At 41.9% G+C, this 288,358-nt stretch overlaps 1 protein-coding gene and 1 non-coding gene across 2 annotated transcripts; both read left to right on the top strand.

The window, feature by feature from the left end:
* The first annotated feature begins 109,975 nt into the window (after positions 1 to 109,975).
* Positions 109,976 to 110,050, top strand: Trnas-cga (transfer RNA serine (anticodon CGA)). Its single transcript has one exon. It is a non-coding gene; the product is annotated as a tRNA-Ser (tRNA).
* Positions 110,051 to 112,064: 2,014 nt separating this feature from the next.
* LOC126457418 (uncharacterized) lies at positions 112,065 to 263,281 on the top strand. The gene is made up of 9 exons (XM_050093687.1): positions 112,065 to 112,151; positions 154,313 to 154,433; positions 158,306 to 158,487; positions 185,892 to 186,185; positions 192,085 to 192,464; positions 196,757 to 197,012; positions 207,211 to 207,468; positions 231,653 to 231,899; positions 262,040 to 263,281. The coding sequence occupies exons 1-9, from the start codon at positions 112,116 to 112,118 to the stop codon at positions 262,477 to 262,479; spliced, it is 2,214 nt and encodes a 737-aa protein (XP_049949644.1). The 5' UTR covers positions 112,065 to 112,115; the 3' UTR covers positions 262,480 to 263,281.
* Positions 263,282 to 288,358: the final 25,077 nt, after the last annotated feature.

Genomic DNA, 288,358 nt, shown 5'->3' with positions numbered 1-288,358 from the left:
TGGAACGGCTTGCCATGCCATTTCCACCTGGCGCCTCAGTTGGACCAGCGTTCGTGCTGGACGTGCAGACCGCGTGAGACGACGCTTCATCCAGTCCCAAACATGCTCAATGGGGGACAGATCTGGAGATCTTGATGGCCAGGGTAGTTGACTTACACCTTCTAGAGCTCGTTGGGTGGCACGGGATACATGCGGACGTGCATTGTCCTGTTGGAACAGCAAGTTCCCTTGCCGGTCTAGGAATGGTAGAACGATGGGTTCGATGACGGTTTGGATTTACCGTGCACTATTCAGTGTCCCCTCGACGATCACCAGTGGTGTACGGCCAGTGTAGGAGATCGCTCCCCACACCATGATGCCGGGTGTGGGCCCTGTGTGCCTCGGTCGTATGCAGTCCTGATTGTGGCGCTCACCTGCACGGCGCCAAACACGCATACGACCATCATTGGCACCAAGGCAGAAGCGACTCTCATCGCTGAAGACGACACGTCTCCATTCGTCCCTCCATTCACGCCTGTCGCGACACCACTGGAGGCGGGCTGCACGATGTTGGGGCGTGAGCGGAAGACGGCCTAACGGTGTGCGGAACTGTAGCCCAGCTTCATGGAGACGGTTGCGAATGGTCCTCGCCGATACCCCAGGAGCAACAGTGTCCCTAATTTGCTGGGAAGTGGCGGTGCGGTCCCCTACGGCACTGCGTAGGATCCTATGGTCTTGGCGTGCATCCGTGCATCGCTGCGGTCCGGTCCCAGGTCGACGGGCACGTGCACCTTCCGCCGACCACTGGCGACAACATCGATGTACTGTGGAGACCTCACGCCCCACGTGTTGAGCAATTCGGCGGTACGTCCACCCGGCCTCCCGCATGCCCACTATACGCCCTCGCTCAAAGTCCGTCAACTGCACATACGGTTCACGTCCACGCTGTCGCAGCATGCTACCAGTGTTAAAGACTGCGATGGAGCTCCGTATGCCACGGCAAACTGGCTGACACTGACGGCGGCGGTGCACAAATGCTGCGCAGCTAGCGCCATTCGACGGCCAACACCGCGGTTCCTGGTGTGTCCGCTGTGCCGTGCGTGTGATCATTGCTTGTACAGCCCTCTCGCAGTGTCCGGAGCAAGTATGGTGGGTCTGACACACTGGTGTCAATGTGTTCTTTTTTCCATTTCCAGGAGTGTAGATAAGGAATAGGAGTGTACCAAAACTGAATCCTTGGGGCCCCTTTTGTGATTTTCCCCACCCCGTCCCTGCTACTAAAATTCTCTACCTTTGTGACGTTATCTGACTCATACAGCACAAATTTTTGCGTTCTGTTTGTAAAGTATGATACAGACTAGCTCTGTGTAAAGCTATCAGTTCCACAAAACTTGAGTTTTTCTTAGAGAGCATCATGATCTAAAGAATCAAACACTTTCGAACGATCACAAAAAATATCAACAGGTGACATACTATAATTTAAGGCTTGAACTGATTGATGAGTAAATGTATAAATAGCATTTTCAGTTGAGCAACCCTCCTAGAATCCGAAATGTGATATGTTGAGTAAACTGATTCCACTTAAGTGTGTGATTACATTACTTTCTCGATTATTTTGGAAAAATAAATCAGTAAGGAAAGTGGATGATAATCTTTTAAGTCTATCTTGTCACCTTTCATATGAAATGGTTTAATAATTGCATATTTTGACCAGTCAGGAAAAAAATCCCTTTGCCAGTGATCAGGTACATATATCACCAAGGACATTACTTATTAAGTTGGGACAGTGTTTCAGAATCCCGTTTTAAGTTCCATTGAATTTGACATTTCCAGCTGGCCGCTGGTGGCCAAGCGGTTCTAGGTGCTTCAGTCTGGAACCACACGACCGCTACGTTCGCAGGTTCGATTCCTGCATCGGGCACGGATGTGTGTAATGTCCTTAGGTTAGTTAGGTTTAAGTAGCTCTGAGTTCTGGGGGACTGATGACCACAGATGTTAAGTCCCATTGTGCTCAGAGCCATTTGAACCATTTGACATTTCCATTGCTTCCTACCCACACCTCATCCCATACCACCCCTTTTATCTTACTCTTAAAACATAGTATCCTGTTCTCATTAACAATCTTTGCATGAACCTGCCTCAGGGTAGGTGCAACCAACTGCTCCACAAGGCAATAGCGCTCATGAGAGAAGGTCCATTCAGAAGTATTTGATGGGAATCAGCTCAGATTTAAGAATCCTACCGAGAACATCAGTGTTCTTGTGTAGACCATTAATGGCATTCCATTTACGCATCTCTAATAACTTATCCACGTAAAGTATGGAACATAGTGGGTCGAGCTGAATTTAGGACTATGTTGCCTATTCACTTGTGACTTCACTGTCAACTATGTTACGGAGTTGGTTACTGGAGCCAACGTTTGACACATTATTGTCTCTTACCAGATGCAACCAACACTTGGGTGGTAGACAATTTATTAGACTGGTGGCAGCAGGCTTTCACTGCAAAACATCGTTGCACAGTGCTAAGCTGATAAAGGCATGTTACAAGGGACATGCCCCTCTGCTAGGACAATTTCCTACTTTGAGCAGACCATCAAGTGCACTTATGCATATGTCACACAATACAGTGCGTTATACTGAAAGTAATGATGGTTCTCCCATAGATTGTTGACCCAGGCGTTTGTCACCTGTTTGTACGGCCAGTTAACAAACTAAAGGAAATGATATTACTACAAGATTCAATAGATGTTGACATTATTACTATATTCTATGTCTGAGTCATTGATAACCTTTGGAACCACCAATCTAGATGTTGAGCTTCAGCTGTATGATCGCGCCAGCCATAGATGCTCATTCTCGTTTCTTGCCATACTACAACATGCCTGCTAGGAAAGTCACTAGAACAAGAAAAGAAAACACTTTTCGATTCTGCTCCCACATCAGTCTATTAAATCACAAGTTTACATAAATATCATAACAAAAAATCAATCTGCAATTCTTTGTCATGTGGAGACGGACAAAGATTTGTTTGCCAAACATCATGGTGGATGATGGTAAGCACATGAATCTGCAGTCGCTTTGAAGTTCTAGACTCAGAGACCGGAGCTATACACCCAGGTTCAATAGGGATCACTGGGAGCCACACGTGGTGCAGCAGTCTCTTTGCTGCATTTGCAGTGACATCAAACACAGTTAGGATTGCAACATCACTCTTAAAAACGTCGATTGTGTGACATTGATAAGGAATGGATGTAAAAAATGAACATCACTCTTAGAAATGATACATCAACGTATTTTCGATTTTTCTATGTATTTTATAAGTATTAGAAAAAGCATGCCAAAATGGTTTTATATTTAAGTAATATAAAAAATGTAAGCTGTGTGGTCAGAGATATTTTCAAACATAATGGAACAGGAAATAGCCACCTATTATCGTTTTGTGTTTGTGTAAATCTTCCAGTGGTAGTGTGGGTACTTTTTTCAATAAGTTAACAGAAGTTCTAGATAAAGTTTCAAGTACAAAGGACAACATAATTCCGTGTGGGTACATTAACATCAACACTAACATCATAAATGAATCCATCAGCATCTTCATAAACGCCCTTCAAAGTTTTGGCATGTCCCTATTGGTCAATAGTGCAACGACTTCATCAGTAATTGACTATGTGGCCACAAATATCGACAGGGAAAAATGTGATGTAGCAGTAAAAGATCTCGGAGTATCAGACACCTCTGTGAAATAACAACAGTAAAGTCTGGCATCGAATCATTCCGAAAACTACTAGCCTACAAACGGCATCTATCAGAAATCAAAATAAAAGATTTTTCAAAAGAACTAGAAAAACAAAGCAGGAATGTTGTGTACAAGGAAAACAACGTGAATGTGAAATTCTCTAAATTCTCCACATTGTTTAAACTGAACTTTGAAAAGGCATTTCCAAAAGTATGCTTGTCTGTATCAACATCTCACAAAAACAGATGGATAACAGCAGGTATTAAGAAGTCCTCCCAAACACATAAACATCTCAGTTCCATGCAAAAGATTCGCAATGATCCAGGATTCTTAAATTTCTATCATGGATACAAAAAGATCTATAGGAAGGTGCTGATTGCTGCAAAAAAAGTCATTTAATGACAAAATAATATATAATGCAGAGAATAAAAGCAAAGCAGTCTGGGATGTTATAAAAAAGGAAATGGGGAGAGGGAAACAAACGCAGAATAACATATTGCTAAGGGAAGGGAATAAAGTAATAAATGATCCACAGCGCTTAGCAAACTATGTAAACGATCATTTTTCAAGTATTGCAGAGAAGTTACAGCGAAAATTCCCCTGAACAAAAAAACACCTGTAAATAATGTTGCACTAAATACAATTATGTTACTTCCAACCACAGAGAACAAAGTCAGTAAATCATTCAAAAACCAAAAAATAAAAAGTCAGTAGGCTTAGATGAAGTACCAATGTGTGTACTGAAACAATGCATAGGGATTATACAAGACCCCTTGACAATATATGAATCCTTCACATCAGGGACATTTCCAGAGCAGCTAAAACAGATAAGAGATGTACCTTTGCTTAAGAAAGGTAATGCAAAAGACAAAGTAAATTACCGGCCCATTTCCCTGCTGTCAGCATTCTCAAAAATAATAGAAGCTATTATGAAAGACAGATTAATGAATTACCTGAATAAATACTGTACAATCTTTTAAGCGAATTACAGTTTGGTTTCTGAAGTGGAAAAAACATTGAGTCAGCCATAGTAGAATTCACAAAAGGTGCACTTGATGCTCTTGATAAAGATGAGTGTGTCACAGGCATATATTTGGATCTTTCTAAGGCGTTTGATACAGTCGACCACAAGATTCTATTAAATAAATTAGAAGCATTAGGAATAAGAGGGGTAGCTAATGACCGGTTTCGATCATACCTAGCAGATAGAGTACATAGAGCAGAGATAACACATACTTCAAATGGATCTAAACATTTAGTAAAACACTTATCAGACCCAAAATACATTAATGTAGGGGTTTCGAAAGATAGCATATTAGGACCAATACTGTTCCTGATATATATCAATGGCTTTCCCAGTAGTGTTACTCATGGTGAAAAAATTCTCTTCGCTGATGACAGCAATATTATAGTCACTTAGAAAACAAGAGAACTCCTTGTCAAGAAAGCAAATGAAACTCTCAAGGAAGTTTATGATTGGTCAATAAGTAATAAAGTGACATTGAACCTAAAGAAAGCTAATGCCATGAATTTCAGTTTGAAGAGGAAAAATGACAATGTTAAATTTAATGTAGATAACACCTCTGTGTAGCAAATGCAAAATTTCTAGGAATGAATATTTATTCCCAGTTGAAGTGGTGTGAACACACAAAGGTACTTGCAGACATAATGTCATCAGCATGTTATGCCCTTAGAATCCTACCATCAGTGTGTAACATGCATTGTATTTTAGTTACATATTATTCATATGTACACTCAATTCTTAGCTATGGCATTCTTTTTTGGGGAACAAATGCACAAAATATTAACATAATTTTCAAACTCCAGAAAAGAGCCATAAGAATAATAACCAAAAATACTAGTCGAGCTCATTGTAAAGATCTGTTGAGAACACTGGGAATTTTAACTGCTCCATGTGAATACATTTACCAGTCAGTTGTTCACACCAAAAATAACATTGGTAATTACTGCACAAACAGCTCTGTCCATGACCATGCAACAAGAGATAGACTCAACTAACATTTACTAAGAAAAAAATAAACATAAAACTCAAAACAGCATTTTCTACCAAGGAATAAAACTGTACAATAAATTACCCAAAGAGATTAAAGAAATTGCAAAAATACACTTATTTAAAAAGGCAGCTAAAAAGTACCTGTTATGCAATACATTTTATACACTGAAGGATTAATTAGCTAAAACAGAGTTGGGGTTTGATAAAAAAAGTTATACAAATAAGTAATAATAATAATAATGTTTATAAAATATCCAACATTCCACATAACACCATCACTTTATGTATTTTTTTCCTTCTTTTTTCCTTTCTAGAAATACTTACCCCCAAGTTATGCATAGCACAATACTAACACCTCTTGCTCTTTCTGAGCTCATCATCTCACTCATTATGGAGGGATACTGACTCAGTGTTTCAGGATAGCAAATGGGAAGTTGTGGTACAAAAAATGGCCCAGAGGTCACCAGTGTGTGTGTGTGTGTGTGTGTGTGTGTGTGTGTGTGTGTGTGTGTGGTTAGTAAAGTGTTATGAAACAATGTGTGTATAGTGTGTGCAGTGACTGATAGTGGGACATGAGTGAACAATGTGGCATTACATTATTGAACAAGTTATTTGTAAAAAAAGTATTGTGTACCAGGAGTAAATCTAATGATTATCTCTAACTAGAAGTCTGTAAATATATGTGTAGACGAATTAGCTTATTTTAAATTGATATAAATTTGTCAGTACTTTGACATGTCCTATATCCTTGTAAAAAGAGATCTATGGATGAATAAAGCTACTACTACTACACTCCTGGAAATGGAAAAAAGAACATATTGACACCGGTGTGTCAGACCCACCATACTCGCTCTGGACACTGCGAGAGGGCTGTACAAGCAATGATCACACGCACGGCACAGCGGACACACCAGGAACCGCGGTGTTGGCCGTAGAATGGCGCTAGCTGCGCAGCATTTGTGCACCACCGCCGTCAGTGTCAGCCAGTTTGCCGTGGCATACGGAGCTCCATCGCAGTCTTTAACACTGGTAGCATGCCGCGACAGCGTGGACGTGAACCGTATGTGCAGTTGACGGACTTTGAGCGAGGGCGTATAGTGGGCATGCGGGAGGCTGGGTGGACGTACCGCCAAATTGCTCAACACGTGGGGCGTGAGGTCTTCACAGTACATCGATGTTGTCGCCAGTGGTCGGCGGAAGGTGCACGTGCCCGTCGACCTGGTACCGGACCGCAGCGATGCACGGATGCACGCCAAGACCGTAGGATCCTACGCAGTGCCGTAGGGGACCGCACCGCCACTTCCCAGCAAATTAGGGACACTGTTGCTCCTGGGGTATCGGCGAGGACCATTCGCAACCGTCTCCATGAAGCTGGGCTACGGTCCCGCACACCGTTAGGCCGTCTTCCGCTCACGCCCCAACATCGTGCAGCCCACCTCCAGTGGTGTCGCGACAGGCATGAATGGAGGGACGAATGGAGACGTGTCGTCTTCAGCGATGAGAGTCGCTTCTGCCTTGGTGCCAATGATGGTCGTATGCGTGTTTGGCTCCGTGCAGGTGAGCGCCACAATCAGGACTGCATACGACCGAGGCACACAGGGCCAACACCCGGCATCATGGTGTGGGGAGCGATCTCCTACACTGGCCGTACACCACTGGTGATCGTCGAGGGGACACTGAATAGTGCACAGTACATCCCAACCGTCATCGAACCCATCGTTCTACCATTCCTAGACCGGCAAGGGAACTTGCTGTTCCAACAGGACAATGCACGTCCGCATGTATCCCGTGCCACCCAACGTGCTCTAGAAGGTGTAAGTCAACTACCCTGGCCAGCAAGATCTCCGGATCTGTCCCCCCATTGAGCATGTTTGGGACTGGATGAAGCGTCGTCTCACGCGGTCTGCACGTCCAGCACGAACGCTGGTCCAACTGAGGCGCCAGGTGGAAATGGCATGGCAAGCCGTTCCACAGGACTACATCCAGCATCTCTACGATCGTCTCCATGGGAGAATAGCAGCCTGCATTGCTGCGAAAGGTGGATATACACTGTACTAGTGCCGACATTGTGCATGCTCTGTTGCCTGTGTCTATGTGCCTGTGGTTCTGTCAGTGTGATCATGTGATGTATCTGACCCCAGGAATGTGTCAATAAAGTTTCCCCTTCCTGGGACAATGAATTCACGGCGTTCTTATTTCAATTTCCAGGAGTGTATTTCTTCACAAACTTACCTTCACTTACCCATCTTTCCTAACGGTAAGTTACATTAGGCACAACGATACTGGCTATGCAATGAATAACTCTCTTCATAGAAGTCAGATTATGAAAAATAAAATTGATCTTGTACAGAAAATCCTTTTTTTCGTTAAAACATTTTATTTCTTAGAATTTAACCATTTTGATACACAATTTAGGAAAAGAAGCTTTGATAATTAAATACCTAGAAGATTGTGTTTTTCCTGGGTGCTGGTTGTCCCAGACTTCAAGAACAAGCGCTCGTTTGACTCAGATGTGGAAACGATGGGAAGATATATCTTTGCAATTTTTGCAAGTTGTGGGAAAAGTAACTTCATGTTCTTCCTCGTTTCGATAAGGACCTTCTATTATTGGTGTAACAGGAGACTGCAGGTACATTTGAACCTCAGTTTCACTAACATTTTCAGCACATGTTGGTGACTTATTTTTCATGTTTTTGTTGTCAGTTCTGTGTGGTATTTACTGAGTCTGAGTATTCTTCATCAGACTCATCGGATGTGTGGTTCTTGATTGTAGGTGTGTTAGCTTCTCATGCATATTTAAATAACTTCGATTTAGTGATGGCACCTTTGATGTGCCTAGACTTCAGTCTTGGGTCATGAGTTGTTTAGATTGCTACAATGGCGGAATGTTCTAAGTTGTCACACCTTCTTGCTAGTTGTTTATTTATTTCTTTTTTAAACCAAACCATCATTTCATTTCTATGTTTCATATTTTTGACTGTGTCGCAAACATGCTAATGGGTACAGTGCAATGATCAACTTCGTTGATAGCTGATCTTTTTAATTTAAATATTCCACTCGCAGAAAATATGTGTCAGTTTCTCTGTAGTGTACAGCAATATGTGGTATTCTGTCAGCTTAAAAGACACGTACAGCTGCGATGAGGAGTTTGGACTTGTCCACAAAGTGAATAGTAATACCCAGGAATAATTTGTTTTGCATTTTTTGTGTCCAGATATCATAGGTAATGCAATTGTTTTCAGTATTCTTTATCTATGTTTTAAAAATATCACTCATTGCCTCCTACTTTACGCCAGTTCTGGTTTTTATTGTTTCTTGACCTGGCAAATTGTACAGTCAACACACCTCTTTCATTAGTTGTAAAGAAAAAACTTTTCCTTCTACAATGGAAAACGGGTTTTTATCCATGATTCTGAAAGTCACAATAGCTTCAGTGATTTTCTTTGATTTTGCTCTATCCTGTGTTGTTACGTTTTTTATGTTGTTTATGAAATCATCAATATTTGGCCACATAGTTTTATAAGAACTGCAAATGACAATGCCTGACGATTTACTGTCTACTGATTTTTCTACTGAAAGCGAAACTGGTATATCATCACCAGTGTTGCACGATTTGGTCAAAGAACTGAGTTTTACATCATTGTTTGATGTTGTTGGAAGATCGACTTTCCTTAAATAATTATTATCAGGCAATGTGGCATCTATTTCTGAAAAAACAGTAATGCCGTTTTCTCTTGCCTTCTTGCTAGGTGGTTCAATATCTTGTCATTGCAGCTGCGAAGGTACATTTACTAAATGATAATGAAGGTTGGTCATATTGCATTAAGTTTTTAGTTCCTTACTTATCCTGCACACAGCTTCTTTATCATCAGTTTTGTTATAACTATTCTGGATTTTACTTTAAATTTATTGGGTGGTAACGTGTAAAGAGACAGTGTAGGATTACTACATGTTAACAACTAATCGTTAATATATCTCCACAAAGCTGGCTACAATGATAAAAAATATCCTAATACATCTTATGTGTAACGGTTAAAACATTGAACTGCACATGATTTTGGAGAAAATTGATAGCATTACTATATTTATGCTTGCAAGACATACATCATAAATCATGGGATGACGTGAACTTACCTGGTGTTCTTCCTTGCAATTGAGAATTTTAGTCATCAAATCTTAGATTATTGATCAAAAGCTCGAATCAGTTTCTTCATCATAACAACTCAGGAACCACAAACAACAAAACATGCATCAGCTCAATTGACATGATCATCTTCAGAGCTCTACTCATACAAAGAACGCGAAATAATACTTTTTACTTTTACTTCTTTTTGGTTGGTATTTCCAGTATATCACTGGGGTGATGTAAGTTTTGCCCTTGTATGCACAGTTTTTTGGTTTGTGTACATAGCTATTAGTGAGAGCATATCATTAGTAAACAGCAGTTCAAATAATTTCAGGGGAGACAGTTCGTTTCTTTCCTTCGCTAGTGCAACACCAAGTTTTCAAAGAAATATATTCTTTGCTAGCACTCTTGTCACTTTTTATGGAAAGAATGTGTGTTTCAAAATATCTGTTTCTTCCATACAACATTTTCTGTACCATCTGATGACTCAAAATCAAAAGGTGTTACATCAGATTCGTCATCCATCTTATCATCTGTGATATGGCCACCTTCACGTTCACTCACATCTTCGTCTGGGTCACTACGATATTTGTTTTTAGCCCGTTGACGCTCAAATTCTCTTATTATTTCCCCCGTAGTTCTTAATCGTTTTCAGAAGACATTTTCCTTGTCTGCAAAGAAGACTGTCACCGATTTCGTAAAAATAATAAGAAAAGTTAAACATAATTAACAAGGTGGTTTTATACCCTGATATAATAAATTTCTTAATTTACCCAGTAAAGAATGACAAAGAATAGAGCCTGAGAGTTTATGACCTCCTCAACAAGAACAACAGAACAACAAGAAAAGAAAAGTGCAACTCCCATCTTAAAAAAGGTACACACAGACCGCTAGCTACACCTCTCGTGGTATGGAGATGAACTGAAAAAGGATAAACCTTGTAGGTTGCATCCCTCCTAACTTATGTTCATAGTAGGGTTTTTTTGCTTTTAATTTTATTATCTTAGTTTCTGGGCATGCTATCTAAATTTTTGGCTGGCATCATAATAAAATAATTTAAACACAGCTATAGCATGTTGTAATACAGTAATGACAAACCTATTATTCTGGAATGTTTGTAGTCCAAGTTGCCTGCTACAATTTTATTTAGTTTCAGTTATTTACACGACAAGTTTGTTTCGACTTACTGTCAGTTTCAAGTGTTGCGTCAAGATCCTATGATGCACAAAACATCCTGGAGCTTTTATATGTTGATAGAAATCAATATAACTGTGTCAGTTTATAAGTATATTTTTGACGTTTGCGCCTGACATTCACTGCTCCTATAAAGTTTTCTTGAGCAACGACTGCCAGACACAAACGTCAAAAATAGGCTTGAAAAAAGACACACTTATATTGATTACTATCAACAAATAAAAGCTCCAGGACGTTTTGTGCATCATAAGAACTAGTAGCAACACTTTAAACTGTCAGTAAGTTGAAACAAGCTCGTAGTTTAAATAACTGTCACAAGCTACATAAGAAATGTAGCAACTAAATTGGACTACAATTATTCCTGTATAATGTCGTACTTTGACATCTTACAAGCTGTGGGGTCAACGGAGAAAAACAAAACCTATTATAAAGAGAATAATCAGCAGTTAAAGATGTTCAATTAAGAAATCTTTATCACAGTGTTAAATAATGAAGAATTCTAAAATTTGTTACAACTATGTTTCAGGGCTGTAATTTCTGAATAACTGCCCAGGAAAAATGCACTGCTGACCATTAATTTGTTAAGAAAATGTTACCACATGATATGAGTGTAAATGCTTCAACACAAAAATGAATAGGAAATGTGGATTAAAAACAATGAAATGAAAACAAAACTTACTTTTTATTTCTCAAGCACACAATAAAAATTTCCTTTTAACTGTCATACAGCTTTTAACCTTTTACTAATTTTGCCCTTAACAACAATAAGTCTTTTATTACTGGTGATGTATTTCTGATCTCACATGTACTTGTAAATCAAAAGAGGTACACACTTTCTTAAAATATACTGTTCTGAAAAATGGATTTTGCAAAATGTTATTTCCTCTGGAAACTTAAACAATGAATAGAATATATTCTACAATTTTTCCTGGCGTTTACATTTATCTAAAAGTGCACACAATTAACTATGAACATCTGCTATAAAGCATACAATAATTGTGAGTTTAAAGCATCATATTCCTTGAAACTTGTAAATAAATGATGCTCTGTGGGTGTTGGTGTGAAGAGAGTTGTTTCACAGTCACTATAGTTGTTTGCAGGTGTTACACACATGTTTCAAAGAATGTAACGAGCTACATATGCTACTGCTTGTCTATCATTTCTTACATCAGCGCCTTCACCACCACCACCTCCACCACCATCACCACCACCAGCAACAACAGCAGCGGCAGCAGGAGCAGCTTCATTATCAGCAAGGTCACCGTATAAAGCACAGTGATCAATAATGGAATGGTCTCTTGTGGAGTCAAGAAAGCTGTCATCACTTGCTACCAAAAATTGCCTTAAATTGTTTAATGGCATCCACATATCATCCTCACAATCACCTAGTGAATAGTTATGGACATGTTATTGACTTCAACTGTTTTCAATGCTGTTTTGAACTGAAAGCAAGTTGTGTTGGTGTTTGCAACACCATGCTGCCTCACACAACAAAATACATTCTCCAGTGGGTCTACATTGAAAGCCCTCATGCTTAACAAATTAAAGCCAACTTTTTTGATTCTATTCCAAAAATAAACATCAGTCATCTTATTATAGTTTGTCACCCACTTATGAAACTGAACATTTTTGTCTTATCTCTCCCTGTGCCTTTCTCCAACACTTTCCAATTTTCCATTTCCCTTAACAGACTGTACCACATTCGATATGTGGGAACTGTGCAGAGAGGGCACAGTTGATTTGCCATCTTGTGGATAATAATGAGAGGTGTTCAGTGAATCAAAGAATCCTTAAATTCAAAATGATTCCTCTGTAATTTTTGCAATGTCTTAAACATCTTCTGCTGATCCAGAAGAAAGGCTCTCTGACTAAATTTAAAACTGACCTCTTTTTTACATCCAAACTGTATTTAATTTCCTGGAAGAGCATTTCTAGTATTCTTTAATAGATGTGGGACATCATATATTACAGTGTTTCATCACTGACTAAAAAATGAAATGGACTTGGTAGATTTCTCACAGCATAGTTCCTTCAGTGTTCTCTAGTTGGTTGCACCCTGGTCACAAACTGTACAAACTACCTTTAGCCCCATTTCTTGCAATTGCCTTATGACATAGATAATAAGACTTTTTGAAGTGATACTTGAAACTGAGTTCTGAGGGAAGTAATAAGCAACAAACTGCTTCCAGACTTTATGTATGCCTCTAACCATGAAAACTGATGAATGGTTTACATGTACATTTGACCTCCCTAAATGCCCCAAATCTTGAAATCCTGGAATTTCTTGTTTCATTGCATAATAATACAAAGATCTCTTCAAAGACATTTCATCAAACAACAGAGGACAATAGTTATCGCTGTTCTCATTGCCTCAAATTGTGCTTTTATTACATTCATCACAGAAATACCTATTCAATCATGGTTCAAAAGGTATAGAAGACATCAGAGATTTCAGATGTTTCACAGAAGGAAGTTAAAACTGAACTAACAAATATTTGTATAGGTGGGAGCTCCATTTGTATAAGGATAAAGCAAATACTTTGTCGATTTTAATTTTAATAATCAACAGCCTCAGTTGCACCGTTTATCTAGAATTTACCTAGGTTTCAGTCAGGATAATCCAACCTTCTTCAGAATAACATTAACTACCGTTTGTCCATTGTGGACATCGTCAAGCTAAAACTACAAATCAATAAATTATCGTGAGACTGTAAAAAGTTATCTGAAACTGCCTCAGCCCCACTTTGTGACCGCAGTTGTTTAAATAAACAAATGGAAACCACACACCTTAATTCATGATAGAAGAGAATACATTTCATTTATAGTCTATGAGATTATTTACTGAAAATTAAATGTCTTACCTTAGGATTCTATAGTGAAATTTATGAAATTTAAAGTAAAAAGTCTGTTTATAATTCTTTATAGCATGTAAATATGAAATAAATACAAAGACAACTGTAACCATAGACTTAAGTACAGAGCAAGACAATACAATATCAACAATCGCCATTGGACAGCTCTCATTGGCCAATTCCATCTTCGTTTGACCCTAGCGCCTCTAGTGGTCTGGAAGAAACTCCCATATAGCTTTGAACCCCATGTATTAACAACAGTACTGAATTGAAAGGAAAACAAAGACTCACACTTGAGAAGCCAGTAGCACCAATATAGGATATAGAATTATATGGATTGGGGTAATTATTTACCTCACCTTGTTATTTTAGTATGAAAATCTTGTGCCATTATGTGATCTACTTGAAGTCCATTTTAAGATGCTCATTTAGTTAGTTAAATCGAACAATGGAAAATCCAGGTTGGAATGTAACAATACGGGAGAAGGAAAGTTGCTGCTCACCATATAGCGGAAATGCTGAGTGAAGATAGGCACAATAAAACGATGGCAGAAAGGTATGATTGTGTGAATCTTTTTATTTTGCCTATCACGACTCAGCATCTTCGCTATATGGTGAGTAGCAACTTTCCTTCTCTCATTTAATTAGTTAGTTACTTTCATATTCCATGGATCATTTTGCATGATAAATCGTCATGATGTGGAATGAGTGTTTTACATTCATATTGCAAATTAATTTGTACATCTATTTGTACTCTAAACATCACCATATAATTGTGTGTATATATATATATATATCCAAAAGAAAATAAAAGAAACTTTTTCAATTTATTTTCAAATTCTGTGCTGAAGACAACCTTAATGTTGAGTAATGAATGTCATTTTTTCTTCTAGTGTTGTGATTATGCATCTCATTGTTCCTTTTGAACAGTAGTGAATTATTTACAACATTGTTCATGTGGGAATAAATATACTGTGAAGCAGTAGTCAGAATGCCCAACTCCTCAAATAGATGTGTAAAAGATGATCAAGGGTGAGCACCACATATAATTTTTACAGCACCTTTTTGGGCAATGAAGGGCTTCATTCTTAAAGGTGAGTTACCTCAGAACATTATTCCGTTTGACATTACTGAATGGAAATAAGCAAAATATGTCAACTTACTGATTTCTCTCTCCCCAAAATTTGCTACGATTCTAAATGCAAATGTGGCTGTACTAAGTTGTTTTAGGAGTTCCAAAATGTGTTTCTTCCAATTTAAAGTCTCATCAATATGGACGCCTAAGAGTTTTGAAGTTTGCACCCTATGTATTATTTCATCGCCATGTGTTACACTTATCATTGGTGCAGTAGCCTTAAAGGTGCAGAACTGAATATGATGTGACAGTGAAATTCAGGGTGAGATCATTCGCAGAAAACCAGTCAATGATAGTTTTTAGAACATTGTTCATCATTTATTCCATTTCTGTATGTATACTGGGAGTGATTACAATACTAGTGTCATCTGCAAAAAGAACTAATTCTGATTGTTGTACATTAAACAGTAGATAATTTACATATACACTCCTGGAAATTGAAATAAGAACACCATGAATTCATTGTCCTAGGAAGGGGAAACTTTATTGACACATTCCTGGGGTCAGATACATCACATGATCACACTGACAGAACCACAGGCACATAGTCACAGGCAACAGAGCATGCACAATGTCGGCACTAGTACAGTGTATATCCACCTTTCGCAGCAATGCAGGCTGCTATTCTCCCATGGAGACGATCGTAGAGATACTGGATGTAGTCCTGTGGAACGGCTTGCTATGCCATTTCCACCTGGCGCCTCAGTTGGACCAACGTTCGTGCTGGACGTGCAGACCGCGTGAGACGACGCTTCATCCAGTCCCAAACATGCTCAATGGGGGACAGATCCGGAGATCTTGCTGGCCAGGGTAGTTGACTTACACCTTCTAGAGCACGTTGGGTGGCACGGGATACATGCGGACGTGCATTGTCCTGTTGGAACAGCAAGTTCCCTTGCCGGTCTAGGAATGGTAGAACGATGGGTTCGATGACAGTTTGGATGTACCGTGCACTATTCAGTGTCCCCTCGACGATCACCAGTGGTGTACGGCCAGTGTAGGAGATCGCTCCCCACACCATGATGCCGGGTGTTGGCCCTGTGTGCCTCGGTCGTATGCAGTCCTGATTGTGGCGCTCACCTGAACGGCGCCAAACACGAGTACGACCATCATTGGCACCAAGGCAGAAGTGACTCTCATCGCTGAAGACGACACGTCTCCATTCGTCCCTCCATTCACGCCTGTCGCGACACCACTGGAGGCGGGCTGCACGATGTTGGGGCGTGAGCGGAAGACGGCCTAACGGTGTGCGGGACCATAGCCCAGCTTCATGGAGACGGTTGCAAATGGTCCTCGCCGATACCCCAGGAGCAACAGTGTCCCTAATTTGCTGGGAAGTGGCAGTGTGGTCCCCTACGGCACTGCGTAGGATCCTACGGTCTTGGCGTGCATCCGTGCGTCGCTGCGGTCCGGTCCCAGGTCGACGGGCACGTGCACCTTCCGCTGACCAGTGGCGACAACATCGATGTACTGTGGAGACCTCACGCCCCACGTGTTGAGCAATTTGGCGGTACGTCCACCCGGCCTCCCGCATGCTCACTATATGCCCTCGCTCAAAGTCCGTCAACTGCACATACGGTTCACGTCCACGCTGTCGCGGCATGCTACCAGTGTTAAAGACTGCGATGGAGCTCCGTATGCCACGGCAAACTGGCTGACACTGACGGCGGCGGTGCACAAATGCTGCGCAGCTAGCGCCATTCGACGGCCAACACCGCGGTTCCTAGTGTGTCCGCTGTGCCGTGCGTGTGATCATTGCTTGTACAGCCCTCTCGCAGTGTCCGGAGCAAGTATGGTGGGTCTGACACACCGGTGTCAATGTGTTCTTTTTTCCATTTCCAGGAGTGTATAAGAAACAGTAGTGGACCTAAGATTGAGCCTTGGGGAACCCCATAAGTGATTTCTCCCCATTCAGGATTATGTCCCTGGATTCTGCTGGTTGATTTACTACTAAGTACAACTTTCTGCATTCTCCTGGTTAGATATGACATGATCCATTGGTTGGCTATAGCATCAATCCCATAAAACTTCAATTTATCTAGGAGTATAATATGATTCACACAATCAAATGCCTTGGATAGGTCACAGAAAAAACCTACCAGTACATTTGTTATTTAATGCTTGTAATATCTGGTGTGTGAACATGTCAATGGCATTCTCTGTAGACCAACCCTTCTGAAACCCAAACTGTGATTTGCTGAGGAAATTATTACTGCCAAAGTGAGATACTATTCTAGAATACATCACCTTCCCCATAATTTTGGAAAATGATGTGAGCAGTGAAAGAGGTCAGTAGTTACTGATATCTCTTTATCACCTTTCTTAAAGAGGGTTTAACAATGACATATTTTAATCTCTCTGGAAAAATGGCTGGAGTTAGTGATGGATTATATATTTCAGACAATACTGGAAGAAATATTGGGACAAATCATTAGTACTCTATTGGTAACACCATCAAAAGCAGAAGAACTTCTTGAGAGAATGTATGACCCTCTTAATTTCAGACTTAGTAGTAAGTGGTATATTCATATGATGAAATTTTATGAGTTATTTCTTTAACATATTACTGTGATCTTTCTCTTGAACTGTTGGTCCCTATGCTTTCTACTATGTTTAAGAAATTATTATTAAATACATTTGCTACCTCTGACTTCTCATTTATAACCCTTACATTCAATTCAGTGGTAATATTTTTAATGAGCTTTCTTAGTAATTTTGAGTAGTTTTGTAGTGCACAACTACTGCAGTGTCTCTGTTTGTTCGTGCCAAAACATACATTTCTGTGTTCCTTTCACAAGATACTTTAATCCCCTTAGTGATCCACAGTTTTTTACATGGCTGTTTAATGTTCCTTCTACAGAACAGAGGCCATTATTAACTATTCATATTTCTCTGACAGCGAAATATGATCAAATATTCGTCAAATTTCTTTGACAAAGATCCTTTATGTGGCTGTCACATTTTTCGTAAGATTTCAATATGGCGGACAACAATTACTTGTTACTATGCACTGCAGTTGCTTGTACCACAATTGCATTATGTGTGGATTTGGAAGAAAAGCGACAGAAAAAATGGAAACATATTTATGTGAAGCCATGGATCTTACATCGAGATATAATAAAAGCATTCAGCAAAGTTTGTTACAAGAGCTGCAAGTGGAGGACATACGAATGGATGAGAGGGTGCACTTCAGTATATGCTCAGTAAAGTGGCCTCTCATATTACAAAACAGAACACTCACTTCAGAAGTGCCGTACATGCAGAGGACAGGATCACCGTGACACTACAATCTCTTGATACAAGAGAGAGCTGCTCTAGTAGCACTCGTATACCACAGTGAACATCAACCAAATTAATTCCAAGGACGAGTGAAAGCATTTACAAAACACCGAAGGGGGAATATTTATAGGTAAATAAATATATGGCCATATATAAATATATGAGCAATAAGAACTACTTTTATTTTTGAATAGTTTAATGAATAGAATAAGTGCTCCAACAACTGGAAAAGTAATAAAAAGTACGAAATAGATGAAGTCCTTTTAACTTGTGGTTCAAAAATAGCTCTGAGCACTATGGGACTTAACATCTGAGGTCATCAGTCCCCTAGAACTTGGAACTACTTAAACCTAACTAACCTAAGGACATCACACACATCCATGCCCGAGGCAGGATTCGAACCTGTGACCATAATGGTCGTGTGGTTCCAGACTGAAGAGCCCAGAACAGCTTGGCCACACCGGCCGGCTTAACTTGTGGCATCCAGAGTTCAAAAGTAGACAAAGTAAAATGGAGAACTAAGAATCTTTTTTTTTTATTTTAGAGTGTGACTACGACCTCCATTGCTACTTTCTGAAAAGCTGCCTGGATGTTTCCAGATGTAGTGGTGGATGACTGTAGTTGAGGTTGTGGATATGTAGTCGCCTGCAGCATATTCCACCTGCCCATCAGCACATGATTAATAGTGTGCATTGTGCCCCTGGCTCACTCCCCATCTGGGTGGAAGCAAGGTTATTAAAAAGAGTCCCAACCATCACTGGTCCCAAATTTGAAGCCACATCGACACACTACAGAGATGTCAAATAGCTGCAGCAATGCCAGGGCTCCAACAGTTACCTTTCAAATTGCAGTGAACAGAAAACAAACAAATTTTATGATCAAATCCATGGCAAGGCCCTAGATTTGGCACATCAGATTTGATACAGAAATGTTGTTGTTGTTGTTGTGGTCTTCAGTCCTGAGACTGGTTTGATGCAGCTCTCCATGCTACTCTATCCTGTGCAAGCTTTTTCATCTCCCAGTACCTACTGCAACCTACATCCTTCTGAATCTGCTAAGTGTATTCATCTCTTGGTCTCCCTCTACGATTTTTACCCTCCACGCTGCCCTCCAATATTAAATTGGTGATCCCTTGATGCCTCAGAACATGTCCCACCAAACGATCCCTTCTTCTGGTCAAGTTGTGCCACAAACTTCTCTTCTCCCCAATCCTATTCAATACTTCCTCATTACTTATGTGATCTACCCATCTAATCTTCAGCATTCTTCTGTAGAACCACATTTCTAAAGCTTCTATTCTCTTCTTGTCCAAACTATTTATCATCCATGTTTCACTTCCATACATGGCTACACTCCATACGAATACTTTCAGAAATGACTTCCTGACACTTAAATCTATACTCGGTGTTAACAAATTTCTCTTCTTCAGAAACGCTTTCCTTGCCATTGCCAGCCTACATTTTATATCCTCTCTACTTCGACCATCATCAGTTATTTTGCTCCCCAAATAGCAAAACTCCTTTACTACTTTAAGTGCCTCATTTCCTAATCTAATTCCCTCAGCATCACCCGACTTAATTAGACTACATTCCATTATCCTTGTTTTGCTTTTGTTGATGTTCATCTTATATCCTCCTTTCAAGACACTGTCCATTCCATTCAACTGCTCTTCCAAGTCCTTTGCTGTCTCTGACAGAATTACAATGTCATCGGCGAACCTCAAAGTTTTTATTTCTTCTCCATGAATTTTAATACCTACTCCGAATTTTTCTTTTGTTTCCTTTACTGCTTGCTCAATATACAGATTGAACAACATCGGGGAAAGGCTACAACCCTGTCTTACTCCCTTCCCAACCACTGCTTCCCTTTCATGTCCCTCGACTCTTATAACTGCCATCTGGTTTCCGTACAAATTGTAAATAGCCTTTCGCTCCCTGTATTTTACCCCTGCCACCTTTAGAATTTGAAAGAGAGTATTCCAGTCAACATTGTCAAAAGCTTTCTCTAAGTCTACAAATGCTATAAACGTAGGTTTGCCTTTCCTTAATCTTTCTTCTAAGATAAGTCGTAAGGTCAGTATTGCCTCACGTGTTCCAGTGTTTTTACGGAATCCAAACTGATCTTCCCCGAGGTTGGCTTCTACTAGTTTTTCCATTCATCTGTAAAGAATTCGTGTTAGTATTTTGCAGCTGTGACTTATTAAGCTGATAGTTCGGTAATTTTCACATCTGTCAACACATGCTTTCTTTGGGATTGGAATTATTATATTCTTCTTGAAGTCTGAGGGTATTTCGCCTGTTTCATACATCTTGCTCACCAGATGGTAGAGTTTTGTCAGGACTGGCTCTCCCACGGCCGTCAGTAGTTCCAATGGAATATTGTCTACTCCGGGGGCCTTGTTTCGACTCAGGTCTTTCAGTGCTCTGTCAAACTCTTCACGCAGTATCATATCTCCCATTTCATCTTCATCTACATCCTGTTCCAGTTCCATAATATTGTCCTCAAGTACATCGCCCTTGTATAGTCCCTCTATATACTCCTTCCACCTTTCTGCTTTCCCTTCTTTGCTTAGAACTGGGTTTCCATCTGAGCTCTTGATATTTATACAAGTCGTTCTCTTATCTCCAAAGGTCTCTTTAATTTTCCTGTAGGCGGTATCTATCTTACCCCTAGTGAGATAGGCCTCTACATCCTTACATTTGTCCTCTAGCCATCCCTGCTTAGCCATTTTGCACTTCCTGTCGATCTCATTTTTGAGACGTTTGTATTCCTTTTTGCCTGTTTCACTTACTGCATTTTTATATTTACTCCTTTCATCAATAAAATTCAATATCTCTTCTGTTACCCAAGGATTTCTATTAGCCCTCGTCTTTTTACCTACTTGATCCTCTGTTATCTTCATTATTTCGTCTCTCAAAGCTACCCACTCTCCTTCTACTGTATTTCTTTCCCCCATTCTTGTCAATTGTTCCCTAATGCTCTCCCTGAAGCTCCTACAACCTCTGGTTTAGTCTGTTTATCCAGTTCCCATCTCCTTAAATTCCCAACTTTTTGCAGTTTCTTCAGTTTTAATCTACAGTTCACAACCAACAGATTGTGGTCAGAGTCCACATCTGCCCCTGGAAATGTCTTACAATTTAAAACCTGGTTCCTAAATCTCTGTCTTACCATTATATAATCTATCTGATACCTTTTAGTATCTCCAGGGTTCTTCCATGTATACAACCTTCTTTCATGATTCTTAAACCAAGTGTTAGTTATGATTATGTTGTGCTCTGTGCAGAATTCGACCAGGCGGCTTCCTCTTTCATTTCTGTCCCCCAATCCATATTCACCTACTATGTTTCCTTCTCTCCCTTTTCCTACACTCGAATTCCAGTCACCCATGACTATTAAATTTTCGTCTCCCTTCACAATCTGAATAATTTCTTTTATTTCATCATACATTTCTTCAATTTCTTCGTCATCTGCAGAGCTAGTTGGCATATAAACTTGTACTACTGTAGTAGGCGTGGGCTTCGTATCTATCTTGGCCACAATAATGCGTTCACTCTGCTGTTTGTAGTAGCTTACCCGCATTCCTATTTTCCTATTCATTATTAAACCTACTCCTGCATTACCCCTATTTGATTTTGTATTTATAACCCTGTAGTCACCTGACCAGAAGTCTTGTTCCTCCTGCCACCGAACTTCACTAATTCCCACTATATCTAACTTCAACCTATCCATTTCCCTTTTTAAATTTTCTAACCTACCTGCCCGATTAAGGGATCTGACATTCTACGCTCCGATACGTAGAACGCCAGTTTTCTTTCTCCTGATAACGACATCCTCTTGAGTAGTCCCCGCCCGGAGATCCGAATGGGGGACTATTTTACCTCCGGAATATTTTACCCAAGAGGACGCCATCATCATTTAATCATACAGTAAAGCTGCATGCCCTCGGGAAAAATTACGGCTGTAGTTTCCCCTTGCTTTCAGCCGTTCGCAGTACCAGCACAGCAAGGCCGTTTTGGTTATTGTTACAAGGCCAGATCAGTCAATCATCCAGACTGTTGCCCTTGCAACTACTGAAAAGGCTGCTGCCCCTCTTCAGGAACCACATGTTTGTCTGGCCTCTCAACAGATACCCCTCCGTTGTGGTTGCACCTACGGTAGGGCTATCTGTATCGCTGAGGCACGCAAGCCTCCCCACCAACGGCAAGGTCCATGGTTCATGGGAGGCAGAAATATGATAGTATAATACCGGCCTAACTCCCTATTAAATCCTGTTACCTGCGTTCTGTGACTTAAAAATTATCATCAATCCAAATAAGATCTACCAAATTTTGGCACAAATCTATAAATTTTTCCATGACTAATCGGTAAAATTTGTTTTATTGGTAACTCTGATCTGACACATACATAATGGAGCCGTAACGAATTTTCGAAGTGTTATCAAATGTTATGGCGCCAAAGCACACATACAGAAATGGCAATCGACAATGAGAACCACTTACATTATACCCAGTGATTGCAGCACATAATTCAAGTGACACTATTTGAAATAAAAAACTAAAATATTCTAAACTTCATGTTGCACCTATCTGCTGCTTCAGAAGTACAAAAATCATGAGGACAGCAAATCATGTAGCACTGCCCGAAACTGGAATTTATTTACAAGGCATGATGTGTCGATGGCTGAGCATCCATAAACGGATTGAACAATCCATTAGTGAACGTTGTCTATGTTTTCGGAGTTAAGTCCATACCTTATGCAAATATATGGACTCACAACTACAGAATGTACTCTATAATAAATCTTCATACCTTCTAATTTTCTAAATGACTTTTCTCCTCAACTTCACCAAAAAGCAAACTATGCATGCTTGGTCGGTTATCTGTCCAGCTGGTACAGGATTTTTCTGTTAATCAAATGGTTTACTTCTGATTTGTTTTGGTTGTATTTGATTTTTTACATATAGTACTACTGTACTAGTAATACAGGACAAGTCAAGTGAAATAGTACAAAATTACGTGAGCATTTTGTATCGTACAAATACTTATATTCTATGAATGATTGGTTGTAGACAATATTACAACCATTTCACTGGTGTAAGACCAAGAGAATGCTTAAAATAGCAGAATGAATAGAAGTACACATTTCTATCCCAGCGCCACAAATAAATAAATAAATTTGCATTTTGTCATTGTGATTTACATTAAAATACAAAATTTTTCTCTTGATAAAATAAGTAAGTTCAAGTGAATACATAATAGTGTAGAATATATATTAGTACACATTTTAACATATGATATAAATAAATTTGCGTTTTATTATTATAATTTATGTTAGCAATATACAATTTCAGCTTCATAACATGATTAAAGAAAAAAATGGTTCAAATGGCTCTGAGCACTATGGGATCTAACATCTCAGGTCATCAGTCCCCTAGAACTTAGAACTACTTAAACCTAACTAACCTAAGGACATCACACACATCCATGCCCGAGGCAGGATTCAAACCTGCGACCACATGATTAAAGATTTTCTTTTAAGAGGTTTTTTGTTATCGAAGTGGTATCCTCTATTTTTAGTCAAAAGGATGCCTTATTACTCCAAGGATTCACTCTCTGAGGAATGTTTTGATTTTCCTTTTGAATACATGTATGTTTCGTTTTTATATTGATGGGAAGCTTGTATACTTTTATTCCTAACTCAGTTACTCCCCTATTGACTTTTGTGAGAGTTGCAGAGTCCAGGTGGAAGTTTTTCCCCTGTCTTGTATTATGCTTGTGAATGTCTCCGTTTTCATCAAATAACTCGTTGTTGCTGGTTACAAACATCATCAGTGAGTGCATATACTGATTTGTAACAGTAAATATCTTGAAAGTCTTAAAGCGACCTCCACAGGATGTTCTGTGAGAGAACCCACATATTAACCTCACTGCTAGTTTTTGTAGTTTGAAGACTTTTTTAACTCCTGTAGCATTTCCCCAGAAGATAATATCTTAGGAGAGTACAGAATGGAAATATGCAAAATATGATAAAAGCAATATTTGTCTCTCAACAAGGTGAGAAATAGCTCTAAGGGCAAAACATGCTGTGCTATGTTTTTTGACCAATTGATCAATTTGCTCTTTCCATCCTAGCTGTCTGTCTGTCTGATTGCCTAGGAATTATGCAAGCGTGGTTTCATAAACTTTTTGGTTGTTCATCTCCATTTCAGAGACTTAGAGTTCTTTATTTATTGTCTGAAACTGTATACCATTAGTTTTTGAAAAATTTAGGGTTAGGCTATTTGCTGTGAACCTTTTGTGTACTTGGTTAGTGAGTGTCAGGACTGTATTCTGCATTGCGGAGTTGGGACACTTGATCAGAATACTCGTGTCATCTGTAAACATGACTATTTTTGCTCTGTCATTATTTGCAACTGATAGGTAATTAATGTAGATCAGGAAAATCAGTGGGCCAAGGATCAAGCCCAGTGTTAGTTTACTGTTACACCTGCTTCCATTAAGGTAACTCTTTGCTTCCTGTTGTGTAGGTAAGATTCTGTCAATGACAAAGGTTTGTCCCTGATGCAATAGTGTGGAATCTTTTTTAGTAATATGTTGTGAACTTGCCCCCCTTCTAACAGCTGTGTACCGCAAGTCTCTTGAGGAACGGAAGGTCCCAAATGATTGGAAAAGAGCACAGGTAGGCCCAGTCTTCAAGAAGGGTCATCGAGCGGATGCACAAAACTATAGACCTATATCTCTGACATCGTTCTGTTGTAGAATTTTAGAACATGTTTTTTTGCTCACGTATCATGTCATTTCTGGAAACCCAGAATCTACTCTGTAGGAATCAACATGGATTCCGGAAACAGCGATCGTGTGAGACCCAACCGTTTTTTTTGTTCATGAGACCCAGAAAATATTAAATACAGGCTCCCAGGTAGATGCCATTTTCCTTGACTTCCGGAAGGCGTTCGATACAGTTCCGCACTGTCGCCTGATAAACAAAGTAAGAGCCTACAGAATATCAGACCAGCTGTGTGGCTAGATTGAAGAGTTTTTAGCAAACAGAACACAGCATATTGTTCTCAATGGAGAGACGTCTACAGACGTTAAAGTAACCTCTGGCGTGCCATAGGGGAGTGTTATGGGACCATTGCTTTTCACAATATATATAAATGACATAGTAGATAGTGTTGGAAATTCCATGCAGCTTTTCGCAGATGATGCTGTAGTATACAGAGAAGTTGCAGCATTAGAAGATTGCAGCGAAATGCAGGAAGATCTGCAGCGGATAGATACTTGGTGCAGGGAGTGGCAATTAACCCTCAACATAGACAAATGTAATGTATTGCGAATACATAGAATGAAGGATCCTTTATTGTATGATTATATGATAGCGGAACAAATACTGATAGCAGTTACTTCTGTAAAATATCTGGGAGTATGCGTGCAGAACGATATGAAGTGGAATGATCATATAAAATTAATTGTTGGTAAGGCAGGTGCCAGGTTGAGATTCATTGGGAGAGTCCTTAGAAAATGTAGTCCCTCAACAAATGAGGTGGCTTAGAAAACACTCATTTGACCTATACTTGAGTATTGCTCATCAGTGTGGGATCCGTATCAGATCGGGTTGACAGAGGAGATAGAGAAGATCCAAAGAAGAGCGGCGCATTTCGTCACAGGGTTATTTGTTAAGCGTGATAACGTTACAGAGATGTTAAGCAAACTCAAGTGGCAGACTCTGCAAGAGAGCCGCTCTGCATCGCGGTGTAGCTTGCTGTCCAGCTTTCTAGAGGGTACATTTCTGGATGAGGTATCGAATATATTGCTTCCCCCTACTTATACCTCCCATGGAGATCACAAATGTAAAATTAGAGAGATTCGAGCGCGCATGGAGGCTTTCTGGCAGTAGTTCTTTCCGCAAACCATACACGACTGGAACAGGAAAGGGAGGTAATGACAGTGGCACGTAAAGTTCCCTCCTCCACACACCATTGGGTGGCTTGCGGAGTATAAATGTAGATGTAGATATAGATCTACACAGTCAAAAGCTTTAGCAACATCACAAAAGATCCACATTGGATATCTGAGATTTGATTCACCTAGATTTTCACATGTTAGGGCTAAATATAGCTCTCTCTGTGACGAATCCCTTACAAAAGCTAAACTATGGAGATCTCAGTAAACTATTTTGTGTAACATGGCAATAAATTCTGTCATAAATTACTCTCTCAATCACCTTTGAGAACACTGGCAGCAAAGAGATGGGCTGATAATTTGACAGCACATTCCTTGCCCCACTTTTGTGGATGGGTATCTCTGTTGCATGTTTCAGACTGTCCAGAATTTGTCCTAGTTTTCATTGACTGGTTACATAAATCGTATAATATATGACTGACTAAGTCTGCACGTTATTTTAAAACCTTGTTTGATATTCCATCATATGCAGAAGATCCAAAGAAATTCTTACCAATAAAACAACGAGAAATTTCATATCCTCTCATCTGTCATCCCATATAAACGAACAACCATCAAACTATTTAACTGCTTTTAATTAACAATGAATTAATGCGAAAACAGCTTCAGTTATTAACAATATAACTATCAGACTCTCATCCATTACATCTTTTCCCTTTGAGTATTCATTACACTGGTTATAGTATTTCCCACCTTCGTTTAACATAAATACGTATGTTTCATTTACAAAAAAAATTATCTCTGTGTAAGTTATTTAACTGTCATAACTTGTTGCCGAATGGACTATATAGATAAATAAGAAAAATATATATGTAACAGAAAGCTCAGTTATCCCATGAAAAATGGCAGTTCCATATAATATTTGATAATATGCTGGTCGAATTTGACTTTCAGAGATTTCTCATGGTTGTTAAAGTGTTTCATGCCAATCTTAAAATGTCTGCATTTAAGATCAGTACAATAAATCAAAATCCATCTTTCCAATTTTGTTACAGTTCTGTCCCATACCAATTGTTGTTACCAATTAAAAGTTACACTATTAAGGTTGGAATCCTTTTAGGGCTGCACTACCTTGTTATAACAACTTATATAGAATGGATATAAGGAAGGATTCATGTGAAGGAACTATGCCATAATCAGGGACAGAGGGAGGATAGAACTACTACACCTGTAGGGGAAAAAAGAAAGGTAAATGAAAAACTAGGTATGTAAGGACCTAACAAATACAGAAGACACACCCCAAAAATTGATACACTTATCACCTACCACCCTGGACTAGTCTCACGACAGAGCTTCTTCAGGGTGTATACGACCCAGGAAAACCGGGAGATCTGGGGAACACCCGGGAATTGTTTCATCCAGGAGAAAACCTGGAAAGACCGAGGATTTTTTTAGAATTCCGGGAATTTTTCATTGCTTTAGTTTTCAGTTAAATTTTTGTAATTTTGAAAGGTAAGAACCTATACTCTATCAAAGGATATTACTGTGTCCTGCTACTGCAGAATAATACTGCAGCAATACAACATGAACGAGAGAAAAAAACGAAAATAAAACTAAAACTGCAAGGAAAGGCGCCATACACAACAACAAACACAGTGCTCATATAAGCAGCTGCAACAGCAAAATGTGTCAAACGCTTTAGGAAGACTATGCAATGCTTCATAACAACAAATTGCCTCCGGTGAGCGTGACGTCACAACTGTTTACATTTCATTCGTTTTAGCAGTTACGAGCGGGCTCATGCGCATGCGCATTTGAGTCGCATAAGAGTAGTACCTTCTCCGCTTCTGGCTACAAATATGTAGCTGTTGGCTGTGTAAGCAGTCGCAGCAAGCAGCTAGATGCTACCGGAAAAATTTTACTAGCGCGCAGAAACAAGTTGCCAGATTCACGCATGTGCAACAGAACCGGATCTTGGAGGGTGGCACTTTCGGTGAGGGTTGAGGGGGGGGGAATTCATATTCTTGAGGAAAAAAGAACTTGTTTCACAAAGAGCCTAATATTCAGCGCACATTGGTCTGTCGATTATTCATATTATTTTGAAACGCATGCCTGTTGGTTTTTGAACATTTCTGAGCACATTCTAAGTTGATTTCTGAATGAGTCATGAGTTGATTTTTGAATGCGTGTATAGTGTACTTGATGTATCGTCGTATTTAGAAATAAACTTTCCTGCAGACGAAAAGGCTGTATGAGCTGAGCGGAGTGAAGCTGAACAGATGAATGCTAATCGCTGTCTGATTATGTAGTTGATTAGGTTTCGAATGATCAGCGTGTTATAATTACAGCAAAATCCGTAGATTTAGACTAGCAGAGTGGAAATAACGACTAACAGGAATAACAGGTAAGAAAGATTTCGTATTATCTTCTCAGTCATCCAAGAAAATGAAATTTTGACAGAAAATTTTTGCCAGATCGCAACACTAATAAGGGCCAGCTGTACAGTCCCTGGCTAGCAGTTGCTAAGTTCTGTTATGGAAGTAGCGTGGGAAACGCTTTGTACGAACATGCACCAAGTCCTAACTGGAGAATAATCGCAGGATAACTAAACCGGTGATTCTGCCAGGGTTAGTGAAGTTAACTGGCTAATAGTTACAGAATCAGTGATGACAACGTTGTTTGTTAGAACGTGGAAGGAAAAGAAACGGGGATATCACACAAATTATCGAGAAATATGACGATTCCAAATTTATGTAAAAATTTCGAACTACTACTTTTCTATCTCATGCTTGAGAAACTGGAGCATATGAATGAAATGCGAAACTATTTCTTAACATAAAGCTTTTTGCTTGTAGTAGGCCTAATAGGCATTTGATATTGATACTTCATGAATTATATTCTGACGAGCTTTAAAAATGACCATATGTGCCAAAACAGTCTCGTTTATTTGGCGTGTGTTACAATTGCTGCAATATTAGAAAGGCCTATTTTGTTTCATCTAGCAGACAGTGACAAAATAGACGTAATCAGATCGAGAAACCACACCAGTCTTGGTTAATATATTTGTATTAACAGCTTTTTCAGTATTAGACAACGGCATTTCAATTTTTCATTTAGCAAAACGTTTGACTAATTTTGATGGGGTAATAGATTCTTTCGCAGAAAGGAAAGCACGCCATGTAAAGCTGTAGATAGATTCGAGAGAAAAAAATGCTAGAAGCTAAGGATTGAAGAAATGTGTACTGTCTTGCTTGTCTCTTGTCTTTACTGGTTTTATGTACCCTATATTTAATTTTACGTCACACAAAACAGCAAGTTATTAGCTAACAGGCAAAAGCCAATGTAGAGTGCAAATTTTTTGAAGAGTTCTTGTTCTCCCGATTACAAATAATCCCATCGAATTGCGAGCTTTTTCAAATAAATGGCATTATCCCTTAATAAAGAACCAAACATGAAATATTACAGTACTGGTATTCCAAGAAAATTTACTTCCCAAAAAACACACTGAAAAGCTTAATATCAGGTCGAGGCCTACTTCGTTTGGAATCTGAACATATGAACGTGCGCTTTAAGTATGCACTTTAACTACGCACATTTTAGTATTGGTCACGAAATTCCGGTGCTCTTGGAGTATGTCTGATGTCTTGTTTCTTTTATGACATTATGTAAGATATTTTAATGTTTTACACGTACGAACATATGGGCTTCCTATGTCATCGTAGCTGCGCGAGCGGGGTGGCGCAAGTCATATGGCGACTGCTCAAACGAACCTATTTGTAAAAGGGGGAAAATATTGCGAATGGTGGTGTGAAAAGCGTTACCTTCAAAGTAAATTTCCCTTTACGCTTGTTGAACTGTGAGCGAGAATGTACGGTGAATTTCTTAACTCACTGATTGTGTGACTCTCATTTAAAAATCACCTCTTTGATGGCGAGCCATTTATATGAATTTTGAGCCCAAAAGATCAGACATTTATATGTCGTTATTAAAAATTTTCCTGGCACATTTGTGTGATGTATCTTAAAGTATGACACGCGCAAAAACGATCAGCATTATATTTGAAAACTTAGTTTCTCTTGCAGCTTATTAACCTGAGAGACCAATATTATATGTGAAAGCCTACTTTTCTTGTAGCAACACTATGTATGCATGTTGCTGTTGGCTGACTACATCACGTTCCTATACTCTGAATATCCGCTGTCATCGGGTAGCGAGATCACATGACATGGGCTATGACTAGTTTACAAAAGCGGATCGCAATCTCCATTTCAATGCTTCGCAAAGTAATGTGTGGAGTTTGATGGAATTTGAATTTATGGTTTTGTAATATGAAAATATGCAGGTGCGGGTTGCTGCGCATCATTTTCGTTTTCTAAAGTGCTGGGGAATTATACACCCGTATATAAAACCATAACCATTCAAAGTACTGATAAGTTATATCTATAAGGGAAACGTTGTTACCTAAAGAAACATTGTTACTCTAACGAATATTCACACGGACATGGGCTACTTATTTTTTAGAATGAGATTTTCACTCTGCAGTGGAGTGTGCGCTGATATGAAACTTCCTGGCAGATTAAAACTGTGTGCCCGACCGAGACTCGAACTCGTTTTTTACTTTTTTCTTTTTGTTACAGAATTTTTTGCTGGGAATTCGCAGCTCGATGAAATAATACACAAAAAAAAGCTCGCACGCGCTGCCCCTACCACGGTTAGAGCTGACGATTCTCTTAACTGTTGGAACACGAGACACGCGCGGTACCACGGGGCTACTTTTTTTTATTTTTACATACATTGCCTTGTTTTTTTTTTTTTTTAATCCAATAGACCACATTTTTTTTCTTTCTTGCGAGCGGGGCAGGCAGGTGGCGGCAAGGAGAGCAGGGGTCAATTAGTCCGAGGCCTGGCCACCTGGCCATGGTGCCGCCCTCATACCGCTCACCACTCACATTGATTGTAAAGGAACATTGATTTTTTTTTTGGGGAGGGGGGGGGGGGGGAAGCGTCAATATGGGATTGGAGCCAGATCATTCGGTTGATACATAAACGGGTGAAGGTTTTAGAGCTCGAACAGTTATCCAATAACTGTTCTATTGAATGCAATATGGAGCATATTACCGTACTTGCGACGGTGATCCGCGTAGAGTCTAATTTTAATATATTCCGTTTCCATGTGTAACAGAAACTCGCCGTAATCGTCGCCCGTCAGCCGATTGAAGACATGACTTGTATATTGGCGCAACAGCCACATGACGGCATTATTTTTAGTTGGCGGAAAATATTTGACGTCCGGTCTGTGCAGTAAGTTCGTGTCTATGTTATTTTCAGAAGTCCTAGTTATAAGGGCGACTTTTTGACGAACCCATTGCCAATTGCGCATGTGGTGACTGCAAGTATATCTGTGGGGAACAGTATCCACTTGGTGACAATGTGGACAATGGGCTGTGTCGCTTAGCCCAATCGCATGCAGGCGCTCATTTGTGCTGATAATGTTGTTGACCGTTTTGAACCATGTCGACCTGACCAAGGACGGAAGTACACTGCTGCTGATGTTCGCCCACAGGACATCCCAATTGACTCCAGTATGCTTTTGTTCGATTTTGTTCTTGCCCTCATATTGTTTCCTGTGCTTCAGAATGTCCTTGGCACTTAAGGGTCGATGTTGGAGAAGGATCTCGCTCAAGCAGTTCTTTTCCAAATAATATGTGCGGATGTGGGAGAGCTGGTAGTCGATTGTCTGCACATTGATCGGCGGTTCTACGCTTTTCGGCGCGACTTTGCCGTAAGGGTGTCAGAGTAGTTTTGGATTAAGGACGTCATCCGTTTAATGTACAAAGCCATTGCTTTGGCGTTCGGATCGGTCAGACCCATACCGCCATGCAGAGGGTCGAGGGTCACAGTCTTCACGTCAGCTCGAAATATTTCCCCCCGCCACAGAAAATTGGTCAACTTGCTCATTATCTGTTTGGTTATGACAGTGGGGATTGGAAAGACCTATACCACATAATATGCTCGCGACAGGATACATGTATTTATAAATTTAACCCTCTGAATTTGGTCCATGCTGCGATAAACGTTATCTATTAAAGCACCTTTGACTTTGAGCGAGACATCCCGCCAATTCGCCGTTATCATCCTTTGTGGGGGGACCGTCAGTATCGTCCCAAGAGATTTGTGTTCCGTAACATGGTTAGCCCATTCTAGGCCAACATCGTCAAGTCCCCTTATACGTAGAAATTTGCTTTTGGTTTCATTCATTTTTGCGCCAGAAGCGGAACAATAGCTTCTGAGGTCTGCCTACAGTTGAATCACATCTTCCCTGTTCCTCACGACGATGCCGACATCATCAGCATATGCCCCAACTGCAGTTTTCTTCCCGGCGATCGTTATGCCCCTCATGTGCTCTTGTACTAGCCGCAGCAATGGTTCTAGCGAGAAGACAAAGAGCAACATCGATGGTAATGGGTCTTGTGAGCTGGCAGTTGACGGAGATCGTGGCGGCCAGACCAGTGATCATACTGCGCACGACAGCGATGGAGTCATGCCGGAAGCCCATCCTCCGCATCGTTTGGAAGAGGTAATTATGGCTGACACGATCAAATGCTTTATAAAAGTCGACAAAAAGGAGGCCGCAATTAATTGTGCTGGCAGACAACAGAGCGACGATATCTCTATATTGTGCTGTAGTCTGAAATATTGATCGCCTATAAGCACAAGTTTGCTGTTGCCCAACTATGTTTGCGGTCAACGGCATCATTCGTTTGTTTAAAGCTTTCGCAAGAATTTTATAATCTGAATTAAGAAGAGAAATCTGCCGGAAGTTGTTAATCTTTTTACATCCTTTATTTTTAGGAATCAACACGATTTTACCTTCCTTAAGTTCTAATGGTACAAACTTTCCCCGCAGGACGTCGTTAACGGCTTGTGTCAACTTATCACCTATGATACTCCAATATCGCTGGTAGAATTCGACCAGAAGGCCATCAGGGCCCGGCGATTTCCTTTTAGGGGAGCCGCGAATTATTTCAAGGACGTCATCTGGACTAAAAGCCGCAAATAAGCTGGCGTTGTCGTCGGCCGTAATTGTGGAGGTTGTAAACGCAAATAGCTCATCCGAATCGTCCTCTGGCGTTGCTTCTGCCTGTAATACCTGTGGATTTCTCTGATTATCTCGTTTTGCACAGTGAGGACAGTACCCTTTTCTAATCTAAGTTCGTCCATGAGTATCCGTCGTCGGTTCTTGCGAAGTTTAATCAGATGATATAACGCAGCCGTTTCGTCCTCGCTGACAGATCTGGCTTTTGACTTAATTTGAAGACCCTCCAGTTGTTTTCTCTTTAAGCTTAATAATGTCGCTTTAATTTTCTTGATGTCGGACAAGCGCCTGTCTGAGCCATCTGCCTGATCATACAAGTCCCTTAAAACCATGTAGTAAAATTCCATTGTACGGTGAACTGCCCGAGATCTCTCTATTCTATAAGATATAATTACTTTCCGTAATTTGGGCTTCGCCTTGCGGGTCCACCACTCCAAAACACTCGGAAAGTTGTGTGCAGAGCGCAAGCAAAATTCCCAAGCTGTCTTTAATTCGGCCTCGTGCTCGTCGTCTGGTAAAAGGCCGACATTCATGCTCCACTCATTCCTAAACCAGTGAGTTGGTTGCCGGTCTAAGTTTATGCAGGCACTCACACTACAGTGATCAGAGAAGCTGACTGGAGTGATTTCCACTTGTAGCAAATTCTTCACTATATGACTTGACATATAGATTCTATCAATCCTGCTACCGGAATTATGTGAAATGTGCGTGTATTTCACAAGCGTGGGATACTTAACTTCCCACGCGTCCCTCAATTTCATTTGGGAGACAAGAAAGTTTGATTCAGGGGAATAATTAAAATTGGGGGATTGATCTTTATGAAAATCGCCTGCAATGATCAAGTTTGGAGAGTCTCTCCGCAATAAGTAAATGATATACTCCTTTAAAAACTTCGATCTGTCAGAGCGCCGTGCACTTCCAGATGGTGCATAGAGATTGATTACACTGACGCCCACGATATTCACGCCTATGCCCCGTCCATAGTCTAACTTTTCGACATCGGTTAGAGGTATTCCTTCCCTGACTAAAATCGCTGTGTCAGCACTCAATTCGGGAGCGAAATTGATTATTGCAACATAGCCGGGAATGTTAATTTGCCATGTTGCGACCTCTTGTAACAGGGCAATATCTGCACCAGAGGCAAACAAAAATTGTTTTAATAAAGCAAGTTTTAACTCTGACGTAATCCTATTGATACGAAGGGAGGTGATAGTATAGGCCTGTAGCATATAGATAATGAGATGTAAAAGTATAACAAAACGATGGCATCGAACTCAAGAGTGCCGGCTGCAGGATTAAAAAAGGTATAATGTGAGCAGCCATGAAAGGATTATTGGATCAAGAAACTAAATAAAAACCATAACAAGTGATACACTACGAATCATAGGCCGGTTGTAGCAAAAACGACACAGTGAATGCTGCGAACCATAACCGGATAAAAGGACGGAAGAAACACGAAGAAGCTTTGTAACCTTAGGCGACAGCATGGAACAAAACTTGTACCAATGGAATTACTACTGTGGAGGATGGGCTTCGCCGAGTTCTTCGCTGTTGTCATCACCGAATCCTTCCCTCACAATTTCACAACTAATATTTCGGGGTACTACATCTGCTTGCGACGAAGTGGAATTGCCCTTGTTGCGAGGAACGGAGAGATTTGGCTGTGGATTGAGCCTTCGTCGTGGGGCGTTCTGAGGTACCGGAGTTTTTGTGGATTCTTTGAGACGCGGTGGTGTCGTTGTCGCAGCACTGCCGCCGGCAGCTGGCAGGTTGGTAAACACTTTCGCTTGTTTACTTCCGCCCGGAACTTGTCGGGCGTCAGCTGTAGCGCGTTGTTGACACAACACTTCCTCACTGTGTGCGCGTTGTAGCGGATGTTGTCCTTCGGGCGCGGCACTCAAAATTGGAGGTTCCTGTTCATGACCCGGCGTCTCAGAATTCGGCATCCCCTCAAGTCCATCCGCACTGGCTTCAAAATCGACCCGCATAACATCATCTAGTACTAAATACTCCGCGATTGATGGTTTTGGTTTCCGGGCTGCAGGAGTCGTGTGAGATACTTCCTCACCTGAATGCTCATCACTATGGTCCAGCGGCCTTTTCTTTTGCTGAGATTCACTTTCAAGACAAACTGGCGCAGCAGTTTGCCGTCCTACGAGTGGTGGAAACGCATCAGCGGTTATGGGCGGGGTCTCGGAGGTAGTTGCCTGGGGAGCATCAACATCAGGGTGTGGAGAAGAACCAGAAGTATCTACTGCCATTACCCCGTTAAGTGTTAATCTACGCCGCGGCTAGAGATTATTTTTTAAGACAAAAACTCGGCGGGAGCAGTCCTGGCGAAGATGGCCTAGTTCATTGCAGATATGGCAGATGGGGGCTTGACCAGAATATATAATGTGAGCCTTATAACCATCGACCGTAATGTGAGAAGGAATGTTCATTTTTACTTCCATGTCCACAGATCTAATCCCATTGAAACATTGTAATTTGTAGCGAGACGACTACTTTTCGTTGACAATTTCTTTAACCTCACCAAACTTAGAAAGTGCATCTTTAATTTTAGCATTGTCAATCTCTATGGGCAAGTTAAGTACTCGAACTGTCTGAATCGTGGTATCGGCACGTGTTACAGTGACCATACTAGTGGTGCCGTCGCGATGAACAAAAGGGACTTGTTTGCCGATTTTCTCTAGAAGTCGATCAACTGCTACTGGACTGAGAAACTTGACAAACACGCAATAACGATCAGAATCTAGCTGGGCGGTGTGCTCAGAATCAGAAGTGATGCCTATTACCTCGGTTAGCCAGTCATGAATCTCGAGGGCGGTCGGTTGAACTCGGCGGGTATCCTTGTCAAAGCCAAAAACCAGGGTGTTTTTCCGGATGGTGGTAGACATGGCGCTGCAGCTGTAGGGAATCCGGTCAAGCCCGAATCCCGTACAAGATCGCCAAGTTGCTGACGAAAAGGACGACCACAAAAGAGAACAATACACGTGCATCACTCAGAACACAGAAACACACAACGGCAAACAGTAAACACTGGCAAGGACACCGGCGACTCGGAGCAACCAGCTAGCACGTCCGACCGCGGCGACAGCGAAAGCCGGAATGCCATCTGAGCTACCGAAGCACGACTCACGCCCGGTCCTCACAGCTTTACTTCTGCCAGTATCTCGTCTCCTACCTTCCAAACTTTACAGAAGCTCTCCTGCGAACCTTGCAGAACTAGCACTCCTGAAAGAAAGGATACTGCGAAGACATGGCTTAGCCACAGCCTGGGGGATGTTTCCAGAATGAGATTTTCACTCTGCAGTGGAGTGTGCGCTGATATGAAACTTCCTGGCAGATTAAAACTGAGTGCCCGACCGACAGAAGTAAATCTGTGAGGACCAGCCGTGAGTCGTGCTTCGGTAGCTCAGATGGTAGAGCACTTGCCCCCGAAAGGCAAAGGTCCCGATTTCGAGTCTCGGTCGGGCACACAGTTTTAATCTGCCAGGAAGTTACTTATTTTTTATTTATACACTGCATAAATATATGATATTTATTAGGGAACGTTTTTACCACAAAGTCTCAAAAAGTTCTTGCCGATTTACTTCAGTTTTTACATGATACTCTTGACCGATTTACTTCAAATTACTACACGATACTCTAATGAACATTTGGACGGACATAGGCAACGTATTTTTTTATACGTACGGTGTATAAATATTGTATTTGAAAGAGAACAGTTTTTATCATAAAATCTCGAAATGTTCTTACTGATGCATTTGAGATTTTTACACGATGCTCTAGTGGACATTCGGATATATATTCGAGAATTTTGGTAAGAACGTTTCCCTTCAAATATAGCATATTTATACATTGTAAATATAAAAAAATAAGTAGCCTATGTCCGTCCAAATGTTCATCTAAAACGTGCACCGCAAATATTGCGGAAATTGGAATTGCTGTTGACGTGCGGTTTTCACAGAATGAAATGGTAGTCAGGGGCTCGTTTTGCTAGCTAATCAACAGACTGTCATAATTATTAGGAAGTGTATTTTTTGTGCAAACATACATTTTTAAAATGGAACAATCCTTGTTGGGGTTAACAAACTAAAAATAGGGTAAATAAGAATGTCAGAATGTCACACTAAAGAACAACACAAGTGCGTACACTAGTTATGTAGATTTGACCAACAACGAGACAACTGACTATCACAGGTAGTGTTCAAAATTATCACCGGCAGCCGCGATAAACGCTTCCAGTCTGGTACCGGACGATGGCTGCACACGTGCTAGCATTTCAGTGAAGATGTCAGAGCAGGCCGCAGTAACACCTCGTTGCATGTAATCAGGTTCAGTTGTTATGCCCTTGTAGACAGCGTCTTCCAGCTTTTTCCCATAGGAAAAAGTCTACAGGAGACAAATCCAGGGAACAGGTCCGCCAAGATAAAGGTCCTCTGCGTCCAATCCAACGATCTGGAAACAATTCGTGAAGACATGTTGTGTAATTCGTGCACTACGGGATGGACAGCCATCACGTCGGTACCACAGGTTCCTCCTAATCCACAAAGAATCGTCTTCTAGCATCGGTGGAAGGCAGTCTGTTAGGGGGCTGTAATATTTATGCGCGTTCAGTGTTCCGTCTATGAAAAGCGAGTGTATGAACTAATGGTTCACTATCCCACACGTTTGCACTCCATGGACGCTGACGAAGCAAATACGATTGCAACAGGCCAATAGTGCATGTTTAGGCCGCGGTATACCTGGCCATGCCTGGTAAATGTGGATTCATCAATAAACAAGATACGTGATACATCTGGAGTATCTTGTCTTAGCGCCCGCGTACAGAGGCTAATACGATTCACATAGTCGTTTCCCTCTTCTAGCGTCACTTGTTTCGTTCTGCTACGTTGTCTAGGTGTTACGCTACCACTTTCACGTAACTAGAGGAAGAGGTTGATAAATAATTCAAAAAAAAAAAAAAAATGGCTCTGAGCACTATGGGACCCAACTGCTGTGGTTCAAATGGCTCGAGCACTATGGGACTCAACTGCTGAGGTCATTAGTCCCCTAGAACTTAGAACTAGTTAAACCTAACTAACCTAAGGACATCACAAACATCCATGCCCGAGGCAGGATTCGAACCTGCGACCGTAGCGGTCTTGCGGTTCCAGACTGCAGCGCCTTTAACCGCACGGCCACTTCGGCCGGCCAACTGCTGTGGTCATAAGTCCCCTAGAACTTAGAACTACTTAAACCTAACTAACCTAAGGACATCACACACATCCATGCCCGAGGCAGGATTCGAACCTGCGACCGTAGCGGTCGGATAAATAATTGCCGAGATAGTTAACATTTATTGGGATATCTTGCCACGTAGACTATATAAAAACGAAGTGCCTTCTTCCTATTCTCCATTCACCATGAGCGTGTCGGCTTTTTCTGCATTGGTAAAACCCATCGTCCACTCACAACCTACTGCTTAGATTGTCACACACTAACTGACAAACAAGCCACAATGCACTCAAGGAACACACTAGCACACAGTAAGCAAACACAACATCGTACCTAACCACTACTCAGACTGAATGGTACAAGCAAGTGTCGGCCTGGAAACTTTTCAAAATGGGATGTCTCGTAAGCGACTCGCACTAGAGTCCTGAAACAAACACGGATGACGCTCTAATGTACCTTACTTTCAGTTTGTTAAAGTCAATAAGCATTATTCCATATAAAAAAGCGTATGTTTGTACAAAAAATACACTTTCTAAGTATTATTGTAATCTATTGATTGGCTAATAACACGAACCCCTGACTACCAATGCATTCCGTGAAAACCGCACATCAATAGCACTTTCCATTCCGGCAATATTTGCGGTGCGAGTTTTAGGTGATTCACCCGGTATATGTAGTATACTAGCTGTATCAGGCACCACAAAAGCCTGCCCAATAAATTTAGCAAGCTAGTCGTCCCATGACTTCAAGGCTACCACACACAACAATCCACAATATTCAGAACCTGCTCTTCCCTGCGAGAATGTTCGAGTCACTAGTTATAAAACTGGACCCGAGTCGTAACCTACGCCTATCTCCAAATGCAGAGCATTCAAACCACAATCAAGCACGCAATATTTTTGATAACACAGCTTCAGTTTCAAAATACCTTTAGGGTTTAAACCAACCCTACAGGGACTTGCATAGCTCCAAACTATTCTTCTGAAAATAACCTACCGGATTACCTACAGTCAGACAGAATCGCTAGTTCCAGTGTTAATTCAATCCTCAACTTGAGATAACCACAGCAGCACCTCTTCAAACCGACTACGTTCAGAGCAACTGCACTTACGTCAAACTATCCGCACTAGACTCTGTCCATACTTTTAACTGCCACTGCACTCATTTAAACCATGCTGGAACTATTAAGCAGAATAAATGTTAACGATAGCTAACTTCTAACAAAAGTTTAATTCTTGATTTCCGATTTCTGCCCTCGCAATGCGGAATAGTGGCCAGATGCCGCCCAGAACCCGGTCATCTTGTCATCTTTTCCGGCCAGAACCCTAATCGTGTGGAATCACTGGCTGCACCAGAAACGGCCGCTTCTCACCTTCCCACGACCTCTCTTTCTCTGCGACAATACACATACAACACAAAAATAACGTTATAATAAACTATTCTATATTACACGCGTTTTAGTCCTCATTTGGCTGTCAACCTGTCCGAAATGAGTTGAAGCGACAAATGGCTGGTAATATACAGGGCAAAATACTTTTTAGTGCAAAGTTGAAAATTTCATTTTTTTTTATTTGTTCGATGACAAGTTTCGAATCGGGAACCATTTTCAAATCATCCTGCAGGACAGAAAAGCAAATTTAATTCATGTACAATACAGATAGGCTATACAAATTTTTAAGCTCATGCAAAAAACACAGGACTTATCGTTTCAAGACTTACGTAACACAGTGAAAAACGGTGTTTCTGAAAATGCAAAAACCATGTCAAAAACGTGCAAACGGACAGTTGCAGCGCATTCAGATAACTGGCAGTCAACTCAGTGGCGGCTCGCGAGTATAAATTCCAAGTGTTCAGAAATTATTAGATTCAGAAAAATTTGAGAGTTTGAAATTAAACGCATCTGCTGTATAACATTTATGCTTATCAATAAGTTTATACAATTACAGTCGCTGCCAATAATAATAACAAAAGTAGAAATAATAATAATAATAATAAGATGCATTTTCATCTGACAAAAGAAAGAACTGTTTTTGTGAAATTTTGTAGTTTTGTACATAATTACGAACAGTTTAGGGCAATAAGTCAGTAATGTGTAAGCTTTAGCAACTCTCCATATCGCATTTTTGTGTAAGTGGGAGTTTTCGTGCTTTTCCATTTTTTTCGGACAGGTGAACAAGATCCCTAGGCTAGGCGCAAATTGAGACGCGTATAGCGCGTGTGGCGCGACGCAGCGCAGCGCAGCGCATGTTTTTGTAACATCACAGGTTCAAATGGGACCGCGCAAATTGCGACGCGACGCGACTGGGACGCGACACGCGCCTGCGGCAGGTCGCGCGGCGTTGTGGTTGAGGCACAGTTTCTCGCGCCGCGCGTCGCGCGTGCCTCGCTACCACCGTGGGAAATTTGAGGCGGGGAGCGGAGAAGTAGCCCGGCCATATGCTCACATCGGAACGGCGCATCTGAGTATTGCCCATACGATAAATTTTACCTTACTGTGTACTAAATTTTATTGCCTTTGGGTAGTGTTTCGTTTTTCGCCATTTAAACGCTCCAGCTTTGTTCGTTAGTATGTTATACTTTTCTGTTATTATATCTGTATAGTTTTGTTTTGTTTTTCTTCTGTCAAGAAAAATGCATACTTCAGTAATTGATGAGCCATTGGCCGCTGGAATTGCATCATACGCCTCCGCAATGTTTTCAGATCGCAAGAAGGGACAGAGGGTAGTGAATAAGGAAGCAAGGAATATTATAAAATCGTGTGATTAAGAATCAAGGCAGGAAAGTAAAACAAGGTTATCTTCTCACTGCCTAGTATGCTGGCGTATTTTTACCATCTGTTACAAAAATTTAGAAAGCGATAATCTCCACAGGTGTGATCCCTTTGTGCTTCTGGTAAAATGCGTCCACGATCTGAAGTATAGAAGTCTCGCTGTGATTACTCTCATATGGACGTAATAATTTAATACGACATGCAGGTGAACATCATATTTCCACTGCAAGCTAGAAACAATCGAAAAGCAGTCACAAATAACAATGTTTTAATTGGTTCACCGTAATGAGAAAAAGCATTTGAATTGTTGCATGGACATTATCAGCACTAATAAACTAATTGTACAACAGGCTACACATAGGAAGAAAATGGTCTGTGTTATTACGAAAGTAGGAATATCCTAAAAGAGTGTTTTGATTATGTATATTTAATTTGTTGAAATGTACTGCTGACAAAGGCAGTTCTACTTTCATGACGTTTTTCGAACTCCTACTCACAAGGTACACATGTCACACATGTCAGTTTGCCAAGCCCTAGGTGAGTAAACAGTATCTAGCATTCCGGCTCAAGGAACGCTCGTCATTATTTTACTGCTCAGATCAAGAGAAGGAATAAAATCCTTTGGTAAGTTTCCATTCCAGTCGCTCAGTGTTAAAAACACGATGGGTTATGGGGATTCCACCAAAATTCCAACAAAATTGCCAATCTGTTTTTGTGTGAGTTGTTAACCTTTTCTCATTCGAAGAAGCATCACCATTTATGAGTAAAGGCCACATTTCTCTTAGTGACAGGTTTAATTGTACTTCCTTTGTCACAATGTAGTTTGCCAAACTCATCTCACAGCAGCTATTGAGAAAGAATTCCGAAACGGAGGGCCTCATTAAACAAGTAATTGGCAACCACAGAGCTCAATAGCTTACGAAAAACCTCGTAGTATCGGTTTGCAGTAACATAAAAGAAGAAATTTCATGTTTATTTTCATACTATGAAGCTCTTGTTTCGCTAGCTGTCGATAACTCTTAAAAAATTACAGTCACTGGAGTGAAATAAATAAAAAAAGAAGTATAAGTAGTGATATATCGCCATAGACAAGAAAGTTCCATGTGTTTAATAATTGGCAAAACACTCTCTTCCTTGTGTGCTATCATTCACCAAACTTTGGTTTCGATGTCTCGAGCGGTTTAGGAGATATGAGAGATGTTGCGAGTATTTCATACTCGCGGGCGTGAGATCAGAAGTGAACGCGCTACATGGGATCAGAGGCAGATAGAGATCTCCTCCCAAGTCTAAACAAAAATTCAGCATGTTAGCTAAATTTCATAAGCAGCAACATATGGTGTAATACGCACCAAACGCAAAATCATAGCGACCCCTAATTTTCGTTGCAAACTTTTTGTTTTGCGTAATGTCTTACTGAAATGTGTACATCACAATAAGAATGGTCATTAGCGAGGTGATGGGCACTTCACCACGAAGCTGACATATAACGCTACAAGTAAGGCAAAAATCATATATTTTCAGAGAATAGTTTCTGTAAAATCGTTTGAGAAAGATAACAGGTTGCGCGCGCTTCGGTTCAGTCAGCGCAGAGCGTCGCCAGTCTGACCGTGCGAAGTATAGTGTACGCGTCACAATATGCGCTGCACCCGCGCGACCCGTGCGGCACGTGGGTGTCGCGCTGTAGTGTGTCACGTCACACGTGCTATACGCGTCTCAATTTGCGCCTAGCCTTTAACACATGCATTATTTCACGAATTTACTTCGAGGTTGAAAATCATATAGTCTTACGCCACATCGACACAACAACTTGTGCTAACTATACACTTTCTTGTTAAATGTTCGCTTGTAGTCACGCTAATTTGATTTCGTCACTGTCTCAATCAAAGGATCTGTTCTCGGAGGCCCTAGTTCTTTTCCGACTACCTCTCCTGATACCGTAATTTACTTTTCTCTTCCCAGAATGAGATTGTCACTCTGTAACGGAGTGCCCGCTGGTATGACACTTACTGCCAAATTAAAGCTGTGTGTCGAACCGCGACTCGAACTCTGGACCTTTACCTTTCGCGGGCAAGTGCTCTACCGACTGAGCTACCCAAGCACGACGCACGATCCGTCCTCACGGCTCTGCTTTTCTCTTAGCATTTAAAACAGATTCAACATAGTTATGTACACACTGTACACGAAAGCCGATTCTCGCACAGTAAACAACGAACTCCAGACACAAAGCATCGTTTGTGGAAATGTTTAAACTCAAATGGTAATGTCTACCAACACGCTCACTTGACTAGAAAACAAATGAGGCGCTGAGATCCATAAGGGACTAAAGCATACCGCCGTCGATCCCACATTTAAGTGAATATCAGAGAAACCAGTGATAAAGCATTTCTGAATTTTCATATATACAGTGTGGGCCTACAGCACAGATTACCCTGACTCACCATAAGGTCAACATATGTCAGAAGCATGAATAAATGCTACAATCTCACAATCGACGGTCTTGTGCTTTAGGTCTTTATGATTTTCACAAGGGAAACTCCACATCGCACCCCCTCTCATTTAGTGGTAAGAGGACCCAATGAACAGCCCGTCAAAAACAGCATGAAAACAGGAAGAGTAAAACAAAACAAAAAAAAACAAAAAAACAAAGAATAGAAATACTGAACGGTCCAAGTTTAACAAGCGCAACATCGAGCTGCGTAAAACAGCAAAGGCACCGTGATTAAGTGGTCACTTTGTTGGAATGCAAAGTGGGCGAGCTATGGTCAAAGTTCTCTCGTGCCAAATGCTTTTTTTTTTTTCTTTGCTGTATTCAAATATGTGTCTGCGTCGTGGTGTGACGTCCGTTTGCAATAGCAAGGTGTAAGGAATGGACCTATAATGAAAGTCAATTCTGCAGAACTGCTGTATTAGCAGCCGAAAGGAAGTGGCTTTCGAGTGGGAACCGCAAACGTTTGATGACAAGGCGGCAAGTCAACTGAATCCTAAACACGTCTAGTGTGTCATACGCGGCGTTGGTGACAGTACGTGTGTCATATCATAGGACTCTCTTATCGACGCACCTAATTTGTACGCCTTGTGAGTGAGTGAGATATGCCTCCTTGCCCATTACATATGCGTATGAATGTGATCGCTCCCAAGGAAATGATGAAAACATAATAGTTTGTCACATTAGCTGCAAAAAATAAACGCAACAGTTTCACAATAACATAGTTTTCCCTGTCTTTATCGAAACATTTTTTCAACATTTTTGAAGTTGCATTCCGTTTTGTAAGTTTTGACTCTTGAAATTTTTTGTTGTAACATAGTTTATATCCTTTTATTTGTTGTTTCCATTTCTGTGAGACTTCTATGTGGTATCTCGCCTGCTCTCACTGTTCATCACATTTACTATTATTAACATATTCTTACTACATGACTCATATTCTTAACCAGTGTACAGTATGTATGACAACTGCCAAGACTACAGGAAGGGAACGAACATACGAACATTACACTGACTGGACGCACAGTTCATCAAGTTGTCGAAAAAAAAAATTAATAAACAGCACGACGGAGCTAGGAACCCGGCTCGTCTGCTTTGCAGTCCAACACTATGACCACTTTAACAACGACGCCAGCACTGTTCCACCTTACTCATTGTTACACTTTTTAAGCTCAGATCGTTCACTGTTCCTTTTTTTCACAGTTTAGTACACCTTCTTTCCTGTTTTTATGCTTGATCTGTGTCCAGTTTTTTACGGGCTATCCAATGGGCCATCTTACCACAAAATCTGAGCCGGCTGCGTTGGGAGGTTTCCTTGTGAGCGCTTCAAATGGATTACTAAATGACAAAATTCATAACTTAATACACTATTCTCATTCAGAAACCTACAAAATTGGTTTATTGTCAGTACAACTTTAACATAAACTGACGTCTTATCTAACTTTAATACAATCTACAGGGAGTATCAAAAAGAATCGTCCGATTTTTAAAAAATCATAACTATTATGTTATATGAGATATGCACGTGAACAATGTGCTGCTGGAAAGAGCAGTCTCTCGAGTTTTATATGGTACAACGAAAAGAATCATCAGATTTTAAAAAAAATCCTAACTGTCATGTTATCTGAGATAAGGTGTACGATCCATTTTTCTTTGCAGAGAATACTGTTACAGGAAGCACATATGTCGATATGCTTGAGTGCTTTCCTTTCCTACCGTTAGAGGCTGACTCGAACTACTTCATTTACCAACAGCATTGGGCACCACCACACTGGCCTCTGGATGTGTGGGAATTTTTTAAATCAGGGGATTACTGTACAATGGATCGGTAGCACTGGACCAAATGATTCAGCCTTACATTACTGGCCTCCAAGGTCACCAGACCTGACTGTATGTGATTATTTCTTGTGGGTTTTATAAAAGACTCTATGAGCCTCCGTTACCAACAACAATGAATGAACTGAGACATCGCACAGCAGCACCTGTGAAAGCTGTAACTCAAGACATGCTCGCTGCAATGTGGGAACAATTTGAATACCACACTGACATATGCTGTCTCAAGGGGGCGTATTGAACTCCTATGAAAAGCTATGAAAAAATCTTGTTCAGTTTTTTGTTCATCAAAAAACAAAATTAATTGTATGTGTTTATTGGTTTCATAAATATAGATGTGCCAAATCAGATGATTCTTTTTGATACACTCTGTATAGTGACTGAATTAGCATATCTGAGGACTGTGCTATTATCTAGCATGATTTATGCTGAGTGAACAGGGATGCCGCAGTGTGCTATCACCTGGTGGCACCTGATGCCCAGTTTCACCGAGTCTAGAGGAGCAGTAGTGTAGTAGATTTAAGTGTCGTATCTTTCAGATTGCAGCCTCTGTGTTACGTTAACAGCATTCGAAGAAAAATAACCAATAAATTCGCATGGTATCAAAAGTTAGAGCATTCACGTGCTCTTGTGGTCTTCCACAGTGTAACATTCTTTAAAAAAAAAATTACTGACATTATCTAAATGACAGTCTGAATTGTGAAATGGGTACTAAACTCGAATTATAGCGTAGCGTGTTGTGTAAATTCAAGTGTTATTATTAGGAAAAATTTATACAAACGGTTTGGGCAAAGCAATTTCCAACGCCAATAAAGAAATACAGTCATTCCAAAATACATTCAGCCCCTTATGCACTGAATCCTCAGGCCCTGTTCAAAAATTGATAACCTTGGTCCCTGTGCACATAATAAATACATTGTCTTACCTCTAAAGCAGCAACTGTGGAACACAATATATTCTGGTCCCTCATCAAATAAATAAATAAATAAAATAAAATAAAATGTGCTAGCTACAGGCTCAGCAGTGTGGAATGCTAGCCATAATACTTTGAAATGTACATGAAATTCTTTTGGCTGATATATGAAAACATTTAAGAAAAATTCAAATTTTTTGAAAAACATATGACCTGGACAGGGAGGCGGTACTGATTGTGAAGAATTACTCACACTGAGTTTTTTAGCAAAATTATATTGAAAGTTAAGTTTCCCTTTCAAAAACATTTAAAACTGAAATTAAATTGGTCAAAAAATATATAATATTTACTAATTGATCCACAAATGATGAGATTTACACAGCAAGATTATCTAACCTCCTTAAATTAGCATAAATGCAGATCATCAAATTACATATAGCTGTATTAACACACCTTAGAAACATTACAAAAGTGAAATGTCTAACTATCCTTTTTATCAATCAGTTTATGTACATTCTTGGGTTACTCAACAATTGACAATTATCAGCCAACTCATCTATACTAAATGTGCTGGCAAAACGAAAAACATAATTATTTAACATCAATACCTTGCTTGCATCAAGACTTCTGCTTCCATGTTCTCATAATTCTTGCATTAATCTATCACTTGGTGGCTTCACAGAGCACACCACAAACCACAAAAATTGCCTACACCATTCCCTTTCGCTCACGGACAGCTACCTACAACTGTGCACCAAGCACTCTCTTACTCCAACGTTACAATCTCAGACCAGAAGCAGTATCTTTGGCTCTGCAGTCATGCATAGTCAGCGATCCACTTTATTAAAACCTATCAGAGACACACATCGTTTATAATATACTAATTTCAGTTTAGTCTACATTAATATTATTATCGTATTCAGGTGCCACATACAAGTGTGGTCCAGTAGACTCCTTTCAACAGCAGCTGCCACTGAGTCTACTCCCTCTGCTGCTGTAATGAAACCACAGGAAGGTGGGGCCCTATCAGAATATAGCGAATCTTTTGAATTTACTAAAATATTCTCCAACAAACAAAAATACAATGATTAATACAATAACAGTACAAGACAATAATAAAATTAATACTTTTACAATCTCTACCAAAAATAGTCAAATGATTAAAATCACTAAACAGTATAAAACACAGCAGCTCCATATGCAATGCGTATTAGTAGGTTGTATGCCATGTTGGAACATAAAAATCATTAAACGTGAGCAAAAACATTAGTATTAAAAGAAACCAAAATAACAGGAGATTAAAAAGTCTTCACCACTTCCAACCCTTTAAAAGCACAAAAACTTTACCATAGCAAACTCTACAAAATATATGAAGATAAAACCGTTTTTTTAACATGTCCCAGGTAAGAACAGACATTAAACCACAAAGTTGTCTTTCACAAAATACCAAAAATGAACTTGCCATCCTTAGGAAAGACATAGCACAAACACTCATTGGCATGTAGGGTGGGATTGTAGTCATAGGGGGAGGGGGGAGAGAAGACAGGGAGAGGAGGATATAGGATTGTGAAATGGGGGGGGGGGGGAAGATCATGATGGGAAGAATGTAAATAATATCAATGGTAATAAAACAAAATTACTGGAATTGGACCAGAAACGACTCTTCACTAATTTTATTATCAAGCAAATAAGAACTACAGCATTCAACAGAGAACCCATACATATACATTACTTCGGAGTAATCACACAGCTATGCTAACGAAAAGGAACCCAAATGATTTTTTAAAATAATTTAGTGGCGAAGACTACATAATCAATTAGTAAACCGAGCTTCAAAATCAGCCATGCACATATACAGCATAAAGGCACAACAAACACAGAAACTTCGTTATCCAACCAGCAACAGCCTATGGACACCACAGACAACAGTGCATACTGAAACCGGAAGCTGTATTCCTCAGCACATCAGCAATACAACATAATAATAACGGGGAGCACCAAAGAAACAAATGGTAATTGCAAGAATCGAACTACAAACTGTAAAATATACAACGTATTTTTACCAAAATGGGGAAGTGAGGTGGAGGGGGCGAAGGGACAGAGGGGAAGTAAATACTAGCTGGAGGCTTCTAATCTCCAGATTATTAATAAAAACGTTAGTCATTTAGCTTAAGAGGCAATTGCCTATCGCAAGGCCATATGGCAGTTGGTAGACCTTATTATCAAAACCAAAGTAATTATATGATAGACTGGACTGGAGGGGATCAAGAAACTCAGTTAGATCCCAGTTAGTCATTGTAATATTGTGCAAAATGTTACTCTTGATAAGGCAACGGTTTCCTCTATTGGGATAGTTTGTGTACCAATTCGCAATACAGAAAGAAGTCATTCCAACTCCATCTGACATTTTAGTTTTCTGTCATTCAGCCGTAGAAACTTCACTGTTTAGTACACTGTAACTACTGGGGAACCTATATACTCCTGTCAGTTTCCGAAAAAAACCGCATCGAGGCCTTCAGCATTGATTTTTGTATCAATGTATATTGATTGATCTAAATATGTCTGTTGAATAACGTTCAATAAACTTGTCAGTGTCCTAGGCTTATTGCAAAAAAGTTACTCAGATACATGTCTGATATGACAAAAATTGAACTTTACGTTCTTCTTAATATACAGTAGATATCTTCTGTCACCGTGTAGTTGGTAGATGATAATGAATTTGACAGGACAATCAGCCAAATTCTGGATTGAACGAAAACGTGTTCAGGATGGGCGTTGGACATGGACGTTATTTTCCCTTGGGTTGGTACAGGAAACAGCTCGATGATGGGACATGCAGCAGTCATTGTAAAAAGGTATTAGAATTTTGACGGCGAATTTCTGTAAACTGTGCCTGTAAGAAAAGGATGTAATCTTATACACAATTCATCCTGGCACGACGAATCCGTTGTCGTTAGAGATTCGGATTCACGTTTGCCCAGGAAAATCTTAGGAACTCTAACACAACTAATCTGTAGCCTCTGGTCTATATAAATTAGCGAAAACTTCAGAGCACAATGTTCTTTCCATTATCATGACAACACAAAATGTTTTTGGTGACCGCTTCATTTAATAATTGTAGCACACCACTCCTGAAAGTGTAACGATCTATTACGACACGACAGCGCTTTGCAAATCGTGCAGATACACCTGATCACAGTCTATGACAGTGATTTAGCGTTCATGACAGATCATATTACATCACATGGTAGCACAGTTTATTGCAAAATTACGGGTTGATGTTTCAGTACAAAGCTCATTTTAATCACTACACAAAGTTTATGCACATCGTTATGTGTCTTTGAAAGTCAGTGCACAGGAGACCACATCAGTAAATTGTTCTGTGAAAACAATGTGTCCGAAAGGCTTTAGAATGTAGATGGTCCCATAGTCATTTCTGAACACAGAAGTCCTTACACTCTTTTTTTACAAGTAAGCTAATGGATGCCAAATTACAATGGGTACTTGCATGGATTGCGGCTATACCTTAGTTCGTACATTTTCATATCCATGTCTACTGACTCACTCATGAAGATAGGCATCCTAACCGCAAAAAAAGACTAAAGGCCACAAAATGCCCAGAGGAGTCGAATAGACATCAGCCGTATATGTGTGTTAGTAATAGATAAGTATAACTGAGATTAGTCAAAACAACCATCGGTGATATTAAAAGAAAGAGTGGTAATATTAAGAGTGCAACGGGAATTCCACTGCTAAATGCAGAGGAGAGAATACATTTGAGGCCTCTGTAAGGGGAAAGATTTGTCTGATATGATAGAAGAAGAAAGACGAGTCGATTTAGAAGAGGCAGGTGTTCCAGTATTAGAATCAGAATTTAAGAGAGCTTTGGAAGACTTAACATCGAATAAGGCAGAAGAGATTGATAACATTCCATCAGAATTTCTAAAATCATTGGGGGAAGTGGCAACAAAATGGCTATTCATGTTGGTGTGTAGAATGTATGAGTCTGGCGACATACACTCTGACTATCAGAAAAATGTCATCCACACAATTCCGAAGACTACAAGAGCTGACAAGTGTGAAAATTATTGCACCATCAGCTTAATAGCTCATGCATCCAAGTTGCTGACAAGAATAACATACTGCAGAATGGAAAAGAAAATTGAGGATGTGTTAGATGAGATCAATTTGGCTTTAGAAAAGGTAAAGGCACCAGAGAGACAATTCTGACACTGCAGTTGATAATGGAAGCAAGTCTAAAGAATAATAAAAACACATTTATAGGATTTTTCGACCTGGAAAAGAGTTCAACAATGCAAAATGGTGGATGATGTTCGAAATTCTGAGAAAAATAGGGGTCAGCTATAGGGAGAGGCGGGTAATATACAATATGTACAAGAGCCAAGAGGGAATAATAAGAATGGATGACCAAGAACGAAGTGCTCGGATTAAAAAGAGTGTAAGACAGGAATGTAGTCTTTCGCCTCTACTGTTCAATCTGCACATCGAAGAAGCAATGATGGAAGTAAAAGAAAGTTTCATGAGTGGAATCAAAATTCAAGGTGAAAGGATATTAATGATATTATACGTTGATGGCATAGCTATTCTGAGTGAAAGTGAACAAGAATAACATGATCTGCTGAAAAGAATGAACAGCATAAGGAGTACAGATTATGAATTGAGAGTAAAGCGAAGAAAGACGAAAGTAATGAGAAGTAGCAGAAATGAGAACAGGGAGAAACTTCACATCAGGATTGATGGTCACGAAGTAGATGAAGTGGAGGAATTCTGCTACCTAGCCAGCAAAACAGCCAATGACAGACAGAGCAAGAAGGACATCAAAAGCAGACTAGCACTGGCGAAAAGTGCATTCCAGGACAAGAGAAGTCTATAGTATCAAACACAGGCCTTAATTTGAGGAAGAAATGTCTGCGAATGCACAAACGGAGTACACCATTGTATGGCAGTGAAATATGGACTGTGGAAAAACCAGAACAGAAATAGAACTGAAGCATTTAAAATGTGCTACAGATGGATGTTGAAAATGAGGTGGACTGATAACGTAAGAAATGAGGAGGATCTGCACAGACTTGAAGAGGAAAGAAATATGTGGAATACAGTGACAAATAGAAGGAGCATGATGATAGGACATCTGTTAAGACATCGGGAAATGACTTCGTGGTACTAGAGGGAGCTGTTGAGAGCAAAAACTGTAGATGAAGACAGACTGGAATACATCCAGCAAATAATTGAGGACATAGGTTGCAAGTGCTACTGTGAGATGAAGAGGCTGGCAGAGGAGAGGAATTCGTGGTGGGCCACATCAAACCAGTCATTTGACGGATAACCCAAGCAAAAAAACTGAGATTGAGGTGTATGGAGTTGTAGTTGGGTGTGTTTTCTTTGTGTGTAATGCAGGAACAGATCACTCGCTTTAAAACCTATCATTACAAACATAATAATGTGAGCAAATAACAAAACAGCATTATAAAACAGTAATGTCACATAAACCTAATATTAACATGAATAGAACACAAACAACATAACATATCTATGGCAAAATTATGTGTCAACTAATGATATATCTGAGTGTTGTTAGTTAAATGATGAGGGTATATCCCTTTCACGTTGTTACTAGTTGCATAACATAAGACAAATGCATCGGGATTCAGTATTGATATAATCCGATTGTCCTGAGTACACAACAGACTATTTTTTGTTTTTCTTCTTAAGTAATGACGCCTTCGGATGAGTTTAGGAACACCTTTGTTACCACTGGCTACAGCTGCATCCTCTTCAACTGTTGCTCACAGTACTGCTTCCTTCCCTGTGGTTTTGCCTTCGTCTAATGGTCGACAGATCTTAGCCTCCCTAGATTCTTCTATAGCTGTCATTTATGGTACACAATTGATCCACTTATTGTTTTCCTTTTTATTCAACAGAAGTTCTGTTGGCGTATTCTCAGTTCATGAGTGAGTCAAATTATTGTATTCTTCTTCAAATGACAGTAAATAGTACACCCACAACATTTATGGCAGCAATATGTGCAGGTAGATCTGTTCAGTTCACGATGGAACTTGAAGATCAAAATTTGCCTATTCCCATTGTTTTGTAAATAACTTCCCCACCTGTATCCCATAAAACTGGCAGCATTGTCTGACAGTAGTATGTGTGGCTTGCCAACATGCAGAATGGAATCATTTGCGAATCTGTTGATGATGGACTGCACAATATACATCTTGATTGGATACAGTTTTACATATTTGGTAAATAGGTCGTAAAATCCTACAATGAATTTAACATTTCCCCTCCCACGAGATAGTGGTCCACTACATCAGCATCCACAACTCACAGTGGTTCTTCTATGACGATTGAATGTTAAATTCCTCGGGCGCTATGGTTTGAAGATTTAACCTTTTTGAGATATTTTTATTATTTGCTGGACATTTCTTCTTAGATCAGAAACATGACAGTGTCTTCCAATCTTTTATGAATATCTGTAGACTCCACAGTGACCCCAGATGCCAGATTAATATCTCTACACAACAATTATTTGACTGAGGATGTCTTCTGCAAAATAAAATATTATCATGTAATTGATAAAGCTCTCTATCCTTGGTGAACTTTCTACTTGAATCTGATGGATGTTTCCAATGAGGATCAGTTCACTGTGGGTATGCCACCTTCTGCACATTCTAAGATAGGCTTGACGATTTTCTACATCATTCATAGACAAAACTTCAATGAAATTTCCTGTACAATGAGCGTCCATTGGGCTAATCATGGATGTAAAAGCTTGCAGTTATTCAAAAAGCTGAGTGCTTCGTGATCGCAATATACATTTGTATCTGCTCCAGCCAGATAATAACGAAATTTGCGGAACGCCCATTACATTGACAATGCTTCCAATTCTGTAGTCATGTATGCTCTTTCATAGTTTGTAAGCATGTGACTTGCAAAAGCTGTGGCTCAAAAAGTAGGTAATCCATCGACTAACTGAATCTGAAATAGGCTGGCTCTTACTCCACAGGATGAGGCATCTATCATTAATCCAAAATCTATTGTCATGTCTCGATGATGTAATAATGATGCATTAACAAGAGTAGGTTTTGTATTGTCAAATACTATCTGGAGCTCATGAGTCCACTGCCATGACAAGTTCTTCTTTAGGCCTCTAAATTTAGGACTTAATTTTCTGTAAAACGGTAGTAAAATGAGGCTAATCCTAGAAATGCATTAAATTGCATTTTATTGCATGGTGATGGTGTGTTCTCTACAGCACAAATCTTTTTTTTTTTTTTTTGTAGGTATAATCCCATATGAAGAAATTAAATGCCCAAGGAAGTTGACATTTTTCAGTGCAACCCTTGACTTCTTGAGGTTGGCAGTTACCCCTGATTGTCGAAAGTTTTCCAGGACATGTCATAGAATCTCATGCTACCAAACTGGTGTTGCAATTAATGTATCATGAACAAACAATGTAACCAAATCATATAACTCATTTCCCAACACAGTGTCTAGTGCTGAAATGAATACAGCTAAGTTGACATTGAGACCAAATGGCAATACTGTACATTGTTAACTACATCCCAAGTAAATGAATGCTCTATACTTCCACGATTCCATGTCTAATGCTACTTGCCAAAACAAAGGTCTGAAATCTATTGTGATGATAATATTGATACCAGGAAGCTTTTGAATTAACTCTTTTGTATTTGGAGGTTGTGTCCTCACTGTAAGAATTATTTTATTTATTTCTCTGGCATCCAGAACTAAATGAACACTCCCAACTCATTTGGGTATCCTGAGTAACGGACTACAATATTCACTGTCGTATGGTTATGTAATGCCCTACCTAGGCATTCACTGTATTTCTCGGTCGGTGGCAGACCTTAGCACCCACGGGATGTATAATAACTGTGACATAACGTTTTATGCGGTTTCACATTTGGACGGCATAGATATCCTTTTTTTCTGTCTGGCTTCTCATCAAATATCATACAGCAGTTGTCTTAATTCTATCTGTTGCTGTAGCATTAGAGCTTCGGTTAATTTCTTCTGATATTCTTAAATTAGAAGAATTGATAAATGGGTTGGTGAACCTCCTGTCAGTATCATGAGTTATTATTTTTGTTGTATTTCCTTGACAACAGAACCCATGTAATTCTCGTTTCTGAACCAGACTGACTGTTAGAGGATCTCTGTCTTTAGTTAGCATGAGTTAACCGAAAACAAATGCTATTATTTCATTTATCTCTCTCAGTAACTCATGCCCTAAAATCAAGTCCACAAAAAGATTATGTTCTACCAGGCATGGGCAATCAATGGCTCCAAACTGAGGGTCATTTAAATTCCTGTTTGTAGTTTAATTGAACGGGAGCATCCTCCTACAGCATCAAGCATCTTTCAGTTCACCATGAGTAAGGTTGGAAAATTAGCTCCTTCCTGTAACTGCTTCATAAGAGTCATGAAGGCAGCATTCATGCATGCACCAGTGTCCAAGATTGTCAAAATGTTGAATCCCATAATATCATAGATAGAAGCTTGTGGCATTTTTTCCGTTTAAAATTACAGGGTTGGTCACCAAGTAATAGTTCATCCGAAATGTAAGCTCCATGTTTACACAATATCATCCTAATATTACTGTCACAGACCCATTCACTTATTCCAACCAGCATTCCGTGGCTAAAGTTGATCACATTTAGTTATCATGGCGCTGATTGTTAGATACAGGTTGTTTATCAATAATGTCAGTAATAATAGGTGAATGATTTCTCCAGTCATTGCTTGCCTGATTAGCATTTGACCGATTGTTAGAAATCGTATTTCAATGTGATGTTAGATTATGTCGATAGACGGGAGTGTAGTGTCTATCTTATCTCTAGTTTCTGTATTTATTGCCATGGCTATTCCTGTTTCCATTCCATAAGCTACTCGCATTATTGTACATACTGTTGTGAGAACCTCCTTGTTGATTCTCATCAGTATTCGATATCTGCTGAAGGTTCTTCTATCCCATTTGACTAATCCTTTATGGCCATTGTCATTGTTACCTCTGGCTTTTACGTGTTCCATCAACATATCTATTGCATCCTGTGCAGACAAAAATTCGTCAGAATTGACATAATAGACATGCAGCAATTTATTCTGAATGTCAAGTGGTAGCTTCGCTTTTAATATTCTGATAATATCTCTGGTAGATACTGGTTCTGATAAATATGTCATCTTATTATGGTACCACTCAAAGTATTTGCATGCAGTACCTAATCATGAATTGTATGGTTCTAGATTGCAAATCTGCTTACAGATTCTCTCTTGTATTACAGCGGAGCAATACTTTACAATAAATGCATTCTCAAATTTGGCATGTGTATTGCAAGTTTCTGCAGCTTCAGCTGTCCAAAGGGCTTCATCATATAAGATGTGTCCATTCACATAACTTACCTTCAGACTTTCAGACTAGATTCTAGGTAAAACACCTTTAAATGCGCTGATGAAAATGATTTGGTGTTCAGCTTTCTTCTGTGGATTAAAAGATGTAAATTGTCTATACTTAAGTAATTTTTCTTCCATATGTAATGCTGCATAATCACTCATATAGTGTGTTATTACATTTGTATATGCTGATGTTGGTGTCTGTACTTGCTCATGTTGTTTAAAAGATTATTGGGCAGGGTCTGGACTAATGCTCTTTGTCATGCATTCACTTATAGCGATGATAGAGTAATTATCCTGACAAGTATGCCATAGATTGTTGATTTGCTGCTTGACATTTGCCATCTATTTGTCTACAGTTACAGGCCATTCAAAAAATTGTTCACTTAATTAAGTTAGAGCTTCTTGCAAACTTCTGAATATTATTGGTCAGCAAAATCTTTATCTGACAGGACTTCATTTACCGCTGACTGAACCTTCTGTTGAACAATAGTTGTCATCAGTTGGCTATCTTTGCCTTCTAACCATTGGTGGAAAACCTTCATAAACTGTTCTGCTTGTTGTGTGAGTTGTGTGTCGATAATATCATGCTGTCCACGAGTAATGTCTCCTACTGCTTGTGACAGCTTGCCAACAGAATTTTTTAACTCACCTTGCCCTATCTTTACATTATTGAATTTTGACTTTAAAGTATCAAATGCATCTGGAAAATGTGTTGATCACGGAATTGTCTGAAATGGTTAGTTTAACTTCTCTGTTCACTTAAATTTGTGGGATGGCATGGTTAAGTACCTTCTATGACTCTATGACCTGATTTTTGTAATAATGTCACATGGGCATGTAATTCTGTCTGCAGTGCCACCTGGCAATTCAGTAATTCGGGTTTCAATGCGGTTGACATCTGTTCAATATGTGCCAACATTAATAAATAGAGCCGCAAGCTCCTATACGTTCACCACCTGCTGGACGTTTTGTTCTGACTGTTGCGCCATTCTAGCCTGCTGTCTTCTTTTAACCAAACAAATTTTAATCTCCTAATCTGATTGTCGTAATCCATCCAAAATGATTAAAACAGTTACTGTTGACTTTGAAACAGCATGCAAAAAACAATCTGATGTGAACTGTGTTCCAACAACGTCACATGTATAGTTGACAGAAACAAATTATTCACACTGACCATGTCTAAGCTACAAAAATGAAAGTGCCTATCTACCACAAATAATTCCATTCTACACTTTTAGAAGTGTCAGTAGAGACAGAACTAAAAATATACACCTAGTTTTCCTAGATGGCCACATAGTCGTCCGATGTTACAGTTATTGTGATCTTAATTTTTGATTGTGCAGGTATATCTTTTCTGCAACACTCCGCAATCACACATGTAAAAGAAATACAATATTACTACCTTATAATGAGACATACAATATCTGTAATAAATAGAATGTGTTATAACTTATAGTATGTACCTTTCAAGGTTCAAGATTAGTCCTGTCAATGGTAGACAAAATATACTGTTATTTTTATTGTGTTTTATGGTTTTATAGACAAGATTAGCTGTATTCTTCGTTTTAAAATGATGTATTGAACTGTCCATTGAAACTAAACTTACATTATATGTGTGTTCTGTTTTGTGATACAGAAGTGTGGCAGATTTCGTGCAGTGTGCACTTAAGTACGTTGAAAGTCGCCATGTTTATTTGCAGGTTCGTTCACCTATCTCAGCAGCGTCTCTCCAACTCCACATCGGCATAGTGTAGCGGAAACTTTCTATAATAATTAGAATATCTAGAAAGTGTGATATTTAGGTTTTTCTCACCTAATAATTTATCAGAGGTGAGCACTCGTTTACTTCTTCCTTGAATAGAACCTTTACTATCGAATTGTAATACATAATATTCACCAACATGAATTATTTTCCTCTTTGTTACAGCAAGAACAAAGTCGGAGTTATTAATACTACATTCAAAAACAGAGATAATAAAAATCAGAGATAAGTGCAATGTAGGAGTCAAGTCTTTGGTTCCTACACATAGCAGAGTATTTGACACATTTATTTCTGTAATAAAATGTGATATTTCTCTATGTCTTCCATCAGGATGGCAAGTACATTTTTGATACTTTATGAAAGACAACTTTGTGGTTTAATGTCTGTTTTTACCTGGAACATATTAGAAAAAACTATTTTATTTTCACATGTTATGGTAAAGCTTTTATGCTTGTAAAGGGTTGGAAGTGATGAAGGCTTTTTGATCTCCCTTAGTTTGGTTTCATTTAATGCTAGTGTTGTTGTTCACATTTAATGATTTTTACATTCTAACGTGGCATACAACTTTCTAATACCTGCTGTATGTTGCGCTGCTGTGTTTACTGTTCAGTGATTTTAAGTATTTGACTATGTTTGGTAAAGATTTTAAAAGTATTAATTTTGTTGTTGACTTGTACTGTTACATTATTAACTGTTGTATTTTTGATGGTTTGAGAATATTTGAACAAATACAGAAGATTTCCTACATCCTAATAGGGCACCTCCTTCCCAAGATTGCCTTACGACAATAGAAGGAATAGGGTGCCAGTTATCTGTATATGCGTAACTGTTCGTTGCATTTTCGGAAACACCAATTTTTTGTCTATGTTACGCAAGTCTTGAAACGATGTGTTCTGTATTTTTGGCATGTGCTGAATAAATTTGGTAATATCTGTTTATCACACGAGTGTAAATTTGATCTTCTGCACTGTAGGATGTTTTAAAATTGGGTCCCGACCCGAAACTAGTCATCGAGCGAATAAAAATGTGGAATTAGCTATTTTTCGTCGTACTGATTAACAGAAGATGCTGATGTACAATTATTTCAGCGTGCTGGAATTTCGAAAAGACTTTTTGGCATATTACAAGTACGAAACAAGGCGAAGTTCTTGAAATGTCAAATGGTGTAAAATTTCCGCCAGATACTGTGACATACTTTACTGGAATTTTTGGCAACAACAACTACTATTGGACTTCGGAAACAAATAATTATCCACTGTCTTGAAACATAAAACAGTGCAGTGCACTAACCTTTCTCTATTTGTAAAATAGTTTGGTTTCGGATGGTGAAGACATTATAAGGCACTGGCCACCAGAATCCTGATAAGATCAGCTACTCTCATTGGTTAATAAAGAATTGTTTCAGATTAGCAAGTAGCACTCAATGTAGTAACTTCAAAATTCATGAGCCATTAGTGATTATTGTACTTTTTTACGTCAAAATGTAATTTTTTACTGTGTGAAGTACCGTTATTATAACATACACCAAATACACCAAACATCATACAATATCCATTTCTATCTTTGCACCTGAGCTTCTCTCCTCATTTCAAAAAAATGATTTTCATTCACTCGAAAAAACAGAATCTCTCGAATAACATCCATACTTCTTCCTAATCTACTCATTCCGCTCTGAAACATATCCTGCCCTCTTCAGAGGTAAGTATCCGTAACCCTGCATGGTTTAATTGGTAGCATGCTCAATATTTCCTGTCGCTTTTCTATCCCTCGATGGGTAGAAGACGAATGACTATCACCAAACGAAGTATATTGATCACCAGTTGTAATGTTTTTATTGTCAAACAACATTTCAGAACTCGATCAGCCACAATGCCAGAGCTCAGTTTTTTTTATTTTTCTTTTATTTTTGCTCCCAGTTCCTGTAGATTTTGATCCATGATGGTTATAATCAAGCGTTGGTTACTTGAGAGGGTCTTCACCAAAAACGAGTGATCATAGGCCAATGAAACTTTGTGGAAACATTTGTAAGGACATGAGGAAGAGTGATAACGAATAACCCTTTGATAGAAACAAATTTCAATTTCCACATGATCTCTGTTTCTCCACAACAATATAACATCATCATGGTTCAAAACTTCAGCCTACTTATTGTTTCATAACAGTCCAATAAAGTATGCAGTAGAGATTCAGCTCAAGAACATAGCGCTTCCTGATGTGTACGTAGCTATATGGTACACAGCAATATCACGAGGAGACGCCACCCAGCAAACACTCCTCACGCCATGGCCAACACTTAGTTCTGACCTGTCCTAACGCAGATGGCGCTCAGGAACTGGAACTTATTGCATACTCCACCGCGAAACTTTTGGGCAGTCAGATCTATCCGCCGCTAGTTGCACCAGCCACCACAAAGGATGCTTATACTTAAACTACTTTTTTGCCTACGCCAACGGGATTGCAGATGAAAGATTATTCCTCCGGTCGCGGATAAATGGAGGCGCGCGACCAGTCAGCCCCAGGGAACCTGCACGATGACGTAAATGACGATAACATGACGGCAGCTGTTGCTGAGCCGGTTCTTACTCTGCTGGCTCGCCCAGGTGCACCTGAACTAATGGACTCCGCAACTGCGAATGCTGACGAGATGTCCTCCGTTCTTACGAACGAAGTGGAACGTAAGAACATCACAACGACAGCGCCTTCAATGGCGTGGAGTGACGACATTGACAAAGGCTCGAACCACACGAAGGGAATGGAGTTATCACCGAAGGAAGCCCAGTTACGCCGCCGATAACGCCGTTAGGTGGCGTACAACATGACTCGCCGTTGCCACGCCCCTCTTCATCCTTTGCTGATCGAGTTCCCCTCCACGGCGGGATACGACTCCAAACCTATCGAGGAGCGACGATCAACAATAACATCATTAGCTCCCACGTGAAAATACAACTGCTGTGAGATGTGATATGGGCATCGGACGTCGACATCGCACTACTACTACAGGCCACTACTTGGCCACACTCCCAGACGTCATGGAATATAACACTTCTTCTTCTCCCGGTGAGCACCTGGGACGTAGTGTAGCCATCTATGCCCGAGAATGCATTCCGGAGGCTGATACCACATGGGGACGCGTATTGTCAACATTTACACTTCGTCCAGCTCCACCTGCAGACGCGATAGGGCACACTTCTATTCAGAAGATATTTCCCCTTTGTTTCTTGGACGCTGTTACCATTACTTGATTGGGGGTGATTTTAATTGTATCCTGCACTACAACACCAGTCAAGAACTGCGCCTCGTCGTCCGTCATCTGCGACACTTGGAAAGTTCGGTACAGCGACACACCTAGACATACTTACCAGACAAGACACTCCGCGAGGCACCTTGATAGGATTTACGTTTCTTGGGATCTCACACCAGCAGTCAAATGTGCAGATCTTCCGCCTTTGACCTTTTCGGACCACTGTGCTTACATCTGCAACATTCTGCTTCAGCAACAAGTGGTCCGGTGCAGTCGTGCATCGTCGAAGCTAAACACTTCCCACGTTCATGATCTGAAATGTCTTCAACGTGTTACCGAGACATGGGCCACATGTGAACGTCACTTACCTAAGTACTGCACAACCTTGACATGGTGGCTGGAATGTGCCAAACCTACCATTCGACGTACCTTGATTCAGTATGATAAGGAAATAGCTGCGTGGCGCCAGCACACTACCGACTGTTTTTACGCCATTGTCCGTTGCGTGAACGGCCAGCCGCTCACCCCTGAAGCCCAGAGGGAACGCAGCAGGATTAAGGCACAAATTGTAACGTTGACACGCCGTAGACTGCAGGGTGAAATGTTGCTGACCCGACGTCAAGATTCGGCGGAACAAGAACATCCCACCTTGCATCGTGTCACACTGACGACAACAGCTCATCATCAAGATCTAAACCTTTCGCGCCCAACAAGTCACTTTTCAGGCCGAAATGGTCAATGCCTTTGTAGATCACTACCGCACAATGTGCCAGTGGGTGACTACCAACAACGGCGCTGATGAGTTTGTCTTACCACACGTAACTCGCACCCTCGCCAGCGATGAAACGGACGAGCTGATGGAGCCAGTTACGCGTGACGAAGTCCAGGATGCAATCAACAAATGTGCTCTGAATAAGTCATTGGTGTCGGTGGATTGGCGATAGAATGTTATCGCACTAACGTCACGGTGGACGACGATGATGCTTCATGAACTGATGACCATGGGGAACGCCGAACCGCCGTCCTTTGTCACAGGAATTATAATACCCATCCACAAACCGACAACGGGAGAGACAACAGCACATCACAGTCCCCTGACTTTGTTAAACGCAGACTATAAAATATTTACGCGATTCCTGACGCACATTTCTGATTTTATCGTCGACTTCAGTTATGCTCACAAACACTTACAGAGCAGGCGTTCTCCTCAGCCTAAAGATCTTTCCACCCCACTGCTTCGTTACATAACCAGCAACAACATCGCACTCAGACATCCATCGACGCGGTGGCGCATGGTTTGGCGCAATATCCACCAGCTTTCCCTTCCCTCCAACGACCGGGCAACATGGAGCCACGTTGCACGTGGAAAATTCGCCACTAATCAACGTCTACACGCCATCGGACTAACGGACTCTCCGCTTTGTTCAATTTGCCACCTCATAGATGAAAATGTCCACCAACTGACTTGTGCTGCCACCAGTGATGTCTGTAAACTTGAACGATAGTTCGTTGCCTGTTACCTACGCGTTCCGCCAGATTCGATTGACCCATGGACTTTTATCCATAGTGAGGATACTTATTTCCCCACCACCAAAAATCAGGCGATTGAATAGGTCAAGGGTGGACGATCACCTACATGTATAATGATGGTGACAAATCACCCCTTGACTTCTGGCAGTACTTACAAATCTCCCACAGTGAAGTCGAGCACCGACTGCGCTACCTCACCTTCTTGCCAATTACCTACACCCACTCAGCTGGATGGTGCCACACGTGGAAGACGCTCCTGGCCCCTTCTCCCCCCCCCCCCCCCCCCCACTCCGCTGACATCTGAGACTCTCAGGGATGCTTTCTATATCCTAACCCACGGTGGAGCATAGATAAGTGCCTCCTTTCTTTTATGCACTGGTCATTCCCCCAACTCTACTGCCCCCTCCTCTTTGGCTTCTACCCGCCTTTCGTGCGCTTCTTTCCAGTAGCGGTGCCAGGGACACGGTGACCTGGTCTCACATGTTGACCCCTGCCCACTCTGCCTCCACGCTCCATCTGCCAGGCAGTTGCTTGCAAGTCTTATCATACCCCTTCTTCCCTTTTTGTCTATTGTCTCATAGCTTACTCAGTATTATTGTTATTATTTTCTTTCCGACACCTTGTTAATGAAGACTTCTGCTCTACTTGTTCGAGTGTAATGTCTTGTGTTGATTCCGCCGGAAGGATGGCATTTCTGTTGTGTTTATAAATGTACAAATAAAGGTTTTTTGTTTACTTACCCCATTCCCGGTTTAAAAGAAAGAAAAAGGAATAAACCAGAGGGGAGTGATTCAGGGATGGGAAGGGGGGAGGCACCGTGGCCAAACCTCCGGTTTCGACCACTGCACGCCCTGTTTCCACCAGCTCAGAACTGATAACTGTACTCTACACCATTTTTCTGTAATTAAAGAAGGATGAAAAAAGCCTTGGCTCAAAAATAATTTAAAAAAAGGCTAGCACACTGGACTCGCATACCGAAGGATGACGGTTCAAATCTGCGCCCGACCATCTCATTTAAGTTTTCTGTGATTTCCATAAATACAGAGCACATCTTTTCAGGACTTCCGTAACATAGTCAAAAAATTGGTGTTTCCGAAAATGCTACAAACAGTTTCGCATATACAGATAACTGGCACCCTATTCTTTCCGTTGCCATAAGGAAACCTTGTGAAGGAGCTGCCCTATCAGCATATAGGAAATCTTCTTTATTTATTAAAATGTTCTCAAACCATCAAAAATACAAAGGGCGTTCAAAAAGTTTTGCACAGTCGTTTCTAATTTTTTTATTTTTTGCCGGAGAATGAAATTTTTTGTGAACATACTTGGAACATTTTCGTCAGCTCATTTAAAGGTGTTTTACCTAGAATCTAGTCCGAAAGTCAGAAGATAAGTTATGTGAATGGACACATATGATGAAGCCCTTTGGGCAGCTGAAGCTGCAGAAACTTGTAATACACATGCCAAATTTGAGAATGCATTTATTGCAAAGTGTTGCTCCGCTGCAATAGAGGAGAGAATCCGTAAGCAGATTTGCAATCCAGAACCAAACAATTCACAGTTAGATACTGTACTCAAATACTTCGAGTGCTACCATAATAAGACAACATACTTATCAGAACCAGTATCTACCAAAGATCTTATCAGAATATTAAAATCGAAGATACCACTTGACATTCAGAATAAATTGCTGCATGTCTATTACATCAATTCTGATGAATTTTTGTCTGCACAGGATGCAATAGACATGTTGATGGAACATATAAAAGCCAGAGTTAAAAATGATAATGGCCAGAAAGAATTATTCTAATGGAGATACAAATAACCTTCAGCAGAAATCAAATACTGATGAGAATCAACAAGGAGGCTCTCACAATACTATGTACAATAATGCGAGTAGCTTATGGAAGGGAAACAGGAATAGCCATGCCAATAAATACAGAAACAAGAGATAAGATAGACGCTACACTCCCGTCTATCGACAAAATCTAGCAACATAACATTGGAATGCGAATTCTAATAATCAGCCAAATCCTAATGAGGCCAGCAATGACTTAAGAAAACATTCACCTATTGTTATTGACGTTATTGATGAACAACCTTACCTACCAATCAGCGCCATGATAACTAAATGTGATCAACTTTAGCCCCAGAAGGCTGGTTGGAATAAGCGAATGGGTCTGTGACAGTGATATTAGGATGATATTGTGTAACCATGGAGCTTACATTTGGGATGAACTATTACGTGGTGACCAACCCTGTAATTTTAAATGGAAAAAATGCCACAAGCTGCTATCTACGATATTATGGGATTCAATATTTTGACAATCTTGGACACTGGTACAAGTATGAATGCTGTCTCCATGACTCTTATGAAGAATTTACAGGAACTAACTAATTTTTCAACCTTACTCATGGTGAACTGCAAGATGCTTGATGCTGTAGGAGGATGCTCCCATTCAATTAAACTACAAACAGGAATAAAAATGGACCTCAGTAATGGAGGCATTGATTACCCATGCCTGGTAATACATAATCTTCTTGTCGACTAAATTCTAAATAGCTTAATGCGTGACATCCTACCTTTAATGGAGTGCAACGGCAACTGCTACTGTGCTCAGTGCACCCCTACTTACATTCCATTCTGCCACTCAGGCAACACCTTTAGTTCAGTAGTGTCAAAGATACAATCTCTTCTACATGCGATAACCAATTTATGCCATTTTGCATGAAACATTTTACAAAATTGGGCTCCATGTACAAGTGTGGTTTGTTAAATTTGTCATACGATTTGGATGTGCAATGGACACCAAATGTAGGGCAAATTTTGTTACATCAGATTTTACAATATGAATAATAGGTATTACATAATTATTACAATATAAACCTAAATACAGTACGAATCGTTGAGCTCTTGAGCAACAGGTGCTCTGAAGCATCAGTAGTAAATGTAAAGTCTGGTCATGTCACATACAAAATGTTCTAGATTCATGTTGCTAGAAGATGCATAACATTAGTGATAGTAAGAGTAGAGCATATCCCTAGTTGTCAAGAAAATAATGGGAAAATTGTTAAGGAAAGGTTGGTGCATGGCTGAAGCTTATAACCATGTAGATGTGGCTGTATTATAAAGTCCAATTACTTGCAGTCTCATATCTGAGCATTAGCTGTAGTCGATTGGTCCAGCTTCCAAAAACATGTGCAATGGACATGAGTTACAGGGTACACTGATTTCCTAAATCTACATAGGTGAAAGCTAGTAAACTAGTGACATCATCAAGTGCAAGAGATATGGCAAATTAGAGCACAAGACTAGTCATAAATAAAACATGGCACCATTATAAACAAAAAATATAATAATAATCCATCAGCATAAATTTCAGTAGTAATACTATCTTGCTTAGGGTGTACAATAACGGCACAGTGGAGTAGCATAGCTGCAAAAAATGTAACGTTCCACGGTATCAGTAAAGACAAAATAGCATCAGAAATAAATGAACATACGATATATAGAGGTTATATACAAGAAGGACACAATTTATTACTATGTAAAAAAATGTTCGAGTTACCATTCGCAGTGGTCAGACCAGCCAAGGGATGTGATCCGCTGGTCATATATCAAAATAAATGGTGTCTCTTTCAGTTGTTTTCATGCACATGCGTATTAAAACAGAAAAATGTGCAAGGCATAAATTTACGGCAAGAGAACCGACCTGCGAGATTCTCCCCACTGGGCATGTCGCCACTTAATAAAACGCTAAATAATCAAGGAAACGTGAAAACAAGGTACCAGTAAAATTTGAATAAGCATGGGAAATGCATCAGGTAAAAAGATCTGTGTTGCATCATAATATTATGTACACTCATATGTAAATCAGAACAGGCATATGTGAAAGCTGGCAATATAAATACGCACATCTGTAAAAAAAATTGGCAGTTAGCAGGGTTCTTGGAAAGTAGGGAAAAAGTTTTATACAAAACTAAAAGGCGAAAATATAAATAATTGTGGTATGCGATCATCAAAACTCTATCTAGCTACGTGAAATAAACCTAAGCAGAAGTTATTTTATAAAGTGCTTGACAGTGCTGATGTGATGATTGCCTCCCAATTTTCTCATTCGTAAAGTTTCAAAGTGAATCTCATTGGGATGGGGAAGATCACTTATCCTAAAAGGTCCAGAATATAAGAGTTTAAATTAACTGCAACGACGACTTCCTCTATTGGACAGGTAGTGAGTGCGTAACAATACTCACCTGTTTTTGTTGACTTTAGTGGCGCTGTGCTGCACGCTTTATATTGTTAAGTGCGATGTCTATAATTTTGTGGTGTCGTAATGTTCTTGTAGAAGGAAAAGAAACAATTTCACGAATTTTATTAGGTGGATCTATATTTTTCAACACGAGATGCTGTGAAAGCATGGAAGAATCGTTTGATGACGTCCTGAAAATCTAAAATGTGTTTGTCCCATTCCATATGTTTTTTGTGACAGTAGATGCGACAAAGTTTCCCAATTTCATGATGTGCTCTGATGGGTTGGAAGAAGCACGGTATCTGGAAATAAAAATGGGTGTAATATTTCTAGCTTGCAATGTGCGCTTCCATATTACCGATCGAAATTGCTGTCCACTGTCGGAGATTACCTTCTGAATATGTCCAACATGAGGCAAAAATGTTTAGTAAAAGCGTTAGAAACAGTTGTAGCAGTGGCTTTTCGTGACGGAGTGAAGATACAAATTTCGAAGTTAGTTCTATAGCAACGAAAATATAATAGAAACCTTTATTAGTTCGTGGAATGGGTCGAAATAGATCAACAGCTGCCATATATCTTAATTTCATGGATAGACTGGGGCACAGAGGGGCAATGTGAGACATTGTAGAGATTTATCTTTCTGACAAATTTTGCAAGTCGCCAGGGCTCGTCGAATACGCTTTTCCATGTTTGTGAAATAACACTTCTGTCGTAGTATCAAAAAGTATTTGCGAGCACCATAATGAACATAATTCAAGTGTGTATACCAGATTAATTTATTTACAAGTTCTTCGGGTATGCAGAGAGCCCAATTATCACTGTCAGGACGATCGCGGCGAAACAGAATATTATTGTGCATGGTGTAGTAATTTCTGATTTTTGTTTGGCTCATGTCACACCAGAGAAGTTTGATCTCTTTCCAGATGTCGTCCTTGCTCTGCTCTCTAGCGATGTCGTTTAACGATGCTGAAATAAAATTTTCAAAAGCTACTTGTTTAATATGGCGAAGGCTGAAATTAGTTTGTTAAAATTTAGCGGCGATTTCTTGCTGATAACTACACAGTGAGTATTCTGGGTTCCTGCGATGTGGACAATCAAATTCCCGAAATAAAGGTTTCAACGACTGAGTCTGTCATGTGTGAATTTAGCTGATAAAACAAATTGAATAGCTCTATGATCTGTGTATAGTGCAGTGTCTGCCATATAGCAAGTGACGAAATTTAATGAAAGCCCAAACAAAACATAATGTTTCAAGTTCGGTGATAGAATAATTTCTTTCATCCAATGTGAGGATGAGACTCGCAAACGCGATGTTCTTTGTAACAGTTGTACCATTTTCCTCTACTTCCTGAAATACAAGGACACCAAGAGCAGTCTTGGAACTGTCTGCAGCAACCGAAAAATTCTTTGTCATGTCAAGATGTGACAGAAGGGGAGCGTTAAGTAAAGCATTTTTTAAACTGAGAAACTCAGACTGTGCTTAGTCGTCCCACAACCACATAGTATTTTTACCGTTAAGATGACACAATCTAAGAATATCTATTGAAGTGCAGAGTGGTGTATGAAACGGCGAAAAAAATTGATCAAACCGAGGAAGCTGCAAAGTTGTTTTTTGATAGACGGAACTGTAATGGATGGCTTGTATTTTTTCGGGGTTGGGCGTAATGCCGTAAGCCGAAATTCCGTGACCTAGAAATTTAATGGAAGTCTTGCGAAAATCATATTTACTGAGGTTCACAGTAATACCTTCTGTAAGAAAAGTTTGCAATAGCATGCGAAGAACAAAATTGTGTTCCAACCAAGAAGGTTGTTAAACCCAAAGGCAATTTAGAAAAACGATATCAGTTACCGAAACAAAGGAAAGCAATTATTTTCTGCAATTAGGACGCAGTTGAATTTGCCAGAATCCAGATATTAGTTCCAGAGTAGAATAGACTGACGTTCTGTGAAATTTTTGTAAGAGCTCTTCCAGCGTTTGCGGACGATCGCTTTCAGTAATGATGATTTCGTTGATCTAACGTGAATCCAACACAAGACGAAGTGAGCCATCTTTCTTGTTAACAACATGAAGGGGGTTAATACATTGACTAACTGCTGGTTCAATGATACCTTGGGCTAACATAGTCTGAAGTTCTTGCTTGACTTGATCTCTGTAGATGAACGAAATGGAATAACTGTTGGCGCCCTTCATTGGCCGAAGCTTTTCATTCATTCACCTTACTAAACAATTCATACTCTACTTCCTCAAGGAATACTACGGAAATACGTGTCTGTAAAGAATGTTGTATGCCAGTTAGTATTATTAAATGTTGAAATGACCTCTACTCTGCTAATGTCTTGCTTCTCAGCTGATATAGTATTCTGAAAAGTGACAGATAGTTGATGCGTATCGGATTTCAGTATAAAGTTTGATACAGAGTCATGTTCGACAAGGAAATCCATACGAAGGATGACGTCCGTTGCTAAGAGAGGAACGATCCAGAAATTTGCATGAAATGTGTGGTCAGCAAGTATAAAAGATAGGTGAGTTTGCAGTTTCACATTTACTGCCTTGTTAGAGATTGCGCCTGGAACTTTCGTCTTACCAAGTGGAAAGGTAGGACAGGTATTGTCAGCGTTACATTTTTGGAACGCTGTTTCATTTATCACTGTTACTGGTGGATCAGAGTCGATGAGTGCAGAAAATAAATACAAACTAACTTTAATTTCAACAACGGGATAAGAAATATTCTTTTGAGTTTGGTGTCTCTCTTGTAATAATGTGTCCCTAATGTCGTCGAAGGTTATGACGTTTTGCTAAACGTATTATGAGTAGAAGAATTGCATTGCACGTTTTTCGATTGAGCAACGTCGGTAGTTTCCTAGTCTTGCATTACCAGTGGGCTGATTGGTGGTAGAAGATTGCTCTGATGGTTCAGTTATATTACTGTACTGTTTTTTTGGCCTGCAGAATGCCGCGGTCGATGGAAACGAGCATTAGGTTCATTAAGAATGAACTGAGACTTCTGGGGCTGACTGTGATGAAAGTTGTCGCCAGAATTACTCTTAAATGGTTCAAATGGCTCTAAGCACTATGGGACTTACCATCTGAGATCATCAGTCCCCTAGACGTAGAACTATTTAAACCTAACTAACCTAAGGAAAACACACACATCCATGCCCGAGGCAGTATTCGAACCTGCGACCATGGTTCCGAACTGAAGTGCCATGACTGCTCTGCCACAACGGCCGGCAAAATTACGCTTTTAGTTGATTATTCCATCCACGCTTGTGGTGAAAATTTCTTTGCTGTTGATCGTTTAGGTGTGACTGTGGTCACTGGTTTTTGTGGGAGAAGTTATTCCCTTGCGGTTGCATAAAATTACTGGCCTGGGCTGTACTGGTAAAGCTGGGCGGTGGCACATTGAACTTCGGTTGGGCTTGTCGACCGTATTGTTGTTGGACATTTCAGAGCTGCTGCGGCTGAGGCAAGAATTGCGGCTGGAAACCGTGTTTGTTGGCATAGAAATTCTGGTATAGTTGCTGCTGCTGAATACACTGGTTATCAAAATGTTGTCTATTGTTAGCATGTCCATGAAAATCGTTATCGGAACCAAATATTTTATTTCTTTTGCTATGGAATGGGCGGGCTTGCTCGTTGTAACCGAATGAGATGTTACCTTGATTGCCGTTATTAAAGACCTTATTGACAAAAGAGTAGTCCGATTGCTTAATTTCTAATAATTGTAATAAGTCGGTGAAGGCTGAAATGCTTGCCTTTTGCTGTCCGGTGAGAAGGGAAACTCGTAATGAGCGCGGAAGTTTTGAGATGCATAAATTGTATGTGCGCAGATTGGCTATACGGTTCGGTCAGGTACTGGTTTTGTTGACCATATTTTCAAAATACTGGTTGATAGTTGGAAAACTGGTATATTCAAAATCGGGTAAACTAATTAGTTGGTCTTTAATGTCTCGCTCAGTCGTTTCCGACCAGTACATAGAAAAACATTTTGAAATTCTTCGACGGAGTGACATTGCCTTCCTTTGGGTCCCCATACGCATCGAAGGTTCTCCCTCTAAAAACAGGAAATGTTTATAGTCGAGTCCTTCGCGTTGTAGATTTTGAAAGGGTTCGGCAGCGTAGAACTGATTGTGAGATGACTGTCTTGTATCGAAGTCACGCACTCTTTGCAGTCTGCTCATATTACAGCGAGGTTGAAAAGTAGGTGACTGTTGCTGGGGCACGTCAGTTTGAAACTGATCACATGGAGAAAATTTTCTGATACTGTCTACTTCCTGATGTAAAGAGTTAACTTTCCTATGTAGTGTGAACTGTTATTTGCACCAAGCTGGTTTAATGTTAGCTGCATGTACCGATATTCTTGAGATTCGGTGAATGGAATGAGAGCTGTGTCATCTGATTTATTTTCGGTTAGAATTTCAAGTGTTTCTAATCTTGCCGATAGCTCATCACGTCTTTCCGTGAGCGTAAGAAATGTGTGTGGAATTGTTTGAACCCAAAGCGTCGACTTGCTTCTGTAGTTTGCGTGTAGTTTTGTTCATCTTTTTTTAAAAATCTGCTTTAATTGTGTCAGCGTCCTGCACCAGCTCTATTTGTTCAAGACGGGAGCTTAACGACATATGTGCCATATGTGCACTTTTCTTCAACTTTTTGGATTCGTGTGTCAGCAGTGGTTTTGAAATCAGTTACATCTGTCTGTATTTGGTTCTGTGATTGCTTTACTCTATTAACCTCGTCTGTAACGGAATTTATACTAGCATCAACATGGGGTGTAAGACTAGTGAGCAACTGCTCTTCTACTTCCTATCTTTGTATTGCTAATGACTCTAACAACTGATTGTTTTCCTCTGTGTGTTTACGGATAGCCTTTGTATTGCTTTTCTGAGATCTCAGTGTGAACTTTGAAACGTGCATGTAATCGAGTGTCTTGCTGACCTATTCTTTCATTAACTGATTGGATTTCATCTGTAAGCTTTTTACAAGTTTCACTACATTCATATCTTAAAGCGTTAATGTCATCACCAAAAGGTTTGGTGCTGTCTGCGCATTGCCTGGCTATCGCTTCAATTTTATCGCAAAGACGATTTTCACTGGACTTAATATCTGTGTCTACCTGTTGGAAACGGTTATCAGTCGTTTCTCTGTACGATTTAAGCACATAAAATGTGGTGGAAAATTGCTCATTGAACTGAGTGGAGGTGTCAACTTGTATTTCTCGTATACTGGAAAACTGTTCATTGAACTGAGTGGGAGTGTCAACCTGTATTTCTTGTCGTAACTGAGTATTCAGGTTAATTATCATTTGCATGAGATTTTGAAGCGTCGCTTCCAAGTGATGCGTCGGATGTTACCTGTGTTGTGTTCTGTGGTGTGGAGACATCATCTACAACCATGGACGTCTCGTTTGTTGCATTATGTGCACAATTACCGCTGATAAAATACGATGCATTTCCAAGAACTATTGTTTCCTCTGACATACTATTGGCAATCTGATTAAAATGTGTGAAAAGTAGGTAAATCACTGACCTTATTCGGTAAACAATCAGTTTTGAATTGTGCACATCAGCCATATATGCAGATCAGCGGCGCCCGCAATACCGGAATCTACCGTCTGATTACTAGCCAAAATAATGGGTGAAGTTATAGTGTCAGGAATTTGTTCATTATTTTTGGAAACGGAACTCACGTTTACTGTGGTGCTTTGCAACTGTTGCACCGCAGAGTGGTCACTATCATTCTCAACAGTGTTGTCAATAATCGGAAAGTCGTCCACTTCGGTATCTTTAATTGTAAGATTATGTGCCAGAAGCTTAACAGTTTTGCGTGGCATCTTAAATCACACGCAGGTTGTAAATCCAGAGACAAAATTTCAACATTCAACTCAATAAGAAAAAAGGTGGAGCATTAGAATGCCGATGAACTGTGGAAAAATTTTATAAAATTTAATAAATTGCATTACGCCAAAAAAATGTAACTATTATTATAGCTACAGACTGGTTGAGAGAACAGAATATATGTATCTGACTACTTTAAATATCAAAGACTTCACAAAGCGAACGACTGGAAGGGCTGTCCTCAAGTGTAACGTTCTTTAAAAATATCTGAGTATAACATGTGTTATCAGAATTTACTGTGTGTTGTGTTGTTGAGCAAATGGTGTGCTTAATCAGTTTTACTGTAATCCAAAAAAAATTAAACAACTTAACTAGAAAACTTAACTAGAAAACCCTATAATGAAATCAAACCCTCTAAAATTTACTATGCTTCGTGAGCAACACGTTCTATAGTTCAGTGCAGTAAACTGATAAAATTCCCTACGCAAATAAACAATGAAACACATTTTCCATAGCTCTTGAGTCGCAACGGATGTAATCTTGGTATTCTATTCTCTCCACAGTAGGCATACAAAGCATTCAATCTTGGCTCAGCAAAGTGCAAGGGCGGCCATAAAATGGCTTCATACAAATAATGTCAGTATATTAGTGGATAAATGAATAACCTTCAGTGATAATTTCGGATATTGGCTCAGCGCTGGACAATGCTGCCTGCATTGAAAGTGTTACAAATATTAATATTTTTCTGATTCTGGCACATTAATATTTTTCTGACTCTGATTGAAAAATAATTTTTTTAAACAACTCAATGGATTTAAGCAAACATGGAAGAGGATGAGGTACTGATAACGGGATATGTTAAGACCGAATGCTTCAGTTCGAAAATTGCAGTCAGAATAAAAGTTTCTTCTTCACAAAATGTAATATTAAACATTTTACATTAACTTCAGGTTCAGTGAACTTCTCAATTGTTCTGCAGTTCTCACTTACTTACGTAATTAAACACACTTGGATTGATACATGACAAAAGTCAAACATCCTATAATAAAATAGATTCCAAAATTTAACTTGTCTATATCAGGATTACAAAACACACAAAATATAACAAATCGAGTATACCTAATCAACCTATACATTAAACCTGGTGGCAAATACTTGGTTCCTACATTCAAAGGTCAATATTGTAAAAATTAGCAAAATGTACATTGCGCTGCTGAATACTTATTACAAAACTGTATTATGCTGTGTCCATAGGCTAGCAGCTAAATTCTCACGGCTAGCCACTAGCTTAAAGTCTTACGTCCCACCTTTAACAGAGTGCAACAGCAACTGCTACTGCGCTCTGCGCGACCCTACTTAAATCAATTCTGCCACTCAGGCAACATCTTTAGTTTAGTGGTGTCAAAGGTACAATCTCTTCTACATGTGACAACCATTTCATTCAATTTTGCATGAAATATTTTACAAAATCGGGCTCCACCTACAAATGGATCCCTCACAGTCATCTTCTCTTCATATTTTCGGTCTATTAGGCTTTGTAGAAACATGTTCCGTTTATTCATTGAAGAATGGTTGTTATAAAAATTGTTGGAGACATCTGGCCGATTATCTGCAGAGATAACGGTATCAAAGCGTTTCTCCTTACACAGAATCATAATTATTATACACACATCAAAAAAAGTTTTGCATCACCTCGGTTCCGACAGGTCCGGAACCTGTACAGAAAATTGGAATAGAGATCAACATAAACATCATTTCCGCAAGTTCATCAAGTCACTGTTGGTCCAGATTGTCTCACTCCTCAACAGCGATTCGGTGTAGATACCTCAGAGTGGTTGGTGAATCACATCGTCTATAAACAGCCCTTTTCAATCTATCCCGGGTACTTTCGATAGGGTTCATGTCTGGAGAACATGCTGGCCACTCTAGTCGAGCTATGTTAGTATCCTGAAGGAAGTCATTCACAAGATGTGCACGATGGGGGCGCGAATTGTCGTCCATGAAGACGAATGCCTCGGCAGTATGCTGCACGAAAAGCTTTTTCAACATGGTGCCGAGCCATAATCCGCAGATAGCGGTCATCCATTGCAGTAGTAGCCCTTGGGCGGCCTGAGCGAGGTATGTCATCGACAGTTCCTGTCTCTCTATATTTTCACCATGTCGTAACAACATCGCTTTGGTTCATTCCGAGACGTCTGGACACTTCCCTTGTTGAGAGACCTTCCAGGCACAAAGTCACAATGCGGACGTGATCGAACCGCGGTGTTGACCGTCTAGACCTGGCTGAACTACAGACAACACGAGCCGTGTACGTGCTTCCTGGTGGAATGACTGGAGCTGATCAGCTGTCGGACCCCCTCCATCTAATAGATGCTGCTCATGCATGGTTGTTTGTATCTTTCGGCAGTCTCTGAACAGTCAAAGGGACTGTGTCTGTGATACAATATCCACAGTCAACGTCTGCCTTCAGGGGTTCTGGGAACTGGGCTGATGCAAAACGTTTTTGACGTGCGTGTTTAGAATTTGGTTATAACTATGAAAACATGTACACGTTTTCCTTTGCAGGAAATTCACAACAGTTATTCATCATAAATGGTGAACTCCGCTACAGTTGTAAGACTTACTTATTCCTAAAGAGGATATGTGTGCCATCTTCAGCTGCATATTAAAATGTGAGTCCACAAAGGATGCATAACTGGGGTTAACATAGGTTAAAGTATGTTAAAACAGTGCCATCCCTTGTACATGGCACGCAACAGGATATTCTTGGCAGACCTAGGATTGAAGAAGGTATCATGTTGCATGCTATGTACCAGGAATGCACTATCTAAACATATTTTAACCTATTTTAACCTCGGTTATGCACCCTTTGTGGACTCACATTGTAATAAGCACCTGGAGATGCAACATATGTACTGAAGCTGGGTTCTGCTTTCCGTTTTGGAAATAAATAATTTCTACAACTGTAGCGGATTTTATCATTGAAGACTAAAATATATACTTGAATACAATAACTGCAGATTTAACATTATTCCACCTTGCACTTGCTAGCATTTAATTCCAATGCTTTTACTTCCAATAACTTTGCAAGTATATTAACAGTATTTTTTACCCATTACTCTAGATTTCTTAATTATGTCTTATTTATATGCACTTTGATTTTCTTTTCGTTTTCCAATTAACGATCATCTTTATCTTTTAAATATCACTCATCTTGAACAAAAGCTCATAACAACTACTACACAGAATGGGAACAAATGAACAGTGAACAGTACTTCATTATACACAATGTATTCACATGTTTTAAATACGATGACGAACAAAGTTTTTCGTTAAAAGGCCATTAACCCAGCACATTCGTCATTTTAATATAAAACTTGAAAGCTGATATAATTTCACCCCATATATTGGGATTCTCAAATCCATTTTAACATAAAACACTGTCTGTGATAGGAGAACACACATCAACAGCAAAACTGAGCTGGAAAAAATTGTCTTCCGCCATTTTAACAAACAGTGATTCATTTACACAAAATATGTCGACAATATATACACTACAGAAAAGCCCTTAAAGAACAATAACTAGAACTATATCTATACCCATAGTCTGCAAACCGCTGTGAAATGCTTGGCAGAGACTAATTCCCATTGCACCGCATATCAGGGTTTTCTTTGTAGGGTTTTCTTTGTTGCTTGTTTATTTACAACATGCTCCATTACACACTATTTGTACACTGAAGCGCCAAAGCAACAGGTACACCTGTCTAATATCGTGTAGGGCCCCCGTGAACACGCAGAAGTGCCGCAACATGATGATACATGGACTCGTCTAACGCCTGAAGAAGTGCTGGAGGGAATTGACACTATGAATCCTGCAGGGCTGTCCATAAATCGCAAGAGTACGTGGGCATAGAGATTTCTTCTAAACAGCACATTGTAAGGCATCCCAGATATGCTCAAGATTGCTCATGGCTGAGGAGTTAGGTGGTCAGCGAAAGTGTTTAAACTCAGAAGAGTGCTTCTAGAGGCACTCTGTAGCAATAATGGATGTGTGAGGTGTCGTATTGTCCTGCTGGAATTGCCTATGTCCGTCGGAATTCACAATGGACAGGAATGGATGCAGATGATCTGCCAGGATTCTTACGTACATATCACCTGTCAGGTTCGTATCTAGACGTATCAGGGCTCCCACATCACTCCAAATGCACATGCCCCCCCCCCCCCCCCCCCACTACAGAGCCTCCCTTGAACAGTCCCCTGCTGATGTGCAGGATCCATGGATTTATGAGGTTGTCTTCATACCCATACACGCCCATCGACTGTTCAGTGTCGATGTTGACGGAACCAGGGGAGGCGTAAAGCTTTGTATTGTGCAGTCATTAAGTGCACAAGAGTGGGCCTTCGGCTCTGAAAGCCCACGTGGATGATTTTTTGCTGAATTGGTCGCATGCTGACACTTGTTCATGGACAGCGTTGAAATCTGCAACATGTTATCATGCATGACTGCTTCTTTTTTCAGTTATTTTACGGGTTCCACTATTATTGCAGTTCATCATCATCCCTGTATTTTTTATCTCTTTATTTACTGTGATGTGTTACATTTATCTAGTCAGTAAGCGATATTGCACTTAGTACTCTTGTCTTTATGCTTGCATATACTATAATCACAATTTTGTTTGCTTTGGCCATAGCAGTTCTTGACTAAAGACGAATGACGATTGACTGTCAGTCATTTTCGTTACATTCCCATGTCCTTCCCTGAAGCCGCCCGGAGTGGCCGTGCGATTCTAGACGCTACACTCTGGAACCGCGTGACCGCTACGGTCGCAGGTTCGAATCCATGGATGTGTGTGATGTCCTTAGGTTAGTTAGGTTTAAGTAGTTCTAAGCTCGTGGGGACTGATGACCACAGCAGTTAAGTCCCATAGTGCTCAGAGCCATTTTGAACCTTCCCTGAAGACATGTGCATTATTAGAGATATAGGACATTTAATAGATAGTTTTATGAAGCCACGAGGGTGCTACACAGCGAATAACTATTGAGTCTTTGCTCTATGATTCTATTTGTCTAATATGTACTCGTACAGGCCATACAGTTTTATATAATACCGCTATTTAGGCACCTCGTTCATGTAAAGCCAATTTGAGATGAGTATTCTCATTATAGCCGGCCGCTGTGGCCGAGCGGTTCTAGGCGCTTCAGTCTGGAACCGCGCTGCTGCTACAATCGCAGGCTCAAATCCGGCCTCGGGCATGGATGTGTGTGATATCCTTAGGTTATTTAGGTTTAATTAGAAGTCTAGGGGACTGATGACCTCTGATGTTAAGTCCCATAGTGCTTAGAGCCATTTATTCTCATTATAAATCATGCATAGGCCTCTGAGTGCCATGTAAAGTTATAGGTAAATGACATTTTTGATACTTTCTTAGCTTTGATGTTTATGGTAGGTAAAACTAAGCCAATTTGAGCCAGAAAGATGTTTACTATCACATTAGCAATTAAGATCAGCATTTATTTCATGTAAGAACAGGGCTACTATGAGCCTCAAAGAACATTTTGTCATCTTTCAGTTATTAAGGTTAGCAATTACTTCCTTGTAAAACTTGGCCATTTTGAGCCACAAACATGATGTCTGTATCATTTTATACCTTTTAAGACCAGCATTTAAATGTGTAGGAAGGTTATTTGGAGCCTCCGATTGTTCTTTTCTCTACTGTTGTTTTAGTTATTAAGATGTGCAAGTATTCCATGTAGAAGGCCACCTGGAGCCATTCTATTCTTGATTTTACTGTTAGGTTTTCGTAAATAATTATGTCACAATATTGCACAACCAGTGTCACTGAGAGCTAGCATTCTAATTTTCGTGATATTTTATGAGGAGTTTGTGTAAGCATTAATGTCAAATGGACATTAAGAGCCTGGAACTTTAAATTTACACAAAAATTTTAGGCAGCTATGTATTCATGCATAATCTATAGTGGCCACTTGTAGCCAACCTATGATCTTCCATTAACATGTATACTTTATATAATAGTCACATGCAGCCATACCATGAGTATTTCTTAGTATATTCTTAAATATTTTGCCAGATTGTTTACCATGTAAAATTAGCTCTTAGCCATCTCGCTATTTTTCTAATATGTCTAACCACTGCTATATGCATTATAATAAGTATAAAGGCCACTGTAGATTATGTAGGATTATCCATTACCAATAATATTATCTTACCTGGATTGTTTAAATCTTTATGTCTTGTTTATTTAGCATGTATGCTAGTGCTGATATACTCACAGACAGACTGGTGTCACATTTCTTATATTTACAGGCGGACTGTTGCCACACTTCTCATTATATTGTATAGAATTGACATGTTATAATGTGCAGCACTATGGCTTAGTCCAGCTTATGGTTTTATTAGGATATTGCATCTGTACTGTTCACTGTTCCCATATTTATTAGAAGTTGTCATGTTGCAACATTCAGTATATGTTGATTTCGAACTTACATAGACATTTTGCTGCATTTATTAGGATATGTTCCACTACCTTACCTATCTTACTGCTTCCCACCTTCCATCATTCAGTTTCCTCCCTTTGCTCATGTCACTGGAGCTATTGGATATCAGCATTAACACTTCAGTGTGGCTATGCATGATATGGAACCATGAAGAATCTTCCATTTCAATTGTAGTGATGATGATCATCGTCAAAATACTGATGTACTGAGAGTGATGAACGTTGGGTGTTTGTAAATATGGTGCCAGGTACCAACTGTACATTTGTAGTGGAATGGGATTACAGGGACCTGTTTAGCTGTTCTTGGACGCTGCACCAACCTACCACAGCTGATGCTGAGATATGAGACTCCAAAGAATTGCACTTTATAATGCAGCCACCTACATGGTTATAAGCTTCAGCCATGGACCAACCTGTCCTTAACCGTGTTCCCACTATTTTCTTGACAACTGGGGATATACTCTACTCTTACTGTCACTAACATTATGCATATTCTAGCAACATGAATCTGGAACAATTTCTATATGACATGACCAGACTTTACATTTAGTACTTGTGCACCAGAGCACCTGCTTGCTCAAGAGCTCAATGATTTGTACTGTATTTAGGATTATATTATAATGATTAGTCTATATAATACCTATCACTCATACTGCAAATTCTGATGTAACAAAATTTTCCCTACATTTGGTGTTTGCCTATATTTGGTGCCATTGCACATCCAAATTGTATGGTAAATTTAACAAACCCCACTGGAGAGTTGTGTGAGGGATCCACTTGTACATTGAGCCGGATTTTGTAAAATATTTCATGAAAAATGACATGAAATGGTTATCACATGTAGAAGAGATTGTATCTTGGACACCACTGAACCAAAGATGTTGCCTGTGTGGCAGAATGGAATGTAATTAGGGGCATGCAGAGTGCAGTAGCAGTTGCAGTGCACTCTGTTGAAGGTAGGATGTGAGACTTTCAGCTAGTGGCTAGCTGTGAGAATTTAGCTGTTGGGCTATGGATGCAGCATAATACAGATATGTAAGGTAATGAAACTTGGTATACTTAGTTTTAAGCATCCAGCAGTGCAATGTGGATTTGGCTAATTTTTACAATACTGACCTTTCAATGCTGAAACCAAGTATCTGCAGGCAGGTTTAATGTGAGGTTGATTAGGTATATCCGATTTGTAATATTTTGTGTGTTTTGTAATGCTGATACAGACAAGTTAAATTTTGGAATCTATTTTGTGAAGCAATGTTAAACTTTTATCATGTAACAATCCAAGTATGTTTAATTACATTAATAAGTGAGATTTGTAGAACAATAGAGAAGTTCACTGATCTTGAAGTTAATGTATAATGTTTCATATTAGATTTTGTGAAGGAGAAACTTTATTTTGAATACGATTTTCGAACTGAAGCATTTGGTGTTAGCATATCCCATTATCAGTACTTCATCCTCTTCCATGTTGTGTTTTTTTAAATCCAATGAGCATATTTAAAAAAATGATTTTTCAATCAGAGTCAGAAAAATATTAATGTTCCAGAGTCAGAAAAGTATTAATGTTTGTAACAGTTTCAATGCAGGCAGCATTGCCCAGTACTGAGCCAATATCCAAAAGTATCACAAAGGTTATTAATTTAACAACTAATCTACTGACATTATTTGTATGAAGCTATTTTACGGCTGGCATTGCACTTCGCTGCACCAAGATTGAATATTTTGTATGCCTACTGTGGAGAGAAAGAATACCAAGATTACATCCATTGCGACTCAAGAGTTAAGGAAATTGTATTTCATTGTTTATTTTTTCAGTTTACTGCACTGGCCTATAGAACTCGGTACTCCCTATACTGATTAAATTGCAGAGGGTTTGATTTCATTGTAGAGATTACAACTGGTTTTCCAGATTAAGTTGTTTATTATTATTTTTTTTATTATTACGGTAAAACTGATTAAGCACACCATTTGCTCAACAACACAACACACAGTAAATTTCGATAACACACGTTACACTTAGATATATTTAAAGAACGTTACAAGACAACAAAATTATCCAGGGAAGCAAAGCAGATAGAATCGCTTCAAGTATTACTTAATGGTCTGCATACATAGAAATGATACATGTTTAACTATTTATCTTTCTATGCTTGCTCTATGTGATAAGTGCATTAGAAGACTGAGATTATTCAGACTTCATGGTAACAATCCTGAGGACAAATGTAGATGACATATCAGTTTCACACTATCCTCTGACATTAAAATAAAGGTCCATGGGCATATAAAATCATTTACAACTCAGAAGGATCATTAGAGTGCCATAATAATTAAATATCTTAATGTTGATTTGAATGTAAAGACAATATATGAGCTCTTGAAAGAGTAGATTCCACATACCAAACTAAGCAATGCTCTCTGTGCAAATTTCCTAAAGAAAACTTCAACCTTTAACTTGTGCAGCCACAAGTAGACTGCTGATGTATCTAGGAAGAGCTAAAGCTAAAATCATCGCACTTAAATGATGCTGCAAGGCCTTTTGCAGCTGCTGAGCTGGCTGTTCATGTGAGAAGAAGTAAGAAGGTTTACAGCACTTTGCAACAAGATGGGCTAGATGAAAAAATATGGAAACGTGTGATTATATGCAATGTATAGCAATCCCTAAAATCCCTGTTTACGAATTGTTTTGTTTGAGTGAACTAACAGTTAACGTTTTCTTGTATACACAATAAAAAAAAATAAAGCAGTCATATATACAGGGTGGGGCAAATAAAACTGACTCGGAGAACAGAGTTCTTGGATACAGAAAACACAGTCAACACAGTATTAACCATTTTTTTTTTAAATTCCGATTTTGGCCGTCTAGGGACCGCGTTAAACAACTATTTTTCAATGTACATTTCTCCTATTGCGCTCCTCCTCTTTTCTCTTCTGCCAATATGTCTTCATCCTCTCTCTGTGCTGCTCCCTTCGGTCTTCTGTCCACACTGTTCCTCCAGTTCTTCTCTTCTTCACTTCAAATCCTTCAAAATGTTGAATTTTGTCTCTCATTAAGTCTCTGTTGGTTATATCATCTTCTCCTATACCCATCTCCTCTAATTCTGCTTTGACTTCTTTGAACCAGGTAATTTGGGTTCTGGGGTTCTTATCAAAAAACATGAATATTTTCTTTGTCAGCCTTTCATCATTCATTCTTTTCAAATGGGCGCAAAAGCTTACTCTTCTCTTCCTCATAGTATCTCCCACTTTCTCAATTTTGTCATACACTTCTCTATTACTTCTAAGCTTCCAAGTCCCATTCTCAAACCTCGGCCCAAGTACTCTTCTAATGATTTTTCGCTCCTTTTTTGCTATAGCTTCCATTTCCTTGTTAGTGTTCATTGCTAAACATTCAGATGCATACAGACACTCTGGCTTAATCACAGTGTTGTAGTGTCTTATTTTTGCGTTAATTGATACTGACTTCTTCTTGTACACATTCTTTGTTAGCTGGAATGCCATTTCCATTTTTCTTGTTCTTGTTTTATTTCCTTCTTTATCTGAAGCATTGGGCTGGATGATTTCCCCTAAATATTTGAAATTAGAAACCTTCTTTATCTGGCCATACTTTGTAATCATATTGTTCGGTACCTCTTTTACATTGGTTAGGTACTCTGTCTTTTCAAAGGAGATTTTCAGTCCTGCTTTTTCTGCTGTTTCATTCAGAATATTGATCTGTTTGACTGCTTCTTCCAAACTTCCTGCCAGAATCGCTAAGTCATCAGCAAAAGCGAGGCAATCTACTTCTAATCCATCCTTTATTCTTCCTAATCTGATTTTTTGTATTTCTTCTTCAGTCGTTTTCTTCCTCCACTCTCTAATAACTTTTTCTAACACACAGTTGAATAGGGTAGGTGACAACCCATCTCCTTGTCTTAATCCTGTTCTGATTTTGAATGGTCTGGATACCTCACCACGGAACTTTACTTTTGCATAGGTATCCGTAAGTGTTACTTTGACGATTGCGACTGTTTTCTTGTCTGCTCCAAACTCACTAAGGATGTAAAGCAAGGTTGTTCTGTCAACGGAGTCATACGCCTTCTTGAAGTCAACAAACGTGATAAAGATGTCTTTCCCTCTTAATCGTCTATATTTAATAATTAATTTCAAGTTTAAAATTTGCTCCACACAAGATCTTCCCTTCCTAAAGCCTGCTTGGTATTCACCAATTTCTTGATCAAGTTGTTTCTCCAATCTGTTTTGTAGGGCCTTAGATAGAATTTTATACGTTACCGGAAGTAAAGATATCCCTCTGTAGTTATTTGCATCAGTTTTATCCCCTTTCTTGAAGATGGGGTGGATTAATGCAGTTTTCCATTCTTCCGGTATACGTTCCGTTCTCCAAATCTCATTGATTATTCCCAGTAGTTTTTCTTGAGTTGTATTATCCACACTTTTCCACATTTCTGCAATTATCATGTCTTCCCCTGGTGCTTTATTGTTCTTAAGGTTTTTAATGATTTCTCTGATTTCTATGAGGCATGGGGGTTCAGAATTATTGTTTACTGTGTTTGGGGTGTTGGCTGGTAATTTTTCAATTGGTTCCTGACAGTTGAGGAGTTGTTCAAAATATTTTGCTAATATTTCACAATTTTCTTCATTATTCATTGCTAGTTTTCCACTGGTATCTTTAAAACACAGATTTGGTGCTACATATTTTTGTAGTTTCTGTCTGAATGTGCTGTAAAAGGATCTGTTATTGTTTCTCTTAAAATCTTTATCCATTTGTGTAAGTTGGTTCTTTTCAAATAGTCTTTTTACTGATCTAATGAGTTTTGCTGTAGAAGATCTTTGCTGTTTGAACTCCAGGTAGTCCTTATCACTTTTGGTTGAGTGCCATTTCTTCCATGCCTTCATCCTTTGTTCTATTGCTTCCTCACATATCTCATCCCACCATTTGTGTTTCTTTCTCTTTTTCATTTTTGCGACTTCTTGAGCAGATCTTATTATTCCTTCTTTTATATCTTCCCATTTATCCGAACATATAACTATGTTTTGACAGAATTCTTCTCTTTTCTCTTTCAAGATGTTTGCATCTATCTTTTGAGTTTTCCTGTTTTGTATTTGTTTCTTTCTTTGTGGTATGAAATTTAATTTGATTGTCGATAAGTAGTGGTCAGTTACAATGTTTGCCCCTTTCCGAACTCTCACATTCATTATTTCTTTTTGATTAGAGTGTGTGATGGCTGTGTGATCTATCTGGAACTCTCCAATACTTGTGTTTGGTGATTTCCATGTTTTCTGTTTCTTAGGAGGTTTTTTGAAATTTGTAGACATTAATTTTAAGTTATGACCCTTGCATAGTTCTATTAATCTTTCTCCATTTCTGTTTGTCCTTTTGTGAGCCGGGTAGTTTCCTACCGTTTTTTTGTATTTTTTTTTTCTTGGCCTATTTGTGCATTGAAGTCCCCAAAAAGTATTTTCACATTTGATGTTGGGATTTTAGAAAGTTCGTGGTCTAGAGATTCCCAATATGTATCTACTTTCTGAGGGTTTTTCTTATTGTCATTGTTGATGGGTGCGTGGCAATTAATAAGTGTATAGGTTTTATTTAGGGCGCGGAATGTGAGAAAAGACAAGCGTTCATTAGGTGACTGGAAGTCGGTTATTGAGTTTACCCAGTTAGATTTCACGATGAAGCCTGTTCCAAGGTGGGGAAGGCCTCTTCCACATGGCTTCCAGCCTTTCTTTCCTTTAAATATCCTGTATCCTTCATAATCCATTAAATCTTCATCTGTAAATCTGGTTTCCTGCAGCGCACATATTTGGATTTTATATACCTTCAAGACTTTGGTGAGCTGCTTCAGTTTTCCCGGCTTCAAGAGCGAGTTAATATTTAGGGTTCCAAAGAAATGTACGTTGTTTTTCTTCAGTTTAGAGGATTTTGAATTTCTTGAACGACATGGTGCTTCAGGCTCTCCAGAATCCTTAGGCCTGATTGCGCTGCTGTTAGCGGCAGAGGATTGGTTACCTCCTGGAGTAGTTCTATCTAGAGAAATTGACATCATGCATAGTTGTTTGAAATTCAGGGGGGAGATGGCTTTTTGGGCCATTCCGAAGTTAAAACTGGGATTGTAAGTTCCAGAGTGTGTATTAACCATACTATAGCAGATGTTGCAGGTAACCACCATTCAACTCTTGGAAGTTTTGGGCGCTGGTCAGCAAGCTGCTGAAGGCAGCTCGAAGCTAGACTGCTGGAGTTGATGAAGTATCATCCGAAATATACTGCTGCAGTTCTTGGAGACTATGGGGGTTGTTGCGATACACATTAGACTTGAGGGCTCCCCAAATAAAGTATTCGCACCTGACTTATAGGTGACCTGAGTGGCCAGCTAGAGCCGCAGCAGACTGCAGATCCAGGTGGATTAATCATCAGCATGGTTGATTTGATATGCTGGTCACTTGCAACAGGTGTCAGGTTCATTTGGTAGGACTGCGAAGCATTTTCTGGTGAACTGCAGCCACATTTTCTGGTGTGCGAGAACTTTTCGGTATATTTTTTTTCATTTGTTCAAAACAGATCTTGTCTTAAAGCATTTTCGAACTAAGCGTTGCGTGGCACTTTCACACCATTAAACTTCTTAGCAAACAGCTGACCACACCGTTTCCGCGACTTCCTTGTCACGTAACTTTTCACGTAACTTTCTACAACGAATACCCACTGCTCCACTGTGAGTACCATCGTTCCCTTTTCATTGATCTACACACACTGACACTGCCCGCCCTACGCTCTGAGCCGGTGTGGATCACGTGGCGCGAGTTCATGTGGTGAGCGCGTCACGGGGTGTGGTTGAATGCATACATTCACGTCCAATCGTATCCATCCGTGTGGGCCAGTTTTATTTGCCCAACTCTCTATCTATTAAGAAGGACATCCAAAATGGGCCCTGATAAGGTATCCTCATTCCTTTTGGACAATTTTAATTCTGTTCCACCTCAGTATGATCACGAAATTTATATGTTCTATGACAACCGCTGTGGCTTGAACAAAAGCCACATTATATCAAAATTTTTGCTAACAGATACAAACAGAGTCAAGAAAACTGAGAATTTCTTTCCACTCAGACGTAACTGTTTCTTGGACTGTGAGATTTTGCTAGTGTCTGAAGGTGCCTCCAAAAACATGACTGAATTCAAGACGGCTCATCAACTCTCTGAACTGTTCAAAAATGGTTCAAATGGCTCTGAGCGCTATGGGACTTAACATCTAAGGTCATCAGTCCCCTAGAACTTAGAAATACTTAAACCTAACTAACCTAAGGACATCACACACATCCATGCTCGAGGCAGGATTCGAACCTGCGACCGTAGCGGTGGCGCGGTTCCAGACTGAAGCGCCTAGAACCGTTCGGCCACACCGGCCGGCTCTGAACTGTTAATAATGTGTCTCCCTTATATTTACAGTAGTCGACATTTGTACAGTCGTGGACAAAACGAGCGAGACCCCTCGCCTTTTCGTTATGCTGATTCGCACAGCTTTAAAGTCTGCTACACAGCATAATAGGCAAGGCGACGAAGTGCTACCAACATACTATGTAAGTTCGCTCAGTTGATGTGCTGAGATAGCTAGCACTGGAGAAACTCGCGCTTCGAAGACGCCACAGCATCGTCTGCCACCACTTCGTGGGAAACGAAATACCTCAAGTATAAGCCAGTGTGTTGTATTCGCATATCTGTGACTATGACGTGGATCTAAAGTGTGGTTATGGATAGTACGTATGCTCAGATTGTGAATCTAACATCATGAATACAGACAAGGGTAAATGAATTAGGCGTCCTTCCTCTTCTGTAACATCAAATATATTTTAGTTATTCTTTCTTAAATGAACCGCGCAGAGAATCATTCACCAGAAATGAGTAACTTTTTAGTAACACCAGATGATATTAACAGCTTGCCGGCGCAGGTCAACCGTGCGTTCAACGGTGTCATATCGCGGACCGCGCGGCTGCTTGCGCCGTCAGTTCGAATCCTTCCCCGGGCATGGATGTGTGTCAGGTTAGGTAGGTTGAAGTAGTTCTAGGTCTAGGGGACTGATGACCTAAGCAGTTTGGTGGTATAGTTCTTAGAGCCATTTTTTGACCTTTCGCGTAAATTTCTTTACATAAACGGCCGTATCTTTAAATTGCGTAGACATATCTCACTTTTTACACCACCAAGGGACCGTATACCGCAGGAAGTGCAATACATTTCCGCTTATTATGACCACCCGTACTCGAGGTAAACGGGTTTTAAGGGTTAGGAAGACAGATAGACGGTCAAGAAAGTGAGACTAGTAGAGTTCCATTTTTACCGATTTACGTGACGAAATCCTAACAACGAAAATAGCTGCCACAGTTACTGAAGATGAAGGCCGCATAGTAATTTTCCCTACTCTCTATTCGAAATGTTCTAGTTGTAGGCGATACATCAGCATATTACTCGTAGCTACGCTTTCGATCCAAATCACGTTTACAGGAATGCAAATAAAATCCATTTGCCTATACACGTGGTAATTCAGATCCCAGTATTAATTCCACCGCGTTTTAGATGTGCAAGCATTCCCATTGCTAGCTACCGAAGGAACACTTCGGCTAATGAACGTTTTCGGGCTGTGGCGAGTCTAATGGAGAATTCGAAACGTTGTAGAATACGTTTGGCAGCTACGTCGCCGTTTATTTCCTGGGGTGGTGCAGAATTATCCTGCTAAATTTACTCGCTAATAACAGTTTTTTGTTATTTCGACAAACATCCCGAATGATTGTCACATAAGCGGTGACATAAAGTTAGACAATTCATGTTTTTGAGTCCAGAAAGCTCTATGCAACAGAAACTTCAGATCATTTTGCCATTTCCATTGCGAAATTGCCGGCTTATTCATGTCTGGGGTAATAATAGAGGGCTATTTGCCTGGGTTGTCTGCTAGCGTAGTGAAAGGTGTCTGCTACTGCAAGCGATGTCTGGTTTGTTTTCGGTTCTAACCTCGATGGAGGCCGATAGACTATCAGTAAAGGAATTTTAAGAAATTATCGCGCCCCCAATACGTTTTATTGCTACCTTTATTCTGTATCGTGGATGTCGATATGAAACTCTTGTAGAATTTCATACTTGTTATTGCCTACTTTTCCCGCTTCTGTCAATAATTGAATTGACTTAAGTGTGACACTGAATGATTTTTAACCGAATTTCGTTATGAATCTTCACGCATTGCTAAATTTTCTCACGCATTGCTAAATTTTCATACTTTCATGGTAGGTCAGCAACGGTAATCCAGCATGACTGGTCAGAACGTTGACACAGACCATTTCGCGGCCGAATGCGCATAACATTTTGCTAATTCGTAACGATCTGGGGTACTTTGTCTTACTTAAAACATTTATGTTATCTCGATAAGCTGAAATTCATTTTTATTAGTACAGTTCATACTAATTAGCGTTTCTTCTTTCATTTATATCTTATATTTAGGTGTTGTGGTTAACACACTAATCAGCATTAATATAGTCTTACACATGATTGAAAACAGTCTGACAATTTCACGCCTGTGCGTAGTATGTTGGTAGCACTTCGTCGCCTTGCCTGTTATGCTGTGTAGCAGACTTTAAAGCTGTGCGGGTCAGCATAATGAAAAGGTGAGGGGTCTCGCTCGTTTTGTCCACGACTGTACAATGAATCCTATAATAAGCAGTTTCAAGTATTGGCGACAGTATTATTATAAGAAAAATCCTGTGTCTCTTGGAAGTTTAAATTACAATGACTGAGCTACGAAAGTACACTTCGGAATTATTAACGTTTACCATTTTCTGTACGATAATCAGCATCCAGGGACAGTTCTTAGAAGACGTTTCATGAATGAGTTAACTGCAAACACATTCATCCCTTTATCACAATTCTCATATCAAGATTCAGCATCTAGATTTAGTTGGTGTGCCCCGAAAAAAAAAAGTCAGTGACATGAAGCTTCCGAACATTGAAGACAGATACAAAAACATTTATGAAAAAATAATTAATTCACATTTTCAGATTAAAAAAGTAAACACTTAATTTTCAGACAAGCCATATTCATGTAGCTTGTACAGTGTGTTCTCTTTTGTGAAAATTAGTTAAAGTCTATGTTTGATTTTTTCTTAAGAAAATAAGATGTTAGTTTACAGAGTACGTCAACAATAATTGCTTGTGTCCTCATTCTGTAATATTTTCTTCATAATTCATTATATTTTTATCAATAAATGTGATATATGCAACTTTCCAAGCAAACATATTTTATGGAACCCCACTATTTGTTAAAAGGAGAGAAGTCCAAGGGTAAAATAAGGTCTATTTCTTACATAAATTAATGTAAATAGTTTAAAAACAGTTTTAATAAAGAATTCAATGCCAATACAAAATTTTAAGATCAGAAAGAAAGTTCCAATTAGAGAAGTATTACTGAAAAACAGTTTTTTTTTTTTTTTTGCTCTCCTCTAAAATTAGAATTTTGGGTTTACGCCCTCCTAACAAACAGCGGTTCAAATTATTTCCCCCTCCTTTCCCCTCCCCCACCCGAAAAGGAAGCACCATGGCTAGCTAATTAGTGTACCCAGGAATTGTTTACAACTGCAAGATATTTGCCACTACACACTTATGACAGGATTTTAGGCGCACGACGTACTAGAGACATTCTGTTTGTTAGTATCTTTGTGTAATTATTCCACATCAACTGGCAGTCAGTATTTATTTCTAAAATTTGTGTGTGTTTTACACAATCCAAGCCATTGGTTCCCAGGCAGGGGTTCGCGTACTATTGGTGGTAGGTAAGGACATTTCAGGTGGTACGAGTGCAAGTAAACAAATCCCTTCCGATATAAGTAAAATTGTTCTCTTAAGTTACTTTATTTTAAAGAAAAATGACAGTGAGAAAATGTATTGATAGAAGTAGCACCAGTATCATGTTAAAGAAAATGGATTTATCCATAATGTTTGTTTTGGACTGTCTCTCCCTTCATTATTCGTCGGTGGTTTGGCCGGGCGTGATTCATCTTGTTTTGACGTAGGAGATATTTTGATTAGGTGTTGTCAGTGGTTAATGGTTATTCGGAATTTTTCGTGGCGCTTTGCGGTTGTTACAAACTTATGCTGTCTCAATGTATGGCGCTGCAGTAGTCATTACACTGTGACTGTTTATTGTTGTTATCGTGATACAAAGAAAGCTTTCGTCTGGAACGAGAGGGCGCGTATTACAACAAGCTGGTTCTTGATTACTATAATTATGGTGTGAAGTTTAGCCAGACTGTGTGATTTACTCCTTTCGGTTTATTTATTTGTGATGTAAAGGTTTAATAAATATTTTAAATGTTTTTCGTCTCATACTATTGGAATATTTGTATCAGAACCGCCACTATTTAACTTCACATTATTTGCTACAAATAAGTACCACATGTGACTATGGAAAAATACTGTTCCGTGGTGGGGGTTGAAGGGACCAGACTAGAAAGGCCATCGGTCACCTGTTCCGTGGAACATTATTAATTGTATGCTTCACATTTCTGCCTTACATAATAGCTGATCAGCGCGACGCAGAAACCGTATGTGTGTCGTCATTACTGAGCAAGATAACGAAAATTATTTCTTCCGCACCGTTCCTCACGTTTGCGCGAGTCGTTGCTCAGCCTTCCGCAGTCCCAGCTCAGGCTGTTCTTATAAAGTGAACAAGCTACTGTTATACGCCCAAATTTCTGAAAATGTCAAGTGGTACGCAGTGACAAAAAACCTGGAAACCTCTGATGTAAGTTATCTACATTCAGTGTGACGGTATTACTTTCCCCATTAATTTTGAAACTCATGCCATTTATTTTCAATGTGTTCGGTGTTCCTTTTTTTCGTATCGATCAATTTTAAGCATACCAGACGGTTTTGCTTTTTACTGAAGCTAAATTTGTATTTTTGGGCTATTATCATTGTTACTTCCCTGCAGTACCAGAATCTTCCGTTTACTTCTAGGTGTTTTCCAGTATAAAGTCACTTCTCGAAATGGTTTATACAAAACGTCTTTCTTTATGTGAAATGATTCCTCGTCTTTACAGCAAGAAGTAGGTGTCCCCAGTGTCTTGTCTAGAAACTGTTTATAACGAAGGGTTTTCTTTAAAAGTATTTTGCCTTTCCTTCATGATGCGACCTAATTTCATAGTTGTTTTTTCGTATAGAACGCAGCTCTTTCACCAGAACTTGTCATATCATACAAGTAAGTTTTGAGCGTTATTTCAACACAAGCACTAATCGTATTCGAAACTGAACGTGCTTTACTGTGAAATTACCGGCCCCTACCATGCAGAAGGCTTATCCATCATCTTGTCTACATAGATAGTTAAAGACTGCGTAACTCATGAAACATATAAATAGAATCAACCTAGACTCAGTAAATGCACTTAACTAACATAATCAACGCACACAAATAAACAGTTTATTGGACTGCTAGAGGAGAAACAACATCTTTAGCGTGTGTGAACTGCAGCAGTAGCGTACTTACAGAAAAAATCTCCGCCCCCACTAAAAGCATATACCGTTCTTCAGATTACAGACAGCCTTAGATCGGAATTGGACGTTGTTCTGAGTGGAGAACCATCAGCATGCATAAAACAAGCTTTGGTGTATCTAGGGGAAATAATACACAGATTTATTATAAATTAGTTACCTAAACGTAACAGTAAATAATTTCGAATCCAATTGACTGATTATTCTCCGGAAGCTCTTCAGAACTCCGGCCGTGTTCTCAAGTTTCAGCCCTACTCCTCCAGTTGGCGTTCCATAGCTCGTTATGCGGAAACATGGCGTGAACGAATAACGGTGAAAACGTATAGCAGTGCGGAACGTGTTGAGTGTTAATTGTGGCACTACGAAACGCAATCACCAGTTGTTGTAAGAAGACGCTTCAAAACGGAGTATGAAAAAGCTCCACCTCAGGCAAAACCTATAAAAGCATGCAATGACTGATTTATGGAAACAGGCTAAGTGGCAGATCGAGACAAATATCAAGATCGCCTGAGGGTAGCAGGCCAGATATCATATATCTGATGGGATATTATATAATGTCACTTTCAGATAACTGATTTTGAATAACTCTGTATTGTAGAACCTCTAATGCCCGCACTATGAAGTGTACAGAGACGACGTGGAGAAACATACAACTTGTAATCTCCGAGTTTTCGCTGGTGGTTCAGTTATCTATGATGTAGGTCTGTCAGACGTAAACAGCCCACGTATCTGAGAAGACCTTGACAAAATTTCGGCCTGGTTCAAGGACAAAACTGTCGGAAGGAGTGAACAAAAATAAAATTAAAGCTCCATAATCTGCTTAACGTGCGAACCTGCTACCCTTTGACCGAAGGCTTCGGTTTTGTGTTACTCTAAGGAGAGTAATAGCGGAAATACCGAATTAGTGAAGAAATGGTAAGAAGAGTAGGGCTTATCGTTCCGTTGAGGATGAAATTGAAGAAATGTATGATGAAATAAAAGAAATTACACTCCTGGAAATTGAAATAAGAACACCGTGAATGCATTGTCCCAGGAAGGGGAAACTTTATTGACACATTCCTGGGGTCAGATACATCACATGATCACACTGACAGAACCACAGGCGCATAGACACAGGCAACAGAGCATGCACAATGTCGGCACTAGTACAGTGTATATCCACCTTTCGCAGCAATGCAGGCTGCTATTCTCCCATGGAGACGATCGTAGAGATGCTGGATGTAGTCCTGTGGAACGGCTTGCCATGCCATTTCCACCTGGCGCCTCAGTTGGACCAGCGTTCGTGCTGGACGTGCAGACCGCGTGAGACGACGCTTCATCCAGTCCCAAACATGCTCAATGGGGGACAGATCCGGAGATCTTGCTGGCCAGGGTAGTTGACGTACACCTTCTAGAGCACGTTGGGTGGCACGGGATACATGCGGACGTGCATTGTCCTGTTGGAACAGCAAGTTCCCTTGCCGGTCTAGGAATGGTAGAACGATGGGTTCGATGACGGTTTGAATGTACCGTGCACTGTTCAGTGTCCCCTCGACGATCACCAGTGGTGTACGGCCAATGTAGGAGATCGCTCCCCACACCATGATGGTGGGTGTTGGCCCTGTGTGCCTCGGTCGTATGCAGTCCTGATTGTGGCGCTCACCTGCACGGCGCCAAACACGCATACGACCATCATTGGCACCAAGGCAGAAGCGACTCTCATCGCTGAAGACGACACGTCTCCATTCGTCCCTCCATTCACGCCTGTCGCGACACCACTGGAGGCGGGCTGCACGATGTTGGGGCGTGAGCGGAAGACGGCCTAACGGTGTGCGGGACCGTAGCCCAGCTTCATGGAGACGGTTGCGAATGGTCCTCGCCGATACCCCAGGAGCAACAGTGTCCCTAATTTGCTGGGAAGTGGCGGTGCGGTCCCCTACGGCACTGCGTAGGATCCTACGGTCTTGGCGTGCATCCGTGCGTCGCTGCAGTCCGGTCCCAGGTCGACGGGCACGTGCACCTTCCGCCGACCACTGGCGACAACATCGATGTACTGTGGAGACCTCACGCCCCACGTGTTGAGCAATTCGGCGGTACATCCACCCGGCCTCCCGCATGCCCACTATACGCCCTCGCTCAAAGTCCGTCAACTGCACATACGGGGTTCACGTCCACGCTGTCGCGGCATGCTACCAGTGTTAAAGACTGCGATGGAGCTCCGTATGCCACGGCAAACTGGCTGAGACTGACGGCGGCGGTGCACAAATGCTACGCAGCTAGCGCCATTCGACGGCCAACACCGCGGTTCCTGGTGTGTCCGCTGTGCCGTGCGTGTGATCATTTCTTGTACAGCCCTCCCGCAGTGTCAGGAGCAAGTATGGTGGGTCTGACACACCGGTGTCAATGTGTTCTTTTATCCATTTCCAGGAGTGTATTCAGATTGTGAAGGGAGACGAAAATTTAATAGTCATGTGTGACTGGAATTCGAGTGTAGGAAAAGGGAGAGAAGGTGAATGTGGATTGGGGGAAAGAAATGAAAGAGGAAGCCGTCTGGTAGAATTTTGCACAGAGCACAACATAATCATAGCTAACACTTGGTTTAAGAATCATGAAAGAAGGTTGTATACATGGAAGAACCCTGGAGATACTAAAAGGTATCAGATAGATTATATAATGGTAAGACAGAGATTTAGGAACCAGGTTTTAAATTGTAAGACATTTCCAGGGGCAGATGTGGACTCTGACCACAATCTATTGGTTATGATCTGTAGATTAAAACTGAAGAAACTGCAAAAAGGTGGGAATTTAAGGAGATGGGACCTGGATAAACTGAAAGAACCAGAGGTTGTGGAGAGTTTCAGGGAGAGCGTAAGGGAACAATTGACAGGAATGGGGGAAAGAAATACAGTAGAAGAAGAATGGGTAGCTTTGAGGGATGAAGTAGCGAAGGCAGCAGAGGATCAAGTAGGTAAAAAGACGAGGGCTAGTAGAAATCCTTGGGTAACAGAAGAAATATTAAATTTAATTGATGAAAGGAGAAAATATAAAAATGCAGTAAATGAAGCAGGCAAAAAGGAACACAAACGTCTCAAAAATTAAATCGACAGGAAGTGCAAAATGGCTAAGCAGGGATGGCTAGAGGACAAATGTAAGGATGTAGAGGCCTATCTCACTAGGGATAAGATAGATACTGCCTACAGGAAAATTAAAGAGACCTTTGGAGATAAGAGAACGACTTGTATGAATATCAAGAGCTCAGATGGAAACCCAGTTCTAAGCAAAGAAGGGAAAGCAGAAAGGTGGAAGGAGTATATAGAGGGTCTATACAAGGGCGATGTACTTGAGGACAATATTATGGAAATGGAAGAGGATGTAGATGAAGACGAAATGGGAGATATGATACTGCGTGAAGAGTTTGACAGAGCACTGAAAGACCTGAGTCGAAACAAGGCCCCCGGAGTAGACAACATTCCATTGGAACCACTGACGGCCTTGGGAGAGCCAGACCTGACAAAACTCTATCATCTGGTGAGCAAGATGTATGAGACAGGCGAAATACCCTCAGACTTCAAGAAGAATATAATATTCCAATCCCAAAGAAAGCAGGTGTTGACAGATGTGAAAATTACCGAACTATCAGTTCAATAAGTCACAGCTGCAAAATACTAACACGAATTCTTTACAGACGAATGGAAAAACTAGTAGAAGCCAACCTCGGGGAAGATCAGTTTGGATTCCGTAGAAACACTGGAACACGTGAGGCAATACTGACCTTACGACTTATCTTTGAAGAAAGATTAAGGAAAGGCAAACCCACGTTTCTAGCATTTGTAGACTTAGAGAAAGCTTTTGACAATGTTGACTGGAATACTCTCTTTCAAATTATAAAGGTGGCAGGGGTAAAATACAGGGAGCGAAAGGCTATTTACAATTTGTACAGAAACCACATGGCAGTTATAAGAGTCGAAGGACATGAAAGGGAAGCAGTGGTTGGGAAGGGAGTAAGACAGGGTTGTAGCCTCTCCCCGATGTTGTTCAATCTGTATATTTAGCAAGCAGTAAAGGAAACAAAAGAAAAATTCGGAGTAGGTATTAAAATTCATGGAGAAGAAATAAAAACTTTGAGGTTCGCCGATGACATTGTAATTCTGTCAGAGACAGCAAAGGACTTGGAAGAGCAGTTGAATGGAATGGACAGTGTCTTGAAAGGAGGATATAAGATGAACATCAACAAAAGCAAAACAAGGATAATGGAATGTAGTCTAATTAAGTCGGGTGATGCTGAGGTAATTAGATTAGGAAATGAGACACTTAAAGTAGTAAAGGAGTTTTTCTATTTAGGGAGCAAAATAACTGATGATGGTCGAAGTAGAAAGGACATTAAATGTAGACTGGCAATGGCAAGGAAAGCGTTTCTGAAGAAGAGAAATTTGTTAACATCGAGTATAGATTTAAGTGTCAGGAAGTCATTTCTGAAAGTATTTGTATGGAGTGTAGCCATGTATGGAAGTGAAACATGGACGATAAATAGTTTGGACAAGAAGAGAATAGAAGCTTTCGAAATGTGGTGCTACAGAAGAATGCTGAAGATTAGATGGGTAGATCACATAACTAATGAGGAAGTATTGAATAGGATTGGGGAGAAGAGAAGTTTGTGGCACAACTTGACCAGAAGAAGGGATCGGTTGGTAGGACATGTTCTGAGGCATCAAGAGATCACCAATTTAGTATTGGAGGGCAGCGTGGAGGGTAAAAATCGTAGAGGGAGACCAAGAGATGAATACACTAAGCAGATTCAGAAGGATGTAGGTTGCAGTAGGTACTGGGAGATGAAAAAGCTTGCACAGGATAGAGTAGCATGGAGAGCTGCATCAAACCAGTCTCAGGACTGAAGACCACAACAACGAGGATGAGGCCACTGTAGACCGGACACAAGCTTGGTCTGCAGACTAGGAGAGATGGAAATCAAACGGTATTTGCCCCAAGCAGTTTAGGAAAACCTTTATCTGGATGGTAGACAGGGAATTTAATGTTGTTTCTGGTCATTGACAGTCCAGTGTTTTAACACTGTGCCATTGCGCTCAGACTGAAAGAGCTGGCGCTCAAAGAGGGACATCAGTTAATTCCCTTTGATCTGAATTGAAAGTATAATAGGATGACTCTTAATAGGAGTCTTGAAATTAACTTCACCCTCCTGCAAACACCTCCGAACGGTCGCACAGATTATGTTAACCACGACTCGTTCAGACGCACAACAAAATATCCAGAGGGCAAAAACGAACCCCTTGCATGCTCTCTTCATAAGCAGAACGAGAAAAAAATAGTATGTTACAACAGAAAGTAACAAATGGTTCAAATGGCTCTGAGCACTATGGGACTCAACTGCTGTGGTCATAAGTCCCCTAGAACTTAGAACTACTTAAACCTAACTAACCTAAGGACAGCACACAACACCCAGCCATCACGAGGCAGAGAAAAATCCCTGACCCCGCCGGGAATCGAACCCGGGAACCCGGGCGTGGGAAGCGAGAACGCTACCGCACGACCACGAGATGCGGGCAGAAAGTAACACATTCCATATGTTACACACAGGGAGTGAAGCGAAGGAGTCCCTGGCTTCAGAATTAAATATCTCGAAAACTAAGATCGATAGACGAATGCAACGTATGGTATGTTTATAGTGAAGGCTATGTTCACCCATTTGGCTGAGTGGTCAGCGGGTCAGAGTGTCATGAAGTGGGCACAGTTTCCATCCCGGCCAGGTCGGAGATTTTCTCCGCTCCAGGACTGGATGTTGTACTGTCCTCATCATCCTTTCATCACCATCGACACGCAAGTCGCCCCATGTGTCGTCAACTGAAAAGACTTGCAACTCGGCGGCCGAACTTCCCCAGGTGGGAACTCACAGCTATCAGTGCCACAAGATCACTTCATTTCGAAATACACTCCTGGAAATGGAAAAAAGAACACATTGACACCGGTGTGTCAGACCCACCATACTTGCTCCGGACACTGCGAGAGGGCTGTACAAGCAATGATCACACGCACGGCACAGCGGACACACCAGGAACCGCGGTGTTGGCCGTCGAATGGCGCTAGCTGCGCAGCATTTGTGCACCGCCGCCGTCAGTGTCAGCCAGTTTGCCGTGGCATACGGAGCTCCATCGCAGTCTTTAACACTGGTAGCATGCCGCGACAGCGTGGACGTGAACCGTATGTGCAGTTGACGGACTTTGAGCGAGGGCGTATAGTGGGCATGCGGGAGGCCGGGTGGACGTACCGCCGAATTGCTCAACACGTGGGGCGTGAGGTCTCCACAGTACATCGATGTTGTCGCCAGTGGTCGGCGGAAGGCGCACGTGCCCGTCGACCTGGCACCGGACTGCAACGACGAACGGATGCACGCCAAGACCGTAGGATCCTACGCAGTGCCGTAGGGGACCGCACCGCCACTTCCCAGCAAATTAGGGACACTGTTGCTCCTGGGGTATCGGCGAGGACCATTCGCAACCGTCTCCATGAAGCTGGGCTACGGTCCCGCACACCGTTAGGCCGTCTTCCTCTCACGCCCCAACATCGTGCAGCCCGCCTCCAGTGGTGTCGCGACAGGCGTGAATGGAGGGACGAATGGAGACGTGTCGTCTTCAGCGATGAGAGTCGCTTCTGCCTTGGTGCCAATGATGGTCGTATGCGTGTTTGGCGCCGTGCAGGTGAGCGCCACAATCAGGACTGCATACGACCGAGGCACACAGGGCCAACACCCGGCATCATGGTGTGGGGAGCGATCTCCTACACTGGCCGTACACCACTGGTGATCGTCGAGGGGACAATGAATAGTGCACGGTACATCCAAACCGTCATCGAACCCATCGTTCTACCATTCCTAGACCGGCAAGGGAACTTGCTGTTCCAACAGGACAATGCACGTCCGCATGTATCCCGTGCCACCCAACGTGCTCTAGAAGGTGTAAGTCAACTACCCTGGCCAGCAAGATCTCCGGATCTGTCCCCCATTGAGCATGTTTGGGACTGGATGAAGCGTCGTCTCACTCGGTCTGCACGTCCAGCACGAACGCTGGTCCAACTGAGGCGCCAGTTGGAAATGGCATGGCAAGCCGTTCCACAGGACTACATCCAGCATCTCTACGATTGTCTCCATGGGAGAATAGCAGCCTGCATTGCTGCGAAAGGTGGATATACACTGTACTAGTGCCGACATTGTGCATGCTCTGTTGCCTGTGTCTATGCGCCTGTGGTTCTGTCAGTGTGATCATGTGATGTATCTGACCCCAGGAATGTGTCAATAAAGTTTCCCCTTCCTGGGACAATGAATTCACGGTGTTCTTATTTCAATTTCCAGGAGTGTAGTTCCAAAAGCTGCTAACAGTTGGCAGTGTACGCTGTGCAGCTTGTACAGTATCAGCGTGCATTATTAAACTCGTCCTCTCCAAGCAGTCTTTGCTTCACATCATAATCTTTTCGAAGTATCCACCGTTCGCAGTACGGAGGTGGCGCAAACGTACAATGAAATTTGCCATCATATTCGGTGGTGCCTCAACAGAAATGGATTTAGAGATCAGACAGATCACCGATTCAACCTCGTACAGCGGTAGACAGTGTCTTTCAATGTGCCCCACCAAACGCAGTCACAAGGCGTCAGATCGGGCGAATATGGAGATCCAATCCACCCTTTCGTCAGGAAATTTGCAGTAATCCAACGCAATGATTCTATTCCCGAAATATTCATCAAGAAAGCGAAACACCTGTTCGGTACGATATGCTCTGGCCCCATCTAGCTAGAACCACTCGGTGCCTGGTCTCGATCATCAAACTGTGGGGACAAACTGTTCCAAAATTGCAACGTAACGTTCGCTAACGATCGGTTCTCGTGCGGAGAAAGGGCCAATAATGCCTCTGCTGCATCCCACGGGCCAAACAGCATCTGGGGAGGACACAGTGGTTTCGTTTCATGCAAATGGCAGTTTCCGGAACCACAGAATCGCTAGTTTTTTTTATTCACGACTTCATTCAGGTAGAAGTGTTTCATCTGTGAACCAGATACAGCCAACATCAAATCCTTCATCATCAACCATTGTGAGAGTCTGGTTCGCAAAGTCAGGCCTCTGTCGCACAGTTCACAATGTGTGACCTGGTGGCTTTGGAGCTGAACGGAAGCATTTTGATGCTAGCCAATGAAAACCTCGTACCTCCATTTTGTTAAATTTTACGGTAGAAGCAGAACAGTTTCTTAACAAATAATACAAAGTTGTATAGATAAAGTTGCTATGTGTGTAGCTATATATTAGACGCCCAGTTATTGACAGATTACAGAGATCCAGGCGCTTTCAAACAATTCTAACTAGTCTCTGCTGCGACTCTTCGGACAGATTTCCTTGGATATTTCTGAACAATTCCAGGAACCGTGGCAGCAATTTTCGGAGTAACTACAGTTTTCTGGGACCAACATTCTCCGCTGGATCGTTAGCCATGTGGCCTGTCCCTTGGAATTTGACGAAGAACTTGCGAACGATTTTTGCATCCGATAGTTTTGGAACATTAAACCGTGTTCGAAAACTGCGCTTTGTTGCCTTAAGTCTGTGTTCTAACATATGGTATTCCAGACTCAGAAAAAAACATGTCGTTCTTTGGAATACACGATTTGAACCTCTTCCTTCGGCACGCTAGCCTTTCAGGTGGCAACAGTGGAACATCGCTCTGAGCTAAGGCGCTCTATTTACAGGCACTACGTACAAGGTACTGCGTTTTCCGAATACAGCGCCATCTGTTAACAGCTTTCGAAATTGCTGTATGAAATTGTTGCAGCTTTCACAGTAAACATACGGTTTGTTGCATTCGTCTATCGACCTTAGTGATAGTTTTCGAGATACTTATTTTGAAATCAGACTCTGCTTCGCCTGTAACGCTGTACTTACTGACAAGAGACGCAGACAAAATCGGAGAAATATGGACATGGATAGGGTCATTATGTTATCGAGAAGAAGGTTTTGGTCGAACATCAGATGTGTTGTGTGTGTGACAGAAGAATACTGGTAAAATCCGGCGACAGGTCTCAGTACTCTCTTTCCAGAGACATCTAAATTTACATATGGGCTCAGCAAGTCACACTTGTTTGACAGAGGGTTCGTACAACACGGAAGGGTATCAACGAAGATTTGCTCTTTGGGGCTAGACAGAGCAGGCTGCAAGCAGACTACACTCTTCGTGCAGCTGTTTTGTCACCCTACGAATAGATACTAGCCGCAAGCAAGTTCATTTTGTTTAGTTACGTATTCCGTAGATCATACTCACAACAAAATTTGGGAATAGTGAAGAATGGGATACAACTCGTTGGCTTTGACCGATGACGTCATTGGTAAGCCACAAATGATAGGTGACAAATATTTGAAAGCATAAACGAATGTTCATAAGCAATGACATTCAGCACAGGGAACAAAGGTCGTAGAAAAAAATGAAGTAAATGATAACTTGTAACCTTATGTTCTTATGCAAGAAAAAAAAGTAGCACAAACACAAAGATCGCACATGAACATCACGTGAATCTATGATTGTAAAAGAATCTTTCGTAAGGACAAAAAATTAGAAAGCGCGATGTATCAAAGACCACAAAATAACGAAATTAACGAACAGACGTGGGAATTAGCGGGTTTAGGGCGGATACGACGTATAAACTGAACTAGAAGCACGACCACAAAAGAAAATAGTAACAAAAATATCACGAAAACGTATTACGCGATACGAAAAATATTTCAAAGTGAACTTTAATATCCTGTTTTTCAACTGAGGCATAGGATAACAACATGACCCATGAAGGAAAAAGCAACCAACCAAACACCGGTTTACCGACGGCGAAAAGAAGAACATAAATAACATCTATATCATGTACTTCAGGTGATCTATATGGGTCAAGTGAAGAACATGATATTAACATTACCAACAGCGAAAGGAACAACATACCTAACCTTTGTATACTTTACTTCAGTTAATCTATGTTGGCGAACTGAAGAACATGATCCTAGTATTACATTCGTCGAAGAAAACAACATACCTAACAGTGGTATCCTGTTCTTCTGTATACCTACGAATTATCATTTGCGAAGAAAACTACAACTATTACATTGGTATACCGCACTTCACTCGACACATATATACCTAACATGCAGAAAACGACACCTCTAACATTGGTATCCTGTACTTCAGGTGACCTACATAGGTCAACTGAAAATGGGATACTAGTATTACCCACAACGACAAGAACGACGAGCCTGATACTGGTGTCCCATTCTTTACCCATGGCGGATGTTGTTTGTTGTAGTGGTCTTCAGTCCTGAGACTGGTTTGATGCAGCTCTCGTTGCTACTCTATCCTGTGTAAGCTTCTTCATCTCCCAATACCTACTGCAACCTACATCCTTCTGAATCTGCTTAGTGTATTCATCTCTTGGTCTCCCTCTACGATTTTTACCCTATACCCTGCCCTCCAATACTAAATTGGTGATCCCATGATGCCTCAGAACATGTCCTACCAACCGATCCCTTCTTCTGGTCAGGTTGGGCCACAAACTTCTCTTCTTCCCAATCCTATTCAATACTTCCTCATTAGTTATGTGATCTACCCATCTAATCTTCAGCATTCTTCTGTAGCACCACATTTCAAAAGCTTCTATTCTCTTCTTGTCCAAACTATTTATTGTCCATGTTTCACTTCCTTACATGGCTACACTCCATACAAATACTTTCAGAAATGACTTCCTGACACTTAAATCTATACTTGATGTAAACAAATTTCTCTTCTTCAGAAACGCTTTCCTTGCCATTGCCAGTCTACATTTTATATCTTCTCTACTTCGACCATCATCAGTTATTTTGCTCCCCAAATAGCAAAACTCCTTTACTACTTTAAGTGTCTCATTTCCTGATCTAATTCCCTCAGCATCACCCGACTTAATTCGACTACATTCCATTATCCTCGTTTTGCTTTTGTTGATGTTCATCTTATATCCTCCTTTCAAGACACTGTCCATTCCATACAACTGCTCTTCCAAATCCTTTGCTGTCTCTGACAGAATTACAATGTCATCGGCGAACCTCAAAGTTTTTATTTCTTCTCCATGGATTTTAATACCTACTCCGAATTTTTCTTTTGTTTCCTTTACTGCTTGCTCAGTACACAGATTGAATAACATCAGGGAGAGGCTACAACCCTGTCTCACTCCCTTCCCAACCACTGCTTCCCTTTCATGTCCCTCGACTCTTATAACTGCCATCTTGTTTCTGTACAAATTGGAAATAGCCTTTCGCTCTCTGTATTTTACCCCTGCCACCTTCAGAATTTGAAAAGATTTCTCTAAATCTACAAATGCTAGAAACGTAGGTTTGCCTTTCCTTAATCTTTCTTCTAAGATAAGTCGTAAGGTCAGTATTGCCTCACGTGTTCCAGTATTTCTACGGAATCCAAACTGATCTTCCCCGAGGTCGGCTTCTACTAGTTTTTCCATTCGTCTGTAAAGAATTCGTGTTAGTATTTTGCAGCTGTGGCTTATTAAACTGATTGTTCGGTAATTTCACATCTGTCAACACCTGCTTTCTTTGGGATTTGAATTATTATATTTTTCTTGAAGTCTGAGGGTATTTCGCCTGTTTCATACATCTTGCTCACCAGATGGTAGAGTTTTGTCAGGACTGGCTCTCCCAAGACCGTCAGTAGTTCCAATGGAATGTTGTCTACTCCGGGGGCCTTGTTTCGACTCAGATCTTTCAGTGCTCTGTCAAACTCTTCACGCAGTATCGTATCTCCCATTTCATCTTCATCTACATCCTCTTCCATTTCCATAATATTGTCCTCAAGTACATCGCCCTTGTATAGACCCTCTATATACTCCTTCCACCTTTCTGCTTTCCCTTCTTTGCTTAGAACTGGGTTTCCATCTGAGCTCTTGATGTTCATGCAAGTGGTTCTCTTATCTCCAAAGGTCTCTTTAATTTTCCTGTAGGCAGTATCTATCTTACCCCTAGTGAGATAAGCCTCTACATCCTTACATTTGTCCGCTAGCCATCCCTGCTTAGCCATTTTGCACTTTCTGTCGATCTCATTTTTGAGACGTTTGTATTCCTTTTTGCCTGCTTCATTTACTGCATTTTTATATTTTCTCCTTTCATCAATTAAATTCAATATTTCTTCTGTTACCTAAGGATTTGGCGGATACGTTGTTAAATTCTTTCATACGACGGCCAACAACAAAACGTGTACACAATTTCTTTCTTTTAATGACACTTCCATTTATTTAACTTTATGAGCCTTTTATTTTCAAAGCATCTTTAGTGGAGTGTAACACATGTTTGCTGTATGCAAATAATAGATGTCTTTCGTAATTTTTACAGACATATTATTGTGTTTGCAGTTTTCTTCGCTATTTTCTTATGTTAGGTACATCATAACTTCTTGCATCGTAAGTATCTTTAAGGTTAAATTACTATTTGGTTATACTTACGATTTCTTTGGATGTTGTCATTTATATGACGTCCTGGAATTGTGCCTCATTGTCCTGCGTACATCAGGTCCAGGACGCCAGATTTTCGATGTTTTGGAGTACTTTGTACCTAAACACTTCCCTTTGGGCGTGTGATTGTTTAAATATAAGGTGTGTGTTTATTGTTTATATCGTTGTCAAAAGTCGGTTTTTGTTTTTCAGCCGTGTATTATTTGCTATGTCGTTTCCAAGTTATTGTTTGTGGTGGGGGATACTCAGGGAAAAGGTGACTTTATTTTGCAAATTCGATTAAATTTGACGTGTTGGATGGTTTCGTAGACTCTGAGATGTATCTTATTGAAATAGTTGCATAACTTGACAGTAAATTCCCGATATGGCTGTAATATTATCATTTTTATGTTTTCTTTCTTTCCTTAGCTACTTCTATATCGTTGTTACTGTTATCTTCTTCGAGATTTGATCCGTCTATGCAACTGAATAAAAGTTTGATTTTTAGGCACTTTACAGGCCCCATATGATCCTTCGTAAATGAAATGGAGTGAAACGCGTATGGCATAAAAACAAAACAGCGCTTTATATAGTTTCATAGACGGACATTAATATAATATACAAGGAACTAAGGAACGACAGAAAACATAAAGATGATGACTCACAACAAAGTTTACCCGATTCACACACATATGGCGCGCACGACTCTCCTCTTTTACTTTATTTGTGGCGACATCCGGACACAAAGCTAAAACGAATATAAAGTTGCCAAATCATGAAAACAAAGGACCAAGTACGACGAATGAAAGCTAAGAAAGAAAAAAAAAACAAGTCTAAAATGTATCCGCCGACATTATTTCCGAATTTAAAGGTGCCATATTTTCATAGGTAGACGGTCAAACAGTTTTAGATTCACCAGAAGGCTCTGAAGATCTATGTGCTTCTAGTTCTGCATTTCTCAATATCTCTATTATTATTACTATCAAGGGAGTTATTGAAAACAAATAATATCAAGTGACATCTGTGATGTGAGCTGTTACAGAGAATTGTATTCCACTCACAATTCTTCGAATCTTTTTTGAGAACCCTACTGTTGTACTATTCATAGCCATTTTTGGCAGTAAACCTTTCGTACGAAAGGTTTGGGTATTTACAAATGTGCAATCATTTTATGAGTCGATTATTTTACATAAATATACTTTCATTTAATCACGTAAGATTTCAAAACTATATTAAAGAAAAAAGGTTTTCTCTCTTCCGTACAGTTGTTATCCTCTACAGCTCCCTCCTGTGCAATAGAAGGTATTTCGTGGTGTCTTAACAGAAGTCCTATTACAAGCGATCATGGTGAAAGAATATTTGTGCGATGTTTGACCTGTGCTGAAAATTGTTTTTCGTGTTACAGGCAGAACGACAGCTTCACTAGCAGCGCAGTAAGGACGCGTGCAGAGCATTAACACACACAAAAAGGAAGCAAACATGTACTGAGTAAAAGGCGCCTATGTTAGAACTGTAACTTTCATACACAGTAGCAGAATATTAAAGTACTGAACACAAATAACAGAGAGTATTTCAGGCCACGGATTACGCCTTAATAAATTGAGCCGAGACGCGTCTGACAAGATAAATATTGAAACTTCCTGGCAGATTAAAGTTGTGTGCCGAACCGAGACTCGAACTCGGGACCTTTGCCTGTTCGAGTCTCGGTTCGGCACACAATTTTAATCTGCCAGGAAGTTTCATATCAGCGCACATTCCGCTGCAGAGTGAAAATCTCATTCTGAAGATAAATATTGTCTTTATTCAGTCGCATACAGACGGTCCTAACGCTCTTTGAAAAAAGTGTTCCGAGACTGTTACCTGAAATGCTCCTCCATGATACTGACAAGAGGGAGATTGAGTTAATAATTAAATCACTAAAGACCAAGAACTCTTATGGATATGACGGGGTATCTAGCAGAATACTGAAGTATTGTTCTATGTATGATAGCCCAGTACTTAGTCATATCTGTAACTTTTCCTTTAGGAGTGGTCAGTTTCCTGACCGATTAAAGTACTCGGTAGTGAAGCCACTTTATAAAAATGGAGACATTGATAATGTTGACAATTTTAGACCTATTTCTATGCCATCGGTGTTTGCTAAAGTTATCGAGTAGGTTGTATATACAAGGTTACTGGAGCATTTAAATTCACATAATTTGCAGTCAAATGTACAGTTTGGTTTTAGAAATGGTTTAACAACTGAAAATGCTATATACTCTTTTCTCTGTGAGGTTTTGGACGGATTAAATAAAAGGTTGCGAACGCTAGGTGTTTTCTTTGATTTAACGAAGTCTTTTGACTGTGTTGACCACAAAATATTACTGCAGAAGTTGGACCATTATGGAGTAACGGGAGTAGCTTACAATTGGTTCGCCTCTTACTTTAAGAACAGAAAGCAGAAGGTAATTCTCCGCAATATTGAGAGTGGTAGTGATGTTCGGTCCCAATGGGGCACTGTTAAGTGGGGCATTCCCCAAGGGTCGGTGCTGGGGCCACTGCTGTTTCTTATTTATATAAATGACATGTCTCCTAGTATTACAGGTGATTCAAAAATATTTCTGTTTCCTGATGACACCAGCTTGATAGTGAAAGATCTTGTGTGTAATATTGAAACAGTATCAAATAATGTAGTTCATGAAATACATTCGTGGCTTGTGGAAAATAATTTGATGCTAAATCACAGTAAGACTCAGTTTTTACAGTTTCTAACTCACAATTCAACAAGAACCGATAGACAGAATGGGCATATTATAAGCAAGACGGAACAGTTCAAGTTCCTAGGTGTTTGGATAGATAGCAAGCTGTTGTGGAAAGCCCATGTCCAAGATCTTGTTCAGAAACTAAATGCTGCTTTATTTACCATTAGAACAGCATCTGAAATAAGTGACACTTCAGCACGAAAAGTAGTCTACTTCGCATATTTTCATACGCTTATGTCGTATGGTATTATTTTTTGGGGTAATTCTTCTAATTCAAAAGGGGTATTTTGGGCTCAAAAACGGGCTGTTCGAACTATATGTGGCGTAAGTTCGAGAACCTCTTGTCGACCCCTATTCAATAGTCTGGGAATTCTGACATTGCCCTCACAGTATATATTTTCTTTAATGTCGTTTGTTGTTAGCAATATTAGCCTATTCCCAAGAGTTAGCACCTTTCACTCAGTTAATACTAGGCAGAAATCCAATCTGTATGTGGAATGCACTTCCTTGACTCTTGTGCAGAAAGGAGTGCAGTATTCTACTGCATCCATCTTCAATAAGCTACCACAAGAACTCAAAAATCTTAGCAGTAGCCCAAACTCTTTTAAGTCTAAACTGAAGAGTTTCCTCATGGCTCACTTCTTCTATTCTGTCGAGGAGCTCCTGGGAGAGCTAAAAAATTAAGCAAATTCCAGCGTTACATTGTTGATTTTCTTTACTTAAACTTACGACTTGTCACCTGAATATGTTTTTTTTATATTTCATTTTATCTGTTTTTAATATTGTGTTATAATTTCATGTATTGACTCGTTCCTTGACCATGGAGACTTCTCCTTAATTTGGTCCCACGGAACAATAAATAAATAAATAAATAAATAAAAATCAGCAGTATAACGTGACTGGTAGTTTGTTGGACAAATGTTTGAGCAGAGGCATTAGACGACGCACTTTTGTCTGAATTTTAGCAGCCAGTGGAAGAGCGGAAAATGGATAAATGAGGTACCAAATTAACAAGTGTAACGTACATTTTTGCAAAACCAGATGTAATTGATTTAAAGAAATCACGGTAATTAAGAAAAACTTAATTAGTGATCTGAGGGAAAAGTGATATATTTCATGCTGTGTAAATGAAGTGTCGAATGTTTTGTGAAATGATCTGTTGACAAGCAACAAATAAAATGATTATATTCTTATATCGTCCTTGTTGATCTTTTGTAAAGAACTGCGACTGTTTATGACAGTAAAACTTCAAATAAAACAATTATCTGCGTCAGTCACTCTTTTTATTTCATCCCACGACGCATTTCGCGAGTTTACGTTCTCGTATTCAGGTGGAACGATGATATTGTGTTGCATATTGGTTAGTTTATGTTACTGGTTCGTGTTCTGTGAGAAAAACTGAGTTAAAATGTATATTTATGACGAGCCACAGCGTATTGTGCACGGGAAAAGATTCAGAATGAAACAACAACAAACTGGCTGCATCCAGACAGCAAATATGTAAAACAATATCATTGTCCCACCTGAAGATGAGAGTATCAACTTTCGAAACGCGTCGTGGGATGAAATAAAAAGGGTGACTGACGCAGATAATTGTTTTATTTGAACTTTTATTGAAATAGATTAGGAAAACATTTGACGCGGGGATGGTTCCATTGAAAGGGCACGGCCGTCTTCCTTCCCCATCCTTCCCTATCCAATGAGACTGATGACCTCGCTGTTTCGTCCCTCCCCCGAATCAACCAACCACCCATTTGACGCGTCTTTGAATGATGCTCGAAATTATGTACAGGAGATGATGTGCCGACTGAGAATTTAAAGTTCACTGTTTAGGTAATAATCACAGAATTTTAGAGAACACCAGAGGATATTTGTCTGGTAGATTATGAAGACCTTGCAGTCTCATTTGCTGTACCTGATTTCGAGCATCAATAAAAGACGCGTCAGATGTTTCTCATACCTATCTCATTTCTAACTTTTAGACAAAGCATTCACTAAACATTTGACTGATTTTCCAAGTTTTTTATTAGGTAATTGTTTTGTAGAACATGATGTCCAATTACTGTCCAATGACCTACGAAACGGCTGACAGAACGTATGATATAAACTACGGTCCTTGTAAATCCAGACGTAAAAAACATCATAAGCTGTTGTTCAAATCAAATGGCTCTGAGCACTATGGGACTTAACATCTGAGGTCATCAGTCCGCTAGAATTTAGAACTACTTAAACCAAGCTAACCTAAGGACATCACATACATCCATGCCCGAGGCAGGATTCGAACCTGCGACCGTAGCAGTCGCGCGGTTTCGGACTGATGCGCCTAGAACCGCTCGGCCACCGCGGCCGGTTAAGCTGTTGTAAAGCAGAGCATCAGTTAGGGACCTAAACAATAATTTTAGGATTTTCTGCCTGCCACTTAGCCGACCAGGGTGGCCAAGTGGTTTTAGGCGCTACAGTCTGATACTGAGAGACCGCTACAGTCGCAGGTTCGAATCCTGCATCGGGCATGGATGTGTGTGATGTCCTTATGTTAGTTAGGTTTAAGGGGGGGTAGGACGTCAAATGGGACGACTTGGAGCAGGAGAGACACCACAGGAATTTTTAATTTCCACTGTCTTTTTTTTTTAAATGAATTCATAAAACTTTGTCAGAATGACCAGAAAGGATTCAGGATTTACACTTATAGTGGTGGACGTTCAAAAATATAAGAACATAATTTATTCTTTTACATTTGTATTTCACCTTTTGTTCACTTACCATTGCCTGCATTTGTTGCTGTAGCTACACTTTTCTTTATACGTAAGGGAGATTCTTAGATGAATTTTGCACAGCATACAAACCATACTTACAGGTTCCCAGAATGAGCACTTGCCCGCGAAAGGCAAAGGTCCCGAGTTCGAGTCTCGGTCGGGCACATGGCTTTAATCTGCCAGGAAGTTTCATATCAGCGCACACTCCGCTGCAGAGTGAAAATCTCATTCTGGAAACATCCCCCAGGCTGTGGCTAAGCCATGTCTCCGCAATATCCTTTCTTTCAGGAGTGCTAGTTCTGCAAGGTTCGCAGGAGAGCTTCTGTAAAGTTTGGGAGGTAGGAGACGAGGTACTGGCAGAAGTAAAGCTGTGAGTATCGGGTGTGAGTCGTGCTTCGGTAGCTCAGTTGGTAGAGCAGTTGCCCGCGAAAGGCAAAGGTCCCGAGTTCGAGTCTCGGTCGGGCACATGGTTTTAATCTGCCAGGAAGTTTCATACTTACAGGTGTATGAAACTCTAGAATTTTCCAAATCTATTAAAAACTGTGGTAAAAATTGAGATAATTAACTATAAAATTTGAGTTTTTTCTTAACATGAAGTTTAAAATGTAACAGCACATTTATTTTTTTCATAAACTAAGTAATTTCTAGAGTTTCATACTCCAGTAAGTACGGTTTGTATGCTGTGCAAAATTCGTCGAAGAATCTCCCTTACTTATGAAGAAACGTGTACCTACGGCAACAAACGCAGCCAATAGTAAGTGAAAAAATGACGAACTTTCAGATGTAAAACAAAATTAATCTTGTTATGTTTTTGAACTTCCACTGCTACGAGTGTGAATCCTGAACCCTCCCAGACCATGCTGACAAAGTTTTATGAATTTATTCGTAAAAGTATAGAGAGTGAAGATTAAAATGTCCTGTGGTGTCTCTCCTGCTCCAAGACGGCTCGTTTGACGTCCTACCCCCCTTAAGTAGTTCTAAGTTCTAGGGGACTGATGACCTCGAAAAGTTAAGTCCCATAGTGTTCAGAGCCATTTGAACCATTTTTGTCTGCCACTTACTCATAAGACAATATGCCCCTATACAAGAACACGTGAGGCAATACCGACCCTACGACTTATCTTAGAAGCTAGATTGAGGAAAGGCAAACCTACGTTTCTAGCATTTGTAGACTTAGAGAAAGCTTTTGACAATGTTGACTGGAATACTCTCTTTCAAATTCTGAAGGTGGCAGGGGTAAAATACAGGGAGCGAAAGGCTATTTCCAATTTGTACAGAAAGCAGATGACAGTTATAAGAGTCGAGGGACATGAAAGGGAAGCAGTGGTTGGGAAGGGAGTGAGACAGGGTTGTAGCCTCTCCCCGATGCTATTCAATCTGTATATTGAGCAAGCAATAAAGGAAACGAAAGAAAAGTTCGGAGTAGGTATTAAAATCCATGGAGAAGAAATAAAAACTTTGAGATTCGCCGATGACATTGTAATTCTGTCAGAGACAGCAAAGGACTTGGAAGAGCAGTTGAACGGAATGGACAGTGTCTTGAAAGGAGGATATAAGATGAACATCAACAAAAGCAAAACGAGGATAATGGAATGTAGTCGAATTAAGTCGGGTGATGCTGCGGGAATTAGATTGGGAAATGAGACACTTAAAGTAGTAAAGGAGTTTTGCTATTTGGGGAGCAAAATAACTGATGATGGTCGAAGTAGAGAGGATATAAAATGTAGACTGGCAATGGCAAGGAAAGCGTTTCTGAAGAAGAGAAATTTGTTAACACCGAGTATAGATTTAAGTGTCAGGAAGTCGTTTCTGAAAGTATTTGTATGGAGTGCAGCCATGTATGGAAGTGAAACATGGACGATAAATAGTTTAGACAAGAAGAGAATAGAAGCTTTCGAAATGTGGTGCTACAGAAGAATGCTGAATATTAGGTGGGTAGATCACATAACTAATGAGGAAGTATTGAATAGAATTGGGGAGAAGAGGAGTTTGTGGCACAACTTGACTAGAAGAAGGGATCGGTTGGTAGGACATGTTCTGAGGCATGAAGGGATCACCAATTTAGCACTGGAGGGCAGCATGGAGGGTAAAAATCGTAGAGGGAGACCAAGAGATGAATACACTAAGCAGATTCAGAAGGATGAAGGTTGCAGTAGGTACTAGGAGATGAAGAAGCTTGCACAGGATAGAGTAGCATGGAGAGCTGCATCAAACCAGTCTCAGGACTGAAGACCACAACAACAACAAGAATATACACCATTTTTAATCTCAACGCTATTTTTGTTAGCATTATTCAGTATGACATCACCGGCCGCGCGGCTAACCGTAACTAAGCTACAGTTTAGCCACCAGTGGTGGTCATCATCCCTGTGGGCTGTCGCCAGCTGCAGCTGAGCCACTGTGGTGCTTGGCAAGTGTTGCATTGACGGAGCGTTGTGAGGTGTCAGCTGGGAGGGGCTGGGGGCAGGGTCCAGAGGTCGCGCCGCCCAGATAAGTGCGGCCAGTGAGTCGCCTTCAGTGTAGACTGCGCCATGGCGACCGCCGTCGCAGAAGAACTCCAGTTGCAGGTGCGTGTCTACTACCGCCCCAGGGCACCGTTCTGGGACCTACGCTAAGGCGGCAGCAGATTGTACTGCGGGCTGGACAAAAGGAACCTGGTGATAAGGCTAGAGCAGGGAGTGGGGCGCCCAATCGGGCAAATATTCCCAGATAAGCACAAGTATGAAATAAACCAGTGTGGGGCCTCGGTCATGAAACGACAGCCAATCAGTGACGAGCGCGTGGGAGTCTGTCCGGTAAGCGAACTGTTGGGTGTGCACAGCGTTACAGCTTATTATCTTAAAACGTTAGTAACATTACGGTACTCCGTTAGCGCAGCTGACTGAACATAATGGAAAATTCGTGTTGAACCTAACCAGTGAATGACAGGGGCTTGACTAGCTTTGCCTTTTCAGATGAAACCATTATATTCAGCTAATTTAATTAGCAAATGCGCTCTTTAGCATAACTGGTATTAGCTGGGGCAAGTTAGTTTAATGAACATTCTTCCGCACCGTAGCTCCACAACGACACATTTATGAAAAATTTTGCTCTATTCGACGCCCCCTACCGTGCTCTAAACTTATCATCAGTTTTTTTTGTTCACCCTGTGTAGTAAGGATCTTTTGTAATATCGTTCAGTCAGCGTACATGGTCCACTATATTGGCAACATATACCTGTAAACCAATCGACTGTATTTCCTGAGGAAGATAAAGATAGTTAATTACTACTAAAAGGACGTGCCAGTTAAATAAGCATCAAGTTTTGTAGGAAACTAGAACGGCTTTCCGCCTAAGCCCTGGATTACTAAACCGTTGTAAAATTTACGACTGCAGTTGGTGTCAACTGTCGGTTCACCGCGATCTGGTGTTTTCAGTATAGAGTGTAAAACAGGGCATTTTGTACATATTCTGTATGTGACGAACCACTGGAGAATTTATAACTGTAATTAATTCAATATATAAACTGTAAATCATGATTTCATTTGAATAAAGTATTGAGTCGTAAAATTTACGATTGTTTAGTAAGAGTGGAACATTTTCTCCCCTTCGGTTTTCTAGGGTTAAAGATTATTATTGAAGTATGAATCGATTCAATTTGTGTCACGACATATTCCAGAAATATACTTAGTTAAAATGTACCAAAAATACGGGCTTTTGAGAGCCCTGACGTACATATTTACATATACGTCAGTTTTATAGTAATATTACTCATTGTAAATAACCCACTCGAGTCAAACGCTAAATGGCAATCCGAGATTTATTTACAGAATATTTATTTATTTATACCCAGAGGACAGGAGAGGTGGCGATAGTGTTGCTTTTAGCATCTATTTTGAGTTACTGTTTGTCTGTTTACAAAACGAGCTGAAACTGCGAAAGCTTAAGCGATCGCACACTACCATAAACCCAACTTCTCTCAGATTGAAAAAGTGCCTATCAACATTACTCCTAATGTCAACTATAGCGATATCTTCGTCATTCGCGCCCAACAGACTCACTAGAACTGTCGCTGACCGTCTACCGTTTATCACTCCAGTTCGTCCATTTCTTATGGGACAATGTGATCATGAGTAAAGCAACTGCGAAAACCGACTTTCAGCAGTTTCTACAATCTATAACGCCGAGATTGGTTAAAAGTGGTGTTAAAGCACCTTGTCGCATTGGCTAATACGCACATCACCGAAAGGTGCGTACTTTGAGTAAAACGTACCACTGAGTTACTTTTGTCTACATCTATAGTCTGCAAACCACCGTGAGGTGCATATCAGAGGGTACGGCCCGTTGTACCAGTTATTAGGGTTTCTTCCAATTCCATTCACGTATGGAGCGCGGGAAGAATGATTGTTTGAAGGCCTCTGTGCGTGCAGTAATTATTCTGATGTTATCGTCACGATCCCTATGTGAGCGATACGTGAGGGGTTCTAGTATATTCCTAGAGTTATCATTTAAAGCCGATTCTTGAAACTTTGTTGATAGACTTTCTCGGAATAGTTTACGTCTGTCTTCAAGAGTCTTCCTGTTAACAAACCTGTGACCATTCGTGCTGCCCTTCTCCTTCTATGTTCAAGCAACTTCCAAATAACGCTGATTCGGCGACGGTCGACAATCAGCTTAGCCCCCCCCCCCCTCCTCTGGCCTTCTCCTCTGCCAGTAATCGTCACGCCTTGCCGTGACCCACTGTAGTGCGTAATCACAACTGACGATGACTTAATCTCTGAGGAGCGGATTTAGCACGCTTTCCTTGTCGAATGTGTAAGTGGTATTCTACCAGTAACGTTTTACGTTCAAACAGACTGCCGCAAACTAGGCTTACTAAAATGTGAACATCGTTACACATTTTTAGCTGATGTAGGGGTTCGGCCGCATACCGGAAACGCTTCTTTTATTCACATCGGTTGGGCAACTTTCGTTTCCGAAGAATGAATTTTGTGTATTAAGTATGACTGTTTTGTGCAGATGATTATGATGAACGCGTATGAAGGGGTGTTGGAGGGAGTGTCGTAATGGATGTTGTAGTTGGTCATGATGATGGTGATGATGATGATGATAGAAGAGGTGATAGAAGGTGATACTCCATGACGAAACACAGCCTACTTCTCTCGAGTAATATGAAGAGAGCTGCCGAGGCTATAATTCCCATCCGACGGGCTGATTCTTTCAACAGTTCCGTAGGCCCCCATTCAATGACACACTGCCGATAGGTTTCGATTTTAATCCCGTTGCTAGCCTTTTTCCTTTGTACTTTATCGGTCAGGAGTCAGTCTTCTTGCTGATTTGATGAGGCCCGACACAATTTCCTCACGTTCAATTCTGCATATCACAGTACACACCCACTTCCGCACAATACTGTGCACTCCGAGAAATTTATTTCTCAAATATTTTTGTTACTAGTAGACTTCATTTCTCTTCGTCTACTACATGACCCTTAATTTTGCTGCTAAGTTTATAGCTAATCTCATTTCTACTGCCCCTTCATTAGTTTACTCATAACTTTCAGATGAACATATCACTGACTTTATGAATCTAATCACAGTCGTAGTCAAAAGCAACTACTTTGAATTTAATGAACAACTGTATCAGCAATCCGACGGTCTCGCTATGGGAAATCCGTTAGCTGGTAAACGTGTTGACATTTTCATTAACTTTCAAGAAGAAAAGTTCAACTGTTTCTCAGCTACAGCGCTAGGCATTCTCTCCTATTTCAGATGTGTCGATGATATTTTAGTCACCTACAAAGGACCTTTTGATGGAATTCTCTTTAATGAAGTTCACGAGAAAATATCCTTCACCAGTGAACTCGAAAACGTGGCCCGTCAATTGAACTTTCTTCACTTAACGCTAACAGTAGAAGAAAATAAAATCTTATTTAATGTTTTTCGTAAAGAAACATATACCGATCAGATCGTACCTGCGTCTTCCATGCACCCACAATCTCATAAAAACGCATTCTTCCACTCTGCTATTCGCAGCTTCTATTCCACCCTCGAAAGAAAAATTCGAGGAAGAAATTAATTTGATAAAAACGATAGCAGTTAATAACGAATACGAACCTACCATAGTGGACGACATCCTTAAAAAGAAAACCGTTGAAAGAGTTATTACACTCGGCACCTCTATCATTGAGCCCAACCTAAAGAAGCAGTATTTTTCTGTTCCTTTTTCGGGGCCCATCTCCTATCAGATTCAACGCTTTCTTCTTATTAAATACAACTTTAATGTCGCTTTTTTAGCCAATAACAGTTCGAAAAAAATTTTATTCATAATTTAAAATCGACCAGTTCCCCTTTGAAAAACTCTGGTGTCTATAAGATTTTTTGCGACACTTGTTCTTCTTACTACATAGGACAAACAGGACGTGCCTTTACAGTTAGATACAAAGAACATATTTTAAGAAAATATGGCACTAGCATCCAAAATTCGTCTCTTGCTAACCACCTACTGATAGCAGGTCATGCGCCTAAAGCTGTTCACAATATCAGCATTTTGCACACTGAGAATAGAGGCCTTAGGTCAGATGTTCTCAATGAATTAGAAATTTTTAAACATCTTTCTTGAAATGATGGCTGCATTCCTTATGAGCAGCTACAATTACGTAATAAAAGCTTCTTCAATGGAATAAAGCCGTTATTTGATGTTTGATTTCGTGTTCCCTCGTGCAGTTACCGAAATATATTTTTGTATCTAAGTCGACTAATAATTTTTTTGTTTATTAAATGGTTTATATTAACTACGTTACATATTACACCAATTTTCTGCTCGCTGAGCTATTCAGCTCCCTTTATATTTTTATAATGGCGTTTTCAACCTTTAAACTGTACTTCTAAGCTCTTACGTAGACATGTTGCTACCATGTCTCCTGCTGTCAGAAAAAAAAGAATATTGCCTTATACTTCATGTGCTAAATAATGTTCCTCATAACATTCGTCTGTCCATATTTTGAATGTTAGGTAGCCTGTTTGTATTTGCGGCTACTAGATGGCATTCTTGGTGTAATGTTCACCTGTCCGCAATTGCTAACACTGGCGCCTCAGTCTGATGTTATCGCAGCTCGACAAGTGTGAGCAGCCCATAGGTTTTCTATTTCAAAAATTTTGTGACTAAAGCTTTATCGCTTGATACTTAGTTTCATACGTGACATGTAAGGACTGTTTCTTTTTTGTAATCCTAGTCAGTACTTAAAATAACTTTTTCCTATAATTTTGTAATTGCGTTATAGAGCAGTTTTAGTGTTTTACTTCTGATGAAGGCACTCATACTAGTGCGGAAACCTAGGTCAAAAGATTTATTTTATGCGACCGAGAGATGTTATTGCTTTAGTTTTGCTTTGTAAACGGTCGCTGACCACGCAGTCATGTTCAAAACTTTACTCGATATTCTGTGCTCAGCAGATCGTTCATCCCTTCGAACAGATCCTGAAAATCCTGCTTTCACAGATGACAGCTACGTCACAAGCTAAAATTGTCACTGATATTCTTTAATCCTGAATTTTAATCCCATTTCTGGAGCTTTCTGTTTTCTCTTCGTTACTTCTTGAATAAAAGAGTTAAATACTTCTCTCTTCGTGTTCCATTCTTATTGTTCACTCTTGGTTCTAGTACATACTGAATATCACCCATGCTTTCCTATATTTCGATTTTATGAGGTCATAAAAATCATCGCTTCCGTAGTAGCGTAAACACTGCGACGAATGCCTCTGCTTGTCCACTGCGTCGAGAGGTCGCTTCCATGTAGCGCTTCCATGACGATGGAGGCAACCGTCGAAAGCTCGAGATTTTTATACCCTGAACTGACTCTGCATACATGTAAACAAGAAATTGACAAGTTTCAGAAAGTTCACATTTTCATCAAAGACGGGAATCGTCATGGTAGCGTAGAAGAAGCTGGCTGTTTGGAGGTGGCATTAAATGATGATACATAAGTAATCGAATGACTAGATTGACCATAATCAGTAGGCAGCTTGTTATTCCCTTGCCTGAGGACGACGACAGTCTGGTGCCTCGGTACACTCTATATCGCTTAGGACAGTCTGGTGTTCCGTCAACATGGGCTCAGATAGCGTGGAGGATAAAGTTCAAACGAGTCAGCGCACTGCCGCTTTCCGACAACGCCTCCACCGTTGCCCTTTCAACAAATGTAGTGTTCTATCTGTCTTGTCTCGACGGTGCCTTTTTTTCTTTTTTTTTGTCATCAGTCTTCTGGCTGGTTTAATGAGGCCCGCCACGAATTCCTCTCCTGTGCCAACATCTTCATCTCAGAGTAGCACCTGCTGGATGTATTCCAATCTCTGTCTCCCTCCACAGTTTTTGCTCTCTACAGCTCCCTCTAGTACCATGCCAGTCATTCCCTGATGCCGTAACAGATGTCCTATGATCCTGTCCCTTCTCCCTGCGCAGAACCTCCTCATTCCTTATCAGTCCACCTAATTTCCGACATTCGTCTGTAGCACTGCTTCGATTCTCTTCTGTTCTGGTTTTCCCACAGTCCAAGTTTCACATCTACATCTACATGGATACTCTGCAAATCACATTTAAGTGCCTTGCAGAGGATTCATCGAACCACCTTCACAATAATTCTCTATTATTCCAATCTCGTACAGCGCGCGGAAAGAAACGAACACCTATATCTTTCGGTGCGATTTTCCATTATTTTATTATGGTGATCGTTTCTCCCTATATAGGTCGGCGTGAACAAAATATTTTCGCATTCGAAGGAGAAAGTTGGTGATTGAAATTTCATGAGAATATTCCGCCGCAACGAAAAACGCCTTAGTTTTAAAGATGCCCATGATGTCATTTCAGTGACTCTCCCCTATTTCGCGATAATAGAAAACGTGCTGCTCATCTTTAAACTTTCTCGATGTGCTCCGTCAATCGTATCTGGTAAGGATCCCACACCACGCAGCAATATTCTAAAAGAGGATGGACAAACGTAGTGTAGGCAGTCTCTTTAGTAGATATGTTACATTTTATGTATGTCCTGCCCATAAAACGCAGTCTGGTTAGCCTCCTCCATAACATTCATACCATCCAGTGCTCCAAACGTACATTCTTAGAAATTACTTCTGCAAAACCAGGTCTGTGTTTGATATTAGTGGACTTCTCTTGGTCAGGTATGCCCTTTCTGCCAGTGCTAGTCTGCTTTTGACGTCCTCCTTGCTCCGTCCGTCATTGGTTATTTTTCTTCCTAGGTAGCAGAATTCCTGAACTTCATCTACTTCGTGACCATCAATACTGACGTAAAGCTTCCCGCTGCTCTCATTTCTGCTACTTCTCATTACTTTCATCTTTCTTCGATTTACTCTCAATCCACATTCTGTACGCATTAGATTGTTCATTCCATTCAATAGATTCTGTAATTCTTCTTCACTTTCACCCAGGATAGCAATGTCATCACCTTGAATTTTAATTCTACTCCTGAATCTTTCTTTTATTTGAAAAGTAGGGGCGAAGGACTATATCTCTGTCTCATACCCTTTCTAATCCGAGAACTTCGTTCTTGGTCGTCCACTCTTATTATTCCCTATTGGCTCTTGTACATATTGTATATTACCCGTCTTGTCCTATAGCTTATTTCTCTTTTTCTCAGAATTTCGAACATCTTGCACCATTTTACACCGTCGAAAGCTTTTCCAGGTCGACAAATCCTATGAACGTGTCTTTATTTTTCTTTAGTCTTGCTTCCATTATCAACCGCAGCGTCAGAACTGCTTCTCTAGCGCCTTTGCCTCTTCTAAATCCAAACTGATCGTCATCTAACACATCCTCAATTTTCTTTTCCATTCTTCTGTATATTATTCTTGTAAGCAACTTGGATGCATGAGCTGTTAGGCTGATTATGCAATAATTCTCGCACTTTTCAGCACTTGCAGTCTTCGGAACTATGTGGATGATATTTTTCTGAAAGTCAGATGGTATGTCGCCGGACTCTACACACCAACGTTTTGCTGCCAGTGCCAACAACGATTTTTAGAATTCTGATGGAATGTTATCTATCCCTTCTGCCTTATTTGATCTTAAGTCCTCCAAAGCTCTTTTAAATTCTGATTCTAATACTGGATCCCCTATCTCCTCTAAATCGACTGCTCTTTCTTCTTATATCACATTAGACATATCTTCCCTCTCATACAGGCCTCCCCCCTCTGCATTTAACAGTGGAATTCCCGTTGCACTCTTGATGTTACCACGCCTGCTTTTAATTTCACCGAAGGCTGTTTTGTTTTCCTATATGCTGATTCAGTCCTTCCGGCAATCATTTCTTTTTAGATTTCATGACATTTTTCATGCAGCCACTTCGTGTTAGCTTCCCTGCACTTCCTATTTACTTCATTCCTCAGGACTTGTACTTCTGCATTCCTGAATGTCCCTATACATTTGTGTACGTCCTTCTTCCATCGTTCAACTGAAGTATTTCTTCAGTTACCCACGGTTCCTTCGCAGTTACCGTCTTTATACATTTGTTTTCCTTCCCAACTTCTGTAATTGTTCTTTTTAGAGATGGCGATTCCTCTTCAACTGCCTACTGAGCTGTTATTCATGGTGTCCGGACATTTGTCACGCCGGACATTTGCCACGGTTTTACCTGCTCCGAAGGGTTCGGTCCCTTGTCTCCCCTCCCCCTCCTCCTCATGCTGCTCACCCGCCGCCCGCCCAGTTTGCTTTCGAAGTTCCTAACGTGACCAGTGGAATGGAAGTTATTACAACGAACAAGCGTAGGCCTCCTGCTCATTAGAAAAGTGACGCGTATCTTAAACAGAGGGAATCTAAAGAAGGCGTTGTTACACGGATGTGCTTACCCCGAAAAGCGGATCATTGCAAGGGAACGCTGCTTTCGAGGAACGGAGAAGTGTTGAGCGTATTAGAACATCTCTGTGGACCACCTGACAATGCAACTCTGAAAGTGAGAAAGCAAGTGGAAAGAGCGAAGAGAAGGTCTCGAGAAGAAACTACACAGTTATCAGAGATATACGCGGATGAAATGGAAATCTACATAATAAAGTTTATGACTTTGTTACAGTGATGCCTAATTCAGAATTTATGAAGAGAACCATGCGTCGTCGATGGAGTCAAGAGTGGGGAAACCAACAAGAGCCTAAGAACTCTTATGAAATTGATCTTCATGAAGATCTATTAAAAATGGGAGTTGGCAGTAGTTTTCTTCTGGAAGACAATAGATTAGAGGTGAGAATAATGATTTTTAGTGGAAGCAAAGGAAAAGAAAGTTTAAAAACATGTTCCCATTTTTTTATGGATGGAACATTTAAGAGATGCAGCAAGCAGTTTGCACGGATCTACACCATATACGTAGACTTAGGAGGCCCGATTAAAGAAACAAACATTCTTCCTACTGTATTTGCACAGCTCCCTAATAAGAAGAAAGACACATATGTTCGTCTGATAAAACATGTAGTCTCTGAGTAGTGTCCTAAACAAGTAAAGATGGACTTTGAGGCAGCTGCGATATCGGCCATTCGTCAAGTTTTTCCCACAACTGAAATAAATGGATTCTATTTCCATACGAAGAAGAGTTTATGGAGAAGAACTCGAGTTCTCGGTCTAACTGAGGAGTACCGCTAGAACGAGGATTTAAGACTTCACGTCAGCGTGTGTGCAGCGCTGGCAGTTGTAAAACCGGAGGACGTAAGCAATGGATGGATTGAGATTCATGCAGAAGCTCCTGATCACGGAAGGTTCTCTCAATTTTTTGACTACTTTGTGGATAACTGGCTAGAGAATGAGGATATCGCAATAGAAATGTGGGACTGTTACGGAAAAAGGCACCGAACGACGAATGCTGTTGAAGGGTGGCACAACAAAATAAATAGTATTATTGGAAACCCTCGCCCTAAAATCAACTATTTGGTGGAGTGCTTGAAAAAGGAAGCAGAGCTCACAAACTGCATGTACATGAAATTGGAAATGAATCTTGAAGGTAAGAAGAGGAAGAAGAAGTACTTGAAGCTGGACGACAGGATAGAGAGAATCGTAAAGAATTATGAAGAGACTGACAACATTAGGCCTTGCTTGAAAGCCATTGCCCATATTCAGAGACTGGACTAAAATACGTTAAAAATAATGTATTAAAAACTATGAAGACCACCGAGTCCTCGCAGGTTACTGACATAAAATTATTAAATCATTGAAGCAGCATTATCGGAGCTAATATGAAGTTGTAATTGTAAATAGACTGTACATTAGTTCAGCGTGTTTAGGCTGATTTTACACACGCCAGAATGGTAGATGGTCATTTATCATTTTCACGGTCCTAAGCCTGTGCAAAGTGTGATCAGCCTTTAATGTAAAAATTAAAAAGTGTTTCAAGACTCACAAAAGTATCCCTATTGTTGTCACGTTAAGATAACTTTTTTCTGCCTTCCAATATTATGGCCATACTATTAAATAATTGTGAGTTCTAAAATAATTTTCTGAAACTTCAGAATCGCAACTATCACCCAAAATATCATTATTTGTTAAACTGAAAGTATACGCTTTCGCAAAAGAAAATGGGAACTGAACCTTTGAATTGCACCTAAAATTGACATCCCAAAACTGATCTGATGCTAAGGTAGACAATTTTGGCACCTCAAATATTTTTTATTTAAGTTTAGCTGCAAACATTTATAGTAGATGTAAATCTACTTAAGTACACTTAGATATAGTCCTTTAAAAATTAAAATTTCTTACTAAATTGTTGATTATCTTTAAACAGGTCAGTAAAAGCAAGGAGCTTACTACTGAAAATTAATTGTTACTAAAGAACATCAGAAACAAATGTATTAGACCTACTTTTCTTATACATTAGAGCCTTTCTGGAAAGATATTTGATCATTTCCTCTGTCACTGACAGTGTAATTTCAGTTGCTTTGCAACACCAGGGATATCTACTTCTAAATTATGTTTGCAGCTGTTCTCATTTCGAATTCTGCAATATTTACTTCGTCTTCTTTGGTGGAGGAATTTCGGAAAATGCATTTACTAACTCCACTTTAGTGGCACTGTCATCAGTAACATAACCGTCGCTGTCGCGCAGTAAAGGTACTTACTGAGCCTTTCCGCTGGTTTACTTAACATGGGACCAGTATCTCTTTGGATTTTCCGCCACATTTGTAGTGCGAGTTTCGTTGTGGGAACTATTAAATGCATCTCGCATTGAAATCCGCACCAAACTTCGAGCCTCAGTAAAACTTCACCAATCTTGGAGATTTTGCGTTAGTCTAAATTAAACGTGCCTTTTGCGGTGCTCCTGCAACACCTTTCTGTCGTGTTTTGTGTACTATGGGGGATCAATTCCGTCTCTTATTAATTTATTTGGTATGAATATCTCGAGTGCTGTTGATACTATTTCTTTGAACTTACGCCACATATGGTCTCCATTTACATAGTTTGGAAGGATTGGAGACTATCTCGTAGAAAGACGTCACCTGAATTTTTAGCTGCTTTTATAAATAGATATATTTCGCGTTTAGTTTTGGTGAATTTCTTTGTTACGGAAGTGAGCCTCTCTACGACTGCGTGTTCACTAATCCCTGTATCCGTCGTGATGCTCAGGATTATTTCTGGCTAAGAGGTCAAGTGTGTTTTCGTAACCATTTACAATTTGAATGGCCTCGTCAACTAATTGTTAAAAATCATTTTTAAAAAAGCATTTAGACCAATTACGAAAGTTGTTTTATATTTACAATAGGGTATGAAAATGTATTTTTGTCAACATGCGGAAGGTAGATTGGAGTAACTGCCAACTATAATTGTATGAGTAGGGTACCTATTTGTGATGAGACTCAAGTTTTCTTTTCTTTGAACTGTTCAGCAACTGTTTCATCTGAGACAGAGGGTTGGTAAAAGGAGCCAGTTATTAATTTATTCCGGTTGTCGAGTATAACCTCTGCCCATACTAAGTCACAGGAATTATCTGCTTCAAAGTCGATTGTGAGCTTACATTATTTTTCCTTAAGTTGTCCTTCCTGTTTCTGTTGTAGCGCAGATAATTACAATTACGGCTTTTCCCTCCAGAACCTAAGATGCTTTCTCTGTGACCCTGTAATTACCAGAGCTAAACAATGTAGAACAACAACGTACGTTACAAGCGTAGCATTCTGTATTACTTCATTTTCTTATTTCTAATATTTTAAAATTGTAAGTCTACTTTAGATGACATGTCAATCATAGATGTTCTTATCTCTATTTAGTGAACGTGTTTTCAGTTGTTTTGAACATTGTCCCGCTACACTTTATTAACTAATGTTTTTAGAGAGTAAATTAATATGGAGTATGTCGTTCTTCTTTTCAAACATTCATAAACCCATTTATTCTTTCCCTATTGTCTTTTGGGTATGTAGTTGTAGTAATTAAAGTAGGCACAAATGCAGTGATAAAAAAGAAATGATTAGCGTACATTTGCATTCTCGTTTCATCGTTCCTTTCTTGTTGCTCCCCTGCCGGTGGACTGTTTCTATCGCAATCAGTAAGCGTGAAAGGAAGCTAACGTACAGACAGAGGAATCTATATTTGTACTTGACAGAACTAATTACATACTGACGTAATCGTCGGTATGGCTTTCGTTTCCCAAAAGTTATAAATATTTCGATTTCGGAAAAGAAGCTCTGTATTTCGCCAAGATGTCGAAGAAGAAGGTCCCTTACGTACTGGTTGTGTCGAGTAAGATGTGGAGACGGCGGTTTGAAAGCCGACAGAGGTAGTGCGGGGAAGGGCGTCCCTTACCTGAGGGATCGCTACTCAAGCTACCTGGCGAAGGGGCAAGTGTGGCAAATGTCCGGCGTGGCAAATGTCCGGTGTGGCAAATGTCCGGCGTTCGTTACTCATTGTCGTGTCTGTTGCCTTAGAGAACTTCAAGCGTATCTCGTCCTTCCTTAGTACTTCCATAACCCACTTCTTTGCGTATTGATCTTTCCTGAGTAATCTCTTCAGCCTGCTCTTCATCACTACTACATTGTAATCTGAGTCTATATCTGCTCCTGAGTACGCCTTACAATCCAGTATTTCATTTTGGAATCTCTGCCTGACTATGACGTAATCTATCAGCCGTCCTTTTCCAAGTATACCTCCTCCTCTTGTGATTCTCAAACGGAGTATTAGCTATTACTTGCTGAAATTTATTACAGAACTCAATTAGGCTTTCTCCTATCTCATTCCTTGCCCAAGCCCACATTTCCCTGTAACCTTTTTTTTCTTTTTGCTTCTTCCCCTGCAACTGTATTGCAGTCCCCCAAGACTACTAGATTTTGATCTGCATACTGTATTATCCTTTCAATATCCTTATACACTTTCTCTGCCTCTTCAACTTCAGCTTGCGACGTCGGCGTGTGTACCTCAATTATTGTTGTCGGTGCCAGTTTGCTGTCGAATCTGATAAGAACAACCCTATCACTGAACTGTTCACGCAACATATTCTCTGCCCCACCTTCCTGTTCCTAACGAATCCCACTCCCATTATACCATTTTCTGCTGCTGTTGATATTACCCTATACTCATCTGACCAGAAAACCTTCTTTTCGTTTCACTTCACTGACCCCTACCGTATCTAGATTGCGCCTTTGCATTTCTCTTCCCTACCACGGTCAATCTTCTGACATTCCACGCCCCGACTTTTAGAACGTTATCCCTTCGTTGGTTATTCAGTCTTTTTCTCTGGGTCATCTCCCTCTTGGCAGTCCCCTTCCGGAGATTCAAATGGGGGAATATTCTTTTGCAAATGAAGAGATCATCATGACACTTTTTCAATCACAGGCCACATGTCCTGTGGATACGCGTTATGTGTCTTTAATACAGTGATTTCCATTGCCTTCTGCATCCTCATGCCGTTGGTCAGTACAGATACTTAAGCCTTTAGTGGCAGTTTCCCAGCTCAAGGACAAGAGTTCGCTCCTCCGCCCTCTTTGACAAGGCCGTTGGCAAAATGAGGGTGACTTCTTATGCCGGAAGTCTTCGGCCGTCAATGTTGATTATTAATCAAAATTTAAGGGGTGGCGGGTTTCGAACCCGGTACTAATGTGGTTTTCAATACTGATCAAAGACTCTACCCTTTTTTATCTCATTTTGGCCTATATTGTTCGTTAAATTTGTTCAGGGCGGACGTCCGATGGTACCCGTTTAGGTTCTTCGTTGATCCGTTCACTCAGTTTTTTATTACAGAGGGTAGATAACCCTCTGACCGAACACGCTGAGCTAGCGTGCCGGCTGTCCCTAGACCATGGTTTCGTGTGTGTGTGTGTAATAACCGCATTTACAAACGGTCCCCTACTGAAAGCCGAGGGGCCCTAGATTTTGACACTGAAGAGGTGTCTCAACATCAAGCTGGGGAAACTGATTGACGCCTCACATATGTGTGATCGAATCCTGGGAAAAATCTTCATTTTTGTCTCAATCGCACGACCCTTGAACACATGTAAAATTGATGTCTCACAAAAACAGCTATGTCTGTATATTGCGATGGCATAAGTTCTGATAATGTTCGTAGGAGATGCGTTGTGGGAACCAGTGTGACACAGCATCAAATAAGATGCGAGAGTAACAGTTTATCAGTTTCAACAGTTGTTTCTGCTTTGAGTATGTGTTTAAACACACAGGCAGAAAACAGAATAAAAATAAATTTTATCCCAGAGACCTGGTAAAGAAAGCAATTTTTTGAAATATGTGTTTACTGGTACAAAAACAAAATATTTAACATAAAAAACCTGCTTCAGTTGACATCGACCGCCTTCGCGTAATATTGAGAAGCACCAGTATGCTTCAGTTATTACCGGTTATTACGTGTGGAATAATTTATAACTGACCCATTAATAACTGCTTTAAAAATACTATGTCAATCACGCTTTTTAATTCCACTGAGACAAATATGTTATTTTTCCATAAAGATGATGGAGCTTGATAGTGCCAGAGTACTACACTCCCAAAGGTAAAGGATACTGTACTGAGATGAGAATCAAATTACGGGAAACCGAAGCTTCAGGCAGTATCAGATCTTTAATGGACAGCGAGTGCGAGGCATTTTTTGTGAAACACAAACGTTATAGGAACTTGCAGACATGTATTTGCACATGGCGAGCTATAGTCGTGTCCAGAAAGCCGAACGAATGTGCAGAGAAAACTGTTGAGGTTTTCGTGTCCACTTGGGGCATACCCTGTTGGCTTTCGTCTCAGGTTCTTCGGACGACGTTTGTTTAACGATTTCTCTGACGTTTCGCCCACGAGTGGCTGGCATTGTCAAAGCTTCACCCTCCATTGCTAGTGGCGAACTGGAGTCGAGCTTGCTGCCGTAGACATGTGTAAGTACCTGCAGCGTCAACGTCAGAGAGCTTTTCCCTGGTTATTACCGCTGTGGTTCTCCCCTTGCTATACCTGCAACGGCCGTTGGCGACGCGGGGTTCCTGGGTCCGTTTACCCAGACATTTTCTTGCTTGTTGTTAAAACTATTGTCATCTTCGTGAATGTCTGTGGCTTCGCTGACAAACGGGGGTGGTAACAGGGAGAGCCTGCGTGTCGGAGAATTTTAATATGTGGTCGGTATCACAGAGGGCATGCTCCGCCACGCTCGACTTCTCCACCTGTCTCAACCTGCAACACTGTTTACTTTCAATGAGCTGGGGGTTAATGGACCGTCCAGTCACTCCGATATAGGACTTTCTCACACATAAACAGTACGCTTTATTCTCAACATTATGAGTGTATCCCAGCTGTCCTCAGCCGATCTTAGACATTCTTTGATTTTCTTGGTCAGTTTCTAAAAACGCCGCGTTTGCACAACATGCGTCAACCTAATTGCGAGAAATTTATCGCTTTGAATATAAACTTATGACAAACCGAACACAAGAGAATTACCACAGTCCACAACTCAGATCTACATTAACGAACTTCTGTCATACTATTTTGTCTAAAACTGAGATTTTGAGACCGTCGCTGTGTACAAAACACAAGTTGATTCTTGTAAAAAAACTTTCAAGAATGCTATTTACACTCCTGGAAATGGAAAAAAGAACACATTGACACCGGTGTGTCAGACCCACCATACTTGCTCCGGACACTGCGAGAGGGCTGTACAAGCAATGATCACACGCACGGCACAGCGGACACACCAGGAACCGCGGTGTTGGCCGTCGAATGGCGCTAGCTGCGCAGCATTTGTGCACCGCCGCCGTCAGTGTCAGCCAGTTTGCCGTGGCATACGGAGCTCCATCGCAGTCTTTAGCACTGGTAGCATGCCGCGACAGCGTGGACGTGAACCGTATGTGCAGTTGACGGACTTTGAGCGAGGGCGTATAGTGGGCATGCGGGAGGCCGGGTGGACGTACCGCCGAATTGCTCAACACGTGGGGCGTGAGGTCTCCACAGTACATCGATGTTGTCGCCAGTGGTCGGCGGAAGGTGCACGTGCCCATCGACCTGGGACCGGACCGCAGCGACGCACGGATGCACGCCAAGACCGTAGGATCCTACGCAGTGCCGTAGGGGACCGCACCGCCACATCCCAGCAAATTAGGGACACTGTTGCTCCTGGGGTATCGGCGAGGACCATTCGCAACCGTCTCCATGAAGCTGGGCTACGGTCCCGCACACCGTTAGGCCGTCTTCCGCTCACGCCCCAACATCGTGCAGCCCGCCTCCAGTGGTGTCGCGACAGGCGTGAATGGAGGGACGAATGGAGACGTGTCGTCTTCAGCGATGAGAGTCGCTTCTGCCTTGGTGCCAATGATGGTCGTATGCGTGTTTGGCGCCGTGCAGGTGAGCGCCACAAACAGGACTGCATACGAGCGAGGCACACAGGGCCAACACCCGGCATCATGGTGTGGGGAGCGATCTCCTACACTGGCCGTACACCACTGGTGATCGTCGAGGGGACACTGAATAGTGCACGGTACATCCAAACCGTCATCGAACCCATCGTTCTACCATTCCTAGACCGGCAAGGGAACTTGCTGTTCCAACAGGACAATGCACGTCCGCATGTATCCCGTGCCACCCAACGTGCTCTAGAAGGTGTAAGTCAACTACCCTGGCCAGCAAGATCTCCGGATCTGTCCCCCATTGAGCATGTTTGGGACTGGATGAAGCGTCGTCTCACGCGGTCTGCACGTCCAGCACGAACGCTGGTCCAACTGAGACGCCAGGTGGAAATGGCATGGCAAGCCGTTCCACAGGACTACATCCAGCATCTCTACGATCGTCTCCATGGGAGAATAGCAGCCTGCATTGCTGCGAAAGGTGGATATACACTGTACTAGTGCCGACATTGTGCATGCTCTGTTGCCTGTGTCTATGTGCCTGTGGTTCTGTCAGTGTGATTATGTGATGTATCTGACCCCAGGAATGTGTCAATAAAGTTTCCCCTTCCTGGGACAATGAATTCACGGTGTTCTTATTTCAATTTCCAGGAGTGTATTTACAAAACTAGCGCCTTTACCCGTTTGGAACCGACGGATTCATCTTCATTTGTTGTTGTTTACGTCAGTTGTTGGCTGCTTTTTCTCCCTTGCAAAAGTTCCTTGGTATGGTGGTGTCCTATAGGGAAAAAAAGCGAGAAAAGGGTGTTTGTACCTAATAACGAATGACAACAATGCAAACAAATCTCCAAGGTAGAATTATTTTTGATTTAGGTTACTTAAGTCAGAATTCAGTGTTGCACTTATGACTACTTGTATTCGCGACATAAATTGTTTGGCACTGCATTATCTACGATATCGCCATCTTTGTATACAGTCTTCTACGTGGCAAAAACTATTCAGCGTGTGTACCCTACACTGTCTGCATATTTATATGTCAAAAAAGTGCTTTATATGTTTTTTACTATTTCGTGAACATAATGACACGTGAATTTCGCCGTAAGCAACCTAAACCAAGAGCAGTTCTACGCCGGATATATATTTACATTGTTTTCATTCGTTATTTGGTACAATGACAATTAAATAGGCCATTTCCCATACCGTGTCACAACAAACTTCCAGGGGCTGTAGAGGGAATCTTGAGGGACAACCTGAGGGCAGGAACCCATGCTCGGAAACGTCATCCAACGGATCTACAGAGCATCGAAATTATTGGAGCTAACAGCTTCAACTAGGCCACCACTTCAGCAAGAAACATGAGCCTTTACGCTGACGAGTCACAAACGACGAACGGAACTTGTCGCAGCTGAAAGGTGGCGTCGACCTCGCCCACACCTGTCACAGCAACACTGCCTGCAGTCCGTCATCGTGCTAACTCAAGATTGCTGCCGAAGTGGTTGCCTATTGGCAGGTGCTGACTACTGTAACTCGCTCTTTAGCGCCGTTTGTGGACTTGGGTTTGTATCCTTAATTTGTTCTTTAGGACAGTATATACAACCACTTGAAGTTTGTAGGTATCCTTTTGTTACATCCTGCGATGCATCAACTAACAGCACGCCATTTGCTGCCGCCCCTTGTGAATGGAGCACATAGCCTCGTGTCTGTTTGAGAAATTCTGTGACAACTGTCAGAGACTGCACTACTTTTCGTCTGCCACAGGATGTGTTTCCAAGACAACGGTGCACCATCCCTCCTTGATATCGGTTAAGGCCAAGAATGATCCACAAGCCAATATACTTAGTCCAGCGTTGGCTAAACGTTGAAGCATTGCAACAGTTGAGGACATGACTACCTTCAGGTAGTGTGGTGGTGAGGATGTGCCTTGATTAACAGGTAATTGTGTCTGCTACTCGCTGGAGTTGTGGCATTCATGGCATTGCGTCACCTTTCATTGAGCAAAAACCATCCATGCCCCAGACTGCGATGGGCACGTGACCTGCATCGCTGCTGTGCTGGGTTGTAAAATATAGTGCTTTCTGGCCATTCATACTTGAATCTGTCCTACAGGGATGGTTGTTTACGTTTTAAGGGTCCAACAAAGTAGTTTCGGAATGTAGAAAGCAGCAGTCAGGTCGTGCAACACGACAAAAGATACCACGTGTTTGCGTGAATCACACCGATCGACCACAGGTCCCTCGTAATTTGAGACAGAACGTCTGGTGGCTAGCTGCTATTTGTATAGCTGTTAGATGTTCCAGTATAGATTTCTTCCGTTTTGCTATGACAACAAGCAATAAGGACTTCATATTTTAATTGGTGGAACTATTCAAAAGACAAGAACAACATTGAAAAGTGAAGTCAAAACCGGAGTTGCCACTTTCTTAAGAAGGTATACAAATAAACTGCCTGACAAAAAAGTTATGCACCCAGATGGACAGATGTCAGTGTATCTTCTTACACTGTCACATATCGCTGTGTGCTATCCATTTATTTTCTGCGGCTGTTCTCAGTTATCTAGTGAACTGGAGCAGAATGTCTGAGAAATCAGCCCTGGGCCCACCACGGTGGGTAGTTTGCCCCCATAAGCCTCATTTGTCGACAGATAGACTCTCGCTGAATCTCATTAGCTCAAGCGGGGCCGACTTTGCAAATAGCAGGTAGTTTGTGGAAACCGGGCAACGACCCAGACTGTGTCTGCTGAAAGCTGGGCTGGAGCCGGCACTTCATGGGAGCAGTGTATACCATGGTGGCCCTAAGCCCCCCGGAGATTAACTCAGAGCGTCATATCTTCTTTTCTGCACGGCTTCAAAGAACGGACGCCTTGTCACCATTTCGACAACAGGGAAGAATCAGTTGCGTATGTTCTTAAGATTTGGTTCAGGCGTCGCTCTGGATAGAATTCTTGGCGCATAAGGCTGACCAATCATGAAGACACTGTCATGATCGAGTTCCAACTTTCTGTGAGAAATGTGCGTCTTGTTCGCAAAAGGAGTGAGGCGACAATTCTCGCCCATAACATTGGCAACAGCATTTCCTCCATATAGGTTTTGAGAGCAGAGAGTTAAAGACCGATCACTCTGCTCCGGGCCGCCGAGGGGACGTTGTTTGGTGTTCGTTGGTACAAAAAATTGTAAATTTGTGGTAAGATCTTATGGAACCAAACTGCTTAGGTCATCGGTCCCGAAGCTTGCACACTCCTGAATCTAACTTAAGTGAACTTACGCTATGGACAGCACACATACCCAAGCCCGAGGGAGGACTCGAACCCCCGACGGCGGGGGGAACCGCGCGGACCGCGCGACTCCTTGTAGCGAGCAATTGAGGTCGCGACCCATATTCTGCGAAGCTCATTACTTGCTTATTTTGCCACGCAACTTGCCTCCCTTATTTTGATTATATTTTTGGCTTCTTGTTGTAACATTTTCCTCAGTTACACGGGCTGCACAGATAAGCTGATGTTTTACACTAACTCCATACAGTCTTCCACAGTTTTTCTTTTTTCTTCCTTTCTTTTTTAGCTCTCAATTCGTTAACATGGTTTTATAGTCTAACTTTAACTATACAGAAGTTTGCTCTCTGTTAATCTCATTGAGATTCATGCCATTCATTAAAGAGCACAAATAACTGTAAATCCCAGTCTAGGGTGAGATTTCAAGATTCTTCAGCTTGCCCTCGTTTGACGCCCCTTTAAATATAAATATAATCACTTGTATTCCCAATTGATTCATTTCACTGTGTCGGCATTGTCCTCATGCACAGTGTCCCACTTATTATTCTGTCAGTGCATCAAGTACTGCATTCGCTAGTCTTTTATCAGTATGATTTTCGACGGTGTGCTGGCAAGTAATACTCCTGAATTTTTTATGTGAATGGTCCTAAAGTTTTTTAAATAACACAAACTTTATTAACATTCTAAACCTTTATACTTAATATCTCCATATTTATTTCCCAATATAGTCAACCTGACCACCATCACATTTCTCCCAGCGAGAGACCCGTTCGTTGATACCGTCATTGTTGAATGTTCCAATTTGTTGGCGAAGCCACAATCTCGTCTCTACTTACGCCCTTGGACGTGTTCTTTGAGTTTTGGAAATAGATGAAAATCAGATGAAGCCACGTCAGGACTGTTGGAGGATGATCGACGATAGTGATTGTTGTAGATGTCGGATTGTTGGGATTGTTGTCGCAGCACTCGTGTGCGGTCTGGCATTGTCTTGCTGATGGAGAGGGTGCTCCATGTGTGAACGAAGACTTCGAATTTGTGCTTTGGTTTTCTGAGGGTCTCTTAAGCAGCGACAAACGTACGATACACACCACCACGTCGGAGTCCTCTAGCGGCCGAGGGTTGCAAATTGCTTCAGCGAAGCGGGAAAATCTACCGAGCGGTATGCTTCCTTGACTATGGGGAAGCCTATGACTGTGTTGTCTGGGAAAAGTTGTGGCAGGTGCTTGCAGAGTTCGGTGACCCACCCCACTTGATAGCACTGATCAAAAGTCTATACAATAAACACTTCGCAGTTGTAAAGACAAGTGCTGTCACGTCTGATTCCTTCAGAGTATCAAAAGGTGAGACAGGGTCATGTCCTATCCCCACAACTGTACATCTATGCAGAACATGTCATTAGGAAAGCTCTTGATGGCTGGACCAACGGCATCTCAATTGGTGGGAGAATTATCAACAATCTTCGTTATGCTGATGACACTGTGCTTTTAGCCAACAGCGAATATGAAATCGCTGAGCTACTAACAAGAATAAAGGACATTAGTCTAGCATATGGATTAGACATCAACCTCAGCAAGTGCGAACTCATGATAATTGATCGAAAAGAACAGATCCAGCTCACAGGTCGATTAAAGGAACTGGAAGCCGTGAATTCCTTCATCTATCTTGGGTCAACCAGCTGCAGCACGGGAAGTTGAGATATGAAGACGGATCACGCTAGGGTGATTTGTTATGAAGATCTGGCAGAGCAGAACAATAACAAATAGCACGAAGATCCGGGTAGTGTTTTCTGCCTTCTTTTATGATTGCAAAACGTGGACACTCAAGTCCAGAGACAAACAGCGCATTGACGCGTTTGAGCTTTGGTGCTGGTGTAGGACGCTACGCATAAAATGGACCGCAAGAAGAGCAAATGTGTCCATTATTGAAAAACTCCATATCTCCAAACGCCTTTCTTTTCGAGTCACCGAAAAAATTCTCCAATTCTTTGGCCATATTGTGACAAGAGATGGAGAAAATCTAGAGAAAATAATCTTTCAAGGAAAGATCGAGGGCACGAGACCAAGAGGAAGAGCAGCGAGCAGATGGATGGATCAAATCCTGAAGATCTTCGGTCTACCTCTCCGGCAGGCACTAAGCTGGCAACCATCCAGGATGGAGACGCTCGGTTCATGGGGTCACGACACTCAGCAATGTGCACAACGACTTATGATGATGAATATGCATGACATGTAATATACCTCATCTGATACTGAGAAAAGCTACGAGCTTTGCGGACGGCTCTACTTACGCCACTGCAAACACACAAGAGGCCTCCAACAGTTCAATGGACACACCAGCGGCGGGTACGTAAATCATTGGAGTTTCAATTCTTTGCGACAGGTAGAACAGCCATCTGCTACTGTGCATGTTTAGTACAGTATATAGGGATTCTAATAGAGTCAGATGTTACATCACGAGTGCAAAGGATACAGAGATGCCGTGTACTCGTGCGAGACGGCGTCATCAGAACCTGGGTGTTTTAAAACAGGCCTCATTTAGGGATCTCTATTGGTCGCTTGGTCGAATCGTGCAGTATCCGGCTTTTTGGGGTACTGGGATGTGACAGTGGTCCAATGTTGGACTGCATGGGATGTGACAGCAGGCATACTCGTCGTCAAGATTCTAGTCGGCCATGTGTGACCACCACAAGGGAGTATCATCCTCGTAACTACTTCACACCTGCGCCTGCCACCCTAGAACAAGAAATGGAGTCTCTGCAGTATTCTGGGTCATCCCGCACCATTTATCGGAGACTTGCAGTAGCAGCACTACGGAATTACCGTCCCATATGGAGGTTGCCATTACCACCACAACACAAACGGCTGCGTTTGGAACTGTGGCCTGTGGCAAGCACGGACTGCTGATAAATGGTGTCGAATTTTCCTCAGTGTTGAAGCGCGGTTCTGCACAGCCATAGATGACCATCGTCAGCGAGCATGGCGGCGACCTGGGTAGAGGTCTCATTCTTCCATTATTTTGGAGAGGGATAGCGGTGTTACTAGTGGTGTCACTGTTAAAGAGCCATTGGACGTAAATTCAGGTCAAGATGGTGGTAACTGAGGGAATTCCAACGGCGCAACGGTATGCCACGTACATCCAGTGTCATCATGTGTACCTCTCACACGACAGTAACGCGGTGCCATTTTTAAAATAGGACAATACTCGTCCACACACGGCACGTGGATCTGTGGTCTGAGTGATGCTGAGGCACTCCCTTGGCCAGCAAGATCACGAGATGTCTTTGATAGAACAACTGTGGGAACAGTAGGCCTATACAGGACATCAAGGAGCAGTTACACCAGTTGTGGCCTAGCTCGCCACAGGAGAGGATAGAACGGCTTTGTGACATCCTTCCAAACCGGATAAGTGCCTGCATCCATCCCTGAGGGGGTGGAATGTCATACTGAGAAGTGGGCCCATACTGCCAAGTTCTCTCTAAATTTCAACCGATTTTGTAATCACTGAAAAACTCTTCACATACCGTCTCAACCCTTGAAGTAAATTTCATTTCCTCCTCCCCATGTGGGAGTTTTATTTTTTTGTCGGGCAGTGTGTAAAAACATTGATGCTCTCAGAATTTTCGAGCTTGTGCAGTAGAAGTAGAAATTTACGGTAAGCTAATAGTAACAGTGGTTATATACGGGCTCAATCTGGTGATTTTTATGCATTCATGAAATAATTTGACAGCTCCCTAAAGTTTCTGTCATGTGATCGGAGTGATGTAATATTCAGTAGAAACTTTAACTTACGTTTTTATGGCGTAGCTATTGTAGATCTATACATAAGTCTCTTCCCATTTCCTATAATTTATTTCTCCATTATACAGTTTTGACTAGAATTGCGGGATTCAACTACCCTGTTTTTGGTATGTGACAGGCTGGAAAAATGACCGCAATGCGTTGGTCAGTTACGAAAAATGTAATATAATCTGCATCAGCCTATACTTCCCAAGAATAGCGTCCGCTAAAACGTTTAGTAAATTTCAACTCGGGGTTGGTAGAGAGTGGCCGATTGCAGGGGGTATTGCTGCTGAAACTGCTACGATATAGCTCTAGGGCGCTGGGTCCATTAAACGGTATCATGGTGACACTAAACTGCCAGCCAGCGTATTTTACTAGCTATATAACGGGAATGCGTGAATTGTGATGGTTTGGGGTCCGACTGTCTACAACAGTGGTTCTCAACATCTTTGAGACCATTTTCCTGCCGGCCGAAGTGGCCGTGCGGTTAAAGGCGCTGCCGTCTGGAACCGCAAGACCACTACGGTCGCAGGTTCGAATCCTGCCTCGGGCATGGATGTTTGTGATGTCTTTAGGTTAGTTAGGTTTAACTAGTTCTAAGTTCTAGGGGACTAATGACCTCAGAAGTTGAGTCCCATAGTGCTCAGAGCCATTAGACCATTTTCCCTGAGTGTAATCAGATATTTGCCACAAGCCTCCTTCTCCTCCCCCCACCCCCCTCTCCCCCGCCCATCAGTGGCGGCCGGCAGGTGGTATTCAATAGAACTGAAATGCGTTTTTACTTGTTTTGGATGCTTCTTTAAAAACAGTTGCCTTGTCCAAATGAACATTTTGTGCTACATCCAATTAATCGCTAAAAGTAATCAGTTCTCCGAAAACACAGGGGTTCGATAACGATTAAGTTACACCTACTAACCTAACTTCTTTATTGTACTCCGCAATTTTCCTTCTACAAGCACCAACCACTCGTTGAGCTACGCTGACTGTCCAAAAAGTACCAGTCTTGAACAATCTTGTAGGCGAACAGCTGACGATTCGTGCTTCTTCACTTTGCCACCCAAATGATTAATGTCCATGAGAGCTACCCATCAAAGAACAGACACGAAAAGAAAAATAATGAGTTTTAACGTCATAGCCATATAACAAATCACTGTTTTGATAAATATCAATTTTAATACTCTCTTAAATTGTCGGCTCCCAGTATTAATATTTTGCACAGTATTTAAAAATGATAACGATCGTCCTAATCTCTTTACAGCAAGCTCCTCCTCATCAGAAAGGTGAGAAAATTCAGTACTTTGTAAATTATTCACATTATTCATCCTAACTCGCACTCCACAACTTGGTAACCATTCATCTGGCGAGCTAGTTCTCACTGTCCAGAACGTATCAGATACAGCCAAGCGTATTAAACCATAACATTCAATTACGTTGAAACATCACAACATCTATACACAAGGTTCTTAGAAATAATATTCGTACACGTGATAAACATAATCATTACGACACCAACAGTCGCAATATTCTACCCACTTACTCCAATTGTCACAGTGCTACCGTTAAGTCTAATCTCTATTTACTATTGATAATAGTATAAAATATAGTTATTCCGATAAGAAAAACATTTGCTCCAAAATTGTACCCTCAAACCAAGTTTTTGAGTGAAACAAAATTATTATGACTTGTTGAACTACCAATACTGTTAGTATTGTGGGTGGCGGAATGGTGTTCGCTAGCGGCCTGGATGACAAAAGTTGCGGGAGGAGAGAAACATGAGAGAAGTCTCCGTAGAGTGCTGCTACCTAACGGGGCATCTGGTGCTGTTCCTAGCGACGGAGTTTGCACGCAGACTGCGACACCCTGTGACGTCACTGACTAGCATGCTAACTGCTGCGTTTCTTGTTGCCGTGACCTGCTGCTATAAACAGGGCTCGTAGTACAGTGGGCCGCCAGGGAGTTGGCATAGGAATTTCCTTCGAGACCTGCAGCGATTCTGGGTCCGTTACGAGGCAATATGACGTTGGACAAGTAACATATTTTATGGTATATATTAAGGTCCATAACAAAAAAAAAAAAAAAATACAAGATGAGGGGACACGCATAAAATTATTGGGATTTGTGCAAAACTGCAACAATACTACGCGCCATCACTGTTCTCCCGCTCCTCCCACCAACAGTGACATTAGCACCTGATTAAACTTCAGCATGACAAATTTTCTTTGAACACTTTTATTTTTAAAATGATGAAAGATAGGTGATATTTATTTTATGTAAGCGTTTTATTAAACCACCCTAGCGATACTTGCTGCACCCCACATCCTTCATCCTTACTTCAGACTAACCAAGTTAAAATGTGTGCACTATATTTACTATTTGCAAATCACTTGATTCCTGAACTTCTTTCTTGTTAAATGGTACAAATCGAAATACTTCAGGTTGCCAATGCTTTGTGTCTGACCACTACCTTTAATAATAATAATAATAATAATAATAATAATAATAATAATAACAATACTGAGTAACTCCTGCAGCAGTGTAGTAGCCACTACATAATCACTGTTGTGTTGTGCTGTCACTTAGTTCTTTCATTGTTGTGAAGTGAATAATGAAGCAATTTCTGATGTATTGCGGGAATTACCTGCAGCTCGAACAGTGTATTTTCTTGAGGTATTTAAGCATAAGTGACATATATATCTCAATTTTACTGTCGTAGATCCGTGTAACAAAATACAAAGTAAGTGTATAGTGGGTGTGTGGCAAAGCAGGATTGGCCCACAGTATCCTACTTTGTGTACACTCTTAAATCGTAAGTTAAAGCATACATAAATTTTTCGCTAATATTCTTATTCGAGTATTAGTGGCAATATTACAACAATGTGCACATTTACACAAAATGTCAGTTTTGCAATAACGGAAATCTCCTTCATAACCTTATTATCCAGATCGTGCTATTTACTGTTCTGACTCTACAGTAATAATTAGTTTCGTTAGTAATGAAAAAGTTCAGAAGTTATTGTAATTATAAGCTTTCGTGCAACTATCCATAAAAACGTTGTTAGCTAATACGTTAAATCCAAGTGGAAGAACCGACTCACTACCAAGACAAATTTCCCCTGATTTCATTCACGTAATGATATTTTCTGTCACATAATTAATTTATCAGATATTGTTAAGTAGAGATTTCAACTAGTCCAAACTTTCAGAACAGATTATGACCGAAGTGCTGTAACATCCCAGGATTTAATCACATTCACGTGAAGTTCCTACACCCAATGACACCCATATTATGTGATAGCTTTCACTAATTAAGAATTATGTAATTTCCAATAACTAAATTAGATCATTCGGTATGGATGCAGTACTTGTAATACATTGAATCCTAGTGCGTATACATAATTTAGTTCTGTAAATTTTAATAGCTGCTGCTCATAACCAATATTCGTTAAACCAAACTTGACCATAGTTTGAACTGCCAGTTAGGAATGAACATTTTGACCTACAAGATTTTCAAATTATAACGTAATAACCAAAATTGCTTAATATTCTTGCGCAAGACCTTACAGGGCCGACGCTCGCGCCATTTGTAAGTCTACGTTCAGTCTTAGCTTTGAGTTCCTTTCGATCAGTAAGTGTTCCCTCTCAGCTTTGCTTTCACAAGCCTTAGCATTGCATCGATCACGTCACTGGGATACGTATGTTATTCCTTCGACTCGCGTTTCGATTACAGAAAAGTACCTTATGCAATGCTTCTCGTACTTATGTTTATTTACAACAGTCTCAGGAACCGTTATATTGCAACATGGTGTTGCTGTCTGAACTCGTCTCAGGTTGTGAGCATAATGTTGAAATGCGAGTAAAACTTTTTGAATATATATACAATTATTGTCACTGTATGTTGTGGGAAGATTATTAATATTTCCTGTGCTTGTAATACACTTCTGGACAGCTTAGATGGTTGTTAATGAACTGCTATTGCCGTTATTACTTAGGATTTGTAATAGTCACTTGCGTAAAGAGTAGCAGAAATCGTGACATTTAATGTTTTTTTGCGCGATTCACAATTTTCCGTTTCCCTTACCTGCTAAAAACATGTAAACTGTGTGGCAAGTGGTAATCACTTTAGGAAATCAGCGACATAAAAAAAACTAGGGATTTTTTCCGTGTGCGAGTATAAAGCAACTGTTTGACTTTTCGTTTACTTGTACATAGACTTCTGTATCAGAGGGTGAACCAGCGTGCATGCGCAGCTACGGAGTGCAAATACTTCTCCAGGTAGGTGCCGAAACGTGGCAGGTCATCTAAATATACATGTGCATACATTCGTGTCACACGCTATTACCTCCACCACATTATTTCACGCGTTCACTCTAATATTTGAAAAATGATTTATTGGTAAATTATGTAATCAGTATTACAGTCTTATAAAAGGTGATAATACTAATGCATTTTTAAAAGTAATTTAATGAGCAAATATATACTAAGATGGTATCTGTTCTTTCGGGCATGTGCGAAAGAGCAGATAACATCTTAGTATATATATATAGTTAAGGCTCACCGGCCACATGACCATCTTCTTCTTCTGTGCGAATGCACAAACAGTGCCCGAACTCTTACGGGAATCGGCAACGCGCCGCAAGTAATGAGTATAATGGGTGGGGGCACTACGAATGTAGTGCGGGACAATACGTTGAGAATGTGGGTTTCGCGGGAGGCGTTCATGAGACAAATCCCTGCAGTCGCGCTATCCTTTGTGTACTCGAGTGGCTCAGATGGATAGAGCGTCTGCCATGTAAGCAGGAGATCCGGGGTTCGAGTCGCGGTCGGGGCACACATTTTCATCTGTCCCCGTTGACGTATGTCAACGCCTGTAAGCATCTAAGGGTGTTCATTTCATTGTAATTTAATGAGCAAAATTGTACCCTTTCGTTTTGCTCCTCAGAAAGTTTCGTTTTATCCCTCAGGATATAATTCCCAGGTTGGGAACCACTTGTCTACAATATGCAATCACGTCTCTCCGTATGAATTGCAGCCGCTACTCCATAGCGGTTCCAGAGCCCGAAGAGCTTTCTTTCAGATAACACCTCATACCATAAAGCGCGTTCGGAAATTGCCGTTAAAAACCGCAAGGCCTTGCAGAGGGGAGTGAGTACATAATATTTTGAATAGGAATCCATGTTCGTTCTAAGGCGGTTTGAATTCAGAGGTGTAACTGTCCACGTCTGCTGAGGAAAGAGAAAATCTCAAAAGTTGCTTGCCCTGATATGCAGTACGGTAGACGGGATATGTGTACTACGTCAGACGTCTGTAACTTAAAGTCTGGCTTGCTGCGAGACAGGTAGATTTACTGGCACGAGTCCTGGCCGCTGCACTACAAACTGAAGAGACAAGTGGGATGGAGAGTGTGTTTGTAGGTACAATGTCTGTAACAACATCGGCGGTCGCCACACCGGGCCGCTGCTGTAATACATCAGTACTGTTCTATACGTACAGTATGCTGGGTTCTTTTCTGTTTTGGTATAACGTTAACACACAGTGTTTAAGTGTTAATACACATAAATGTGCGTAAGTAATAAATGGATGTTTTGTTATGGTTCCTTTCGAATTGTTACCTAATAATTGTACTACGTCACTTCTAATTCAATTCCTCAAGCAGACGTTGATGAGTTAAACATCTGAATTAAAACCGTCGTAGACCGGAAATGGTACGTTCCCGGACATGGGTTCCTATCAAAATATTGTGTACTTACTCCCCTCTACAAGTCCTAGAAGTTTGTAACGGAAATTTCCGAACACCCTGAATTTTAGTGCGACTATTTCCTACCGCTCGTGATGTTATGTGGCAAACCTTGAATTTCTTTGTGGTGGAGGGGTGTATGTTGAATTGCTATAATAATAATAATTATAAAAGGTGGCAATTTTATTTATGCACTGTCTGTTAAATAGATACGAGGGTATCTGATACTCAGGTACTGATGCAAAGAAACGTAATGATGCTAAAATGCTTTAAATTATTGCTATGATTTAATCTTTAAAATTTAATAATTCTCTTCCTGTTAATATTTAATTAACTTACGTCGTTCAGATTTTGTAACGCTGACGGTGTTAAAATTTAAAGTTGTTCAGTCCCTGTTTTGTTTTCTTTCAATTGTTGCGAGCCAGCGATGGTGCAATTCTGTTCGCTTTCAAGTCTACACATTTATAAAAACCAGGTCCAGGAAACACTTTTGTGATCACGGTTGCGATTTAGACGGTATTTGCGTAATTCTACTGATTAAGAATTATCGTTTCCGAAAGATGCAGGTTCGATTAAAGCTGTGTGCTCTTTTGCGCGTATAATGAAAATATTCCTAACACGTCGCGTAACAAAAAGTAACATGCGAATCACCATCGTAGTCAAACGAAGAAAATATATAATGACATAAATGTTCTTCGCTGTTATGCAGGGCAGGTTTAGATTAAACACCGCAATTTTCAGTTTTAGAAATGACAAGACGATACACTTTGGAGATATTGGTTTTGAATAACTTGTATTTACCCTTTCTCATACCATATGGTGATTGTCCGCAAGGATTATCTCTCTCTCTCTCTCCTTTTTATAGCCTTTATACATTCACATTACATACATCGATTAAGAAACTTTTCTTTCTCTACCGACCAGTACGAGAACAAAATCCGCCCAGGCAAAATGTCTTACATAGAATCAGTTCTCACTTAACAATCATATATAGTTTCGTAGTACAAACAGTGCTAATTTATTCCGTGCAGTAGAAAGTCTTTGATTCACTGAGCACAAAAATTAAAATAATAAAATTATAATTACATTTTTAATGTCGTCAATTCTTCTTTATATAAATAAGGTCTGACGTCGTCGTAATATTATTTTTCATCGTTGTAGCACTATAATGTGCTCTAGGCCACCGACAAAGGAGATTTGGCGTGCTATAAATATAGTACTTACAATATGCAAATTCAGACCATTTGTTGTAATAATGTGTTCGTAAATTAGTATATTAATTCTGTGTCTTGTTCGTAAATGTTATCTATGACTGACATAATTGTGTTGATTCTGTATTTGGACCTGAAAAAGTCCCACGTTGTTCATTCATCGTTCTCCGTTTTCGAACATTAACAATGGGATCGAAGAGTTCATCTCGTGAAATTGTGTGCCCAGCATCCGTCACCAATCTCAACTCTGGATTTCTAGATATGCCATCATCATACTTAGAAGGGAATAGATGCACTGTCAAACCAACAAGTAGCTGAGCACAAAATTTAGGCTTTGGGTATGCCGTAAGCCGGATAAACTCCCCCTGTCGATGTCGTTGCAACGGAAAGAAACAGCGTATATTAAAAACAGTCAGCTATTTGAGTGTACTGTTATCTTGTGGGCTCATCAAGGACCCAAGACAAATACTCTTGTGTAATCCTGGGCACAACGCAGTAGGAGGAAGAAATAATCAGTACTGTATCTGGAACTGATAAACTAAATACACGTGGTCTTCAGACACGGCGGAAATATTTCCACTCCGGCAGCGTGACCCTTAAAAAGCTGTTAAAGATTTCTGGGCGACTTTTAGGGTCCTATTGATAGACTGCTATTTGTGTACAATTTTATTATTTTCTGTTGCTTTTCAGATTCTGTAAGCAAGCTTCCTCAATTGTAAATGACTTGGCTTGTGACACCTATTTTAGATTGAGATTCCCTTATTAAAAGAGAATGTTTGTTAACTTTAACTATTCTTGACATATTTTCAAGCTGTCTTTAGGCTGATTTTTCCAGGCCTTCGACTGCATGTTTACGTTGACATGTCTCCTGTACAATTCGAGCAGACGGTCTGTAAAATGCATGTTATCAGATGAATAAAATACAAATTACAAATATCGTTTATCACACCCAGATGATTTGATATTCAAATCACCATGCACTGACCATGGTAAGGCACATGTTCAGTCCACTTCAATAACGCTACTGTGTAGCGTCGGTTGTCAGTCTAGCAGAATGCGTGCGGGCTTTGCGGAATATCATCAGTTCACACAGCCTTCTGGTCGTTGTTCTTGGGTTGCACTTGCAAGAGGTCTCAGTTGCTGTCAGTAAATGTCAGCAGTGATGGTTTCACCTCGGGGGAGCAATTCGTAGTTCACAACACCGCCGCTGTTCCACCAGATGCATAACATTGAAACTACTGGGTCTTTACCAGGTGAAACAACTGAGCAGGTGAAACTACAGTCTCTTTACTTATTTTTATGGTTTAAAACACTGACCAGAACTTTCCCTGACAAAGACAACTCAAACTTAACCTATTCATTTATTACGCAGTCTGACTGCTATATAGTGACAACATGGCTTCAAATAATTAACGCAAAAGAATGACCCTGAATTGCAAGAAATCCTAACAATAATCCATACTTTTTCATAAGTCACTTACCTCACAGAAAATCTTCATAACACAAAATGCAGCAATTACACCAAGCAGCAACTACAGCCAGCTAAATAAAAAGATTCTAACTACTATAGATTCTAACTACTAGGGCCCATATGGTTACCAAAAAAAAAAAAAGATTTTGTTGAAGAGCAAACAATGTATTTAAAAGATTTTACCTTATTCATGTGACACCCAGTTCCAAAAATTGTGTAGCTGTCAATAATCCCACTACCCAAACATTACCAACTACATCCATCCTCTTTTTACAATGCATGTCCTACCAACACTGAGTCTCCACTAAGAAAATCATGTCCGAACCCTTCTCTGTCCGCTCGCTAACCGCTAGTCCGTCCAACCACAGAATCTCTTGCCGAGGGCGCAGGGTGCCGTCTGCGATATTAATACAGTCTATAGCGCTGCCAACATACAAACAGGCTACTTACAGCATTATCTTCTATGGATCCGCACAGGTCTTTTTACAGGGAGTTGCTGCTTTGATTGGGCTCAGTCATTCTTTTCCTTATACGAGCATAAAGACACCATTTCTCGTCAGCAGTAACGACAGGAAAGGAACGGTCGGTGTTATTTACGAGTCAATTGACGACGAGCAAGCAGAGACGCACATGTAACCACCCACTGATTTTTGTGAGTTTGGCTTAGAGCATGCTTTACCCATACAACCCACTTTTTAACCTTCTGCACTACAAGCAAATGTCGCACAATGATGGAATGATCACAGTTTATCACATTTGTCAGTTCTCCAGTACACTGACATGGATCATAGTGGATTAATGCTTTTAAACGATCTTTATCGAACCCAGAAGGTCTTTCTGAACGTGGAGAGTCACTAATGTTAAAACGAACGTACTGAAAACGAGAAGATCGTTTTCTTGCCGTGCCCTGTCCACTGGCATTATCCCCAAACACGGCGCAGATGTCTCTGGCTGCCTCAGCTACTGTCACCCACTGAACTCAAACAGAAGAATATGTCGGAAATGTTCCTGTTTCGCCGGCTGAAGTGGCAGTGCGGTTCTAGGCGCTGCAGTTTGGAACCTCGAGACCGCTACGGTCGCAGGTTCGAATCCTGCCTCGGGCATGTATGTGTGTGATGTCCTTAGGTTAGCTAGGTTTAACTAGTTCTAAGTTCCAGGGGACTAATGACCTCAGAAGTTGAGTCCCATAGTGCTCAGAGCCATTTTTTGTTCCTGTTTCTCCACTTGGCACTCCGTTTTCTCGTGTCCACAGTTCCATTCACTATCTCTAAATGACAAAATGACAATGTGTTAACACAAATACCAACAGTGAACTGCAAATAAAAAATTATAATCGATAAATAAATCCATAGCAACCGGAATTCCAACATGCAAAATAAAAACGCTGCGAACTTACTCACTAACCTATTATTTCCGAACTCATGTGATAGAGGCTTTTCTTCTTCCTTCTACGTAAGGAATCTAATACCTAAATAATGTTAACTGTTTTGTGGTACACTCTGTATGCTTGTTCCACACTCAGCGCCGTTCACTACAGTTACTTTACAATCTCAGCGAATGAATTTTCAAAACTCGAACTCTAGCAACAACGCCTTTTACGATGTGCTACGGTTTTTTCGTGGGGCGATAGTCTCTCTCAGCCCTGTTTACTAAGGATGCCTCGACGTGTTTTAGATAAATAATTATTAATTGCGCAGCGGTTACTGCTCCTGTTACCGGGTGCCTCACTTTCAGACGGAGTGTGGGCAAGAAAAAAATATCTTTGATTTCGGTAATTACCCCTGAACGACAACGACCTTACCCTATTGTTACTTAAACATTGGTAGGTTATATATCCGATAGTATCGATCGTATTTCTTAAAACTCTCACCGTATCTATAAAATACAGTTTTGCGTAGGTATTTCAAATGAAAAATAATTTTATAGTAACTATTTATTGTTTAAGATAGTAAGTTCCATTGCAAAATACGGAAATATTTTATAAAGAGTAAGGTATTTAAATTCTTATCCTTTAGTGTGTTGCGTTTTTCATTTATTATCTCTCCTTCCCTGTCTCTCTGCTGGAAGTGAAATCGCTGGACAGCACAAATATTTATTGGCAATTACACACAACATACTATTAGATTTTTCCCAATATTCTAGTACTCAAGCACGCTTGTCTATGACAGGCTTCTCAAAATTTGACTTGGGTCATTTATAGAATCACTGACTCGTGTAACGACGTTGGTGTTAAGCTGTCGCCGACAGGGCGAAAATGTAGATCATCAGATTGCTGGCTCGTAGGCGTCACAACAGATGTATTAGCACGACTTGTTAACATCATTCATGGATGCTTCTACAAAAGCAGAAGTGACTTAGGAGGATTAGAATCGCCTCTATGTTTTGTGTTTTCTAATAATATTACACATTAACATGTACGATTGAAAACGCTTGTAACTGCAATGAGGTTTCAGGAACAGAAGGGGACAATAGTGAGTGTGCGTAATTAACAACGATAATAATCGTATTGCTTTTAAAATTCTTTACGCGGCACAATCAAAAATACTTAACAAATCGTTAAAATGTCATTTTTTCCTTTACTTACTATGTTGTCTTACAAAGCCGTGCTTACATTTGTATTCGTTGCTGAAAATAAGTAGGCTTACACATGCGAAGATCACCATCTGTATAATGCGCATTCATGAAGCCATGTAATTTACGTTTGTAATTTTTACCATAGTTGCTAATCGGTACGAGACGCGCACGCCCATGAGTTGTCAGCACTGGCTGACAAACGATAAAATTGTCTCTCTCACGTCCCCTCCTCCGCAGTGACCAATACACTAACAAATATATGAACAGCATGGACTGAATAAAGCGCTACCATATTTGATGTTGATTAAACACCTCATTGCTCTTACTTTCCCTCTGCACCCCGCACTCCTTGAAGGTAATCAGATCGGACAAATTTTCGCACGCCAAAAACTTATGACTGTCGATGGTAGAAGCAGACATACGATAGTGCAGATAGCGCGGACACTATCGTTTAATCGATAATTTCTCGATGTCTAAGGAACACTACATATTCAAAATGTTTTGAATACGTTTCATGTTTGAAATTAGGGGAACAGCTGTGCAATTACCTTCGGAGTATTTCTATTCAATTCGTTGACTCACCCCTGAAAAACTAGCTTCTTTTCTAATATCAGTTCGCTATGACACAAAATCTGATAAATAATGACACACTTGGTAGAATTTACTTGCACCAAAAAGAATGCTACCACAGAACAGAAAGCATTCCTCCTGGAATCGGAATACGTGTGCAGTGTGCCATGAAATGTCGTGTGACGAGGGCCTCCCGTCGGGTATACCGCTCGTCTGGTGCAAGTCTTTCGATTTGACGCCACTTTGGCGACTTGCGCGTCGATGAGGATGAAATGATGATGAACAGGACAACACAACACCCAGCCCCTGAGTGGAGAAAATCTCCGACCCAGCCGGGAATCGAACCCGAGCCCTTAGGATTGACAGTCTGTCGCGCTGACCACTCAGCTACCGGGGGTGGACATGTAACAGTAGCGTTTGGAGGAGCTCGACGGCCTTCCTGCTCTTTCAATTTCAGCACTAAGTAGCTGTTCATCAAGCTGTTACTTTCCAACATTCACGCCTGACAAAAAAATTAGAGCACCCTGACGACATGGTCGGATATCAGTGTAAGTTTGTTCATGTACACACTATTGGCAGCTATGTAAGTAACTATGGAGTTACAATTTACTGACAGGTAGAACAGCCATCAGAGTGCATTGTTGCTGTTCATGGTTAGTGTTGTTACCAGGCCTGGTAGACATGAGGAGCGTGAATAGCGACAGATGTAGAGTGATCACTGAAGGACACGGAGATGCAACGTACTCGTTTGAGACAGCGTTGTTAGCACCTGACAGGGTCAAAGCGACCTCTTTGTGGGTCCTCATTTGTCCGGCCGGTCGAATCGTGCAATAAATTCTAAATGTGACAGTAGCCCGATGCTGGACTGTATTAGATCGTGAGGGCATGCACCACATCTGACCTCCACAAAGGACCACCAAGCGCATCGCAACCCCTTCTGCGATCGGAAAGCAACTAATTGTCTCCAACAAACAGAATCCGGACTAGAACACTACCGTGCCATGTGTAGGCTGCTGTTAACACAGCACAAAGGACTCGATTTGGAATGTGCCGTGACTGGGAAGCACCGACTGCTGATGAAATGCGTCGCATTGTGTTCGGCGATGAACCGCGGCTCTACACTACCCAGCATGAAGATCGTCAGCGAGTATGGCGGCGGTCTGAGAAGAGGTTCAGTTCTTCCAGTTACGGGCCAGACTGCCTCAAGAGAGGACACAACGCCTTTGTGACACCCTACCCAACCGAATACGTACGTGCATTCGGGCCAGAGGTTGTGCAACGTCTTGATGATAAGTGGGACCCTACCGCCAAGATCTTCGTAAATTTGACGCGATTTCGTAATCACTGAAATGACATCATACACTCTCTCAACCGGTCCTCCACCCTTTCTGGGTTTTTCACATTATTTTTGTTAAGTGGTGTAAATCTAGATAACTTGACTGATTTCCTAATTATTTTGAAGACCATAGAAATATTGTGACGTTCTCTTAAACGAAGGAAAATATTATCTATTTTTGCTTGTACGTTACTAAATAGGTGTAAGAACAGGCTAGGTGGTATCACAGTTTACAGTTTATCACTGAGTACGATTTTAGTGTTTCATTCAATACATACAGCTATACGACACTGAAGTTTTTCAGTAACTTCCTGCCAAATTAAACGTGTATCTCGGATCGGGACGAGAACCCAGAGCCTTGCCTTTCACGTGCAGCGCTCTGACTGAACTGCCCCAGGCACGACTAACGACTCTGGCATCCCTTTACAACTTCATTTCGCCAGTATTTTTTCCTGCTTTTAAAACTTCACAGAAGCTCTGCAGTAAACATTGCTGCGCTGACAAGTCTAAGAAAGAATATCGCTAAAAATGGTGTAGACACGGCTAAGGCGCTGTTTCAAGCACTTTGGACAGGGTTCCGGGTTAGAGCACCCGTCCGGCAATCAATTTTAACGCGCTAGGAAGTCTGAAAACGGCATGCTCTCAGCTGCAGAGTTAAAGATTCATTCGGTAATTCCTAATTTCATACTAAGCCTGGTAATACCGTTAGTAGTATTGACTTCTGCAGACTGTTTTTCTTTACTTTCACCTTTAGTCTATATTTGAGATGTATCAACAACAAATGTAATTTGGAAAAAGAAACACGAAGTTTTCTGAGGAGCGCTCAAATGGTGAATTGCGTAAAGCGATGGACACTATACTACAATCTATCCACAATTTGGCCCACAGAAACATACTGCAAAAAAAAAAAAAGTTAAGCTTATCCATTATAGATGTTTAAGAACCCCTGACTATTCAATTTAAATATATAAAAGTGTCAGAAGTCCCTTTTGAAATAGTTATTTATTCCATGGATCGGGTTGCAGGCCTTTTCAGGCTCATCTTCAGATGGTGTATAGTAGGTTACCAGGGGCAATTCTACGTCGGTCAAGGGGTGGGCTAATGGTGGGGGGGGGGAGAGGATTTTGGGAAATGGAATATCGCTTAACAAAAGGAGAGCTGGGGGTCCTCCACCGACAAACTGGTAAAATTTGGTGTTACTTAAAGTAGTTTTTGGTAACTGTTTTGGAGTTCAGAGTAAAAACTTGTCTACAGAATGTGTGCCCAGGAAAATACACGATTTGACCCAAATGTCCGGCGATTTCAAAGTTTTTGTCTGGGGTCAGCAATTTAAGTGTTGGTAGGCATATCAGGCATCTTTAACTTTCTTGATTATTGTAAGTGGTACTCGTATATTAATATACATCCAATGTATATTAATAAATAATAAGACGCCCATTTTAAGTTAAATGATATATATTGGTTTAGACAGTAAGCTATTTGCCGCTATTATTCTTTTGTTAAAATGTGTTTGAAATACATTGCAACCTATACTGCTACATAATTATAAAAAAAATGATTGAATTTGTTGAAGTAATATATTCACTGATTTCTGAAGTCATTATATCCATTGTAAATGATACTCCTTTGGGGGGGGGGGGGGGGGCGGATTCTGTGACAAGAAGATGGAATATTCTTAAACGGATCGCCATGAGTATTGTTTAAATGGCAATTTCCATCCAAAATTTAGTTTTGTACTCACTGCACAGTGTGGGAGACTTTTGTTGTTAATATCCATCTATCATCTTCCTTTGTGATGGACGGCTGGTACCACATCACTCACTTTTGCAGAACATGTACGCATAAACACTGTAATAGCAAAACTTTGCCAGCATTCGGCATGTGCTAAACGACTGTTTCTTGTTACAAAGAGCTTCACAAAAAGATAGAACATAAGCTTACCTTGCTCAGAGATTATCAATAATATGCATTACAGCATATTCTATCTTCATCTGACAGAGCCAACACCCAGCATTACGCTTTGAATAGTTTTGAAACCTCCTGTACACCATCTGAAGATGAGTGTGAAAAAATTCAGAAACCGGTTTGTGCAATAAATAAGTATTTCAAAAAAGTTACTAGTTGCAGTTTCGTCACGTATAAATTCAGTAACACGAAGGTTTTCCACAAAAACAATAACATGCAGTGTAGAGACTTTCAACGTACAGTAGGTATATACCAGATTAGTGTGAAATCGAATTACTACACCATAACGAAATTTTAAGTGATCGAAAGTATCTTTTATTTTAATTTCGCCTGCATCACCACCTTACTTTCATGTTAAACATTTTTCACTGTATTTATTTCGAAATAGAGAAAAAAATGAACTCACGTACTTCATTGCATGCCTATAGTTTTTTTCCGCAGTGTGACGCCTTAACTGCGTAACAAACTGCTACTACACTCCGTTCATCGTCAGAATAAACTTGATGTAAACAAACAAACGCGATGATTGGTCAGAAGCCGCAGCACACGTACACTCTCTTGGATGTAGGGCATACTTATGTACTAGATATATCATTACTAAGTTACGTTAAATGAAACTTTAAGATATTCAAATGTATTGACAGCCATTAATGTTTTTTTCTTAATAACGCTTAAGCTATGTAGTTTTTATTTCAAAAATCGTGTAGCCACAGCCTCTGCACTGTTGTGCTGCGATTGTCGCTTTGTTAATATGCAGTATGAAAATGGCTGGGCAACTGCTTCCCGTTCTGTAGTGAAACACGCGTGTGGAACACGGTTAAAAAGTGCCTTTAAATACGTTGCCCTTCACGTTTTTCATAAATTTACAGAGATAATCGGTTTTGAAGTTTCCCAAGGGACTTTACAAGATACAGTTGAGACATACAAGTACGCTGGATACATAGCGGAGTTGGCACGGTGGGTTCAAGTCTCTCATCAGTCAAATGTTTTTCTCGTTCAATTTAAAATACCTACATCTCGTAATTGCATTTTTATGATTAATGCACGTCTTCTTGTTTCTAATTACGTACTGCACGCGAAATACCTGTTTTAGTTTCAAATATAGATTCTTAATTATCGGTATTTTATGGAAGACTGTTAATAAAGGTTGCTTAAATTAAGAAAACATTACAATTTAATGTTTTAAACTAAAATCAAAAACCCAGATACTCTTTATTTGGGCTATGTCGATTGTTTTACACCACAGATGCAGAGAAGTGTCGTAGAAACGTGAAAAACAATCATTTTCACAGCATCGAGCACACCATACAAATGCTGTACTTCAACATTTGCTGGTGTACGATTACAATATGAAGCCAACAGAAGTGATCTGGAGCAAAGTTAAGCGATTTGGTCCGAGATATAACAAGACTCTTTAAGTTTCCAGACGTACTGGAACTAACTCACGCAGCTTTTTCCCATGTCACTACCGTACCTGGCGGGATATACGAGGATGGTTTGAAAAGTTCTCAGAATCACCACAAGAGGTCAGCGCTAGCGCAACGAGTTGCTCACATGATATTCATTGGGCTGTTGCCTGTAGAGATGTACCACGTCAGTGTTCTTGGAAGCGAGCGGTAGCGGTGACGTGGCTCTGTTGTTCCTACGTAGTGATTTGTGAGATGGAAAAAATCGAGATTCGAGCAGTGATTAAGTACTTCGTAAAGAAAGGTATGAAAACGAAGGACATTCATGCCAATTTCCAGAATACACTGGGGGACTCTGCTCCTTCATATTCAACTGTTTCCAAGTGGGCAAATGAATTTAAATTTGGTCTGGAGAGCTTAGATGATGATCCGCGCAGTGGTCGGCCAAGATGTGTCACTACTCAAGAAATCATTGCAAAAGTGCACAAAATGGTTGTGGAGGATCGCCGATTGAAAGTGCATGAAACTGCTCAAGCTTGCCAGGTGTCATCTGAAAGGGTATATCACATTTCAACTGAAGAATTAGAAATGAAAAAAATTGTCTGTAAGATGGGTGCCGCGACCCTTGACGCTGGATCAAAAACGCCTGAGAATGGACATCGGAACAATGTTTGGCCCTTTTTAGGAGAAACGAACGAGATTTTTTGCGCCGGTTTGTGACCACAGATGAAACTTGGGTGCACTACTATACCCCAGAGACAAACAAACAGTCAAAGCAGTGGAAACATGCTGATTCTCCGCCACCAAAGAAAGCAAAGATAATTCCTTGGGCGGGAAAGATCATGGCATCAGTGTTCTGTGATGCGAAGGGGATTCTGTTTGTAGTTTATCTCCACACTGGGCTAACAATTACTGGAGAATACTACGCTAACTTCCTGGACAAACTACAACAAAAGATACGCTAAAAAAGGCCAAGTTTAGCAAGGAAGGAAGTCATCTTCTGTGAGGACAATGTGCGCCCGCACACAAGTGCCACCGCAATGGCAGAATTACACGAACTAAGGTATGAATTGTTGCCACACCCGCCTTATTCACCTGATATGGTTCCGTCAGACTTCCATCTCTTCACAAAACTGAAAATTTTTCTTGGTGGACGAAGATTCACTTCAAGCAAAGAACTGATAGCCGGAGATGACAACTATTTTGCAGGCCTGGAGAAAATTCATTTTCAAGATGGGATCAAGTCACTGCAACATCGCTGTACCAAGTGCATTAATCTACAAGGAGACTACACTGAAAGGTGAAAATAGTTCCAGTGATGTAAGTACTTTTTTTCTATTCCGTTCCGAGGACTTTTCAAACCACCCTCGTAGAACGGCACGTCACAAAACAAGAGGAGAAAATGCAGCGCCTAGTTGGCTTCGTGGATTCGGTTGTTGATCGACTCGTTATCAACGTTGCAGATGACAGTCCGAGAGTCGAAATGTATTTCTCGGATTCGGATAAGGAAGGAGCTACGAGATTACCAGACGACTGACTATAATTAGTACCTTCAGTGGCTTCAGCATTCAACAATACGATGAAATCCCTGCAGTATGCTTTTGCATCACACATTGCTCGCTCTGAAAAATTACCCTGTTTTTTAAGTGAAGAATTTTCATCGCTCTTGTTTGTAATTAGAAACTATGTCAGGTGAGAACGAGAGCATTTTATGCTTTCCGTCTGGTCATCTAAAAAGCGCGCGGTAGTGCTGGAGTTTTGCTGAATGTTATTTCATTCTCTTTCAAAATTAAATGACAGTCGAAGCTATGTTGTTTCTTTGCTCGTCTCTTTTTACGTCTAACTGCAACTGTTCACATCATTGCAGGTTATTTGGGCCACTGGCTGGCCAGTGCTTTCCAAGTTTAAAGCTGTTGTCTCGCATTATCGCCCAGTCTATGAGCGTGTAACACAGCATAAAACGTATCCTTATGATCGTACTTGACTGTACTGATCACAGCTTGGCTTCCGCTCCACGTGAAGCAAAATCCATTGAGATTCGAGAAAATGTGGAAGAATATATGGCGTAATGTTTACATCAGGTATATTCTTATGATGAACAGAGTATAGCAGCATCGCTCTGCGTGATAAATGCGAAGGCTGTATCGTGCAACAGTACTGCGTAATTCGCCCCACCGATGAAACACGACGTTGGGATGACGAGAACGTCTGTTCTCACGGACTATCCGTGGAGAATGGAGAAGCTAGTGGAGCAGGTCTCGCATGTGAGATTCTCCATCCGTTTTTAACGTTTCATTAAGTAAACCAGACTCGCTCCGACTGAGGAAGAATCGATGGTTAACGACAGTACTGATTAACAAATGTTTGCCGGCCGTGGTGGCCGTGCGGTTCTAGGCGCTCCAGTCCGGAGCCTCGCTGTTGCTACGGTCGCAGGTTCGAATCCTGCCTCGGGCATGGGTGTATGTGATGTCCTTAGGTTAGTTAGGTTTAAGTAGTTCTAAGTTCTAGGGGACTGATGACCACAGCACCCATAGTGCTCAGAGCCATCTGAACCATTTGATTAACAAATGTTTGATATTTGTGTGACACATGTAGTAGCCTGTTTCTCCTGAAGAAGTTGATAACATTGGACTTGTCTGCAGGAAGATGAAATATTATGGGCAGCCCATAGACAGCTAGAGAAGATGAGGGTCTTCATTTACCGCGTCTTTGCAGTCATCTCACTCTTCGTCTTGGCGCCTTACCTGCTCGCCGCCTATGTCGGTAAGCACCGTAATTATTTTATGTACTACTACTGCTACTACTACTACTACTTGTCAAGCTCTGGTAAGGTATATCATGTGATGGCCTTGCATGTGTGACGAAAATGATAGAAGCGTAAAGAGAGTTATGAAAGATGGCTGCACAGGTACTCACAATCTAGGGAAGTGCTGGCATGATACACTGAGGGGACAAAAGTCATTGGATAGCAGTACACACACTTACAGATGGCCGTAGTATAAAAGGGCAGTGCGTTGGTGGAGCTGTCATTTGGACTCAGGTGATTCATGTGAAACTGTATCCGACGTGATTATGGCCGCACGTTGGGAATTAGCAGACTTTGAATGCGGAATCGTAGGTGGAGCTAGATACATGGGGCACTCCTTTTCGGAAATATTTAGGAAATTCAGTATTCAGACATACGCTGTGTCAAGAGTGTGCCGAGAATACCAAATTTCAGGCGTTACCTCTCACATCGTGGAATGCAGTGGCCGATGGCCTTTACTTAACGACCGAGAACAGCGGCGTTTCCGTGGGGGCTGACAGTGCCAACAGACAGGCAACAGTGCGTGAAATAACCGTACAAATGATTGTGGGACGTACGACGAACATGTTCATCTGGACAGTGCGGTGAAATGTTGGTTAGTGGGCTATGGCAGCAGACGACCGTCGCGAGGGCCTTTGCTAACGGCATGGACTCGTGACTATACCGGTTGAACCCATGACGACTGGAAAATAGTGGCCTCGTCAAATGAGCGCCGGTTTCAGCTGGTAAGACGTGATGGTAGGGTTCGAGTGTGGCACAGGCTCCAATGAGCTTAGACACCAAAAAGGCACTGCGCAAGCTAATGGTGGCTCCATAATGGTGTGGAATGTGTTTAAGTGGAATGGACAGGCTCCTATGGTCCAACTGGACCGATCATTGACTAGAAATGGTTGTACAATGTTGCAGTGCCTGTGTCATTCCGAATACGGTGCAAAGTTCTTGAAATACATTAAATGTATTGGCAATTGCGAATGTGGACAACCATCAGCTGTAAAATGGAATGATCATAGTCAAAATTTATTCTGGACCGGAACACGAAGCCGGATTTATCGCGACCGGTCGTCGTACAATTTGGCTGTCCGTGCACAACTCACGGCCAGACCGGTCCAGCACAAAGCTTTCCTGCCGTCATTCCATTCTACAGGCGATGGTTGTTCATATTCGCAATTACGAATTTATTTAATTTACTTCATAAGGGGTGTAGTCGCCGCAATGCCCGTTCCTTTGAACGTACATGGATGTCTAAAGGAACTTCGCATTGTACTCGGAATAAGGCACTCCAATATCGTGTTTATCCGTCGACACCAGGCAAGCGATCATTCCAAAGTAGTTAAGTCCTTTCTGACTCACCCTGTACATTTAGACATAGTTCCACATTATATTACTAGATACTACCTGGCACCCTGGTGCAAACTGAGCATTACAACACCGCACTGTTAATTGACACATTCCGTTACTCCGTATTATATGCTCGTCTGAAGCTTATGGCCGAAAACCACGCACACGGCCTGTGAGCAACAGAGATGCGCGCAGATCTCTCGCTGCCCGAAGCTAGAGCTTCAGTTGTGACAGAAAAACGGACATACTGCAAATGACAAACACAGCTGCGTGCGCAACTCCCCCACATCCCAGCTGAGCTATGCGGACATTGCTACGGCTCGCTCCTAGTGCTCTGCCAGTATTGGTCGTATCAGTTCTATGTGTCCCGAAAAAATGTAAAGGTTTTATCTAGATATTGTTGAATAAATATGTGGTTATACACTGAAGAGCCAAAGAAACTCCTGCTTAATATCGTGTAGGGCCGCCGCGAGCACGTAGAATTGCCGCAACACGGCGTGGCATGGACTCGACGTCTGAAGCAGTGCTGGAAGGAAATGACGCCATGAATCCTGCTGGACTGTCTGTAAAGCCGTAAGAGTACGAGGGGGTGGAGACCTCTCCTGAACAGCATTTTGCGAGGCATCCCAGGTATGCTCAATGTCTGGGGAGTTTGGTGGCCAGCGGAAGTGTTTAAGCTCAGAACAGTGTACCTGGAGCCACTCTCTAGAAATTCTGGACATGTGGAGTGTCGCATTGCCCTGTTGCAATTGCCCAAGTCCGTCGGAATGCACAATGGACTTGAATGGATGCAGGTGATCAGACAGGATGCTTACGTATGTGTCACCTGTCAGAGTGGTATCTAGACGCATCAGGGATCCCATATCAGTCCAATTGCACACGCCCCACACCATTGCAGAGCTTCCACCAGCTTGAACAGTCCCCTGCTGACATGCAGGGTCCATGGATTCATGAAGTTGTATCCATACTCGTACACGTCCGATCCGCTCGATACAATTTGAAACGAGAGTCATACGACCAGGCAATATGTTTCCAGCCATCAGCAGTCCAATGTCGGTGTTGATGGGCCCAGGCGAGGCGTAAAGTTTTGTGTCAAGCAGTCATCAAGGGTACACGAGTGGGCCTTGGGCTCCGAAAGCCCAGACCGACGATGTTTCGTTGAATGGTTCGCACCCTGACACAGCATTGAAATCTGCAGCAATTTACAGAAGGGTTGCACTTCTGTCAGTCGTCGTTGGCCCTGTTGTTGCAGGACCTTTTTCCGGCCACAACGATGTCGGAGATTTGATATTTTACCGGATTCCTGATATTCACGGTACGCTCGTGAAATGGTCGTACCGAAAAATTCCCACTTCATCGCTACCTCGGAGGTGCCGTGTTCCATTGCTTGTGCGCTGACTATAACACCACCTTCAAACTCACTTAAATCTTAATAACCTGCTATTGTATCAGCACTAACCCATCAACAACAGGGCCAGACACTTGTTGTCTTATACCGGGTGATCAAAACGTCAGTATAAATTTGAAAACTGAATAAATCACGGAATAATGTAGATAGAGAGGTACAAATTGACACACACGCTTGGAATGACATGGGGTTTTATTAGAACCAAAAAAATACAAAAGTTAAGAAAATGTCCGACAGATGGCGCTTCGTCTGATCAGAATAACAATAATTAGCTTAACAAAGTAAGACAAAGCAAAGATGATGTTCTTTACAGGAAATGCTCAATATGTCCACCGTCATTCCTCAACAATAGCTGTAGTCGAGGAATAATGTTGTGAACAGCACTGTAAAGCATGTCCGGAGTTATGGTGGGGCATTGGCGTCGGACGTTGTCTTTCAGCATCCCTAGGGATGTCGGTCGATCACGATACACTTGCGACTTCAGGTAACCCCAAAGCCAATAATCGCACAGACTGAGGTCTGGGGACCTGGGAGGCCAAGCATGACGAAAGTGGCGTCTGAGCACACGATCATCACCAAACGATGCGCGCAAGTGATCTTTCACGCATAAACATCGTACGTTCCAGCAGGTGTTTATCAGCCAGGCTGGGGATGATGCTATTCTGTAACATATCGGCGTACCTCTCACCCGTCACGGTAGCAGTCATTGACGTTTTGCTGTCCATCGCCATCTGTCGGACATTTTGCGAACTTTTTTTTGTTCTAATAAAACCTCATGTCATTCCAAGCATGTGTGTCAATTTTTACCTCTCTATCTACATTATTCCGTGTTTTATTAAGTTTTCAAATTTATACTGACTTTTTGATCACCCGGTATAAGCGTTGCCGAACGGAGCACCGTATTCTGCGTGTTTACATATCTCTGTATGCGAATACCAGTTTCTTTGGCGCTTGAGTGTAATTACGTAAATGTTATTATACGAGTAGTTATTGTTACCGAAGCAGTGCTTCAGCTGCTTCCCCCGACTGCTCGCCACTGATTTGTTGAACACCCTGTACGACTCGTCACTGCGGTGCCGGCAGCGACGGTGGCGTGGCGGCACGTGTACCTGCGCGTGGCGCGCTGGCGCTGGCCGGACCTGGAGGTGGTGTCGCCGGTGACGGTGCGCGCGCTCATGGACACGCGCCGCAACCAGGCGCTGCTCACCGCCGTCGTCGGGCTGCGCACCGCCGTCGACCTGGCCGCCCTGCAGGCGCGCGTCAGCGTGAGTACCGCGCCAGCGCCAGCATCACTACAGCCAGCTTTGTTGATTATCGCCGGCCGGAGTGGCCGAGCGGTTCTAGGCGCTTCAGTCCGGAACCTCGCGACCGCTACGGTCGCAGGTTCGAATCCTGCTTCGGACATTGGTGTGCGATCTCCTTAGGTTAGTTAGGGGACTGATGGCCTCAGAAGTTAACTCCCATAGTGCTCAGAGCCATTTGAACCATTTTTTTTGTTGACTATCAGGGTGTGGATTATCCAGTTTTCGGGTTAACTTTGCACAAATCAGGTTTCTTTTCCTTTTTTTAAAAAAAAAGATAAAGGAAGAAAGCAAGCCTGAAGTTACAAAATGCCAGTCGATTTGGCATTGACAAATGGGAGGCCACTACATTCCGATCACGAACTTACTTCATACGTTTTAGTAACCCATTGTCCGCAGCTCGTGGTCTTGCGGTAGCGTTCTCGCTTCCCGCGCACGGGGTCACGGGTTCGATTCCCGGCGGGGTCAGGGATTTTCTCTACCTCGTGATGACTGGGTGTTGTGTGACTTCATTATCATTTCATCATCATTGACTCGCAAGTCGCCGAAGTGGCGTCAACTAAAAAGGACTTGCAATACGGCGGCTGAACTTCCCCGCATGTTGGCCTCCCGGCCAACAATGCCATACGATCATTTCAGTAGCCCATTAGAACAACATGCCAACGGCCTTGCTGTAGTGGTAACAGCAGTTCCCATAAGATCACTGAAGTTTGGCGCTCTTCGGCTTGGCTAGCACTTCGATGGGTGACCGTCCGGGTTCGCCGAGCGCTGTTGGCGATCGGGATGCAATCAGCCCTTCTGGGGCCAATTGAGGAGCTCATGTCCATTATAATTATCCGGGCTGTTATGCCGTGGTCGGTTGATGAATTCTGAGGTGATTCCCAACGTTTCGTCTCCGACTGCGGGAGACATCTTCAAGGGGGTCCGTAGCTTGATGGAAGGTCCAACACACACACTGGCTCGCTACTGGTCCTTCCATCAAGCTACGGACCCCCTTGAAGATGTCTCCCGCAGTCGGAGACGAAACGTTGGGAATCACCTCAGAATTCATCAACCGACCACGGCATAACAGCCCGGATAATTATAATGGACATGATATTTCCGGCCGTGAAAGTTTACATTTTAGTACAATTGAGGAGCTACTTGACTGAGAAGTAACAACTCTGGTCACGGAAACTGCTGACGGTCGGGAGAGCAGCTTGCTGACGACATGCCCCTCCCGTTGCAAATTCCCAGGCCTGTTCGGACGGAATCTCTGGGACAATATAATGTACAAGTGGTAAGGTGTACCAGGGGGTGTCCGGGAAGCAGGGACGAATATAGAAGTGCAATAGTACATACAAAATTTATTGAAAATTAATACTTTTTTGTTTTTTACAAACACATTTAGCAATTTCTCCCATTTATTTATGAAAAACTGTATCCATCAACAAATGCCGCATGGCATACAAGCAAAGCGTTCATTGAAGTTATCGATGACGCGTTCACAAATATCTAGTGGGATGTCGTTAATATTCCTTTTAATTTCATCCTTCAGCTGGTGCCAGCCGCTGTGGCCGAGGGGTTCTAGGCGCTTCAGGCTGGAACCGCGCGACCGCTACTGTCGCAGGTTCGAATCCTGTCTCGAGCATGGATGTGTGTGATGTCCTTAGGTTAGTTAGGTTATTAGTTCTAGGTTTTAGGGGACTGATGACCTCAGATGTTAAGTCTCATAGTGCTCAGAGCCATTTGAATCTTCAGTTGGTGTACTGTTTGTGGTTTGTTCACGTACACTTTTGATTTCACAAATCTCCACAAAAAAAAAGTCACAAGGCGTAAGGTCGCGCGATCTGGCAAGGACATTCCTGGTTGCCACGCAAAGGGATAATTTTTTGAGGTAACTTTTCATGCGGAAGTGCAATCGTTTCACGGGATGTGTGACATGTCGAACCGTCTTGTTGAAACCAAAAATCTTCAGTTTCATTAATAAGAGGGAAAAATCAATCAGAAATCATATTTCGGTAACGGTCGCCGTTCACTGTGACGGTACCCCCCCCCCCCCCTCATCATTTTCAAAGATCAGTCTTCCTGCCCAGAACCCACACCATACAGTCGTGCGTTGTGGATCCGTCTCATCTTCCACAGTCACTCGCGGATTTTCGTTACCTCACATTCTGCAGTTCTGCTTACTGGGGTATCCAGAGGTGGTGGCCGAGCGGTTCTAGGCGCTTCAGTCAGGAACCGCGCGACTGCTACGGTCGCAGGTTCGAATCCTGCCTCGTGCATGGATGTGTGTGATGTCCTTAGGTTAGTTAGGTTATTAGTTCTAAGTTCTAGGGGACTGATGACCTAAGATGTTAAGTCCCATAGTGCTCAGAGCCATTTGAACCATCCAGAGGTGGACGTGCGTCGCATCTGGGAAAATTATTCTTTTGTGAAGTTCTCGTTCTCCGCTTGTCGAGCCAAGATCCTTTGAGCAAATCGGTGTCTCTTTTCATGATCTGCAGCCTTCAACTCTTGTGTAAGCTCATTCTTCTACGCGTGCATTTTCAGATCGTCTAAAAGCATTTCATGCAGTGAACTTGGTGATAAATTCAATTGTTGAGCTCGTCGGCGAACCGATTTTCTGGGCCTTATGGCTACGTTGTCACGCACGACAGCAATGTTTTCTTGTGTTCGAACAGAACGCGGTCGTCCTGTTTACTTAACGCTTGAACCAGAATCTGTTTTCTAAACCTTCCGGATCAACTTCCGAACTGATTATTCGGTTGAAGCAGCATTACGCCCGAGTGTCACAAGCAATTCACGAACGGTTGTGGTGGGACTTTCACTGTTTTTATAATAACTTTGCGTTGCCCAGTTGTTACCTGCTCCACGACGAAAATAAAGATCAAACAACAATGCTGACCACACAAAAGCTATCAGGCTACTGATAGGAAGTATTGCAGATAACAAACATGGAAAACCACGGCTACCATCGTCATATGACAAAATGGTGCAAAATTCAAACTCGTTCTTACTTCCCCCATGTACCAGTTACTTAGGCAATTTGGAGAAAATCGCAAGAGAAGTTTTACGTGTCGAATATGTACTGACAAGTTGCGACTCAGCTCGAGGTGGAGGCGGCCAAGCAGTTAGCGTTCAACCGCCATAATCGGTGCCTCTCTGGATCGATTGCCCCTCATTCTACTATATGTTTTTCAACACTGGTCATGTTATTTCATATATGTGACATTTGAAAGATAATATCAGGAAAAACACGTGTGTTTACGTGATCTTTTATTGGACTTCTAATGTTATGTGCTTTCTTGCTAATTTTAATTTTTGCAACAAATAGTATATTTTTAACAATCGACAGTTAAACGGCCAAACGCATGAAGTTTTCTGATATATGCCATTCGTGATTTACGAAATACTTCATGCCTGCAATCGGTTAAGGTATGCAGAACTGCTTTGCATCTGAACGTTTCGACCTGCAGACGCAGAGGCAGGCTTCGTTTGGCAGCTAACTTGAGTAGCAGTGAGACCTTACTAATATAGAAAGAAAGAATTGTGTACGTGCCAGGATTTTTTTGAAAATCACAATCACGCAGTATAGTTTAAAAATACATGCATACAAACAGCTTCTTTCATCATATTGCCTTTGGAATATCATATATATGAAATAGTATGACAGTGTTGAAAAATATACACAGGGTGATTCAAAAAGAATACCACAACTTTAGGAATTTAAAACTCGGCAACGACAAAAGGCAGAGCTAAGCACTATCTGTCGGCGAATTAAGGGAGCTATAAAGTTTCGTTTAGTTGTACATTTGTTCGCTTGAGGCGCTGTTGACTAGGCGTCAGCGTCAGTTGATGCTAAGATGGCGACCGCTCAACAGAAAGCTTTTTGTGTTATTGAGTACGGCAGATGTGAATCGACGACGGTTGTTCAGCTTGCATTTCGAACGAAGTATGGTGTTAAACCTCCTGATAGGTGGTGTATTAAACGTTGGTATAAACAGTTTACAGAGAATGGGTGTTTGTGCAAAGGGAAAAGTTCTGGACGGCCGAGAACGAGTGATGAAAATGTAGCACGCATCCAGCAAGCATTTGTTCGCAGCCCAGGAAAATCGACTCGCAGAGCTAGCAGAGAGCTGCAAATTCCACAATCAACCACATTGGCACTTATCTGTCCGTAACTACCTGAACGTCAACTATCCGAGGCGATGGATCGGCCGCCAGGCAGCCCGTGACAGAGCACTTCATCACTGGCCTCCAAGAAGCCCTGATCTTACCCCCTGCGATTTTTTCTTATGGGGGTATGTTAAGGATATGGTGTTTCGGCCACCTCTCCCAGCCACCATTGATGATTTGAGACGAGAAATAACAGCAGCTATCCAAACTGTTACGCCTGATATGCTACAGAGAGTGTGGAACGAGTTGGAGTATCGGGTTGATATTGCTCGAGTGTCTGGAGGGGGCCATATTGAACATCTCTGAACTTGTTTTTGAGTGAAAAAAACCTTTTTAAATACTCTTTGTAATGATGTATAACAGAAGGTTATATTACGTTTCTTTCATTAAATACACATTTTTAAAGTTGTGGTATTCTTTTTGAATCACCCTGTAGTTTAAAAAAGAAGCAAAAAGTGGGTGGGACTCGATCTAGCAATTCGCCTATTACAGACCTTGAACGCTAATCACTTGACTGCTGCCATCATGTATTTGGAATCGCAGCTCACCGGTATATATTGGACGCGTAAAACTTTTCTTGTAATTTTTTCCGAAATTGCCCAAGTAGTACGCCTTACTACTTGCGTATTATGTTGTCCTTACGGACTACTAAAAACGCATGAACATCGTCGACTCCCCTCGTGAGAATCATTTCGGCCCCGTAGTGACTGTGTCGACACAGAACCACCTTTGGCAGCCTGTGATAGAACGACAACCAACATCTAATGTCCCACAAAAAGAAATCAAAACTAGTAAATGAACAGCGCATATTCGCTATTGAAATAAGAAAAGCTTTTCATTGAAGTCTCTAATTTATTAAAACAGAATTGTTTATGACACACGATGTTCAAAGTAAACAATAAAGAACACATGTAGATCACAGTTATCTCACTAGTAATGCTCGGTGACAAAAGTTACATGAAAGCGTGGTATTCTCAATGCAATGCCTCCTTCCTTGTATAACAATGGTAACGCTACGTCATTGACTCAATCTGACATGAGAGTGATTATTAACCTTGAAACTGAAAAGCTATACCGCATGCATTAACTTATTAACTGCTGCCAGAAACTGAAAGAACACGCCACTGAGGATATAATGCAACACAAAAAGTTACGTAAGTCCCGCAGCTGTAAAGATGCCGACGGTAGACAACTGCCCGTCGTAGGCGAATTCCGTGCTCAGCGCTGCGAAAGATCTGCAAATCTGCATCCAGGACACTCCTACACAGGATCGAACGTCGTGTTTTCACCCGCAGACCCAACTCTGTGATGCATACACGACGCCATCTCCGAATACACTCTTCTCCTCGGTGTTCCGGAACAATCATCGATGCTCTGAAACTCATCCTACCACTTTGACGTGGCAAGATTCCTCCACACCGACTGTATAATCAAAAATAGGCTCACGGTTTCCCTCCAGGAGACAGGCAAAAACCGAGCGAGGTGGCGCAGTGGTTAGCACACTGGACTCGTATTCGGAAGGACGACGGTTCAATCCCGCGTCCGGCCATCCTGATTTAGGTTTTCCGTGATTTCCCTAAATCGCTCCAGGCAAATTCCGGGATGGTTCCTTTGAAAGGGCATGGCCGACTTCCTTCCCTAATCCTATGAGACCGATAACCTCGCTGTTTGGTCTCTTCCCCCAACCAACCAACCAACCAACCTCCTCCCTCCCTGTATTATCTCATTGCCATTGCCAGACAGGCAAAAGACACTCCCCTAATGCAAAGACTTGCCGTCAGAGTGCACTGACACCACTGGTGCAACCTCTGACATCATTGTCTGATTTCCAATCACGGCGGTTATTTTTTAACAGGCACGGGAAATCTCTTGGCCTGATAACAGCTTTCCAAAAATACATCGACTGCACTGACGCCGGTCTGTCGGACGTCAAAGAATGTGGGGCTATTTCAGATTCAGAGAAGAACGTTTTACTACGTTAGCGGATATGCTTCTCTTAAAAGAAAGTTCCTCGGCGATCAGGACCGGAGCTACCTCCAGATTATGAAAAAAGGCGCCGTTAACGCGTGCCATAAGGACGGTTTATAACCTAGCCTATGTTGTAAACATGAGCGAGTACGCGCGAACACAGGTGGATGTGTCCTGTGTATTTTATTGGACGACGTGCCATTTTTGGTGACTGCGGGATGTTCTATGCTGTTGCCAGTGGTCCTCGAGTGTTTTTACCCGATGTCTGATCATGCTCCTGTGAAAGTGAAACGCGTCACAAATTAAATAAATAAAAAAGTATTTTTCAACCCAGACTGCCTATTCTTTCTTGAAAAAAGTACTGTTAGCAGCAGGTCACTGCTGGGCGTTTGGTGACTTCCTGTGGCATCTCCCACAGCCCTTGCAGAAACTCCCGTAACGTGAGAGCAGCCATGAGGCCCTACATACTCTACGCTATTGTACCTGCATCTATCCGCTTCCTCGTTCCCCGAATTCGGCTCATTAAGGCAGCCCTGCGAGGAGTCTGCAATTCTTTTCACGTAATTGCGGCACAGACAGAACACAAACTCTTAGTCAGCAGAAAGCACTATCCGTCACCTCTAATTACTCAGTGGAACTACACTACTGACCATTAAAATTGCTACACCAACAAGAAATGCATACGATAAACGGGTATTCATTGGACAAATATATTATACTAGAACTGACATGTGATTACATTTTCACGCAATTTGGGTGCATAGATTCTGAGAAATCAGTACCCAGAACAACCACCTCTGGCCGTAATAACGTCCTTGATACGCCTGGGCATTGAGTCAAACAGAGCTTGGATGGCGTGTACATGTACAGATATCCATGCAGCTTCAACACGATACCACAGTTCATCAAGAGTAGTGACTGGCGTATTGTGACGAGCCAGTTGCTCGGCCACCATTGACCAGACGTTTTCAATTGGTGAGAGATCTCAAGCATGTGCTGGCCAGGGCAGCAGTCGAACATTTTATGTATCCAGAAAGGCCCGTACAGGACCTGCAACATGCCGTCGTGCATTATCCTGCTGAAATGTAGGATTTCGCAGGGGTCAAATGAAGGGTAGAGCCACGGGTCGTAACACATCTGAAATGTAACGTCCACTGTTCAAAGTGCCGTCAGTGCGAACAAGAGGTGACCGAGACGTGTAACCAATGGCACCCCATACCATCACGCCGAGTGATAAGCCAGTATGGCGATGACAAATACACGCTTCCAATGTGCGTTCACCGCAATGTCGCCAAACACGGATGCGACCATCATGATGCTGTAAACAGAACCTGGATTCACCCGAAAAAATGACGTTTTGCCATTCGTGCACCCAGATTCGTCGTTGAGTACACCATCGCAGGCGCTCCTGTCAGTGATGCAGCGTCAGGTGTAACCGCAGCCGTGGTCTCAGAGCTGATAGTCGATGCTGCTGCAAACGTCGTCGAACTGTTCATGTAGATGGTAGTCTTGCATACGTCCCCATCTGTTGACTCAGGGATCGAGACGTGGCTGCACGATCCGTTACAGCCATGCGGATAAGATGTCTGTCATCTCGACTGATAGTGATACGAGGCCGTTGGGATCCAGCACGGCGTTCCGTATTACCCTCCTGAACCCACCGATTCCATATTCTGCTAACAGTCATTGAATCTCGACCAACGCGGGCAGCAATGTCGCGATACGATAAACCGAAATCGCGATAGGCTAAAACCCGACCTTTATTAAAGTCGTAAACGTGATGGTACGCATTTCTCCTCCTTACACGAGGCATCATAACAACGTTTCACCAGGCAACGCCGGTCAAGTGCTGTTTGTGTATGAGATATCGGTTGGAAACTTTCCTCATGTCAGCACGTTGTAGGTGTCGCCACCGGCGCCACCCTTGTGTGAATGCTCTGAAAAGCTAAATATTTGCATACTCCTACGTGGCGCGTCCCAGGTGGCGGATATGGAAGTCCTCACCGGTTTACTGGCGGACTTGAGTGAAATAAAATAGCTCTCGCGGACCAAACACACCCTTGCTCCAACTAAGGTTGACAACCTTCGACAGTCAAAAATGGAAAGGTCTTTTAGGAAAAAAATTCCACCGTCCTGCTCAAAAAGGCAGGAAAAGGCTACATCGGATTCGGTGGGTAGTCAACTAGAAGACAGCAACGAATCTGAGCGTTTGCAACCATCCAAATGCACACTAAAACACAAAAGAAGGTTAAACATGAGCAAATAAATTATATAGCAACACACAGCATAAACTCACTACTTGAGACCGGAAAACTCAAGGAGCTCACAGATGAACTAAATAAACAAAAAATTTTAATAACAGGGATCCAAGAAATGAGAAACACCACAGAGGACCCATTCGAATCACAAGGATACAGAATTTATAATGGGAAACCAGGACCGAGGGCAATGAAACAATGTCCGCAGTTTGGAACAGGGTTTTTAGTAAACATAAAAATAATAGATTCAGTAATGGATTTCCAAGCAGTATCACCCAGAACTGCGACTCTAAGCTTTAAAACAATGAATAAAACCTATACAATAATAAATGCTCATGCCCTAACAAATGAAAAAAATTGTCTAACAAAAACAAAGGAAGAGGTAGATAAATTTTGGGACCTTCTAGAACAAACTGTGAACAGAGTAAATAAAAAGAATGTAAAAATCTTATTGGGAGATTTCAATGCTCAGTTGGGAAAAGAAAGGAAATATAAAGATATAATTGGAAAATTGAGTCCACATACACTTACAAACAAAAACGGTCAAAGACTTGTAGAACTCTGCAGAGAACACAACCTTATATCTAAATCAACATACTTTAAGAGGAAGCCAAGTAAACTTAAAACATGGAAACATCCAGACTAGAGGAAGGGCGAGTGGCAGCTAGACCATGTCTGTATGGACAAAAATTTTCATAAGGAGATCCACAATGTTAAAGTACTGAGAGGAGTAGACACAGGCTCAGACCATTATATGGTTAAAATTAAAATCAAATTCACACCCTTAAAGAAGAGGACCGGAAAAACTAATAAAATAAAAAGGAGGTTTGACCCACATCAGCTAAATAAAAATAATAAGTACCAACAAATAACACAAACCATCAAATTAACAGATGATCTAGAACAACTAGTGCCTAATCTTAAAAAAGAAGCAGAGAATCTAGCTCCCTTGAATCCACGAAGGAAACATGCATGGTGGACATCAGAATGTGACAAATTCCATGAAGATAGACACCAAGCATGGTTAAAGTTTCAAACACATAAAACTGAAGAAAATGACATCAACCTAAAAAATGAAAGAAAAAAATTCACTCAAAATATTAGAAGAATCAAGAGAGGATTTCATAAAGATATTATAAAGCCTATAGAAGGTAATTATCATAAACCAACTCCAGGAACTACTACAAAATCTTTGGGAAACAACTACAACAATATGAGGCCCCTACACTAATACTGAAAGATGAAGATGGAAGAATGACACACAGTAACAAGGAAAATGCAGAAATCATGGCAAAAGCATTTTACAAACTTCTGAATTGCGAGGAACCCAAAGAACCCTTACAAATCAACATAAATACCCCAATAAAAACCAAACCTAACAAACTAGACCCTCCAACTTTCCAAGAAGTAGAAGAAATTCTTAAAGAACAAAAAAATTATAAGGCATGTGGAGAAGATCAGGTTTTTGTTGAAATGTGGAAATATGCAAGTGACACAGTCAAGACCTCCTTACACATGGCTCTAACAAAAATTTGGGTAACAGAACAATTTCCCGAACATTGGACCACAGCTATCATCCACCCACTACACAAAAAGGGAGATAAGGGCAACCCAGACAACTACAGAGGCATCTCTCTCCTAGATTGCACATATAAAATTCTATCCAAGATCCTATATGAAAGAATCAAGGAGCAATTAGAACAGGAGTTAGGGGAATATCAGGGAGGTTTCAGACCATGGAGAAGCTGTGCAGAGCAGATAATTAGTTTAAAATTGATTATGGCATACTACAAGAAACGGAACAAACCTCTGGCAATAACATTTGTAGATTCTAAGAAGGCATATGACTGTCTCCACAGACCTTCAGTATTAAAAATTTTAAGAAATCTAGGACTCCATCCAAAACTAATTAAAATAATACAACTCACTCTAACCAACACCAAATCAAAAGTGAAGTTTAAAGGAGAAATTTCGGAACCATCCCTCATAAAAACAGGCTTAAGACAAGGTGACTGCCTATCACCATTACTTTTCAACTGTGCACTGGAATACATAATGAGAGAATGGTACAAGGACAATCCAAAGAGGATAAGAATTGGAAGTGCAAAAGATGATATTAGCTTAAACTGCTTGGGATTCGCTGATGATCTTGCTCTCCTAGCCAACACCGTTCAAGAAGCCGCAACAAGTGAAATCACCACAAGAAATAGCAGAGAAAGTAGGCCTTAGAATATCATTTGAAAAAACGTAGATTATGCTAACTGATCCACCACTTGCAAACAAAATTACAATAGGAGAACAGGAAATCAAAATTGTTGATAAATTTAAATATTTAGGCAAAATAATAACATACAATCTAAATGAGAAGCCATCATGGCAAAATAGAATAAAAAAACTGAACTATGCAAATTACATTACCAAAACTACATACAACAAAAAAAACCTATCTATAGATGCAAAATTAAAACACTATAAAACAGTTACACAACCAGAAATAACATATGCAGCTGAAACTATCTTCAAAACAACTAATACAGCAGAAATTGACAGAATACTAAAAATAGAAAGAAGAATAATTAGGACATGTATAAATAAACAGTATAAAATAAATGGACATTGCAGAATAGCATCAAATGAGACAGTATATAAGAAAATAGAACCAGTCATGAGCACAATCAGGAAGAAACGGATCTCATTCTTTGGACATCTGATGAAAACTCCAGAAAACAGAGTTAGTAAAAAAATAATACAAAAGTTGTGGAATAGCAAGAGCGACATTAAATGGATCACAGAAATTAAGGAAGATATAAAAGAACTTCAAATTACAGTAGATGACCTAAAAAACAAGACAGAGAAAACCAGAATACTGCAAGACCCGCAAACCAGACTACAAATGAAAATCAATAAAATGAGTACAGGAAGAGTTGTCTCAGATGAAGAAAGAAAGAAAATATCTGAAAGAATGAAGAAATATTGGGCAGACAGAAGAGCAAAACACCTTTTATATAAGAATAGCCTCTAATAATTATATTACCTAAATATATTAAGTTATTGTCGAACCAAATTGTATCCATGTGTAACAACTTGTTTAGAACTTTGTATTTTTGACTACAGTGGTCCAATGAAGGCCATAAAATAAATAATAATATTTGCATGTGACAGCATCTTCTTCCTGTCGGTTAAATTTCGCGTCGGTGGCACGCCATCTTCGTGGTGTAGCAATTTTAACGGCCAGCAGTGTAGATTCCGAGGCACTCAGTACGCAATCACTGTCGTCCTGTCTCATCAACCGCCTAACAATAATAAAAATGAGAGGGAGGCAAGCCTTCAGGACTCGTGTTTCAAAGTATTCTCTATTAGAATACACTACAGCGCTCTCTATACACTTGGGCCATTCTTCAATGAATTTCCATTCCCCGCTCTCCTTTCACTGTAAGGAAACGTACTAGACCCCTTTTCTCTTTTTCCGAAGCCTCCATTTCTCGGTTTCCAGCGCTACTGCATGCAGTGGACGGTTGATGGGTGCACGTGCTCGCTCTGAACTCACATGGGTGAGCACCCATGTCCCTCTAGCGGCGAGTTTGGGCCTCAGCGCTGTTGAAGGAGCCACTTCTTCCTCCGTAGGCAATGGTTCTTCAGAAATTTTCATTTTACAGTCTCCAGCTTGTTTCTTTTTGAATGCCCTTTTGAATGCCCTTTTGCTCCAGAGCCAATACTGGTATTGTGGTGTAGCACCTCCGGCCACATACCCGATGTGCCGATCTTTACATTCATTGGTAACCCACATAAATTAGTATGTTATGAGCCCCCAATAAGCTAGCTACAGTAAGGGTACGATAAGTTGACCAACGGCTCCCTAGCACTGACTGTTAAAAGTCAGCACCATACAGAAAAGGAGGAAGATGAGGAGATTAGTGTTTCACATCCCGTCGACAACGAGGTGGTTAGAGACGGGGCACAAGCTCGGAATAGGGAAGGATGGGAAAGGAAATCGGTCGTGCCCTTTGAAAGGAACCAGCCCAGCATTTGCCTGGAGCGATTTGGGGAAGTCACGGAAAACCTAAATCTCGTTGATTGGTTGATTTGGGGGAGGGGATCAAACGGTGAATCATCGATCACATCGGATTAGGGAAGGATGGAGAAGGAAGTCGGCCGTGCCCTTTCAAAGGAACCATCCAGGCTTTTGCCCAAAGTGATTTAGGGAAACCACGGAAAACTTAAATCACGATGACCTGATGCGGGTTTCAACTGTCACCCTCCCGAGTCCAGCGTGCTAACTACTGCGCCACCTCGCTCTGTAGCATCATACTGAACACTACTGCTGAATGTTGTCTGTTTCAGGTTGCTGCCAACCTCAGCAATCTAACAGCTGTTACACTATAGTTGCGTGGTGAAATGATGTTGGTTTTACTAAGTGTGTAAGTGGCTTTGGTTAGTAATAGTATTTGCGCTTGTATTTAAATTCACTACTGAGTATGAGACACCATCACAGAAGTTTTATATAATACTGTTCTACTCATTCCATTTTAATACCACTGCCTTAGTTAATTTAATGTTACTTTCTACATATAAGCTCCACGTTTGAAGGTGATCATCTGTGTAATATGCATCCACTTATCAGTGTTACTGCGGTGTCAAATATTTATATCGTAGTAGCTGATCAGTACGAGTCACGCACGCCCGTGAGGTGAGATGTCAGTACTGGGAGACAAACAATAAAAAGTTCTCCCTCTCGCACCCTCAACCGCTGCAGTGATCGCACGGATAAAGAGGAATGTTCGATACAAGTCGTCGGTTTTGACCAGTGACACAGGAAATATGCGAGGACGACGTAAATAAAACGGCGACTACAAAGTGATGTTATTGGCAATTCCTTTTCAAACGACCCAAGCTAGAGATCAGTCTGTCACCACAAACAATTTATTTTAGTTTCACATTCGTTGACCTCGCCAATGTGACCAGACTGTCACCTTCTAACTAACCTACCCTACACCTCAGGCTAAGCTGCAGATCAATCTGTCACCGCCACGAGTTTTTTTTTCTCCTGTATTTCTCTTCACATTCGTTGGCTTCGCCAACTAATAACAAAACTGTTAATATATGAACTAAAAGGTGTAGGTATAGTGACAGCAGCCATTAGTATGCCGTCGCTGGCCAAAGCCGAGGAATCGTATCGAACATTCTTGTTGGCCTGGTCGTGCTACCTTCCCTTCTGGCACTGAGGTAAACGGTCAACTTTACTTACCTCGCGGCCGAATTCAGCAGCGTCAATGAAAATTGAACAACCTTAAAATATTTACGTATTTTTGTTTTTTACTAAGCCGGACAACTACACTCTTAAAAAGCTCTTAACTTCAGTTTTTGGGTTCGGCTGCTAGTCGCTAGATGCGTGTCGCTACAAAGTACGGTCGAGCACCGCAGTCCGCATGAAAACTTGATTCAGTCCTCAGTTTGACGACCACCGACTTCATACAATGGCGTCCAAAATTAAAGCAAAAAACGGAAAAAATCGCAAGGTAGCGTTTATTTTGCCACAAAACAGTATAAATATGTGATAGTAAAGAATACAGAATATAATCAACTGCAATATGCATAATGGTAGACAAAAACGTTCTTCGTTTTTTTCCCAACTTAACGGATTTGCACACGCAGTCTGACAACTGGTTAACGTGCTCAGTATGGGGTGCGACTACCTATGGCACTAATACAGGCCTGACAGTGATTGGACATCCTATGAATGATATCGTCAATCTCATGTTGAGGCAATAATGCCCATTCTTCCTGCAGAGCTGCTCACAAGTGATGGAGAGTGGTTGGTGGATGCTGACGTGATGCAGCCCGTCTCCCTAGTGCATCCCAGACATGTTGTATGGGATTCAAATCGGGAGAACGAGAAGGCCACGCCATGCGTGCAATATCTTCCGTTTCCAAAAAACCATCAACCACACTTATTCTATGAGGTTGAGCATTATCGTCCATCAATACTGCACCTCGCAACAACCGCGCATGAGATTCCAACATATCCTCAGGGTACCTGACGGCAGTTCAGTCTTCCTCGTTCACCCGTACAGTTTCATGAAGAGGTGTTCGAGTGGTGAACATCATCACTGCCCGCACTATTAGGGATCCTCGTCGACATCGGTCTCTTTCCCGAAACCGTGTTTCACGTGCCCTCCAGATGCGAATCCATCGACAATCACTCTCCAGATCAAATCGGGACTCATCTCTGAAAAGAACATTGGCCCAGTGTTCGAACGTCCAGGTAACATGTTGACGGCTCCACTCTAGACGTTCCCTTCTGTGAAGACACGCCAGAGGTAAGCATACAGCAGGTCTCCAATAATAAAGGCTACACTACCGAACCCTTCTGTACACCATTTTCCTCGATACAACACGTCTAAGGGATGCTGCTAGGCCAGATGTCAGTTCCAGTGCAGTACTAAGGCCCTACCGTCGCTCCATTACAGCCAAATAACGGTCCAGTCTTTCTGATATCACACGTGGTCAGCCTTGTCCTGGCCTAGGGAGTTACGGTTTCAGTCTCTATAAACCGTCGCCTCATCCGAGACACAACAGAACGATTCACATTAAGCCATCGGGCCACATCAATTTTCGACGCTTCTGCTTCCATTCTCCCTATGGCCCTCCACAGCACAGAGTCTGTAGGTATCTTCTCTGTGCCATACTGTACCGTCTGTGACTATACACAGCGATTGTGGATGTGAGATTACCCTGAAAACACTAACCCCCTCGATGGGTGCCCTGATGTCATTGTTGGCGTGGTTGTCCGTTGATCGGAATGCCTCTTCCGTGCAGAAAACGATCGTAATGACATCTGTTGATAGTTTGCATAACCATACCGTAAACTAGACACAGGACGGGGCAATAGTAGTATGTTGTTTAATTTTGGACACCAGTGTACATATCATGATATAACGTTCATAATTCCCAGTGGCAAATAACACTTCCCCAGAGCTCTCGTACAAACGGAAGTCAACTCTCAATCACCTACCAAAGATTATACTTCGCTGTTCCACGCATATCAGTACCACCAGAGATACTGCTGCCCATACAAGAACTTATGCACGGCTTCATGTCTCCCTTCAACCATCTTACACATATGTTACAACATTTGTATCTATTGTGGTTTGACAGAACATGACATTGACTGATCTATCTTACAACATTTGCAACAGTTGGCAAACAATCGAATCCTCAGGACTACTGCGTGCTTACAACTGCACTTCAAATTACGCACGGAAACATTAAAATATAATTACTACTAAGGAAATTAGGTTTGTGGCTGCTTTTCAGGAGACCACTAGCAAAGTCGGCCCAGAGAAGCCCACTGAAAGCTTCCGTCTTTCCCTTCAACATTGACTCGTTCATCTCTCAAAGCGCAAACTATTTTTATTTCTTATAAATTTGCTAGCAACCAAACCTTTTGTTGTAAATGCAACATATTCAAGCCATTCGTGATGTTTCGTAAAGAATGTTGCTCACGTTCAAAGTTCTTTGCTACTGCTGTTTATTCTTTATACTTTTGACATTTCTTTATTTTTTACAAAATTAGCTGCAAATTGTTTATTTCTTGTTGACTGCGTAAGTTCACGGCAAGCCTGTTTCGGCATATGCGACATTATCAAGTGTTGCTGATTATTTTTGTATATACTTTTATTCTACGTCTACGTAATAGTACTATAAGATTTTATCTCTACTGTGGCAGGTAGAGACGTGAGTCGACCAGCCTTCAGGAGTCGTTAGTGCAAGGTGCCTGCCACACTCGCAAACGCAACACACAAAAGACCAATCAACCGATTCTAAGATCAGACAGAATCCATCACAATCGTACAACTGTTAAGTCGATGATTATTCACACTGCTATGTATTAATGCAGCTGAGATTTCATTATCAATGAAACAAAAATTTAATTAAATTCATGTAATTAAAAATGACCTGACTGACTTTCAGTATTAAAAGAAAACAATATATTTTCTGTTATGGCAGCCTGCAGAATTTTCTCATCCAGAATTTTTGCATTCTCTGTTAACAAACTGAAGGCGGCAGAATAACGGTCCACGCCTTGGGATTGGCGGAAAGGTACCTGTGCGCATAGATGCAGCTCACTTCCCACGATGTTAGCGGGAACATAGCGGTGGCCCTGCTTTCCTGCTTCCGTCTTTTGGAACACCTATTAGCTTTGTTCAAATCTCTCAGGACCTCTTATGGGTAGCACAGCTTTGAAAAGCGCTTTTGTAGCACTCTGGCTTCAGAGACAATCAAAACTGCTTACTCGCGCCACTGCTGGCTATGAGAACTTCTGTTGAGAACCTCTCGGAAAACCGTTGTTGTCAACCCACTCCCGAACACTTGCAGATGCCACGCCTTGCTACATTCCCCGACCTAAGGAAAACACAAGCTAATATCCCAGAACTCACTGGCCCTGATGTTCCATTCAGAAAATCTACGAGAAAATGGTTGTACGTATTGTCATTTAGCGATGTGTCATAGATTAGAGTCGTCACAACTTTTAGATGCAGTGACGTCCATAAATCGACTTGGAACGTAAGCTCTTTTACGTGTTAATTTGTTGACACAGGTCATGTATTCGATTATTTAGAAATAACCCAAGTTTTTCTTCGTTCAGAAACATTAGTTTATCAAAAATCAACACCTTAACGCTTAACAACGACAATAAACATTTCCATCGCGGCAAAGAGTGTAAAACAATCTCTGCCCGTAAGACATAGATATTAAAATGTCTTTCAGGATATGAAATAAAACTATTCACAACAGAAAACTTTCACGCTCCCCCTTTTTTAAAATAATTTACACACTCACATTATTGCACAGCTCTCGTAGTCGGACAGCAAATAATGGTTTTGTTTCCAGAATGAGATTTTCAGTCTGCAGTGTACTGTGCGCCGGTATGAAACATCCTGACAAATCAAAACTATGTGCCGGGGGTACTGGCCGAAGTAAAACTGTGAGGACGGGTCGTGAGCCGTGCTCGAGTAGCTCCGATGGTAGAGCACTTGCTCACGAAAGGCAAAGGTCCCGAGTTCGGGTCTCGGGCCGCCACACAGTTTTGATCTGCTAGGAAGCTACGTATCAGCGCACGCTCTGCTGCAGAGTGAAAATCTCATTCTGGAAACATCCCCCAGACTGTGGCTAAGCCATGTCTCCGCATTATCCTTTCTTCCAGGAGTGATAGTTCTGCGAGGTTCGCAGGAGAGCTTCTGTGAAGTTTGAAAGGTAGGAGACGAGTTACTGCCAGAAGTAAAGCACGGGTCGTGAGTTTTGCTTGGGTAGCTCAGGTGGTAGAGCATTTGCTCACGAAAGGCAAAGGTCCCGATTTCGAGTCTCGGTCCGGCACACAGTTTTGATCTGCTAGGAATTTTCACTGGTTTTGTTAATAAACCCTCAAGCTGGTTTTGTGTATTTACCGCTGAAACAGTAATTTGACCAGGTATAACTAACTCTCGAACAAGGGAGTGTCTGAGACGAGTATGTTCTGTTCGTCGGCGAAATTCAGGATTCGGTGCGAGTCAAACTGCAGCCTCATTGTCGCTCGTAGGAATGGTTAGGAATCCTTTAGCTGATAAAACAAGAGTTGAAAGTCTCTTGATCCAAACAATTTCTTGTGTTGTTTCACTAGCTGCTACAACTTCAGCTTCTGTAGTAGACATTGCAAATAAAGTTTGTCGCTGACTCATTCAACTGACAGGTGCACCGAAGTACAGACAACGAACACCTGAGCTAAATCTTCCAGTCTCTAAATCCTCTCCATGATCGGCATCAGTATAACATTCAAGAATACATTTGTCTTCACCGCTTTTGTAAATCAGTCCATAACAGTTCTACAAGCACTCAAGCTAAAGCGCTCCAAAACCTTTTTCGTCTAGTGAGTCTGAGTGAATTCAATTGACCGATCTTCTTTTCTATCAGTTTCCAATCCTATACAATTGGGCTTGATTTTATTTTCAATTCTCTTTCAAGATCTTCAATAAATTCTTTAAGTTCACTATCATGATTGGCCGCAATCAATCCTTCATCAACACAGAGTACGAAGAAAATCTTGTAAGAACCGTTCTGTCTCATATAAAGAGGTCAGAGTCAGCTTCGCTTCTCTTAAATCCTAGTTCCGTGGCATAATTAGTGAATGAATGTCTCATTTCAGCAACGGGGTGTCTGTTTCAGGCAGATAAGGTTTTCATTAGTCGACATAATTTTCTGGGACCATCATTATGACTTTCAGGCGGTGTCACAAATCTTGTTTGCTTGAGATCACCGTAAAGAAAAGAAGTAGTCACGTCTATTTGTGCAATGTTCATATTCTCTTTGGCGGCTGCGGTGGCCGAGCTGTTCTAGGCGCTTCAGTCCGGAACCGCGCAGGTTCGAATCCTGCCTCGGGCATGGATGTGTGTGATGTCCTTAGGTTAGTTAGGTTTAAGTAGTTCTAAGTTCTAGGCGACTGATGACCTTAGAAGTTAAGTCCATAGTGCTCAGAGCCATTTGAACCAGGCTTCTTTCGACACCATATTTTGTATGGAGACATTCCTAGAATACTGCAAGATCAGGAAGTATGCTGCGGAATTGATCATTTTAGCGCAAAAGCGACTGAGGAATGTTTCCGTGAGCATGCGTCATAGCCCTGGCTATTGCAATAAGAGTACGATTTTCTCTTTCACTGCATCAATTTTGCTGTGGAGTGTATGGCATAACGAAACGTTGAATTACACCCTCCGTCTGTAGAATTTCCATTGTCTGTTTTTTATTGAGCTCTCCTCCTTTATAGCTTAAGAGGTTTTTAATTGCATGCCTAGCAGTCTTTGTTTCTGTCATAAATTGTCTTAATTTATTAAGAACTTGTGATTTTTCCTTGACGAAGTAAAAAACTCGAAATTTACTGTAATCATCTTTGAATAAAACAAAGTACGATATCCAGACTTGGAAGTTTGAAAAGGACAACAGACATCCGTATGACTCAGCTCTCCTTGTTCAGAAACTCTCTTCCATATGCCAAATGGAAGCCGATGTGCTTTACCGTACGTACAGCCTTTACAGAGCTCAGAATTCAGTCCCACGTATATCCCTAAGATCTTGCAGATTAACATTTTGACATGTCGTTTATTCTGATGTCCAAATCTTTCATGATACGATTGTAGTATGTTTACTCGACTCATGTCATTTGCTTCAGCAAGAATAGGAGGTTCAATGCTTCTCATAATTAATTTAAATAGTCCTGTTTTAAAATAGGCAACGGCCTTGCCGCAGTGGATACACCGGTTCCCGTGAGATCACCGAAGTTAAGCACTGTCGGACGTGGCCGGCGCTTGGATGGGTGACCATCCCGCCGCCATGCGCTGTTGCCATTTTTCGGGGTGCACTCAGCCTCATGATGCCAATTGAGGAGCTACTCGACCGAATAGTAGCGGCTCCGGTCAAAGAAACCCATCGTAACGACCGGGAGTGCGGTGTGCTGACCACACGCCCCTCCTATCCGCATCCTCAGTTGAGGATGACACGGCGGTCTGATGGTCCCGATGGGCCACCTGTAGCCTGATGACGGAGTGCTTTTATATACCATACATCACTAAAGGTGATTTTGCGCCACTTTTCATTTACTGCTGCTTCCATATCTTTGCTGGTCTTGCCAACAGCCTTAAACGTGTCGTAGAAACTGATTCTAATCCCCTGAAAAAACTGTCAGTATTGGTGATATGACGTGTTGCCCATTGTCCACAAATCAGCTCTCTCTCTCTCTTACTCTGACGACATTACAAATGGCTCAAATGGCTCTGAGGACTATGGGACTCAACATCTTAGGTCATAAGTCTCCTAGGACTTAGAACTACTTAAACCTAACTAACCTAAGGACATCACTCACACCCATGCCCGAGGCAGGATTCGAACCTGCGACCGTAGCAGCCCCGCGTTTCCGGACTGCAGCGCCAGAACCGCACGGCCACCGCGATCGGCACGACATTACAAGTTTCAGCGAAGAGAACAAAGTTAGTATTACAAGTTTCAGCAGCTTCTTACATATCTCTTTCCTGAGGTTTTTGTGGTCGACTATTCGCAAGCCACTTGCGGCATTTTTGGATCACATGATTTGGATTTTTACAATAATGACAAATGATTTTCTTTTTCCATTACGGGAGTTTAGAGAGTTCTTTCAATGAGTTACTTTACAAGCATCTCTTGAGATGTAGAATTTCCTGCTTTATTCGAGGAAGCTTTTCTGTGTGGACAACACTGAGTTGTCAGGCTATCAATAGATCTGTCCCTTTTTGACATAAGCATCCATTTGAATGAATATTACTCATCTGGTAGCGTGTCTAAAATTTTACAAATTAAAAATAAATGCGATACTCCGAGGTTTTTTTCTACATTTTTGGCCATTTCTTGCTACAGATGACTCCACAAGTTTTCCAACATTATAAGTGATTGCTACATCACCATTAGAATGTTTCACAGAACATTAATTAACGAAGGTCATCAACTTTATCTTCAAAAACACCGTCAAATGATTTATGCAATTCTGCCCATACTTCTCGACATGTATTAAAACGCATTATTTTCTGTAATGTTTTCTTTGTCATATTCGTAGTCGCCCGCATCTCGTGGTCGTGCGGTAGCGTTCTCGCTTCCCACGCCCGGGTTCCCGGGTTCGATTCCCGGCGGGGTCAGGGATTTTCTCTGCCTCGTGATGGCTGGGTGTTGTGTGCTGTCCTTAGGTTAGTTAGGTTTAAGTAGTTCTAAGTTCTAGGGGACTGATGACCATAGATGTTAAGTCCCATAGTGCTCAGAGCCATTTGAACCATTTGAGCCATATTCGTAGTCAATACAACTAAAGCATTGCTGTCAGCCTTAAGGTAGCCTAATTATTTAACGCTTTCTTAGGCGTCTCTTTTACTTGAGCAGTAGTATCTTCCGCGGGTTTCGCAGGTTTCACTAATCTACGTTAAATTACGTCAAGCTCTCCACGAATACCATGTATATAGACATTTGCTTTGTATTTCCTTGTATTCCAGTTTTATTTCCCTTTCAGTAAACCAACGCTTATCGCCCTTGCCGAATCCACAGTCGAAATTCACAAATTGACTCCTAACGCGACGTACGAAAGTCGCAATACGCTAATTTCAAAATTTACACTTCATTTATGTACGAAACTTCGGTTTATTTTAAGTTACGCAGTACCACACTAGGCCTATAATCTCTTTGATTATTTAGGAATAACACAAGTTCATTTTCATTCAAAAACACTGGTTTGTTAAAAGTCTACGCATAAACGCTTAACGGCTATGATTAAAACTTCATTTGCGTCCAAGAGCGTAAAACAATCTGTGCCTGTAAGACAGGAATATTTAAATGCCATTCAAGTTATTAAGTAAAGCTGTTCACAACACAAAATTTTAACAGTATTTACTTTTTATAGAAGAATAATTATGAAATTGCGTGTTATTTTTTTGACAGTTGTAAAATAACACATCGTTCCAATGATGCTTTATGTTCACAGGTAAATAATTATATGTCAGATAGTTAGAGATGTTTTTGTCAGAGATACTGCACTGTGCATTATATAGGCCTGCGATCTCAGTGTTGTCTATCGTTTTTTGTTTGTTGTGTTTTGTTTATCCCCTTTCTTTTTTATTTATATCAGTATAGGTTTCCAGATAATGTTTATGTGTGACGTACGAATGACATCCTTAATGGACGGGTGGACTTCAACATAAGGATAAACACAACGCGATAGATAAAAAGCAATACACAACATTAAGGTCGCGCATCTATGTATTGTATATTGTTACTTAAAATCCGTCTTGATTGCAATTTTTTTTATTATTCATATGACCGGTTTCGGTTCATTCTGAACCATCTTCAGATCTGTAAAAATAATTATACTAATTTACTATTTCACGAAAGCAAATCTTTTTCATCCTATCTAGTCAACATCAAATGTACCAGAACGTACCTGATATTTCAGTTACAGGAGTTTAACGTCGGATTTACGAAAGCATCTTTCAATTTTGTCTGTAATTCTTCCATTGTAAGTGAGAGCTACATCTTTTTTCTTCTTGTTCCTCTTAACTGCTACTTGACTTCCTTCTGTTTGTTTCATTTGCCTTTTCTTTATCTTCCTATAAATATTCATCACCTGCTTACACGTATATCCGTTCGCTACGGCCACTTGTTTTAAAATACTTAACTCCTTTTCTACTTCGTGTTGGCTTAGTGGCAATCTTAGTAGCCTGTATACCATCGAAGTAAAATATGCCCACCGCGATACAAATGGGCATATTTTACTTCGATGGTATACAGGCTACTAAGATTGCCACTAAGCCAACACGAAGTAGAAAAGGAGTTAAGTATTTTAAAACAAGTGGCCGTAGCGAACGGATATACGTGTAAGCAGGTGATGAATATTTATAGGAAGATAAAGAAGAGGCAAATGGAACAAACAGAAGGAAGTCAAGTAGCAGTTAAGAGGAACAAGAAGAAAAAAGATGTAGCTCTCACTTACAATGGAAGAATTACAGACAAAATTGAAAGATGCATTCGTAAATCCGACGTTAAACTCCTGTAACTGAAATATCAGGTACGTTCTGGTACATTTGATGTTGACTAGATAGGATGAAAAAGATTTGCTTTCGTGAAATAGTAAATTAGTATAATTATTTTTACAGATCTGAAGATGGTTCTGAATGAACCGAAACCGGTCATATGAATAATAAAAAAAAATTTGCAATCAAGACGGATTTTAAGCAACATTATAAAATCACTGATTGCTGTTATCCCATAAGACATTATGTCTGTTTTTGCAAAATATTGTATATCTCCGACAAAGAACTTCTCTAACTACCTAAGACATAATTTTCTTGTAAACATAAAGCATCATTGGGACGATTTGTCATTTTACGTCAAAAAATAACCAAAGTTCCACGATTATGCTTCTGTAGGAAGTAAATACGTGACCTGTGTTAACAGTACATAAAAGAACTTACAGCCCAAGGTAACTCCACTCAATATTAAGTATAATGTAAGATAAAATCTTATAATACTGTTAAATAGACGTAGAATAATGATAAATGTAATGTCAACAGGAAGACTTGGATAATGGCACATATGCCGAAAAAAGCTTCTCGTGAACTTAAGTAATTAACAACAAATAAACAATTCGCAGCTAATTTTGTCAAAAGGAGGAAGAAGATGTCACATTATGACCTTACACAAGCTTCAGGCCCAGCAGAGAAGAAAAATCTGTATATTATTATGTTCTCTTAACATTATTTTGAACTTTCTGTCTGACGCACATACTTCATCTCTTCTTCGACTGCATTCCATTACCCTAGTTTGTTTCGTTTCGTTGAGATTCACCGTACAACCTCTTTTGAGACACTCTCCATTCCGTTCAGTTGCTCTTGAAAGTTCTTTGCTGTGTGTGAGAGAATTGCAAACAGAGAATTGCAAACTTGTTCGCAAACTTGAAAGTTTTTATTTCATTTCTCTGAATTTTAATTCTTTCGAAATTTCCCCTTGGTTTCCTTTACAGATTGAATAACATCGCGAATAGGCTACAACTCTGACTCACTGCCTCCTCGACCATCGTTCTCCTTTCATCTCCTTCGACTCTCTCTGTCAAGACCACGTACGATAAAATATCCATACACCATTTAGTAGACATTAACATGGGGTTGCCCACGCCTTTGTCCTTATGGCAGCTTCAAGTCTGTTGGATGCACATGCAGTGAGGTGTCTGAATGTTTGTGGAAGAATGGCAGCCCATTACTTCTCTTAGAGCCCAAACCAGAGAAGGTAGATATGTTGGACGCTGGAGCCTGGAGAGAATTTGGCGTTCTAAACCATCCAGAAAGTGTTCCACTGGGTCCAGTTGGGTTCTGTACAGGTCAGTCCATTTCAGGATTGGTATTGTCCACATACCACTGCCTTACAGATGTTTCATTATGACAGGGTGCCCTGTTATGCTGATACAATCTGTCATTGCCTATGAACCGTTCCTCTATTTTATCGAGTCCGCAGTGTTGTCACATACGGCGTCACTCTTTGCCCCACCTCATGCATCATTCAGCACTGACAACAGAATTGTATGGCTTGTGAGAGGCTGCTCGGCCATTGTATCCCAGTCTAAATCGCTACGGACAGTCATTGTGGTGTCTCCACTGCTGGTAGCTCTTTGATAGTCACGAGTAGTTCCTTCCGCTGATTTCATGGCATTTTTTGCAGACACCCTCCAGTGCTCGATAGTCCCAGTCTGCTAGCACAGGATATCTAAGTGGTCCTGGTTTACTGTGGTTGTTCCTTTGCGATTCCACTACAGTCACATCACCAACAATCGACTTCGGCAGATTTAGAGGGGTTGAAATGTCTGTGATGGCTTTTTTATTCAGGTGACTTTCAGAGACTGGACAATCTTCGAAGTCATTGAGTTGTCCTGACGAACCCATTCTGTTGTTACTGCTTCTCCAATGACAACACAGTACTCATCGGCTCCTTTCATACTTGCATGTCCGCCTGCTGTGGTAACTAGTGGTCACTTCCGTGTAAGATAGGTGTGGCCAGATACTTTTGATCAGATACTACGAGGGGCGTTCAATAAGTAATGCCACACATTATTCTTCCGAAAGCAGGTTGGTTTTATTCAGGATTCCAATACGTCACATTATTCCCAACTCTTATGGCTACAAAACCCTATTTTTCAACACAATCTCCGCTCAATGCGACGGCCTTACGCCAGTTTACTGGGAGAGCCTGTATGCTGCATGGTTCTGCTCTACTGGTCGACGTCGGAGCCAATGTCTTGCTGCACGAAGAACCCCCCTATCATCCAAGAACCGCTTCCCGCGGAGTGCATCCTTCATTGAGCCAAATGGATGCAAGTCGGAAGGTGCGAGATCCGGGCTTTAGGGTGGGAGGACGAACAGTCGAATGGAGTTCTGTGAGCTTCTCTCGGGTGCGGAGACTTGTGTGAGGCATTGCGTTGTCATGGATAAGAAAGGTTCGCTTACATTTTTTGTGGCGACGAATACGCTAAAGTCGTTTCTTTAATTTCCTGAGGGTAGCACAATAACCTTCAGAGTAGATCGTTGCGCCATAAGAGATGACACCATACAGAATAGCCTCTTCAGAGTCCCAGAAGACCATCGTCATGACTTTACCGGCTGTGGATACAGCTTTGACCTTATTCTTCGGAGGTGGTGTGGCGCCGCTCCATGGGGGAACGCACAGGCTTGCACGAGATTGTTGCGATAATACGAGGGTCACTCCCAAAGAAATGCACACCACGTTTTTTAATCGATCTTTTATTCTACATGTGTGAAAGTTTTACAGTGTGTTCATACATAATTTAGGAACAATATTTTCATTTCTCCACATAATTTCCATCCCTGTCAACTGCCTTACGCCATCTTGGAACCAGCGCCTGTATACGCGAACGGTAAAATTCTGGACCAACCTGTTGGAGCCACTGTTTGGCAGCGTCCACAAGGGAGTCATCATCTTCAAACCTTGTTCCACGATGAGAGTCTTTCAGTTTCCCAAAGAGATGATAGTCACATAGAGCCAGGTCAGGACTGTATGGCGGGTGTTTCAGTGTTGTCCATCCGACTTTTGTGATTGAGGCCTGCCGCTGCGAGGACAAACCTCAATATTGTCGTTCCCGATTTCATCACGTAACCTGCTTCCCCACCAACTAATTGTACTGCGGTTGACAGCAGCAACTCCATACACCTTTTTCAACCTCTTGTGGATGTTTCCCACTGTCTACCTTTCACAGCACAGGAATTCTATAACAGCACGTTGCTTCTACATCTACATCCATACTCCGCAAGCCACCTGACGGTGTGTGGCGGAGGGTACCTGGAGTACCCCAACGGTTCTCCCTTCTATTCCAGTCTCGTATTGTTCGTGGAAAGAAGGATTGTCGGTATGCCTCTGCGTGGGGTCTAATCTCTCTGATTTTATCCTCGTGGTCTCTTCGCGAGATATATGTAGGAGAGAGCAATATACTGCTTGACTCCTCGGTGAAGGTATGTTCTCGAAACTTCAACAAAAGCCCGTACCGAGCTACTGAGTGTCTCTCCTGCAGAGTCTTCCTCTGGATTTTATCTATCATCTCCGTAACGCTTTCGCGATTACTAAATGATCCTGTAACGAAGCGCGCTGCTCTCCGTTGGATCTTCTCTATCTCTTCTATCAACCCTATCTGGTACGGATCCCACACTGCTGAGTAGTATTCAAGCAGTGGGCGAACAAGCGTACTGTAACCTACTTCCTTTGTTTTCGGATTGCATGTCCTTAGGATTCTTCCAATGAATCTGTCTGGCATCTGCTTTACCGACGATCAACTTTATATGATAATTCCATTTTAAATCACTCCTAATGCGTACTCCCAGATAATTTATGGAATTAACTGCTTCCAGTTGCTGACCTGCTGTATTGCTTCTGACAAACGTCAGGTGCAGCAGCCAACTTTAAGACATGCTGTGACGGCGCCACTCGAGGGAACAGGTTGAACTAAATTTGAAAAGAAGCGGGAAGGATGTATCTACACACTGTAAAACTTTAACACATGCAGAATGAAAACTGTATTTTTACAAAAATAGTGTGCATTTCTTTTGGAGTGACCCTCGTAGCAGACGCCTCGCCCAACGATTTAACATTCTTTTGTTCACTGCCATGTCTCTCTAGACACTCTGCAAGAGCCTGTAAATATCTGCTGGGCTCCGATTTTCCGCCAAAAGAAATTCGATGACAGCTCTCTGGTTGGGACGCACGTCAGTTACTGACACCGTTTCGAAGGCTACTTCTAGCGCCGCTGGGGGGTGAAACTGGAATATTCTACCACGTCCCACAAGAAATTCCGCATTTTTTCGACTGAAATTCGCCGAGAAAGAAAATTTTTTCCGTTGCATATTGAGCGGCTTCCGTGTATTTGTGTCTAGTTTTGTGTGTTCCTGACAGGAGCGGCTGGTGGAGCTGTGTGAGCCGGGCGGCGGGCTGCGCTACCCGCGGCTGCGCTACGCGCTGACCACGGCGTGGGGGCGGTACGCGTGGCGCGAGGAGGACGCGTTCCACCTGGAGGCGCACGTGGTGGCGGCGCCGTCGCTGCCCGCGCCCGCCGTCGACCACCCGTGGGCGCAGCAGGCGGCCAGCGACGTGGCCGGCAGGTTCCTGCCGCACCACCTCTCGCCCTGGCAGGTCGCCCTGCTGCCCGGCGGCCGCGTCGTCGTCATCCGCCTGCACCACCTGCTGCAGGTAACACGCCTGCGCACCTCCAGCACTCGCAGCTTCCTGTTAAACTGCCGACTGTGCTGTCGTCTATAGGAATGTAAGCCGACTTACAAGGCGACAGCCAGCCCTTTAATCACAGATTTTGACGAGTCTTAGGTATGTACGAGGGTTGGAACTTTAATAGTGGCAACTACATTACACGCCATTAAAATTGCTACACCAAGAAGAAATGCAGATGATAAACGGGTATTCATTAAACAAATATATTATACTAGAACTGACATGTGATTGCATTTTCACGCAATCTGGGTGCATAGATCCTGAGAAATCGGTACCCAGAACGACCACATCTGGCCGTAATAACGGCCTTGATACGCCTGAGCATTGAGTCAAACAGAGCTTGGATGGCGTGTACAGGTACAGCTATCCATGCAGCTTCAACACTATACCACAGTTCATCAAGAGTAGTGACTGGCGTATTGTGACGAGCCAGTTGCTCGGCCACCATTGACCAAACGTTTTCAATTGCTGGGAGATCTGGAGAAGGTGCTGGCCAGGGCAGCAGTCGAACATCTTCTGTATCCAGAAAGGCCCGTACTGGACCTGCAATATGCGGTCGTGCATGATCCTGCTGAAATGTAGGGTTTCGCAGGGATCGAATGAAGGGTATAGCCGGCCGGAGTGGCCGAGCGGTTCTGGGCGCTACAGTCTGGAACCGCGCGACCGCTACGGTCGCAGGTTCGAATCCTGCCTCGGGCATGGATGTGTGTGATGTCCTTAGGTTAGTTAGGTTTAAGTGGTTCTAAGTTCTAGGGGACTGATGACCTCAGAAGTTAAGCCCCATAGTGCTCAAAACCATTTGAAGGGTACAGCCACGGGTCGTAACACATCTGATATGTAACGTCCACTGTTCAAAGTGCCGTCAGTGCGAACAAGAGGTGACCGAGACGTGTAACCAATGGCACCCCATACCATCACGCCGGATGATACGCCAGTATGGCGATGACGAATACACGCTTCCAATGTGCGTTCACCGCGATGTCGCCAAACACGGATGCGACCATCATGATGTTGTAAGCAGAACCTGGATTCATCCGAAAAAATGACGTTTTGCCATTCGTGCATCCAGGTTCGTTGTTGAGTACACCATCGCAGGCTCTCCTGTCTGTGATGCAGCATCAGGGGTAACCGCAGCCGTGGTCTCCGAGCTGATAGTCCATGCTGCTGCAAACGTCGTCGGACTGTTTCTACAGATGGTTGTTGTCTTGCAAACGTCCCCATCTGTTGACTCAGGGATCGAGACGTGGCTGCACGATCCGTTACAGCCATGCGGATAAGATGTCTGTCATCTCGACTGCTAGTGATACGAGGCCGTTGAGATCCAGCACGGCGTTCCGTATTACCCTCCTGAACCCACCGATTCCATATTCTGCGAACAGTCATTGGATCTCGAACAACGCGAGCAACAATGTCGCGATACGATAAACCGCAACCGCAATCGCGATAGGCTACATCCGACCTTTATCAAAGTCGGATACGTGATGGTACGTATTTCTCCTCCTTACACGAGGCATCATAACAACGTTTCACCAGGCAACGCCGGTCAAGTGCTGTTTGTGTATGAGAAATCGGTTGGAAACTTTCCTCATGTCAGTACGTTGTAGGTGTCGCCACCGGCGTCAACCTTGTGTGAATGCTCTGAAAAGCTAATCATTTACATATCACAGCGTTTTCTTCCTGTCGGTTAAATTTCGCGTCTGTAGCACGTCATCTTCGTGGTGTAGCAATTTTAATGGCCAGTAGTGTATTTATTTACAGCTAGTACAAAAAGTTTTACTGCCCTTAAAAGTAGTCACCAGCATTGTGTATAACCCGTTGCCAGCGATGTGGAAGTCGTAGCATACTCTTAGTAGTGCCAGTTACGTTGACAGTTCGAGCTGTGCGGTCTATTACCCGACGAATTTGTAGTAGTTCTGAAGCGAATGCCGTGAAGTGTTTCCTTCAGTTTAGAAATCGAGTTGAACTCACGAAGCCTTAAGTCAGGGGAGTGCAGTAGGTGGTATACCACATAGCAGTCTTATCAGTCAAACAAATCAGTAACGGCTTGCACAGTACGTGCTTGAGCGTTGTTCTACAAAATCATGGTCACGTCCTGCAGAAATAATCATCATTTCTGTTTCTATGCTGTTCATTTTTGGAACACAACCTACGACCTTGATGACTGCACGACACAAAGCTTTACCCCTCGCCTGGGCCCGTCAACACCGACATTGGACTGTTTATGCCTGGTCGGACGAGTCTCGTTTCAAATTGTATCGAGCGGATGGACGTGTACGGATATGGAGACAACCTAATGAATCCATGCACCTTGCATGTCAGCAGGTGACTGTTCAAGCTGGTGGAGGTTCCGTAATGGTGTGAATCGTGTGCAGTTGGAGTGATATGGGACACCTGATACGTCTAGGTACGACTCTGACAGTCAACACGTACGTGAGCACCCTGTCTGATCACCTGCATCCATTCATGTCGATTGTGCATTCCGACGGACTAGGGAAATTCTGTCAGGACAATGCGACATTCCACACCCCCAAAATTGCTGCAGAGTGGCTCCAGGAACACTTTTGTGAGTTTAAACACTTCCGCTGCCCACCACACTCCCCAGGAATGAACATTATTGAGCATACCTGGAAAGCCTTGCAACGTGCAGAAGAGATCTCCACCCTCTCGTATTCTTACTGGATTTATGGACATTCCTGCAGGATTCGTGGTGTCGATTCCCTCCTGCACGACTTCAGACATTAGTCGATCCCATGCCACGTCCTTTCGCGACACTTCTGCGTGCTCGCGGGGGCCCTACACGATATTCGGCAGGTGTACCAGTTTCTTTCGCTCTTCAGTGTACTATTCTCGTGGCGGCCGAGCGGTTCTAGGCGCTTCAGTCTGGAACCGCGCGACCGCTACGGTCGCAGGTTCGAATCCTGCCTCGGGCATGGATGTGTGTGATGTCCTTAGGTTAGTTAGGTTTAAGTAGTTCTAAGTTCTAGGGAACTAATGACGTCAGATGTTAAGTCCCATAGTGCTCAGAGCCATTTGAACCATTTTGTACAATTCCAATACAGCGTTAGCGTAACTGAGACTAGGTTTGACAGAGAGGAAAAGGAAGTTTTATTTGATATTTTAAAACTTATGAACGCTGTCCTTTTAGAACAAGTGAAGAATTCCACCATTTTTTCTGAAATAGGCAATTACGATTTTCTGGTTCCTCGTTGTTAAATTGTCAATTATGCCAATTGTACCACCCTAAAATCAACTTCAAATTTTAAACATTTTGATTGGCTGTGAACCAGTAACCGTACGCTATTTAATTACAGGATTTATATACAACAACATCGGTTGCACACAATTTTTGACAATTGACCATGCTTTCGATTGCAGTAGGACAATCTTCATCAGAATAAAAAATTACGTGGAATAAATGTAATTTTGTATGCTGATGAAGATTGCCCTAGTGTAATCGAAACCATGGTCAACTGACAAAACTTGCGTGCAACCGATGTGGCTGTATATACACCCTGTAACTAAAATCAACTGCCGGCCGCGGTGGTCTAGCGGTTCTGGCGCTGCAGTCCGGAACCGCGGGACTGCTACGGTCGCAGGTTCGAATCCTGCCTCGGGCATGGGTGTGTGTGATGTCCTTAGGTTAGTTAGGTTTAAGTAGTTCTAAGTTCTAGGGGACTGATGACCTAAGATGTTGAGTCCCATAGTGCTCAGAGCCATTTGCACCATTTTTTAAAATCAACTTCCTATTGTTTTGTTAAATGTTACTTTATCTACATAAAAAATTCAATACTGTCCTTCGTTAACTGTATCTCGTAATTATTTGTATTTTATTTGTCCTTACCAGTAATTTCTATGTAAGTCGCGCGTGGTTGCGACGTTCAGTTGTCACCTGACGTTGGTCTAAGTAGCCGACAGTCAGTTCATGATCAAACTGCAGAGCACCAGAAAAGCTTCTCTGTTTTAATACTACTGTCATAATCTGCCCAGAACCGACGGAGAATTCAGTTCAAATGGACAAGCTTAGCTTCTAAACCGTAAAAATATCTAATATGTATATATTTTTAAATGTATTAAGGGCGATTATAATACAAAGATTTTTACGTAAAACAGTGTAGTCTTTACAAAAGTGGGATACTTCACAGGACATGAGTAATAGGTCAATAGAGTTATCGAAGGGAGAATGTTTTGGAAGGCACGTGTATGGAAGAGCTGAGGAACAGGACTCCGACCAACGTGATTGAAAGGGGATGGAGAAGAGCTTGAAGGTGGTGGGGTGAGAAGAGAGGAAGCAGAGTATTCTGCAGGGATCGGTAGATCTCTGGTGTGATTTCGAGATCCTGTAAGGGAAGGTGGTGTAATGTGAGAGACTGTATTGGTGGCTTACAAGTTTGATTGTTAATAATCAGGAATGATACGATATGGCGTTTGGTGGCAAGTTTGTGGGAAGTGTAGCAAACGGAAAGGTGTTCTTTGTGGGAGAGGAGAGACAGAACGTTAATCCTACAGGATCCCAGTGGGGGATAATAGATGGATACGGAAGGGAAGGCTGAGTCCATAACTTTCGAGGATTTGAAAGGGCGGTGAAGTTTTAGTGAAATGGAAATTCAAGCGGTATTGGAATGATGAAGGACTTATCGAATTAAGACTTGGTAGGCAGAAAGAGGGAGAGGGAGAGAGCGAGAGAGACTTTTGTTAATGATATATGTATGTTTGTAGGTGGGGATATTAAGCCGCCAAATAATTGTTGAAATTTCTGGTGAAACTTTAGCTGTCCTTTGTTTTGCACAATGCTCTTCGCTACTAGTGTCGGTCAAATGACCATTATCATGCCTAAAACGAACAAATCAAATCAATAGAGAGTACACTGTTTACAGGTAAATAGAACTCTAAACAATGTATTACTTATTGGCACGATCGGCTGGAAGAGTTACACCATAATATGAGTAATTTGCACTTTTGAGCCCACCATAGTAGTACAAAACGTTGAGAACTACAGAACATGGTAGCAATAGCAGTATCAGCTCAATAGGAGGTACATTATAGTCTTTGGTTACATGCAAATTTTATAGATTTATGAGACAGATCGTGAAACTACAAATGTACAAACATTATACATCCAGAAATGTCACACAGACGTCTTGTATAACCTGAAATACCTCATAACGGCCGAAATGGGAGCGTCTGAAAATCATAGAAAGCCGTTTTTTGACACCAGATAAAGCCACATTGGCGAATTTTGTATATTACAAAACATAGTAATACTGTACGAGTAATGTCACTATGTTTTGTAATATACAACCAATGCGGCTGGTTATCAGTCTCCTCCTTCCCAATCTCTCTGTCCATCTCCTTTTCCCCCCTCACTATGTCCATCTCCTCTGCCACCTCAGCCCATCCCCTCCAGCCCATCTCTGTGTCCATCTCCTACTCTCCCCATCTCTATCTCCTCTGCCCTCTCCCTGTCCATCTCCTCCCCCCCTCTTTCTCTGTCCACCTCCTACTCCCCTCTTCCTCTATCTATCTCCTACTCCACCTTTTCTCCGTCATCTCATCATCCCCCTCTGACTATCCACCTGCACTTTTCATTACTCTCTGCTCAGTGTGCTCATTCTGAACAACACGCCAATCGTGCAGGGAAGCCTAGATGCCAGGCATTATTAATACTTTTCAACCCCACACTACGGGAGCTGGGTGGCACTTACACCCACAGTAATTCTTTCTAGACAATAAGTAGCATGTGTACCAAATTTGGCTGAAATCGATGCAGTGGTATAGAAGGAGATGGGGAACGTACACACAATCATTTACACACATTGAGATTACCCACAGTGGGACAGAGTGCAGAGAGAACCTACCTGTGCAGGCAGAGGGCCCGCGGCTGCTGGACATGGTGTCGGCCGTGTGCGCGGCGGCGCTGCTGCAGGAGGACGACGAGATACCACCGCCGATGCCCGCCCCCTCGCCGCCTCCCGCGCCGCCTACGCCGGTGCTGCGCGCACTGCCCGCGCTGTGGGCGGCGCTGCAGGAAACGAGCAAGGACGCTCTGCGGGCGGCGGTGGCCCGCTGGGAGCCAAAGGGCGGCGCCGCCCCCAGGGACCTGCCGGCGTTGCTGGCCGTAGTGGCGAGCGCGTGGGCGGCAGCCGGGTGCGAGGAGCTGACCACCAAGACGCGCCGCCCCCACATCACCACGGCGGACGCCCTGCGCGCCATCTCGCCGCCCGCCGTCTTCTGGGCGTCTCTCAGGTCGGTCGCATATTCCGCTTCACTCCACTTCCCTACTCTATCAGCCTATCGTATCACCTTTTCAAATTGTGTTTGTTCGTCACGTCCGCTGTACGAACGTCTACCGCAGAGCCGCACCGAGGTGATTCTGCGCCCCTGATAGAACTGCCATATCTGCTTCTGTCCCGCCTCCCCCTACCGGTAAAACTACCTAACGCTGTCCAGTCACACAGCACGTCTTTGCTTCTTGAGCGCCAACCTGTTCAAAAAAGACTGGGGCAATGATGAGCGTAGTCGTGAAGCCACACCATATGGTAGCACGTTCACCATACAGAGGAACTTCTTGCACAGTGACTGGAGGTGAAGATGCCCAAACTGTTCCGTGTGTTCACCTGACGTCAGAGAAAAATTAGCTTCGTCTGTCCATAGGATGGTCCAGGGCCAGCCGTCGTCAACTTCAATCCTGTCGTTGTGCGTCCTGTGATGCAAGCTGCTGTAGGATATGGATCTTGTACGGATACCGTTTGAGAATGGTTCGAAGCATCTTCTATACAGTGGACCACGGAATGTTCAACTGTCGTGAAACAACACGCGCACTGCCTGACGATCGGGAATTGCGCGCAGCGTTGTCCGTCATAGCAACAGCGATTTCATCAGCCACCTGTGGCGCAACCTGTCGTCGGCCTGTTCCCGGAGTGACACCCAATTCTCCAGTTGACTCGAACTTCTTCTTCATGCTCTGCACAGCAGGTGGAGAAAGAGGACCCTTCCATTATCCTTTCAGCCGACGATGTTCTCGAAGTGCAGCTGCTCAGCATTACCGTTGTTTTGATAATACGAGGGGCGTTTGAAAAGTCCATGCAAAAATAAAAACTACTTACATGTTTGGGGTAAACTTTTTTATTTTTCGACATAGTCTCCTTTTAGACTTATGCACTTCGTCCAACGCTGTTCTAATTTGTTGTTCCTTTCCGAATAATAAGAATTGTCCAAGTCTGCAAAATAGCTATTATTTGTTGCAATCACCTCCTCGTTTGAATAAAATCTTTGTCACACAAGCCATTTCTTCAAATTGGGGAACAAATAGTAGTCTGAGGGAGCCAAGTCTGGAGAATAGGGGGGATGTAAAACGAGTTGAAATCCTACTTCCATTAATTTTGAGCCCACAACTGCTGAGGTGTGTGCTGATGCATTGTCATGATGGAAAAGGACTTTTTTGCCGTCCAGTCGCCGGCGTTTTTCTTGCAGCTCGGTTTTCAAACGGTCCAATTACGATGAATAATATTCACCTGTAATATTTTTACCCTTTTCCAGATAGTCGATGAGGATTATCCCTTGTGAATCCCAAAAGACAGCTGGCCGGAGTGGCTGAGCAGTTCTTGGCGCTAGAGTCTGGAAATGCACGACCACTACGGTCGCAGGTTCGAATCATGCCTCGGGCATGGACGTATGTGATGTCCTTAGGTTAGTTAGTTCTGAGTTCTAGGGGACTGATGACCTCAGAAGTTAAGTCCCACAGTGCTCAGATCCATTTGAACCCAAAGACAGTCGCCATAACCCTTCCGACCGAAGGAACGGTCTTCGCTTTTTTTGGTGCAGTTTCTCCCTTGATAACCCATTGTTTAGATTGTTGTTTGGTCTGAGGAGTATAGTAATGTATCCATGTTTCATCCACAGTGACGAAACGACGCCTCCTGAGCAGCTGCAAACCCATCTTGCAACATTTCATACGATTCCGTTTTTGGTCAAGCGTGAGCAGTCGCGAAACCCATCTTGCGAATAGCTTTCTTCACGTCCAAATGCTTATGCAAAATACACTCCTGGAAATTGAAATAAGAACACCGTGAATTCATTGTCCCAGGAAGGGGAAACTTTATTGACACATTCCTGGGGTCAGATACATCACATGATCACACTGACAGAACCACAGGCACATAGACACAGGCAACAGAGCATGCACAATGTCGGCACTAGTACAGTGTATATCCACCTTTCGCAGCAATGCAGGCTGCTATTCTCCCATGGAGACGATCATAGAGACGCTGGATGTAGTCCTGTGGAACGGCTTGCCATGCCATTTCCACCTGGCGCCTCAGTTGGACCAGCGTTCGTGCTGGACGTGCAGACCGCGTGAGACGACCCCTCATCCAGTCCCAAACATGCTCAATGGGGGACAGATCTGGAGATCTTGCTGGCCAGGGTAGTTGACTTACACCTTCTAGAGCACGTTGGGTGGCACGGGATACATGCGGACGTGCATTGTCCTGTTGGAACAGCAACTTCCCTTGCCGGTCTAGGAATGGTAGAACGATGGGTTCGATGACGGTTTGGATGTACCGTGCACTATTCAGTGTCCCCTCGACGATCACCAGTGGTGTACGGCGAGTGTAGGAGATCGCTCCCCACACCATGATGCCGGGTGTTGGCCCTGTGTGCCTCGGTCGTATGCAGTCCTGATTGTGGCGCTCACCTGCACGGCGCCAAACACGCATACGACCATCATTGGCACCAAGAAGCGACTCTCATCGCTGAAGACGACACGTCTCCATTCTTCCCTCCATTCACGCCTGTCGCGACACCACTGGAGGCGGGCTGCACGATGTTGGGGCGTGAGCGGAAGACGGCCTAACGGTGTGCGGGACCGTAGCCCAGCTTCATGGAGACGGTTGCGAATGGTCCTCGCCGATACCCCAGGAGCAACAGTGTCCCTAATTTGCTGGGAAGTGGCGGTGCGGTCCCCTACGGCACTGCGTAGGATCCTACGGTCTTGGCGTGCATCCGTGCGTCGCTGCGGTCCGGTCCCAGGTCGGCGGGCACGTGCACCTTCCGCCGACCACTGGCGACAACATCGATGTACTGTGGAGACCTCACGCCCCACGTGTTGAGCAATTCGGCGGTACGTCCACCCGGCCTCCCGCATGCCCACTATACGCCCTCGCTCAAAGTCCGTCAACTGCACATACGGTTCACGTCCACGCTGTCGCGGCATGCTACCAGTGTTAAAGACTGCGATGGAGCTCCGTATGCCACGACAAACTGGCTGACACTGACGGCGGCGGTGCACAAATGCTGCGCAGCTAGCGCCATTCGACGGCCAACACCGCGGTTCCTGGTGTGTCCGCTGTGCCGTGCGTGTGATCATTGCTTGTACAGCCCTCTCGCAGTGTCCGGAGCAAGTATGGTGGGTCTGACACACCGGTGTCAATGTGTTCTTTTTTCCATTTCCAGGAGTGTATTATGTACCCGTTCATTCGAGCTGCCCACAGTACTAGCAATCTCACGCACCTTAACTCTTCTCTCATCCATCACCATATCATGGATTTTATCGGTGACTTCTGGAGTTGTAACCTCCACAGGGCGTCCAGAACGTTCAGCATCACTTGTGCCCCTATGGCCACTGGGAAAATGTTGAAACCATTTATAAACTGATCTAATCGAAGGTGCAGAGTCACCATAATGTTTATCAAGCTTCTCTTTAGTCTCCTGAGGCATTTTGTCTTTCATAAAGTAATGTTTAATCACCATACGAAATTCTTTTTCGTCCATTTTTTGTCAATCACTCGTATCCTTGATTCACACGAATGCCAAACATAAATAAATAGACCAATATGGCTGAAACTTGGTGTATGTTCTTTTCAAAGATGCTACTAACTAAACATGACCTCGATACGCGCCGGTGGTGCCATCTCTCGGTCTTTGCACGGACTTTTCATACGCCCCTCGTAGAGCTTCACCAATAATGCCCTGCTCCTTTTGTCCAAGCTCACGTTGACACGTCAACAAGTGCCTTGCGACTGGTCAGGTGTGTGAGACTACGAATCACCATGACTGAACACGGCACCTGGTGACTATAGTTGGACCTGGACGGATGCATGGAAATCATGCAAGTCATACTCTGGAAATTAATGCTACCAACTTTGGAAGTAGTACGGCAATTAGTTTCCATGTTATAACGTGTTAAATAGGGAAAGTTTAACTATAATCACCGGTTAGTTACTCGGTCCCCGCCGTAAGACCTGCAGCGTCACATGCTGTGACATATGCGCCGCGATCTATCTTTCTCACGGGCCTCGAAATTCACAGACTCATAGACTCATGATGCGTATGATTTCGCTCCTTTATGGTAACTATTGACTGTGGCAGGCAGGGAATGCTGTCAAAGTTAAAAAAAAATCCGAATCGTGAACAACAGCGGACACCGTGTAGCGAATTAAACGCTAGTAAAGAGTGTGTATTCCAGTATCAGTGCACCTCTGTGTAATCGAGGAGGGACGTAAGTGGCGTGAACGGGGGCGTGGCTGTTGCGTGTGCAGGGTGTGGTGGTGGGTGGCGGTGGTGGCGACGGTGCGGCTGCCGCTGTGGTGGGCGGTGCAGGTGGCGCAGCTGGTGGTGCGGGGGCGGCGGTCGGCGTTGGCGGCGCAGTGGCGGCTGGCGGCGGCCGCGGGGGCGGAGCTGCGCTGGCTGTGCCTGCAGCTGCTGGACGGCCCGCTGGCGATGCTGCGGCAGGCGCTGCACCCGGGGAACGCCAGCGCCAGGTCCATGCGCGCCGGCTCCTTCACCGGCCGCAAGGTCTGTCTCTGCACAGACGCTCTGCTGTCGTACCGTACCACTGTCTACTGGAGATGTCACTCGCTCTTCTCATAACTAACTACGTAGCAAACCAGTGTGCTATTGTGCAAAATGTTTTATGACTGTTTTGTGACTGCAATGATTTTCAAGTTGTTGGAGATTGCTAATATGACAGTATAGGGTATCAACTTCTTAACTAAGCTGGTGATGTAGACTGCCTCTGTATATTTATTGCTAATATGACAGTATAGGGTTGTAATTTACCCCCGTCCTTCCTAGTTGCAGCTGTGGTCCACATTAGTCTTTTATGAAAATTGGAGATGAGCGAAGGTTACAATCTTACTTATCTTTCCTCGTAGAGTTGGCTCCAGTTCTTCTCGTCTAGGGGTCTGATTCTTGAAGCTGAAATTCTCACATTTTAGGTCCTCATAGTTGAATTGATCTAATTAAATTTGAAGATTGTTGTTGCAGAATTTTTGTTGGTACGTCAATATATTGTCACATTTTAGTATATCATACAGTCTTTTGATTTTTCACGTTAACAGAGCTGACATCTGACAATATTGCATATAATTAGTGGAATAGAGCAGTGCATAAGGAATCTTCCGCACGATGCAGCTGAGGACGTCAGGCTACCTACCAGCCATATCCTGGCGAAAGCTAAGCCACCAAAATCTAATATTAGCCAGGAGGAACGACGTTGCTTACGGTTATTACGTGAGAATGAAGACTTGGTTGTCTTGCCAGCCGACAAAGGGAATGCCACCGTGGTTCTGAACTCTGCAGTCTACCACCTGAAGATGCTACATTTATTAGAAGACCCCACGTACCGCAAGCTTAGTCGTGATCCCACACAGGCCATTGTCGGAAAGACAAGGAAGTTATTGAAGGATTCAGGCTTACCAGATGAAATGGTGAAGAAATTAAGCCTCGTGCCACCAGACCTCCCAGGCTTTATGGATTACCAAAGATACACAAGGAAAGTGTTCCCCCGAGGCCCATTATTAGTGCAATTAGTTCTCCCACCTACAGACTTGCTAAACATCTGGCAGGATTACTAGCACCAAAATTGGGACATTGCGAACACCACGTCGTCAAGCCGCAGAAATTTATTGAGACACTCAAGAGACTGAAGATAGGCCCAAACGACCTAATGTTTAGCCTGGATGTTGCGTCACTTTTTACTAGGGTTCCAATACAGGATACGCTCGATCTTTTGGCCCAACAATTTCCATCTGGAATCATTAAGTTGTTCCGTCACGTCCTAACGACAACGGACTTTTTGTACTGTGATGAATATTATGAGATGACTGACGGCACAGCCATGGGATCACCAATGTCTCCAGCAGTCGCAAATTTCTTCATGGAGCACTTTGAGGAGCAGGTTCTGCAAACTGCGACATTACGGCCATCTTGCTTTCTACGTTACGTTGATGACACCTTCCTGATATGGCCTCATGGTGAAGATACACTAGAGCAGTATGTCGATCATATGAATGGTGTCCATCCCAACATTAAATTTACTGTCCAGGTGGAGAAGCACGGAAAGCTACCATTCTGGGATGTTTTGGTTGAGCGGAAGGCAGGAGGCCAACCTAGTCATTCAGTGTACCGGAAACCAACACACACTGATCGCTACTTGAACGCCAATAGTTTCCACCACCCTGTACACAAGAAAGCTGTCCTGAACACGTTGGTTCATAGAGCCAAGATTATTTCTGACGAAGACCATCTACAGTCTGAATTGCAGAATCTAAAACGTGTTTTCGGGGAAAATGGATACAGCAGAAGAGCCATCGCAAACGCTTTCAAGGGCCGCCGACGAAAGACACCTGGTGAATCAATAGAAGAGGCCAAACGGACTGTATTCCTGCCATACTGTGGAGCAACTAGCAGTAAGTTGGGACGTCTGCTGCAGAAACATGGGCTAAGACCAGTGTTCCGTCCCGCCCCCAAGATACGAGATATGTTGCGCCCTGTGAAAAAACGACATTGCTCTTAGTGGCCGGTGTGTATGGTGTACCCTGTGAATGTGGCAGCATGTACATTGGACAGACAATTTGCACGGTTTCGGAGCGTTGTACTGAGCACAAGCGCCATATACAACAAAGGGAGCTTGACAAGTCGGCCATACCGGAGCATTGCCTAGAAAACGGACATAAACTACAGTTCGAAAATACAAAAGTGTTGGCTCATGTGTCTACATATTGGGACTCCGTTATAAAGGAAGCGGCCGAGATTCGCATAAACAACAACAATTTCAACAGAGAGCAGCCTCCATATACTTACTGAACAATGCAAGTGATACATTCATCGTAATGTTAATGAAAATTTGGTGTACACCATAGACTATAGGGCTGAAAAGGGCAAACATTTACTGACATTTTCTAGTACGGTAAAGTGTTAAAGCTTCATAGTAGTGTCCACACAAAATGCTTTTCGTCGGTGTTGCTATCTAGTGACCGGTTTTAGAATTACACGAAGGAATGCGCTGTAGCCACTTCCATAAGCAGTTTCCGGTATTTTCTATTGTTTTTGTTTTTATGAGACACGTGGTTGCGTTTTGACCAGCATTTGTAATTTTTTGCTTTCTACACCTCTAAGTGCTCTAGAATGTATTATGGGTATTTGATAGGTATTATTAATTCTTGAGTTACAGAATTTTGTCGAGTGCAAAATTCTGCTTATTTTTAAAACTAGCTGTACAGGATGGTCAGAAACAGCGTGCAAAGCCTGTAAGGGTATTGCAGAGGAGGTTGTACTGAGAAATAATTGCGAAGAAAAAAATTTGGTACGTTCCGCCGCTCCCGAGTTATTTAGCGTTGAAGTTAGCGAATCAGGTCGCTGTGCGCGCAAATCCAAGCACTTGCACGGGCTAAAATGCGGTAACGCACAGACATCTGTGGGTCTGTGGCTTACCACATGTTGAAATGCTCATTACCATTTCAAATGTTCCTTTCTTCGGACGTGATAAATTTAAGCTAGGTGAGGAATACTTACGTCTTTTTGATTTGAGGAAACCAAAAGAAGAACAAGTTTTGCGACAGCGCCTCTGCCAGGCTGCCTAAATTAGCGCGCACGAAGACCTCATTCGCTAACTTCAATGCTAAATAACTAGGAAGCAGCGCAACATATCGATTTTCTTCTTGAGAATTATTTCTGAGGACAACCTACCCTGCAACACTTTGACAAGCTCTTTTACTGTTCTTGACGACACTGTATAACATCTGACCGTGGGCTCGACTCCAGTTCGCCACCAGAAGTATAGGATTAGTCTTCGTCAGTGCCAGCCAATGTTCTGGTGAAACATCAGAAAACTCATTAAATAAACGTTGGGACGATAAACCATAGTCTTGATGGATCACGATCCTGGTGAAGTCGATTTCCACATGTGCTGGTACGTGAGACACAGCACCATCTTCCCACAAATAATCAACTTTCAAATGCGATTTCTGATTGAGAAGCCAGCTTCATGAGATTTTTTTTGGACAACATGGTTGTATGGAGATAACAGCGATTAATTTACTTATAATCAATTATTCAAAATGACAGTCAACATCGCATTATTTATTTTGCCGCCAACCGGTTTCAACCCGCGATGGGGGTCATCTTCGGGGCAATTTACACTGTAAAGTTAGTATATTAGTAAGTGATCATGTACGTAATCTACAAACAATTAGTCAAAGTTACATAAATAAACAGATTTTTATACCCATTTGGTCGCTCGCTGCAGAATAAAATGTATTTAAAGTTTTTACTAATTTTTATGGATAGCAGCCAGAACACACCACGACAACGCATGCTGTGCAAAGATAACGCCGCAGCGAAGACCATATGGACTGACAACAACATGGCTGAAGAATCGTTATGGTACGCCGTTACCAAAACAACGAACGCCGCGTAAAGATATTACAGCAGACGACTTACACGAAGCGGCTACCATGACGACAGCGTCCCAACCACACAGGCTAGGGGGCGCTTGATATATACTATCGCCCATGGCAACGGCGTCCCTACCACAAGAGAGAGAGGGCTCTGCTCTATCCACAAATGATGTGAAAAATGAATGGGACAACAGTTACCTTAATTTTAAATAATTGTAAATTTCTCGAGATTTGATTAGTTATAATTATTATTTATTATTTTTATGTTTTATATTACAACTGGAACAAACTTTAAAATTTACGATTTCTTGCTTAAGCATGTAACTACTGTTGGTCACTGTGGAGGGCGTTACCGTCTGCCCACGTGTTGTTGGCCGTTATTCTCATGCAGAGAACCAACCATGCATAGTTACCAACCGTGCACAGGCAGGGTGACGACTCCAGCGAGCGACCAAATGGATATAATAATCTGTTTATTTATGTAACTTTGACTAATTGCTTGTAGATTACATACATGATTACTTACTAATATTATAACTTTACAGTGTAAATTGCCCTGAAGATGACCCCATCGCGGGTTGAAACCGGTTGGCGGCAAAATAAATAATGCGTTTGTGATTGTCATTTTGAATAATTGTTCATGAGATTTCCATAGATACGGGATATAGATGTTCTTACTCCGAACTAAAATACTTTGTATCGTTGTGCTGAGGTGCTTATCACTTGCGTATCTACTGCGTAAGGTGGCTTTCGGAGTATAGATGTATCATAGAAGTAGATGTAAAATCACATAAAGAAGAAAGGAATAAAAGTCAACAGGCACTGGAGGACAACAGAAAGGAAGGCTACGTCACCATCAAACAATGTTCGCAATAGATGGAACATCAACTCAACGAACTTCGCTCAGCCCAGCACTGAATGGTTGAAGTGAGGTTATGTGGTACTGTCGAAATATTGTACCAGAATTATGTAAGTTTACGAACGGCTAAATCAAGATTTATAACGGACGTTCGTGATAATTTTTATGGCATGCTGCTGAGAAGTGGAACAAGAGGACATTTAATGTCGACCAATAGTTTCAAAACATTGACATTTATTTCCTAGGAAAAGTATATACATTCAAACAATATTTAAAAGGCAACACATAGGGCGTTTTCATCTTTTGCATTAGTCGGGCTTCGTGCTCTAGTGGGTAGCGCACGTGTCTGAAAACAGAGATTGCGGGGTTGAACCCCCTTACGGAAATTTTCAGTCCGCCTTTAATCTAACCTTCACCTTTCACTGATGTGAGGAGTCGTCACAGGATTCGTATGCCTTGTTAAATTGTAGGTCCCCTTTCCGTGGTTGGATAACGGAGGTAGCTTAGGGACAAAGAAGTCGCCAAAGTGGCATCGAGTCGAAACATTCGCATTCGACCATTGAGCCACACGAAATTATTATTATTACCATTTCCACTGTGATTTTATTTTATTTCTAACAAGGGAACCTCCCCATCGCACTCCCCTCAGATTTAGTTATAAGTTGGCACAGTGGATAGGCCTTCAAAAACTGAACACAGATCAATGGAGAAAACAGGAAGAAATTGTGTGGAACAAGGAAAAAAATAAGCATAATACACAAACTGAGTAGTCCATGCGCAACATATGCAGCATCAAGGATAATGTGAGCTCGGGAGCACCGTGGTCTCGTGGTCTCGTGGTTAGCGTGAGCAGCTGCGAAACGAGAGGTCCTAGCTTCAAATCTTCCATAGGGTGAAAATTTTAGTTTTTTATTTTCAGACAATTATCAAAGTTCAGGCACTCACACGAAATCAACTTCGCTCTCCTAAATTCCAGGGCATGTTCAGATTTGCTTAGACATATGCAGTATTTGACGGTCTACACACGGAAAAATTTGAAAACGTTAAAAACATATGTTTTGACAGAGCACAGGGAAAACTGAGCGACTGTGAAACTGTTGCATTCATTTGTTGCAGTTTATGTGACAAACTCTTATGTTTTCATCACTTTTTTGGGAGAGATTACCACATCCACAAGAAAACCTAAATCGGGCAAGGTAGAAGTATCCTTTTACCCATTCGCCAAGTGTACAAGTTGGGTGGGTCGACAACACATTCCTGTCTTGTGACGTACATGCCGTCACCAGTGTCGTATAGAATATATCAGACGTGTTTTCCTGTGGAGGAATTGGTTGACCTATGACCTTGCGATCAAATGTTTTCGGTTCCCATTGGAGAGGCACGTCCTTTCGTCTATTAATCGCACGGTTTTGCGGTGCGGTCGCAATACACAGACACTAAACTTATTATAGTGAACAGAGAAGTCAATGAACGAACGGACAGATCATAACTTTGCGAAAATAAAGAAAGTAAAATTTTCACTCGAGGGAAGACTTGAACCAAAAACCTTTTGTTCCGCAGCTGCCCACGCTAACCACGGGACCACGACGATCCTGAGCTCACGCTCTCCCTGATGTTGCCTATCTTACGGATGAACTAGTCAGTTTGTATATTTCGCTTATTTTTTTCATAGTTCCATACAACTTCTTCCTGTTTTCTCGAGTGATCTGTGTTCAGTGTTTCAAGGCCTATCCACTGTGCCAACTTATAACTAAATCTGAGGGGGGTGCGATGGGGAGGTTCCCTTGTAAGTAGCAAATATAGCGAAAACAACTGTATTTTTCTCCTTCAGCAGAGCTGATTTCTTGTCTCATCAATGTACGATCATAATTATTGTACAGTGTGGGCTTTTCTTGTCCAAGTATTATACAAACTGAATCATTCTTCGCTTTCATATAGCCGCCCTATTTCGTGAATAACACCCATGGGAAAGAAATCCAAGTCACAATGGAACATTAGAGATATTTAACGAAAATCGAGCAAGTAATAAAATAAAAACTAAGAAGGCACGAAAGCACAAAGTCTCCTCCCATAATACCGGGTGATTTGATTAAAATGACGGTGTTCCAAGTGCTGCAGTGCGGGCTGTATACATCGTAGAACACGGAAACATTTAAGTATTTTCATTAATCGGTGCACTCGCGGAGTATGCTCATGAAAGATTATAGTTCCACTTCTGAAAACATGGAGCTGTAAGCTGGCGGAATTTGGCATGGGTGCAGGAAGAGGGGAGGAACGATCGAACACATGATAACGATGGTTCCAGCACGTTGAAATCTATAGTCACAAGTTACAACATGTGTTCAGTATAGTCTCCAGACTCAACAACATACGTAACATGACATGATCGACAGTTGCTCAAATCATGTGTGGTGTAATCAGAGCAATATGTCGTCCTGTGCTACCATTCACGTCAAGAAGAGCCCGGACACACCGTTGACAGACACGATCTTTCATATGTCCCCACAACCAGAAGTCAAATGTATTTAGGTCGGGGGATCTGGAAGGCTAAACATTTTGAAATTGTCTACTTCTACTTCTACATCTACATGGATACTCTTCAAAGCACACTTAAGTGCTTCGCAGAGGGTTCATCCAACCACCTTCGCGATCCTCTATTATTCCAATGTCGTACAGCGCGCGGAAAGACCGAATACCTATATCTTTCCTTACGAGATCTGATTTCCCTTATTTTATCATGGCCATCGTTCCTCCTATGTACGTCGTCGTCAACAAAATACTTTCGCATTCGGAGGAGAAAGTTGGTGATAGGAACTTCGTGAGAAGATTGCTCCGCAACGAAAACGTTTTAATGATGCCCATCGCAAATTCTGTATCATTTCAGTGACGCTCTCTGCGCTATTTCGCGATAATGCAAAACGTGCTCCCTTCTTTGAACTTTTTCGACGTACTCCCATAATCCTCTCTGGTAAGGATCCCACGCTGGCCGCTGTGGCCGAGCGGTTCTAGGCGATACAGTCTGGAACCGCTCTGCTGCTACGGTCGCAGGTTCGAATCCTGCCTCGGGCATGGATGTGTGTGATGTCCTTAGGTTAGTTAGGTTTAAGTAGTTCTAAGTCTAGGGGACTGATGACCTCAGATGTTAAGTCCCATATTGCTTAGAGCCATCAGGGATCCCACACCGCGCAGCAGTATTCTAAAAGAGGACGAGCAAGAGTAGATCTGTTACACTATCTAAGTGTCCTACCAATAAAACGCAGTCTTTGGTTTGCCTTGCCCACAACATTTTCTATGTGTTTCTTCCACTTTAACTTGTTCGTAATTGTAGTTCTAAGTATTTCATTGAATTTACGGCCTTTAGATTTGACTGCTTTATCGTGTAACGGAAGTTTAAAAGGTTCCTTTTAGTACTCATGTTGATGAGCTCACACTTTTAGTTATTTAGAGACAATTGCCATTTTTCGCACCACACAGATGTTTTTTTTTTTCTAAATCGTTTTGCAATTTGTTTTGATCTTCTGATGACTTAAGTAGTCGATAAACGACAACGTCATGTGCAAAGAACCTAAGACGGCTGCTCAGATGGTCTCTCATATCGTTTACATAGATAAGGGACGCAAAGGGCCTATAACACTACCATGGGGAACGCCAGAAATGACTTCTGTTTTACTCGATGTCTTTCTGTGAATTACTACGAACTGTGACCTCTCTGACAGGAAATTACGAATCCAGTCATATAACTGAGATGATATTCCATAAGAACGCAATTTCACTACAAGCAGCTTGTGACGTACAGTGTGAAAAGCCTTCCGGAAATCCATAAATACGGAATCAATTTGAAATCTAGAGATGATGCAGTTTTTACCGAAGGCTTTTACCGAAGGAAATCGTTCACCTGGGAAGCGACGTGTGGTATCTCTGAATCTTGCATGAAAATAGTGGTGTGGACAGAGTTACGTTCTTGTAAAGCCGGAATGACGGGTTGCACAAGAAGGTCCTTGTAACGTGCAGAAGTCACTGTACATCCAACAGGCCCACGAGTTGTCATCTCCTCGAATAAAAATTGCCCCACATAGTCGCATAAGCTGAGTGCCGTGGATGTTCCTGCACAGCATGTGGCGGAATACAATCCCGTTTGGGACAGTGCTGTGCATTCACTGCACATATAAAGAGTAAAATATGCCTCGTCCTTCGGAATGACATTACTGGGCTACATGCCATCCACTTCTAGGCATGCCAAAAAGCGAAGGGAAAAGTCTCGGCGTTGTAGCCTATCTTGGGACTTCATCTGGTGCACGTTCTCAGTCTCGTAGGAACACCAGTGTAAAATACGCCGCGAAATCTTTTGAACTGTTGACCAGGGCAGAGACAATTCCTGTGACACAGCTTGAGCACTGCCTGCAGAACTTGAGGCATGTGCTACACAGTCGGTTATAGGTAGAACAATCTCAACAACTGCCGTGGGAACGGGCTGCCTCCATCTCCCTGCTGCACCAGCTACGTAATTCACCCGTTTCTTCAAGTTCCTTGATCATATTATCTAGCCCATTTATTGACACAGGGCTTCTTCACAGCTGTTTCTATTGGTGATATCCTTGCAATGCAGCGCTGCTATTGCTGCTGTTCTAATGAAACAACTTTACCATCTGTACAAAGTCTTTCTTCCGAAAAACCCTCGCATTTCGCATGGAATACTTTAACCTTCTTAAGCCTTTACACCGTCGCTTCAGAAAAGAAATCAACAAGTGCCACCAAGTGACAAGCCGGCCAGAGTGGCCGAGAGGCTCTAGGCGCTTCAGTCTGGACCCGCGCGACCGCTACGGTCGCAGGTTAGAATCCTGCATCGGGCATGGATGTGTTAGATGTTCTTAGGTTAGTTAGGTTTAAGCAGTTCTAGTTCTAGGGGACTGATGACCTCAGAAGTTAAGTCCCATAGTGCTCATAGCCATTTGAACCAACCAAGTGACAAAGAGCATACTGACGTCACAGAAGTTAACATTTCACATTCAGACTGCCTAAAGCGCCATATTTTCACCTGCTGGCAGAAAGTGAACTATTATTATTTTTAGGATACTCTGCGAGCGCACCGATTAATGAACATACCTGAGGTGCTTCAGCATCCCGCGATGTGTACAACTCACTGCAGCACTCAGAACACTCTCAGTTTAATTGTAACCACCCGGTATGAGTACGGCAAGAATAAGCTATTTTTTTGCGCTAACATAGACGACCCTATTGTGACCCCATTAACTTCAATGTCCAAATTTTCTTTGCGAAAATCTTTGACATTGTCGTTTCTCGTCCCGTCCTATGCTGATCCACTACCGGCCTGGTTGAATGCCACCATTTTGAGTACATTATGCAGTGTTTTGGCGTTCCCTTGCAACCTGTTCTATTCTGTTAAGCGTGCGTCGAGCTCAGAGGAGGGGCGTGAGAGTGAGTGGTGTGCCGGCAGGTGGTGGCGTGGTCTCGGCGCGTGCAGCTGCCACAGGGTGCGGACGCGACGTCGCTGCTGGCGGCCGCCACGCTGTCGCTGCGCTGCTACTTCCAGTCCCTGCACGCGGCCAGCTGCGAGGACGCAGTCTGCTCGTGCCCGTGCCCTCTGCCCGCTCGCGTGCTCTGTCTGGCCGGCGTGGCGCAGCGACCTGGCCTACTCGCGCTGCCGCTGCCCACCAACCCGGCCTGCGACTTCGCCGCGCCGGGACACCCGCAGGTACACCTCACTACTCTAGGCCAGCCTGCCTTCTTCATCTTTTTACCTGCTGCTTTTACTAGTCTACTCGCCTTAAGGCATAAGACGTGTTGTATCTTCACCCTGCTTTCTTAGACACTGTCGAGGCCCAGACCCGAGTTGTTCTCTATGACCGCCTTGAAGACCTCGCGGATCTGGGACCCAACCCAACATTGCCCGTGCCACACCCCATGTGACATACACTATCTGGTCAAAAGTGTCTGGACACCTATTACTAGACATTAATATGGAGTATTTCCACCCATTGTCTTTGGGAAGGCTGGAACTCTGCTGGGGACACTTTCCATGACGTGCCTGAATGTCAGTGGAAGAATGGCAGCCCAGTCTTCCTCAAGTGTCGAAACCAGACAAGGTGGTGAAGTTGGATGCTGAGGTCTGGAGCGAAATAAACGTCCTACCTCATCCCAAAGGTGTTCCATTAGACTCATATCAGGACTCACACTAACAGTGATAGTTTCCAAACTGTTTCTCTGTTATACGCAGTATACAATGCTATAAAATGTGTTCACGTCCCTCCTTGTTTAGCGTTTTTTTAAGAGTAACAACGGGAACACTCTGTAAACACGAGAAACACCCCCATACCGTAATACCACCCGCTTCATAGTTCACTGTTGGCACTACACATCCTTCATTGTACTGCCACAGGACAAGGGGGTGCGGAAACTAAGCGAGCTACACTAAGTGTTGAAAAGTATCCGGACATCCCCAAAAACATACATTTTTCATATTAGGTGCACTGCGCTGCCACCTACTGCCAGGTACTCCACATCAGCGACCTCAGTAGTCATTAGACATTGTGATAGAGCAGAATGGGGCGCTCTGCGGAACTCAAGGACTTGGAACGCGGTTTGGTGATTGGGTGTCACTTGTGTCATACGTCTGTACGCGAGATTTCCACAGTCCTAAACATCCCTAGATCCAATGTTTCCGATGTGATAGTGAAGCGGAAACGTAAAGGGACACGTAAAGCACAAAAGCGTACAGGCTGACCTCGTCTGTTGACTGACAGACTGCCGACAGTTGAAGAGGGTCGTAATGTGAAATAGGCAGACCTATCCAGACGATCACACAGGAATTCCAAACTGCATCAGGATCCACTGCAAGTACTATGACACCTACGCAGGAGGTGAGAAAACTTGGATTTCATGGTCGAGCGGCTCCTCATAAGCTACATATCATGCCGGTAAATGCCAAACAACGCCTCGCTTGGTGTAAGAAGCATAAACATTGGACGGCTGAACAGTGGAAAAACGTTGTGTGGGGTGACGAATCACGGTAAAGAATGTCGCGATCCGATGGGAGGGTGTGGGTATGGCGAATGCCCAGGAAAGTCATCTGCCAGCATGTGTAGTGCCAACAGTAAAATTCGGAGGCGGTGGTGTTATGGTGTGGTCAAGTTTTTCATGGAGGGGCTTGCAGCCTTTGTCGTTTTGCCTGGCACTGTCACAGCACAGGCCTACATTGATATTTTAAGCACCTTCTTGCTTCCCACTGTTGAAGAGCAATTTGGGGATGCCGATTGCATCTTTCAACACGATCGAGCACCTATTCATAGTGCACGGCCTTTGATGAAGTGGTTACACGACAATAACATCCCTGTAATGGACTGGCCTGCAGAGTCCTGACCTCAATCCTATAGTACACCTTTGGGATGTTTTGGAACGCCGACTTCGTGTCAGGTCTCACCGACCGACATCTCCTCAGTGCAGCACACCATGAAGAATGGACTGCCATTCCCCAAGAAACCTTCCAGCACCTTATTGAACGTATGCCTGCGAGAGTGGAAGCTGTCATCAAGGCTAAGGGTGATCCAGCACCATATTGAATTCCTGCGTTACCGATGGAGGGCACCACGAACTTGTAAGTCATTTTCAGCCAGGTGTCCAGATACTTTGGATCACATGGTGTACTTGTGCACGGTTTTCATATTTCTCGGGTGAAGAACAGGAAGGTAATCCTTTAGTAAGTTTCCATTCCAGTCATCCTGTATTAAAAATACAATGGGTCACAGGCTTCTGCCAAAACTGTAACGCAATAGACAATTTATTTTTGTCTGAATTGCCGGCCGGAGTGGCCAAGCGGTTCTAGGCGCTGCAGTCTGGAACCGCGCGACCGCTACGGTCGCAGGTTCGTATCCTGCCTCGGGCTTGGATGTGTGTGATGTCCTTAGGTTAGTTAGGTTTAAGTAGTCCTAAGTTCTAGGGGACTGATGACCTCAGAAGTTAAGTCCCATTGTGCTCAGAGCCATTTGAACCATTTTTTTTGTCTGAATTGTCAACCTTTTTTTTATTTGAAGGAGCATCATTAGTTATGAATAACGATTACATTTGTCTTGTTGACCGGTTTAATTTCGATTCTTTTGCCAAAACTAGTTTACTTGCGCAAACTCATCTTACAGCAGCTGTTGAGACAAAATCTTGTTAAACAAGCAATAGGCGACAATCTCATTGTATCGGTTTACAGTAACATAAGAGAAGAAATTTCACCAAACTCTCTTTTCACTAGCTATTGATGGCTCCTTAAAAATTACAGAACTGGATTGAAAATAGTAAATTAAAACTAAAACTTCGGCTATAACGACATAGATAAGGTAGTTCTGTATGCCAACAACATGGCAAAGTACTCTCCACTTCGCATGCTAGCATTTGCCAAAACCTTGTTTCGATATTTGGAACGGTTTAGAAGATACGGGATCTGTTTTAAATATTTTATTCTCACACGCGTTTGACCGGAAATGAACGCACTACATAAAATCCATATTCTCCAGATTGGAGACACGTAGAGACATCTTCCCAAGTCTAAAGAAATTTCAGTATCTTAGCAAAATTTCATTTGCATCTGCTTATGGCGAAATATGCACCACACACAAAAATCAGCGACCTCAATATTTCATAGCAAGCTGCTCGAATTTGGTGCATTGCCTTCCTTAAACGCGAAAATCACAATAAGTAAGATCATTAACGAGATAATGGGCACTTCACTATGGAGCTGAGATAGAACGATATACGTACTGTAAAAATTAATTTTTTAATGACCAATTTTTTAAAATCTGCGAGTGAAATTGCAGATCTCAGGAATGCGTGTGACCTTCTCTTCGTAGTGGAACTGCTGCACAATGACTTTGGCCAGCCAACGGTCTCTGTGTGCACCAGTAGCTGCGTACAGCTGCGCTGGACAAAATAGCGAGTGGGCAAGCAGACTACCAGCTTTTTTTCTGTTCTTACAGGCGCCTGAAAGATCGGAAGAAGTAACAGCGTAGCATTTTCAACTGGATTCCCCCACCCCTCCTGCAGGTCCGGGGGTTAGAATATGCCCAAGGTATCCCTGCCTGTCCTAAGAGGCGACTAAAAAGAGTCTCACACTTTTCGGCCCTGCAAGTTCAGGTCCCATTTTATGGTTTGACCTGCCACTTCCCAAGTTCTACAGAAATGCGGGCGATATGGGGAAGGACGCCTTATGTGGTGCATGAGTTATCCATAGCGCGCTTAGGTTCGATCTCCTAAACCTCTTGTCATGACTTTGCATCTCCACCCGCAACTATTTGGGTGAGGACACTTTCTGGGGTATGTCATCTTCTTGCGTCGTCTCCTGTCCTCTTTCGCGCCCATGACAATATTGGATTACTCTGTGCCCAATATCCAGCACAGTAGCCAGTCCGTTGTGGTGGGGCCGTCATGTACCCATTTGGTGGTAGCTCCCTGACAACACAGGGATCGCACTGCTGATGCCAAGGAGTAGATGCCTGTCTTCTGGGTCATCAGGACTCCCGGCAACAGCCATCATGCCAGGTGGCCTTTGCTGTGGCTGGGTGGCACCCTTGGGGAGAGCCCCTGGTCAGAGTAGGTGGCACTAGGGTGGATGACCCGCAATGAAGCAGACTAAGTCATCTCTTACTGGTGACCGTATGGCGCCAGCAGTGTCTAAGAAGGGCAAAATCGAGTACAATGCTGACAGATATGACCCTAAATCGTTTCCCTCCCTCGCTACAGTAGGGCTACAGACAGAAGAGAGCCATATTCGCCTCTTTCTACCTATGAAGCCTCAATTTTTTACTGAACATCTTGAGCATAAGTTTGGGGAAATGACAGCGCTATCCAAGATGAGAAGCAATGCAGTCTCGATTCAGACAGCATCCGCAAGTCCAATCCCGGGCGTTACTCGCTTGTGAACGGCTAGGTGATATTCCTCTTTCAGTCACTCCCCCTAAAAGTCTCAACATGGTCCAGGGGATTCTTTTCTATCGCGACCTCCTCTCGCAGTCTGACGACGAGCTCCACGCCAATCTAGAACAGCAGGGTGTTCATTTCATCCGGCGCATTTACAGGGGACCCAAAGAAACAGCATTGCTAACAGTGCCTTCATCTTGGCCTTTGAGGGTGGTTTCATTGCCTGAAAAGGTCAAGGTGATGGTTTATCACTGTGCCTGTAAACCGTACGTCCCTCCCTCTATGTGGTGCTTTATGTGCTGGAAATTCGGGCACATGTCTTCCCTGCTGCACTTCCAGCACTACATGTCAAGACTGCGGACGTCCACTACATCCAGATACTCCATGTGTGCCTCCTCCCACTTGTATCGGCTGTGGAGAGCAGCACTCCCCCTGCTCGTCAGACTGCACAGTAGTCGAAAAGGAGCGGAAAATCATGGATTACAAGACCTTGGACTGGTTCACTTACCAAGAGGCTAAACGTAAATTTGAACGATTACACCTCTTTCAGTTGACGTCCACATATGCTGCAGCTACATTACCATCGCCATCACAAGTACCAATCGTACCACACTATCTGTGACAAACAGTGGGCTCTTAATGGCAGGGGGAAAAAATCTCATTCCATTAGTCCCAAAGTACCCACTTTGGGAGCAACCCCCCCAGCTGGGGAGCCGGCCGCGGTGGGCGAGAGGTTCTAGGCGCTTCAGTCCGGAACCGCACGACTGCTACAGTCGCAGGTTCTAATCCTGCCTTGGGCATGGATGTGTGTGATGTCCTTAGGTTAGTTAGGTTTAAGTAGTTCTAAGTTCTAGGGGACTGATGACCTCAGATCTTAAGCCCCATAATGCTCAGAGCCAGAAACTACTTTGGACAAGTCCATGCCCGCATCTCGTGGTCGTGCGGTAGCGTTCTCGTTTCCCACGCCCGGGTTCCCGGGTTCGATTCCCGGCGGGGTCAGGGATTTTCTCTGCCTCGTGATGGCTGGGTGTTGTGTGCTGTCCTTAGGTTAGTTAGGTTTAAGTAGTTCTAAGTTGTAGGGGACTGATGACCATAGATGTTAAGTCCCATAGTGCTCAGAGCCATTTGAACCATTTTTTGACAAGTCCTCCCAGCAAGCCCCTAAAGAGAAGCGAGAGGGCAAGCAAACAAAGAAGTTTGCTAAGAAAAGGACCCTCTGGTGGTCCCAACACCACCACCCACTACCAATTCTGCACCTGCCGATGAGGTGGAGATCTCGTCGTCCCCTGTGGACCTGGATCTCACTGATGCCTCATCCACAATAGGAATGGATACAAATACTCAATCGGTGGCAGGAGGTGACTGAGGTGTAACTTGCCTCCTTTCGTGCTTCATGCCTTCCCAGCCTCACGATAAAGTCATCCTTCAGTGGAATTGCTGCGGTTTTTTCCACCACCTGGCCGAGTTGCAGCAACTGTTAAGCTTTACACCTGCTTTCTGCAATGCCCTCCAGGAAACCTGGTTCCCAGCAATGCAGACCCCTACCCTCTACGGCTATAGGGGATTATACAAGAACTGTAGCGACTACAATAGAGTGTCAGGTGGACTTTGTATCTATGTCCTGAAGTCAGTATGCAGTGAAACTGTGCCCCTTCAAACCCCTCTTGAAGCTGTGGCTGTCGAGATAAGGACGGCGCAGGAAATAACTGTCTGCAACGTATATCTTCCTCCATATGGTGCAGTACCCCTGAACATATTGGCTGCACTGATTCATCAACTCCCTAAACCTTTCCTACTTTTGGGAGATTTAAACGCCCTTAACCCCTTGTGGGGTGGCACTGTGCTTACTGGCTGAGGTAGAGATGTCGAAACTTTCCTGTCTCAACTCAACCTCTGCCTCTTAAATACAGCCCCCCTCCCCCCCCCCCCCCCCCCCACACACACACACATTTCAGTGCGGCTCATCTCACTTACTCGGCAATTGATTTATCCCTCTGCAGCCCAGGACTTCTCCCATCTGTCCACTGGAGAACCCACAATGACTTATGTAGTAGTGACCACTTTTCCATCTTCCTGCCACTCCCCCAGTGCCATTCCCCCTGGATGTCTACCAAGATGGGCTTTAAACAAGGTAGACTGGGAAGTTTTCACCTCTGCTATCACCATTGCCACCGTCGGCAAGTTCTACAGCGACATAAGCGGCACCCTTCCCTAGAGCACCTAATAGCTTTTAAACGGCTCCGTGCCCGCGTTCGCCAGCTGATAAAAAGACGGAAACAGGACTGTTAGGAGAGGTACGGCTCGATCATTGGGTGCCATACGCCACCTTCCCAAGTCTGGACGAAGATCAGACGTGTTCCTGGGTACTAGGCCCCAACAGGTGTCTCTGGCATTAACATCAAAGGCTTGTTAACTACCAGCGCAAACGTAATTGCCGAGCACTTTGCTGAGCACTATGCTTGAGCCTCTGCTTCAGAGAATTATGCCCCAGCATTTCGCATCCTCAAACTGCGGATGGAAAGGAAAGCTCTCTCGTTCTCTGAACGTCACAGTGAACCCTATAATGCTCCATTTACGGAATGGGAGCTCCTCAACGTCCTTGTGCATTGCCCCCACACAGCTCCTAGGCCAGATTGGATCCTCAGTCAGATGATCAAACATCTCTCGTCCGACTACAGGCGACATCTCCTCGCCATTTTCAACCAGATATAGTGCGACGGCGTCTTTCCATCGCAATGGCAGGAGAGCACCGTCATTCCAGTGCTCAAACCCGACAAATACCCGCTTGACGTGGATAGCTATCGGTCCATCAGCCTCACCAACGTTCTTTGTAAGCTGTTAGAACGTACAGTAAGTCGGCGGTTGTGTTGGGTGCCGGAGTCACGTGGCCTACTGGCTCCATGCCAGGACGGTTTCCGCCAGGGTCGCTCTACCACTGATAATCTAGTTTCCCTCGAGTCTGCCATCCGAACAGCCTTTTCCAGACGCTAACACCTGGTTGCCATATTTTTTTTGATTTACGAAAAGCTTACGACACGAGCTGGCGACATCATATCCTTGCCACATTGTGTGAGAGGAGTTTCCGGGGCCCGCTCCCTGTTTTTATCCAAAATTTCCTATCGCTCCGTACTTTCCGCGTCCAAGTTGGTGCCTCCCATTGTTCCCTCCCCTCCTCCCCCCATATCCAGGAGAATGGTGTCCCGCAGGGCTCTGTAGTGAGTGTATATTTTTAGTGGACATTAATGGTCTAGCAGCAGCTGTAGGGCTGTCCGTTTCACCTTCTCTGTACGCAGACCACTTCTGCATTTCGTATTGCTCCTCCAGTACTGGTGTTGCTGAGCAGCGCCTACAGGGAGACATCCACAAGGCGCAGTCATAGGCTCTAGACCAAGGCTTAGAGTTCTCAGCCGAGAAGTCGTGTGTCATGCACTTCTGTCAGCGTCATACCATTGATCTGGAACCAGAACTTTACCTTAATGACGATCCACTCCCTGTAGTGGAGACATATCGATTCTTACGACTGGTTTTCGATGCCCGATTGACGTGGCTACATCATCTTCGTCAACTGAAGTGAAAGTGCTGGCAGCACCTCAATGTCCTTTGCTGTCTGAGCAACATCAACTGGAGTGGAGATCGCTCTACGCTGCTGCAGCTCTTCAGAGCCCTTGTTCAATCTCGCCTTGACTATGGGAGTCTGATTTATGGTTCGGCAACGCCCTCAGGTTGCATTTACTCGACCCAGTTCATCATTGTGGCGTTCGACTGGGAACGGGAGCTTTTAGGACGAGTCCAGCGTCCTGGTGGGGGCCAGAGTCCCTCCATTGAAGGTTAGGCGTCCACAGTTGCTCACCAGTTACGCTGCGTACATTCGTACTTCTCCTGAGCACCCGAATTACCTTCTTTTCCCATCCACAGCGGTTCATCTCCCACATGAGAGGCCCAGGTCAGGACTTACGATTGCAGTTTTCATCCGATCTCTTCTGTCAAGTGGAGTCCTTACCTTTACCTCCTATACTCGATGTTCATTCACGTACACCTCCATGGTGTACACCAAGGCTGAAGCTTCGACTGGACCTTTCACATGGCAGGACTCAGTTAACCGCAGGGCTCTCCGCTGTCACTTCCTCTCGATTCTTGAGAGGACCACACCGACGGCTCGATGGCTGATGGTCATGTCGGCTTCACGTTTGTTCATGGAAGACATATTGAACAGCACTCCTTGCCAGATGGCTGCAGTGTTTTCACTGCAGAGCTGGTGGCTATTTCTCGTGCTCTTGAGCACATCTGCTCATGCCCTGGTGAGCTATTTTTTCTCTGTACTGACTTCTTGAGCAGTCTACAAGCTATTGACCAGTGCTACTCCCGCCATCCTTTGGTAGCGACCATCCGGGAGTCCATCTATGCCCTGGAAGGCTCCAGTCGTTCTGTGATGTCTGTATGGACCCCAGGCCCGTTGGAATCCCAGGAAATGAACTTGCCAACTCGCTAGCCAAACAGGCTACACGGACATCTTCAACTTTTGTAGTCCTGTCTTCCTCAGTTGCGTGTAATACTACGGTATATTGATAACTTTTACTTATGGACCGTCTGACAGCAACTGAATGAAACACAATTTTAGTGCCATACGCGTTTCGCCTCTATTTTCTGCAAGGCATCATCAGTTGCAGGTTGCGTGGACAGTTTCTTACATATTACACTCCTGTTGCATTTTTTGTGTTGTTGTTCTTGTTATGAACGCCAATTTGCGGTTTTTTCCACATTCCACAGCACTATGCACTGAACGCTTGTTTTAATGCATAGTGCTGTGGAATGTGGAAAAAAACGCAAATTGGCGTTCATAACAAGAACAACAACACCAAAAATGCAACAGGAGTGTAATATGTAAGAAACTGTCCACGCAACCTGCCACTGATGATGCCTTGCAGAAAATAAAGGCGAAACGCGTATGGAACTAAAATTGTGTTTTATTCAGTTGCTGTCAGACGGTCCATAAGTAAAAGTTATCAATATACTGTAAGGCTACACGGAAACCGCTTCTGGAGATCGGCATCCCTGTAACTGACCTGCGATCATTATTACGCCGTAAGGTTTTTGAGCTTTGGGAGAAGGAATGGCATAATCTCAGTGTGGTGTGCACAACAAACTGCGTGCCATTAAGGAGACTACGAATGTGTGGAAGATCTCCATGCGACCCTCCACAGGGACTCCGTGGTTCTCTGCCGGGTCCGCATTGGCCATACATGGCTAAAACATGGCTACCTCCTCTGTCGCGAGGACCCACCTTGGTGTCACTGTGGCTCACATATGACTGTCGTCCACATCTTGCTGGACTGACCACTTTTAGCCGCACTGCGGCGGACTTTTATCCTCCCCAGCATCCTACCTTCAATGTTGGGCGACAATGCCCCAACAGCAGATTTAGTTTTACGTTTTATTCATGAGCGGGGTTTTTATCGTACCATCTGAGGGTGAGCATTTAGCCTTCTCTCAGAGGCCGCTACCCTCCTTCCATTTTAACTATGTCGCACTTTCTTTGCCTTTGGTAGTCTTTTCTCTAGATGTGTTCATTTCGACTTGACTTTTTGGGGTGGACGTTTTAATGTGTTGCAGAGTGGCTGGCTCATCCTCTTATTATTGTGATCAGCCAGCCTAGACCATCTGCTCTATGGTTTTAAAACCTTCTTCTACTTTTCCTTGTGGTGTATGTTTTCCCCTTTTTTTGTTCGTTCCATTCGTTTTCTTTTTAGGTGTGGTTCCCCATTCCTTTTCCTCCTTTTACTTTCTCAAACGTACTTTTGGTGTTCTTGTACTTTGAGCCTTGCTTGCGTCAGGAAGAAGTGACTGATGACCCTGTAGTTTGGTCCCTTTATACCCCAAATCAACCAACCAACCAACTGCGGTGCTTAATCCAACACTCAGGATGAGAACAAATTTACAGTTTTTATATCGATACGAAAATCATACATGTATTGCAAAAAATACTTTTTACTGTCTAAAGATGACAATTTTTGTCTGAACCTGATTAATTTTCGCAGTCACCTGAATATTTCATTTTAATGCAATCGGCCACAGCTAATAATGTTTTTATGCTTCCACAGAAAAAAGTACGTGCTTCATTGTTCTCAGTTCATTATTCCTGCTTTCCCCATAACAGCTAAATCATTTGCTTTAAATTCGGTTATGATCTTCAAGCTTTTTCCCTACACATCTAACGGTTTCATCCTCTCAGAAAGCAAAATTATTTATATACTACTTAGCACAAAAATAGTTTTATTCCCATGTATTCATAAGATATTAGTAAATGTCATTAATTTTTTATTCTCTATTCAAAATCCCCATGAAGCGCATGCAAATACGACAGTATCTCAAGATTTCTGTACCAGATGTAACAAATACTTCTGACGAAAACAGAAGTCTGATGCTTCTGTTTCAAACTCCCATATTTCCTGTTCAGTTGGAACAATTCGATGACTGAATAAAATGGCGTGAGAAAAACCGGTGCGCAAACACGACTAAATTGGTGGAAATCAGTAGTCCTGTAAAAAAGATATGAATCGGTGTCATCTGCCCGAATGGTTATTCGTGATCAGGTTTTCTGCAGTGTGAAAGGGATTCTTCTTATTGATGCCATGCAGATGTTAAAACAATGACAAGTGAATACTACATAAATAACTATGTGAAACGATGCATGAGAAGTGGCCTATATTGCAGATAACATATCAAGACAACAAAAATTGTCTTGTCAGTCACAATACTGAGGGAAGTGAAAATCAAGATTTTGGATGATTCATTTTATTCACCAGTTTTCGCACCTCGCGATCACCACCTGTTCCAATACCTAAGGAAATTTGTGGATGGAAAGCATTTTGAATCTAACGAAGAAGTTATAGCGAAATTAATCGGAAGTTTTTACAGACTTTTTAAAATTGCACTTCACGGAGTAATCTACTAATTTAAAAAATAGTTGGAGGAAATGCATTGACCTGAAAGGGAACTGCATCGAAAAGGTAATTGCACTTTCAACCTAAAAGCAAATCTTTCGTGGTCAGGTCCTAGTAAGTACTGGACCCCAGAACTACACTAGACGGTCGTGCTGAGTAGAACTCAGATCTAAATCAATCTGACAGGAATCGTTATTGGTTGTTTCAGTAATAATGATTAGGAATCGAAAGATCATCGTCATTATCATAATTATCGTCATTTAATCGTCCATTCAGCGCACTTGAAACGTATATCGGATATGGGATAAGTCAGAACTGAGAAAGAGATAAAGAAAGAGACGGAGAGAGAACAAACACCACTTTCAGTTCGTAAATTACAAACAGCCCAATTTAAATGGCGGGAATTATCCATAGTTACCGATTTAGCTCACAAAAGCTACGTTCAGTAATTGAATAATTCTTTTACTCAGCAAAAGAATTCTTGAACATTATAAGACAAACGTTTTGTGGATTTTTATATCGCTGCTGTTTTAAACCACTAGTTGGCTGTTAAATAATTTAACTGTTATTGTGAAACGCCTTGCTGATAGAAAACTGTTCTAGACTGAGACACGTGGATATTACTGAGGTTTCCTTTGTTGTGGCTATGGAATTTTATTTTACCACAGGTGCCCAGTTCTTTTTCAAAATATATTCATTTTCGGAGCGGATACACTCATATATATAAAGACTTGGCAGGCTCATTATTTTCCTCCGAATGAAGTGTGATCTACATGTTTCCAGTTTCTTTAGTAGTAGTAGTAGTAGTAGTAGTAGTAGTAGCTTTATTCATGCGTAGATCTCTTTTTACAAGGATATAGGACATGTCAAGCTGCAGATAGTCTGACTGCTTTTGTATGCACCCAAAACATTCTTTTGCTGGGGGCTGTGTTTCTGTAGATTAGCCCATAGTCAAGTAATAAATGGAAGTACGCATAATATGTCTGAGCCACTGTTGATCTGCTTGCAATTTGACGTTACACACAAAGAGCATAGGACTTCTGGAAGCTTTATTTCGAGAGCTTTCACATGACAGTCCTATTTTAAATCGTTTTGTGGCCTTATTCCTCAACTTTAGTTTCAGAAATTGATGTCAATCAATTTTGTCAAGATACCATACTGTATGAAATTCTTGTAGAAGTGGAAAAGCGCAGAAATTCATAAAGGTAGTTTCTTCTTTATTTGTTATCTTTTTTTTTATCCAGCTAGTATCCATAGACATCGAAGTAGAGGTATCAATTGCTGATTTTGTCTGCAACTATTATTAAAATGCTGATGTCACCTGAAAAGATTTTTTTTACTTTAATGAAGCTATTTACGTAATCAGTGTAAAGGAGGAACAATACAGGCCCTAAAACAGAGTTTTATGGCAGCCCATAGATAACTAGATAATTGATGGTTTATTGTAAAGATGAGTTGTTGTTCTAATGATATTTTCTTTTCCGTCGTCATGCTTTAATATCACCATTTACTGTTTGTCTTCTGAGTAATGTCTCATCCAGTGATTTTGGATCCGCCTGACGTCTTTTTGGACTGATCTGTGATTTAAACGCAGACTGGGATTTGCTAAATTCACGCTGATTTGGTGATAGAAATGAGTTTTTAGAAAGGACTTTTGACGTATGATATAGGAAGTACATTAAAATATTTTGGAGAAAACATGAGTTGGGATACTGGACGATAGTTTTTACATTTTAACTGTTCCCTGTTTTGAAGAGAGGAGTTAATAGGGATATATTTACCATATACATTAATGTTTTACTTACATAATCAGAGGACTTTTTAGAAACATAATATTGCGCAACATCCAGCCCACACTAATATTTGTTTCTCAGCAACCTTGTAATTAGCTTCATCTCTGTGTGCCTTCTTGAGGGAACATAGACTTATGAATAACATTTAAATAATTCGGTAGACACATAGTTCTGCTTTCATACTGATTTTGCATTAACTGATTTGCTATGTTACTAAAATACTCATGAAACTTACAGCTACCTCTTTTGGATCTGACAGTTTGTTATTTTCTATTTTCAGAGACATGTTTTTGCTTATGGTCGCTCTGTGCCGGTTTCTGATCTGATCTTCCAGATAGCTTTTATCTTATTTTTCGCACTTGAAATATAATTATCTTTACTACATCTTCCAGCTGATTTTATTATCTTGTTGAATATCTGTATAAATTTTTTCACGTAATTTCTAAGTTCTGGTGTGGCATTGTTGTGTTTATGAAATAATTTTTATTGTTTCAGTTACTTTGGCTTAGCAAACGAAGAGCGTAGTAAACTCTTGGCAGCTTCATTTCAAGAGCTTTCACATGATCATCCCACTTTAATCTGCTCTGTGTCCATATTCCTAGAACTCTAATTTCAGAAACAGATTTCGTAACATATTGTCAAGATACGATATTGTACCAAATTCTTGTGGAAATGGAAAAGAGTAGAAATTTATAAAGATAGTTTTTTCTTTATTTATCATCTAATTTTTTTAACCAGCCAATAACCAGAGACATTGAAGTATCTATTGCTGATTTTGTGTTGGACTATTTAAACATCAGTAAAAGTGACTGAAACGGTAGAAGTTATATCATAAATTTACAATACAGTTACAATGCTCAAAACATGGCATATAACACCGATAAATTTAAGATTGTTGTGTTTATGAAATATTGGAGAAAGTTTTTCTTTCTACAGAAAGTTATAATGCCTTTTGTACGTTACCATTTTTTCTTAACTGTCTTAATCCTCCTTGAGCATATAATGCTATACGAAAATAATGGAGATACACATTGTGGGAACTGTTGAACATGCTATGTACTACAGTTTTACTGAAGACATCCTTCCACACTTCGGTTCATAGCATAAAATTAAATACTCTGACGTTGTCGTCATTGAACTCTATCCGTTCAGTTATGTTAGTTTTTGGTTCGCACTTTCTGTCAGTGTGTTAGGTTAACTGACAGATGCTGAGCTCTATGTTTACTGTAACCAGGCCCGCATTATCCATTAGGCAGTGCAGGAAACTGCCCAGGGGCCCATCGTCAGCTAGGGGCCCCGCGCACCGTGATGTGATGGTCTATATAACTCCCCCCTCCAGTGTAAAGGGTATCTGAGTTTGAACCGGACATGACGTCCGGTATGTGTTGTCAATGTTTTCGGAAAACCAGGTATTTTATTGTTGAATTCGATGGTACCAGCTTTTCGTGGGGGAAGCTCACTCTGAGTCACTGGCTTCATTACCGCGCCCGTTGGTTGTCTCATCTTGTCGGCATCCCATTGGACATGAGTAATGTCAGGTACTGTATCTTTGTCTTTGACGGTCGCGGTGCCGGCCGTCTTCGCTGCATCTTATATAGCGTAGAAGGCAGATTTAAGTCTTTCAATGGACACGGTGGGAGGCACACCTCTGATGTCTAAGTGTCGCTGTTTCTGTCAAGCACTTTATACGGCCCTTCGTACGGCGGCTGCAGTGGCTTGCGCGCCGTGACATTTCGTATGAATACATGGTTGCAGCTGGAGAGGCCTTTGAATATGAACAGATGTCGTTCACTTTGCTCTCTAGCTGTCACTGGCGGAAGTTGTCGGGTGTGCGATCGTAATTTGGTGACAAACTCTGACGCTTCAACCGCATCGTCCGTCACATTGTGCATGAACTTCCCTGGTAGGCGCAGTGTTTGTCCGTACACTAATTCAGCTGCTGTAGCCTTCACGTCGCTCTCAAATGATACACGGAGACCAAGGAGCACTATGGGTAACGCCTCCATCCAGTTTTATGTAGCGTGACACCAAAGGGCTGACTTCAGTTGGCGATGCAGGCTTTCTATTATTCCATTCGCTGCCGGATGATAAGCAGTAGTACGAATACGCTTAGTGCCCAACAAACTGATCAGTGCTTTGAACAGGTAACCCTCAAATTGGTGTCCCTGATCTGTTGCAGTGCGTACCTGGCGGTCCATCGACGGAGAAACGTTTTCGCTACCGTCTCGGCTGTAATGCGTTTCATAGGGAAAGCTTCAGGCCGTCTTGAAAATCCAAACACGACCGTGAAGCAGTAGCTGTAACCTTCTGATAGTGGAAGGGAGCACACAGTTTCTGGATGAACATGTTCAAAGCGTTGACTTGAGGCAGAAATGTGCGTAATGGTGCCTTGACATATCGAGTGATCTTATTTTTCTGACACTCCATGCAGTTTCTGACAAATGTCTTACAGTCTGCATGCGTTCCTGGCCAGAAAAACGCAGTAATTTTGCTATGTCCCGAACCCCGGGAGGACCCAGGTTGTGCATTGACGCAATTGCTTGTGATCGAAATTGGTGGGGTATGAACGGTCGCTCTTTTGTGCCAGACACGTCACACTACAATACGACATTTGTTTATTTGTTTCTGGTACAGTCATGTGTTGTGACTTAAATCCCACTGGGTTATCCAATAACGAGCGTAGCTCATCGTCGTGCTGCTGGGATTGCGCTAGGGCCTCGTAAGAAGTTGCAGTGAATATAGCTTCAACACGTAAAAGAGCATCTGTTGGCGCATTTGACTTTCCTTGCACATAGAGTATGTGAGTGGTTAACTGGCTAATAAAGTCCAAATGTCGAAGTTACCTCAGTGGTGCTTTCCCTGGTTACATATTGAAAGCATATCTCAGTGGTTTATGGTCCGCGTATATGGTAAAGTGTCGGCCTTCTAACGATGCCGGAACTTCCTAATCGCGGCATACGCGGCGTACAGTTCTCGAGCGCAAGTTGCCCAGCGTTACTGTGACGGTGACAACTTACGACTGAAAAACCCTCGTGACTGCCAACTACACTCCACTTGTTGCTGAAGTACTGCGCCAATGGAGGGAGCTGATGTATCTACCACGAATGCAAGTTGAGCGTGTAGTACTGGATGAGCTAACTGTGTAGCCTCTGCTATTGCTGTTTTCACAGATTGAAAAAAAAAAAAAAAAATGGTTCAAATGGCTCTGAGCACTATGGGACTTAACATCTGAGGCCATCAGTCCCCTAGAACTTAAACCTAACTAACTTAAGGACATCACACACATCCATGCCCGAGGCAGGATTCGAACCTACGACCGTAGCGGTCGTGCGGTTCCAGACTGAAGCGCCTAGAACCGCTCGGCCACACTGGCCGGCTACAGATTGAAAAGATGGAAAAGCAGTATGCGTTTCGTCTGTCCATTGCACTTTATTATTTGGCTTCGGAGCACCCTTCAGAAGTTCAAACATTGGAGCTGTTATTAGTGTAATATTGGGTTATATCGATGATAGAAATTACTGATGCCGAGAAAACGACGTAGCTCCCTAATTGTAGCAGGACGGGAATATTTCACTATGGCTTCCACCTTTTCCTTAGGAGGTCGGATCCCATGGGCATCGATTGTATATCCCAAAAACTGAATGTCTGTTGCCGCGAAGATACACTTTGCAGGGTTAATAAAAAGGCCTTGCATACGTAAACGATCAAAAATCCTGTTTAAATGTTCTAGACATTCCGCTTCTGACGCGGACGTCACTGAAATGTCGTCTCTGTACACATAACATAAATCCAGATCTTTTGTGATTTCATTCATAAAGCGTTGAAATGTCAGCACCGCATTACACAATCCGAAAGACATTCTCACAAACTCAAAAGACCGAAGGGCATTATTGCAGCCGTCTTCTGTATGTCTTCCGGTGAAACAGGAATATGATAGGACGCTCGCACTAAGTCAGTAGTGTAGAATAGTATGTTGGAAGCGAAATCTACGTAGTTGTATCGTAAACAAAAGTTTCGAAACAATTTCAATTTTCATTTTTTTCTGTAATTGCGATTTGCGAGTTTTGCGCCCATGAATTAAATTTAAAAATTTTACTGTGGTTCTGCGTTTCAAAACTTAAGAATTTAGATAAGAATGTTACATTTTTCTAAATACTGAATGTGCTTCGAGAGCATCAGTGAGACGGCGAGTGTAATAAACCGAAGTTACATTTATGAGACCACGTAAGTTTGATTACGAGATTTTATTTTACATACTTATTCCGTCTCATACCATAGAAGTGGAATCTGAAGAGCCTAAGTTGTTCTTGTATAGATATTGTAGAAATCGCTACTATTTCATCCCGTGCCGCTGTTCATTTTGTCTCCGGTCTCCTAAAAGCAAGGCAGCAAAATAATAAATACTGTAATGATAAAAATTTTGAGGATAGGTAAGTATTTAGGTTCAATTAATTTATGAACCATGAGCCTTGCCGTTGGTGGAGAGGCTTGCGTGCGTCAGCGATACAGATAGCCGTACCGTAGGTGCAACCACAAAGGAGGGGTATCTGTTGAGGGGCCAGACAAACGTGTGGTTTCTGAAGAGGGGCAGCAGCCTTTTCAGTAACTGCAGGGGCAACAGTCTGGATGATTGACTTATCTGGCCTTGTAACCCTAACCAAAACGACCTTGCTGTGCTGGTACTGCGGGCGGCTGAAAGCAAGGGGAAACTACAGCTGTAATTTTTCACGAGGGCATGCAGCTTTACTGTAGGGTTAAATGATGATGATGGCGTCCTCTTGAGTAAAATATTCCGGAAGTAAAATAGTCCTCCATTCGGATCTCCGGGAGGGGACTACTCAGGAGGACGTTGTTATCAGGAGAAAGTAAACTGGCATTCTACCAATCGGAGCGTGGAATGTCAGATCCCTTAACCGCGCAGGTAGGTTAGAAAATTTAAAAAGGGAAATGGATAGGTTAATGTTAGACATAGTAGGAATTAGTGAAGTTCGGTGGCAGGAGGAACAAGACTTCTAGTCAAGTGAATACAGGGTTATAAATACAAAATCAAATAGGGGTAATGCAGGAGTACGTTTAATAATGAATAGGAAAATAGGAATGCAAGTAAGCTACTACAAACAGCATAGTGAGTGTATTATTGGGGCCAAGATAGATACGAAGCCCACGCCTACCACAGTGGTACAAGTTTATATGCCAACTCGCTCCACAAATGACGAAAAGATTGATGAAATGTATGAATAGATAGTGAAGGGGGACGAAAACTTAATAGTGACTGGAACTTGATAGTACGAAAAGGAAGAGAAGGAAACGTAGTAGGTGAATATGGAATGGGAATAAGGAATGAAAGAGGAAACCGCCTGGTAGAATTTTGCACAGAGCACAACTTAATCATAGCTAACACTTGGTTCAAGAATCATGCAAGAAGGCTGTGTATATGGAAGAAGCCTGGAGATACTGGAAGGTCTCAGATAGATTGTATAATGGTAAGACAGAGATTCAGGAACCTGGTTTTAAATTGTAAGACATTTCCAGGGGCAGATGTGGACTCTGATCACAATCTATTGGTTATGAACTGTAGATTAAAATTGAAGAAACTACAAAAAGGTGGGAATTTACAAAAGACGTTGAAACACGTATGTTGTGTGGCGGCGATGGCGAGGCATTGCTGAATCTCTGACCAGAATAGCTCTCTGGTCAGAGACTCTGCAATGCCTCGCCATCGCCGCCACACAACATACGTGTTTCAACGTTGTGCACAGAGAAAAACAGAAGTTAAAGACTGAAACTTATTTCCTCGTATTAGACATGCTGTGCACAGAATTGCTGCGGCAACTACGAGCTTACGGGGAAATTAATTGTTTGCTTGTATTTCTAACAGATTTCTCGACGAAGTCCAACGATGAAATTAGAGAGGCTTGTACGAAGTTTAGGGAACATTATTCCGAGAACACTGAGCCTGAGTTTATAGACGACATGGTGCAGTTCATGTACTTAAGTTACAATTAGAGGATGTCGAAAAAGATAAATTTGTACCTGCCGAGTAATCGCATAAACAGATTTTTGGTAATAAGGTACAATCAACGTGTAAATTGTAAACATATAGAAGTCTGACGCGTACAAACGTCATAGGTGAATATAACTTTAAGACATTAAAACTAATCAAAAACTGTCTTCGTTTACCAGTGTGTCAGAACCGTTTGAATTCACTGGCGACAATGGCGCCTGAAAGTGATATATTGGAAAAAGATGTTTTAAACGATTTTGTATCCAAAAAACCTTTATATTATTAATATTTAAATATGTTGTACTTTACAAAATATTCAATAAAAAAAATTCGCATATTTTGATTTCATTTGTTTCAACTTGTTAATAGAGTGATGGCAGACCTCCGTGACGTAGTAGAAAACAAGCGTTGTGGTAGAAAAAATGTATTTTAGGAAGTTACACAAGGAGATGTATATTGCCTAGGGACCCTGACATGGTTAATTCAACCCTGACTGTAGCCCATATTTTTAATATTGCTACTATAACTGAAGTCACATAGTCCTATAAAAATTTGCTCAACTGCACATTTACTTTTAGTACTTATTTCATTTGGAAAGTTTACTGTTTGTACAAACCTAAAACTATTGACTAGTTTTATCATCTCATTTCTGTGATTCGAATCTTTCAATACGTCTGTATTTAAATTTCCACAAGTAACCACTTTATACACTGTTAATGACAACATTACTCCTCGCAATACTTAAATTTTAATAATTCTAGGATTACTCAAAAATCATATAACCTACATTCACCCACTTAATTAAGTAAACTGGTAAATTAATTTTGTAATTTCTGGAATAAACTAAACACATTGATGCATTCTTGTGACACCAACAATGATAAGCATCTTGTGCAGTCGTTTACTCATACTCTTCAGCTTGTAGTGATTAAATTATTTACTGTCCGATGAGCTGCAGACTGAATCTTATTTATTCATGCATTATTTCCATATCAGCGGCAAGCATTAAGCACTGTCTCAAAGCCCAAAATTGCGAGTTAAAAGTATGCATGGACGACTAACATGGATGGTGCTGAAATACACCAAGGCATGTAGCAGCAGCGAAAATTTCTCGACTGTGAAATATATGGAAGAGTATCATTTTAAGCGATCAAAATTACTGTCGGAAATCTTTGGACAAGACCGCATAATCTCACTCCGCGCAATAGAGAAAGAGTTAAAGTTTACATGGAAATTTATTTAAATCCCACTTTGTGGTTTTATTAATCACTATTCATCTGAAACTGTCTTACTTTTATTATTAATGACAAATGCCATTTACGTATTGCTAAGTGAGTGTAGTATTCTACATGTGTCATTATTTTCTTTGCACAGTATTCTTAATACTCGTCTTTATTGAATAAATTTTGAGTTTGGATGTATTACCCAATAAAACACTTTTATAAAATTGCTGGCAGTTAAAGTATGAGTTCTAAATTAGCATCCTTGCATAGCAGCAACACAACGAGAAACTATGGGAACTATATGAAACTTGGCTTCGTGATTTGCTTACCATTGTTCTTAGTTGATTTTAGTTTTTTGTCGAGCATGAAAACAGGTGTAAAGTGATCACATAAGACTTTTTTTATCTGATTGAAGTATCATACCAAGAGCAGTTCGTTAAGAATTAAATTGCTTGGCATAAACAATAGATAGCCATTTCTGGGCCATACCTGGTTCATATGTTGTTAACACTCTTGATTAATATGGTTGGGTCTGCAGCACCCACCCCTATTTTTAATGTCTGCAGACGATCATTTGTGTAGGTCGGCAACATAAATATTTGCCAATCTGGGTTTATTTCACGCATCTGGTGAGGACGGCCAGCGTGGTTGGCTGTTAGCTCTAGTGGACGTTATTAAAGCTACCGCAATCGAGGCTGATAGTTTCTTATATACTGATATGATGTTTACTAAAATGGTTTTCCTCAGCGTGTGACAACACTTGACGTGTGTCGTTCTTCAGGCTGATACTATTTTGGCAGAGTCCTCGTAGAGGCCTTGCGGAGCCACAGGGCTCCGCAGAGCACACTTCGAGTATTGTTGCCTTAGACAATGTATTTTTTAATTTATCATTTGGCGGTCATCAAGTGTACTGACTGATTTGACGCGGCCTACACAACGTCCTCTGCTGTGCTAATCACTTCATCTCAGAGTAGCAATTAAACATGTCCCCAATTTCTTGTTGTGTATATGAATATTAAGAGCTCAGATGGAAACGCAGTTCTAGGCAAAGAAGGGAAAGCAGAAAGGAGGTAGGAGTATATAGAGGGTCTATACAAGGGCGATGTACTTGAGGAGAATATTATGGAAATGAAAGAGGATGCAGAAGATGCAATGGGAGATATGATACTGCGTGAAGAGTTTGACAGAGCACTGAGAGACCAGAGTCAAAACAAGGTCCCGGGAGTAGACAACATTCCATTAGAACTACTGACGGCCTTGGGAGAGCCAGTCCTGACAAAACTCTACCACCTGGTGAGCAAGATGTATGAGACAGGCGAAATACCCTCAGACTTCAAGAAGAATATAATAATTCCAATCCCAAAGAAAGCAGGTGTTGACAGATGTGAAAATTACTGAACTATCAGTTTATTAAGTCACGGCTGCAAAATACTAACGCGAATTTTTTACAGACGAATGGAAAAACTAGTAGAAGCCGACATAGGGGAAGATGAGTTTGGATTCCGTAGAAATATTGGAACACGTGAGGCAATACTGACCGTACGACCTATCTTAGAAGCTAGATTAAGGAAAGGCAAACCTACGTTTCTAGCATTTGTAGACTTAGAGAAAGCTTTTGACAATTTTGACTGGAATATTCTCTTTCAAATTCTGAAGGTGGCGGGGGTAAAATATAGGGAGCGAAAGGCTATTTACAATTTGTATAGAAACCAACTGGCAGTTATAAGAGTTGAGGGGCAAGAAAGGGAAGCAGTGCTTGGGAAGGGAGTGAGACAGGGTTGTAGCCTCTCCCCGATGTTATTCAATCTTTATATTGAGCAAGCAGTGAAGGAAACAAAATAAAAATTCGGAGTAGGTATTAAAATCCATGGAGAAGAACTTTGAGGTTTGCCGATGACATTGTAATTCTGTCAGGGACAGCAAAGGACTTGGAAGAGCAGTTGAACGGAATGGATAGTGTCTTGAAAGGAGGATATAAGATGAACATCAACAAAAGCAAAACGAGGATAATGGAGTGTAGTCGAATTAAGTCGGGTGATGCTGAGGGTATTAGATTAGGAAATGAGACACTTAAAGTAATAAAGGAGTTTTGCTATTTGGGGAGCAAAATAACTGATGATGGTCGAAGTAGAGAGGATATAAAATGTAGACTGACAATGGCAAGGAAAGCGTTTGTGAAGAAGAGAAATTTGTTAACATCGAGTATAGATTTAAGTGTCAGGAAGTAGTTTCTGAAAGTATTTGTATGGAGTGTAGCCATGTGTGGAAGTGAAACATGGACGATAAATAGTTTGGACAAGAAGAGAATAGAAGCTTTCAAAATGTGGTGCTACAGAAGAATGCTGAAGATTAGATGGGTAGATCACATAACTAATGAGGAGGTGTTGAATAGGATTGGGGAGAAGAGAAGTTTGTGGGACAACTTGACTAGAAGAAGGGATCGGTTGGTAGGAGATGTTCTGAGGCATCAAGGGATCATCAATTTAGTATTGGAGGGCAGCGTGGAGGGTAAAAACGTAGAGGGAGACCAAGAGATGAATACACCAAGCAGATTCAGAAGGATGTAGGTTGCAGTAGGTACTGGGAGATGAAGAAGCTTGCACAGGATAGAGTAGCATGGAGAGCTGCATCAAACCAGTCTCAGGACTGAAGACCACAACAACAACAACACATCACAATCTTTGCTGTGCTCTACAGTTTTTATCCTCTATACCTCTCTTTAGTTGCGTGGCAGTTATCCTGTCAGGTCGTATCACATATCCTATTGTTCTGACCCTTATTATCAGTCTCACCTAAATTTCTACATTATTCTGTAGCACTGCATCTCAAACGCTAGGATTCTTTCCCTTTTTGGTTTTCCCATAGCTCTTATTAACTTGTAAACAGTGCTGTACTGCCAACATACATTCTCAGTAGTTTATTCCTGAGCACTATCTTTGATACCAACAAATTTCTCTCAGCTAGGAAAACCAGCTTTTCCTGCATGAGTCTGCTTCTTATGTCCTCTTTGCTTCATCCATCATGCGTAAATTTGCTTCCAGGGTGGCAATTGCCTTCACTTGATCTTATTCATAGTTGTTGACTTTAATGTTAAATTTATCGTTAGTCTTATAGCTGCTACTTCTCATTATTTCGTCTTTCTGTAGCGTCAGTGTATAAGAGGCAGTCAACTGCAAAACGATACACATGGGAAAAAAAAAGTAAACTGTTTATTATTTCAAAAGTACTCGCCGTAACTGTTGATACATTTATCCCACTGTGAGACAAGACTGTGAATGCCTTCTTGGAAAATTGTTTGCAGTTGCATGCAGAATCATGGTTGTACCCCGACGTGCATCTTTACGTCCAAAGCAAATCGACGGCAATGAACAGTCTTTCCTCAGGACTTCAAAAATATGGAAATCACATGAAGAGAGATGGGGACTGTACGAAGATGTAAGCTCTTCCCAGCGAAGCTTTGGCAGCGTAGTCAAAACAACCATGACAACACGTAAGCCTGCCCACAGAAGTTTCGCTTGGACTCCGGTACATATCATAAGGTCCTGATCTCTCCCCATGCAATCTCTATATTTCTGGAGCCCTGGAGGAGGACAGTCGTGGCTGACGATTTGCTTCAGACGTAGAGGTGCACATCTGTGTATAATCTGGCTCTTTGGGCAACTGCAAACATTTTTCTGTGAAGGCATTGACTGTCTTATCTCACAGTGGGGTTAATGCATTAACAGTTGGGGTGACTACTTTTGAAATAATGAACAGTTTACTTACTTTTTTCAATGTGTCTGGTTTTCATTTGACTGGCCCTTACATATGCTATACTAATGATAAAGTTGATTCCATTCAACAGACCATGTAATTCTTGCTCACTTTTACTTATGATTGTAGTGTCAGCGGCGAATCTTAACACTGACAGACTTTCAGCCAGAATTTTAATTCCATTCCTGAGCCTTCCTTTTATTTCCATCATCATCAATGATCAGATAGTGGGGGCAGAGGACTGCATTCCTTTGTTGACACACAGGCCGCAGAGACGCTGTGGCTGGTGCGGCACGAGCTTCGGCTTGCTCGCCGCCAGCAGGCGCTGCTGCAGCGCTTCCTGAGCGACGGCAGCGCCTTGCCGCGGCTGCTGCCCTCGACGCTGGTGCGCGTTCTGCTCAACGCCGCGTCGCGCTGCTACCCTGTGCGCGTCTCCATCATTCCCGCCGTCGACGAGCTGGTGCCCGCCTCCGAGAGCCTCGTCCTCTGGCAGCCGCCCCAGGGAAACGTCTGTGAGTACAGCCCATATCCTCAGCTCCCTCCCTCTGTTGTGTTTTTAGGGTTCTCCAGCAGCCAGCTCTCTCTACAATTTAACCAGCATCTCCAGTTTCAAGGAACATAATTTTTCTAATCTTCATTGCCTCTGTTATACATCTATTATAGCAACATAATACCATTCCTAATGCGTCTTAAATCTTCTTTTTTTCTTTCTTTTTGATATATCTACCTTACAACAGGTATCAGCTGGAGGCTTCATACATTCATCTGTCTGTCTATGTCTACGTTTACATCTACATTTAAACTTTACAAATCACTGTGAAGTGCATGGCGGAAGCGGCTTCCCATTGCACCACTTATTAGAGTTTATTAACACTCAGTTTACATATGGAATGAAAGAAAAATGATCGCTTAAGCAAACCTGTACACACTGTAACTACTCTCATCTAGTGTTCACAGTCCTAATGGAAGTGATATGCATTCCTAGATTCCTCACTCAAAAATGGTTCTTAAGACTTCGTAACCAGGCTCTCACGAATTACTTCAGGTCTTCAAGTATCTGCCAATTCAGTTTTTCAGCATCTACATGAAATTTTCCCGCAGGTCAAATACACCAGTGACCATTTGACTGGCATTAATATAGATGATAAATATAGTCAGTGTGCTCCCTGCCGCCGTTGGATAAGCAGCTGAGCAGCAAGTCGTATACTCCTACCTCACTCATTTGTTACATAGTTTAATTCTTAATTTCTTTGCGTGTTTTTGGTACTTGCATTGTTTAATTCATAAATTTCGGGCGTATTATAGTATTTGAGAGTGTAGCATCGCGTTTTAGTACCTGAATAGTGTAATTTCGCTTAGTCTCCTTCCTCCGCCGAGCAGTGTCAGCAGTGCGCAAGTAGCAGCATTACTGCATTTACTAGGCAATCTTGTATTTTAATAACCGTTTAAATTTTGTCGATTTGTTTGCGCTCTCTGTAGATTAGTTCAGACGTTCTTTGCAAAACAGTTTTTAGCATGGATAGGGACTGCAACTGCTGTGTTCGGATGCAGGCTGAGTTGGCATCCCTTCGCTCCCAGCTTCAGGCAGTGTTGGCTTCGGTCACACAGCTTGAGGCTGTTGCCAATGGGCATCACTGTGGGGGTACAGATGGGGGTTTGTCGGGGACGGCCAGCTCGTCCCACGCATCCCCTGATCGGACTACGACTGTGGTTGCCCGGGATACTGCCCGCATTGAGGCTGATCCCTCACCTGTGGTAGAGTGGGAGGTCGTTTCAAGGTGTGGCAGGGGGCGAAAGACATTCCGGAGGGCTGAACGGAAAGCCTCTCCAGTTTGTCTGACGAACCGGTTTCAGGCTCTGTCTCAGGCTGATACTGATCTTCGGCCTGACATGGCTGCTTGTCCTGTTCCAGAGGTTGCCCCTCAGTCTGCAAGATCCGGGCAGTTGCAGAGGGTGGGCTTACTGGTAGTTGGGAGCTCCAACGTCAGGCGCGTAATGGGGCCCCTTAGGGAAATGGCAGCAAGAGAGGGGAAGAAAACCAATGTGCACTCCGTGTGCGTACCAGGGGGAGTCATTCCAGATGTGGAAAGGGTCCTTCCGGATGCCATGAAGAGTACAGGGTGCACCCATCTGCAGGTGGTCGCTCATGTCGGCACCAATGATGTGTGTCGCTATGGATCGGAGGAAATCCTCTCTGGCTTCCGGCGGCTATCTGATTTGGTGAAGACTGCCAGTCTCGCTAGCAGGATGAAAGCAGAGCTCACCATCTGCAGCATCGTCGACAGGACTGACTGCGGACCTTTGGTACAGAGCCGAGTGGAGGGTCTGAATCAGAGGCTGAGACGGTTCTGCGACCGTGTGGGCTGCAGATTCCTCGACTTGCGCCATAGGGTGGTGGGGTTTCGGGTTCCGCTGGATAGGTCAGGAGTCCACTACACGCAACAAGCGGCTACACGGGTAGCAGGGGTTGTGTGGCGTGGGCTGGGCGGTTTTTTAGGTTAGATGGCCTTGGGCAAGTACAGAAAAGGCAACAGCCTCAACGGGTGTGGGGCAAAGTCAGGACATGCGGGGACCAAGCAGCAATCGGTATTGTAATTGTCAACTGTCGAAGCTGCGTTGGTAAAGTACCGGAACTTCAAGCGCTGATAGAAATCACCGAAGCTGAAATCGTTATAGGTACAGAAAGCTGGCTTAAGCCAGAGATAAATTCTGCCGAAATTTTTACAAAGGTACAAACGGTGTTTAGAAAGGATAGATTGCATGCAACCGGTGGTGGAGTGTTCGTCGCTGTTAGTAGTAGTTTATCCTGTAGTGAAGTAGAAGTGGATAGTTCCTGTGAATTATTATGGGTGGAGGTTACACTAAACAACCGAACTAGGTTAATAATTGGCTCCTTTTACCGACCTCCCGACTCAGCAGCATTAGTGGCAGAACAACTGAGAGAAAATTTGGAATACATTTCACATAAATTTTCTCAGCATGTTATAGTCTTAGGTGGAGATTTCAATTTACCAGATATAGACTGGGACACTCAGATGTTTAGGACGGGTGGTAGGGACAGAGCATCGAGTGATATTATACTGAGTGCACTATCCGAAAATTACCTCGAGCAATTAAACAGAGAACCGACTCGTGGAGGTAACATCTTGGACCTACTGATAACAAACAGACCCGAACTTTTCGACTCTGTATGTACAGAACAGGGAATCAGTGATCATAAGGCCGTTGCAGCATCCCTGAATATGGAAGTTAATAGGAATATAAAAAAATGGAGGAAGGTTTATCTGTTTAGCAAGAGTAATAGAAGGCAGATTTCAGACTACCTAACAGATCAAAACGAAAATTTCTGTTCCGACACTGACAATGTTGAGTGTTTATGGAAAAAGTTCAAGGCAATCGTAAAATGCGTTTTAGACAGGTACGTGCCGAGTAAAACTGTGAGGGACGGGAAAAACCCACCGTGGTACAACAACAAAGTTAGGAAACTACTGCGAAAGCAAAGAGAGCTCCACTCCAAGTTTAAACGCAGCCAAAACCTCTCAGACAAACAGAAGCTAAACGATGTCAAAGTTAGCGTAAGGAGGGCTATGCGTGAAGCGTTCATTGAATTCGAAAGTAAAATTCTATGTATCGACTTGACAGAAAATCCTAGGAAGTTCTGGTCTTACGTTAAATCAGTAAGTGGCTCGAAACAGCATATCCAGACACTACGGGATGATGATGGCATTGAAACAGAGGATGACACGCCTAAAGCTGAAATACTAAACACCTTTTTCCAAAGCTGTTTCACAGAGGAAGACCGCACTGCAGTTCCTTCTCTAAATCCTCGCACAAACGAAAAAATGGCTGACATCGAAATAATTGTCCAAGGAATAGAAAAGCAACTGGAATCACTCAATAGAGGAAAGTCCACTGGACCTGACGGGATACCAATTCGATTCTACACAGAGTACGCGAAAGAACTCGCCCCCCTTCTAACAGCCGTGTACCGCAAGTCTCTAGAGGAACGGAGGGTTCCAAATGATTGGAAAAGAGCACAGATAGTCCCAGTCTTCAAGAAGGGTCGTCGAGCAGATGCGCAAAACTATAGACCTATATCTCTGACGTCGATCTCTTGTAGAATTTTAGAACATGTTTTTTGCTCGCGTATCATGTCATTTCTGGAAACCCAGAATCTACTATGTAGGAATCAACATGGATTCCGGAAACAGCGATCGTGTGAGACCCAACTCGCTTTATTTGTTCATGAGACCCAGAAAATATTAGATACAGGCTCCCAGGTAGATGCTATTTTTCTTGACTTCCGGAAGGCGTTCGATACAGTTCCGCACTGTCGCCTGATAAACAAAGTAAGAGCCTACGGAAAATCAGACCAGCTGTGTGGCTGGATTGAAGAGTTTTTAGCAAACAGAACACAGCATGTTGTTATCAATGGAGAGACTACAGACGTTAAAGTAACCTCTGGCGTGCCACAGGGGAGTGTTATGGGACCATTGCTTTTCACAATATATATAAATGACCTAGTAGATAGTGTCGGAAGTTCCATGCGGCTTTTCGCGGATGATGCTGTAGTATACAGAGAAGTTGCAGCATTAGAAAATTGTAGCGAAATGCAGGAAGATCTGCAGCGGATGGGCACTTGGTGCAGGGAGTGGCAACTGACCCTTAACATAGACAAATGTAATGTATTGCGAATACATAGAAAGAAGGATCCTTTATTGTATGATTATATGATAGCGGAACAAACACTGGTAGCAGTTACTTCTGTAAAATATCTGGGAGTATGCGTGCGGAACGATTTGAAGTGGAATGATCATATAAAATTAATTGTTGGTAAGGCGGGTACCAGGTTGAGATTCATTGGGAGAGTGCTTAGAAAATGTAGTCCATCAACAAAGGAGGTGGCTTACAAAACACTCGTTCGACCTATACTTGAGTATTGCTCATCAGTGTGGGATCCGTACCAGATCGGTCTGACGGAGGAGATAGAGAAGATCCCAAGAAGAGCGGCGCGTTTCGTCACAGGGTTATTTGGTAACCGTGATAGCGTTACGGAGATGTTTAATAAACTCAAGTGGCAGACTCTACAAGAGAGGCGCTCTGCATCGCGGTGTAGCTTGCTCGCCAGGTTTCGAGAGGGTGCGTTTCTGGAAGAGGTATCGAATATATTGCTTCCCCCTACTTATACCTCCCGAGGAGATCACGAATGTAAAATTAGAGAGATTAGAGCGCGCACGGAGGCTTTCAGACAGTCGTTCTTCCCGCGAACCATACGCGACTGGAACAGGAAAGGGAGGTAATGACAGTGGCACGTAAAGTGCCCTCCGCCACACACCGTTGGGTGGCTTGCGGAGTATCAATGTAGATGTAGATGTAGATGTAGTGCTTTCCTTAACACATTTCTCATGCTGTTTGAGAGTTGCTTTCCATTAGAACGTTATAAACGGGGTACTAGCAGTAATAGTGAGCCAGGGTGGCTGAGTAGTGGGATAAGGATATCATGTAGAACAAAGTGGGAACTATATCAAAATGTTAGAAGTAGTCACAATCAAGCTACATTAGCCCATTACAGACTGTATTGTAAGGTGCTTAAAAATGTTATTAGGAAGGCAAAGAGTATGTGATATGCAAATAGAATAGCTAACTCACAGGATAAAATTAAAACAATATGGTCGGCTGTGAAGGAAGTGTATGATCAGCAGCACACGGTCGACAATATAAAATCAGTTCGTAGTAAAAGTATTTCTGTTATTAATAAAACAGATATATGTACAGTATTTAACAATTATTTTCTGAGCAATGCTGGTGAATTAAATAAAACTTTAGTTTCTACAGGGAATCATAACTTTCTTGGCAAATGCCTTTCCGAGATTGATGTCTGAAATTACTCCCCTGTGATACAGACAAGGGTGAGATTGAGTCAATAATTTAATCACTGAAGACTAAGGACTCCCATGGATATGATGGAGTGCCTAGCAGAATATTAAAGTACTGTGCTGCACATGTTGGCCTGTATTTAGCCGTATTTGTAATTTTGCCTTTAGGAATGGTCAGTTTCCTTAACGATTAAAGTACTCAGTAGTAACCAGAATGAGAATTTCACTCTGCAGCGGAGTGTGCGCTGATATGAAACTTCCTGGCAGATTAAAACTGTGTGCCCGACCGAGACTCGAACTCGGGACCTTTGCATTTCGCGGGCAAGCGCTCTACCAACTGAGCTACCGAAGCACGACTCACGCCCTGCAAGGTTCGCAGGAGAGCTTCTGTAAAGTTTGGAAGGTAGGAGACGAGGTACTGGCAGAAGTAAAGCTGTGAGTACCGGGCGTGAGTCGTGCTTCGGTAGCTCAGTTGGTAGAGCACTTGCCCGCGAAAGGCAAAGGTCCCGAGTTCGAGTCTCGGTCGGGCACACAGTTTTAATCTGCCAGGAAGTTTCATACTCAGTAGTAAAGCTGCTTTAGAAAGAGGAGAAAGGGGTAATGTAGACAATTTTTGACCTATTTTTATGCCATCAGTGTTTGCTAAAATTATTGAAAAGCCTGTATATGTAAGGATAATTGATTATTTTATACCACACGATTTGCTATCAAATGTACAGTTCAGCTTAAGAAGTCGTTTAACAAATGAAAATGCTATAGTCTCTTTTCTCTGTGAGATACTGGATGGGTTAAACAGAAGGTTTCGAACGCTAGGCATACTTTTTTATTTAACTAAGACATTTCTGTTGATCACAAAATATTGCTCCAGGAGTTGGACCATTACGGAACACGGGGAGTAGCTCACAATTAGTTCACCTATTACTTCAGCAACAACTGCAAAATGTTATTAGTCACAATGTTGAGAATGGCTGTGATGTGGGGTCTGAGTGGGGTACAGTCAAGTGGGGGGGGGGGGGGGGGGGGTGCCCGAGGGATCAGTGTTGGGGCCATTCCTGTTCCTTATTTACACTGCTGGCCACCGTAAATGCAACACCAAGAAAGACAAGAGGTAGCACAACAAAATTTATTTTGTAGATAACATGATGACCAAGTATCAAATGATTACGTTTACAGACGTCTCTGACATGTGGTTCCTGCCAGAATCAGTAGCCAGAGTAGCCGCCATTGTTGGAGATCACCGCTGCCACACGTCTCGGCATTGAGTCAAAGAGACGTTGGATGTGCTCCTGGGGTACAGCAGCCCAAGCAGCTTCCACACGTTGCCAAAGATCATCTGGTGTGGCAGCTGGGGATGTAATCTGGGTCACTCGTTGAGCAACCATGGACCACATGTTTTCTATCGGCGAAAGGTCCGGAGAGCGAGCTGGCCAGGGAAGCACTTCAATCTGGTTATTGACGAAGAACCTTTGGACAATGCGTGCCACGTGTGCTCGCGCATTATCCTGCTGAAATATGGCTGCGGCCGAGCCCTGAAGGTAAGGAAGGACATCTGGCTCCAGCACCTCGGATATGTAACGCCGGCTATTTAAAGTACCGGCAATGCGTACTAGAGGCGAGCGAGAGTAATATCCAATACCGCCCCATACCATAATACCCGGTGCAAGACCAGTGTGGCGGTGCATAATGCAGCTGTCCAGCATCCTCTCTCCACGGTGTCTCCACACTCGAATCTGACCATCGTGGTGCTGCAGACAGAAGCGTGCCTCGTCAGTAAAGACAACGTCATTCCATTCTGCCGTCCACATCCGTCTGTCATCACACCATTGGCGACGGAGACGTCTGTGGTTCTGCGTCAATGGTAGACGAAGCAATGGACGTCTTGCGGACAGACCACTCTGCTGTAAACGGCGTCGAATGGTACGCGCAGACACTGGATGATGCGTTACAGACGCAATGTGCTGTGCTATGGTTCGGGATGTCACTGAGCGATCCGTCACTGCCATGCGCACAATTTGCCTATCAGCACGTGCAGTGGTGCACCGAGGTGAATGCGATCGACCACGTCGGTCCGTCGTACCCTCCTGCATCCAACAGTCACATATCCGCATTACAGTTGTTTGGTTTCGTCCAACACGACTAGCGATTTCTCTGTATGATAATCCACAATCTCGGTAAGCCTCTATCCTTCCTCTGTCGAACTCGGATACTTGATCAAACGATGTTCGCTGTTGTCTACGAGGCATAACTGCAGTTGCATATCTCATCGCTGCAAACCCATGGTGTAAATTTCACTTGATTCGGATGCTTCCTTCAGGGTGTTGCATTTACGGTGGCCAGCAGTGTATATAAATGATGTGCCCTCTAATATTACAGGTAACTCTAAAATATTTCAGTTTGCTGATGACACTAGCTTGGATAGTAAAGGATGTTGTGTGCAACATTGGCTCAGTTTCAGATAGAGCAGTTCATGACCTAAGTTCATGGCCTGTAGAAAATAAAGTAACACAAAATCACAGTAAGACCCAGTTTTTACAGTTTCTAACACGCAATTCAACAAAACCTGACGTTTTAATTTCACACAATGGGCATATGATCAGTGAAACTGAACGGTTCAAATTTCTAGGTGTTCAGATAGACAGTAAACTCTTGTGGAAAGCCCACGTTCAGGATCTTGTTCAAAGATTTAATGCTGCCATTTTTACTGCTCGAACAGTATCTGAAGTGAGTGATCATTCGACACGAAAAGCAGCCTGCTTTGATTATTTTCATTCGCTTATCTCGTGTGGTATTATATTCTGGGGTAACTCTTCCCATTCTAAAAGGGTATTTTTGGCTCAGAAACGGGCGGTTCGGCAATAAGTGATGTAAGTTCACCAACCTCTTTTCGAACCATGTTCACGAGTCTGGGTATTTTGACATTGGCCTCTAAATACATATATTCCTTACTGCCATTTCTTGTTAACAATATTAGCTTGTTCCCAAGAATAAGTAGCTTTCACTCAGTTAGTACTAGGCAGAAATCAAACTTGCATTTGAATCGGACTTCCTTAACTATTGTGCAGAAAGGTGTGCAGTATACTGCTGCATCCATTTTCAGTAAACTACCACCCGAATTCGAAAATCTCAGCAATAACAGCAATAATCCACGCGCTTTCAATTCGAAACTGAGGAGTTTCCTCATGGGTCTCTCCTTCTACCCTGTCGCGGAGTTTCTTGAAAAATTAAGCTGATTCTTGTTGTATTGTTGATTGCGTTGACATAAACTTATTGATTGACGTTTTTCGTGTTCATAAACATTTTATTTTTATTTGTTATTACTTTTATGTTGTAATTCCATACTGACACGTTCCATGACCTTTGAGATATACTCCTCAATTTGGTCCTACTGAACTTGAAGTGTGAATAAAAAAAAAATCTGTTCTACCCTACTGTGTAAGCATTCTATATCCTTTGTTAGTCCTATTTGGTACAGGTCCCACACAGTTCAGCATTATTCTAGGATGGGTTACAACATTTATTTTACAAGCAGTCCCCTCTGTAGATCGATTGCATTTTCCTAGTATCTGTAGTCTGCCACTTGCTTTTCCTAGCCACTGAGCCTTTGCATCTTTCCGTTTCATGTCGCTACAAATTATTACACTCAGTTGCTTGAATTAGTTGATCAATTCCAGTTGTGGCACATCCATATTGTTGTCAGTGGGTACTACTTGTTTCGTTATGTAAACTGCAAAATTGTACACTTCTGAACTGTGGAGGAAGTGGACTATCTTTCCAGCACTTTGGAATCTTATCCAGATCTTATTGGATATTGTTCAGCTTTTTCCAGACAGTACTCATCTATGCAAACAGCTAAATTGAAGTCCATTGTCATGCTTTTCTCTCTGTATATGAACGTAAATTAGAGGAATTACTGTAGGTATTTTGATGCGGTTTTACGAATACCTAGGCTCACTGGCGGTGAAAGTTTATGTATAAAAGCTATTACTGCAATGCCAGACAGGCCGACCAGTCGTAGATACTTAGTGCAAAGCTGTGCCAGGTTGCTAGTATCATCTGTGAAAAGTCTGAGGTTACTGTTAATGTTATCTGCAGGGTCTCTAATATTAAACACGAGCAGCTAGGATCCAATCACACATTCCTGGAGTACGGCTAAAGCTACTTCTAAATCTGTCAATGATGCTCAATATCAGATAATATGCTGTGACCCCCTTTAAGAAATACTGAATCCAGTCACAAATGTCGCTAGATAGCCCACACGATCGTACTTCCGATAGTAAACGTATGTGTCAAATGCTATCCTGTGTGTCTACATTAATCTGCACCTAACTTCGTACATTTTCAATGTCATCCAGCATCCCAAGTCTTCCTATTAGTCTCCCTCTGTTCCTTGCAATGTGTGCTTCAATCGTTCATTGTTGCAGCCAATTTCTTTTCTCTCCTTTTTATGCTTTACGTTAGTTTCCTCTCCTTTCTTAGGAGTATTCTTTCGTAGATCGTTCTGTTCATCTATTTTACGTCTACCATTTTCTTACACGTTCTAAAACAACCCATATATTTTGCCTCTTCATTTTTAATTTACCATAATTTGCTGCAATATTTGTTTGTAAAGGTCCATCTAGATCAATTAAATTTTACAATTCACTATCGTTGGTTTCGGCTACTCCCATCTTCAGAACTGCTCCAAATATAAAAAAACGGCGATGAAACCAACTAAGTTCAATTAGCTGAAGCAAAATCTACAACAGCCCTGTGATAAATAAGAAAAATAAAAAGTATTTATATGATTAACAGTGATGCATATCATCCATACATACCATAAAATATTTTGATGCAGGTATCAACGCTAAAATCTGTATTTTTAGGTACATAGTAAGTGCTGACGATTGCCTGGATGAGTTTGGTATTTATACAGATAACTGAGGGCAGCAGAGGGCACTATAGCTAAAGTACACCAGTATCGTAAATTTAATAGCTAAAATGCAGTTGCGTGGTCATTAATTAAAATTACTTCACATGGCAACATGACCGTCTGACAGTAAAACATGAACTGACATACAATATGTGGAATTAGATCCATACTTAAAATCCACATGAAAGATGTAAAGAGTAATAATGGGGAGCTCCTAGCCTAGCAAAGTAAACAACAAAACTGTGTAAAAGCCAGAATAAAATGTTTAAAAATAACATCGCATCTACACTCCTGGAAATGGAAAAAAGAACACATTGACACCGGTGTGTCAGACCCACCATACTTGCTCCGGACACTGCGAGAGGGCTGCACAAGCAATGATCACACGCACGGCACAGCGGACACACCAGGAACCGCGGTGTTGGCCATCGAATGGCGCTAGCTGCGTAGCATTTGTGCACCGCCGCCGTCAGTGTCAGCCAGTTTGCCGTGGCATACGGAGCTCCATCGCAGTCTTTAACACTGGTAGCATGCCGCGACAGCGTGGACGTGAGCCGTATGTGCAGTTGACGGACTTTGAGCGAGGGCGTATAGTGGGCATGCGGGAGGCCGGGTGGACGTACCGCCGAATTGCTCAACACGTGGGGCGTGAGGTCTCCACAGTACATCGAAGTTGTCGCCAGTGGTCGGCGGAAGGTGCACGTGCCCATCGACCTGGGACCGGACCGCAGCGACGCACGGATGCACGCCAAGACCGTAGGATCCTACGCAGTGCCGTAGGGGACCGCACCGCCACTTCCCAGCAAATTAGGGACACTGTTGCTCCTGGGGTATCGGCGAGGACCATTCGCAACCGTCTCCATGAAGCTGGGCTACGGTCCCGCACACCGTTAGGCCGTCTTCCGCTCACGCCCCAACATCGTGCAGCCCGCCTCCAGTGGTGTCGCGACAGGCGTGAATGGAGGGACGAATGGAGACGTGTCGTCTTCGGCGATGAGAGTCGCTTCTGCCTTGGTGCCAATGATGGTCGTATGCGTGTTTTGGGCCGTGCAGGTGAGCGCCACAATCAGGACTGCATACGACCGAGGCACACAGGGCCAACACCCGGCATCATGGTGTGGGGAGCGATCTCCTACACTGGCCGTACACCACTGGTGATCGTCGAGGCGACATTGAATAGTGCACGGTACAGCCAAACCGTCATCGAACCCATCGTTCTACCATTCCTAGACCGGCAAGGGAACTTGCTGTTCCAACAGGACAATGCACGTCCGCATGTATCCCGTGCCACCCAACGTGCTCTAGAAGGTGTAAGTCAACTACCCTGGCCAGCAAGATCTCCGGATCTGTCCCCCATTGAGCATGTTTGGGACTGGATGAAGCGTCGTCTCACGCGGTCTGCACGTCCAGCACGAACGCTGGTCCAACTGAGGCGCCAGGTGGAAATGGCACGGCAAGCCGTTCCACAGGACTACATCCAGCATCTCTACGATCGTCTCCATGGGAGAATAGCAGCCTGCATTGCTGCGAAAGGTGGATATACACTGTACTAGTGCCGACATTGTGCATGCTCTGTTGCCTGTGTCTATGTGCCTGTGGTTCTGTCAGTGTGATCATGTGATGTATCTGACCCCAGGAATGTGTCAATAAAGTTTACCCTTCCTGGGACAATGAATTCACGGTGTTCTTATTTCAATTTCCAGGAGTGTATTAATCGAAATCTTCCATCATGATAAAACAAACTGTAAGTGTAATGTATTTAACAAAACAATGGCTATTAATTAAGAAACTTAATAGTCGATAACATCCGGAATGAGATTTCAATGGCACCGCCTCGTGATTTCTCAACATGAAGTTCTAGTTTTCTTGTGGCGGAGCTACAATTTTTTTTTAAATTGAGAAATCGAAGACATTCTCAGCTGGAGTCACATGTCTCAAACAGCAGGTTCTAATGGCCCAGTGTCACTACTATGACATGTACTGAAGGCAGCTGAAACAGGCGACGTCAAATTTATAACAATTTCACGGAAAATTTAAAGGGGCTTTTCCCGTTATATGTATAATCAGTTCATTTAACACATTTACATTTCTTGAGTATTGCATTATATTCTCCAATTGTTTCAGAAGATTCAGTTTTCATACGAGGGCAATCCCAAAAGTAGGGTCTCCTATTTTTTATAAGTACACTCTGTTTGTGTGGCAGTTGCACACACTGTTATGAAGAGTGCTTCACGCACTGTGTGTTAACATGCGCACGCCGCGCTGAGGCGCCCAGCCTTGGCTTGGCAGCCATTGAGAATGGAGCTCCCGTTGGATGTTACCGCCAAGTGCGAATTGCGCCCAGTTGTTCGGATTTTGAGGGCAAAGGGCACTGCGCCGATTGAAATCCATCGCCAATTGACGGAAGTGTATGGTGAGTTGTGCATGGATGTCAAAAATGTTCATAAGTGGTGTAGAGAGTTGGCAGCTGGTCGGACCGAAATTCACGACAAACAAAGGAGCGGTAGACTGTCAGTTTCTGAGGAGACAGTGTTGATGGTTGAGCAAAGCCTGCGTGAAGATCGGTGGATCACCCTGGATGATCTCTGCACGTTGGTTCCTGAGGTTTCCCGAAGCACCGCTCACAGAATTTCACCGGTAACATTGAACTACCGGAAGGTGTGTGCAAGATGGGTGTCACGCATGCTGACTGATGACCACATGCAGCGAGTTGATGCTTCCGCGCATTTCTTCACCGCCTTGCAGCCGAACAGGACAACTTTCTGGACTCAATTGTCACGGGTGACGAAACCTGGGCATACCATTTTACACCTGGGACCATGCAATAATCACACCAATGGCGGCATCCTTCTTCGCAGCATGGTGGCGAGCTGGTATGACATGGGCGTACAAAGACTGCCACTGCGTCTACAAAAATGTATCGACAGAAATGTTGATTATGCCGAAAAATAGCGTAATGTTCAAACTGTAAACTGATGTAAACCATTGTAGAAATAAACAGGTCTTATAAAAAAATAGGAGACTTTACTTTTGGGAATACCCTCGTGTGTGTATATATACCACGCAGCCTCCAATTATGCCACCAAACTTCCTATGTATCTGAAACATCTTATTTGTTTCTCCCACTTATATTATTCTCTCCATTGTAAATTGTAGTTTTTCTCCGATTCAACCAACTCTGCTTGATTACTACACACTTAATTGTTTTTATTGTTCCTCCTTCTACTGCTATGCCTCTTGCTTTTTCTAATACTTTGTCTATTAGTTTCTCAGCATAAATATGAAAAAGCGTTGATGACAAACAGCACCCTTGTCTAACAACTGCTGCGCGGGATTAGCCGAGCGTCTGGGGCGCTACAGTCATGGACTCTGCGGCTGGTCTCGGCGGAGGTTAGAGTCCTCCCTCGGGCATGGGTGTGTGCGTTTGTCCCTAGGATAATTTAGGTTAAGTAGTGTGTAAGCTTAGGGACTGATGACCTTAGCAGTTAAGTCCCATAAGATTACACACACACACACACACACACACACACACACACACACACACACACACACACACGTCTAACAACTCTGCCGCCTGCCGCGGTGACCGAGCGGTTCTAGGCACTTCAGTCCGGAACCGCGCGACTGCTACGGTCGCAGGTTCGAATCCTGCTTCTGGCATGGATGTGTGTGATGTCCTTAGATTTTAAGTCGTTCTAAGTTCTAGGGGACTGATGACCTCAGATAGTCCCATAGCGCTCAGAGCCATTTCAACATTTTTTAACAACTTTGCCGGCATCTGTCTCTGTTTTCTCATTCTTACTACCACTTCCTGTGTAGCGCAGAGTTCTTTATATGCCTTCTGTCCTTACAGCTCACAGCAGTATCTTTAAGATTTCAAGAAGATACATCAGTCCATTCCACCTTTTCCCAATTCAAAAAACAGATGTACAAATACTTATTAACTTTAAACATCCAGAAGCATTCTTCCCCCTGTTTCCCTCCAGTTTTCATTCTGATCTTTAATAAATTCCTATTTCTAAAATAAATAGATAGAAACAAAAGATTCGCACCTGACACCATTGGAAAAAAGGAAGCAATATAAAGTAACTGCAGCATAAGTGTATCTTATGCCGGTCCAGCACAAATGTTCATTATCGTCATTCCATTATGCAGTTGATGGATGTCCATATTCACAACTACTAATGCATTCCATTAACAGTTTTAGTCGCCGCAGCGCCTGCTCCTTCGGACATGCATGAATGTCCGAAAGAACATTGCATCGTACTCCAGAACAAAAGTTTTTTTTTCTTTTTGTCAACAGTCTTCTGACTGGTTTGATGCGGCCCGCCACGAGTTCCTCTCCTTCATCTCAGAGTAGTACTTTGAACCTACGTCCTCAATTATTTGCAGTATGTATTCCAATCTCTGTCTTCCTCTACAGTTTTTGCCCTCTACAGCTCCCTCTAGTACCATGGAACTCATTCCCTAAAGTCTTAACAGATGTCCTATCATCCTGTCCCTTCTCCTTATCAGTGTTTTCCACATATTCCTTTCCTCTCCGATCCTGTGCAGAACTTCCTCGTTCCTTACGTTATCAGTGCACAACAAAACACAGACACTGCAATACCGTATATCTGTTTTGCACCAGCTGGGTGTCTGTGAGTAAAGACCGTCTTCTCGAAAGGGCACACATGTGAAAATACAATCTTTGGCAACATTTAATACCGTGTTAATCCAGGCTGGTTACTGTAACGTGCCTGGATCCTCATTGGCATGTACCCACAAGGTGACATGCTGCTCAAGCCTGTTCCACCATTGGCAGCGGTCTTCCTAAGGTGATCCAGAGAGCCGGGAGCGTTAGATATAGTAGCACATTCCATTCATTTCATTCTTGCCACTTGCTGTACAGGGGATGGACAAAAATATGGAAACGCCAAAAAACACAATACATACCAAGCCTAATAGGCAGCAGGAAACCTGTTGGCATTTTAGCTTCCAGATGGCTTGGAATAGATGAATGCAGGTCCTGTACGGTTTTCGATGGAACGTTATAGCGTTCTTCCTGCAAAATAGTGGCAAGTGCAGATAATGATGATGTAGGTGGGTAGGCGACCAAGCACCCTTCTTTCCAAATTAGACCACAAAGGCTCAAAAACATTGAGATATGGCGACTGTGGTGGCCAGGGGAGATGCAACAATGCATCCTCGTGCTCAGAAAACCAGCACTGGGCAATGCGAGCTGGGCGAACAGGGGACCTGTCGTCTTGGAACACAGAATCACCATTTGGGAACAAACATTGTACCATGCGATGGACCCGACCAGCCAAAACTGTGACATAATACTTGGCAGTAATACGACATTGCACAGTAACAATGGGGCCCAAGGAATAAAACGGTATGGCTGCCCAAATCATCACCAGAACCCTGCCATGTTTCACTCTTGGCGCGTACGCTCGGACAGAAGTTGTAAACATCCGACCAAATGACGGTATTCCATTGCTCCATAGTTCAGGTTTTATGACTTCAGCAGCACGTTTTCCTCTTACGGGCATTTGCATCACTGATGAATGGTTTTCAGGAATTCCAGATCGCCTTACAGTTCCTTGCTGATGGAGCTCCCTTCATGTTGTTTTGGTGCTGACAGAGTTCGCGAGTCCAACATTCAGTTCTGCAGTGACTTTTACACTTGCAGTCCTCTTATTTTTTGTCACAGTTGTTTTCAGCGATGGCCCGTCATGAGCACTCAACATATACTTTCGTTCGCGTTGTGATTTAGAGGATGACGTTGTTTCACTTTCTCTGTATGAGGTGTAAATCTTAGATATGGGGCCTCTTGAAATACTAAACATTTTGGCTGCCTTGGTTGCGGAAGCAGCCAATATACAAATAGCAACATTTTTCCCACGTCTGAGGTCACTTAACTCCGACATAAAGCACTCATAACTACACAGAACGCTATTCTGATAACAATACTTACAATGTGTGGGGATCACTGAACATGTGCCGTTCGTGTTTAGATATGATGGGTAGTCAAATGAAAACCGAACACCCGCTACAACGCGATCATTCAAAACTATTGACTAAAGACTTACCGTTCTGGGAGACGAGACGGTGTATTCCTCTTTCGCAGAACGTGTCGGCCTCTGACGGATCCACTCTTGCCCTTCCTTGTCTGACTGAAACCGATATCCACTTATGTCTTTCTTCAGGTCGTCAAAGACGTGAAAATCACACGGTGAAAGATCCGCGCTGTACAGAGGATGTTGCAGTGTTTCTCAACCAAATCAATGATGCGTAGCCTCGGTCCAGTTGGCAGTGGGGAGGGGGGGGGGGGGAGGGGATAATGCAGGGGCTCTCTGCTCGTCGAGTTCCTCGAGATTGGAACCACGAGCAATACGCAGCGCTATGAAGACACTTTGCAGAAAGTGCGATGTGCCATGTAGTCAAAGTGCCCAGTAATGCTATCGGCCGTAGGCTACGCTGCAGCGATTTAGTTGAGAAACACTGCAACACCCTGCGTACAGCCTGGATTGCTCGCAGTGTCATTTTCACAACTTCGATGCTCTGAAGAAAGACATGCATGGGCGTCGGTTTTAGTCGAACGAGGAAGTCCAAGGGTTGGTGCCGTCGCGGATCTGCCAGCTGCCGGCAGCGTTTTACGGAACACGAATTGATCCTATCGTGTTCCAGTGGGATAAATGCCTTAACGTGTGTGATGACTGGTGTCGAATGGAAGGATTCCATTGTCCCTTTGTGGCAGGTGTTCGATTTTCATTTGATTACCCCTTATAGAACGGCGACCTGTAGGCCTGGCTAGCGTCTGCGTTTATCCAACAGGATGAAGGGCAGTATCGGCCATAAATCCTTATTGCAGATCGATTTCAGCTATTGTGCAGCTACCTTCAGTGCAGTTATATTCATGTCACGATGGCTGAATTTCACTGAAGATAGCTGCACATTAGCCGAAATTGATCTGTAATAAATAGACTAAAAATTTACGTCCGATGCTGCCATTCCTCTTATCTTGGATCTCATTAATACGGTCGTGGAGCACGTTGTTCCTGACAGAAACAAACCGTAAGGTCTGCGTTTATATCCACGCACGCGTTTCTCGCATTGTTTCCATATTTTTGTCCTCCCACTGTAGGTGTTCACGAGCAGGTGCGACGTTTTCGCGGATTATCGTATACAAAGACGAACCTACCTCCGAAATGTTGACTTCAGGGCTAGACAGTAGGCCGGAGGATCCTGTCCCAATACTCCAAAGCCTTCAAATTACACTCGACAGAGATGGGAGACCTCCGACCTCCACATAAGTTACCTGCCTAAAATATGATTGACCTGTGCCGAATCCGTAGCACTCCATGGCCGAGACATGCGTTTGGTACCTGACCGTTGCCACATTCCTCTACAGTGATCATCAGATAAATCCTATACTACAGTTTCTATTCCAAGTGTTCCCTTCACTATCTTCTTCGCGGCAACGATACCGAGGGGGTGGGGGGCGGGGGGAGAGGAGCAGCTTCTACTGATATTCGCAGTGGTCGCCTAGACGACAAATGGACCGAATGGAGACGATTCTTACTATCTAGATGGACATAGCCGTTCAAGTTGCTTCCAGAATAGAAGTTCTGTTGCATTCTTGTCCGGATGCTTACAAGCTGTTATTTGTAGACTGCGGTATTCAGCAGGTGTTGTTAACAGTGAGGGACCACTAAGCTGGAGATTCTAAGTGCTTTGAGTTTCACGGTAGTGGCTGAAGGTTTGAGTGATGTCGCTGTGATTCGTCGAGCAGTGTATCTTACTGGCCAGTTTCCTGCCTTAAAGTGACGGTTCTCACACGATCGAAACTTGGAGACATGTTGAGGCATATTGACAGACTAAACAAGTGGCATGTTTCCCACGACACAGCGCGCCCTACTAAACTACACTGCAAGTTTTCTTCTACCTCCGTTAGACAGAAGGCTGTATGTAGCGTATTCGTGTCGTCAAAAGAGTACTGCCACAGAGCTTTCGGAACGAATATTACATCTGCAAGTCATTATGGTCGTGCATAACTTCTTTTGAACAGTTTATTTGAAATTATTGGTTAGTTTCTTTGAAAGCTGCCGACTCTTTGCTTGATACTATAACAAGCTGCGATAATAACGCCTCTTAAAACTCGTACGAAATAGGTTAAGTGAGACGTACGTTTCAAGCAATGAACGTTTGTCAAAGATAACAAAAGAAGTCTTGTTTTGTAATAATTACATAATACCTAAAACAACTTTTGGATGTCGTAGTGCTACACGTAGACATCTACATCTACGTCTATACCCCACCATCCTCTTCGCGGTGTGCTGTGGAGGATATTTTGTGTACTACTGCCAGCTGTCCCCTTCCCTGTTCTGATCGCAAATGGTACACGGGAAGAACGATTAGTGATAAACGTCTGTGTGAGCTCGAGTCTGTCTAAGCTAATTGTACACATGAGACTTTTTCACTGTCAGAGAGGTTCTGCGAGTAACGTATGTCGTGTAAACAGTGCCGAGAGTACGAAGTAGCATCCTTGTCTGTGCCGAGAGTCATCTCGCCTGCAGTGTCTGAGAGTGGGGCAATATCTCAGACAGTCCCTCTCTACCAGTTTAGACACCCCCCCCCCCCCCCCCCCCCCCCCAGTGTAGGGGGCAACCCTATCTCTCGAGAGTTGCTCGCCGTAGCTCTCAGACAAGGAAAAACTACACAGGCATTATCGGGAGAGCTGAGAGTACTGAGAGAGCGCTGAGCGGCCATATTGGTCCCGGATTTGTGCCGTAATTCAGTTTTTACACTACAATTTATTGGAACTATATTTCACCGTACTCATGCACACATTAAATAAAAGTACCCACTGAAGTGTGTGTTTGAGCCATAATTTGTAGCCGTGGCATGTTTGTGAGCGAAGAAATCGTCCGGTTCACCTCCCACACGAACAATTTGCCTATTTCAGAAGTTCTAGACCTAAACAAAGCAAAACACATATAAAAACATCAGAGGCACATTATACGCAGCTAATAAAATAAAATAAAATAAAAATTTTTACTTAAGAGATTTGATCCCACTTTATTACGACAATGTGTATAAGAGACTAACGGGTTACCCGCTGGGGGATATTAGCATCGCAACAATCAGTTCTCGAAATGTGTAACGGCATTGTCGAGACTCGCTGGCCGGAGTGACCGTGCGGTTCTAGGCGCTGCAGTCTGGAACCGAGCGACCGGTACGGTCGCAGGATCGAATCCTGCCTCGGGCATGGATGTGTGTGATGTCCTTAGGTTAGTTAGGTTTAATTAGTTCTAAGTTCTAGGCGACTGATAACCTCAGAAGTTAAGTCGCATAGTGCTCAGAGCCATTTTGTCGAGACTGCTGGGACTACCATCGCGATGGATACACTCTGTGAAGTGAAAGTCAGCAGCGTGTTGGCAAAAAGAGTAATGAAGTAAGCTACCAGGTTGTGAACTCAGGATGAATTTCTACATTTAATTAGTACATACAAGGAAAATCCAGCGTTATCTAATGTATAGTTACTGAATACAGAAAATGAGACAAGGAAACAGGCAAAGTAGTTTTATAACATAGATTAATTAACGTAGAAAAGCAAGGGAAGTATGTTTGAAAGTAATCATTTTGGAACTCGGAAAAATGACGTTCCATTTAAAGTAATACAGCTGTACCGGTATCAATAATTCTTTATGAACTGGTATTTAGTGAGTATATTATTACATTGGAAGTTGAGTAACAGACCTTAACGAAATTACGAGGGACCCTTAAGTCAATATAAGTAAAAACATTCAAATAAATGTACGTCAGGAAACGCTTGTTTTATCAGATATCCGCCCTATTTGGCTTTCGAGCGTATGTGGGTCCCAAGATGAAATCTGGTGCACTATATCAATGCAATTGTTACTGTATTAAATATTAAAGAGAATAAACGTTGCTGGTGCTAGAAATATTAGTGTCATTAGCTGTCTTTAACAGTAAAAATTATCTAGATTGGCAGTGCTGGGTCCAATTATAAAAAGCATTTCTTCCACCTCCATCATTATCATTCTTGTAAAATTTCTATATTCTTATGGGACTTTCCCCCCCATGAACCATGGACCTTGCCGTTGGTGGGGTGGCTTGCGTGCCTCAGCGATACAGATGGCCGTACCGTAGGTGCAACCACAACGGAGGGGTATCTGTTGAGAGGCCAGACAAACATGTGGTTCCTGAAGAGGGGCAGCAGCCTTTTCAGCAGTTGCAGGGGCAACAGTCTGGATGATTGACTGATCTGGCCTTGTAACATTAACCAAAACGGCCTTGCTGTGCTGGTACTGCGAACGGCTGAAAGCAAGGGGAAACTACAGCCGTAATTTTTCCCGAGGGCATGCAGCTTTACTGTATGATTAAATGATGATGGCGTCCTCTTGGGTAAAATATTCCGGAGGTAAAATAGTACCCCATTCGGATCTCCGGGCGGGGACTACTCAAGAGGACGTCGTTATCAGGAGAAAGAAAACTGGCATTCTACGGATCGGAGCGTGGAATGTCAGATCCCTTAATCGGGCAGGTAGGTTAGAAAATTTAAAAAGGGAAATGGATAGGTTAAAGTTAGATATAGTGGGAATTAGTGAAGTTCGGTGGCAGGAGGAACAAGACTTTTTGTCAGGTGATTACAGGGTTATAAATACACAATCAAATAGGGGTAATGCAGGAGTAGGTTTAATAATGAATAAAAAAATAGGAGTGCGGGTTAGCTACTACAAACAGCATAGTGAACGCATTATTGTGGCCAAGATAGACACAAAGCCCATGCCTACTACAGTAGTACAAGTTTATATGCCAACTAGCTCTGCAGATGATGAAGAAATTGATGACATGTATGACGAGATAAAAGAAATTATTCAGGTAGTGAAGGGAGACGAAAATTTAATAGTCATGGGTGACTGGAATTCGTCAGTAGGGGAAGGGAGAGAAGGAAACATAGTAGGTGAATATGGATTGGGAGGAAGAAATGAAAGAGGAAGCCGCCTTGTAGAATTTTGCACAGAGCATAACTTAATCATAGCTAACACTTGGTTCAAGAATCATGAAAGAAGGTTGTATACCTGGAAGAATCATGGAGATACTAAAAGGTATCAGATAGATTACATAATGGTAAGACAGAGATTTAGGAACCAGGTTTTAAATTGTAAGACATTTCCAGGGGCAGATGTGGATTCTGACCACAATCTATTGGTTATGAGCTGCAGATTGAAACTGAAGAAACTGCAAAAAGGCGGGAATTTAAGGAGATGGGACCTGGATAAACTGAAAGAACCAGAGGTTGTACAGAGTTTCAGGGAGAGCATAAGGGAACAATTGACAGGAATGGGGGAAAGAAATACAGTAGAAGAAGAATGGGTAGCTCTGAGGGATGAAGTAGTGAAGGCAGCAGAGGATAAAGTAGGTAAAAAGACGAGGGCTAATAGAAATCCTTGGGTAACAGAAGAAATATTGAATTTAATTGATGAAAGGAGAAAATATAAAAATGCAGTAAATGAAGCAGGCAAAAAAGAATACAAACGTCTCAAAAATGAGATCGACAGGAAGTGCAAAATGGCTAAGCAGGGATGGCTAGAGGACAAATGTAAGGATGTAGAGGCTTGTCTCACTAGGGGTAAGATAGATACTGCCTACAGGGGAATTAAAGAGACCTTTGGAGAGAAGAGAACCATTTGTATGAATATCAAGAGCTCAGATGGCAACCCAGTTCTAAGCAAAGAAGGGAAGGCAGAAAGGTGGAAGGAGTATATAGAGGGTTTATACAAGGGCGATGTACTTGAGGACAATATTATGGAAATGGAAGAGGATGTAGATGAAGATGAAATGGGATATAAGATACTGCGTGAAGAGTTTGACAGAGCACTGAAAGACCTGAGTCGAAACAAGGCCCCGGGAGTAGACAACATTCCATTAGAACTACTGATGGCCTTGGGAGAGCCAGTCATGACAAAACTCTACCATCTGGTGAGCAAGATGTATGAGACAGGCGAAATACCCACAGACTTCAAGAAGAATATAATAATTCCAATCCCAAAGAAAGTAGGTGTTGACAGATGTGAAAATTACCGAACTATCAGTTTAATAAGTCACAGCTGCAAAATACTAACGCGAATTCTTTACAGACGAATGGAAAAACTGGTAGAAGCGGACCTCGGGGAAGATCAGTTTGGATTCCGTAGAAATGTTGGTACACGTGAGGCAATACTAACCTTACGACTTATCTTAGAAGAAAGATTAAGAAAAGGCAAACCTACGTTTCTAGCATTTGTAGACTTAGAGAAAGCTTTTGACAACGTTAACTGGAATACTCTCAAATTCTGAACGTGGCAGGGGTAAAATATAAGGAGCGAAAGGCTATTTACAATTTGTACAGAAACCAGATGGCAGTTATAAGAGTCGAGGGGCATGAAAGGGAAGCAGTGGTTGGGAAAGGAGTGAGACAGGGTTGTAGCCTCTCCCCGATGTTATTCAGTCTGTATATTGAGCAAGCAGTAAAGGAAACAAAAGGAAAATTCGGAGTAGGTATTAAAATTCATGGAGAAGAAGTAAAAACTTTGAGGTTCGCCGATGACATTGTAATTCTGTCAGAGACAGCAAAGGACTTGGAAGAGCAGTTGAACGGAATGGACAGTGTCTTGAAAGGAGGATATAAGATGAACATCAACAAAAGCAAAACGAGGATAATGGAATGTAGTCAAATTAAATCGGGTGATGCTGAGGGGATTAGATTAGGAAATGAGACACTTAAAGTAGTAAAGGAGTTTTGCTATTTAGGGAGTAAAATAATTGATGATGGTCGAAGTAGAGAGGAAATAAAATGTAGACTGGCAATGGCAAGGAAAACGTTTGTGAAGAAGAGAAATTTGTTAACATCGAGTATAGATTTAAGTGTCAGGAAGTCGTTTCTGAAAGTATTTGTATGGAGTGTAGCCATGTATGGAAGTGAAACATGGACGATAACCAGTTTGGACAAGAAGAGAATAGAAGCTTTCGAAATGTGGTGCTACAGAAGAATGCTGAAGATAAGGTGGGTAGATCACGTAACTAATGAGGAGGTATTGAATAGGATTGGAGAGAAGAGAAGTTTGTGGGACAACTTGACTAGAAGAAGGGATCGGTTGGTAGGACATGTTTTGAGGCATCAAGGGATCACAAATTTAGCATTGGAGGGCAGCGTGGAGGGTAAAAATCGTAGAGGGAGACCAAGAGATCCATACACTAAGCAGATTCAGAAGGATGTAGGTTGCAGTAGGTACTGGGAGATGAAGAAGCTTGCATAGGATAGAGTAGCATGGAGAGCTGCATCAAACCAGTCTCAGGACTGAAGACCACAACAACAAGAACATGGGACTTTCCGCCAAAAGCTCAACAATCAGATTCTTCCATGCTCCAAAATCAACACGCTGCCTAATCCGCTCTGTTATTCAACATGAACGACGTCGTTTACATTTTTTCTTTGCCACTCAAAATATTAAAAGTGCAGCCGCAGCCGGACACTCCTTCATCGCAACGCCTTTCTTCATGCAAATAGCTACGACAGAAAAATCTCGCATGATCTCTCAACTCTCATAGACACACTGATGTGTATAAACGCTTTCCACATTTGCTCTCGCAGGACTCTCAGAAACGCACGAAAAGTGCTCCAAGTAACTATAAGGCAGTAACTTTTAGCGAAAATTCCCCTCTGGTGTAAACAATTATGCAAGTACTACCTGAGAGTAACAAACTGTCAGAGCTAGAAACACTCACACGCATCCCCATCCTCAACCTTCATAGTCTTTTCACGTGGTATACATAGGAGGAACTAATTTGTCGGTTCAGCCTTCTAGTAACTTAAGCAATCGAAATTTTTGCAGTAACGTGATTGAGAACGCCTCTCTGGTAGCGTATATCACAGAAGCTGGATGAGCATCTCTGTGACACTTGCACGTCTAATAAAGAACACTGTTCCGAAACATGCTTTTCTTCTTTCCATCGTCCTTATTTCCTCCATCAGTCCTATGTGGTAGGGGTACCAGACTGTCCAGCAATGTTCAAGTATCGATCGAACGACGGTTTTGTAAGCTAGCTTCTTTGGAAGTGGACGACACTTCGTAAGGATTCTTCGGATGTTCTCATTCTGGGGTCTATTATTGCTACGAGTAAAGTCATGTTCTCCACACGCGTACCCCCAGCTGTTTTAATGTTATGACTGCCTGTACTCATTGTATCTTAGAAAAACGGGTCTTTTTGCTTATTTGGGCGCAATATGTTTATGTTGAGGGTCAACTGCCAATCCCTGCACCATACGTCGATTCTGTGCAGACCTTCCTTCATTTCACTACACTTTTCTAGCGTTGCAACTTCTCCCCACATAAAACATCATTCGCAAACAGCTTATGGAGTATCGGACATTATCCAGTTGGTCATTTATGAAGGTATAGCGAGACAGGTTTAGGCTATCTTTACCCCTTGAGTGGGTTTCCTTGGATTCAAGAGCCTTGAGTGGAACGCAGTAAGGTATTTGATTTCCAAAACTTTATCATCACAACCTAAAAAGGACATCAAAGGTATGCATATATTATTGTCCTGAGCAATTCCTAATAATACCTATTTTTATCAAAACAACCAAAAATTCTAATAGCACATACAGAGGCAATACACATGAAAAGTTTGTCTAGCAAACAATCCTTTTAAATAACTATAATAGTTACAACTCCAGAGCAGGTGGAACTAGGAAACTGACTCGAAGCAGGCTCTAAACTTCTTAATTCAGCGAGATTTAAACACACCTTAGAATCACGATTAACACTGCTGTGTTATACTGTGCTGAATAAATTAAATTTGACAGCAAAGAGTTTTGAAATTATACATAACATCGAGCACTACCTCAGAGTGGCAGGCAAAAGTACCGAGACACATAATTTAACAACGAATAGACAGTTTTTAAACATTAACTATTAATCAATGAAACAGTGGACATACTTCGCCGCAACTAATCAGACTGAAGAGTCAGTAAACTACAAACGGCACGTTGAGCTAGAAAAATACAAATGGGTACTCGAGATAAGAGCGCTAGCCCATTAAAGATAACATTTGAAAGACAGTTAAGAACGCTTGCTCACATGAATTAACAAATTTAAAAGGCAGACTTTAAAGCCGTAACTTTTGATCAATAAAATCACGGACCGTGTCCGCCTCAGTTAATTAGGGAGGTTTAACAAGAAACAACAACCAGATTTGGTGCTATTAAAAGAAAGCTAAGGGCCCTTGCCCTCTAAAATTGGCAAATAGGAAAATGACTATTTTAAACACAATAAACTTAGCAACTAATTAGGGCACTGTGGCAGCTAAAACTAGGGATTTAGTAGTAGCAAAATAAGTAAACAACTGCTCGTGCCCACATAGATTAACAATTGAAAATGACTCCTTTTTAAAAGAAACAGTAACCTTAAGTCCATAGGAAGGGCAAAAGCTCGCGTAACTGAACTAATTCAAAAGACAATTTTTAAAGAGTTACATCTAACCAAGATAACAGAGCGCGTAGGCCTTAACCACTAGTTACGGGAATCTGACAGCCCGTTTGGTGGTTCAAATGACTAAGCACTATGGGATTTAACATCTGAGATGATCAGTCCCCTAGACTTAGAACTGCTTAAAACCTAACTAACCTAAGAACATCACACACATCCATGCCCGACGCAGGATTCGAACCTGCGAACGTAGCAGCAGCGCGGTTCCTGACTGAAGCGCCTAGAACCGCTCGGCCACAGCGGCCGGCTCGTTTGGTGGTAGCAAAATTTTTAAACAGGTGCTCAGACCAAGGGCACTAGCTAATTAAAATCAACTAAGTGAAATGACAAAATGTATAATATATTAGTTAATGACCGACTTAGTACTGAACAATTAGTCAGACAATCTTGGCGACAAAACCCCTCTTGCTGAACCAACGGTTTTTAGGAAATAAACATTGCAGTAATCATATTCTACACTTGCCGAGAATTCTTAGACAGGATGCATCGTCTTATTACAACAAGTATACACAGCTTATTGTTCACTGCACCATCAACCATTCCAAGCGGTGGACATAATGAGCGGCCATTGGATAAACATTCGGCCATCGGCAGAGCAATGGGCGACGTGCGTGTTCAACAAGGATATGATACTCCAGCAAGTACGCCACCACATTCACGTCCAAAACTGATCTTACAAAGCACCTTGACCCCAAAGCTTCTATAACAAAATAAAGCAAGTTCATTAGTTCATAGAAGTTTGGAAAGCACGCTCCGAACAAGGTAATTGACAGACAACCAAAACGACGGGCGAGCACACAGAGATGAAATGGTATCACTCCGTTTAAAGCATGAAACATTTGTTAAGCGACTCTCATGAACATTTCCCGCAGCTGGCTCTGGCCATTTGTGGCCAGACTCCCGACTTCACTCCGTCTATCCCTGGCGCAACGCAAACAGCACGAAGTACAAACAATTCCCGGAAAAATAGCTCTGGACGGACGTGCACACAGCACATGATTCCGACTAGAACACTGTGTAAGGAATCCACCTTTCTCCTCCATGTACTCACGCCTACCGCCTGTCGACTCGCAGCTGCTGAAATCTTGTTACCCCACGCGACGCGCGCTCCCTCTAGGTCCCGTCCGGCACAGCACTCTCCCTGCTAATCGGACGACGGTGCGTAGTCGATAACCACGTATCAGTTTATATACAGCGTGGCGCAGTTAAAAATTGCCCGCCTCCTCTTTGAAAGTGAATGCAGTATTTCGACTTCTGAAATAAACAGCTACAGCAGTGGACAGTTTTGTGCAATAATCGTTTGTTAGCATTCTTCTGTCAGAACTGAATCAGTGAAGTTAGGCGTTTCTCTTTGTGTTCTGCAAAATGACTTTCTCGGCAGAAGAAAGAATTGAAATTGTGGAAGCGTAGGTGGAAACAGGTTCGATTAAGGAAATTTGCGAAATTTTCGGGGTCAAGTATCCGTATAGATGACTACCAGGAAAGGCAGCAATAAAGAGTCTGTAAAAAAAATTGGTGCAACTACGGATCTGTGCAAAATCTAAAACGACAAAAAACTCATTCAGTTCTCACACCGGAAGTTATTGGAGACATTCGCCGAAGAATTATTCAGATCTCAAAGAATCTACACGCAAATTGGTCCAACAGCGCTTATAAGTAGCAGTTGCTAGCAGATATTGAAAAGCCTTAATTTGCAAACATATCCTATGACGATTGTTCATCAATTATGGGAGGATGACAATCAGAAATGTAAAGACCACTGCAAGTGGCTTTTGAATATCATCAACAATGGCTTGTTACACCCTTTCCGTGACACCATGGGTGATGAAGCATGGTTTCATTTTTCTGGTATTGTGAGAACCCTAACATTGTGTGTCAGCAACCACTCCATGATAAAATCGGCATTTGGTGCGGCGTAACAGTAACACTCATTATTGGACCGATATTTTTTGTCACTGCCTTCAACACCGTTGCATATATGGAAATTATTGATACATTTTATGCTCAGCTCATTGAATATGGAAGACAACACTGCTTCTTCCAGCAAGACGGGGCAACATGCCACACGTCAGTAATGTCTTCACTGAAAAATGAAACGTCAGCAGACATGGCTACCACGTTCGCCGGATCTAACAACATAATGATTTTTTCCTGTGGGGGTACTTGAACAGCAACGTCTTGAAATCCATACGCAGTTTGGTTTCCGAAATGGCAAAAATACGGAGCCAGCCTAGTAGAATTCACAAAAGCTGTACTTGATGCTCTTGACAAAGATAAGTGTGTCACAGGCATGTTTTTGGATCTTTCTAAGGCGTTTGATAAAGTCGACCACAAGATTCTATTAAATAAATTAGAAGCATTAGGAATAAGAGAAGTAGCTAATTACTGGTTTCGATCATACCTAACAGATAGGATACAAAGAGTAGAGATAAACATACTTCAAATAGATCTAAACATTTAGTGAAAGACTTACCAGAACCAAAATAAATATAGGGTTTCGGCAAGGTAGCATGTTAGGACCAATACTGTTCCTGATATACATCAATGACCTTCCCAGAAGTGTTACTCATGGTGATAAAATTCTGTTCGCTGATGACAGCAATATTATTGTCACTGAGAAAACAAGATAACTCCTTGCCGAGAAAGTAAATGAAACTTTCAAGGAAGTTTATGATTGGTCAATAAGCAATAGTGACATTGAACATAAAGAAAACTAATGCCATGAATTTCAGTTTGAAGAGGAAAAATGACAATATTAAATTAAATGTAGATGGCACCTCTCTAGACTGTGTAACAAATGCAAAATTTCTAGGAATGAATATTGATTCTCAGCTGAAGTGGTGTGAACACACAAAGGTACTCGAAAACCGAATGTCATCAGCTTGTTATGCCCTTAGAATCCTATCATCTGTGTAACATGGAGTGTCTTTGTTACATATTATTCATATGTACACTCAGTTCTTAGCTATGGCATTCTTTTTGGGGAACAACTGCACAAAATATGAACACAATTTCCAAACTCCAGAAAAGAGCCACAAAAATAATAACCAAAAACACTGATCGAGCTCATTGCAAAGATCTCTTCAAAGCACTGGTGATTTTAACTGCTCCATGTGAATACGTTTACCATTCAATTGTACACATCAAAAATAGCATTACCAAGAAAAAATAAACATAACACTCAAAACAGCGTTTTCTACCAAGGAATAAAACTGTACAGTAAATTATGTAGAGAGATTAAAGAAATTGCAAAAATACACTTATTTAAAAAGGCAGATAAAAAGTACCTGTTATGCAATACATTTTGCACATTGAAGGATTACTTAGCTAAAACATGGTAGGGGTTTGATAAAAAAAATTTATACAAGTAAATAATAATAGTAATGATTATAAAACATCCAACATTCCACATAACACCTTCACTTTGTTTTTTTCCCTTCTTTTTTCCTTTCTAGAAATACTTACCCCCGAGCTATGCATAGCACAATACTAACATCTCTTCCTCTTTCTGAGCTCAACATCTCTCTCATTATGGAGGGATGCTGACTCAGTTTTTCAGGATAGCAAACGGGAAGTTGCGGTACAGAAAATGGCCCAGAGATCACCTGTGTGTGTGTGTGTGTGTGTGTGTGTGTGTGTGTGTGTGTGTGTTTGTGTGTGTGTGTGTGTGTGTGTGATGTGTTATGAAACAATATGTGTATAGCTTGTGCAGTGACTGATAGATATGAGTGAACAGTCTGGCACTGCATTATTTAATAAGTTATTTGTAAAAAAAGTATTTTATACCAGGAGTAAATCTTATGATTGTCTCTAACTAGAAGTCTGTAAATATATGTGTATACGAATTAGCTTATTTTAAACTGATCTAAGTTCGTAAATACTTTGACATGTCCTATATACTTGTAAAAAGAGAACTACGGGTGAGTAAAGCTGCTGCTACTACTACTAATACTACCACTACTAGAGTACAGGAACTGAAAGACAGCATCAGCCACGAAGTTTCGACCATCAATATCCGAACTTGGCGCTGGGTGTATTTGAATGTGCTTAGACGTGCACAGCTGTGTATTGGTGGTGCAGGGGTGTCACATTCAGCATCTGCTATAAATGTACTTTTCATTGTATTTTTCATTGTAAATAAATGGTAAGTCTATTTCAGCTCTTCGTTTCTGTACTTTCACTGCATTTCCTTTAGCCTTACATAGTCTGCTTGTATCTGCGCCACCAATTATTTCGAACAGTAACCGTCGTGTAACACTCCCTTGACATATACTCGAAGTCACTTTTAGCCTATCTATCACAGTACAACACAGTGTCGATGTTGGCAGGCCTGTCGCTATCACTGCTGCTGGAGAAAGACGGGACGAGCTGCCGGCTGGCCGTCATGGCAGACGCTTTCGTGACGCCGCATCACGCCGCCATCGCAGAGGCCTTCCCCAGCGCGGTGAACACCATAGCCCAGGTCATGCAGGAGCAGCGACAACGGCCTACCCAAAGATCGAGGTCCCAGTCGCCGGACCCAACTCACAAGTCAGCCACTGCGTCACGGCCAGAGACGCCGCTGCCTTCGCCCGGCAAGACCCCACCGCCGACCCCGACACCTGACAAGACGCCGCCCCCGACGCCACATCCGTCAAGCCCGGGTTCGTCGTCACCGCCTCCAGCGCCATCTCCGCCGTCAACGCCATCTCCGCCACCTGCACAGGAGCTGTCGCCGCCAGGCTCACAACACGCCTCACCACCCATGCCACCAAGATCACCACACTAGACTTGTGAGGACGCGATCGTCAAGATAAACGCACTAAAGTGAAAGCACTATCATTGTACTTGCCTTTCTCTTCCGATGTTGTGTTGAAGCGCCCTCCAGTGCACACCACCTGATGATAGTTTCCATTCAAGTACCTGCAACGTAGTTTGACCCCTATTAAAATACGCAAAATAATATCACAGATGAGCAGCACTTGTGTTTATCTTCGCATGTTTATAAATATACACCATATGATACCGTGTGGTATGAAGTTACTGATTTCTCTTTAACTAGACCATATATTTCTACAGAACGCTTGAAGAAACCAAATTCTGAAACAGATCTGTGTCAGTTTAGTTAAAATATGCATATGATTATGGAGCATTAACAATTGTCAATTATTATAAAACAATTTTATTTTGAGTTCCAGTTGCCAATTGTTACAGGTATGGCCAGTGTTGGCAGTTAAGTCCTCATCAGCTATCTGATGATGTCATAAACGTCGAAATGAGTCATAGCTACGAAAAATGTGCGACTGGGAATGAGTTTTTTTGAGATAATTATAAAAGTAAAAATATTTTATCTTGGCAATTTTATGTTGCCACTTTTAATGGCATGCATTTACACTCACTGATGTTTCAAGATAATCACTCTGCCACAGCTGTTACAACACTACAAATAAGTTACATGTGGCAATAGAATCCTCCGATTTCCCTGTACTGTTATTATTGATGGTAATTCACATTCCTCGTTACTTTGTTATCAGAGAGACAACATTATTTACAAAAATCTAAATTTATCAACAACTGTAATCTGCCAAAAATGCAATAAATAGTGCCTAAACAAAATTATGAAAAATAATTAGAAAGAGGTTTCATAATCTGTAAACTTGGATGAGAATCGTCAGACTACAAGAGTTTCTGACTCTTAGTTTCTGTTACATGTTTGATAAAAGCAAGAGCAGAAATATGTAGAATATTGAATCTTACCTACACAGAAAAGAATAAACAATGAGAATGTATATTTACTGCATGAAGGAAAAGTGCTCAGTAATTTACAATATATGTAATTGAATCATGTAACAATAGTATTATTTCATTAAAAACAACTTTGTGTAGTAGACAGTTTTTTCTTCACCTTGAAAACCATGAAAAAATTTCCGTATATGTATAAATGACACTGAGCCTCTTACCTGTGGCTTCTATCACTATAATGGTAAAAAGACTATGAGACTAAATGACGGAAAATTATGTTTTCACACTCATTTCTTCAAATGACTATGGAGAAAGAAGACACAAAAAGAAAAACTTTAGTTATACTTTTACTGTTATGTACTTTAAACATTAAATTATGTATATTACATTAGCTGTATTCCATTGAAACCACAGAGAGCGATCTATGGCACCTGGAAATTAATCAAAAACATACATTTTTTCATGAACAATACAATAAAATAATTTGTTTTATATATATATATATATATATATATATATATATATATATATATATATAATTGTATTGTTCATGAAAATATATATCTATATATATATATCAGTGTTTAATGATAATCCATGTACTGTTATGTGATTGATATGGAACTGTTACATTATGATTTCTGTCATTCATTTCAGATGAAAAGTGTGAATATGCTGTGTCATCTACTCTACTTTAACTTTTACCTGAGGATATCATACTTCAGGAATTAAAATCCATAGCCAAATTACAAAATATTTCGATTCTGTATTTTCTGATTTATTTATTCTTATGTCATCTGTCAATGTTTTTCTGATCTAAGTGCTCATAAATTCTATCCTTGATCGATTTTTTAAGTTCTTACTGCAATGAGAAGTATTTGTGGTACTACACTATAGTCTCCATTTTTGTGAAGTGCCTTGACTGTAGCATGTTTATATCTATCTGAGTAAGAAGTAATGTGAAATGATCCATTACATAAGTAACTAAATATATTTCAAAATCTCGCTGAACAACAATTAATTTATTCTATAGTTGATTTCATCAAAACTTATCAACATTTGTTTACAAGAGAATTGATATTAAATATTCTTTTGCAACTGTAGGGTAACTGAATTTAACAAATTTATTTGGAATGATTTTCTCATAAATTGTAGATTGCCTACAAAGACATGTTCAAACCTTAACTTATCTGCTACTAAAAAAAGTTATTTAAAGTGTCTCAATTTTGGAACTATTTTGGCTCAGTTCATTATCTGTTTTGAAAAAATTACTTCATTGTATTGATTAATCTTTGTTGTTTCATTTATCACTGTGTTCCAAGTAGTTCGTTATTGGAGTTGGAGGCTGGACTTCTTGATTTTGGGGATGTCATTCGTCAAATTTGTTGGTTGGCTATACAAATATTTCAGAAAGGTAAAACTACAAGAACCCACAACCACTCATCCTATATTTCATGAACAAAAGTGATCTCAAGCAACTGGAAAGTATACAGTTGAGGGAGAAGAATTCCCATGCAGGTAGATTTAAATACCCCCATTTTTTCAGTTGTAATTCAAGTGGGCAATAGAGTGTTCATAGTTTATATTCAATAACTTTGATGAACAATTTTAATGTCAGACAAGCATTTTAATCTTAACAGCTTCACACCACACCCACTTTCTTAATTACTTTTGCAATACAATTTTCGTTCCATTTATTACCATTCTGAAAACTTCCCCATACATAATCAAAGTTTAGATGAAACATCTTATGGGACAATTACTGACGCCTATCACCCACATGCAATTGTAACTTTACCTCACGAACAGCTTAAAACTCGAAAAATAATTTCTTAATATCATTACCAGCTGTTCCTCAGTATTATTAAGTAATATTCTTCTTCTTACCAGATTTTCACAGCTTATCTATCGTCTAACTTTAATTTACATATTCATGGTATGGTATAAGTCCTTTGAAGTCTGACATTAGTAAGTAGTCTTAAACAGGTGGTGAGTCATGGATCCTTAATGATAAATGTGCCTTCCTATGATCCATCCACATGCCAGTAGTTAAGGTTCTGGCCAAGAGGTTTCACTATTCTATAGACAAAATAACTTTCAGCTGTCAAAACATGTATTTTTCGTAAACAGTTTTTATTTTCTGCTGATATATTTTCTGTTAACTAATGCTAATCTCATACATTTTATTATTAGTGTGAATGAAGGGATGAACATGAGGTAATGTGAAATGTGAACCTTTGCATTGTATTAACTGAGCATATAGTAGTGTGCGCATTTGTATCCAGATAGTGTGAGTGAGTCATATACTCTGGGGAAATTTGTAACATGTAATTCACCAGTTTATGGTACTGGTGAAACGTGAAACATACACCAATAATTCAGTTATGTGAACAGGTTTTTTATATTTGTGGATTTTCTAATTTTTTCTAAAATTATTCATTTAATAAATTGCTTTGAAAGGTAATAGCCTTATAACTGGTGCAAAGTAAAATACACGGGACAGCGAAATTTAGATCTGCAAGCTGATTGGCTATCATGAATCTCTGACAAGAAGAGCATTAATGCTCATTTTGTGTGTCAGAAGAACGGCTTTCTGCAGTCAAGAAAGCATTCGGGGAGCACACAGTTATTTACAACCTACACAGAAACTTGACTGCAGTTATACAGACTCAAGGTACCTGAAAGGAAGGCATTATTTTAGAGGGGAGTAAGACTGGGTTGTAGCCTATCCCCAATATTATTCAGTATGTACACTGAACAAGCAGTACGGGAAAGCAAGGTGAAATTTAGAAATGGAGTAAAGTTCAGAGAGAACATATAAAAACTGAAATTTGCCAATGACATTGTATTTCTGTTAGAGACGTCAAAGAACTTGCAAGAGGAGTTGAACGAAATGAGTAGTGGTTCAAATGGCCCTGAGCACTATGGTACTTAACTTCTAAGGTCATCAGTCCCCTAGAACTTAGAACTAATTGAACCTAACTAACCTAAGGACATCACACACATCCATGCCTGAGGCAGGATTCGAACCTGCGACTGTAGCGGTCGCGCCGTTCCAGACTGTAGCGCTTAGAACCGCTCAGCCACCCCGGCCGGCGAAATGAATATTGTCTTGAAAACAGGTTTTAACACAGACATCAAGAACAACAAAACAAGAATAACTGAATGCAGATTGGCAGCAACAGGAAAAGCATTTCTGTAAAACAGAAATTTTGTAACCTGACTGAACTTATGCCTGCGAGAGTGGAAGCTGTCATCAAGGCTAACGCCATACTGAATTCCAGCATTGCTGATGGAGGGCACCACGAACTTGTTTCAGCCAGAATATCTGGGCGAATCTGTAGTAACGTGTCAAAGAAATTTTATGTGAAGGCAAAAAGTTAGCTACAGTAACTGAAGTAAAATATACAAATTATATATATATATATATATATATATATATATATATATAATGTAATATAAATTGCCGCCAAAGATGAGGATATTTTGCGCATGAGCTAGGAGCGGGACCACAGCTTCTTTAAAGAAAATGAAGAAAACAACAAATGCTCGCATGACATTGTTGGCCGGGAGGCCCCATGCGGGGAAGTTCGGCCGCCGTATTGCAAGTCCTTTTTAGTTGACACCACTTTGGTGACTTACGAGTCAGTGATGATGAACACACAACACCCAGTCATCACGAGGCAGAGAAAATCCCTGACCCCGCCGGGAATCGAACCCGGGACCCCGTGTGCGGGAAGCGAGAATGCTACTGCAAGACCACAAGCTGCAGACAAAGAAAATGATTATATCCCGTGATCCTCCACTCCCAATTGGAGCGTGAATATCAACCAAAATTATTTTGAATATTTCTAAGGAGATTGGCTCAAATGGTTCAAATGGCTCTGAGCACTATGGGACTTAACATTACCTTCTAAGGTAATCAGTCCCCTAGAACTTAGAACTAATTAAACCTAACTAACCTAAGGACACCACACACACCCATGCCAGAGGCAGGCTTCGAACCTGCGACCGTAGCAGTCGCGCGGTTCCAAACTGTAGCGCCTAGAACCGCTCGGCCGGCTCTAAGGAGATTCCTCGCCTGTTCTCCAGGATGGTCGTGGTTAGTTACGGTATTCCTACTTTTATATTATTACCGCCCGACATTGAATCGCCACATAACCAGTTATATAAGCGATTTTGCCTGCACCTACTTCATGTTGGAAGCCTGTCTCCATGTCCTCATTGCAAACGTAATATTGTCAATGTAGGATTTTTACGTTTGATTGTATGCTATTCACACTTAAGGAGGATAGTTAATACTGTGGCATCATTACACTAATTAAATCTTCAGTATACTCTGGTCACAGTGGGTTGTGATCCAGGAGCTGTGAGTTAGCAGTTTCCATAGGTTCCTAAATACCTTTCACCAAGGACATCTTTACAACCTATTTTACAAGCAAGCCTTCTGATATCGCCATTTCATTCAATGCACTTCCTTCCGAACTGCTTTTTGTAACTACACTGCTGGCCACCGTAAATGCAACACCAAGAAAGACAAGAGGTAGCACAACAAAATTTATTTTGTAGATAACATGTTGACCAAGTATCAAATGATTACATTTACAGACGTCTGTGACATGTGGTTCCTGCCAGAATCAGTAGCAAGAGTAGCCGCCATTGTTGGAGATCACCGCTGCCACACGTCTCGGCATTGAGTCAAAGAGACGTTGGATGTGTTCCTGGGGTACAGCAGCCCAAGCAGCTTCCACACGTTGCCAAAGATCATCTGGTGTGGCAGCTGGGGATGTAATCCGGGTCACTCGTTGAGCAACCATGGACCACATGTTTTCTATCGGCGAAAGATCCGGAGAGCGAGCCGGCCAGGGAAGCAATTCAATCTGGTTATTGACGAAGAACCTTTGGACAATGCGTGCCACGTGTGGTCGCGCATTATCCTGTTGAAATATGGCTGTGGCCGAGCCCTGAAGGTAAGGAAGGACAACTGGCTCCAGCACCTCGGATATGTAGCGCCAGCTATTTAAAGTACCGGCAATGCGTACTAGAGGCGTGCGAGAGTAATATCCAATACCACCCCATACCATAATACCCGGTGCAAGATCAGTGTGGCGGTGCATAATGCAGCTGTCCAGCATCCTCTCTCCACGGTGTCTCCACACTCGAATCCGACCATCGTGGTGCTGCAGACAGAAGCGTGCCTCGTCAGTAAAGACAACGTCATTCCATTCTGCCGTCCACATCCGTCTGTCATCACACCATTGGCGACGGAGACGTCTGTGGTTCTGCGTCAATGACAGACGAAGCAATGGACGTCTTGCGGACAGACCACTCTGCTGTAAACGGCGTCGAATGGTACGCGCAGACACTGGATGATGCGTTACAGACGCAATGTGCTGTGCTATGGTTCGGGATGTCACTGAGCGATCCGTCACTGCCATGCGCACAATTTGCCTATCAGCACGTGCAGTGGTGCACCGAGGTGAATGCGATCGACCACGTCGGTCCGTCGTACCCTCCTGCATCCAACGGTTACATATCCGCATTACAGTTGTTTGGTTTCGTCCAACACGACTAGCGATTTCTCTGTATGATAATTCACAATCTCGGTAAGCCACTATCCTTCCTCTGTCGAATTCGGATACTTGATCAAAAGATGTTCGCTGTTGTCTACGAGGCATAACTGATCGTCTTGTGAAACAACCACAAGGTAAACACACGTGCCTAACGTACACTCGTCGAAATCGCCATGCCTTAAATGGCGCTATGAGGTGGCGCCACAGGCGCGCGTGATGTGCGTCTGCGCTGAAATTCTGATCAGTTGCATATCTCATCGCTGCAAACTCATGGTGTAAATTTCACTCGATTCAGATGCTTCCTTCAGGGTGTTGCATTTACGGTGGCCAGCAGTGTATTAATCACTGATTCTAGTGCACTGTGCTTTGTTCCAAACTTCTGTGCCTCTCATTCAGTTGATTGCGTGTTAGTTTTTGGATTTTGAAGTCCTCCACAATATCGTATTTGTCTTTCCTTATGTCCCAATAGGCAATGTCCTCTTTGCCTTTTACGGTTTGGATACAATCCGTGACTGGCCGACTGCCAAACTAATTTTAGGAGATATGGATATTTTTATTGTTCCGTTGTTTTTTGTCTGAGCCGGAATCCCGGTTCGCTCACTTTGTTGCTTCGTCTATTGGAACTGCGCTGCCATTTAGCAGTTGGTGGTGTGACCACAGAGCACAAATATCTATGGAGTGAGTATTTGGAACCGCAGAATGGGAACTCTAGTCTGCAAAATTTGCTGCAGCTCAGGTCACGAGATTTTGGGACGGCCCATTTTAGCCCGTACAGCACTTAGCGTATTTTACGTGTTGTTACTTCGCTGCTACAGACAGATATCTTCAGAAGTACAGATAAATGTTGTGTTCGCGTTTTACAGATATCTTAAAAATATGATACCAGAAAGTTATTTTGGCTTACAAATGTGAATATCAATGGTATTTTGATTCTTCGGCAAGGTATCACAGCTCAGACACCGCTTTATTTACATTTTTTCAGTAACAGGATAACAAATGACAGTTACGAATATCTAGTGGCATCGATATGAACTAAGTCAGTTGGGCTCTGGACTCAGTGACGAATATACTGGGTGGTGGTGCTGCCTCTAATTGCTTAAATATAGGCTGATGTATGATTTCGACAGTTGACGATTAGCAACCAGAGTGTATTAGATGGATTGTTATTTTGACAATTTACGAGTTGTTTGGCTATATGGACGTAAATATATTGCATTATCTACGAGTTACTTTCCACATAGCTATAGGCTGTGCAATGCGTTATTTTTGATGGGTTACAATTAGTAAGGGCGTGTGTATAGAGCCTTGTACGTGAGTTATGTAGGAGTAGTTTGCAGGTCTGTATGCCGTGGGGCATGTCAGAGCATGTGTTCTCTGATACATATACTCCATCCCTAAATAAATTGCTCCCAAATAAATAAAGTACACTCCTTCGTCTCTCCATCAGCCTAGTGTGGGCTGAGTTCTTTTACCAGCAACCCCTAGGAAGAGTGTGCACTCTGGAGGCTTAGGTTAGAGGTGGTGAGCTTCGTTTGCAACAACTTTCTTAGGTTGGTAGCGAAAGCCCAAGTGACCTTTCTTTACTGCCAGAATTCAAACTCGGGGCCAGTTCCTAGGAACAGGTGGCGGATTGGACCTTGAAAAGTAGTTGAAACTATGTAGTTGAAAGGATAGTGAACTCCTTTTCTTACCTATATGAACACATTGTATGCCGCTATCTTGAATAATGGTAGTTGCGTCATCAGATTACATCACACAACAGAGGATAGCACCCTCTGGTGGTGGTAGTGTGTACTAAGTCAGTTGGAGTCTGGAGCTCGTAGTGAGCACAAACACTGGATGGTTGTACTGCATGAAATAAAGACTTCAGTCCGAGTCCTTTCCCACCATTTTCTTAGCAGTAGTAGAGATACACCAAAATTCAAACTTCCCACCAGCTCCTATGATAAGGTGACTTAGGTTACTACAAGTGTCCTTTCTTTCGCGCCATTTCCTTCGCTTAGTATAGATACGCGAATTGACATTTGTTTACCATAAAAATTCAAACTTGGCACCAGTTTGTGGGAGGAAGTGGCGGTCGGGTGACTTAGGGTAGTGGAGGTAGGCCAAGTGAGCTATCTTCCTGCGATTTTCTTTGCTTAGTAGAGATGATTGTTGTGTGATGCTTCATTCTCTTGGAATTTGAACTTCCCGCCATTTTTCTGGGGGGGGGGGGGGGGGGAGGGCATGGCACTTTCCCACCAAAATTCAAGCTTCCCGCCAGGGGTGTGTGGCAGGGGGTGTGTCACTTGCGTCACTAGTCACGTCATGGACGTCATCTGGGGTGACCTACTTTGGGGTGACGTCCTGGTCTGGGGTGACCTACTTCGGGGCGATGTCATCTTGAGGGTGTGATTGTGACGTCACGGCCCCCATCTTATGGGTGCGTGTCTGTGACGTCACGGCCGCCATCTTGGATAACATTACTTGGGATGACCTACTTAGGGTTAACAACGGCACTTGGGGTTGGATGACGTCATAACCGCCATCTTGGATAATGGTACTTGGGGTGACACCGGCCTAGCCCCCCTACTGTCGAAGCATTGCTTGCTCGCACATAATTCATCATGAGTTTGAGAAAGGTAAATTTTTATCATGATTTTTCTTTATTGATCGGGTCAGGTAATCTGACTGTCGAGATGTAATTAAACAAAATTAACTGCCCAACTGTCTTGAATTCAGGGTTAAAGAGTCACCACTTCTTTAGATATCATTAACTAATTTTATGGCACAGTCACACTTTTTATAAAAAGTGAATTTAGTAAAGAGTGTTGCAATTGTTAAGCAGTCTGAGTTTCACAGTACAGTTTATGACCGTTAGACTGTTCTACATCACTCAGGAAATTCAGCTTCTACCACTGTCTCCATACAAAAATTTTATTTTCTAATCGTGTGTTGCCACATTGTATTTAGCGGAACACAGTTGCTCAAACATTAAGCATGATGTTCATAGCATAGTTACTTTTCCTTGCATTGCACTTGGGCAAGACGTTTCTTTCTTTAGCTGGTTTGATGCGGCGCTGTATATTAATATTCACCATTTTTGTGCAGTACGGAGTTTCCGTTGCCACAAGGTAAGTCACGAAAGTTTGTTAGGACCAATTTAACATCACAGTTATAACACAGTAACAGCATTCACAGTCATTCGTTGCATTTCAAAATCATCATCAGGGTCAGAGGTAAAGCTCATCTCAAATCTCATTTCTTATGCAGATATCCTTACTGTTACAGTGCAGTGTTACATTAGCATGTGTGCGGTTTAATATTTGGAATTTTATTTAGTCAGTTTGCGTATGTAAATTTACACAGCATTTTAACAGAATCATTTTGGACAGATATTCTTTCAAAGTTCAGCTTTTAATTTTATGTAGAATTCTTGCTCTATTAGTTTCGGTTGTTGGAATTACAAGACACGTACTGTGATGTCACGCACTGTAGCTCTGCTCACTGCACTGCACACCACAGGATTTCACAAGATAGCTTATTTAATTTACAGTTTTACGTTTTCTAGTCATTTTTGGCAAAAGTTAATTGCAATACAGTTGCACGATTTCAGATGGATTTGGCGCCCCCTTTTTTACCAGATAACGTCTACGTATGTACACCACTTGCACTGCTCAGGTTCATGTTGGAACACAGACGCACACGAAAGTTAAGGACAGGAAACCAGTTTACATACGCGAACAATAAACAAGACTAAAAGCAAAAAAAACAGTTGTTCTCTGTCTTCTACCTCTGAGAAACTCAAACCAAGAACTGTCGCTGCATTTGCTATTCGTACGTGTGAGTCTGACGTACGCATGGTACACTCTTGTGCTAAATGGTCACATCCAAGCTAATTTTTCGTAAGGTTACATTCTGCGTTGGTTCTCAGAGAATACGATTTAGAGAACTGCAGCAAATCTTTGCAATTGCATCACAGATCAAACACAGAATTACTTACCAGTCTACTGAGATGTTTACTTTAGATACCACATACTGTGCGATTTACGCCATTGAGATTCACCTTGAAACTAATCTGTTATGTGTTGAAACTGTTGTAAATTTGCCACAGACTAACCCTGAATATTCAAATACGTCTACCTAATATTTTATATAATATCTGACTAAGACTGAACTTTGCATCTGACTAAAAGCGAATATTTCATCTACGTTTGAAATATTTAAGCGCAATGGATAACAGGTAAATCGATAAGACCCACTAAAAAATGTACAAATGACGCAATGGTAGCATGTTACTATTCTTTACTCGAAAGCGGTCATCATACAACGATTCTGATTTCATCGACACAACCAACACTATACCTTCTACCATTCTGTACTTATTCACATCTGAAAAATCCTTACAGAGTTATGGGAGATGAGGGGACAATTTGACACCTACCTGTAGTCTTGTTAGTAGGCTGCCTCTCACCGGAACAGAAAGCTGAAAGGAACGTGATGAAGTGCTATATTCTGAAACAAATGATCCTGCAGCGTACTACCTCGGCATAGACCAAGTAGATTCTAAGATTTTTATTTTTTGAATCAGAAGATTCGCTGTATGAACTTTTTAAAGTTCAATCTCAATAGTATTTCCGATTTTATTACCAAAATAGTGACTTCATTTTGAAACAGAATGTCCATTTTCACTTAAAGGATCTAGCGACGAACAAAGACAGGATGTGGTGAAAAAGTGTAAGATATATTGATTTCAATGAAGATCAACTAGATCACAGAAAGGGAAAATACCATCATATTGTTAAATTTAATTTATCTATGTTGTATGAAAATGTTTTACTGCTTCAGTCACTTTTCGCTAATATGTAATTAGTAAGATGCATTTTTGCAAGATGACTTGGACAAAATTTCTAGTTTATCTAGTGAATGGTAGTTAGCTCTAAATGTAGAAAAATGTAGATTACTGCAGATGAGTACGACAAAAAAAACCATAAAGTTCAGGTACAGCATTAACATTGTGCTGGTTGACAAAGTTGCGCTGTTTAAATATCTTGGCGTTGCAAAGTGATATGAAATGGAACGAATGTGTAAGAATTGTGATAGGGAAGGCGAATGGTCGCTTCGGTTTATTGGGAAAATTTTAAGGATGTGTGGGTCACCTGTGAAGGAGACTGCATATAGGAAGCTAGTGAGACCTATTTTTTAGCGTAGTTCGAGTGTTTGGGATGCGCACTAGGTCAGATTAAAGGAAGATATCGAAGCAATTCATAAGCAGGCTGCTGGACTTGTTTCTGATAGTTTCGAAAACACGCAAGTATTACAGAGATGCTTCAGGAACTCAAATGGGAATCCGTGGAGGGAAGGTGACATGTTTTTCGAGGAACACTGCCGAGAAAATTTAGAGAACCGACTTTTGAAGTGGACGGCAGAATGATTGTACTACCGCCACCAACATACATTTTGCGTAAGGACGACGAAGATAAGGAACTAGAAATTAGTACGCACACGGAGGCATAGAGACAGTCATTTTTCTTTCTATTTGGGAATGGTACATGGAAGAAAATGATTGGCAGCGGTACGAGGCACCCACCGGTACGCACAGTTCGATGGGTTTCTGGATATGTATGTAGAAGTAGATGTAGACTGATTTGCTCAGTTGTGAACCGCTTTCTCTTGAATGAATAATCCAGTTTTTGTGAAACTGTAATCGTTTATTTGTCTGTACATGTACATCACATCTACCGATTCGAATCCGTTGAGGAAGACGATGTAAAGCACGTAGATCATTATCATTTCACTGGCGCGTGCCGAGGCATGGCATTTATTAACTGCAGTATGATCTAAGGGCCCTACTATATTGAGACAGTTGTGTTCCATAAACTGAGCAGTTACGATTGGCATTTCTTGATCATGCACTTATGTGAACAAACAACAACAGACGAGAGTAAAGAAGAACTGACGCTAAATATAGTTCGCATTTCTATTCTGGTGTCGCGAATGGAAAAGTACCAATCATTCACAATGAGTGTTTCAGTAATGAACAAAGAAAGGGACTGCAACATAAAGTTCATATTTATTGATTCATTAAATTTTTTATGCACTCCCTTGAAAAATGTACGTCACACCTAAAACCAGAAGAACCCAAGATAATGAGGACATATTTCCCCAATGACTGAGATTTCAGCCTTGTCAATCAGGAGGGAATTTTCCCATGAGAATATGCAAGCAACGAATGGATTCTGCTGGAAGATTCCCTGAACTTAATCGATAAGTTTATGAGTCTATTAAAAGACGAAACAATACCACAGGCTGAATAGCAGAGAGACTGTAACATATGGGAAGCATTCAGTAGTATGACACTGTAGAATGCTTTGATTTGTATTTAAAAACTGATGCGCTGCTCCTTGCTGGCATGTTCGTAAACTTTCGTGGTATTTGCCGTAAGACATATCAACTGCATCCTTTGCATTACATTGCCTCAATTGATTTGGCATGGGATGTACTGGTGAAAATAAATAAAGCAGAATTCAGCTTTTTACCAATATCGAACAACTCCAGACGTATCAAAAGTGGAACTGTTCATAGTACTTGCAGATATGTAGCTGCTAATAACGGATTCATGATTGGTTAGGATAAAAAATCGATGTATCTTACATAATTCATTTTCACGCACATAGCCTACACAGATGGGCGATATTGCCACATCTTCCCATATCTAATTTTGAATGACTTGCTCTCCAGACAGCTTCAAATGGTGGAGTATGTATCAGGCTATTCGAACGTTGGGTACATACTGGAATTAGATCTTGAATTCGCTGAAAGTATGCACGATCTACATTCACATTTGCTCCTATATCCGGAAAACATGGCATCACCATTACACTGTAAAAAAACAAAGAAATTGTTTGCAGCTTTGAAAGATAAGAAATAATATTTCAAAAGTTACAGAAATCTAAAACAATGCTTACAAAACAAATTGGTATTAAAAACGATTCCCTGAATCTTACCGTTTAGGCAAGCTCCATGGATCAAACCATACACAGAGACTAATGGCAAAAGTGCATGAATTTGAGAAGAATTTCTTTCAACTCATGAATAATGCTGTATTCTCCAAAATTATGCAAAATGTGCGAAAGATGCGGGGCATTAGACTAGCAACATCTTGGGAGGTACTGTGGCTTGCGAGGTTTCCATGTAGATGTATATGTTAATGTACAACATGTGTGGAACAAGCTTGTACGTCAGGTCCATAGATTAGATTAGATTAGATTTACTTTCATTCCAATTGATCCGTAGTGAGGAGGTCCTCCAGGATGTGGAACATGTCAGAAAAACAAGTGGAATGATCGTCATTTTTTAATGAACACTATATGAAAGTCATTTTACAAATACTAATGCACTGAATTTAAAATAAAAAAGTTTTCTATTTATTTATAAGGTAATAAACATGTAATACAACTACTGTCATACTTATTTACAATGAACTTATTGCTGTACTGAAATTGCACAGAAGTTATATTGTACTTATATATATACACACAAATCAGTTGGTTTTACTGAGAAATTCATCAATGGAGTAGAAGGAATTGGCCACCAATAGATCCTTTAGGCTTCTCTTAAACTGAATTTCATTGGTTGTTAAGCTTTTTATGGCTGCTGGCAAGTTATTGAAAATGTATGTTCCTGAATAATGCACACCTTTTTGTACAAGACTAAGTGACTTTAAATCCTTGTGAAGATTATTCTTATTTCTAGTATTGATTCCATTAATTGAGCTGTTGGTTTGAAAAAATGATATATTTTCAATGACAAATTTCATTAAGGAATAAATATATTGGGAAGCAGTAGTTAGTATCCCTAGTTCCCTAAACAGGCTTCTGTGGGATGTTCTTGAGTTCACACCACATATAACTTTTATTGCACGTTCTTGTGCCTGGAAAACTTTAGCTTGGCTTGATAAATTACCCCAAAAAATAATCCCATATGACATTATGGAATGAAAGCAAGCATAGTATGCCAGCTTTTTCATTTTTATATCCGCTATGTCTGAGAAAATTCGCATTGCAAACAGAGATTTGTTAAGACGCTTCAATTTTTTGGCAGGTAGTGTAGTAGCCAAGTTATAAATGTAGTCAGTTGTAGCTTTATGTATTGGTCTGATTATTCATCCATTCATTTGTGTGAAACCATTTGTAGGTGCAACCAAATCAACACCCTTGATTCAGATGGTGGTTGTTCTATGTATTGTTGTTGTTGTGGTCTTCAGTCCTGAGACTGATTTGATGCAGCTCTCCATGCTACTCCATCCCGTGAAAGTTTCTTCATCTCCCAGTACCTACTGCAGCCTACATCCTTCTGAATCTGCTTAGTGTATTCATCTCTTGGTCTCCCTCTACGATTTTTACCCTCCACACTGCCCTCCATTACCAAATTGGTGCATTGATGCCTCAGAACATGTCCTATCAACCGATCCCTTCTTCTAGTCAAGTTGTGCCACAAACTCCTCTCCTCCCCAATTCTATTCAATACCTCCTCGTTGAAACTTCCTGGTAGATTAAAACTGTGTGCCCGACCGAGACTCGAACTCGGGACCTTTGCCTTTCGCGGACAAGTGCTCTACCAACTGAGCTACCGAAGCACGACTCACGCGCGGTACTCACAGCTTTACTTCTGCCAGTACCTCGTCTCCTACCTTCTAGACTTTACAGAAGCTCTCCTGCGAACCTTGCAGAACTAGCACTCCTGAAAGAAAGGATATTGCGGAGACATGGCTTAGCCACAGCCTGGGGGATGTTTCCAGAATGAGAATTTCACTCTGCAGCGGAGTGTGCGCTGATATGAAACTTCCTGGCAGATTAAAATTGTGTGCCCGACCGAGACTCGAACTCGGGACCTTTGCCTTTCGCGGGCAAGTGCTCTACCAACTGAGCTACCGAAGCACGACTCACGCCCTGCAAGGTTCGCAGGAGAGCTTCTGTAAAGTTTGGAAGGTAGGAGACGAGGTACTGGCAGAAGTAAAGCTGTGAGTACCGGGCGTGAGTCGTGTTTCGGTATCTCAGTTGGTAGAGCACTTGCCCGCGAAAGGCAAAGGTCCCGAGTTCGAGTCTCGGTCGGGCACACAGTTTTAATCTGCCAGGAAGTTTCATACTCAGTAGTAAAGCTGCTTTAGAAAGAGGAGAAAGGGGTAATGTAGACAATTTTTGACCTATTTTTATGCCATCAGTGTTTGCTAAAGTTATTGAAAAGCCTGTATATGTAAGGATAATTGATTATTTTATACCACACGATTTGCTATCAAATGTACAGTTCAGCTTAAGAAGTCGTTTAACAAATGAAAATGCTATAGTCTCTTTTCTCTGTGAGATACTGGATGGGTTAAACAAAAGGTTTCGAACGCTAGGTATATTTTTTTATTTAACTAAGACATTTCTGTTGATCACAAAATATTGCTCCAGGAGTTGGACCATTACGGAACACGGGGAGTAGCTCACAATTAGTTCACCTATTACTTCAGCAACAACTGCAAAATGTTATTAGTCACAATGTTGAGAATGGCTGTGATGTGGGGTCTGAGTGGGGTACAGTCAAGTGGGGGGTGCCCGAGGGATCAGTGTTGGGGCCACTCCTGTTCCTTATTTACACTGCTGGCCACCGTAAATGCAACACCAAGAAAGACAAGAGGTAGCACAACAAAATTTATTTTGTAGATAACATGTTGACCAAGTATCAAATGATTACATTTACAGACGTCTCTGACATGTGGTTCCTGCCAGAATCAGTAGCCAGAGTAGCCGCCATTGTTGGAGATCACCGCTGCCACACGTCTCGGCATTGAGTCAAAGAGACGTTGGATGTGTTCCTGGGGTACAGCAGCCCAAGCAGCTTCCACACGTTGCCAAAGATCATCTGGTGTGGCAGCTGGGGATGTAATCTGGGTCACTCGTTGAGCAACCATGGACCACATGTTTTCTATCGGCGAAAGATCCGGAGAGCGAGCTGGCCAGGGAAGCACTTCAATCTGGTTATTGACGAAGAACCTTTGGACAATGCGTGCCACGTGTGGTCGCGCATTATCCTGTTGAAATATGGCTGTGGCCGAGCCCTGAAGGTAAGGAAGGACAACTGGCTCCAGCACCTCGGATATGTAGCGCCAGCTATTTAAAGTACCGGCAATGCGTACTAGAGGCGTGCGAGAGTAATATCCAATACCGCCCCATACCATAATACCCGGTGCAAGACCAGTGTGGCGGTGCATAATGCAGCTGTCCAGCATCCTCTCTCCACGGTGTCTCCACACTCGAATCCGACCATCGTGGTGCTGCAGACAGAAGCGTGCCTCGTCAGTAAAGACAACGTCATTCCATTCTGCCGTCCACATCCGTCTGTCATCACACCATTGGCGACGGAGACGTCTGTGGTTCTGCGTCAATGGTAGACGAAGCAATGGACGTCTTGCGGACAGACCACTCTGCTGTAAACGGCGTCGAATGGTACGCGCAGACACTGGATGATGCGTTACAGACGCAATGTGCTGTGCTATGGTTCGGGATGTCACTGAGCGATCCGTCACTGCCATGCGCACAATTTGCCTATCAGCACGTGCAGTGGTGCACCGAGGTGAATGCGATCGACCACGTCGGTCCGTCGTACCCTCCTGCATCCAACGGTTACATATCCGCATTACAGTTGTTTGGTTTCGTCGAACACGACTAGCGATTTCTCTGTACGATAATCCACAATCTCGGTAAGCCACGATCCTTCCTCTGTCGAACACGGATACTTGATCAAACGATGTTCGCTGTTGTCTACGAGGCATAACTGATCGTCTTGTGAAACAACCACAAAGTAAACACACGTGCCGAACTTGCCAAGCCTTAAATGGCGCTATGAGGTGGCGCCACAGGCGCGCGTGATGTGCGTCTGCGCTGAAATTCTAATCAGTTGCATATCTCATCGCTGCAAACCCATAGTGTAAATTTCACTTGATTCGGATGCTTCCTTCAGGGTGTTGCATTTACGGTGGCCAGCAGTGTATATAAATGATGTGCCCTCTAATATTACAGGTAACCCTAAAATATTTCAGTTTGCTGATGACACTAGCTTGGATAGTAAAGGATGTTGTGTGCAACATTGGCTCAGTTTCAGATAGAGCAGTTCATGGCCTAAGTTCATGGCCTGTAGAAAATAAAGTAACACAAAATCACAGTAAGACCCAGTTTTTACAGTTTCTAACACGCAATTCAACAAAACCTGACGTTTTAATTTCACACAATGGGCATATGATCAGTGAAACTGAACGGTTCAAATTTCTAGGTGTTCAGATAGACAGTAAACTCTTGTGGAAAGCCCACGTTCAGGATCTTGTTCAAAGATTTAATGCTGCCATTTTTACTGCTCGAACAGTATCTGAAGTGAGTGATCATTCGACACGAAAAGCAGCCTGCTTTGATTATTTTCATTCGCTTATCTCGTGTGGTATTATATTCTGGGGTAACTCTTCCCATTCTAAAAGGGTATTTTTGGCTCAGAAACGGGCGGTTCGGCAATAAGTGATGTAAGTTCACCAACCTCTTTTCGAACCATGTTCACGAGTCTGGGTATTTTGACATTGGCCTCTAAATACATATATTCCTTACTGCCATTTCTTGTTAACAATATTAGCTTGTTCCCAAGAATAAGTAGCTTTCACTCAGTTAGTACTAGGCAGAAATCAAACTTGCATTTGGATCGGACTTCCTTAACTATTGTGCAGAAAGGTGTGCAGTATACTGCTGCATCCATTTTCAGTAAACTACCACTCGAATTCGAAAATCTCAGCAATAACAGCAATAATCCACGCGCTTTCAATTCGAAACTGAGGAGTTTCCTCATGGGTCTCTCCTTCTACCCTGTCGCGGAGTTTCTTGAAAAATTAAGCTGATTCTTGTTGTATTGTTGATTGCGTTGACATAAACTTATTGATTGACGTTTTTCGTGTTCATAAACATTTTATTTTTATTTGTTATTACTTTTATGTTGTAATTCCATACTGACACGTTCCATGACCTTTGAGATATACTCCTCAATTTGGTCCTACTGAACTTGACGTGTGAATAAAAAAAAAATCTGTTCTACCCTCCTGTGTAATCATTCTATATCCTTTGTTAGTCCTATTTGGTACAGGTCCCACACAGTTCAGCATTATTCTAGGATGGGTTACAACATTTATTTTACAAGCAGTCCCCTCTGTAGATCGATTGCATTTTCCTAGTATCTGTAGTCTGCTACTTGCTTTTCCGAGCCACTGAGCCTTTGCATCTTTCCATTTCATGTCGCTACAAATTATTACACTCAGTTTCTTGAATTAGTTGATCAATTCCAGTTGTGGCACATCCATATTGTTGTCAGTGGGTACTACTTGTTTCGTTATGTAAACTGCAAAATTGTACACTTCTGAACTGTGAAGGAAGTGGACTATCTTTCCAGCACTTTGGAATCTTATCCAGATCTTATTGAATATTGTTCAGCTTTTTCCAGACAGTACTCATCTATACAAACAGCTAAATTGAAGTCCCTTGTCATGCTTTTCTCTCTGTATATGAACGTAAATTAGAGGAATTACTGTAGGTACTTTGATGCTGTTTTACGAATACCTAGGCTCACTGGCGGTGAAAGTTTATGTATAAAAGCTATTACTGCAATGCCAGACAGGCCGACCAGTCGTAGATACTTAGTGCAAAGCTGTGCCAGGTTGCTAGTATCATCTGTGAAAAGTCTGAGGTTACTGTTAATGTTATCTGCAGGGTCTCTAATATTAAACACGAGCAGCTAGGATCCAATCACACATTCCTGGAGTACGCCTAAAGCTACTTCTAAATCTGTCAATGATGCTCAATATCAGATAATATGCTGTGACCCCCTTTAAGAAATACTGAATCCAGTCACAAATGTCGCTAGATAGCCCACACGATCGTACTTCCGATAGTAAACGTATGTGTCAAATGCTATCCTGTGTGTCTACATTAATTTCTTTTCTCTCCTTTTTATGCTTTACGCTAGTTTCCTCTCCTTTCTTAGAAGTATTCCTTCGTAGATCGTTCCGTTCACCTATTTTACTTCTACCATTTTCTTACACGTTCTAAAACAACCCATATATTTTGCCTCTTCATTTTTAATTTACCATAATTTGCTGCAATATTTGTTTGTAAAGGTCCATCTAGATCAATTAAATTTTACAATTCACTATCATTGGTTTCGCTACTCCCATCTTCAGAACTGCTCCAAATATAAAAAAACGGCGATGATACCAACTAAGTTCAATTAGCTGAAGCAAAATCTACAACAGCCCTGTGATAAATAAGAAAAATAAAAAGTATTTATATGGTTAACAGTGATGCATACCATCCATACATACCATAAAATATTTTGATGCAGGTATCAACGCTAAAATCTGTATTTTTAGGTACATAGTAAGTGCTGACGATGGCCTGGATGAGTTTGGTATTTATACAGATAACAGAGGGCAGCAGAGGGCACTATAGCTAAAGTACACCAGTATCGTAAATTTAATAGCTAAAATGCAGATGCGTGGTCATTAATTAAAATTACTTCACATGGCAACATGACCGTCTGACAGTAAAACATGAACTGACATACAATATGTGGAATTAGACTTGTGAACTTGCGAGATTTCCGAGGTTTCTACAAAGAAGACGTAATGTTTCCAGAACGATATTTTCACTCTGCAGCGGAGTGTGCGCTGATATGAAACTATCTAGCAGATTAAAACTGTGTGCCAGACCGAGACTCGAACTCGGGATCTTTGCCTTTCGCGGGCAAGCGCTCTACAACTGAGCTACCCAAACACGACTCACGCCCCGTCCTCACAGCTTTACTTCTGCCAGTACCTCATCTCCTACCTTCCAAACTAGAGCGCTTGCCTGCGAAAGGCAAAGGTCCCGAGTTCGAGTCTCGGTCCGGCACACAGTTTTAATCTGCTAGATAGTTTCATATCAGCGCACACTCCGCTGCAGAGTGAAAATCTCATTCTGGAAACATCCCCCAGGCTGTGGCTAAGCCATGTCTCCGCAATATCCTTTCTTTCAGGAGTGCTAGTTCTGCAAGGTTCGCAGGAGAGCTTCTGTAAAGTTTGGAAGGTAGGAGACGAGATACTGGTAGAAGTAAAGCTGTGAGTACTGGGCGTGAGTCGTGCTTCGGTAGCTCAGTTGGTAGAGCACTTGCCCGCGAAAGGCAAAGGTCCCGAGTTCGAGTCTCGGTCGGGCACACAGTTTTAATCTGCCAGGAAGTTTCATATCAGCGCACACTCCGCTGCAGAGTGAAAATCTCATTCTGGAAACCTCCTCGTTAGTTATGTGATCTACCCATCTAATCTTCAGCAGTCTTCTGTAGCACCACATTTCGAAAGCTTCTATTCTCTTATTGTCTAAACTATTTATCGTCCATGTTTCACTTCCATACATGGCTACACTCCATACAAATACTTTCAGAAACGACTGCCTGAGACTTAAATCTATACTCGATGTTAACAAATTTCTATTCTTCAGAAACGCTTTTCTTGCCATTGCCAGTCTACATTTTATATCCTCTCTACTTCGACCATCATCAGTTATTTTGCTCCCCAAATAGCAAAACTCCTTTACTACTTTAAGTGTCTCATTTCCTAATCTAATTCCCTCGGCATCACCCAACTTAATTCGACTACATTCCATTATCCACGTTTTGCTTTTGTTGATGTTCATCTTATACCCTCCTTTCAAGATACTGTCCATTCCGTTCAACTGCTCTTCCATATCCTTTGCTGTCTCTGACAGAATTACAATGTCATCGGCAAACCTCAAAGTTTTTATTTCTTCTCCATGGATTTTAATACCTACTCCGAATTTTCCTTTTGTTTCCTTTACTGCTTGCTCAGTATACAGATTGAATAGCATCGGGGAGAGGCTACAACCCCGTCTCACTCCCTTCCCATAATTCATTCACTTCTTTCGAGAAAAACCAGTCTGCGGAAACAGTCGAATGAAAAAAAAAAGAAAAAGATTCAGTCAGTTGTAGTTTTCGGTATTGGCTGAATTACTCAGCTTCCTTTTCAGGTGAAAGCAGTCTAGTTTTTCTTCCGGTTGAACCATGTATTGTTCTTTCAACCAAAATGCTCTTTAGTCTTTTAGCTGACAGAGCTGACCACTATTCTTCTGAGTGAAACCAATATTTTTCATCGTTTAAAACTGGTTAATGTATTGCTGTGGATTAACTTCTTCCAGATGCAATTTACATGCAACTTATTCAGCTGATGTATTGTTGCAGATGCTAAGTTGAGCATGAAAAGTTGAGAGCACTACTGGAAACACTTGGAACCAAATTGGCATCAGCAAAGTATAGCAACTCCACAATAATGAAGAAAGCTGTTCTAAGTAAAGCAGACTTTGACTTATACAGGATGAATCAGAAGTCATACACTTCACAGATGAAACAAACAATGTGCCAGTGGCTGAACCATGGAGAGGAAGACTGAACTTCTATTCAGTGCAGTAGTTTGCTGAGATGTCAATCTCCCTATAATTCACAGATGATTTGGATGAATCAGTACTAAATATAGTTTTTATGGATACAAATTAATGTTTAAATTAACATGTATAGTGACAGATATCATCGGTTTTAAACTTTTAAAGATACAGGTCATTGCACCATATTATCAAGGATATTTAATTCAAATAATGTAAAACAATTACAGTTAATTGTTTGTCATACTGAAATGTCCAGCAAACTCCAGATCCACAAAATACATATACATTTGTGTTAGTCTGTTACATATCACATTCACAGGAAAAAATAACTGCACATAACACACCTTTTTCTGGCTTCTTTTTTTGTAGCCAGATTTAGCTTGATTTGGCTAAACTGGGTGTTCACTTAATAGTAAGTTTCGTGTCTGGATCAAAGTGTCAGAAAGCTCAGTGGTGTGGGAATGGAAGAAAACATATGAGTGGATACAAAGTGATCCTAAAGATAAATGCCATGCACTATACCATATCTGCAAAGACTATTCACATTCTCGATTTATAGTATATTAATTAAAAGAATTCAAAAAGAGTATGTAATGAAGACAGACGTAGTATTTTTACAGAAAAACCTTTCTGGCAAGTGATACTATATGTTTAAAAAGCAAGTCAACAAACAATTACAAAAAGGTCACTTATATGCTATCTGTTCATGTCACCTCAACATTTAGCGAAGGAGAGTTATAGGTGAAGGATGCAAACTAGCAGGAAGGGAGAGAGGTTCAATACATTTAAATAAAACTTAATTGTTCATTTACTTAAACATAAATTTATTATGTAGCACCATTTATTAACCTTTTAAAATCAACCAAAAACCCATAGTTCAGACCAGAAGCACAAAGAAATGGTTTTCGAGTAAGTAAGTACATATATTTTGAAAAATACTTCATTTTTAAAAAAAAATACATTTTATTCACGTATTCCTCGAATAAGGCATATTATTTTTCTAGGAGTAGGTGGGTATGCTGAGTGCATGTGGCATGTTTTTGATGCACAACCGTTTTTTATGAATTAATTGTCATATTGCATAAATGTTTTTATAAAATAAAAATTGAAGATTTTTTATTTAAAAGAAAATTTTATGTAATATTATATACCATAATATAATTATTAATTCGTAAAAAAAGGTTGTGCATTAAAACATGCAAACTGCACTCAACATACCCACTTACTAGTACATATAAAAACCAAAGCTAGTTTTGAGCACACTAGATTAATTTTTAAAAAAATTAGAAAAGTTTTTCGTCCCTAATTAAAATCTATATAAAACAAAATAAAATTTTAGTTGAAAATAATGGGAATTTTGAGTGCACTAGAATTGATTTAAATAATAATAAGAGACACAAAATTATACAAGATTTCAACAAAACCTTTCAGCGCCTTTTGAAAGGAAACCTGAAGGTGTGTTTTCTAATTGTACTCTTTTCACTTCATTTCGCCCCACTGGGTTTTTTTGCTCAATGTCACTGTTGGATTGTGACTTCTATTTAAACCGTCATCCAACCATCTTCTTCTCCTTCTGGCAGTGTCTTGGCAACAACTTGTGAATGGTAGAGCTGCTGATGGTGGATGGTGGATGTTCTCATCGTCTTCCAGATGGGCTTGAGCAGTGGACGACGATAGCAAATAACAATAGTACTGGTCAGCATAACCGATCCTATAGCTAATCAGCTGCACCCCACAAGGGAAGGAAGTAATGTTCACAAACAATATGTTCAGGGGACAAACTTGATTCAAATTAGGTATTTTTTGAGCAAAGGTATTATTTTCTTCACGTATTGTATTTTATTTGGAGAGACGAAATGTAAATATCATGTAATGTTAATTACAATACTTAAATTAACATTAAAAAAGAATTTTTGCGTTTAAAGTGAAGCATGTTCACCATTAATGTAAATGGAAGCTACCACATAGCCATCTGTTGACAAGTAAAAATGCAACTGGACGCCGCTTTGTCTTATATATATATATATATGCATTGTTTTGCGATATATATATATATATATATATATATATATATATATATATATATATATATATATATATATCGCAAAACAATGCATATATATATATATGCAATGCATATATATATATATATATATATATATATATATATATATGCATTGTTTTGCGATATATATATATATATATATATATATATATATATATATATATATATATATATATATATATATATATATATATATCGCAAAACAATGCATATATATATATATAAGACAAAGCGGCGTCCAGTATATATATATATATATATATATATATATATATATATCGCAAAACAATGCACATTAAAAAGTTTGACACAAAAAAGATTATGGAATCCAACATAAAACGTGAATAGGGAAAATAACCAGCAAACACATGGGAAGAATTCCATAGAAAGATCATACATAAACTAATACCACAGAAAAAGAACACTTAACACCCTTAGTGGGACACAGAGTGTGAAAAGGCACTAGAAATATGGAGACAAGCTTCAGGATTACAATAGTAAAAAATCGCCAGAGAGCCTATGTTGTTTCCAAGAATCAAGAAAACACCCTACAAAACTTATTAGGCAAACGAAGCAAAAGTACATGAAGGAGCAACTGGATGTTTTAGAGGTAAACTTGTGCAAAGGTACACACCTCAAAATTTGTGCTTCAGGAAACCAGTTGGAAAACTAGCACTAAGCAACCAAGAGAATTGTCTAGAACTGGCATGTTATCTCTCAGATCTCCATAACTCCCTGATCCTGTAACAAGATTTCCAGTACAGAACTGTACCTCAACGCAACCAGAATCACTCCCACCAACATGTGAAGAGATCAACCCACACCCACTTAAACTAAAAAACAATAGTACATCTGGTGAAGACGATATCATTGCAGAATTGCTAAAGGACCTAGGACCAAAGTCACTACAGGAGCTTACGCAAATAATTTGTACCATCTGGCAAACAGAAAAACTTCCTGATGCAGGGATATGTGCACTTATTCATCCACTGCACGAGAAAGGAGATAGTACAGATGTGAAAAACTGCAGAGTAATCTCTCTGCTGCAACTCACCTAAAATATTTTTTCAACATGCTTACCCCAGAGAACACAAGAACAGTTCAGTTACAACACAAACTTAATGAACACCAAGCAGGTTTTTACCTCGTTCGTTCATGCACAGAAAAATCCACAATCTGATAACAATTCTTAAACACAAGGACATCAGGAATGTGCCAATCATTTGCACTTTCATAGATTTCGAGAAAGGATATGATTCTGTTGACTGACAATCCTTGTTCAGCATCTTAGAAGAACATGGTGTATGGTGTAACGAGAAACGACGGCTACCACAGTCCACCTTGACCCTCTGCCGCCCCACACTGAACCCAGGGTTATTGTGCGGTTTGGTCCCTGGTGGACACTCCCCCCTCCCCCCCCAGGGAACATCTCACAGCGGACGAATGTAACCCCTATGTTTGCGTGGTAGCGTAATGGTGGTGTACATTTACGTGGAGAACTTGTTTGTGCAGCAATCACTGACATAGTGTAGCTGAGGCGGAATAAGGGGAACCAGCCCGCATTCGCCGTGGCAGATGGAAAACTGCCTAAAAACCATCCACAGACTGGCAGGTTCACCAGACCTCGACACAAGTCCGCCAGGCGTCTTCATGCCTGGGACCAGGTGCTCCTTCCTGCCCGGAAGGCCGTGCGTTAGACCACATGGCCAACAGGGCAGGCATAGAAGAATAGGGACTCGACCCAAAAACAATGCAGACAGGCCTTAGCTGAGACAACATCAAAAGTTAAATTCATGGATGAAATCTCTG

Source organism: Schistocerca serialis, chromosome 2 (genome assembly GCF_023864345.2).
Source record: "Schistocerca serialis cubense isolate TAMUIC-IGC-003099 chromosome 2, iqSchSeri2.2, whole genome shotgun sequence".
Lineage (NCBI taxonomy): Eukaryota > Metazoa > Arthropoda > Insecta > Orthoptera > Acrididae > Schistocerca > Schistocerca serialis.
The sequence above is the reverse complement of the archived record's forward strand: the minus strand, read 5'-3'. Positions and strand labels throughout refer to the sequence as shown.

Excerpts from the sequence above, each read along its gene's own strand:
- LOC126457418 (XM_050093687.1), top strand. The coding sequence starts at position 112,116 with ATGGCGACCGCCGTCGCAGAAGAACTCCAGTTGCAG. Across the intron at positions 112,152-154,312 it reads CAGAAGAACTCCAGTTGCAG|GAAGATGAAATATTATGGGC; the intron begins GTGCGTGTCTAC and ends ACTTGTCTGCAG. Across the intron at positions 192,465-196,756 it reads GTCTTCTGGGCGTCTCTCAG|GGTGTGGTGGTGGGTGGCGG; the intron begins GTCGGTCGCATA and ends TTGCGTGTGCAG.